The following is a 258,729-nucleotide window of genomic DNA, read 5'->3' on the forward strand; positions in this document are numbered from 1 at the left end:
TGTTTAATGAATCTTATTCATGTAACAAAGCATATAATAGACAATCAAATGTTTATTGAGAAAGGAATTAATTATTTTCATTACTACTATAAATCCAAATAATTTAGATCTCAATAATAAGCTAAAACAGGAAGAGGGTTGGATAAAGGGGATAAGAAAGGTTAGAAATTGCCAGCTCTTCTCCCTACCTGACAACGCCAGTCCACTAGTTTGCTTTCTTTTGGACCTTGCAGGTGGTGAGGATCCAGGGAAGCTGAACCATGCCACGTTAAAGAATGGCCACACCGCCCTCATAGGGAGCGCCAGACCTTCTAGTCCAGTCCAGGTAGAGGAGGAGTCGGGAAGAATAGCAAGTCTCAGGAAGCCTGTTCCAGAAGAGGAGCCGAAGAAGCGACTAGGTAATTAACTCTGAATTTTTTAGTCTAGGAGCCATGGACCAGTCATTCTCATTTATCTCAGGGGATTGCAGGAGCCAGGGGAGAAGTAAAATCCAGAGGGACTTCTGTTTCCCTCCAGCAGTTCTTCAACTAGTTGCCGCTTGAAATAGAATTTCTCCCTTCGTTCTTATGTTCACAAAATACCTAAATTTGTGATTCTCAAGGACTGAGGTGTGTTAGTTGCTCAGTCATGTCAAACTCTTTGCGACCCCATGGTCTGTAGCCCACCAGGCTCCTCTGTCCATGGGATTTCCCAGGCAAGAATACTGGAATGAGTTGCCATTTTCTTCTCCAGAGGATCTTCCTGACCCAGAGATCAAACCCAGGTCTCCGTATTGCAGGCAGATTTTTTTCTGTATGAGCCAACTGGGAAGAAGCTATTAAATATCGATGTGTGTAGGATTTTTTCAAGCTAAACATCCCTTCTCCTTCACCCAAGGGACTCTGTGTCCAGTTGCCTGGCTCTTGTGTGAAAAATCACTATCATAACAAGCCTCTCTTACTGATTGAGGAAGTGTCATATACCTAAAAGTGTGTGAGGTTGGGAAACTTTGTCTGTAAACCAGCCTGTACATTAAAAGATGGACTTGACTGTAAGTGGTAGGTCTGTTACCTTTTTCAGCCTGTCTTGTAACTCTCTTTCCTTTGAAATCCCATCTGTTATTTCACAGGCTCCACTGGAAGCCAGCCTCATTCTGAAGCAGAATTCGTCCCTGAGAGTGTACCCAAACAGCCTTTACTTCCCCCTAAAAGACACTTGTCCTCTTCTCACGAAGCAAATGAAGGGCAAGCAAAGGATGCCACTTCCTCTGGCAACTCGGCAAGACCCAGCTCGTCTGCCTCCACCACTGCCGCCACCACAGCACCTGCTGCTACCGTGGCTGCCACGAACCCGGCAAAACCTGTCCTTTCCTCTGGCCCCCCTTCCCAGGCACCCAGGACCCTGCCCGCTGCTCCTGCCAGCACTAACACCGCTGCTTCCCTGAGCCTTTCTCACACAGGCCCTGCCAAGCAGCCCCCTATCCCGCCCCCAAAACCAACTCACAGAAACAGCAACCCTGTCATTGGTACGTAAGTCTTTAGCTTTCCATTGTTTGGGGTTTGGTTTGGTTTTAGATGGTTGTTTTATTGGATAATTGGTACAATATTGATTTGATCTGTGAGAGAGTTCTCCATAGCTTGTCCCTTTGAATGCCTTCAGTATAGAAAAAAGTCTTGAAAATGAGACAGATGGCTATGAATGGAAAGAGTGGGATCAGATATCACTGAAATTAGGTTCAAGGTTTAGGAGATTAATATTTATTTTTCCTGAAGCAATGTTTCTGAATTGCTGTTTATAGTTGGGGGACTAGACATATGAACAGACCACAGTGGGTTTGACCTACATGGTGAAAGGGTTTTTTTTTTAATCTACTTTAAACTGCCAATGCATGCCTTCCTTCAGCATAAACCCAGTAGACGAAGTGATGAGTGTAGCGGTGCCCGTGTAACTTGTGGTTCAGCATCTAGCGTAGTATGTTCATGGGGAGCTGCCGAGCTACTTAGACTGTTCTGATCAAACCGTGTTTTGTCTTGGGAGAGTTAAAGATGCTACTCTTAATAAAGTGAGTGGTAGAAGAAGTAAAGCAGGGAAGATAGTAACTTTTTATTGGTTTAGTAAGTTTTTTATATGTACAGGAATTATATTTAGATTGGTTTTCCTTATATAATTTTAGAGGAATTTTCAAGAAAGGGAGGAGAAGAAAAAAGTAGTTCCTCAAGAAAAATGATATTAGGTTTAGTACTGCTTAAAGTTTTTGTTAATGATTGAATGAAGAAATAAAAAGTGTGCTCATTAAATGGCTGATTAAACAAATTAGGTGGAGCAACTAGAACCTGGAGTAGCTTGAGAGAAGCAGGATGCAGGTTATTACTATTATCAGCACCTTGGATGGATAGTGACATGTTGACTTACCTCTGAGGATCAAGGAACTTTCATATACTTATTTTCAAAACCTCCATTTGAAGTTTTATCTATTTTATCTAGTGTATAGTTAGGGCAATAAGAAAGTGAAGAGGTTGTGATTGACTCAAGGTTGCAGTTAGTGAGAGACAGAAACCAAATACAGCTCTTTCAACTCTGGAGTGCAGGCCTCTGTCTGTACATTTGTGTTTTCAAATTGTTTACATAGGGGTTCTCATTTGTGGTCACCTGGAGGGCTTGTTAAAACACAGAGTGCTGGGCTCTGCCCTTAGAGTTTCTGATTCAGTAAGTCTGGAGTAGTGCCTGAGAATTTGCATTTCTGATGAGTTCCCAGACGATGCTGATGCTCTGTATATAGAAACCACACATCAGGAGCCACTGCTGTCTGACTATATCCTGGGCTAAACTATAGAGGCCGCCCTTGGCCTCAGGTGAATAGCCCAAAGCAATAGGCCCTGTGACAAGGGATTGAGCAGTCCTCAGCTGAAAGAGAAAAATAGGATAGTCATGGAGTTTTTATTAAAGTGAGACAGATTTAAAGAACTATTCTTTAGGGAGTTCCCTGGTGGCCTAATGGTTAAGATTCCAGGCTTTCACTGCTATGGTCTGGGTTCAATTCATGGTCAAGGAACTGAGATCCCACAGACTGCAGGGCACAGCCAAAAAAAAAAGAAAATTATCCTTTATTCCGAAATTATGGACCTTCTTGATTCTTTGGTGTTAAAAGACCATTTCTTTCATGAACGGGTTATGCTATTGAGTGGTTTACTGAATATCAAGGCTTAGTTGAGGGAATTCCTTTGTGGTCTAGTGATTAGGGCTCCATGCTTCCACCGCTGGGGACCTGGGTTCAATCCCTGGTCAGGGAACTAAGATCCCAAAAGCCATGCAGCATGGCCAAAAAACCCTTAGTTGAAAATAATTAAAAGTAAAGATTAACAACCTGAGATTGGTTGAGAATGTCTTTTTGATAATGTTGGTCCATGAAACACAAACATTTAGAAACCAATATTTAGACATTGCTGTGTCTACTAACAGGCATGATGGAATTAGGACTAAGGACTAATTAATTAGGAGTATTGGGACTAAGGAAGACCTCCATGAATAACTGATGAAGGGAATTGTAAGCCCTCCAGTGAACATTCTGCATCTTCCCCATGCCAAATGCCATTATCACAGTGTGTGTGCCAGGGGTCCTTTCCTTTTCAGGTAAATGTTTCCCTTAAATCCCTAAAGCTAACTTACTTTACCAATTCAGTTGTTAAAATACTCAGATTTGATCTTGTCAGGGTTGGATTTTGTTGTAGCTGGAATAGCTAACCACTGTTTTTAGCCATTTCCAGCAAGTGAATAGCAACAATTTTTAGCCAGCCAGCAAAAATCCAATCTACCAGAATATATCTCTTTCACTGATCCTAAAATTTCCATTTTTGAATCCTTTTTTTATAAGAATATGCAGTATTTTTCTAGAAATACCTTTTAAAATTTTACTTATGAAGAGTGACATTAAAACATTATCATATTAGCTAGACTTTTATTTTGAATGCTTTTTATTTTTTGAATGCTTTTATTTTTATTTTGAAGACTTTTATTTTGAATGGGATTTAGAGCAATTAAATTTTTTTTATTTTAGGGAAACTTGAGGTGTTGCTGTCTAGGTAAGGCATATAAAACCTTTGTAAACAATTGGTGGGACCAAAGTGAGGGGTTTGAGTCAAGGGTCGGAGGTTGGTGACCAAGAGAACCACTGTTTAGAAAGTTAAAAGAGAGAGAGAGATGCATGAGACAAGTGCTCCGGCCTGGTGCACTGGAAGACCAGAAATCGGGTGGAGAGGGAGATGGAGGGGGGATCGGAATGGGGAATAATGATTAGGCTGATTCATATCATGTAGACAAATACCACTGAAATGTTTGAAGTAATACCTCCAACCAAAAAAAAAAAAAAAAAAAAAAAAAAAAAAAAAAAAAAAAAAAAAAAAAAAAAGAGAGAGAGAGAACTACTATTTAATTATTTTGCCAGGTTGACCTTTTGTGATATGATGGTCCACTTAAAAGCCATTTGGAGTTCTAAAAGGGACTTTGCTCAATCAACACCTGAGATGTGTGGGCTTGGGGGGGGAATCACATAAGGATATATACTGTCATGGTACAGGGGAGGGGCCTCTCACCTAATAAACATGTGTTGAGGACCACTGTGTGCCAGGCACTGTGCCCCACCCTCTGAAGAGCTGATGGAGACAAGGGATGCCCTTTCATCAAGGAGCCCATAGTGTACTGAAAAGTGGAGATGGCAGATTGGACGTAAAGAACAGGAAGAGGTGTGGGTACTAGTTAAAAACAAAGTCAGGGGAATCCAGAGGTTGGAACCTCATAAGAATGAGCCCTGGGAACTAGCTGAGTCCTAACCAGTTTGTAGTATGATCTTGGGCAAGCCACCTAACTTTTAGGGCCACAGTTTTTCCTTCTGTGAGATGATAAAGATGATCTGTTGTATAAGAATATGGAGTGTTGTTAGACAAAAGAACTTATTAGCCACATTTTTTTGTTGTTTCTTTTTGTATTAACTTTATCTACACCAAGATCAAGTCATAAAAAGTTGTCATGTCTGTTATTAAAGAAGTAACAAATTTCTCATTAGAGTATTAAGGTAGTGGTCTTCTTACACCTCTATATGTCTGTTGGACCTTCTACATATTTAAATATTAATTTTTTGTTTCACAATGGCGTAGAGAATGGCAAAGCCATAAAATGATACAATTAGCATGGAAGAGGAAGACTGAACTCAGCTCTAATTCTAGGTTCTGGGCTGACCCCTCAAAGCACTGCAAAACCATCTTAAATTGAGGTACTGCTTTCTCTTTTCCAGCTGAACTGTCCCAAGCAATAAACAGTGGTACGTTGTTATCAAAGCCATCCCCACCTTTACCACCGAAGAGAGGCACTCCATCAGCCTTGGTACCCACCTCAGAGTCTGCTGCTGCTGCCACCACCGCCACAAAAGCACCAAGTGATCAGAGAGAGAAGAGCACATGCTCTGTGGGCTCCGAACCCCTGCTGACCCCCTCCCCCTCCTCCCCACTGCCTACTCACATACCTCCAGAACCCCCTCAGTCCCCTCCATTGCCTGCTAAGACTTTTCAAGTTGTGCCAGAAATTGAGTTTCCACCTTCCTTAGACCTACCCCAGGAGATTCCCCAGCAGGAAAGTCAGAAAAGGGAAGTACCCAAGAGGATGTTGGACCACAGCTTCGGGGAGCCCCAGGTGCCCCCTAGGCTGCCCCCAGTCCCGCTGCACATCCGAATCCAGCAGGCCCTGACCAGCCCACTTCCCATGACTCCTCCCTTGGAGGGCTCTCATAGAGCTCATTCGCTGCTCTTCGAGAACAGTGACAGCTTTTCTGAGGACAGCAGTACCCTGGGTCGGACCAGGTCACTTCCCATCACTATTGAAATGCTAAAAGTGTGAGTGCCTTTCACGCTTGCTTCTTGTTCCCTCTTTAGCTAGCCTTTCTTGGAAAAAAGTACTTATAGAGAAAATGTGAATAAACTTAAAATAAGAAGAGTACTCAACAAATAAGACACGTTCTTAAATTTGGACTTTTACCCTCCTGATTTCTATAACATTGTTTCCATGGCAGAAGTTTCCATGATACAGAACTTACAAACTTCTCTACTTCAAAATTAAAACCACTGTGCATTTTTATGTTACATAGAGGAAGCAGTGTAACATGGTGCTTAAGAACATTGACCTTGGAGTAAGATAGCTCTGGGTTCACATCCCAGCCCTGCCTCTTATTCACTAACTTACAGTAGTGTGTGTTACTTTACCTGCCTGCTCTTCAGTTGTCCAGCCTGTAAACAGGAGTAATACTGACCTCATAAGCTTGTGAGAATGCAGTTAGACAAATCTGAAAGCTCTAGTGCCTGGCATATGATCTTGGTAGAGAAAGCAGAGAGAAACCTAAAGAAAAAGAAGGGAGCTCTGAAAGATGGCTCAATATTCCAGCCCTGTAGACTGAAACTGCTAATCTTTTCTCTAGTTCATCTGTCCCCACTCAGTCTGTTCAGAGTAGCATTGATACTTATTCCTACTTTGTCTGTCTTTTTAAAATTCAGACAAATGTGACTGAAGAATAACATTTCTTGGCAAGCTGGAAATTTGTCTTACTAAAAGAATTGTTGTAGAGTTGTTGCAGTGTCCTCCTTTTTATTTGTTCTGCCATAATTTCTTGTACTTTCTGGTCTTATTTATTTCATATCCTGGAAAGATACAGTTTAGGAATTTGAAGTAGGTTAAGTCATAGTTTTATGCCTCCAGAATGTAAAGGGAAAAAGTAAAGTTTCATCTTTACTTCTGTTTGCTTCCTTGGTTTAAGAAATGGGTTCAATATTTTTATTGAGTATCTTCCTTGAGCCAAGTACTGTGTTAGATGCTGTGTAGTCTTCTCATTTAATCGGACCAAAGCAGACTTGCATCTTTTATATAGATCATCAAGCCCCTGTGTGCCCAACACTAGTGCATTCTAGAATTTGTCTATTTCATTCTCACAACAAGCCAACAAGGTAGGTATCATCCCCATTTACAGAAAAATTAGATCACTTAAAATCTAGTAAATAAGTTGTAGCTCTGGGATTTGAACCCAGAGCCCTTCAGATTAACGGCTGCTAAAAAGTTTCTTGGCAAGATTGTAAAAAATAAGGAAAAGAACTATAAATTATTTCATTCATGAACTTTTTCAGTTATTTAATACTTTGACTTGCAACTCAGTTACTCTTTATGTCTCTGAAAGGGAAATGTAACTGTGTTGATTTGTTAGTCCAGACGATGAAGAAGAGGAGGAGCAAAGCCACATATTTGCATTCGATGAAGATGTAGCACCTACCTCAGTCGTTCCTAAACTGCCGCAGTGTCTGCAGGAGGAGGAAGAAGGGAAGGAGAGTGACTCTGATTCAGAAGGTCCCATTCAATACCGAGATGAAGAGGACGAAGATGAAAGCCATCACAGTAAGAAAGGGAGAGAAGGAGAAGGCTGTCTTACAGATACAGCTGTGTGTGGTGTTAGCAAGTGTAGATGCATGCATGCAGGCACTCTCTCTCACCGAGTCGTCTGGCTGACTGCTGTTGGAAGCCTCTGGGAAAGACGCTTGTCCCTGCTGTTCCCGTCATACAAGCCAGTGAGAGGGAGCCCAGTAGATTGAGTCAATCAGGTTTTTATGTGTTTAGTTTTGATTTTAAAATGTTTATCTTGATGGTATTAAAGAATGTGGAATAAAGGAAAGTTGGTGTTTGGGCTTTGTGGAAAAGACAAAAGTGACACTCTCTTCAGCCTGATAAACTTGACTATGTTCATGGGGCAAAGGAAAAAAAATATATATGTTTATATATACACATCTGCGAATAATAGAATCCTGATTCCTGAAAATGGAAAGCAGTTTTAGGAGTAGGAACCTTCTGAGGTGTGTTAGTTTGAATGTCTCTGTGTTGTAATTCAGAGACTGTCCCCTACTTAAATGATCCCTCCTCAAGCAACTCTTACTAAGAAGAAAATGTAGAGAGAGAACTGGTAGAAGGGAAAAGGTATATTTAACCCATCTGAGTTCATCTGCTGCAAAGATTTTTAGATATTGTCAGCCTTACCCTCACCTCTATGTTAGGTGACTCATTGGAGACCAACTAGAAAGCTGGGATTCTGATAATGTTTGTTCAGAGTCTTACCTGGCTCCAGGTAAGGTTGAGCCTGAAGCTTCTACATGTTTTTCTTTCTCTCGTGCAAAGGTGCTCTGGCCAACAAAGTGAAGAGGAAAGACACGCTGGCAATGAAGTTGAACCACAAACCTAGTGAACCAGAAATGAACATGAATTCTTGGCCTCGAAAAAGCAAAGAGGAGTGGAATGAAATCCGGCACCAGATTGGGAACACACTGATCAGGTAGGCCTTTTCTTAGAATATATAGATTTGATTTGATTATGCCAGTATATGTGGGCTTCCCTGATAGCTCAGTTGGTAAAAAATCTGCCGGCAATGCAGGAGACCCAGATTCGATTCCTGGGTGGGGAAGATCCCCTGGAGGACTAGGCTACCCTCTATGGTATTCTTGGACTTCCTTTGTGGCTCAGCTGGTAAAGAATCCGCCTGCACTGTGGGAGACCTGGGTTCGATCCCTGGGTTGAGAAGATCCCCTGGAGAAAGGAAAGGCTAACCAATCCAGTATTCTGGCCTGGAGAATGTATTAGAGACTTAGCTGGTGGTGGAGCATTCACATATCCTTTTTTTTTTTTTTTTTAATTTTAGAAATAGCATAGTTAAAAAAAATACATGTTGTACACAGATGGGTATCTTCAAAGAATTTGGGACTTAAGGAGCTAGACGGCTCTCATAGCTTTATACCATAAGATAGACATGCTGCTGTTGTGTTGTTTAGTCACTGAGTCATGTCCGACTCTTTTGTGACCTTGTGGATTGTAGCCCGCCAGACTCCTCCGTCCATGGGATTTCCCAGGCAAGAATACTGGAGTGGGTTGCCGTTTCCTTCTCCAACGGATCTTCCTGACTCAGGAATGGAATCCACATCTTCTGCATTGACAGGTGGATTCTTTACCACTCAGCCACCAGGGAAGCCCCAAGATAGACATAAGTATGTTTTGTTTTTTTTTAGTTTCTAAGAATTCAGGTGGTTCCTAGGACAGCAAGGCTTTTCTGGCATTTATCCTGTTGCTCAGCCCTGAGGTCCCAGCCCAGTTAAATATCACACCCACAATTTCCATTGTATCTATTTCACATGTTCCACATAACTGCGTCCTTTCAAAGTGTTAGTATTAATATATTTTTCAAGTCGCTGGAACCAAAAGCATAGAGAAGCTGAATGTAAGCCAGCTTCCCGCATATGTACTACAAGTAGAGCCCAGGCATACAGACAAGTGTTTGCCCACCTCAGATGTTTCTCTAGGTAGAGTGAGGAAAAGAAGGTGGAACTCTTGGCATAGTCCTTAAAAATAGTTAAGTAAGGATGCCTGTTCATTAAAATGTATTCTCCTCTCCTACCTTAGACACCAGGCTCCGCTGTTGGCCAGGATGGCAGTCTTAATGCAGACCTGTGGCTCTCTGAGTATTACCAGGAGGTCATCAGGATTAGGAATTAGTTTAAAATGGGGATTTTTTTCTTGTTAATTTTATTGAGATATATTTGGCAGCCCGGTACAAGTTTAACACATAGAGCATAATGGTTTGACTTACATACATCATAAAATGATTATCACAATACATTTAATGAACATCCATCATCTCCTATAGATACACAATAAAAGAAACAGGAAAAATAATTTTTCCTTGTGATGAGAACTCTTAGGACTTATTCTCTTAATGACTGATATAGATAACATATATATTAATTATATTAATCATGTTGTATATTACCTCTCTAGTATTTATTTTATAACTGGAAGTTTACACCTTTTGACCACCTTCATCCAGTTCCCTCTCTCCCACCCCCTGCCTCTGGTGATCACAAATCTGATCTCTTTTTCCATGAATTTGTTTGGTTTTTGGAGTATAGTTGACCTACAATACTGTTAGTTCCTGGTACACAGCATAGTGGTCTAATATTTCTGTACATTGCAAAATGCTCACCACAGTGAATCTAGTTACCATCTGTCTTGATACAAAGATATTACATTATTATTGAGTATATTCCTGACACATTGTACATTTTATCCAAAAATGGCAATCCTTGATAATAGATCCCTTTTTGCTTTATTACATAGACAGTTGCTCATCGTTGAGTGTTTTTTCCCAGGTCATAAGAGTCTTAGAAGAGCTTGTTGAACATTGGCCGTGAGTAGTCTGAAATTGAAATACAGAAATAGGAGAGATTAACATTTATAATAACAATTTACAATACCATAAAAAAATCTTTAAATATTGTGGATAAACCTGACGAAAGATTATGTAAGACCTGTGCATTGTAAAATACAAAATAATGGTAAAGAAAGTAAAGAAAACCTAAATATATGGAGAGAAATAGCATTTCCATGGATCAAAAGTCTCAGTATTATCAAGACATCAGATTTAATGCAGTTCCAATCAAAATGCCCCTTAGTGGACTTTAACTGACAAACTGATTCTACAGTTGTCAGAAATATAAAGCAACTATGCAAAAGAACAGGATTGGAGGACTAACACTGTCTTTATTTTAAGACATACTATAAAGCTAAAGTTACCTAAACACTATGAAATTGACATAAAGGAGGATGAACAAAGAAATCAATGGAACAGAAGAAAGAGAGCAGGAAGAGACTCACTCATATATGTACAACTCATTTATGACAAAGATACAAGGATAGTTTCGCTGAGAAAGGAAGATCTTTTCAACAGATGGACCTGGTACAAAAGTAACTTCAATTCATGCTATGTATCATTTAAAAATTAAGTTTTATTTTAGACTTGAATATGAGAGCTGAAACTGTAGAATTTCTAGAAGAATATGGGTCAGACAAAATTTTTTTAGATATGATCTCAAAGCATGATTCTTAAGAGAAAAACATTGATAAATTGCACTTCGTCAAAATTTTTTCTGTGAAAGATACTTTTTCCACATGCTTCAGGGCAGCTAAGCCAGTGCGATACAACTACAGAGCCCACAAACCCTGGAGCCCGTGCTCCACAACAAGAGAAGCCACAGCAATGAGAAGTCTGCACACCACAACTAGAGAGTAGTCCCCACTCACCACAACTAGAGAAAGCCCACATGCAGCAACAAAGACCCAGCTTAGCCAAAAAGAAATTTAAAAAATAATTTTTAAAAAAAAATTTAGAAACATAGAAATAAAGGTGGAAGAAGCAGAAGACTTTAAAAGACACATCATGAAAAAAGATACACAGATGACAAGTAAGCATATGGAAAGAAGCTCAACATCATTAATCATTTGTTGTTGTTTGGTCACTCAGTCCTGTCCGACTCTTTGCAACCCCATGGACTGCAGCACACCAGGCTTCCCTGTCCTCCACTATCTCCTGGACTTTGCTCAAACTCACATCCATTGAGTCAGTGATGCTCTCCAACCATCCCATCCTCTGTCACCCCCTGCTCCTCCTGCCCTCACTCTTTCCCAGCATCAGGGTCTTTTTCAGTGAGTCAGCTCTTCCTATCAGGTGGCCAAAGTATTGGAGCTTCAGCTTTAGCATTACTCCTTCCAGTGAATATTCAGGGTTGATTTCCTTTAGGATGGACTAGACTGATCTCCTTGCAGCCCAAGGGACTCTCAAGAGTCTGCTCCAGGGACCTCCCTGGTGTTCCAGTCACTAAAACTTTATGCTCCCAGAGCAGGGGGCCTGGGTTTGATCCCTGGTCAGGGAACTAGATCCCACATGCCACAATTAAGACCAAGTGCAGCCAAATAAATAAAAATACTTAAAAAAAAAAAAAATGTCTTCTACAGCACCACAATTCAAAAGCATCAATTCTTCAGTGCTCAGCCTTCTTTATGGTCCAGCTCTCACACCCATACATGATTACTGGAAAAACCATAGCTTTGACTAGAGGGATCTTAGTCAGCAATGTAATGTCTCTGCTTTTTAATACAGTCTCTAGGTTTCTCATAGATTTCCTTCCAAGGAGCAAGCATCTTTTAATTGCATGGCTGCAGTCACCATCCACAGTGATTTTGGAGCCTAAGAAAATAAAATCTGTCACTGCTTCCACTTTTTCCCCTTCTATTTGGTGTGAAGTGATGGGACTGGATGCCTTGATCTTAGTTTTTTGAATGTTGAGTTTTAAACCAGCTTTTTCACTCTCCTCTTTCACCCTTATCAAGAGACTGTTTAGTGCCTCTTCACCTTCTGCCATTAGAATTGTATCATCTGCATATCTGAAGTTGTTGGTATTTCTCCCAGCAGTATTGATTCCAGCTTATGATTCATCAAGTCTGGCATTTCACATGATGTATTCTGCATGTAAGTTATATAAGCAGGGTGATAATAATATACAGCCTTAACGTACTCCTTTCCCAATTTTGAACCAGTCAGTTGTTCCATGTCTGGTTCTGTTGCTTTTTAACTCACATACTGGTTTCTCAAGAGATAGGTAAGGTAGTCTGGTATTCCCATCTCTAAGAATTTCCCAGTTTGTTGTGATCCACACAGTCAAAGGCTTTAGCCTAGTCAATGAAGTAGAAAAGTGAGTGTCACTCAGTCGTGTTCGACTCTGTGCGACCCCGTGGACTGTAGCCCACCAGGCTCCTCTATCCATGGGATTCTCCAGGCAAGAATACTGGAATGGGTTGCCATTTTCTTTCCCAGGGGATCTTCCCAACCCAGTGATTGAACCTGGGTCTCCCAGCATTTGAGGCAAAGTCTTTACCGTCTGAGCCACCAGGGAAGCCCCTGTGAAGAAGTGGATGTTTTTCTGGAACTCCCTTGCTTTTTCTATGATCCAGCAAATGCTGGCAGTTTGATCTCTGGTTCTTCTGCCTTTTCTAAATCCAGGTTCACATACTGCTGAAGCCTAGCTTGAAGGATTTTGAGCATAATGTGAAATGGAAAGGAATGGATGGAATACTATAGAGCAGTAAATAGGAATGAACTACTAATAATGCCTCTGCTTATATGGATCTCAGTAATTATCCTGAGTGAAAAAAAAAACTAGACAAAAAGAGTGCATGCTGTATGGTTTTATATAAAATTTTAGAAAATGGAAACTATGCATAAAACAAGTCATTGTTTGCCTGGGGGCAGGAGGGTGGAGAGTAAATGGAGCAGATGAGTGTTTGCCTGGAGGCAGGGAGGTAGTGATTACAAAGGAAATGAGACTTTGTCATGAAGGTCATAGTAGATAGAGTTGTACCTCCCAAAATGAATCCTGATCTCTGGTACCTATGATACGTGCTCTTTTGTGTCCGACTCTTTGCAACCGCAGGGACTGTAGCCCACCAGGCTCCCCTGTCCATGGGATTTTCCAAGCAAGAGTACTGGAGTGGGTTGCCATTACCTCCTCTAGAGGATCTTCCCAACCCAGAGATCAAACCTGTGTCTCCCCCAACTCCTGCATTGCAGGTGAATTCTTTACCACTGTACCGCCTGGAAAGATGGTGCCTATGAATGTGACCTTATTTGGATAGGGGGTCTGTGTAGATACAATCAATTTAAGATGAAGTCATACTAGATTTTCTTGGGCTCCAAAATCACTGTGGATGGTGACTGCATCCATGAAATTAAAAGATGGTTGCTCTTTGGAAGGAAAGCTATGACAAACCTAGACAGCACATTAAAAAGCAGAGACATCACTTTGCCGACAATGGTCCATATAGTCAAAGCTATGGTTTTTCCAGTAATCATGTACCTATATAAGAGTGCAACCATAAAGAAGGCTGAGCGCTGAAAAATGGATGCTTTTGAATTGTAGTGCCGGAGAAGACTCTTGAGAGTCTCTTGGGCTGCAAGATCAAACCAGGTCAATCCTAAAGGAAATCAACCCTGAATATTCATTGGAAGGACTGATGCTGAAGCTGAAGCTTCAGTACGTTGGCCATCTGATGCAAAGAGCCAACTCACTGGAAAAGACCCTGATGCTGGGAAAGATTGAAGACCGGAAAAGGGGGTGACAGAGGATGAGATGGATAGATAGCATCACCAACTCAGTGGACATGAATTTGAGCAAACTCCGGGAGGAAAGTGAAATGCGGCAGAACCTGGCGGGCTGCGGTCCGTGGGGCTGCAAACAGCTGGGCCTGACCTAGCGAGTGACAAGGAACAACAACATGCTTGGTCAGTCAGGGGAGGCTCCAGTCCAGTGATTGGTGTCCTCATAAGGGGAGGGAAACTGGGACGCAGAGACTCAGACACACAGAGGGCGAATGTCAGGTGACTAAGGCAGAAACTAGCGTGACGCATCTAAAAGCCAAAGAACACCAAGGACTGCTGGCAACCACCAGAAGCCAGGAGAGAGGCAGGGAACAAATTTTCCCTCAGAACCTTCAGAAGGAACAAGCCTTACCAACACCTGGATTCTGGACTCTGGCCTCCAGAACTGTGAGAGAATAAATATTTGTTATAAGCCATCCAGTTTGTGGTAACTTATTACAGCAGCCCTGGAAATCATTCCAAGGATGATGGATGTGTTCCTTCCCATGATTGTAGTGATGATTTTACAGGTACATACATATGTCAGAATATCAAATCATGCAATTTATTGTATATCATTTATACCTTAGTAAACCTGTGGTGTTATGTTTTTTAATGAATGTTGAAAAAAGATGGTCTTATTCAGTGAGACAAGAAAAACTTTGAAATACATATAATTGTAAATTGTATATAAAATGGGCCTGGGAATTTTCCATGCAACTAAAGAGTTAGTTAGTTAAAGTCGCTCAGTCATGTCCGACTCTTTGTGATCCCATGGACTGTAGCCCACCAGGCTCCTCCATCCATGGGATTCTCCAGGCAAGAATACTGGAGTGGGTTGCCATTTCCTTCTCCAGGGGATCTTCCCAATCCAGGGATCGAACCCCGGTCTCCCACATTACAGGCAGACGCTTTAACCTCTGAGCAACCAGGGAAGCCCTAACTAAAGAGCTACTAGCATATAATTAGATACTGTTGAGGATATATAATCCTCATGTATAATTAAGAGTAAGAATTGGAGTAACAATTGGAGAACTTTCTGATTCTAGAAGTGACAAGTTTTCATTGGTGAATAACATCTCAGATCTGGGAATGAGATAAGAAACTTCATCAATATTTCCTAAAGGACCAAAATTGAAATCATAGGTTTTACAGAATGTAACTCCAAAAGAGACAACTTCAAATTCCAGTGGTTCCTAAACCACTGGTTTAAAATCAAAAGAAAGACTTCCCTGGAGTACACAGGTTCAGACCCCAGTCAGAGAATTGAGGTCTCACATGCCTCAGGGCAACTAAGCCCATGGGCCACATCTACTGAGCCTTTGCGTCCTAGAGCCCATACTCCACAACAAGAGAAACCACCGCAGTGAGAAGCCCCTGCCCACCGCAGCTAGAGAAAGCCTGTTCGCAGCAATGAAGACCCAGCACAGGCAAAAATAAATAAATATAAAAAGTAGTGCTTCAAAGTAAAAAAAGAGAGGGGCTTCCCTGGTGACCCAGTGGTTAAGACTCCATGCTTCCAATGCAAGGGATACAGGTTTGAGCCCTGGTTAGGGAAACTAAAATCCCATGTGCTACAAGGCATGGCCAAAAAGTAAAAGTTTAAATAAATAAATAAGTAAGAAGAGGGGAATCAGAGTCATATGGGAAGCATTACAAATATTTATATATGTATATGTACACACATACCCATATAAAATCTCAGTCCTCAAAATCAGAATCTTTATTAATATCTTTGAGGATCTGTGTTAACCCATATGCTGAAGGAGCAGATCTGTTTGGGAGTCACAAAAGCAGTCCCAAATGTTCATTTTACAGAGTTCAACTAAGCTTTTTTGTGGTGACAGAACTTGTTGGCATCAAAGCTAGTCTCCTGTTTACTGGCACAGTCCCTTTTTACATTGTAATATATGTATTAACACTTTCAGTGTGAAAAATGTTTCATAAACAATCAGTTAAGCAAATGAAATATCAAAACTTTGAAAATCTTTTTATTTCTTTCTAGTGTAGGGGCTAACATAAACTAAGACCAAAAACAGATCTGTATAAACAGGATTGGGTGATTTAACATAGACAAAACTCTTATTTATCTCCTTTGTAGACGACTGAGTCAGAGACCGACACCAGAAGAACTAGAACAACGGAACATACTACAACGTGAGTCCACACATGGAAATGAAGTTGTGTAGATTTTCTTTGTGTATTTCTGACTTTAATATACGTAACAGAAAAGAGAAGCATTTTTCAACAAGGGCCGAGCAGAGAGTATTCCAGCCAAGGAAGGAGTATTCATAATTTTTCCCCCTGAAGGAACATAGTTCCCCAAGCGTCCTTTACAGAAAATCATTATGATATTGTTCTGTGTACTGGAATGCTCCAGAAAATTGTATTTTAATAGTCTCGTAGTATCCTGCACCTACCTTGGGCATTTGGCCAACCCAATGTTTGACTACACCAGTTGACAAGAAAATTGTCTTGAGCCCCAGAGTTGGTATTTATTCTGACTTGGAGCCTGTAAAAATTATCTGTGTGTAATCACTGAAAAGTTAGATATGCCGATTGCCATTCTGAAGTAATATTCCTTGTTTCTGACTATCAAATGTAGCTAAAAATGAAGCTGATCGTCAGGCAGAAAAACGAGAGATTAAACGTCGGCTCACCAGAAAGGTATGCTCCGCAAATATTCAGTCTCAGTCTGTATCTGGTATGTGAATGACCTGTTTGACTGGAAGACTTGAATTGCCATAGATTTCTGTGAAAATAGAACACATGATGAAAATATAGAAAACAATACAGCATTATAAGAACTTTTTTTTTTCCATTTTAACTACTTAAAGAAAGCTTGGCACAGGAAGGTGTTCAGTAAATATTTGCACAAGTTTTGACCCTTTCTTTAGTAGACCTGGAATTTTGGTATCAACTAAAACCTGCGGAAGTATGGAAACAGTAACAGGAAGTGTGTGTAGTGTTTGATTTTGCAAGGCAAACCGGTCATATTCTAATGAGAGAAACAACTGAATTGATCCTTAGTTACACCTGAAAAGTGTGAAAAACCAAGTAAGATTTTCTCATTGGTCCCAAATCAGTTAGGGTAGAATCATTTCTGTCGCAGGCTTGTTTTAGCCCTTAAACTCTGGGAGTAAGCCATTGTTCTTTTGCCCCTCATTATTATTATTAGTTGGTAATTACCTCCTGTAGATTCTTAGAATTGGTCTGAGTTCTGTAGATATTTTTTAAAATGTACAGGAATTCCCAGGAAAGCGAGAAAACACGACATTCTCCTCCTGATTTTTCCTACTTCTCCTCTTCCCCAGGACAAGAGGAATTATCCTTGATAGATTGGGGGTGGCTAAAAGCCTATCACAGGACTTAAAGTCTTCAGATTGAGCAGGTTAACTGATTGTTAAACCTTAAATCTTAATTTGTTACAGAATCTGGTATCTTGTGCATTACTCATGTTGAAAGGAAATTCACCCTTAATATCACTCATTAATAGATATTGCTTTCATAATCAGTGTATTCACCTTCTAGTGTATTAGATATGAATTTGTAGCCTGGACCCTTTTGCTACCCAACATGTGATCCACGGACCAGCAGCATTGGCATCACCTGGGATTTGTAAGAGCTACAGAATCTCAGGCCCCACCCCAAATCTGCTTAGTCAGAATCTACACTTTAACCACATCCCCAAATGGTTTGTGTGCCTGTTAAAGTTTGAGAAGCACTGGTGATACTGGTTTAATAGCAATTCTTGGTTCTCAATCTTGACTGTGCATCATGGAGTTTAAAAAAACAAACAAATTCTGATACCCTAATACCCAGAATCTCTGAGGATGGACCCAGGGATTGGTAGTGTTTAAAGGTCCCAAGGTGATTCCGTTGTGCAGTAAAAGGTTGAAGCTCGGATTAGAGGCAGTTTGAATGCATGACTGATGCCTAACGCCTGGCATAGTGAACTGACAGCCTCCATTTCTTTCAGCTCAGTCAAAGGCCAACTGTGGCTGAACTACTTGCTAGGAAGATTCTGAGGTTTAATGAATACGTGGAAGTAACAGATGCTCACGATTATGACCGGCGAGCTGACAAACCTTGGACCAAACTGACCCCTGCTGACAAGGTATCTGTCATTTGTCTGTCTCTCTTTATTTGAAAGATACAAGACATCAACTAGAAGGGGGAACCATAAAATTTCTACTTCTTGTATAATGTTAACTGTCTAAGATACAAAATACCAAGAGGTACAAACTAAAACTTATACTAAGGACTTCTTCACCAAAACTTACAGAAAAGAAAATCCCTGCTGTATTGCAGGGTACAAAAAGCTGCAAGGAAATAAAGCATATTTTTTAACAGGAGTTATGTTTCATTGGAGGGAGTTTGAGGTATATTTTAGTAATTACCCATATTTCACTTTTGTAACAGGGAAAGCATTTTTACATGCGGTGGAGACTGTAAAAGCTACAGTCTCTCTTTTGAGCTCTTCAAGGGTTTTGATTTAACTGGAGATCTCAGGTTTATCATGAGACAGAGGTTGTCAGGAAGGCGACGTGCGTCAGGCTCAGAGCTGCACGCAGATCTCTGTGTTCACGGGACCTCCTCCCTCCCTCGGGGTTGCCTGGGCAGAGTTCAGCACAGTGGAGGCCAGATGACAGAGCACACTCCTGCTGTTGTAGAGGACAGAAGATCTGAGATGTTCTTGTTTCTACTCTACAGGCTGCCATAAGGAAAGAGTTAAATGAGTTTAAAAGCTCAGAGATGGAAGTTCATGAGGAGAGTAAACATTTTACACGGTAAGACCTAAATACTGGAAGCTAAGTAGAACTCCACCAAAAAGCAAATGAGGCAGAGTTGTTCAGCTTGAAAGGATTCTAAAGACATAGTTAAAAGAACACTTGGTGTTAATTGCACAAAGACTGTATGAAGAGAAAGAGATGAGAACTAAGAGGCATAGTTCGTGCCTTACAGAGTATGGCATTTTATGTATTTTATATCTTATTACTTGCAGTAAACATACCAGGTGTGTTCATATCCCCATTTTACTAATGAGGAAATAGACTCAAAAGGGTTAAGTAATATGCTTGACTTGCATGACCAGGATGTGGGAAAAGGAATGAGTGACTAAAAGCAGTTGGGTGCTCTCTTTTCTGCACCTGACTGTCCCAGGTTACAGATGCGGGATGGTTGCTAAGCTGGAAAGGAAGCTGCCCGCTCTGGTTTCAGCCCTTTCTAGCACAGTTGATCTTACCAGTTTACTGTATAAACATCATGAAAAAAGCCACGAAGCAGCCAAGAAGCATTTTGATTTGGAATTGCTGTTGTGATTAAGGCCCCAGCCCATACATAAAGACTCAGGTAGCCACAAATGGAATCAGTAGAAGTGTCTAGGTGACTCTCAAAACAATGATTAGAAGAGACTCAATGAAAGAAGGTATGATGACAATTACAGTTTGCTATAAAAAGAAGGAACAGGCAAAGTTGGAAGACAAAATATTAAACATTTTTCAATCAAAATACAGAACAAATGGTTATTTTAACTACAGAATTTTTTTGTACTGAACTATGACAGAATTAGAGAAGGCAGTTTCTTTGAACAACAGTTATGTCATTCTGGGCATGACCTCAAATAACAAGCCATACTTGTCAGTAAGGAGATTATAGTCTAAGCTGGGAAGTGATCTGTGTACCACTGTGTACAGTCAATATGATAAATGCCTCAGTCATACTGAGGGCTGAGTCTGTTGGGTTTCATGTCCCAACTCCACCATTTCCTGCCTGTGTCAGTATTAGCTATTTTTATTAGTAGTAGTAGTAAAGTACCATAGTGAGCAACAGTACAAGAAAGTCATAAAGAAGGTGACGTTTAGGCTACATGTTACATTATGTAAAAGAATTCATTTGCCTAAGAAGGAAGGAAGGGGGCTTCCCTGGCGGTCCAGTTGTTAAGGATCCACCTGCCAATGTAGGGGATACAGGTTTGATCCCCGGTCTGGGAAGATTCTTTGTGCCACCAGGGCAACCAAGCCTGGGGCCGCAGCCACTAAGCCCAAGCTCTAGAGCCTGTGTTCTGCAATAATAGAAGCCACCGCAGTGAGAAGCCCCCGGCTCGCCACAACTAGAGAAAGCCCATGCACAGCAGTGAAGTCCTAGCCCCACCATAACCACCATAAATGTTTTATTAAAAAGAAGAAAGGAAAAAAAAAAGAAGAAGAAGAAAGGAAGGAAGATTGTAAGCAAACGTGCCAACTTTTCGTGGGACTTTGAGAGGCAGGAAACTGTGCTCTTTGTAACAGAACATGGAGCTGGAGCAGAGGACGGACAGGAGCAGCATGGTAAAGTGAGACTAGCAAGATGGGTTATGGTCAGGTCCTGGAGAGCTTTCACTCTGATGTGAAGATGTTAGAATCTCTGGAGTTCGTGTATTTGGGAACAAACCCTGGTGGAAGTTTGGAAGGGGATTTGGAAGAATGAAGAGACCAGCAGCAAGGAGACCAGTTAGGAAGCAACTGAAATAGAGTGAGCATGCTACTAGTGCAAACCAGGGAAGATAAATTTGAAAGACATTTCATGCATAGAATCAACCAGATTTGGTAATCTCTTGATTCCAGGGACAAATTAAAGGAAGTAATTGAAATGACTCTTCAATTTCTAACGTGATTTTTGAGGACTGATTAGTCTATAAGGAGTTCAGTGAAGTTTAGGACATTTATTCAGTAAATATTTATTCAGCACCCACTACATGATAGATACAGTGCTAGGTGCTTGGGATATAGCAGAGAATAAGGTAAAGTCCCTGTCCTTAAGGAGCTTTTATTCTCAAAGAAGAAGACAGACAGTGAACAACTAGAAAGTCAGTTATATATGTTGAGCCTATGACACGTTGAAGGGAGTTGCCTAGAAAACAGTTGGCTATTCAGCCTAGAGTCCAGGGAGAAAAAGAAGATATAAAGATTCAAGTCTACGAGAAAAGATAGTGGTTCTTAAGGAGAAAAGTGCTTTATATTTAAATGATGGACAAAATAAAATGAATCAGGAAAGCAGATTGAGGAAAAGCAATTGAAAAAGAAGGAAATCTAGGGCAAACATAGTGTTACAGAAGTCAAAAGAAGTTTCAAGAAGAAAAGAAGATGGTCAGGAGTATCAGATGCTACAGAAATGTCAGTAGGGTTAGAGTGGAGAAGAGGCAGTTTTTTTTAATTATTATTATTAGAACATAACATTTCATTACTTTTAAGATAATACAGTTGACCTGTGAAGAATGCAAAAGTTGGGGTGCCCACAACCCTCTAAGCAGTTCAGTTGAAAATCCACATATGATTTATAACTGTCCTCCCTATATGTGGCTCCTCTGTATCCATTGTTCCATTTCCTATACATCCTATTCGATCATATAGTTCTGTGGTATTTACTACTGAAAAAAATCTACATAAAATTGGACTTGTGCAGTTGTTGGACCCTGTTGTTCAAGAGTCAACTGTCATAGCAAAGCAGTCAACAACATCTGGTAACTTGGCTCTTTCTGATCATTTGTTTTAGCTACCACCGTCCGTGATGCTGAAGTTTGAGAGAGAATCTAAACAACCCCCCCCCAACACAGGGCTGCTTCAGTGTGCAGAGAGACACGGAGGGGACTTCAGCACTTCCCAGCACAGCCAGAATTGAGTCCTCTAGGCTACAGTTCTGGGGTGAACAGCACTTCGATGAATGTAGCTTTTCACTGGAATGGGTTCTCATGTGCTGCCTTGGGCAAAACTGAACATTTTGTCAGTGCTTTTGAACCTTGTAATATTGCAGCATACCTGAGGGGTCTTCCCTCAACAGCCTCAATGTTCTGGGTCACTTGCAGGTTCCAAGTTTTATTGGTTGAACCTCACCCACGATGACTGCCTGTGCTAAAGGCACAGTTTGCACCATTGGCCTTACCAGCCCTGTCCTGTTTGAGACCCACTTGTATAGATGCTAAATTCTAGCCATCACATCCCGTTGGTGATGGGGGAAACCTGCTGGAGGCCCCCAAGCTTCCGGGAAAAGGGGCCGTCTCCAGGGAGAAGCACGTCAGCCGAAAGCACTGCACTGTACTTTTGTAACACGGCAATACAGTCCTCTTCAGGCAACCCAGCCCGGGAGAAGCTCGGGACCTGACATTTTCTTCTTTCGGCACAAGTCATTCTGATTTGTATGTTTTTAAAAAATCTTGAAGAAATGATGGGAGCTTAACATTTTTCCTATCTGTTAAACAGTCTTGAGCTGCAACTAGATTCCAAGTTGGAAAAATGAGACAGCATATATGTTTTCTATGTATAAAAACAAAACCAAAAAAGGGCCTTTACGTTAAGGCCAACTTGGCAGAAAACTGACTCATGGCTCGAGTTGTTCAGATTGTTGTATTTTTGTTGTACCAGATGATAACTCTAAATCATTCTAACCAACAGATGCATTCTCTCCCCTAAAGCAGAGTTGCAACTCTGCGGGAGCACTCGTGTGCTGTCAGCCCCCACAATTCCAGCCAGAATCACAGCAAGGTCCTGGGGGTGTGGGGACTAGACAGAAAAAGGTCCTTGGAGAAGCAGTTGGGAGGGGTGAGATCATGACCCACCGCTCCTGTCTGTTCCTCAGTCCTGTCCACCCTCGCCTGCTGCCCTCTTCCTCTTACCTCCCAACACTGACCCTCCTGCTCGCCCTGTCTGGCAGCTTCCACCTCACTCAGCCCTCCTCTTCCAAGCTGCAGCCAGTGCAGTTGGTGCCTGGGCATTGGCTCAGCCCACACACCCTTTTATATGTGTAATATATATTAATATGATTTCCTGAAACAGACGATTCAGTTGCTTTCTTTGAATTTTTGTTGAAAACCATATGCCTTACTGTGTCCCTCTAATTCCTATCCACTCTAAGTGGAAGGGGAAAAAAGTTTCTATTAAACTGATGAATGTGGCTTTTTCCCCTGAATGTTCAGAAAATTGTGGCTATTTTATAGATTTCTTCTGACTTCTTCTGCCAGTCCTTGTCCTGTATGTGCTCTTCCAGTAGATTTTTCTCTGTTCCTCCTTTTGCGTCATGTAAGGTTTGCTGAAAATCAGAATATCAGGTCAAAACAAAGCTAAAGTGACCTTAAAAGGTAGTATGTTCTCTCCATATGGGGAATAGGGAGGTGTTTGGATTTTTCAGTAACTGTTAAGTGCTTTATGGCTATGGAGATACACTGGGCTTACATCCCCTGCAAGCTCACTGACGTTCGGGATGACTGAGGAAGATAAAGAGATGATTCTACAAAGTTGTTGGAACACACATTAAGTGTTAACTTCTTCTAACCTTTCTATCTTGTTGGTTTGGAGACTACTTGGCTTTTGCCAGCATCCTCTGTGGCTTCAGATGACATTTTTCACATCCCATTCGCTCCCTTCCTTTCCCTTAATGTGCCAAGCTTGAAACAGGATTTGATTTCCTGAGCTACTTGTTCGCTTCCTATGTGCCACCAAGGAATCTAATTCATCTTTCATCTCACTCATGTTCTATGGAAACAAGATACTTTGGGAGTCAAGTCCTTTCAGGTGTTTATATAAATATATATATATATATATATATAAAAAGTGGATTTTGTGTTCTCCTTCCATGTAAGTAATAATTCACAATCATGATGTAAAGAAGAAACAGAAATCTGTTGTATTGTACTTCAAAATGCTTCCCTGATGTACAGAATCTCCTTGTAAAATAAATAATTGCATTGTATATTAGTCTTCCTATCAATATTAATTATTAATGTATTTTAGAATTAAAAAGGACAAATTATATTATTTTGGTATGAAGTATTTCCTTTTTATATTCTACCTCATTCCAGAAGTTTTAAGGTAGGTTAAAAATGATTCCTCAGAGACTTCCCTGGCAGTCTAATGGTATAGACGTCCATGCTCCCAATGCAGGGGCACAGGTTTGATCCTGCTCAAGGAACTAAGATCCTGCATGCTCCACAGCACAGCTGAAAAGGGGGGGAGGGGAAGTCCCTAAAATACTGCTAAACATCCTAAATGAGAAGTAAATGAGGGAGAAAAGTTATAGTAAGAACATTAAACGTAGCCAGAGATGAAGGTCAGTAATGTTTGTGTCTGTCTGTATAAATTGTTCAGTTCAGTTCAGTTGCTCAGTTGTGTCCGACTCTGCAACCCCATGAACCGCAGCATGCCAGGCCTCCGTGGCCATCACCAACTCCCGGAGTCCACCCAAAGCCATATCCATCGAGTTGGTGATGCCATCCAACCATCTCATCCTCTGTCGTCCCCTTCTGCCCTCAGTCTTTCCCAGCATCAGGATCTTTTCCAGTGAGTCAGCTCTTCTCATCAGGTGGCCAAAGTATTGGAGTTTCAGCTTCAACATCAGTCATTCCAATGAACACCCAGGACTGATCTCCTTTAGGATGGACTGGTTGGATCTCCTTGCAGTCCAAGGGACTCTCAAGAGTCTTCTCCAACACCGTTCAAAAGCATCAATTCTTCGGCGCTCAGCTTTCTTTATAGTCCAACTCTCACATCCATACATGACCACTGGAAAAACCATAGCCTTGACTAGATGGACCTTTGTTGGCAAAGCAATGTCTCTGCTTTTTAATATGCTATCTAGGTTGGTCATAACTTTCCTCCAAAGAGTAAGCGTCTTTTAATTTCATGGCTGCAATCACCATCTGCAGTGATTTTGGAGCCCAGAAAAACAAAAGTCAGCCACTGTTTCCCTATCTATTTGTCATGAAGTGATGGGACCAGATGCCATGATCTTAGTTTTCTGAATGTTGAGCTTTAAGCCAACTTTTTCACTCTCCTCTTTCACTTTCATCAAGAGGCTTTTTTTTTTTTTTCAAGAGGCTTTTTAGTTCTTCACTTTCTGCCATAAGGGTGGTGTCATCTGCCTACCTGAGGTTATTGATATTTCTCCCAGCAGTCTTGATTCTAGCTTGTGCTTCTTCTAGCCCAGCATTTCTCATGATGTACTCTGCATGTAAGTTAAATAAGCAGGGTGACAATATACAGCCTTGATGTACTCCTTTTCCTATTTGGAACCAGTCTTGTTCCTTGTCCAGTTCTAACTATTGCTTCCTGGCCTGCATACAGATTTCTCAAGAGGCAGGTCAGGTGGTCTGGTATTCCCATCTCTTTCAGAATTTTCCACAGTTTATTGTGATCCACACTGTCAAAGGCTTTGGCATAGTCAATAAAGCAGAAATGTAGAAAAGGAATAAGCTTCAGAGTTGAAAGCCAACTGTGAACCCCACACTGTATAGCTCTAGATTTTATTAATCCCACCTAGTTTGGGAGGTAAGTAAAAATACACTCATTTAACCAGTGAAGAACTTTAGAGGTAAAGTTACCTCCCCAAAGTCAAAGCAAATTATGTAATCATCCTTTACATATATTCAAGAAAAAGCAAGTGCATCCTGACCAATTGTCCCTAAAGAGACTTACTGTATATGGACCAGATATAATTAGGCCTTAGGCTGACATCACAAAAATAGGACATTTTGTAGCTCATGCATTCCACTCTGGCAAGCAGCCCAGTTTCAATCCAGGTGGCCCCACCTATGACTCACTTTCTACTTCTCACTTCAGAGGCTAGTCTTGATTAGCATACCACCCTTTACCTAGGGTTAAGAGAAACCATGAGTCAGAACTGCTTGAGTCATTGGGCTCCACCTGCTCCCATATCTTCCTTCTACTAGCCCTCCAAAGAGACCTCAAACTGCCATTACCTTCTTGAGGTCATGTGTTGTCTCTAGAAGTGTTTGCAGCAGTTCACAACTCAATAAAAAATGAGGTTAACAACAACAACAAAAATACGCACCTCATTTGTGGACCTTACTACCTCTACCACCTACTTTATCAATTATCAGAATTGGAGATTGTAATATGTTTGGCATCCCAAATGTGAAACTTTGATATTACTATGTTCAGCATTCCAAATCTGAAACTTTAGTATTGCTATATTTGCAAGTTCCTCTCTTCCCTTGCAGGTTCAGAATTCTCTACCCCAGAAAAGTCTTAGTTCCTTTATCTCCTTGTGCCTTATTTACCACTCAAGTTGGAAGCCAGCATAATTTAACAGGACTTTATAACCTCCAATCCATCCTCCAATATTGCCACTAGAGTTACCTTTCTAAAAGGCAAAGACACTCATAGCAATCCTTTTATTTCAAAACTTACTAGCCCCTAGGACTTCCCTGACGGTCCAGTGGTTAAGAATCAGCCTGCCAGTGCAAGGGATATGGGTTCAATCCCTGGTCCAGGAAGATTCTGCATACCTTGGAACAACTCAGCCCGTGTGCCACAACTACGGAAGCCTGAGCACCCTAGAACCTGTGCACCACAACTAGGGAGTAGCCCCTGCTCACCCAAGTAGAGAAAGCCTGAGCCCAACAGTGAAGACCCAGCACAGTCAAAAAATTTTTGTAAATTAAAAAAAAAAAAAGAAAAACCTTACTGCCCCTTAGATACATATAGGATAAAATTTAAGCTTTTGCCTGGACTACAAGATATTTTGTATTCAGCTCTTGACTACTTCTCATGCTCATGAGAAGTCCAGGCAGTCTCCCTTTGATGTTCCTAATCAAGCTGACCGCTTACCCTTCCTGGGAGACCACAGACCCGCCAGTTCCCCAGCCGGGAATGCTGTTGTCATTTGCACTTCACCCTTCTACTATTCTTCTACAACCTTCTGCTATTCTTCTACTAAGAATCTGCCTACAATGCAGGAGACCCCAGTTCGATTCTTGGGAAGGGAAGATCTGCTGGAGAAGGGATAGGCTACCCACTCCAGTATTCTTGGGCTTCCCTTGTGGCTCAGCTGGTAAGTGAAGTGAAGTGATGTGAAAATCGCTCAGTCATGTCTGACTCTTTGCAACCCCATGGACTATACCATCCATGGAATTCTCCAGGCCAGAATACTGGAGTGGGTAGCCTTTCCCTTCTTCAGAGGATCTTCCCAACCCAGGGATCGGACCCAGGTCTCTCACATTGCAGGCAGATTCTTGAGCAGCTGAACCACAAGGGAAGCCCTCAGCTGGTAAAGAATGGCTCAGATGGTAAAGAATCTGAGCCTGCAATGCAGGAGACCTGGGTTCAGTCCCTGGGTCGGGAAGATCCCCCAGAGAAGGGAATGGCAACCCATTCCAGTATTCTTGCCTGGAGAATTCCATGGACTGAGGAGCCTGGCGGGCTACAGTCCATGGGGTCTCAAAGAGTTGAACATGACTGAGCGACTTAACACTTTCTTCTACTAGTCCTTCAAGTTTTAGCTCAAATTTTAACTCCCCAGGAAAACCCTCTCAGCCTTTAGCCAATTTTTCAATTGCTCTATCCTCAGAATACCGTATTTATGCCATACATCACTTATCAAGTAGTAGGATAATTTGCTGTCATGTCTATTTCCTTCGCTGTGAGTTCTCAAGGACAGAAAAAGTAGTTCATCAATTTCCAGTGTCTAGCACAACGTTTAGCGAATTGTCATATTCACTATGGAAATACTGAACAAGTGATTGAAAGGCAACTGAATACTCATATCACCAGAAAAGTAGCAGAATTATTTGTCTTTCTTCCTCTAAACCTTTTCGTTTCATGACTCCTTCATAATTTAAGGTGAAGTCACTCAATCGTGTCTGACTCTTTGTGACCCCACGGACTGTAGCCTACCAGGCTCTTCCATCCATGGGATTTTCCAGGCAAGAGTACTGGAGTGGGTTGCCATTTCCTTCTCCAGAGGATCTTCCCCACCCAGGGATCGAACCCAGGTCTCCCGCATTGTAGGCAGACGCTTTACTGTCTGAGCCACCAGGAAAGTCCTTCATAATTTAAAACATTACTCAAAACCCCAAAGAACTGTTGTATCTGTAGGTGATATCTATTGATATTTACTGTACTAAAAACTGAGAAAATTTAAAAATATTTATGATACATTTCAAAATAATAATCCATTACATTGATAATATATTTGTATTAAAATAACTATTTTTAAAAACAGAGAAGAGTGGCATTGTTTTGCTCAAAATTTTCCAAGCTAAGCTTCAACAGTACATGAACTGAGAACTTCCAGATGTTCAAGCTGTATTTAGAAAAGGCAGATGAACCAGAAATCAAATAGCCAATATCCACTGGATTATAGAAAAAGCTAGAGAATTCCAGAAAAAACATCTAATTTTGCTTCGCTGACTATACTAAACCTTTAACTGTGTGGATCACAACAAACTGTGGAAAATTCTTCAAGAGTGGGCTTCCCTGGTAGCTCAGCTGCTAAAGAATCTGCCTGCAATGTGAGAGGCCTGGGTTTGATGCCTGGGTTGGGAAGATCCCCTGGAGAAGGGAAAGGGTACCCACTCCAGTATTCTGGCCTGGAGAATTCCATGGACTGTACAGTCCATGGGATCACAAAGAGTCGGACACAGCTGAGCAATTTTCACTCACTTACCTGCCTCCTGAGAAATCTGTATGCAGGTCAAGAAGCAACAGTTAAAACCAGACAGGGAACAATGCACTGGTTCCAAATTGAGAAAGGAGTACGTCAAGGATGCATATTGTCACCCTGCTTCTTTAACTTACATGCAGAGTACACCATGAGAAATGCCAGGCTGGATGAAGCGCAAGCTGGAACCAAGATTGCCAGGAGAAATATCAATAACCTCAGATATGCAGATGACACCACCCTTATGGCAGAAAGCAGAGGAACTAATAGCCTCTTGATGAAAGTGAAAGAGGAGTGTGGAAAAAGGTGGCTTAAAACTCGACATTCAAAAAACGAAGATCATGACATCCAGTCCCATCACTTCATGGTAAACAGATGAGTAAACAATGGAAACAGTGACAGACTTTATTTTCTTGGACTCCAAAATCACTGCGGATGGTGACTGCAGTCATGAAATTAAAAGATGCTTGCTCCTTGTAAGAAAAGCTATGACAAACATAGACAGCAAATTAAAAAGCAGAGACATTACTTTGCAGACAAAGACCCCTCCAGTCAAAGCTATGCTTTTTCCAGTAATCATGTATAGATGTGAGAGTTGGGCCATAAAGAAATGTGACCGCTGAAGAATTGATGCTTTTTGAACTGTGGTGGTGGAGAAGACTCTGGAGAGTCCCTTGGACTGCAAGGAGATCAAACCCGTCAATCCTAAAGGAAATCAACCCTGAATATCCATTGGAAGGACTGAAGCTGAAGATGAAGTTCCAATACTTTGGCCACCTGATGTGAAGAACTGACTCATTAGGAAAAAACCCTGATGCTGGAAAAGACTGAAGGCAGGAGGAGAAGGGGACGATAGAGGATGAGATGGTTAGATGGCATCATCGACGCGATGGACATAACAGTGAGTAAGCTCCGGGAGTTCGTGATGGACAGGGAAGCCTTGTGTCCTACAGTCCTACACGCATTGGCTGTAACCTGCACGGAAATGGCAAACCACTCCAGTGGAGCAGGAGCACGCTCCTTCAAGGTATACGGGAAGACTCTAGTATCGCGAGATGCCGCTGAGACTAGTTAGGGGCGTTAACCTGCAGTGGGTTCCCAGAACCCTTAGCGAAATTCTAATTCCCTAACTGCGCATGTCGCGGCGCAGGCGCAATTGATTTTTCTTGACTTCCGCTGGCTCCAGGGGCTATAAATACCGATTCCGTGCGATTCTAGGGTCTTTTCGGGAGAGACTCTCGTCCTACGCCCTTGTATCTAGGTGAGTGGTACCAACTGACCGCTTCGCGGGTGCTTCATCTGCTATGGGATCGGCCAGTATGCGTTTTCTGTAGGAACCGTACTGTTTAGAATGATTCCGAGTCTTCGGCGTTCCTGCCAACTACAGCTACTCGCAAAAAACGGGGTGGGGTGGGGTGGGGTGGTCGGGCGTGGGTCGGAGAGCCCTCGCGCGCCGCCGGTCTTGGCCGTAGCTAAGCGGTACTGGCGACGGAACTCGAGGGCCAGCAGGACTGCCGCCCTCCACGCCGAAAAGCTTAAGTGCGCAGCGCCCTCATTTCCTTATGCGCCATTATGCCGCCTCCTGGCGTGTTACTGTCTTAAGTTGAGTTGCAGACAGGGCATTTTGATTTAGAAACGGCTCAGCTGCCACTTAGTTTTTCTTTGGGGGTAATGTTTAATTTTGGATGATAGACTTTTGGGTCCTTAACTGTATAATCGCCTTAACCGCTTGCATTTGCTACTTAAAGTACTGTGACCAACGTGGATAACCCGGGAGGTCACTCTCCCCGGGCTCTGTCCAGGTGGCGTACGGGAGCATAGGGCTCTGCCCGGTGATGTACAGTCCCTTTCCACAACGTTGGAGATGAAGCCGGGCCTTGAGTCTGCGCCTGCATATTCCTACGTCTTCTCAGAGTCCTGTGGACAATGACTGGGGAGAAAAACCATGCAGGAAACAGCTCTCTGGAGCAATCTATCCGGATCTGGTTTGCTCCGAAGTGAATTTTTTTTTATTGTTTTATCCTGTTTTGCTGTGCAGTTGGGTTAAGTTTTTCCCTCTTTTGCAGCATTTCGTTTAGGATTCCAAATACAGCTGGATTTGAGGTGAGTGGATCTACGAATTGCTTTTGGCCTATCGGTGTTTGCTTTTTTTTTTGGTTCCACCAAATTGATTTTCACATCTCATGATGGAGAAAATTTTTATATTGCAAATGGGATAATTTTGACAAAATGATTTAACCAAAGTCAGCAAAGTTTCGTGCGTGAGCTGTGTAATGGGTGTATCTGCTCAGTCCGGGAGAACTAAGGATTCGGGTCTGTGATATTAGAAGTGAAATTGGGCATATGTTCCAGCATACTTAGGAAAGTAACTAATAGATAAAGCCTAAAATAGTCAACAGCTAACAAGAACTTGAAATTTGTGAGAAGCAGTTGATAATCTTGTGGAGTTTGACTTGGTTCAAGTATAGGTGGTGCATGAGATGAAGGGAAATGTAATGTCTTCAGTAGTGGTACAGTAATTCTGCTACATTCCAACCTTTCTGTGAAAAGCGTTGTAGACTTGTTACACCGCGCTACAATATAGCCGATTCCATGGAGCTTACAGTACTGTATAGCCCATTGTTTTAGCCGAGTGCCTAGGCTAACTTCAGTTTAATATTTTGATGCTGTTCAGATATTCCAACGTGGATACCCCAGGAGGTCACTCTCCCTGGGCTCTGTCCAGGTGGCGTAGGGGAGCATAGGGCTCAGCCCCGTGATGTACAGTCCCTTTCCACAACGTTGGAGATGAAGCTGGGCCTTGAGTCTGCACCTGCATATTCCTACAGCTTCTCAGAGTCCTGTGGACAATGACTGAGGAGACAAACCATGCAGGAAACATCCAGTATACAAAAGTTTTTAAAGCGAACTAAGTCTGTACAAATGAATCTAATCCTTTTTTCTTTTTATGTCATTTTCAGGAGAGAAGAGGAGCCTCACCAATTTCTCAGTTAGCAAAGCTTTGGAGTCTTTCTTTAACAGGGAGATTAGTAAAATAAAACTTAATTCTCCAGCCAAGAATACTGGAGTGGAACCCATTCCTTTCTCCATGGGGATCTTCCTGACCCAGGGATTGAACCTAGATGCTACTGCATTGCAGGTAGATTCTTTACCTTCTGAAACACCAAGTAAAGTGAGTAATACATTAATTGAAGATAAGCCTAGGAGATTTGGAAGTGTATAGGTATAATATTTAACCCCTGGAACTGTACCTTAAAACCCAGCAGAGTTAGTGTTCTGTTGCCCAGGCATTTACTGAAATTTACAAGAAATGCCAGAGACCATGTGGGCAGGTCTTAGAGAGTATAGTGACCTGGAAGGCTCAAGAGACCTTTTCAGGTTTCCTATCGGGTGAAAACTTGATGTAATGACACTAAGATATTGACCTCTATCTATCAGTCTTAAAAGTGGAAAGTAGGTGCCCATGAGAATCTGCTGTCTTAAAGAAATCCATCAATTTCTAATGTAATTGTGAACTTTAATAAAGATGACTGTATATGTATTTGTGTGGTTTTTGGGGTGGTTTTTTTTTGTGACATTCTGCTGGTAGAGTCTTAGTCCCCTAATTTAGGATCAAACTCAGATTTGCTGCAGTGAAAGCAGCCAGGGAATTCTGTGTGAGTGTTCTGTGAATCAAACTTCTGTTCCAGCTGTGAACACCTGGTAGGCTTTGCTGTAACTGAAAGTCTTGAGCTCTTGTGTTAAATTACTGGCCTTTGTGTACTACTACTATTGGGAAATGCATTCATTGTTCAGTTAGCAGGTCCTGTCCAATTCTTTGTGACCCCCATGGACTGCAGCACAGGAGGCTTCCTCTGTCTTCCACTGTTTCCCAGAGTTTGCTCAAACTTATCCATTGTGTCAGTGATGCTATCTAACCATTTGATCCTCTGTTGCCCCATTCCTCTGCCCTCAGTCTTTCAAATGAATATTCAGGGTTGATTTCCTGTAACATTGACTGGTTTGATCTTGCTGGCCATGGGACTCTCCATCTCATGTCCAGCACGTTAGTTTGAAGGTATCAACCTTTTTTATGGTTTACGTGAATACTGGAAAAACTAGCTTTGACAATGTGGACCTTGTTAAAAGCTTGAGTTGGTCTTTTTTTTTTTTTTTGCTGGGTTGAGAATTCAAAGGTGGTGGTCTAACACCAAGTTTTGGACTCTTCAACACCCTATGGACAATAAACCTGCTGGGCCCCTCTGCCCATTTCCTACTGCAGTGGATCTTAACCCAGAGATAGAAGCCACGTCTCATGTCTCCTACATTGGCAAGCACATTGTTTACCATTATGCCACCTGGGAAACCCACCTGTGTAAGGGATTATACTCTTTTAAACTTACAGGTGTTGAGAGGTCATACTCTGCTCCTCCATCAAAGGGATGTGCTTGTGTCACAATAGAACTTTGTCAAGCCTTTTTACAGGCTGCAGCATTATGGGAAAGAGACCAGAGAAGGATGGGGACTAGTGGGGAGCCATCTAGAAGGTAGAGTCTAGATCTTCATTGTGGCCATAAAGGGAATTTTACAAGATGGGCAGGTGGAATACCTTGTTTAGAAGCCACTGGGGTCCAGGTATAAGGGAATTTTTTAACTTGGGTTGTGGTACAAACAGGAATGTTAAGATTCAATGCCAAGAGGGTAAAGGATAGGTCATGTCTTGGACTGCCTCCCTAGATTCCTCCGTCCTCCACTATCTTCCATTGGCTCAAGTTCTTGTCCATTAAGTATGGCTCACTATACAAGTCATTACCTACACAAATAGCAACACTTCTACTGCTTACCTGTGCCAGATTCAGATTCAAAGTGCTTGGCATATGTTAATCACAACGGTATTAATCTGACTGCTTTTATGGGGTAACCCAGAAAGAAATAATTGCCCAAATCTACAACTAGGAAGTGAACTGGCACTTTTTGTATCCCCAGGGTTGGCCCTGTGTCCAGTTCACATTTTGGCCTCATTCCCACATAAATGCTTTTGGGTGGTAGATGCACAATAAATCTGAATAGTGTTTTTAGTATAAATTCTCAGGGTAGGGCAGGGTTCTAGGTGGGATTTCTTCCAGTATCCGAGTGTCAATACAGTCGTCCAGTCGTGTCCGACTGTGACCCCATGGACTGCAGCATGCCAGGCTACCCTGTCTGTCACCAAGCCCTGCAGCTCGCTCAAACTCCGTCAAGTCCAAGTGATGCCATCCAACCATCTCACCCTCTGTCTTCCCCTTCTTCAATCTTTGCCAACATGAGGGGCTTTTCGCTGAAGCAAACCTGTCAGGAAGTATTTAGGTCACAACCTTTCTGCTAAACTTCAGGTTGCAACACACCTACCAGTAGACTTAAACAGGTTCTTCTGGCTTTTTTCTGCATATAGGCCTTGATAGTCATATCAGTTGTTGCTAAACTGAGACTGCTTTGGAATCCTAATACCACTTGTAGTCCCTGTGATCTTGGGCAAGCTGCGTAACTTATTTCTGCCTCAGTCCATGTGCTCTTGCATAGAATATATGCATACATGCTCAGTTGTGTCTGACTGACCCCATGGGCTGTAGCCCGCCAAGCAAGCTCCTCTGTGAGATTTCCCAAGCAAGAATACTGAAGTGGCTTGCCATTTCCTTCTCCAGGGGATCTTCCCAACCCATAGATCAAACCCATGTCTCCTACATTGACAGGCAGATTCTGTACCAACTGTGCCACCTGGGAATCATGGGGACATTAAAAGTACCTACTTTTTGGATTTGTAAGGAGAGGTAGTGTTAATGTTTGTAGAAAACTTAAAAGTCTGCTAAGTACAATGAACCTGTAGGAAGATTCTCTGACTTAAAAGCAAACGAGGGACTTCATAAAGTGCTGATTGCGTGCAGCACTTTAACAGCATTATCTTTAGGGAGTTGAAATAGCTCAGCTGGAATTCCATCACCTCCTCTAGCTTTGTTCATAGTAATGCTTCCTAAGGCCCAACTTGACACTGCAGGATGTCTGGCTCTATGTGAGTGACCACACCAATTGATTGATTCAGTTTTATTGAATAAAGTCTTGGCACCAAAGGTAAATTAGATACTAAATCAAGCTCTATTTCACTCAGAACCCTACCTATCCAGGAGAGAAAGGGGGAGATGCAAGGAGTAGTACCCTCCAAGATCAGCTAACTAGGAAATAGAGCAAGGATTTGAGTATCAAACCTGTATCAAGATATACTACTAACTTTGAACAAGGTGGTGTGGTAAGGTATGTACATTCCTTCATCTAATACTCCATGCACCCCTGTAAAGTAGGTACAGTGTTTGCACATTTTGCAGTGGGGACTGAACTTGGTATTGAGGAACATGCCCAAGTTATATAGCCAGTAAGTGGCAAAGCATGTATCTGAGCAAGAAAGTTGACTGCAGAACCTGTAAACTACATCATACCATGCCTTGGGAAATGTTAGCTGTTTTCACCTTTTATATTCAGCTAATTAGTACCCATTACACCATAAAATCTGTCTCAGTTGTAACGAATTATAAATCTGCTATTGTACCTGGGTCTACTTGACTCGAAAATGTCAATACTTAGATAGATGTTACTTTGCCAACAAAGGTCCATCTAGTCAAAGCTATGGTTTTTCCAGCAGTCATGTGTGGATGTGAGAATTGGACTATAAAGAAAGCTGAGCACCAAAGAATTGATGCTTTTGAACTGTGGTGTTGGAGAAGACTTGAGAGTATCCTTGGGCGTCAAGGAGATCCAACTAGTCCATCCTAAAGGAAATCAGTCCTGAATATTCATTGGAAGAACTGATGCTGAAGCTGAAACTCCAATACTTTGGCCACCTGATGGGAAGAACTGACTCATTGGAAAAGACCCTGATGCTGGGAAAGATTGAAGCTGGGAGGAGAAGCAGATGACAGGATGAGATGGTTGGATGGCATCACCGACTCAATTGACATGAGTTTGAGTAAACTCTGGGAGTTGGCGATGGACAGGGAGGCCTGGTGTGCTGCAGTCCACGGGATTGCAAAGAGTCGGACACAACTGAGCAACTGAACTGAGATAGACGTGAGTGCAGTTTCCTAGGGAGTGAGAGCCCTTCCTGGCTGTTAACCTCTGTCTTTCAGCACTTTCTGTCTTTGTGTACATCTTTCCCTCTGATGGATGGGATCTTAGTTCCCCAAGCAGGGATCAAATCCAGGCCCCCCATGCAGTGGAAGAGTGGAGTCTTAACCAGTGTACTGCCAAGGAAGTCCCAGAACTTGTATCTTTATGAAGATATCTGACATTTGATGATTTGCCATATGCTAGGCATTCTTTAAGCCTTAAAACAGCACTATATGTGCAAGGACTTTTTTTTATATCCTTGTTATAGAAAAGACAATCAAGGTTAGATTAGTTGCCCAAAGTCACACAACATCTTTAGAGTCTGAACTCAATCACCATCCTTACCTCCCTTTCCCCTAAGGACCCAGAACGGCTTGTCTTGAAAGGAGGGTGGGCACCTGGAGCATTGCCTCATGGTAACGTTAGTATCATTCTACTGTGAGTATTTTTTACTTGATGTCCGTCTAACCTACTGGATGAGTTATCCTCAAAGAATGGGCTGCTTGGCACATAGCAAACACTGGTTGATGACTTTGTTTTTCTGTGTTCTGTTTCACAGGTTTCTGTGTTGATCTTTGTGATGTTCCTTCTTCTGTTTCCTAGTTTCCTAATGTAGAAGCTGAGGTGATTAATTTAAGACCTTTCCTTTTTTTCTAGTACAGGCACTTAGTGCTATGAGTTTCCCCTAAGTACTGCTCCGACAATATTCCACAAGTTCTGCTATGTTCTCTTTCCATTTAATTCAGTTCAAAATACTCTCAAATTCTGCTGTGATTTCTTCTTTGATCTGTGGGCTACTTAAAAGTACATGTTAATTGTTTATATTTTTGTTTGTTTAGGCCACTCCACAGGGCTTGCAGTTTCCCACCAGGGACTGAACCCAGGCCATGGCAGTGAAAATGCTGAGTCCTAACCACTAGACCACACAGTCAAAGGCTTTGGCATAGTCAATAAAGCAGAAATACACGTTTTTCTGGAACTCTTTTGCTTTTTTGATGATCCAGCGGATGTTGCCAATTTGATCTCTGGTTCCTCTGCCTTTTCTAAAACCAGCTTGAACAATCTGGAAGTTCACGGTTCACGTATTGCTAAAGCCTGGCTTGGAGAATTTTGAGCATTACTTTACTAGTGTGTGAGATGAGTGCAACTGTGCGGTAGTTTGAGCATTCTTTGGCATTGCCTTTCTTTGGGATTGGAATGAAAACTGACCTTTTCCAGTCCTGTGGCCACTGCTGAGTTTTCCAAATTTGCTGGCATATTGAGTGCATCACTTTCACAGCATCACCTTTCAGGATTTGAAGTAGCTCAACTGGAATTCCATCACCTCCACTAGCTTTGTTCATAGTGATGCTTCCTAAGGCCCACTTGACTTCACATTCCAGGATGTCTGGCTCTAGGTGAGTGACCACACCATCGTGATTATTTGGGTCGTGAAGATCTTTTTTGTACAGTTCTGTGTATTCTTGCCACCTCTTCTTAATATCTTCTGCTTCTGTTAGGTCCATACCATTTCTGTCCTTTATCGAACCCAACTTTGCATGGAATGTTCCCTTGGTATCTCTAATATTCTTGAAGAGATCTCTAGTCTTTCCCATTCTGTTGTTTTCCTCTATTGATCGCTGAGGAAAGCTTTCTTATCTCTCCTTGCTATTCTTTGGAACTCTGCATTCAAATGGGTATATCTTTCCTTTTATCCTTTGCCTTTAGTTTCTCTTCTTTTCACAGCTATTTGTAAGGCCTCCTCAGACAACCATTTTGCCTTTTCACATTTCTTTTCCTTGGGGATGGATGGTCTTGATCCCTGTCTCCTGTACAATGTCACAAACCTCCATCCATAGTTTATCAGGCACTCTGTGTCTATCAGATCTAGTCTCTTAAATCTATTTCTCACTTCCACTGTATAGTCATAAGGGATTTGATTTAGGTCATACCTGAATGGTCTAGTGGTTTTCCCTACTTTCTTCAATTTCAGTCTGAATTTGGCAATAAGGAGCTCATGATCTGAGCCACAGTCAGTTCCCGGTCTTGGGAAAACATCTATTTCTGCTTTATTGACTCTGCCAAAGCCTTTGACTGTGTGGATCACAATAAACTGTGGAAAATTCTGAAAGAAAAGGGAATACCAGACCACATGACCTGCCTCTTGAGAAACCTGCATGCAGGTCAGGAAGCAACAGTTAGAACTGGACATGGAACAACAGACTGGTTCCAAATAGGAAAAGGAGAACATCAAGGCTATATATTGTTACCCTTCTTGTTTAACTTACATGCAGAGTACATCATGAGAAATGCTGGGCTGGAAGAAGCACAAGCTGGAATCAAGATGGCCGGGAGAAATATCAATAACCTCAGATATGCAGATGACACCACCCTTATGGCAGAAAGTGAAGAAGAACTAAAAAGCCTCTTAATGAAAGTGAAAGAGGAGAGTGAAAAAGTTGGCCTAAAGCTCAACACTCAGAAAACTAAGATCATGGCATCTGGTCCCATCACTTCATGGGAAATAGATGGGGAAACAGTGGAAACAGTGTCAGACTTTATTTTTTTGTGCTCCAAAATCACTGCAGATGGTGATTGCAGCCATGAAATTAAAAGACATTTACTCCTTGGAAGGAAAGTTATGACCAACCTAGATAGCATATTAAAAAGCAGAGACATTGCTTTGCCAACAAAGGTCCATCTAGTCAAGGCTATGGTTTTTCCAGTGGTCATGTATGGATGTGAGAGTTGGACTGTGAAGAAAGCTGAGTGCCGAAAAATTGATGCTTTTGAATTGTGGCATTGGAGAAGACTCTTGAGAGTCCCTTGGACTGCAAGGAGATCCAGCCAGTCCATGGGAAAGGAAATCAGTCCTGGGTGTTCATTGGAAGGACTGATGCTGAAGCTGAAACTCCAATACTTTGGCCACCTCATACGAAGAGCTGACTCATTGGAAAAGACCCTGATGCTGGAAGGGATTGGGGGCAGGAGGAGAAGGGGACAAGAGAGGACGAGATGACTAGATGGCATCACCGACTCGATGGCCATGAGTTTGAGTAAAGTCCGGGAGTTGGTGATGGACAGGGAGGTCTGGCGTGCTGTGATTCTTGGGGTCGCAAAGAATCAGACACGACTGAGCAACTGAACTGAACTGAACCACTAGACCCCCAGGGAATTCCAAAAGTGTATTTTTGAATAATTGGGAGTTTTCCAAAGATCTTTCAGTTATTTGTTTCTACTTTCCATTGTGGCCTAACTATATTCTTTGTTTGATTGAATTGTTTTAAATTTAACAAGACTTTTTCTATAACCCAGTACAGCCTATATTGGGAATTGTTTCATGTGCACTCAGGAGGCATGAGTGTGTTACTGTCTGAAAAAATCGAGGTGGAATGTGAAGGAAGATGAAGTATTCCGTAAATGTCAATCAGTTCAAATCGATTGAAAGTGGTGTTCAAGTCTATCCTGACTGGTTTTCTTCCTACCTATCAGTAACATTGAGAGTAAGGTATTGAAATGTCCACCTATCTTTGTGGATTTGTCTATTTCCTCTAGAAGTTCTATCAGTTTTTGCTATATGTATTTGGGACCTCTGTTATTAGCTGCATATATTTAGGATTGTGCATTTTGATTTTCTCCTTTACCATAGTAAAAGTACCTTCTTTTTTTACGTTTTTGATTGGAGGATAATTGCTTTACAACATTGAGTTGGTTTGTCATACAACAACGTGAATCAGCCATAAGTATACACATGTCCCCGCTCTCTAGAACCTCCCTCTCACGCCCCACCCACCCAAACCCACCCCTCTAAGTTGTCACAGAGAACCAGGTTAAGCTTCCTTTATTATTCAGTAACTTCCCACTAGCTATCTATTTTACATATGGTAATTCCCAGGTAATGGAAATGATAAAGAATCCTCCTGCCAATGCAGGAGAAGCAAGAGATGCTTGTTGGATCCCTGGGTTGGGAAGATCCCCTGGAGGAGGAAATGGCAACCCACTCTAGTATTCTTGCCTGGGAAATCCCATGGACAGAGGAGCCTGGAGGGCTACAGTCCATGGGGTTGCAAAAGACCTGGCAACTAAACAACAATGTATAAGTTTCAACCCTCCTCTCTCAGTTCCTCCCTCTCCCTCCCCGGCTGTGTCCACAAGTCTATTCTCTGTCTGCAGCTCTGTTCCTGCCCTGCAAATAGGTTCATCCGTATCACTTTTCCAGATTCCATACATATGCATTAATATACGATATTTGTTTTCCTCTGACTTACTTCATTCTGTGTAACAGACTCTAGGTTCATCCACCTCACACCAACTGACTCAAAGACCTTCTTTATTTCTATAATACTCTGCTCTAAAATTTACTTTGTTATTAATATAGCTGCTCCGGCTTTCTTTTGACTAGTGTTACCAGAGTCTCTTTTTCTGTCTTTTTACTTTTAATCTATTTGTGTAGAGTTGACCCTTGAACAACAAAGGGGTGCGACTGTATTGGCCCTCCATATCTGTGATTCTGCAACTTCCGGTTTAACTAACCTCGGCTTGTGTGGTACTGTAGTACATAGTTCATATTTATTGAAAAAAATCTGAGTATAACTGGACCTGTGCAGTTCACAACTGTTGTTCAAGGGTCAGCTGTGTTTGTTTATGTTCAATGTTTATTTCTTGTAGGCAGTGTGTGGTTTGGTCTTGCTTTTTCTATTTATTATGACAATCTCTGTCTTTTATTTCGAGTGTTCAAACCACATTTATTTTTATTTTTTCTTTTATTATTTTTGTCTGTGGTGGCTCTTCATTGCTGCACTCAGGGCTTCTCTAGTTGCAGCAAGCGGGGGCTACTTCTTGTTGCAGCTCGAGGGCTTCTCATTGCAGTGGCTTCTCTTGTTGTGGAGCACAGGCTCTAGGGCACATAGGCTTCAGTAGTCGAGGCTCGCGGGCTCTAGAGCACAGGCCCAGTAGCTGTGGTATGCAGGCTAAGTTGCTCCACTGCGCGTGGGATCTTCCCGGACCAGGGATCAAACCGCCATCCCTTGCATTGCAAGGTGGATTCTTAACCACTGGACCACCAGGGAAGCCTCCAGACCACGTTTATTTTTTATCACACATCTGTTGGCTTATAGTTTATAGGTTTATAGTTCAAACATTTTTTAGCCATTATTTCTTCATATATTTTAAAAAACAAAAAGCATTTTATTTATTTATTTGGCTGTGCGGGGTCTTAGTTGTGGCATGAGGGATCTTAGTTCCCTGACCAGGGATTGAACCCTGGCCTCCTGCATTGGGAGCATGGAATTCCAGCCACTGGACCACCAGGGAAGTCCCCTCTTCATATATGTTTATTCCCAGTTCTCCTATTTTCAGGGTCTCCAGTTACCTGTAGAGTAGGCCACTTATTAAAGTTATTCCAGGAAAAAGAGACACAGAAATACAGAACAGACTTTTGAACTCTGTGGGAGAATGTGAGGGTGGGATATTTCAAAAGAACAGCATGTATACTATTTATGGTGAAACAGATCACCAGCCCAGGTGGGATGCATGAGACAAATGCTCGGGCCTGGTGCACTGGGAAGACCCAGAGGAATCGGGTGGAGAGGGAGGTGGGAGGGGTGATCAGGATGGGGAATACGTGTAAATCTATGGCTGATTCATATCAATGTATGACAAAAAAATAAATAAAAATTAAAAAAATAATAATAATAAAATAAAATAAAATAAAAAAATAAATAAATAAAGTTATTCCATGGTTCACTCATACTCTTTTCACTTAAAAATTTTTTCTATGTTTCATTTTGGATAGTTTCTTCTGCTATGCATGAGGTTCACTAATCACTGCTTTTCCAATATCTAATCTATTATTAATCCCATCCACTAAATTTGTCCTCTTAGATATTATCAAGAAGTTCACTTTGGATCTTTTTCTATTTTCCATGTCTCTACTTAACTTTTGGACATATGGAATATAGTTAGAATAACTTTTAATATCATTCACTTCTAATTCTATCATCTGTGTCATTCCTAGGTCAGATTCAACTGACTGTCCTCCTTATGTTTATGTTCAGTAAATAAAATGCAACAATAATAGAGTGAAAAATTAATATTTATGTTCAAAGAAGATAAGATAAATGAGGCCAAAGAAGGCTTCATGGAGATGGCAAATAAAATTTAGCCTTAAATATATACATTTGATATATATGTAAAAATCAAATATATATATATATATATATCAGGAATTCAGCTAGACAGGAAAGAAGGCACTGGTGGGAAAGGTGAGGAAGGTGAGGAAGCAGGAATGAGCATGGGCACGGTGAGAGGACAGTGCGGAGGCCCTGGGGGAGACGGGAAAACAGCAGCTTGGGGCATTTGGTGCTCCTAACAGCACTGAAGAAATATGTAAGTCTTCAGACCTAGAAAATGAGCTTATGGATGCTGGGGAGAAGGGTGGGGGGAAAGGATAGCTAGGGAGTCTGGGATGAACATGCACACACTGCTATATTTAAGATGGGTAACCAACAAGGTCCTACGGTATAGCACAGGGAATTCTGCTCAGTGTTATGTGGCAGCCTGGATGGGAGGGGAGTTTGGGGGAGAATGGACACGTGTACATATGGCTGAGTCCCCTCACTATTACCCTGAAACTGTCAAACATTGTTAATCAGCTATATCCCAATACAAAATCAAAAGTTAAAAAAAAAAAAAGAAATATGTGAATCTTTACAGATTTTTAAGCAAGTCAAAGTCTCATAGTCACGATTTAGGGAGACTAACTTGGGGATCTTGATGGAATGAAATGAAGGCCAGAGGGGCAGAAATAAAACATGGAGAGGAGAGGGAAGAACCAGGAAAGATGTTGAAGTTTAAATGAGAAACTTCTAACCTTGGCTTGAAGGATGAAGGGTGAGAGTGGGGAGTCTTCATCCATGGAAAATGAGTTTTTATTTGGTGTATTGAGTCTTCTGCATAGAGCCATAAGTCTAAAACAGCATAGAGGTCAGTACCAGACCAGATGGGCTGTCATCTCAGTTAAAAGGTGGTAGCTCAGCCCTGAACAAGATTTCTGAACTCCTTCTATCACTTGTACCATGACCCCAGACAACTTGCTTAACCTCTTTGAACCGCATTTTTTTCATTTTCCAATTGTCAAGAGTTTTGTGAAGAACAAATGTACTAATGGACGGATGTGTGTCTGAAGTTCAAATTAGAGGTTTTACAAAATAGGTAATGATACTTATTTTTATAATTACATCAAGCCATGTGAATGAATAAGATCTTGGAGGAAGACAGCAGAGACAGAGATCCCAGGGTTAAAACTTTGAGGAATTTCACAATATATCATCCAAAAAGGGAGTCCGTGATGGAGGCAGAAGTAAACTTGAGAAGGTAAGAAACCTTGAAAATGGGGAGTGCTTTGGGGTGGGCTCTGTATGGAAGAAATCCAGCTGGTAAATACTCATCAGGAGCTTCCCTGGTGGCCCAGATGGTACTAAAAAAAAAATTTTTTTTAATCATCTGCCTGCAACGTAGGAGACCTGGGTTCAATCCCTGGGATGGGAAGGTCCCCTGGAGGAGGAAATGGCAACCCACTCCAGTACTCTTGCCTGAGAAATCCCAGGGACAGAGGAGCCTGGTGGGCTACAGTTCACGGGGTCACAGAGTCAGACAGGACTGAGCGACTAACACTTTCACTTCAAACACTCATCAAAACTGTCCATCTAGAGTTCAGGAATGATAGCATGACTTTCAGAGTCAAGAGTCTACATGAAATGGAGAAAACATCCTTCTGCAGAGGTCACTCCTTTGACCTGGGAAACCCCCAGACACAGTGAAAAGGCCTGAAAGGTGACCACAGGGAACTTGAAATCCTGAAGAACTGTTTGAATCCATCCTGAAGAAGGAGCATGTTAACAAGAGAAGGGTAGGCAGCTTGGCCTGTTTTCCGTCACTAATTCGCAACCTCAGTTCACACCCTCCTCTTTCTTATCTGGCCTCCCTGCCTCACTCTTGGTTTCCCCTCTGCCCAAGCCCGTTTTCCATTTTGTTCCAAAACAAAAATCTGCTCCCGTCACTCATGTGCTCAGATCCCTTCCAGAGTTCCCCGTTTCCCCAGGATAGAGGCGGTCTCCTTAGACAAAACCGCTAAGTCCCTCCCATGGCATCTTCTGCCCCAGTCAGACGTGGGCAGTTTCCCCCACCCGCCGGAGGCTCTCATCGCTCCCTGTCCTCGCAAGGATGCTTCTCCTGGGATGCCCCGCCCTCTTGGGCTTAACCTGGACAGCCTTCCTTGAGTTCCAGCTGAGCTGGGTAGCCCTGTGCGTACCCTTGTCACAACAGCCCTTGTCACGGCCCTGAGTAGCTGTCGATAGTCTATGACTTCTCATCTTTCTCTGACGGAAAGCCCCTTGAGAGCAGGGACGATCAGTGTCTCTTTTATCCGTACCGTCCCTCCCATACCATATTTTTTCCCAGACAAACCCTGATTTCAAGCAGTCTTTCTGGTTGTCAGTCCACTGGTTCCAGTTTAGGGTCTTCAAAACACACACCCGCTCTGTAACCCCGGGCCAGGGCGGAAAGAGCCTGGTGGCGAGCGCCTCAGCCGGATCGCGCCACCGGCACCTCCCGGGGCGGCCGCCAGGGGGCGCCGGGCTCTTTGTTTTCTTTTCTGGCCCGGGGTCGGGGCCGGAGGCCCGCAGAGCGCATGCTCTGGGGCAGTTCGCGGCCGGGCCGGCGAGCGGAGGAGTTCCTTGTGGCGGACCTGCAGCGAGGTAGGTCGCGCTAGTCACGCACGGAGGGTCGGGGCGGGGGGCGGCGCGCGGGGCGGGCACAGCCCGGGGGCGCCGGCTGGCGGCGACCGGCCGGGGCCGTTGCCCGCGCGCGTCCGTGTGGCGCGGTGCCGGCCCCACGTGAAGCCAGCGCGGCTGGGAGGCGCGGGTGCGGGCGAGCCGGTCTGCGGCCCCGCGGGGCGCCCTGGAGCCAGCCCGCCCGCCCGGGCCCCGCCTCGCCCGAGCGAGGGCCGCGCGGCCCCTCCGCCGCCGCGCCTCGCACGCCCGGCCCGCGCCGCCAGCGGGGGCGGGAGATTCAAACGGCCCGAGCGCGGCCGGCCGGGGTTTTGCGCGCGGCCTCAGTGACCTCGGCGCCCGCGGTGCGTAAAGCCGCGCGCCTCCCGGGCCGGGGTGAGCGCCCCGGCGGTGCGGCGTTTCCGGAGTGGGAAAGTGATTTTTAAAAGTCCAGCACTGGTTTGAAGAATGCGGTTTGCGGAGCGGGGTGGGAATCCCGCCCGGCGAGGGTCGGCTCGAGGAGCTCGAGGGTAGGCTGCCGAGGGTCTGCATAGGGAGCGAAATCTCAGCGTCAACAGGCACCGCCACTACTGTTGACCGGTGGCAGAGGTGTGCCGGGAACTCCGCATCAACTCATCTGTCAGCAGATTTAGTCGCTGGCGGTCTCCTCCGTGTCGCGCGTGCAGAGCTGGGGAAAATGGTGAAAGGGCCCCGGGTGGCCGTGATCGAGCTCCCTGCCTCCCCTGGGGAGGCCCATGTGGGGCCACAGTTACTGTCCAGGATGATCCCCAAGGTGTGCCCATGGAGCCGGGGCGCTCGCTGCTCCTGGCCGTTATTAACCAAGGTGCTCCAAGTGTTACTTGAGTGCCTATAGCAGAAGTCGAGTGTAGGGAGTGTGGATGGGGAACTCGGACATTCACCCAAGCCTGGGCAGGAGGATGAGGGATGGCTTTCCAGCCGAGGTGACTCTTGGCCACGGTTTTGAAGGAACAGAGGAATTATTCAGGCGGACGGAGGGTGGAGGGTTTCTGGTGATCCAGGCTGGGAACACAGCACGTGCAAACACAGGAAGGCGTGGTTGAGTGTTGTCATCAGAGGTACCACGGTGTTTAAGTCTGACTGGCGCACAGGGTACCAGGAAAAGAAGAGCAAGATGATCGAGCAGGGGCTGGGTCTCCGAAGGTCTGGAGTGCTAGTGCTGGGGGCGGAGAAGGCAGCGACGGTTTTACCGAAGGACATCAGAGTGGAGTCTGGAAAGGTAAACTAGGAGTTCTCCATGCTTTTGTTGGGAAGCCATCCCAAGAGCAGGAATCCTGTTCAGCTTTGCAACTTCCTAGCTGGCTACCCCTGGGCCATCCAACTAACCCCTGGGCCATCCACCTAATCCCCCTGGGCCTTGTCCTTACCTGTAAGATGAAGGTAAGAGAGTTACTAGTGTCCTGTAAAGCTGTGGTTCTAAAACCAGGGGTAAGGTGTAGCCTCATTCTGCTGGAATAAATGAATGCACATAAGCCTAGGCTCCCCTCTGTATTTTTGGACTTCCCTGGTAGCTCCGTTGGTTGAGAATCTGCCTGTGATGGAGGAGACCCAGGTTTGATCCCTGGATGGGCAAGATCCCCTGGAGAAGGAAATAGCAGCCCACTCCAGTATTCCTGCCTGGAAAATCCCATGGACGGAGGAGTCTGGCAGGCTACAGTCCATGGGATCACCAAGAATCGGATACAGCTTAGCAACTTAAACCACCACAAGCCCCTCTGTATTGAAGGGGGATCGTGGTAAGGATCTCTTGGGTGAGGTCTGCCAGCTCTGTGCCTGACATCAGGCAGGAAGGAGTTGCTCCCCCAGTGTTTGTTGACAGACAAACAGAACCTCTCTCCTCCCTTCCCTCCCAGGGGACTTTCCTCACAAAGAGATTCTTCAGCCCTTGCGTCTGGCAAGTGTCTGCCTCCTGACATTGGGGTGACTGGGTGGGGACAGCTGCTGTGGTTGGAGAGATCACTGTCTCCCTTTGCAGAGATGAGGTCACAGGGGGTCACAGCAGGAACACAAGGGCCCTGGTAGACTGTCTAGTCTACCAAATGAAGAAACAGGCCCAGGGAGAAGTGGGGATGGGGGGATGCTCTGGTCCTGGTGGGGAGTGGTCGGCAGACCTGGGCTGTCATCCCCTGAGCCTTCACTTTCATGTCTGTAAAGCCAGGATGATCACACACCTCTGAGGGCAGAGTGTGAGTATTCCAGGATTGACTGGCACATGTTATTGTTCAGTCGCTAAGTCATGTCCGACTCGGTAACCCCATGGATTGCAGCACACCAGGCCCTTCTGTCCTCCGCCATCTCCCAGAGTTTGCTCACATTCATTTCCATTGTGTCTGTGTTGCTATCTAACCATCTCATCCTCTGCTGCCCTCTTCTCCTCCTGCCTTCAATCTTTCCCAACATCAATGTCTTTTCCAGTGAGCCGGCTCTTTGCATTGGGTGCCCAAAGTATTGGAGCTTCAGCGTCAGCATCAGTCCTTCCAATGAATATTCAGGGTTGATCTCCTTTAGGATGGACTGGTTTGATCTCCTTGTAGTCCACAGGACTCTTGAGAGTCGTCTTCAGCACCATAATTGGAAAGCATCAGTTCTTCACCTTAGGAGTCTGTTAGTGGAAGTTAACTCTGTATTTGACTTATTGAGATTGTATCACACGCTTCTTCCAGACTGTGAACTCCTTGAAGATGGAAGCTGTGTTTGTCTGTTGGGGAGTGACGGGTGGGGACAAGACTAGGACTTATACCCAGCCCAGACTCTCGATGTCTAGTTAAGAAAACACACCCAGGGACTTCCCTGGTGGTCCAGTGGTTAAGACGCCACATTTCCATTGTAGAGGGCACAGGTTCAATCCCTGGTCAAGGAACTAAGAAAAATAAAATAAATAAATAAATAAAACACACCCAGAGTGGTTAGAGAGGAAGTCTGTCCAAAGGACTGACTTGTGCGGTAGAAAACATGCATGTGGGTCATGGGTACAGGGCTCCACCTTTTAGAAGGTGCCCCCTCATCCCCCGAGTTGCCTCTGGGATTGCTCATAGACACTGCAGTGCCTGGAGTCCTCCCTTTGAGGAGTCCCAAAGGGGACTCAGGTGGGCTGGACTTGAGAGCCAGTGCGCTCTGCACCGCGGCATGGAGCTGTGCTTGTGGTCAGTCCTTCCACATGTGCTTCAGCAGATCTGTTGCCCACCTGGCCCACTCTCCCAGGCCCTCACTGCTTCCGTGTCTCCCCTTTGCTCTCATCCACCGTCTTGTCCCTTTCAGCAGGCTCCCACCCTCTGCTCCTTGCCTTTGGCCAGGTTCATAGGGAATCCTGGGGAGCCTTGTCCAGGCTGCCTCGATCACTGCCTGGATCATGACCTGCCTTTAGCCAACCGTTCTTTTTCTTTTAATTATCAGATATACCTGGATTCCATTCCTGGCTTTCTTTTCTGGCTGTGCCAGCTTAAACAAGTAAACCTACTTCTCTGCGCCTCGGTTCCCTCAGCTGTTAAATAAGAGTGACAGAGCCCTCTTCAGGTTGTTGCAAGAAGTTAAAGGTTGTTAGAGGGTAGGTGTGGCCAGTGCCCTAAAGAGACTCATCTGAAGAAGCAGATTGGTTAAATGATTATGATTCCTTTAGGATTGAGAGAGGGATCTGAGGTAGTGTACCAATGGAGGCAACTTTGAGTAGAAGTTCTTGCAGTAGGATAGGGCTGGAGTGAGATGGAGATGCACTTGGTATGGAGAGAAGAGTAAGCAGTCTAAGATTATGAGAAGGGAGGGTGTGACAGATAAGGTGAGGCCAGAAGTTGTGTCAGTACCAGACCCTGGAGGTCTTTTAAAAAAGATCATGAGTGTCTAGCAGAATAACATGTTTGTTTTTTTTTTGGTTAATGATCCATGACACCGAATACCTCCTATAACCTTTGTTTTTCTGTCTCCACTCCAGGCCTTTCCCATAGGTCAACCCAACAGCAGCACTGATGTGCTGATACCATTCTGTTTCCTGTTTTGTTTTGTTTTTTCACTTAACTTCTTGTGAGTACTTTTCCAAGCTCCTTCTCAGTCTCCCTCCCCAGCAGAGCTGACGGCTGCAGGTCATTCTGATGAGCTGACGGGGCCAATATGCCTTTGGCGGAACAGGGCCCCAGACCCAGTGAACCGCGGCCAACCTGGCCAAGGGTTAGGAGCTGTTTACTGGAAAGAGTGGGTCCCTGGTGTATCCCACACTCCTTAACCCATCCAGCTTTGCCACCTTAACATCCCTTCTCGGTCAGCTCCCGCACACTTCACACTTGACAAAAACGCCTGGCGAGGTGGGCCTCCTGGTCTCTCCTGTCAGTCTGTCCCCCAGTCTTCTCAGTAACTGAAGTCTACCATCTACCTAGTTACTTAAGCCAAAGCCTGGGAGTCCTTGTGTTGGGCCAAGTTCATAGGGGGATCAAGGGGGCCCTGCCCAGGATCCCCTGGATATTTTAGGATGAAAAAGTCATTCTGAGTTCCTCCCCCACCCTCATTCCCTACATCTAATCCACTGGCAAAGCAAGCTTGTCTCCTAAATTGTGTATTTTCCTTTGTTGCCTCAGACCAAATCATGTCACCAACTTCTCTCATTTGGATGCCTGCAATCGCCTCCTCTTCCAGTCCCTTCCAGAACAATTGTTAATGAGACAGTCTTCTTAACGCTTGTCTGTTTTCCCTACTAGGCCTTGTACAACCTGTTCCCTGCTCCCCGTGTGCCTCTGATCCATCACTGTCCAGCTGCAGCCCTGCTGGCCTCCCCAGGTTCCTGAGCACATCACATGCTTTTGTCCAGGCCTTCCCCTGCTGGCTTTCTCTGCCTAGTATTTCAAGTCTTAGCCCAGATGTCACCTATCTGACCTATATCTCCTCCCCTATCCCAGTTACTCTCTTTTTTTTTTTTATTGTGATAAACTATACATAACATAAAATTTACCATTGTAGCCATTTTTAACAGTACATGGTTCAGTGGCATTAAATACATTTACATTGTTGTGTCCCTGGAATATTCCTACTATATCACCTTGCCTATTCATCACACCACACTGCACAACTGAACTGATCCCAGTGAAGGTGCATTTCTAGTGTGGGAAGACAGGTCTCAAAGAGGCCGGTTGGAGGCGAGGAGTGCTGCCCTCGGAGAATGAAAGTTGCGTGAAACACAGAACTGCCACCTCAACAAAGTCAAAACTGGGCCAGTCTCAGCCTGCAGAAGCTCAACCTGCAGAGGCTCAGCCCACACAGCCTTGGGGCATTCCAGGCCTTTGGCTACTTCCTTGTCTTCGGCACTTTGTTGTCCTCCCCCAGGGTAGCCAGCAGAAATGTGCCTGGAGGTTCCAGGCTGTTGACCTCATGTTCATACACCATGGAATGGGGAGCTAGAGAGGCTGAGGCTCTAGGACCTACTGGAAGGAAGGAAGGATGAGGTGCTATTTAGGCCCACAGTAGAGCCTAAGAAGGGTTCTTAGAATTCTCTTGCCATTTATAGCCTTGGTTAAAGTCTCCATCCCTTTTCTATAAAATGGAGGGGAGGTGGTAAGATTAGATTAGCTGTGCCCAAGCATCACCTGAAACAGACCCTAGATGTTTAAACACCAGCATTGATTATTGAGCCCCTCCCCTCCCCTGTAATTGTATGTGTGCATGCTAAGTCGCTTCAGTCATGTCTGATTCTTTGTGACTCCATGGACTGTAGCCCACCAGGCGCCTTTGTCCATGGGATTCTCCAGGCAAGAATACTGGAGTGAGTTGCCATGCCCTCCTCCAGTTGATCTTCCCGACCCAGAGATCGAACCACCCTGTAATTACTTTTACAGTATTAGCTCATTTAGTCATAGTCATAACAAGGTGTAGGTACTATTGTTGTTCAGTTGCTCAGTCATGTCTCTTTGCAGCCTCATGGACTGCAGCACGCCCGGCTCCTCTGTCCTCCACTCTCTCTCGGAGTTTGCTGAAATTTATGTCCATTGAGTCAGTGACACCACCCTTACGGCAGAAAGCGAAGAAGAACTAAAGAGCCTCTTGATGAAAGTGAAAGAGGAGAGTGAAAAAGTTGGCTTAAAGCTCAACATTCAGAAAACTAAGATCATGGCTTCTGGTCCCATCACTTCATGGCAAATAGATGTGGAAACAGTGGCAGACTTTATTTTGGGGGCTCCAAAATCACTGCAGATGGTGACTGCAACCATGAAGTTAAAAGACGTTTACTCCTTGGAAGAAAAGTTATGACCAACCTAGACAGCATATTAAAAAGCAGAGACATTACTTTGCCAACAAAGGTCTGTCTAGTCAAGGCTATGGTTTTTCCAGTAGTCGTGTACGGACATGAGAGTTGGACTATAAAGAAAGCTGAGTGCCAAAGAATTGATGCTTTTGAACTGTGGTGTTGGAGAAGACTCTTGAGAGTCCCTTGGATTGCAAGGAGATCCAGCCAGTCCATCCTAAAAGAAATCAGTCCTGAATATTCATTGGGAGGAGTGATGTTGAAGCTGAAACTCCAATACTTTGGCCACCTGATGTGAAGAGCTGACTCATTTGAAAAGACCCTGACACTGGGAAAGATTGTAGGCGGGAGGAGAAGGGGACGACAGAGGATGAGATGGTTGGTTGGATGGCATCACTGACTCAGTGGACATGAGTTTGAGTAAGCTCCAGGAGTTGGTGATGGACAGGGAAGCCTGGTGTGCTGCAGTCCATGGTGTTGCAAAGGGATGGACATGACTGAACAACTGAACTGAACTGAGTCAGTGATGCTATCTAACCATCTCATCTTCTCCCGCCCCCTTCTCCTTTTGCCTTCAATCTTTTCCAGCATCAGGGTCTTTCATTTCATGGCAGCACTCACCATCCACAGTGATTTTGAGTAATTACTATCCCCATTTTACTGAGGAGGAAACTGAATGGTGAAGAGACTTAAGTAACTTTGTCCAAGGTCAAACAGCCAGAAAGTAGCTGAGTACATAGATAGCCTGGCTCCTCTTAACCACCACTTGCTCTACCGCTTTTGCATCTGGATAGCTGCAAATTGCCTGGGCCCTGCTATCAGTTTCAGAGGGATCACAGAGTTTGGGAGCCTTAAGGCTTAGACAGCCGTCTTTCATAACCTTAAAAACCAGGGCTCAGTAAAGATTTCTTTCAGAAACTGCTTATGTGGAGGAAAAAGGGCTTTTGACCCAATTTGGGCTGGGTTGAAATTGAGACAATAGGGCAGAGTGTCTGTTCTCAGCGGCCGTGAGAAGGCAACAGCAGTTAGTTGAAGCAAGGAGGCAGTCAGCACCGACGGCTCAGCTGCCCTGGATCCTGCGAGCTGCCACAGCCCTTCATGTCACCCAGAGGTGATTTCCTTTCCCCCTTTTGTAACACCAGGTGTTTGTATGATAGTGTGAGTGTATATGCAGTGTTTTTCTCTTGTTGGATGGGTTTAAAGGAAAGCCAGGTTCCTCCTAGGAGTGGTGGCATTTTGGATCAAAGGGCACAGATGGTTTTGTTTTTTAAATTTATTTGAATTTTGGCTATGCTGGGTTTTCATTACTGCCTACGGACTTTCTCTAGTTGCAGTGAGTCTGGGCTACTCTGTTGCTGTGCACGGGCTTCTTATTGCAGTGGTTTCTCGTTGTGAGCGTGGGCTCTTGGGCATGCAGGCAGAGTAGTTGTGGTGCATGGGCTTAGTTGCCACAGCATGTGGAGTCTTCCTGCACCAGGGATCGAACCTCTGTCCCCTGCATTGGCAGGTAGGTTCCTAATGACTGGACTGCGGTTGAGAAAGTCGTCTGGTTTGGTTTTATTTAATGAAAATATAGCTGTGAGTGTGTGTTTGTGTGGTCTGATTATAACAGTAATGTATCACCAGACTTACTAGTGGTTATGTTGGGGTTGGGTGGAGTTGTGATGTTCACTGAATGTTCTTCAGTGTTTTAATTTTTTAATAATAAAATTTAAAAATACATGTCATGCTGTTTGTATCTTAGATTAAGATATAAAGAAAAAAGTAAAAGTTGTCCATAATCCCATTTTCCAGAGGTTACCATTATTAACATTGAATGTATTTCCTTCCACATATTTTTATCTGTGTATGCTTTTTCTTTTCCACAAGTAGGATGGTAGCCTGTTTTTTAGTCTGCTTATGTTACTTGACAATGATTCAGTAAATAAATCTCTGAAAACATCACTTTTAATGGCTTCATACTGTTTTATCATCAGTATGCCACATATTTAGCCAATCCCCTACTCCTAAGTACATGGGTTGTTCCATTTTTTGTTGTTTTTGTTTTTTTAATGTTACGAAGAATACAGTAGAGGTGGGACTTAATATTTGGGTTTATTTATTATTTGGTTCTTCTCAGGTAAATTCCGAGAAGTGGAATTGCTAGGCATTTCTTTTCACTTTTTTAAGGGTTTTTGATAAATATTGCCTGAATAGAGCCATTCCTGACATGGAGTCTTTGCCTGGGTTTTTCAGGACAAGAAGATGCCACCCAAGCGTGTAGCTAAGAGAAGGTCTCCCCCAGAAGATGCCCTCCCCAAAAGCAAGAAGGTGAAGGGTAAGTTGGCCCTTAGTGTGGGTGGCCTCTTGGCATCCCCAGAATCTGGTACTGGGCTCCTTCCTCCCTGAGATTTGAAGCCGAGGGGCCAGAAAGTCCAGGAACTCCACCCACCATGAGGGTCTCCTGTAGCTCACTGATTCCCACCCTCTGGGAATGATAAAGGGGCAGAGACTTGCTTAAAAGCCCTCAGGTACCAGTGAAAAACTAGACCCTAAGGCTTTGCCCTAGGCAGTAATGCCTAGTTAAGACCACTGACCTCCAGACTGGGTTCACTCCTGGCTCTGCCACTTTCTAGCTGTATAACTGGCAAATCACTAACCTTACTGAACTTAGAATACCCCATTCAAAACGGGCAACCTCACCGGGCTGCCATGAGGAAAATGAGCTCGTGTCCTGGTTAGCATTCGAGAGACGTGCCTTTGGGCTCCTCTCTGCGGGGACCCTGGAGGGAGTCAGGGAGGAGAGCCACCCCGAGTCTGGGAGGGTGGGGAGAGTGTGGACCCACACTCAGACAGTGTCTGTCTTTTGCAGACCCTCGTAACCAGGCAGTGAGGGCCGTTGCCTCCCGCCGTGTTCCAGGCGCCCGCTCCTCCCCAGGTGCCTGCGGGCTGTGCCCTCCTGACCAGAAGGCCCGACCGGGTGGCTGCCTGCCCAGAGCGCCCTCTGCGCAGCTGCAGCCGACCTGGCAGCCGTGGCCACACCCCCAGGGGGAGGGGCTGGACGCCATTGGCTGTCCGGGGTGCTGGTGGCCCCGCCCCCCGTTGGCCGGCGGATGGCCCAGCGCCGCACGCTGATTGGCGCGTACCTCTTTGCAAAAGCCTGTATGGTCTCTTGCTCCTCCCTTTCCTCTTCTGCATGTCTGCTCTCCAATAGAAGTGGAGTAGGGGTCAGTGTGCCTATGTCCAGTGGTTAAGTCACAGCCTGAGGATGGAGACTAAGGACTGTGCTCTGACCATGTAGGCCTCCTCGGTTTGGTTTCACTGCAAACTCTACTCTTATTAGCTCTTATGACACTCTCTGAGGCTCTGTTCTCCTTTTCTATAAAATGGGAGCCTGAAATGGAAGGCCTATAGCATAATGTGTGGGGCTGCAAATCAATTTAACATTCATAGAGTAAGCACTGTTAGATGTTATTATGCCCTATTAGTTGGTTCCTGACCAAGAACAGACAATCAGAAAAGCTATCTTGTGCCCCCGCTTCCCCTCCCCACCTGGATTTTTTTCTCTGTATCAAGTATATTATTGCCATTTCCTTCCACTCACATTAATAATGTGCTTGGGTGGGCACTTTCCTGGTAGTCCAGTGGCTAAGACTCTGTGCTCCCAGTGAAGGAAGCCAGGGTTCCATTCCTCATCAGGGAAGTATATCCCACAGGCCACAGCTAAGGACCCTGCATGTTGCACTGGGACCGAGCATAGCCAAATAAATAAATACAGATTTAAAGGGAAAAAAAATGTGCTGGGGTTTTTTGGTTTTTAATTTAAAATTAAATTTTTTTTTATGTGAGTCATATTTTAAAGTCTTCATTGAATTTGTTTCAGTATTGCTTGTTTTTTGTTTTGTTTTTTTGGGTATGAGGCATGTTGGATCTTAGTTCCCCCACCAGGGATTGAACCTACGCACCCCTCTATTGGAAGGGTCTCAACCACTGGACTGCCAGGGAAGTCTCTAATGTGCTCAATTTTTAATCTTCACAAACATTCTATGAGATAGGTACTTTTCTTACCATCGTTTCACAGATGAGGACGCTTAGGCTTGGAGAAGTCTGACTAATGTTCTGTGGCAGGGCACGGATTTGAACCCAGGTCTGTGTTATCCCACAGCCTGTGCAGCAGCCTCTCCTCTCTCTTGTCATAGTGCACACTTAGGGGCTATCTTCTTTACCCCTCAGTCTCCCATAGGTCCCACGGCACAGAACCAGGTATGGTGCTGACACTGGGCCAGGGCGACGTGGGCCAGCTGGGGCTGGGCGAGAATGTGATGGAGAGGAAGAAGCCAGCCCTAGTGTCCATTCCAGAAGACATCGTGCAGGCTGAGGCTGGGGGCATGCACACTGTGTGCCTAAGCAAAAGTGGCCAGGTAGGTCAGGGTGGCACCAGATGGGACAGGACCTGGGACTGGGGGGCCTGGGGAAGGAGCTCTGAACCATATGCATTACTCTGTAGAGATGGAGCTGGCTAGATAAGCAGGGTGTGGCCTAGACATGAAGATACTGAGAGGCCAGACCTCGAACTAATGGGGGCATCCTCTGCACAGGTCTACTCCTTCGGCTGCAATGACGAGGGTGCTCTGGGAAGGGATACGTCAGTGGAGGGCTCAGAGATGGTCCCTGGGAAAGTGGACCTGCAAGAGAAGGTGGTACAGGTGTCAGCAGGAGACAGTCACACAGCAGCCCTCACCGAGGATGGCCGTGTCTTCCTCTGGGGCTCCTTCCGGGTAAGACTGGGTCTGGAGGATGGCTGTGGAGCTGGTAAGCAGAATTAAATATAGCTGGTGGGGCCCCATCTCCATGCCCTTGTTGTACTTGTGGAGAGATTGAGACCTTGGGAAGAGCTTGGACCCAGACCCAGGTTTCTGGTTCTTCATCCAGGCCTGTACACACTACTGACTGTTCCTATGAATCTGATGTTATGATGTTGTGTCACGGAAAAGGGGTGCGTCAGGGATACCTTTGGTCTTTGGCTGAGCCAAGAAGCCTGCTGACCCATCTCCTCCCTTTTAACCTCCCCCGTCCCCTTCCCAGTCTCCTTCCACACTTCTCAGAGGCATATCTCAGAATTTTCAAGACAGGAGAGTGTGGTTTAAACAGCAGATCAGCATTAAAATTGTTTTGGTACTTTGTTATTCAGTTTATTTTGAAATGTCAGAAATAAAGGAATCTGATATTTCCTCATTGGAGCTCTTTTAACACTTTTTAATGGAGAATTTCAAACATCTAAGAGTAATCAGAATGCTATTTTGAACTCTTATTTACTTGCCTGAACAATTATCAGCTTATGACCAAACTTGTTTGATTTTCACTCCCTTCCATTCCCCAACTCCTTTGTGATATTTTAATGCAAATCACAGACCACATGATTTCACTCATGAGTATTTCACTATGTGGCCTAGCTCCTGCCCCCCTCTCCATCCTCACCTGGCACCAGTGCCCTTCACCACACAGCTCTGGGGGTGCCTGCAAAGCTGGATCTGGCTGGTATGAGACAGGCAGGGCTGGCTGAAAACTGACCCGCCCTCCCTTCCAGGACAATAATGGTGTGATCGGGCTCTTGGAGCCCATGAAAAAGAGCATGGTGCCTCTGCAGGTGCAGCTGAGTATGCCCGTGGTGAAGGTGGCCTCAGGTGAGTCTGGGTTCTTGCTCTGGGCAGGAGTTGGAGAACCTTCTTCTGGGTCTGGCCCAGCCTTGGGCCTTATATCCAAGCCCGGCATCCCCTGCGTTCTTCTCACCCTTAGGAAACGACCACTTGGTGATGCTGACAGTTGATGGCGACCTCTATACTTTGGGCTCCGGGGAGCAGGGCCAACTGGGCCGCGTACCTGAATTATTTGCCAATCGTGGTGGCCGTCAGGGCCTTGGTAGGTGTTTGTTTGTTTTTAATTTATTTTTGTCTGTGCTAGGTCTTCATTGCTGCATGTGCTTTTCTCTAGTTGTGGCAAGCGGGGGCTACTCTCTAGTCGTGGTACTCAACTTCTCATTACAGTGGCTTCTCTTGTTGCAGAGCACAGGCTCAAGGGCACGCAGGCTTCAGTAGTCATAGCTCATGGGCTCAGTAGTTGTGGCTCCCAAGCTCTAGAGCACAGGCTCAGTAGTTGTGGCTCGTGAGCTTACCGCATGTGGGATCTTCTGGGATCAAGGATTGAGCCCAAGCTTCCTGCACTGGCAGGCAGATTCTTTACCACTGAGCCACCAGGGAAGCCCTTTGGTAGGTGTTTTGCTGATTTAGTTTCAGTTTAGGTTCAAAGGATTCGTTAACAAAAGAAACCACTCATCACACACAAACAAAATGCTGTTGGTTTCACCTGTGCATCATAAGATTTCGTCTGACCTCAGGGCGTTGGCCAGACCTCCAGGGGCTTAAGAAATTCCAGGACCCACTCCCTTTCTTAAGTGCCACTTGACTTACTGGTAACAATTGGTGTGTTCACAAGTAGGCATGTAGTACAAGCAGGGTCCAGGCAAGGTCAGATGTCGGTCAGAGGCCCGCTCCCTACTTCTGAAGCCTGAACAAGACTACCTCCATTTTAATTTCCCTAACAGTAGGTAGCTTAGGTTCCTCTGGTGGGGCCAGTTGGCAAGCCACCCCCTGCTGAAGGTCAAAGGCAGAAGGGATTCTCTTGTGTTCAGGCTTGCATCAGGTGGACCTGCAGTGATAGTTATGGAATCCCCAGACTACCTCAGAGTTGAATCTTGGCTCTACCCCTTACTGGCCGTGGGCCCCCAGACACAGTTTCCTCATCTCTAAACTACCTGCCTCACTGGGTTGTTGTGAAGTGAACCGAGTTCATATAGAAGGCTGTCTGACACACAGTAAGTTCCATGTAAATGTTACCTCTATGGCTGTGGGAGTCTGAGTGAGGCACCTGGCCTCTGTTGGCCTCAGTTTCCTCTTCTGTATTCTATGCAGAAGAGTCCTTGCTTGGGCTCCCTGCGAGGGCTTCAGCAGTGAAGGAGACACAATGGGGCAGAGAGGAGAGGCTGTGTGTGTGCTGCTGACCCTGACCTCTCTGCCTGCAGAACGACTCCTGGTCCCCAAGTGTGTGATGCTGAAATCCAGGGGAAGCCGGGGCCATGTCAGATTCCAGGATGCCTTCTGCGGTGCCTACTTCACCTTCGCCATCTCCTCTGAGGGCCACGTATATGGCTTCGGCCTCTCCAACTACCATCAACTTGGTGAGTCCCAAGCCCATCATCCAGCGTAGCCCAGAGTGACTTGGGTTGCAGTCCGGCCTCCACCACTCATTCATTGTGCCCCCTCCGTGTGGGGGTCACCTAACCTCTCAGAGCCTCAGTTGTTGTTGTTTTTAATATTTATTTATTTATTTATTTTTGGTTGTGCTGGGTCTTCGTTGCTGCACTGTGGCTTTTTCTAGTTGTGATGAGCGGATGTGATGAGGGAGGGGATGAAGAAGGCAATTCCTTGGACAGTGTCACCCCTGACACCCCCATCCTGGCCTTCCCTCCCCAGGAACCCAAGGCACAGAATCTTGTTTTATACCTCAGAACCTAACATCCTTCAAGAACTCCACCAAGTCCTGGGTCGGCTTCTCTGGGGGCCAGCACCATACAGTCTGCATGGATTCAGAAGGTAGGGGGGTCTCGATCCATCTCTGGGTGGGGGTGGGGTGTTCCCTGGGCACAGGCCTGGCCCCACTCTGTTAACAGCGGTGCTTGGAACCTGGGCCTGCTCCATGGATTGGGCTAATTGTGGGTCCATGAGGGTCACCCCACTCGCCAGCATCCTGGTGAGTCTTCCACCTGGGAGTTCAGTGGGGACCTATGGAGGTTCTTCCAGGCCTCCCTCCACACTGAGAGAGACGCTGCAGATCTCCTCACCACCTTGGGATTGAGGGACCCACTCCCATGACTATCGGTGCTCACCTGGCCTACCTGGAGCATGCCCTCTGCTATTCGTCCCTCTCCCTCCTCCCACAGGAAAAGCATACAGCCTGGGCCGGGCTGAGTACGGGCGGCTGGGCCTTGGGGAAGGTGCTGAGGAGAAGAGCGTACCCACCCTCATCTCCAGGCTGCCCACGGTCTCCTCAGTGGCTTGTGGCGCCTCTGTGGGGTATGCTGTGACCAAGGATGGTGAGTGGGACCGCCCACAGTCGGTCTGGTTGGGGCCTGGGGGTCATGATTCTTACCACAGTGCCTGGCAGGCTCCGTTGCCCACCATTCGATGGAACTGAGATGTGGAGAGCAGTATTTGTGATGACGTTATTCTTGTCCTGGTTGTTAGAAGCTCAGGCTTCGATGACGTAAAGTGGGTAAACACATTATTAAAATTATTTTAATGTGTTGTAGCCAAGGGGATATATTAATTACTGAGGCCCAGATAGGCAAGGCTTCCCAGGTGGCTCAGTGGTAAAGATTCTACCTGCCAACGCAGGAGATACAGGAGTCGTAGGTTTGATCCCTGGGTGGGGAAGATCCCCTGGAGGAGGAAATGGCAATGCACTCCAGTATTCTTGCCTGGAAAGTCCATGGACAGAGGAGCCTGGTGGGTCACAGTCCATGGAGTCAGGAAGAGTCAGATACAACTGAACACACAGGCAAGGACAGGCAGAAGGACTGGAACCCAGGTCTCCAGACTCCTAACACAGGCATGCCTTCACGTTTTATACCTTGGTGACCCTTTTTATATACAACCTAGTAACTGCCAGCTTCCCAGGGAGTTGTACTTACAATATCATTAGGAGAAAGAAAGCTTAGTAGTTGGGGTCCTGGCAAGCACAGCAGAGGAGGGTGTGGACAAGTGGTCACCAAAGCCTGGGGGAACAGACTTGGAGGTCTTGAGAAAGCAGGCTGGCAGAGGTGCTTGATCTGGGACTATCTGGAAAGAGTTCCTGAGGAAGTGGGGCTTTTCCTGCACCTTGAAGGTTTAGTCCTTAATGGTGAGAAAAGGAGAACGTCTAGAATAGTCTCAAAGGCAGGTGGTTCAGGGAATGGAGGTGATGTAAGGGTTTGGGGAATGACCAGTCATTGTGAGGCCTTGAACCCTCTGCCTGGGAGCAGGGAGAAGTCTCTGTCGATGCATAACAGCTGTGGTCTCTGGTTGACAAAGCTCTTTTTTGTCCATCGTCTCCTTGCCTCCTCCCAGCTTCTCTGAGGCTGGGACATTGCCAGGCTGCCTCAGACCAACCCCAGAAGGCACCCTCATGTCCCAGGCTTCTCACCCTGCAGAAAGCTGGGGCTGGGGATCCTCGAGACAGCTGCCCCTGTTTCTCTCCCCTGTAGGTCGTGTTTTTGCCTGGGGCATGGGCACCAACTACCAGCTGGGCACGGGACAGGATGAAGATGCCTGGAGCCCCGTGGAGATGACAGGCAAACAGCTGGAGAACCGTGTGGTCTTAACTGTGTCCAGCGGGGGCCAGCACACAGTCTTACTAGTCAAGGACAAGGAGCAGAGCTGGTGAAGCCTCTGAGGGCCTGGTTCCCGGCCCCCACAACCTCCCTCTTGGAACAGGGAAGCCGTGACGACTGCGTGCTCCAGCAGGCCTCTCCCAGCCCCAAGTACTCTGTCACCTCCTGCCTTTTCCTCATCAGCAGAACAGAACCCTTCTCCCCTTTGTGCCCCCCTCTTTTCTGGAATCATCCTGGGACCTACAGGATGAGGGTGGGATAGATGGAAGAGAGGAGAGGGGTTTTTATCAGAAGGAACATTGCTCACCCCACAGCCATGCGGTCAGACCTTCCCCCTCATCCCATGGTCTTAAAAGATCTTCCCATGGTCCTGGCTGACCCTGGGTTTGCTTCTCCAAAACCAAAACTTCCTCCCCTGCGTGTTGGGTGCCCATATACGCTGAGAAGTCGGGCTCCATTGAGCCCTGCTCTAGTCCTCTGCCACTCTTCCCGTCCTTCCCGACCCACAGGCGGACACAATGTACAGTCAGACCCAGCTGTCATGGACCTATGCCTGGGGGAAACTGGAGAAGGGGCAGGGCTACCCAGCCACGGGCAACCCCAAGCCAAATATTTGGCCCTGAACAGGTGCCCATGGGGCAAAAACAAAAACAGGGCTCCTCCGCTTGATCAAGAAAAAAGCCAATCAGCCTTTCTCCCAGAAGCACAAAGCATTCTGTCCTTTAGGCCTTGTCTGCAGTCTCCCCCATCCAGCTGCCTCACCTGCAGCCAAGGGCCTGAAATCTGGAAAGGTAGCTGTGCCCACAGGGCAAGACTTGCGGGGAGAGGGGAAGGAGGGCTTTATAAACAAACCTACAGCAATATTGAGAGTGAAGGGAGGGAAGGGGAAGAGGGTTGGAGGGGTGGAGGCTGGTCCCCAGAAAGGACAACAGCAGCTTGTACAGTGGCTGAAAAAACAGGAAAGGGTTTTGATTTTCTTTTTTTTTAATGTAAAGTATTTTGGAGGGGAGAGTGAAGTCTTTTAACACTTTGAATAAATTTAGAGTTTTATAAAACAGGCCACTTATTTTCTACGCACTCCCTGCTTTTTTAAAAGGGAGCACCTGCTGTGTTGGGAAGGGCAAAATGACCCCATGCCTGTAGACCTGGGGAAGACTAGGACTTCAGTGATGTCAAGAAGTCCTGGTATGTGCCAGCTGTTCATTTTTTGTTGTTTTGTTTTTGTTTTTTGTATGGAACAGTGGCTGTTCTAGACAAATCAAAAAGAGTTGATTGGTTTTTGTTAGGTATTTATGTTTCAAGAATCACTGGATTTTTAAAAAATTATATTGTACAGTATGTGAGACATGGGATGGATCTTTTAATATCCTAATTTGAAACCAAGATTTTTGAGTACAATACAGCTCTAGAGATACTTACACTAAGTTTAACGATGTATCATTTCAAAAGCTAGTGTAACTGATTAAACATGATTAACTGCACAATAACAACTTGCGCATAATGATGTAGATTTTCACAGGCATTTGAGCAACCAAATCACATAGAGCTGACCTGTCCAGTATGGTGGTCAGTAGCTACTTGTGGCTATTTAGATTTAATTTAAATTTGTAAAAATGTAAAATGAACTTCCTCAATTTTACTAGCCACATTGCAAGTCCTCAGTAGTCAAAAGCAGCTAGTGCCTATGGCTTGGGGGCTATGCAAATTCAGAAATTTATAGAACTTTTTTATAATTGCAGAAAGTTACAGTGGACAGTGCTAATATGGGGGATCTATATATGTACAGCAGGGAAGTTTTATTAGCACCAGGAGGATTCTTGATGTCAGCTACTCTTGGAAAAATGAATATGATGTAAAATAACTTAAAATGTATTCTGTGATTGTTTTTTTCCTTGAACTTTTAGTTTCAATGCAGGTCCTGTCCTGGTTAGAAATTGACTTGTTAGAAGGGAAAAAATCACAACTTTCGACTTTAATATTTTCATTGTAAAAGAGGCACTGTGTGTCTGCTCTTCCCTCCCCGCCCCCCAAAAAAAGTTCATTTGGATTAGATTTATTGAAGCTTTCCCTTTTGACATCCAGCTGATTGAAAGTACCCTCTCCTTAAAAACAACTCTTGTGAATTGGGATTTAAATGGGCCAGGCACTGTACTGAGCACTTTGCATACAATAATAGCTCATTTCATCCTCACATCAACCTTGTGAAGTTGGAATTGCTGTCCCTCAGGAAAATGTCCCTGGGAGTTCAAGTGACTAACTTGAGATCAAGCTGCCTTTCTTTTCCTTGTATTGTAGTGAAAGTCACTCAGTCGTGTCCAATTCTTTGGGACCCCATAGGCTATACAGTCTATGGAATTCGCCAGGCCAGAATACTGGAGTGGGTGGCCTTTCCCTTCTCCAGGGTATCTTCCCAACCCAGGGATCGAACCCAGGTCTCCCACATTGCAGGCGGATTCTTTACCAGCTGAGCCACGAGGGAAGCCCAAGAATACTGGAGTGGGTAGCCTGTCCCTTCTCCAGTGCATCTTCCCAACCCAGGAATCGAGCTGGGGTCTCCTGCATTGCAGGCGGATTCTTTACCAACTGAGCCATCAGGGAAGCGCTGATATGTACTATATGTAACAGTTATATCGCTCTCTGTAGGTAATTACGTATATTAGAAAGGTATCAGGTACAAAGTAGAGGCTCCGCAAGCCTTTGCTATTACAACCGTTGCACATTTCAGAATTCCCTGTGGTTCATAATTGCCTTGTTTTTCCCATGCTTACTTTTTTGGTATAAGTATTGTGCAGTAATTCAGTGTCAGAGTCTATCGGAAGTATAAATCTACTTTTTTACGTTCAAAAGTGTCAAGTACTCTTAAGTTTTACCTTTTCCCTATCCTCCTCCAACCTGGATTGGTTACCCCAAAACAAATGTAATCACCACGTATGGCTCAGCTGTAACTACTGTTTACAGTCATTATAATGTCGCTGTTCAATGGTTTAACAAATTATAATCAGAAGACGGAAAGGTGTGTATGTCTGAGGGGACATCCCTAAAATATCTGAAACTACAAATGAATAGAAATTATATTATTGAGGGCTTCCCTGGTGGCTCAGTGGTAAAGAACCTGCCTGCCAATGCAGGAGACACCAGTTTGATCCCTGATTCTGGAAGATCCCACATACTGCAGAGCAACTAAGCCCCCACCACAACTATGGAGCCTGTGCTCTGGAGTCCTGTGGCCCCAACTCCTGAAGCCCTCGTGACCTAGGGCCTGCGCTCCACAGCAAGAGGAGCTACCGCAGTGAGGAGCCTGTGCGCTACAACGAGAGCGTAGCCACCTCCACTCCCCACTAGAGAAAAGCCAGCACGGCGACAAAGACCCAGGACAGTCAAAAATTAAATAAAACTATCTTTTAAAGTATATTATTTAGAAATATGCATATTTTAGGGAAAAGGTTTGGAAGTGGTTGCCTCAAGGAGCTGGGAGTTGGGATAAGGAATAGGTGGGGTAAGGGACAGCTGTTTATTGTTTGACATAAAATCAGTTTTTTTTTCCAGTGTCTTGGTTCAGTCTCTCAGTTGTGTCTGACTCTGCAACCCCATGGACTGCAGCACACCAGGCTTCCTTGTCTATTACCAACCTCTGGAGCTTGCTCAAATTCATCTCCATCGGGTCGGTGATGCCATCCAACCATCTCGTTCTCTGTCGTCCCCTTCCGCCTTCAACTTTTCCTAGCATCAGGGTCTTTTCCAGTGAGTCAGTTCTTCACATCAGGTGCATGAGTCCTTGCAATGAATATTCAGGACTGATTTCCTTTAGGACTGCCTGGTTTGATCTTGCAGTCCAAAGGACTGAGGAGAGTCCTGTTCAACACAGTTCAAAAACATCGATTCTTTGGCACTTAGCCTTCTTTATGGCCCAACTCTCACATCCATACATGACTACTGGAAAAACCAGAGCTTTGACTATACAGACCTTTGTCAGTGAAATTAAAGACACTTGCTCCTTGGAAGAAAAGCCATGACCAATCTAGACAGCATATTAAAAAGCAAAGACATTACTTTGCTGACAAAAATGTCTAACACATCCCTGACATTGTTGTGGGAATTTGATTAGAAACAGCAAACAAGGAATCCTATCTGATAAAACTTACATTCTAAGTTAAGTATGTAAAAATCTTCCACATGTAAAATAAAATTTAAAAATAGTATGCAAAAAGCAGAGGGGTTGGCAGATAGTGGTAAATATTTATCAGTTATAATTCAAAGGCCTCCAACTGCCACTTTGGAGCACTTATTAGATGCCAAGCATTAGGCCAAATGTTTTTCCAACTTCTCATTTTGTCCTCACAACAAACATGGTTTGGGACTTTGCTGGAGGGCAAGTGGTGAAGACAATTCCAGTGCAGGGGGCATGGGTTTGATCCCTGGTCTGGAAATTGATATCCCACATGTCACACTGCTTGGCCAAACAAAACATGGCATGAGGTAAACACTGCTATTTGTTGGTTAGTTGCTAACTTGAGTTCGACTCTTCAACCCTGTGGACTGTAGCCTGCCAGGTTCCTCCTTCCCAGGCAAGATCACTGGAGAGGGTTGCCGTTTCCTTCTCCAGGGGATTATCTCCGTATGGGGATGGAACCTGTGTCTCCTGAGTTGGCAGATGGATTCTTTACCATCTGCCAACGAGCCAGTCAGGAAACCAAGTGTTACTATTACCCAAAATAGTGAGGAGGGCTCAATTTGTTCAAATCTATAGTCAAAGCACCTAAACACTACACTACTGTGGAAGTGAATAGAATAAAACTGGAAATTTGGCAGCTTGTGGTTGGATCTAAGACTGGATCCACCAGTGTGCTTGACTTTTGGGCCAAACACCCCAAGTTTGGGATGTATATACTGTCAAGGAAGGGCTGAAGTGGCCATCAGCCCAGAAGGAGCCTCAGAAATGGATCCTCAAGCACTTGGAATGACTTTCACTGTTGGAGATGACAATTCTCATAGAAGTTTCACATTTTGGGAAATGGGTAGTAAACTGAGGTGAAGGCTTGGGACTCTCCCATATTAGAAGTCAAATTGTCAGGATTCTCTAGAAACCGAGTTTACTGAGTGCCTTCTGTGGCAGGTCACTGTTTTGGGACAGGTTAGAACTGGCGCTTTGGATTAGTGTAGATGTGGGACGCCAGAAAGTGACAAGACTTGGGGACTGATTCGTTTGAGATGACACAGTTGCCCCAATTTGCAAACTGGGAAATGCAGTGTGAGGGGGTGGCTGGAGCGGGCCAGTCAGTAATTTGCCTAAGTGAGTGGAACTGAATCGTCCAGACTCCCAAAGGACATCTTAAACCTGGGGGGAAAAAAAAAAGTGCTTACATTTGCAATTTTTTTTTACAAGGAGCGTAAAATTCTGTAATTTTATCCGTATGTGTGTTTAAATAGAAACCCGAGAAAGCCAGTCACCCGCTCTACCCACAGCCCGGCGCTGGGCGGGCTCTGCCCCGCCGCCTCCCGCGGGCTCCAGTCTTGGGACCCGCTCGCCGGGAGCCGGAAAGACCCGGAGCGGCGCGCCGGCGCGGTCATGGGCGCCGACCTGCGGAGCATGCGCAGAAGGCGGCCGAGGCGCATGCTCCGTGGAGGTCCCGGCCCGGCGGCCCCCGCGTCTGCGCCAGCCCGGGGGCCCCACAGAGTCCCGGCGGGGCCGCGGGCATGGCGGCCAGCCTGTGGATGGGCGACGTGAGTGAGGGCGGCCTCCCGGGTCTGTGGTGCAGGGATCTTAGCGTCGCGAGGAAGAAAGGGGCCGAGGGGGGAGGGTCCTCGAATCCCTAAAAGGGTGGACGTGAATGGGGAGGGGAGTTCTTCTAGGCGACGCCGGCGCGAGTCCCAGTATTTAGGTGCCAGGGTAGGGGTGGTGGGGGCCGAGACTGAAGGGAAGGGTCCTCCTCGGATCCTCAAAAGGTGGAAGTGCTTGGAGAAGGGCAGTTCTCTTAGGTGACGCCCAAGTGAGTCCCAGCGTGTAGGGGAAGGGGGCTGACTCGGAGGGGGAGGGGTCTTAGGGGCCCCGCCTGGGTTCACGGAAGCGAAAAGGAGGGTTGGAGGGGGGCGGATAGAATGGGAGGAATCCTAAAGGTGGAAGAGCGCCCCAGGTTCTGGACTGGAGGGATGGATTCCATCCCAGTGCGGGGGCGGCTTCTACAAAGGAGCACGTTTAAAGGGAAAGAAAGCGAGGGACCGGGAACGCAGGGGTTCAGATCATTCTGCGCAAGGAAACCTCTTCCCCCCTACCCCCCAACCCCACTCCCGCCCGCCAGCAGCGTGCAGCCCACCCCGGGCTGAGGGGGAAGGGCTCCGGATCCGGGAAACGAGGAGTCTGGTTGCTGGCCCAACCCGCTCTGCTCTTGTGTTTACGCAGCTGGAGCCCTACATGGACGAGAACTTCATCTCCAGAGCCTTTGCTACCATGGGGGAGACAGTGATGAGCGTCAAAATTATCCGAAACCGCCTCACTGGGTTTGTCCTCTTATTTCAGTCTTCTCGGTTCTACTTTATAGATCGCTCTGCGTGTCATTCAGGAGAAGGGTAACATCGCGGAGGGTCAGGGTTTCTGACCCCTAGTAATAGTTGTCATAATGATGTTAACATTTGGGGGCGTACAGCTGACTTGAGCCAGTCTGGATTTGAAAGCTCTTGTCTGCTGTGTGTGACTTTGAGCAAGTGACTTAAATTCTCCCTCTTGACTGTAAAAATAGACGTAATGAAAGCGCCTACCTCATAGAGTCCTGGTGAGGATTAAGTGCCATTAATTCACGGTCAAGGTTTACCACAATGTCTGGCATATGGTATATGCTTGGTAAATATAAATAGATTATGATCTGCTAGGTAATAAGCACTTTAAAATCACAAAAACCTCTGAGCTAAGTACTGTTATTAGAGAAGCTTAATAGCGGTCTTAAATTTACACAGCTTTTAAATGAGAAGCCAGGACACTAATTCAGCTGTGTTCTCGAAGTTCATGTACCCTTAACTCTCACGTGAAACACTACCTATGTGCTACTGTTCTAGATTTCCTGGACACATGACTGAAATAAGCCAGAAACAGTCCCTCCTCTCGTGGAGTTTACTACATCCTAATAGGGGAATGAGACAGTTAATACCTACACAAAACAAAAATGTGAAGAATACTTTCACATAGCCAAGAAAAAAAAGACTGTTCAGTGAGTATCTACTCTGTGCCGAGTACTAAAGCAGCTTGCTAAAGCATCAGTTAGTTGAAAAATGATGGGAGATATGAAGTGCTGCCTAGACTTTGGCTGTTTGGTAAACAGGTACTTTCTTATTGTTCTTATAGACAGAAAACCCTGATAAATCAGCTACTGGCATGAAGATACATTCTGTAATACTTTCCAAAACACTGACATAGGTTCTCACATTTTAATCTTTATTAAGAATTGGAATCATCCTTTCCTGCCATTGGACTTCCCTAGTGACTGAGTGGTAAAGAATCTTCCTGCCAATGCAGGAGACTTAGGTTCAATCCCTGGGTCAGGAATATCCCCTGGAATAGGAAATGGCAACCAATTCCCGTATTATTGCCTGGGAAATCCCATGAACAGAGGAGCCTGGCCGGCTATAATCCATGGGGTTGCAAAAGAGCAGGATACGACTTATCGACTAAACAAGAAATAACAACCATTGATTACTAAATCCTCGGTGTTTTTTATGGTGGCACCATCATACATGTTACATGTGCACTCTGCCTCATATGACAAAGACTTTGAAGTGCCTTGTGAGAAGACTGTAAAATAAATAAATGTAAATTAAAAACAAGGAACAGAAAATATGGGGAAAAGATCAGACCCAAGGAAAAGTAATGCACAATAAAGCATATTGCTTAAGAATATAGTGATTGGTTGTAAAATGCTTAATACCACAGAGCTATACAGTTACAAAGTGGTTAAAATGATATCATTTTATGTAATTGTGTGTGTGCTCAGTTGTGCCTGACTCTGCAACCCCATGGGCTGTAGCCCAGACCAGGCTCCTCTGTCTATGGGATTTTCAGAGAATAGTAGAGTGAGTTGCCATATCCTTAATGACAATTTTTTAAAATTCAGCAAAGAAAAAAAAAAGAATACAGTTACATTGGAGTAACCACATCTCTTCCATCACTGGTGGGACTAGAAAATGTTACAACCCTGGGGACAAGTATCTGGCAGTATCTTTTTAAATTTTTTTCCTTTTTTAAAAAAAAACAAAACTTTAATTTTTGGCTGCACTGAGTGTTCATTGCTGAGCACGGGCTTTCTCTAGTTGCTGTGAGTTGGGGCTACTCTGTAGTGCGTAGGCTTCTCATTGCAGAGCAGGGGCTCTACTCAAGTGGTCTTCAGTAGTTGTGGCACACGGGCTTAATTGCTCTGAGGCATGTAGGATCTTCCCTGACTAGGGATGGAACCCCTGTCCCCTGCATCGGTAGGTGGATTCTTAACCACTGAACCACCAGGAAAGTCCATACATCTTCAATATATCTGCCTTAGCAAGTCTAGTCCTAGGTGTTTACTCAAGAGAAATGAAAACGTGTAACTACTATGAAAAGAACTTGAGTATGTATACCACATTTTGTGTGTGTGTGTGCATGCGCGCGTGCATGCATGTGTGTGAACTCAGTCGCTCAGTTGTGTCCGACTCTTGGTGGCTTCTCTGCCTACTGAATTTTCACAATAAGAATACAGGAGTGGGTTGCCATTTCCTACTCCAGGGGATCTTCCAGGTCCAGGATTGAACCTGTATCTCTTGCATCTCCTGCATTGGCAGGCGGATTCTTTACCACTGTGCCACCTGGGAAGCCCCATAGCACATTGGACAATGTCCCCAAACTGCAGTCCAGGTATCCATGAATAGGTAAATATATAAATACTGGTATAGTCATACAGTATATGACTGGTGTACACATACAGTTTATGTATATGTATGGTATACGTATACAGTATATGACATACAATTTCTGGAGTTTGCTTAAGTTCATGTCCTTTGAGTTGGTGATGCTATCTAGCCATCTTATCCTCTGACACCCTCTTTTCCTTTTGTCTTCAGTCTTTCCCAGCATCAGGATCTTTTTCACTGAGTCAGTTCTAAAATACACAAAATTAATCTGTGGTGGAAATAACTTAGCATCTAGAAGAATTTGTGCATTTCATTGTATGTAACTTAGAAGGACAAAACTGTACACAATAAATGAACTCTAGTTAATAATAAGCATGTTAAAATAATTGAGAAAAGTGTACCAATATCTGCAACTTACTTTGAAATGTGTCAGAAAATGAGGATGATATCTGTATTTTCCAAGTCTCCTATAAATGTGTTGTCATACTTTCATTATTTAAAAAGAAAAATCAACAAAAAAAAAGAAAATAAAGGGTGATTAATAGGTAAGGACGTGGATGGATGGATTGTCACTTGGTAAAGTAAATATTAAAAAAAAAAGTGGGTATATATATATATATATATATATGAGTGTTTGGCAGCTCTTTCAATTTTTATGTTTGGAATTTTCCTAATAAATTGCTGCGGAAAGAATATAGTCAGATTAACCTGAACTCAAGTCCAGCCTTTGGCAGGTACCAGCTGTGTGGTTTAAGGCGTATTATGTAATCCTGAGTCTCAGTCTCCACATCTAAATGGGAGCAGTAGTTTGCTTCCCTCATGGAGTTGTTCTGTGAGGCTAAGATGAGATGCTGTGTGTGAAGTGGCGCGCACAGTGCTTGGCCTATGGTGAGTGCTCAGTAACAGTCAGCTCTTACTGGTGGTGGTCTTTACCTCGGCTTAAGATTCTAGCACACACAAGATAGAAGACACAGGTTTGCCCCACCGTTCTTCTAAGCATTGACATTTATGAAGCTCATAGACTGTGTTCGGAGAAGGCAGTGGCAACCCACTCCAGTGCTCTTGCCTGGAGAATCCCGGGGACGGAGGAGCCCGGTGGGCTGCTGTCTCTGGGGTCGCACAGGGTCGGACACGACTGAAGTGACTTAGCAGCAGCAGCAGACTGTGTTCTTAGATCCCTGGGCTCCGGTACTTCCCTTGCCCATACCTTTTGGCTTGGTGTCCATAAGGTTATTTCAACTGAGTATCTTAGTTCCAGAAAAGTCTGATTTATTTCACTGGTGATAGATTTTAAGAATGCTGTTAAGGAAAACTTTTCAGTATAAATCTCTTAGGAAGAAGGAATATCAGAGGATCTAGCCACATCTACCTACTTATGTCCCTTGGTGATGCTTTAAAAATAGACCACCAGGAATCTTACAGATATCCCCCCAATTAGGCCTGGTCTGTGGATTTACTTTGTTCAACTAGATTTTAAGTCTCTTAAGGTCAGGTACCATGTTCTTCAACTCTGTATCTGCCTGGATGGTGGTAGGTGATCAAAAAAACTTTTTAAATCATAGAAAAATTTAAATTTACAAAGAGTGCAATGTACACTCATATAACCACCACCTCATTTCAAAAATTGTTAATATGTTGCTGTATTCTCCTTATCTACGTGTCTGTAGAGATTTAGGTAGGTAGATGTTTTATTTTTGCCAAACCACAAGAAAGTAAATTATAGGCATCATGACATTTCTAAATATTTGAGTATTGTTTTTTAATGAATTAGGATCCAGTCAGAGATCAGATCCTATATTGCATTTGTCTCTTTTTAATGTAGAAATGCCCACTTCTTTCTTTTCTCAGAATAATGACTTTTTGAAGAGGTAAGATTGTCTTACATTAGGTTCTACATTCTGGATTCTTGTCCTCCATTCTGGATTTATTTGTTTCCTTGTTGTAGTGTTTTACTTGTTCTGTTCCTAATAGTTCCTAGACATTAGATCTGAAGGTTTGCTTGGGTTGCATAGAAAATATTTTTTTTTTCGGCTGTGCCAGGTCTTATAGGACACACGAGATCTTCAGTCTTCAGTTGTGCAGGATCTTTAGTTGTGGCATACAAACTCTTAGTTGCAGCAAGCAGGATCTGGTTCCCTGACCAGGGATGGAACCCATGCTCTCTGGCTTCAGAGCTTGGAGTTTAGCCAGTGGACCACTAGGGAAGTCCCAGGAAACATTTTTGACAAGAGTTATTCATAGGTATTACAATATATAAATATACAAAATATAAATAAAACACCTATGAATAGATTATATATTCACTATTACAATATTGAATGATTTTACAATCATATAAATGATTTACTACATAAATCTGGTACTGGACTGGATTGGCAGTACTTATATACTCAGGTCTATAAATTCTGAACTGGAGTACAGCATGGAACAAAAATAATATGGGCTGTCATGGGAAAAACATTTTTTCCTGCCCTCTATCCCAGACTTAGTCTCTCATCTAGGTATCACATCTTGTGTGTGTGTGTGTGTGTGTGTGTCTGTCTGTCTGTGAAAGCTTGAATTACTCTTTTTTTTTAAATTGGAGGAAAATTGCTTTACAGTGTTTTGTTGGTTTCTGCTATACAACAACTTGAATCAGCCATAATTAAACATGTATCCTATCTCCCCTCCCTCTTGAACCTTCCCTCACCCCTTCTTTTTTTTAAATAATTATTTATTTGGCTGTACCTGGTTTTAGTTGCTGCATGTAAATACTTAGTTGCGGTATATGGGATCTAGTTCTCTGACCAGGGATGGAACCCAGGCCCCCTGCATTGGGAGCTTGGAGCCTTAGCCACACAATCCCTATCAAAGTCCCTGGGTGTCAGATCTTTAACCGTTCACTTTTTCTGTTTTCTCTGCATGCAGGATCCCGGCTGGCTACTGCTTTGTAGAATTCGCAGATTTGGCCACAGCTGAGAAGTGTTTGCATAAAATCAATGGGAAGCCCCTTCCAGGAGCCACACCTGTAAGGACACTTAGATAATGATAATGTTGCCATTTTTGTTACCATGGATAACTGTCGTTTATTGAATCCCTACCATATCTTTTATTTAATCCTATAACAACTGTAAACAGTAGGCATTGTTATCTTTGACAGACCAGGAAACTGAAGCTCAGGGAGATGGAATAACTTGCCCAAGGCAACACAGGTAGTAAGTGGCAGAGCCAGGATGCAGATGGAAGATTGGTTGCCTCTAAAACCCATGCCCTATCCACTCCGCACTGCTGCCTCCCTTCACAGAAGACTTGAACCTCTAGACCTCTTGCTTGATTGACAAAGTAGAACAGGCTGGCAGCTGTGAGGACACGTTTCAAGAGAGTTGCATTCTGCTCTTCCCACAGTTACTTAGCTTACAGCTGCACCACGCTGGCACACCTGGGCTCATAGAACCATGGAGCTGGCAGTGCCCTTAGCGGTCATCCGTGCATCCCCCTCCTTTTAAACAGGAGAAAAGGCTGAGGCTTAGAGAGGGGGAGATGTTTTGGCCAAGGTAATTTATTTCAGTTTTTTTCCAAAAATTGTTGATTCTTGAAACACCTTTCTCTGTTTTAGTTTGTTTGTTTTTAAATTTTCAGGCAAAGCGTTTTAAACTGAATTACGCCACTTATGGGAAACAGCCAGATAACAGGTAAGTAGCCACAAGGTAGCTTCAAGTCCTGGGAAATGTCTAGCTAGAGACAAGATGTATTCACTGCGCTAGTCACTTCCGGAGAGGAGGATGGGGAGCTGAGTTTGACCCCAGTTTGCTTATGTCAAGGCCCTTATCTTCTCTGTATTTGCTCCCTCTTCTAGTCCCTTGACTGCCCACGGTAATGACATTTTATTCAGTAAGAATTGCTGTAGCAACATAAATGTATCAAGCATTTCAGATTGCTGTTTGAAAGCTGGAGAACATTGTATCAAAAGCTTTAGATAGATTTATACCCTTTGAACCCATAGTTCTGCTTTTCAGAATTTATTCATGGATATGTGTAAAGATTATTCCTAGGTGGCACTAGTGGTAAGGAACCCGCCTGCCAATGCAGGAGACATAAGAGATGCAGGTTTGATCCCTGGGTTGGGAAGATCTGGAGGAGGGTGTGGCAACCCACTCCAGTATTCTTGCCTGGAGAATCCCATGGACAGAGAAGCCTGGTGGGCTACACAGTCCATAGAATCACAAAGAGTTGGACATGACTGAAGTGACTTAGCACACGTGTGTAAAGATTAGCCTTGAAAATGTTCGTTGATATCATGTAATATCACTTATATGTGGAATCTTAAAAAAGAACTTACTTATGAAACAGAGCCACAGATGTAAAAAACAAACTTACGATTACTGGAGGATAAGGGGACGCAGTGAAGAAATTGGGAGGTTGGGACTGACTTGTACACACTAGTGTATATAAAACAGGCAGCTAATTAGACCTACTATATAGCATAGGGAGCTCTACTCGATACCCTGTAATGGCTTATATGGGAAAAGAATATAAAAAAAGAATGGATATGTGTATATGTATAAACAGATTCACTTTGCTGTACACCTAAAGTTAGAACAGCATTGTATATCAACTACAGCAAAAGTTTTTTTTAAAAAACAGAAAATGTTCATTGAGCTACTACATATAATGGGCAAAATTGGGGGAAAATCCAAGTAATCTAATAATAGGAAATGGTGTAAGTTACAATATGTTCATTTTTTGGAATATTGTGTATCCATTAACGTGTCATGTTGTAGCAGAATACTCACATGTCAAGATGTTGGTGAGATGCTGTAAGTGAAAAAAATGCTAGAAACAAATGAGTTGTATCCAGTTTTTATAAATTCAAAGGAAGAAGCTAAAGCAAAACGACAAAAATGCATATCAAGGTGTTCATGGTGATTTCCTTTGAGTTGGGTTAGTGGTGTTTTCTTTTTCTTTGTCCTTTTATATATTCTGATCTTATACAAGGTGTACTTGAAATAAAATAATAATGAGTTTATTGTTCTATTACAGGGGTTGGCAAACTGTGGCCTAATTTTGTTATTACCTGAAAGCTAAAAATGGTTTTTACTTTTTTTTTTTTTTTTGGCGGTGCCTCACAGTTTGCAGGATCCTAGTTAACCCAACCAGGGATTAAACCTGGGCCGTCGGCAGTGAGAGCACAGAGTCATAACCACTGGACCACCAGGAAATTCCCTCTATATTTTAAATTATTTATTTATTTTTTTGGCCGTGCTGCTCTGCTTGTGGGGTCTTAGCTCCCTGACCAGGAATCAATTCTACGCCCCCTGCAATGAAAGTGGACCACCTTAACTACTTAAGTAACTTAACTACTGTGCCACCAGGGAAGGCCCCCTGGCCCCCCTTTCATTTTTAAAGGATTGTGTGTGTCAACACACAGAAGACAACAGAAATCAGAGGTGCCCCCAGAGAGCCTACAGTAGTTACTGTATGGCCTTCACAGAAAATTTTGCTGACCCTGTCCTGAAAGCTGAGGGATTTCATGTTAGCCCATCTCTAGGAGAGAAGGTTCAGTTCTCATGCTCCCTGTACTTTCACCATTTGGATTAAAAGTATGCAATGAATGCAGAATCTCTGGCTTTATCTTTTGAGCATCTCTGACTTGTCCCCTGGTCTGCACTCATGTAATGCTTGAAGCCAGACAGGCTTTGTTCAGTGGGTGAGGGACTTGGGGCAGGACACTCCTTCCGTAACTCTTCTGCCAGGACTGCCAAATGAAACAAATTAGGACTAGGTTAAGAACCCATCAGATGTGTTGTTCTCTGACATGGCACAGAAGAGGTTTATCTAGAATGGGCCAAGAGAGCTCACAAGAGCAGAAGTTTTCTTCTTTGTGTCTGAATCTCGTTCTCTCTTCTCAGCCCTGAATACTCCCTCTTTGTGGGGGATCTGACCCCAGATGTGGATGATGGCATGCTGTATGAGTTCTTCGTCAAAGTCTACCCCTCCTGTCGGGGAGGCAAGGTGGTTTTGGACCAGACAGGCGTGTCTAAGTAAGGCCTTACTTTTATTGATGCCTACCCTGTTGGTTGCAGCATGTATCTCATAGCTGAAGGTGTGATAAGGAGGCCATGGTGAATGGTGGTGAAGAGCTCAGGCGCTGGAGCCAAACCGCCTGGTGCAAATCCCAGCCTCAGTAGTGCCCAGGGATTATGCAACAAAGTTACTGAACCTCTGGCCCTGTTTCCTCATCTGTGAAATGGGACTGATTAATAGTATATGCATCTCATGGGGGTTAGTGTAAGGATGAAATGATGTAATGTAAATAAATCAATAGAAAATGCTTTATAGGTATTTCCTTTTTTATTATTGTTACTTTAAAAGTAGAAACATCAAAAAAATAAATAAATTTTTTAAAAAAAGAAAAAAGTAGAAACATCTCAAGAAGGGTTTATATATATATATGTATTTTTTCTCCATTCTGGTTTATTACAGAATTTTTTTTTATTACAGAATATTGAATATATATAGTTCCCCTGTGCTATACAGTAGGACCTTGTTTATCTGTAGTAGTTTATATCGGCTAGTCTCAAACTCCTCCTAGTTTATCCCTTTTCTACCCTCTTGCACCTTTGATAACCATAAATTTGTTTTCTGTGTCTGTGAGTCTCTTTCTGTTTTGTAAGTAAGTTCATTTATATCATATTTTAGATTCCACGCATAAGTGAGATCATATGATATATGTCGGGAAAGATTCCTTTTTGATCTAAGTAGTAGTTAAGAGCTTGGACTTTGAATTCTGTTTCTGGCATGACTTTGGGCAAGTCATTAAACATCTTTGAAGTTTGGTTTTTTGCCTTCAATAAGATGTAGATACTCCCTTCATCAAGTTGTTGGACAGTTATTGAGATAACTCTGGGAAAATACTCAGCATAGTGCCTGGGAAATAAAAAGTGGTCATTAAATGTTAACTGTCATTCATTTAGCCTCAAGTGGGATATGAGTTCAGGAGATCAGGAACCTTGTCTGCTTGTGACTGCTGAGTCCCAGTGCCTTGGGTCGCACCTGGCATGCAGGGCAGGCTCTATAAATACTTGGCCTTCTGTGACTGTTATTACTACTGCTTCTACTGCAGTAATAATAATAATACTTCACAGTAGATTGGGAGGGAAGCTCCTGTCTGGGGAGAAGCCCCATCAGGATGGCATGTAGGAGATGGGTGAACTGGAAGTGGGATCCTCCAGTGCTGGGGTCTCACGCTGCTCTGTGACACCCCTGTTTCATGGGGCGCTCAGGCCTGCCCACGTGGTTTGATGGACGCGCTCTCCCGTCTCGGCTTCTTTTCCGTTCTTTGCTTTTACCTGCATCACGTTTGTGATCTAAATCGTGCGTGTGTATGTGTGTGTCTTTTTCCCGCAGGGGTTATGGTTTTGTGAAATTCACAGATGAGCTGGAACAGAAGCGAGCCCTGACAGAGTGCCAGGGAGCCATAGGACTGGGGTCTAAACCAGTGCGGCTGAGCGTGGCCATCCCCAAAGCGTGAGTCCTGCGCTGGCGTGGGAACCGAGACATGCCTTGTCGGTTGCTGATAATCAGGGCATCCGCTTGCTGATTGGGAGGCTGCCAGGAGACTCAGTGCAGGCCACAAATAATGAGTGCCTGGTATTTGCCAGGCTGGGTGCTGGAGATGAGCCAGCATCACTGTGCCCCTGCAGAAGCTTACGGCTGAGGAGAGAGCTCTGACTGGGGGAGGCAGGCACATTCAGAATCGCCACAGCAATGCTGGAAAAGCAGTTGGGCTCTGCAAACTTAGTTTGTGTGCTCTTTGCCCAGTAGAGCTGCTGTTGAAACATACAAACCTCTTATGAGTCCCCCTTGCTATGGGAGTGGCTAAGAATTAATGATATAGGGAATATGATATAGGAAATTGCCACAAGCCACGCCTTGTGGCCTAAAGAAAAATAATGATACAAGCAGGATAGAATATTATATACATCACTATTGTACCTGTCACTCTGGGCAGAAAACCCTTCTTCCCATGCATATCCAAGCATGTTTTATACTCAGATATATCTAAGACAGTATTTCTCTGCATAGAATCTTCCATCCTTTGGCCCAAACAGTGGTTCTCAACTTGAGGACATTGGCAACACCTGAAGATAAATTTGATTGTCACATCCCATACTGGGAGAGGTCAGCCTCTGGAATCTAATGAGTACAGGCCAGGTATGCTACTAAACATCCTATAGTGCACAGGTCAGCTCCCGGAGCAAAGAATGGTCTCCTCTGCCCCCCAAAAGTCAATTTTACTAAGGCTGAGAAACTTCATGTTAAAGTATACAGGTGGTTATACTCTTCGGGCAGAACTTTCAGGTGGCCATGTTTTTTAAGACAGCAAAAGATTTGGAGGCTCTCTGCAGTTTAGCCGCAGCAGTTCTCCCCTCCAAATGTTATTTGTTGTAAACTCTACTGTATATGTAAAAACGTTAAAGAAAACATTGAAAAGAAAGAAAGTTCCTCATTACTCTAAATGACTGCTTATAATTTCTGGGTTCCTTTTCAGGCTTTTCCATAAGCTTCTGTTCTGTATAAATGTAGATATTGATGTAGATACACACACACTGCATGCATATGGGTCAGTTTACATGTGGTAGATTCATTGCTTTATTCATTTTTAATACAATAACAATGCTCACTCTTTTGCTTCCCCAGTTTACTCAGTATACACACTCACTTTGCCATAGAGTTGCATAGTTGTCATCATTACAACATTTTTAATAGCTGTGGAATATTCTTTTGATCACATATTCTGTCTAGCAGTTCCTCTGATGTTTACTATTTTGGTGTTTTCTGCTGTGTCATCATTTATTCAGTCAATGATAACTGAGTCCCTGCAACCGCAGCCCCACCCTAGACTTTGAAGTTGTAGTTATAAACAAGAAAAACAAAGTCCCTTCTGCAGAGCTGTTATATTCTGTTACATCTGTTTCTTCATTGAGCATTGTTGTCAGCACTTGATGCCTGCCTCTGGGGAGGTGCCTTCATGCACTAAGAATTGAGTGATAAGAGTTTCCTTTGAGAGTCAGACTTGTAAGAGCTGAGTGTGGAGAAACAGAAATGTGTAGACCCAGGCCCTGTACCTTCAGTGATCTGAACTTGTCATGGGGGTGGTAGACTCCTTGGACACATGGGTCAGCGGGGTAGGGCCATGGAGACAAACATTAGCAGTTTTCAGCCTGGCAGTGGGCAGGGAGAGGAGATCTCTGCCATCAGACTTCATCGAGCCGCCCCATCAGGAGGTGATGCTAAGGCAGTCACATGCAGCCTAACTGCTCTGGCTGAGAGCTCACCAAGCCACATTGAGCACACGGGGAACTTGGGAAGAGCTCATCACCTGTGGTTTTTTACGATTTCGAAAGCAGTAGATCTTTGGCAGGCTTGACATTTTCTTTGGTTAGCAGTGCCTGGGGTAGCTGTGGAATCAGAGAAGGTGGCTTTCTGTTGACTTTGGGCCTCAGCCCTGATTGGTGAATGCAGGGAAGGGGAGATGGACGGGAGACTTGAATCTGCAGGGCAGGTGCTGTATGAACCGTGTTGTGGTAGGGGTGCAAGCCTTGGAGTTAAAATTTGGCTCCAGTCCTCTGTGTAGTCTTGGGTAAATCACTTAACGGTTCAGAAGCTCTGTTCTCATATTTACAAAGGGAATAATAAATAATAGCTTTGTTGTAGAGCTGTGCCGGACTTAAAGTAGGAGACCATATGTGAAAAAGAATGGGCACAAATCCCAAGTACCTACTCCACAAATGGTATCTCTGACTACAGTTCCAGGCTCCTGAAACACTTACTTTATGATTTACAGGGAAAAGGTGATAAGATATTTTGTAATTTGAAAATGCTCCTTGGATCATTCTATATCCAGATTATCCAGGCCATGTTTACCTGACTGAGCCTTTGTGGCTGGCAGAAAAACAGCCCCCCAAGATCTTGAGAAGGGGAAAAGTCAGTACTAATAGAGTTTGTAAGGGAGACAAACCTAACCACTGAAAGCGCCTTTTTTTTTTTTTAAATTTGGCCACGCTGTCTGGCCCACAGGATCCCAGTACCCCGATCAGGGATTAAACCTGGGCCCATGGAACTTAAAGTGCAGAGTCCCAACCATTGGACCACCTGGGAAGTTCCAAAAGCTCTTATCTTTAAAGCTGGGTTCTGGGACCAGACTGCCTGGGTTTGAATCTCTTATTCACTGTGTGACTTCAGACAAATGATGTAATCTCTCTGTACCTCTGTTTTCTCATCTGTGAAATAGGATTAATTATATATTTACTGTATAGCACCATTGTGGGGATTAAACAAGTTAGTCTGTGTAAAGCGCTCAGAACAGTCCCGGTCATATCGTATTATGGAAATGTTTGCTCATTTGCTTGTTTATTTTTCTTTCTTCCTTTAAGGAGCCGTGTGAAGCCAGTGGAGTATAGTCAAATGTACAGTTACAGCTACAACCAGTATTACCAGCAGTACCAGAACTACTACGCCCAGTGGGGCTATGACCAGAACACCGGCAGCTACAGCTATAGTTACCCCCAGTATGGCTACACCCAGAGCACCATGCAGGTAACCGTGATGTGGCCGGTCTGGCCCCGCATCCTCCAGAGACCTGGGTGATTCTCCAGGATGGGGTGGTTAAGGACAGGAGCTTGCGCTTCAGAAAGACAGAGGGAAAGATGAAGCAGCTTAATTCCTCTTATTAAAAAGAAGCCATCCTAGTCATGGGCTAGGCTTTCACCGTGCTTCTCACCCACCTCTCTGGTCTCTTGGCAGACGTATGAAGAAGTCGGAGATGATGCATTGGAAGGTAAGAAAGGACTCCCTTCACTCTGTGTGAGATGTGAATGTCACCTGAGTGGGAAGTACGGATCCCAGATCTCCCTGGGGAGCAACAGAGGAGGGAGCCCAAGGTTCCTTGGACACGTGGTGTTCTACCCTAGGATGTAGGTCTGAACCAAAAACTCCGTTGCCTTATATTTGTTTCACAGTTTGTCAGATTCATGTAAAATAATTTTTTTAATTTCACGCTTTGATTTTTTTCCACACTTTTTTTTAAGCTATGCTGAGTCCTTGTTGCCTATCCCAGCAGTCTTTCTGTAGTTGCAGAGCACAGGCTCTAGAGCGTGCGGACTCTTTAGTTGTCATGTGGGCTTAGCTCCCCTGCAGCATGTGGAATCTTAGCTGCCTGACCAGGGATTGAACTGGAGACCCCTACATTGGAAGGCAGATTCTTAACCACTGGACCACCAAGGAACTCCCCCCCATATATCTTAAATTACATATTTTCCTCACTTTCAAGTAATAGTTATGATTGAAAGTTTGGAAAATACAGTAAAGTATAAGGAAGAAACTAAAAATCACCCCCCAGTTTCACTACATGGTAATAGCCATTATTGCTTATTTAAAATTAAAAGTGTTTGTTGTGATTTTTTACTGAATTTAACAGAATAAAAAGTAAAACCAAAGTAATTGCCGACCTTGAGACAAATATTTTTTCAAATGAGATATTCATACTTTTAGAGGAGTCTAAGGTTTGAGGAAATTATTTTAAAAAAAATTTTTTTTTTTTTAGATTTTTTTCAACGTATTTCCGAACAAAATGTTAGGTTTAAGGTTTAAAGAAGTAAAATAAAATCAGACATCAATTTCTAAGTGCATAAACCTTTATTTTAAGGTACAAAAGACTCCAGGTTTAAAATCTTAAGTCTGTTTTAAGAATTATTCTTCAAGAGAAGGTCATAGGGAAAATGTGATCTGTAAGCAAAATATCCTTTAAAGGAAACATCATCTGTAGGCATAAAACAAATATCATAGCATTTTAAAGCACTTCACTGAACATGTTGTCATCTGATTCTGGCAGCAGCGACCATAGGGGTGGGCTGGGCAGACCCGGAGCTCCAGTAGAGGGATGGTGAGCTGGAGTGCCACGTGGTCTTCTCAGGGTCACCCAGTGAGTTAGGAGCAAGGTTCAGCCTGGAGTCCCTATCTTTCTGTCCTTAATCTCTTGCCTTTTCTTGCAGGAAGCACTGCCTCCTTTTTAGAGAAATTATCCTGATTATAACAATATTTGTGTGTAACTCCTTAGAGTTTTTCTATTTCTTCATCATCCATTATTATAGCCAACACTACTACAGTAGTTTTGCAGGCACTGCTACCTATCAACACTTTGATGAATAGGTTCCTTTATAAATCCCATTCTACAGAAAAGAAAACTGAAGCTTAAATAGTTAATAACTGACAGGTTTTACTATGTACAGGGCACTGTTCTAAGCACTTTTACAGGTATTAACTCATTTGACATTCACAATGGTTTTGAGGTAAGTACCTTAATTATCTTGATTTTACAGAAGAGAAAGCATATTAGATTTCATGTTCAAGGTCAGCATAGTTGCAACATCGTAGCAAGAGGTAGACTGTCTTGGAACCCTGCAGTCTTGCCCCAGACTTCAGGCTCTTTACCACAGTTATAATGCCTCTCTCTTTTTTTTTTTTTTTGGGTGGCCGGATCTTAGTTCCCCAATCGGGGATTGAGCCCACACCTTTGGCAGTGAAAGCATGGAGCCCTAACCACTGGACTACCAGGGAAGTCCCTAACACCTCCCATTTTAACCTAATAGCCACACAGAAACAGGGCCCAGGAGGGTGTGTCGTCCTTCTTCTGTGCCTTGGGTTCAGCAGGCCATCTTCCAGGCCCTGTCACCCAAGTGAGGAAGGGTGCTATACTGTCCGTGTGTCCGTAGACGTCTGCACACCCAAACATGTGTCCTTGGGAATTTGCTGGCGGTCCAGTGCCGGGTGCTTTCACCACCATGGCCTGGGTTCACTCCCTGGTCAAGGAACTGAGACCCCTAGAGCTGCGTGGCTCGGCCAGAAACACCCAAGAGGAGACACAGCAGCAGCAAAGATGCTTGCCCTTGCTGGAGGCTTTTGCTAATCTGTTGCCATATGCCATTACCAGCACTGAGTGGAGTGGCCAGACTGGTCATGCTCTGCTTTCCTGGAGTTCGCGTATGGAGCTGCTCGCTGTACATGCTCAAAATTTCAACTCATAATTTAGATTAGAATTACAAAAGGGATTCCTCTGGTTGCAGGAATGGGCACCTGCAATGGGTGAAAAGATTCACCACTGATTGGTTGCTTCAGCACTGACTGATTCTTACAAGTGCCTGAGAAAGTTGGAAACAGCTTACAAAAGAAGCGCAAATGGCCTATAAACCACAAGAGAAAAGAATTTAAGCATATACCATTTGTGTTAGTCAAGATTCTCCAGAGAAATAGAGCCGAAAGGATATATGTATTTATAATCTGTGCTGTGCTTCAGCAAGCTGGAGGCTCAGGCAGGATTTCTATATTAGCACCTAGAGGTAGAATTCCTACCTTGGGAATCCTCAGTTTAAGGCCTTTAATTGGTTGGCTAAGGCCCACCCACATTATTGAGAATAATCACCTTTACTTAAAGTCAGCTGATTGTAGATGTGAATCACATCTACAGAATATCTTTATCTAGACTGGTGTTTCACCAAACAACTGGTCACCACTACCCTGACCAAGTTGACACAAAATGTAACCATCACACTGCTAATACTAGTACTTAAATACAAATTAAAATATACTATCTTTCTACAAAGAATTCTTAAAATGTTCATATGCATGAAATTAATTTTACCTGAAAGATTTTATCCCACAATGATATCAATACAGATAAATATCTAATAATAGGAGATTTATTAAATACTGGTAAAATTTTATTAAATTATGTCTTTTTCTTAAAGAAAAATAATAAATTATGTCTTTTTCTAAGAATATTGATGTAGAGAAATGTTCTCAATGAAACAAGTCCTGAAATATAATAGGATATACAGTAAGAACTCAGGTTCTTTGGTTTTTATTTGGAGGGTGTAACTCACATAACATAAAATTCACCCTTTTAAAGTGTGCAGTAGTTTATAAAAATAGCCACAAAGTTGTGCAGCCATTACCACTGTTTAATTCCAGTGAAGAATCCTGTGAAACCACTAGCAGTCACTCCAATATCCTGTCCCTGGCAACCACTCACCTACTTTGGATTTACTGTCCTAAACATTCTAAATAAATGGAGTCATGTATGATATGTGGTCCTTTGTGAATGGCCTCTCTGATTTAGCTTCTGATTTCTCTGTGTTATAGCATGTGTCATTCCTTTCTTTTTATGGTTGAATAATATTCCATTCTGTGGATATCCATTTAGTTGATGGACATTTGGATTGTGTCCATTTTCATTGTTGTAAATAATATTGTTATGAACATACGTGTATAAGTTTTTGTGTGGACATAGAGAGGTTTTCAGGGAAAAGTTTTCAGTACTTTTCAGTGTATACCTGGGAGTGTATTGCTGGATCATACAGTAAACTCTGTTTAACCATTTGAGAAATGGCCAGACCTGTCCAAAAAGGCTTGGAGCATTTCCGTTTCTCCACATTCTCACCAACAGTTACTATTTTTCATTTTGGCTATCATAGTAGCTTTGATGTCAGATTGCCACTTCATGGCAAATAGAAGGGGAAAATGTGGAATCAGTGACAGATTTCCTCTTCTTGAGCTCTAAAATCACTGTGGATGGTGACTGCAGCCATGGAATTAGAAGATTGCTTCTTGGAAGGAAAGCGATGACAAACCTAGGCAGTGTGTTAAAAAAGCAAAGATGTCACTTTGCTGACAAAGGTCTATATGGTCAAAGCCATGGTTTTTCCTGTAGTCATGTACGAATGTGAGACTTGGACCATAAAGAAGGCAGAATGCCAAAGAATTGATACTTTCAAACTGTGGTGCTGGACAAGACTCTTGAGAGTCCCTGAGACAGCCAAGAAATCAAACCACTCAGTCCTAAAGGAAATCAACCATGAATACTCATTGGAAGGACTGATGCTGAAGCTCCAATACTTTAACCACCTGGTAAGAGCCAACACATTGGAAAAGACCCTGATGCTGGGAAATATTGAGAGCAGAAGTGGGCAGCAGAGGATGAGATGGTTGGTTGGCATCACTGACTCAATGGACGTGAGTTTGAGCAAACTCAGGGAAATGGTGAAGGCCAGGAAAGCCTAGGGTGCTGCAGTTCATGGGGTCTTATTTATGTGGCTGCACCAGGTCTTGGCGGCAGTTGCAGCATGCACGATGTTTAGCTGTGGCATATGGAATCTAGTTCCCTGACCAGGGATTGAACCAGGGTCCCCTGCATTGGGAGTTCAGTCGCTCAGTTGTGCCCAACTCTGCGACCCCATGGACTGCAGCACACCAGTCTTCCCTATCCATCACCTACTCCCAGAGCTTGCTCAGACTCATTTCCATTGAGTTGGTGATGCCATCCAACTGTCTCATCCTCTCATCCCCTTCTCCTCCTGCCTTCAATCTTTCCCAGCATCAGGGTCTTTTCCAATGAGTCAGTTCTTTGCATCGGGTGGCTAAAGCATTGGAGCTCCAGCATCAGTCCTTCCAAAGAGTATTCAGGACTGATTTCCTTTAGGACTGACTGGTTGGACCTCCTTGAAGTCCAAGGGACTCTCAAGAGTCTTCTCCAGCACCACAGTTTAAAAGCATCAAATCTTTGGTGCTCAGCTTTCTTCACAGTCCAACTCTCACATCCATTCGTAACTATTGGAAAAACCATGCATTTGACTAGACAGGCCTTTGTTGGCAAAGTAATGTCTTTGCTTTTTAATAGGCTGTGTAGGTTGGTCATAGCTTTTCTTCCAAGGAGCAAGCGTCTTTTGATTTCATGGCTGCAGTCACCATCTGCAGTGATTTTGGAGCCCAAGCCAAGAAAGTTTGTCACTGTTTCCATTGTTTCCCCATCTATTTGCCATGGAGTGATGGGACCAGATGCCATGATCTTAGTTTTCTGAATGTTGAGCTTTAAGCCAACTTTTTCACTCTCCTCTTTCACTTTCATCAAGAGGCAGTTCCTCTTCACCTTCTGCCATAAGGGTGGTGTCATCTGCGTATCTGAGGTTATTGATATTTCTCCCAGCAATCTTGATTCCAGCTTGTGCTTCATCCAGCCCGGCATTTCGCATGATGTACTCTGCATATAAGTTAAATAAGCAGGGTGACAGTATACAGCCTTGACATACTTCTTTACCAATTTGGAACCAATCTGTTGTTTCATGTCCGGTTCTAACTGTTGCTTCTTGACCTGCATACTGGTCTGGTGTTCCCATCTCTTGAAGAATTTCCCACAGTTTGTTGTGATCCACACAGTCAAAGGCTTGGGAATGCAGAGTCTCAGCCACTGGACCACCAGGGAAGTCCCTACTGTACTGAGTTTTGTAGTGACAGAACTTCCTTCTCTTTATAGTTGTATCACACAGATATACACCCCTAAATAACAGGGTTTAGTTTTGCCTGTTTTTGAATTTAAATGCTGTGCTGTATATACTGTCTTGCTTCTTTCATTCAGTATTTTATTTGTGAGATTCGTCCAAGTTGGATGCAATGGAGGTTCATTTTTAGTGCTCAGTAATATTCCCTTCTAAGAATAGTTTTCTTGTTAGAGGTTTAAAAGGAAGCTGTTTGGTATTTTGTCATGGTTTCTGGTGAACAAATACCACTATTGAAATCAAGAAAAAAAATATATAAAAATACAGAATTTGGTGTTTCAGCTTGTGTATTTGACTCTAGCACTTTCATTAGACATTCATTGTTCTTGATTTAGTAATGTTGATCAGGTTTTCCAAACCCAAATTTCAAAAAAGGACCACACCAGAAAATCTGAGACATGTGACAGCTACAGGTGTGTGTAGTGTTTAATAAACATGGAATGACAGCCAAAACTACTTGAGTACTAATTACGTGTCACATTCTGTAAAATTAGAGTTAGACCCTTGATTAACTTTACCGTCGGAGCTACCAAGTAAGCCCATAGTAAAGAGTCTGCCTGCAATGCGGGAGACCCTGGTTCAATCCCTGGGTCAGGAAGATCCCCTGGAGAAGGAAATGGCAACCCACTCCAGTGTCCTTGCCTGGGGAATCCCACGGAGGAGCCTGGCAGGCTATAGTCCATGGGGTCACAGAGTCAGACACGACTGAGCAACTTCACTTTCTACTTTCTTTTCTTGATTAACTAGGGCTTAGGGGGGCTCCTGCCAGCCTCAATCATAAATCCACATGTAACCTGTAGTCAGCCTCCTCCATTCCTCCACATTCTTGGATTCAGCCAGCCGTGGGTTGAATCGTGTAGTACTGTAGCATTTACTCTTGAAAACCTCCACATGCAAGTGGATCCTGTCCTGTTTGAGGGTGAACTGTCCACCACCCTGTTCTCTTCCTCACAAACCCTACAGAGGCAGCAGAGCTGGCAGCCCGGGTGAGGTAGGAGGGAGCAGGGAACTGAGTCTTCTGTGGCTGCTGAGTGCTGCTCCCCTCTGCACCCCCTGAACCCACCCTTGCTTCTCTTCCAGACCCCATGCCGCAGCTGGATGTGACCGAGGCCAACAAGGAGTTCATGGAGCAGAGCGAGGAGCTGTATGATGCGCTGATGGACTGTCACTGGCAGCCTCTAGACACAGTGTCTTCAGAGATCCCTGCCATGATATAGCCAGGACAAAGGACAAGCCAGAATGGACTTGTGAGGGAGAGAAGAGACTTCTTTTTTAAAGTTACTGCAAGACTTTTTTTTTAAATGTTTCATAAAGATTTTAGTAATCAACTGTTCCTGCAATTATATTTTTCCTCTTAACACTGCTGCCTTCATTTGAGTTTGAAAACCCAGGGACCAGTTGGAAGAGGGTTGAATGAGGTTTATCTTTGAACAGTAATCTCATTTATCCAGATGATGTCACCTACACTCCTGGACATAATGATTAACCAAGGTGGGTCATAAGTTACTAAGCCAACTTCTTAGGAAAGTTCACATTTAAGGTTGTGATTACCTGCTGGGATAGTGTCAAATGGTGGGCAGTTACTTGTTTTCAGGTTTCCTTTCCCCCTACAAATTTGCTTCAAATCTGGTGGCTAGGAATTCATTATTTGAACTTGGGAGTGAAATTGCAGGGCCCATTGAATGGTTGAATGGTGACTCAGACGGTAAAGCATCTGTCTGCAACGCCAGAGACCCTGGTTCGATTCCTGGGTCAGGAAGATCCCCTGGAGAAGGAAATGGCAGCCCAAGCCTGGGAGGTCCCATGGACAGAGGGGCCTGGAAGGCTACAGTCCAAGAGCTACTTAAATTTCAATTTGAATGGTCAAGTGTTCAGGCTTCTCTGTCCATGAAATTTTTCAGGCAGTACTGGAGCAGATTGCCATTTCCTCTTTCAGGGTATTTCCCCCTCCCAGACATCAAATCACCTCCAGTATTGGCAGGCAGATTGTCTTACCACTGTGCCACCTGGGAAGGTAGAAGTGTTGGAACCAGCTTATTTTAGACCAAAAATGCCTAGACTGTTTGAGGTACAAGATGGTGCCATGTATGTACCAATCCCACCTCTTAAGAAAATGTTAAAACTAAAGTACATACATTATATTAAACTAAATGCATGAGTCTTATTAACATAGGAAATGGTAATTCAGATCAGTCATCACCAAACCACATCTTGATGACTGTCACATCTCTGCTGTTTTCCAAATAGGAAATCCCATTGACCAGGGCCCTCCTGAAATTATGCCAAAGATTGCTTCCCTAGTTTTGTGTAGACCTGAGGAGTGGCAGAGTATGTACCCTTCAAAGATCATTAAGCACCAGTCTTGGGCTCAGCCTGAATTCTCACTCAGCAAGAGTAATGTAATTGCAATTATAGAAGCGATCCATTTTATCACTTTCTGAGAAAAATCTTCAGAGATTGAGACTCTTAATTCATCCTGGCTCTTATGGAGAATAAGCAAGCAATAAATTGAAAACATCAAGAAACTGACAAACATACAACCTTTTATTGGTCATTTATATGCCGGGTAGCAACATCACCAAAACCAAAACAGCTGTTTCCACCTGAAAGCGCCCCGTCTCTTCATTTGCCTTTTTGTTTCTCTCCTGAAAAGGAAGTAGAAGCCAGTGTGTCAGTAACGCCCCAATTTATCTGTGCCCCTCCAGGTTTTCCCAAGAGCTGGTCTCAGTCCCATATCCGCATTTATCATCCACAGATGTCCACTCAGATTAGGTTTCATCCTAGACCAGTCACAGCGTGAAAAATACCAAGCTAGACAGAACTACCTGTTTCTACCCAGTCGTCTCCCACTCTCAAAGGAGGGGTGGGCGGCTCCATGGCTACCCAAAGCCACTGAGCGCGAGCAGCAGTCGGCCCTCAGTCCTCAAGGTGAAGACGGAACAGCTGCTACATTCCACTCTCTGCGTGTGCTCTTGGCCTCAGTGCAGGCAAAACCTAGCAGACCACGTCACAAAGTAAACGTGTTTTTGTCATCTGGTTATGAACAGCCAATAAATGCAGCTTCCAAGGAAAGCCAGATGTAAGTGATACACTGTAAATACAGGACTTTTACACACTGGGTATCTTTATCTATTGGCTACACTACTGAGTCTTAACAAGCTAAGTACAAATGGAAGTTGTGATAAAGCTTCAGCTAGACCTTCAACTCACCCAACTCTGTAGATCCACACAGATGAAGGCAGCTTTACTGGCAACAGGTCTTAGGGGGAGAAAAATATCAATCAGGAGGCAAGAAAACTATTGGTATATCCCTCCCAAATACAAAAATCTCAGCCAGCAATTACTGTACCAACTGCCAGTTTCATATATAGTTTCCCTTTAAGCCTAAGATTATCCCATTGTAAGGGGCAGAGAAAACAAGTTCCAAGAGAATTCAGCCTTGTCTGAAACTAGCCCGCATGCTCTACAGCACACACGACGAGCACAGTGTCAGTACTGCTATTCCTCCTCTTACGACCACCGAGACCAGGGTTTAGATCCGATGGGAAAGGGAACTGGAGGGTCAGGCTGTCTCCAGTACCCGACGTTACCTTATTCTGAAAGCATGGCTCCAGCGACAAGCTGGTGTTTGCAGTTACTTCAGTATCAGGCGCTGCCAGTTAAACAACAGGGCAACCTGCAAAAAAGAGTGTGGAAGCGCTAACAAAAAACCTAATCTACACAGAATGTGATTTTGATGGAAACGGATTCAAGTGGAAGACTTCCAGCCCAAATCCTGAGAGATTATAGGAAAGGCGAGTGGCAGCTGCAGGTATTATGCTGACCTGTGCTGTCAAAGTCTCTCCACGTTGCTCTCGCATGCAGTTGGAGATCCCATGGCCACAACAGGCCACAGCCCTTGGAAACATGCCACACTGAGCCACGAGGTGGCTCCCAAGTTACATCTTCAGAGAACCTACCAGGCCCTGAGGCTTGTGTCCATCACTGTCATGTCCTCTTCACTCACCAGAAAGGTCAACTCCAGTCATCCTGGAATCTTCTGGCACAACTAAAATGAGAACAGCATTGTCCTGAATGACCTACTCGTTCCATTCATCTGGTTTTCAGAATCAAGGTTTTTGACTCGCCTTTAGACTGACGCCTTAAGCTCTTCAGGGCAAAGACCCACAGCATGGCCACAATCTGCACCACTTGCCCCTGATTTCCCCAGCCCAGGTATCTAACCCACCCATATGTGCATCTCCATACTGGTTCTTGGCCTCTGCAAGCCACTTCTCAAAAGCCTTATTCTTGCATGTAAGACCCCACCAATGGAACATTTCTGGTGGCCTCTGAAAACATTGTCAGTTCTAATAAAGGTCTCTGGTTGTACCTGAGAAATGGCAAGTACAATGGGAACTGTCTTTTCCTGAAATGTTGCAGATCAGTTACAGCAAACAGAACGGTGACCGTCGAGGAAAACTGTCACTTTGGGCTCCTTTTTGACCACAGCAGCTATATGGAAGCAGCTGCAGCTTCGATAAGGGCCACGGGGGGACGGGGATCTAGGTCACAGTGCAGACCCAACACTGCAGCCCTCAGACTCACCTAAATCCTGTGAGATGTCAGGACTCATCTGCTGGGACATTTTGGAAACTAAAAGAAAACAGACATCCTATAAATTCTGATCACCACCTTCTTTTACTATGTGCCAGTGGTGTGTCTCATTTTATCGCCACAGGATCGTTTTATCAACCCCGTCTTACACCAGATTTAGACTTGTTACTTGCCAAAGTCCCCTATCAATGGAGAAAGTGACAACCTTGGGATTCAAAATAGGATCTGAATGACTATAGCCCGTCCTCCAGAAAACCTTGTCCTTATACCCACCAGGGTGACTTCCTTATCATGTGTCGTGCAGCCAGATAATTTTGGAGAAGGTAGGCAAGTTAACATGCCCAAGGTCACGGAGCAACTGTCACAGGCGTATTCAAGGTCTGGCTGACCCCACCACGTGGTCTCCCCTAACTTAAGCCACTTCAGTCCCAAAAACGCCGCACACCCGACCGCCTGCCCATGTTACTCACCCGTCACACCGGAGCACAGGGCCGCGAGGGCCGCGGCGGGAGCAGGGCGTGGCCCACACAGCGTCCGGCTTCTTCCACTGCGCCTGAGAACCACGTGGCCTTCCGGATCTCGGTCCGACTAGGCCAGTAGGCCTGGATCCTCCGTGCCGCGCTCAACATCCCGCCGCCTCTAGAGGCAGCCCTGGCAGGTGCGGCGCCCGTGGCAACCAGGATAAGACCGGGAATGGCGGAGGATGGGCGTGGACCACTGCAGACAGAGAATCCAAGACACACAAGACAACCTACGCGCGGCTGCCGGGAAAAAGGACGTTTGTCAGCCGGGAAGGGGTTTATATAGGCCCCGCCCCTCGCAGCTGTGCCTGACGATTGGAGCAGCGTACTGCGCGGAATGATGGGAGTTGTAGTTCGTTCGCCTCTGGCGAACAACCGACTGTCTGACTCGCAGTTCCAATCGCGTGTCGTGTGAGACCCTTTTCACTCGGTTGGAGGAAACTTGTGTAAGTGATTTCTTCAGGATCCGAAGAGATTACTCCGCCATCATTTAGCACTCAGTGAACGTCCAGTAACCCAGGACGGAGCTCATAAATATCACCGACTTTCAAAATCGGGAAGTTAACCTTTAACCCAGTGAGCTTAGCCAGGGATTTTGGTTCAAACCGCCTGAGAGCACGTCGAGGAGCAAAGACTGGGCAGGATTTCGGCGGAGGGATCTGGGGGCGGGCTTCCTTTCCAAAAGGAAGAGGTGACTGATTACAGAACTCATTAGAAGAATGCATTCTTTGTTCGGGCTTATCTCTTCAGCTAATAGATTAAAAAAACTACTGAGTGCTTACTAAGTACATTATGCTCGATTATCTCAGCTAGTTTTCAAAATAACCCTGTGTATGCGAATTACAATTATGCCTCTTTTGCAGATAAGGAAACAGAAATGGCTTACACAGATAGCAAGCGAGTTAAGACCTGAAATGCGGAAGTTCACCTCATACGCCACACTCATATAATCACTGTGCCATGTACAAGCTTTATCCATAGAATGAATAAGCATCTATATATATATATATATATATATATATATATTTTTTTTTTTTTTTTTTTAAGTAGTGAGACTCTGAGGTCTCAATGCAGGGGCCCCAGGTTCCATCCCTGGTCAGGGAACTAGATCCCACCTGCTGCAACTAAAGATCCCATCAGTGGCAACTAATACCCAGGCGTCCACGCTCAGCCAGCTCTGACCCAGGCTCCTCTGTCCATGGGCTTTTCCAGGCAAGAATACTAGAGTGTGTTGTTATTTCCTCCTCCAGGGTTGAACCCCTGTCTCCTGCATCTCCTGCATTGGCAAATGGGTTCTTTACAAAACACTGAGGCACCTGAGAAGCCCAAGATTCAGGCAGCCAAATAAATAATTTTTTTATTTCCATTATATATTTTAATGAGACAAATTGGGAGAGAATAGTTGAAAACATGCACTGAATAGGGGCCTTGCATCTAGAACATAAAGAACTCTTTTTTTGTTTGTTTTTGTTTTTGTTTTAGAACATAACTCTTAAGGAACTACCCTGGTGGTGCAGTGGTTAGGAATCTGCCTGCCAGTGCGGGGAACAGGGATTCCATCCCTGGTCCACGAGGACCCCCCCATGATGCTGAACAGCTTGGCCTGTGGGCCACAACTACAGAGCCTGCGCTCTGAAACCTGCGTGAGCCGCACTGTGGAACCCATGTGCTGCAGCTACTGAAGCCTGAGCTGGAACCTGTGCTCTGCAACAAGAGAAGCCACCGCAACGAGAAACCTATAAGTAAATAAATGGCTCTTAAAACTCAATAGTAAAAAGTAAAATCACTCCATTTTTAAAAAGGGGGAAAAGAAGGGGGGTGACAAAATTTGAAAGACACCTCACCAAAGAAGATAAACAGATGGCAAATAAACAGATGAATGACGCTCAATATCATAACACTACAAACACAGTGGAAGGGCTAAAAGTTAAAAAGACTGACAATATTGAACAACGAAGGAAAAGTAGAGCACGTGGAAATTTCATACAATATTCAGGACTGTAAAATGGTGCAACCACTTTGGAAAATGATTTTGCAGTTTTTAAATAAGTAAAAATGCACGTACTATCCAACCCAGCTGTTGCAGTACTAGGTATTTTCCAAGAGAAATGAAAAGCATACATCCACACAAAGACTTGAATATGAATGTTCATAGCAGTTGTATTTGTAATAGCCAAAGACTGAATATGACACAAATGTCCTTCAACAGGGATTGGATAAACAAATTGTGGTATATTAACACAGTGAAATACTATCATGTTGCGTGAAAGAAGCCAGACTATATACTATATGATAAATATTCTAGAAAATGCAAACTAATCTTTAGTGGCAGAAAGCAGATTGGTGGTTGTCTGGGAGAGGAGGTCAGGAATGAAGAATTAAAGAAGGACATGGAAAAAAGAAGGACATGGAGAAACTTTTGAGACTAATAGAGATGTTCATTATCTCAACTGTGGTGGCTTTGTGGGTGTACACTTATGTCAAAATGCATACTGTACATTTTTAATATGTGCAGTTTACTATGTATCAATTACATTTTAATAAAAATGCTAAAAACAAAAAAGTAAGCAAGGGAAAATTCAGATCATGTAATTCACCTGCCCCACAATCACTGACTTCTCAAGACATTTGAAATAAAGCTCAGTACCCTCGATGGCCTCTGAAGCCACAGATGATTTGGCAGCTCCTCCTCTTTGCTTTCATTACCTGATCCCTGGTCTAGGAGGATCCCACATGCGGCAGAGCAGCTAGGCCCCCGTGGCACAACCGCTGAAGTCTACACGCCTCAGAACCCATGTGGTGCAACAAGAGAAGCCACTGCAATGAGAAGCCCACACACTGCAATGAAGAGTAGCCACTGCTCGCCGAAGCTAGAGAAAGCCCAAGCAGCAACAAAGACCCAGAGCAGCCAATAAATAAATAAATTTTAACAATTAAATTTAAGAAGTAAAATAGAACTAAGATCTGGTAGCCGGTGGGAAGCTGCTGGGTCGCACAGGGAGCTCAGCTGGTGGCTTTGTGATGACCTAGAGGGTGACATGGGGGCGGGAGGGGAGAGATGTGTACATAGAGCTGATACACTTTGCTGTCCAGCAGAAACACAACATTGTCAAGCAATTATATTCCAATAATAAAATTCATTCATTACAAAATAAAGGAAAAAAACAAAAAACTAGGATCTGTCTAATGCCAACGTGCACCTTCTATGACACACAGTTACCCCAGAACTGCCCCGTGTGGTGGCTGCCATGATCTGTCTCACTTCGCAGAAGGGGAGCAGGGCTGGGGAGGAGAAGTGACTCGCCCCTTGGGGAGTCACATAGGCAGTCTATGACAAAGTCAGCTGACAACTGGATTCCAGTGCCAGGTGCAGTCAGGGGCAGACACATGACTCCAGCCCACAGCAGGAACATCTAGGAGAGGAAGTTCAAGGAATCTGATGCTGACAGTGCACTCTGCCCACATGCTGACCACAAGGGCTTCTGGGATGTCTGGGTTCAAACTCCTTTCAAGCTGTTCATGCCTCTCTGCCTTCACCCACTGCCCCTGCCCGAGTGCCCTTCCTCGCTCACCTCCCCAGCTCCCACTGTCCTTGGAGACCCAGCTTCAGCTTCAGCTTCTCCAAGAGGTCTTTTCTAACCCCGTGGCTCCCTGAGTGCAACTCTGTTGTGGTATTTGAATGAATAATGAGTGAATGAATAAATGAATAGCACATCCACTGTTATTCATTCATTCAACCAGAAATATTTACTGAGCCAAGCACTGAGGATACAGCCACTGGTCCTTGGCCTCAAGGGGCCTGAGCCTAGAAGGGAGACAGACATCACAAAGGACAAAAGGGCCTGTGACCTCACTAGCCAGTCAGTGAGGGGCTTCTTGAAGACATAGATCTAACCTGAGGCCTAAAATTGGGGTTAGTTACCCTTTGAAGAGCAGAAGGGGAGTGTTCTTGGCATTGGGCTGATAAGAGGAAAGATGCTCAGCACGGCTGGAGCACCAGTGGTGGGTAAAGACGGGAGAGGGTGGAATGAGGGGAAACGGTTCTGCACAGGCCTGATGCAAAAACTGTTTTTCCAGCTGAACAGAGCAAGGTGATGAGACCATCCTGATGGAAGCCTCAGAGGGGCAGGTGGGAATGAGGCAGACTCTCCTGGTTTGGACAGAACTGGCAGGGAGGATCCTCAACACATACACCCTACCTGATATTCCTTTCTCTCCTGGAGTGGGGGTGAGCCGAGACTTGGGCCCCTTCAGGCTAGTGCAGTGACCGAAGGGCAGAATTACTAGAAGGCTTAACAAAATGGCTTCTCACTGATTTATTTAGGAAATCTGGGCCTTCCCAGGTCCTCAAACTGTCCAGCCAGAAACAGATTTGGCCACCACTCTGTCTTCTGTGCTGAGTGATCTTGGGCTGGTTACTTAATTTCTGTGAACCTCAGTTTTCTCATCTGTAAAGAGCCGGGCAGACTAACAGCTACTCACAAGGTTGTGTACGGAGGAAATGTGATGATATGATGGTTTTTTCTTAGTGAGAACTGCTTCCCACTGCCAACCTATTAAACTGCAGCATCTACCCACTGTGGGTTAGTGAGATTAAACCAGCAGACAAGCTGTCTGGGACCAACCTCGAGCCTTGATGTTCTGGGTGTTCAGAAGACCAGCCTGGAAAGAGTGGAGATCTTGAATGCCGGTGCATCTGCCTTACCGTGCCCTTGACCCACTTTGTCCTTGTCCTTTGGGAACTTGCTTTCCAGTCCCCTTCTGCGGTATCAAGGGTGAGCCACACATGTCAGATGTGTGAGAAGCCACACATCTGAGCCTCAGTCTCCTGAGCTCTAAAATGGGCACACGACAGCCTTCTCAGAGGGTTGCTGTCCCAAAGCATAAGAAACTGACCATCTCACCTCATAAACCTTAGCTGTCCAGTCCACAAGCCAACTGTACTCTCTGGAATTGCAGTTGTCTACCCTGCCCCCTCTACCTGACTGTGTCCAAGTCTCTCTCTCCACCCTGGGGCCCAGCGCAGGCAGGCAGGGTGGAAGCAGTGGGGCCTGCTGAACTGTTGAAACTGAACACTGACCAGGGCCAGTAGGCCTCCAGGAGGGGCATCTGGGTGAGAAAAGTGCATCTATAAACCATCAACTTTCTCCAGGTCCAGCAGCAGGGGCAGAACAAGAGGACTAACAGAGAGTTGGGGCTGCAGAGGGAAACCGCCCCAAAGAATGAATGCAGTGGTCGCTCTGGCGCTGTTAGTCTCAGGCCAGGGCACGTTGGGTGTGGTGATCGGTCCTCTGTAGTCCTCCTCCCCACATTATCTAGTTTAATCTCTTCTTCTTTGAAGTAGAGATTATCTCCACTTTACAGAGGAGAAAACTGAGGCCCGGAGCGAGGAAGTGACCTGTCCAGGTGTTTCCACCGGGCTGGGTGGCTTCCTCGGCGAACGGTTCGGCGTTGCTGAAGACGCCCCAGGTTCTCCAGGCCCGGGTGTGGGTGTCTCTGGAGCCTCCCGGAGACTGGGGGCGGGGCCCAGAGACGGGGCGTGGGCGTGGCTGCGGGGCGGGGGCGGGGGCGCACAGTTGGCAGTCTGGCCTCCGGAGGCGAGACGCTGGCCATGGAGGCAGGGGGCTGTCGCTACCAGTTTCGGATCGCGCTGCTGGGGGACGCGGCCGTGGGCAAGACGTCGCTGCTGCGGTGCTACATGAGGGGTGCGCCCGGGATCTCCGAGCCCGAGCTACAGCTAGAGTCGGCGCCCACGGTGGGCGTCGAGTTCTATACCCGCACTGTGCAGCTTCAGGCCGGGCCGCGCGTCAAGCTGCAGCTCTGGGACACGGCGGGCCAGGAGCGCTTCAGGTGCGCGGTAGGTGGGAGGTGGGCCGGGGAGGGACGAGAAGGGTTTGGGGTGAGGGGTTTCTGGTTGGGGCGGGGTGACCATGGGGATCCCTCAGAGTCGCCGCCCTCAGTGGCCTAAGTAGAGATCTGGGTGGGTCCTTGCCCTGGGCCCGGGTTCATCACGCTTGAGTCATTCATCCTACAAATAACAGCTGGTGGGCTGAGCCCCTGAGCTTGATGCTTGAGACCTGGCCCGGCCGGCCCCAGTGGAATATTCGACATTGAAACCTAGAGGGATGAATGACCTGGGTGCTGAGAGGGCCCACAGAAGCGCAGAGAGGGAGGTGTCAGGGAGAGGTGGAAAGAAGAGATATTTGTGTTGGCTGTGAAGGATGCGTAGGAGTTTGCCAGGGAGAGAACTGGGAAACCTGCGATCAGGAAAACATCAGGTTTTCTCCAGAAATGGTCAGGAGAGTATGGGAATCAAACTGCTCCCTGACTGAGGAACACACAGTAACTTGGGAGAGACACAGACCGGGGGAAAAGGGAAGCAGAGGGTGGTGTGAAATGAGCTGAAATGGGGGTGTGAGGCAGTCACTGGATGGAGGGGGACGCAGGCCCCGGCGTGTTGAAGGCGTAACCCTCTCTCACCATACTCCCTTCACCATCAGGTGCATCACCAGGTCCTTTTACCGGAATGTGGTGGGTGTCCTGCTGGTCTTTGATGTGACAAACAGGAAGTCCTTTGAGCACATTCGAGACTGGCATCAGGAGGTCATGGCCACTCAGGGCCCCGACAAGGCGATCTTCCTGCTGATTGGCCACAAGAGTGACCTGCAGAGTGCCCGTTGTGTCTCAACCCAGGAGGCGGAGGAGCTCGCTGCCTCCTTGGGCACGGGCTTTATGGAGACCTCCACCAAAAGTAACTGCAATGTGGACCTGGCCTTCGACACCCTTGCCAACACCATCCAGCAGGCCTTGTGGCAGGGGGACATCAAATTGGAGGAGGACTGGGGGGGTGTGCGTCTCATCCAGAACACCCAGATCTCCAGACTGCCCAGCAGGATACAGCACCCAGGCCCATGCAGGTGTTGACTCTAGGAGGGAAAGGGTTAAAGCAGTGTTGGTGGGATGGGGAGTGTTAGTATCTCTCTGGAGGCCAAATGGCAGAATCTATTCAGACAGTTATTACAAACCATATCCTGGCACAGTCACGCCTCCTGGATTTTGGGGTCTTGGAGCTCAGCCCCTTTTCCACCAGAAAGGTCTAAGAGGCCAGGTGTGCAGCCTGGAGCCTGTCTCCTCTGTGGTCAGAGGAGCTCGTAACAGACCCCACTCACGGGGGGTTGTGGGCATGACTGAGATCATGGATGCTCTATGCTCAGCCAGAGCCAGAGCCTCCCACACAGTGAGAATCGAATAGCAAGAACTGTCATCGCTGCTGCTCTTTCCTCTCTTGGCCAGGATGTGGCCATTTCAGGCAGCGTCCCTGGGCTCGGACGCTGAGCCGCTCAGCGTGTGGACGCTGCTACAGGCGAGGAGGGGGGCAGGGGCTTTCAGGCTGAGCCAGGTCTTCAGGCTTGGATGAGAAAGTGTGCCTTCAAACCCGGATTGCTGCCCAGTGCTCCTACTCCAAGGCCACGGGCCGGAGAGGCAGGGATGAATATGAACAGCTCTCTGGCTGGGTGCATGGTGGACACTGTTGGTTAGCCACCAAAATCTGCCCCCAGGGCTGAAAAACCCATGGCCCCCTCCCCACCAGAGCGCCTAGCTGCTGGGAGTGCTATGTGGTGGTGGAGCCCAGGTTGCTCTCTGGGAACTGCCTGCTCATCTGGGGCAGCCCAGTCCAGCATCAATATATCAGATCTGTTGGGCGCGGGGGTAGTGTTTAAAGGCCTGGCCTTCTTGCCTCAACTCTAGACAACTCTGACGGAAACACCCATCTTCATCACTCTCCATGGGGTCCATTGAGGCCACTATTAGGACAGCATCACAGCTACATTCTCCTGCTCAATCCTGCTTTCGTCCCTTCCTCCCCCACCCAGCAGGTATTGATGTCAAGAATCTCCTAATAGGGACTTCCCTGGTGGTTCAGTGGCTAAGAGCCTGAGCTTCTGATGCAGGGGGCCTGGTTTCGATCCCTGCTCAGGAAACTAGATCCCATATGCTGCCAAAAAGATCGAAGATCCTAAGTGCCACAATTAAGACTTGGTGCAGTCAAGTAAATATTTTTTTTAAGAAAGAATTTCGTAATAAAAGTCTGCACAAAAATACAAGCGGGAAAACACGTCTGCACCCTTGGAATTCCCTGGCGGTCCCGTGGTTAGCATTCTGTGATCTCAAAGCCAAGAGCCCAGGTTCAGTCCCTGGTTGGGGAACTGGAGATCCCACAGTCTGCATGGCGTGGAAAAAAAAAATTATATATAAAAGTCTAGGGGACTTCCTTCGTGGTCCAGGGGCTAAGACTCTGAGTGCCCAATGCAGGGGGCCCCGGGTTCGATCCCTGCTCAGGGAACAGTTACCCACATGTTGGAACTAAAGATCTCACATGCCACAATGAAGACTGAAGATCCTGCCTGCTGCAACTAAGACCCGGTGCAGTCAAACAAGTAAATACTAAAAAAATAAGTCTGCACACTGATTTTATTCTCAAAATCTGGCTGCTGGGGAACTTAACCTGCAACAGAAACTGCTAGGCACAAAATATCCAGTGGCAATGCAGGAAGGCTTTATGGAGAGAGGGATCTTTACACTTCACTGAAGGCAGAAGAGGGTGACAGAGGGTGAGATGGCTGGATGGTATCACTGACTCAATGGACACGAATGTGGGCAAGCTCCGGGAGACTGACGGACCGGGAAGCCTGGCGTGCTGCGGTCCATGGGGTCGCAGTGAGTTGGACCTGATGACTGAACAGCAACACAGCAGGTGTCAAGGGGATATCTGGGCGGTCTCATCGTGCCAGTGGGCACGGGCAGGGCAGGGCAGTTGCCACAGCAAAAATAGCACAGCCCCTTTACTCACTTTGTGACCTGGGGCCAGTTACTCAACCTGGTTGAGTCTCGGATTCCTCCTCAGTAAGCTGTCACTGAAAACCTCTCCTTCCTAGGGGTCTTGGGAAGTTTCACTCAGGTGATTTTTAGCTTCCTCACCTTGGCACCTGGGCCGGGAGCAACCTCTGTGTGCTTGACTTCCTCCCTGCCTTCTCTTTTCAAAACATCACTCATTCTTCTGACCATCCTGCAAGGTTGGCACGACTGTCTTCATTTCGTTGATGAGAAAGTGTAGACAAGAGAGGGAAATAATTTGCTTTAGAGTTATTATCATTCCTTCATCAAAAATGTCTTAAAATGAGCATCTGTTCTGATCTGGGCTCCAGGAATACAGCAGTGAACAGGACAGAAAAGCAGTCCTAGGGCTGACATTCCAGTGGAAGAGAAAAAAACTAGTAAGTGGGACTAAATGAGTCTTAGCTGTAAGTGCTATAAAGGCCACAGATCTGGGAGATGGGCCTGAGGGTGATGGGGGCTCGTTTAGAGCAGATGGTCAAGGAGGGCCTCTCTCAGGAGATGGCCTTTGATTTGAGAACCTAGATGAGGAGGAAGAACCAAGCTAAGAGCAGAGATCTGGGCAGAAGGAACGGTGTCCAGCTCTGATTGGGCACTTCTTAGGTACCATTTGCCAACCAGTTTGCCATTGCTGTCTCAGTGCAGCACCCCCGCCCCCCACTCCTGGCCTCCAATCTTTAGTGTAGATTGTATCACCCATCTTGAGGGTCTCAGGCCTGCTGGGTGTGATTTAGCACCCACATTGCCCCAGGGGATCTTTTTTTTTTTTTTCCAGGGGATCTTTTTAAAATACAGATTTGACCTGGCTGCTCCACTCCTAGAATCCCTCCCTGGCTCCCCATTGCCTGCAGGGTAAAATCCAAACCCTTTCCCCCCAAGTCCAGTCTGATCTGGTCCTATGGCATCTCCGCCTGCTTCGCCCAGGTTCCCAACCACCTAGCCCTGGGCTTTGCACACGCTGTTCCCTTTGCCTGGAAGACCCTAGCACATTACTCCCTCCCTGTTACCTGATCAGCCTGCAACACCCAGAATAATATGGCCTCCTCTTAACCACTGCATTATCCCAGCTGCCAAAAATAGGATCAAACCTGGGTTTGAATCTCAACTCTGCTATATACAATTGTGGGACCCTGGGGAACTCATTTCATCTAAGCCTCAGTGGACTCATCTGTAAGATGGGGATAATGCTTCCTAACTCACAAGTTTTAGAAAGGATCAAATGACAAATCAAAGGCAGTACTCCTCACTAGGCTCTAGGAGTTCAGAAGGTGGATGTCTACTTCTTCCCCTGAGGGTTTTGCTCTTATGACTGTTAGGGAACAGAGGCTACTAAAGTATATACTTTAGGGAAATAAGAATTCCAAATGCTAACAAAGTTCTTAAAGGTCCTAACCCCTTGCAGAGATATGGGTTGGGCTCCCCACAGACTACTTGGCCTCCAAGCCTTTCCTCATGGTAAAATGAGAATGATTCCTACCTCACAGTTTTGTTAGAGGATTAATTATGATGTGGATTAAGTGTTAGGTTACTTAACACTTAATAAATGTTAGGTTACTTCTGCCAACAAGCCTCCTCTGGGCCTTTTGTGTGTGACTCCCTTGCCTGGAATGTCCCTCCTCCATCTCTGTCAAAACTCTGTTCACCCATCAAAGCTTAGTCCAACCTAACCTATTTCTTTCCCTGAGCCTTCAGGGCGTTTATTGGAACGCCTCTCCTCTTTGCAGATTTCAGGTTCTGCTGTGTCTTTTTGCCCCACTAGAGGGCAGCTCTTTAAGATTGGGCTGATTCCCTTGAGGAGGCTCTCCGGCAGGGGAACACTGGGCTTTCTAAGACCATTAGGGAAAATCTGAAACATAACCAAGAATAAAGAAACGAGTATAAAGGATTGTGAAGAACCTCTTGTACTCATAACTCAGCTTCAACAAATAGCAGCAGGCCCATTGTGTTTTCCTCTCCCTTTTCTTTATGAAAGTTATTCTTAGATCCTGGCCCTAGTGGGTGACAGATGTGGGAGCATCTCTCTAGGACCCCTGGCTGGGACATGTCCCGCAGGAGTCCCAGTGTTGGGAGAGGTAAGCTTCACACTGCATAGCCCGCGCTCTGGGACTCAGGGCAGCAGAGGGAAGAAAGGGGTCAGCACACGGGGCCTGCAGGGAGGGCATCTTTGCCGAGGGCGTCACCCGGGCAGTAGAGGTGGCCTTCGGGAGTTTTGTGGAGGTAGAGCCTAGGGGTCTAGCTGGCCAGGAGAGGTCCTGGGCTCAGCCCCTGCCCAGCCTTCTAAACCACCCACCCTTGAGGGAGAGTCCACCCATCAGAAAGGGAAGGAGTGGGACTCCCCTGGTGGTCCAGTGATTAAGAATCTGCCTTCCAATGCAGGATTTGATCCCTGGCTGGGGAACTAAGATCCCACAGGCCACGGGCAACTAAGCCCACGTGGCGCATCTAGAGAAGCCCATGTGCCTCAACAAAGACCCAGCACAGCCAAATTTTTTTAAACAAAGAGGAAGGGAAGGGGCCTTTACCTGGAAAATAAAGGACTACACTGTGGGACTGTGGAAAACCTTCCCAACTACAGGGAACTATGAGACCTCAGTCCAGCGCGACCCTCCTCCTCCCTGCTTTACCCCATGCAGGAGGGACCCCCTCCAGGATGGCTTCTTGATCCCAGATGGCGCCTTCTAGGTCCTCAAAATTCACCCCTGTTTTTGTGACCACCCCCTACAGCTGCCTTTTGGTTGATTCAAACTTTTTGTTTACATGCCTGCTGTTAGCATCAGAGGGCTTCCCTGATGGCTCAGCTGGTGAAGAATCTGCCTGTAATGTGGGAGACCTGGGTTCAATCCCTGGGTCGGGAAGATCCCCTGGAGAAGGGAACGGTATTCTCCAGTATTCTGGCCTGGAGAATTCCATGGACACAGTCCATGGGGTCGCAAAGAATCGGACACGACTGAGCGACTTTCACTAGCATCAGAATCTTGTCAGATGGGATCTTTCCCACAGCCCTAAAATGCTCCAGAGCTGAGAAGGGTAATGCTCAGGCTGAAGAGGGGTGGGAAGCCCAGGGTCAGCCAGCTGGGCTCCCCACACCCTCCCAACCCCCTGCAAGACGCACACATGGCAGACTCCAAACACGGGCAATAGACCCCACCACTAGGCCTGAGGGCTGTCCACCCCCAGGCTTACCTTGCTCACCTCTGCCCATTCTCTCCTGACGTAGCACCTTATGCTTCAGCCACATTGGTGAGGTGACTTCCTCACACCTCCAGGCCTTTGCATGCACTGCCGCTCCCCTCTCTGTCCCCCCAGGACTTGGGGAGAGAGTTTAGGGCACAGCCAGGGGAGCAGGTTCTGGAGTCAGAGGGACCTGGTTGAAACCTTAGCACCATCACTACCACCTGTGTGATCTGAGTAGATTACTTAAACTCTCTAAAGTTCAGTTGCCTCACTGAAAAATGGGGTTAAATGAGATTACTGCAAAGTGCTTGACACTTTTGCTTCAGGCTTGTTGGGGAAACAAGCTTATTCACAGAAGGTGCTCGGCACAGCACGTGGCACCTATTAAGTTCTCTCCGGAGCACACGAACTCATCAGCCCTGCTCCCCACTCCCTGGGCTGCTCAGCATGTGTTAGGTCGTCTGCGTGCTCAGTGTGCGGGGCTCTGGGAATCAGATGGGCCCGGTTACTTAACTGGTGAGGCAGAAGGCCTTACACCCAGGCTAAGCTACCCCAGACACCAAGTTAGGAGATCCCTTATAGATACTCGGTGACACCTCTCCCCCCACATCCAGTCACCAAGGCCCACGCGTGCACCACTTAAACAGCTGTCAAATCTCCCTTCTCTCCACTTCGTTACGGCCACCTCAGTCCAGGCAACAACCTTCTTATGAACCTCTGCTTCTCCAAATGTTTTCTTATCCCCTCCACTGTCTGGCCAGAGTGATCTTTTCAAAACACCAATCTAACCATGTCACATTTCTGCCTAAAATCCTTCAATGGTTCCTGCTTTCTGGGTAAAGCCCACTCTTCTGAGGCCTACAAGACACTGCATGACCTGGCCCGTCTCACTTCACCACACTGCACTGCAGTTGGCAAACATGCAGCTCTCTCTTCTTTAAAGTGACCCTGCCTTCCCTTGGATCCCTTAAATTACAGCTCAACTGCTCAGACGCTCTCCCCTGACCCTGGGAGTCTCTGCTTTGAAGTTCTTGTCACGGAGGCAGGTTCCCTTTCCCTCGGTGGAAGGAACGCTCCCTGTGTTCATTCATCATCGCTGGCCATGCCTGGCATGGGCAGGGGCACAGCTTATAAACACTCGCTGGATGAACAAGCCTCTCAGGGAGCACACAGGACAAGATGTCTCAGCTGGAGGAATGCACTCACCTGTCACGCAGCTGATCAAGAACTGAGGTCTTTTGACTCAACCCAGCTCTTGCCATTAAACTGCCCAGATTCCCTGCCCCCTTCTGTCCTCAATGGAAGATTCAAAACTAACTCTGGATTCCTTCTTGGCTGCCGAAGCCAATGACTAGCTCCTACTGCAGGAACTCGGTGGGAGGCTTTTTGCAGCTTGGTAATCACCAACAGAACATCCTTTGAGAGTCCCCCAGCAGCATCAGGAGGTTCTGGAGAAAGCACAACCCTTCAACATCCTCTGCCTGGTGGGAGGCCACAAGAGTGATGACTGAGCGACAGGTGATGCCGGAGAGAAGGCGAGAAGCGGGCTGCCTCTTTGGGTGCTTATTATGTTGAGACCTCAGCCAAAAGCAATGGTGACATCCAGCACAGACTTTAAGCTGCTCACTCAGGAGATCTATGAGCTGTGAAGAGAGGGGTCATGGGGCCAAACTCAGGGTGGGAGGGAGTGAACAGCAGGGTCCCACCACAGACCAAGTCTCAGGAGGCAGAGACCCAACGCGGGGCAAGGGGGATGTGTCCATGCTGGTGGCCCCTGGGTGGGCAGCCACGCTCCCTGAAGCTCCTGGAACCTTTAGGATCCACAAAGGTCTCTGCCAGGCACAGGACAGGATGATGCTAGGTGCCACTGAAGGTCATGACCCTGAGGTTTCAAAGCAGCTGGTTTCCTCTGTACGATGGTGAAAATACTAGGATCTCCACAACGACAGACAGACGGAAGCCTGCATGGAAAGGCCTTCCCCCAAGTCTGTTGCCATCTTTTCTCGGCATCAAGGATGAACTCCAGCAGTTCCAGAAAAGCAGATCAAAAACAATTTTCCCAAATCAGGATGCCTCTTCAGTTTGGGGCTGATAAGAAAAGGTCACCCTGCTCGATTGTTATGGCAGAGAGACTGGACTGACAGTCCTGCTGATGGTATGGTCTTCCTTGGAGTAAAATAATGGAAAAATCCCTGGGTTTTTTCCTCCATCATAGAAATGAATATAGTGCTGCCATCTGCTGACTAGAGGCCTACATTCAGCCTTGCTTATCCTCCTCTGGCATTTTTAAAGGCTGTAAGCCATGTACCCTGTTTCTTTCGATTAATAACTTCTTTATTCTGGAAAAGCAAATGAAAGTCATATTCATATAAACACTGACATTACAAAGTACAGGGAGAAGGGGCAGGGAGAAGGGAACAGAAACCTCTACAAATCCTGCTAATATTAATACTCTCTCACCAAACAAGACCATAATGCTTTGTCCCCTGTTCAATCACTTATATAATAAACCACAAATAAAATCTTCTCTGGAAGATACACTGCTCTTCTTTGAGATGGCAGGGAACAGGGACTGGAAGTTGGGGTAGGAGGCTTTATTCTTTTGGCAGATCCTCTCAGTCATTATAGATATTGCTGCACTGTTAATAAAAAATATATGCTTCTCTGTAAAGCATTAAAAAAAAAAAAAAAAATCCAAGGATGAGATGGCTGAGGTCTCAGCTCAAGTATCTCCGAATACATTGCTGTCCATCCCCTGACCTTTCCCTGCATTATTTCTTGGTTGTTTTCCGGATCAACGCCATTCTCTGAAAGGAGAGAAAAATAAGCGGTTATACAGGTTAGAGTGAGGAACTTTCCAGGAAATCCATGTGTGGTTACCAGGCAGCATGGTCTACGCCACTCCTGAGGCTGGAGTCCTCAGTAACTTACAGGCACAGGGCAGCTCAGCAGACTCCTTCTAACTACAGTCTGTGGGGCCCTAAGAGATGTTTACATGGGCCAGTAGACCCATTTCATTGACTGAAAGACTCAAAGAGCCCTATGCTAGCAGGATGGCAAAAAAAAAAGGTTAAAGCAGAAGCTGACATCTCTTGCCTTTCAGGGATTTAAGGGACTGGCCATCAAAATATGTGTTTTCTAGCCTTACTCCCCCTCACCAATCTCTTCCTGATGATGGAGAAAATAGAGACGAGGCCTCTGTTTTGAGCCTGTTGCCAACACACAAAGGGAGCTGACATTTGATGTCACTTGATGACCTGCAATGGAGGAAACTGACTCTAATAATTTCCACCATAACCCATCAGGGCAACATTCAGATCATGGGTTTCAAATCTTCCTATTACCAGCCACTGGCCAAATTAACGACTTGCTTTGCTCACTCTTTTTGACTAAGAGATTGCTTTAACATTATATTTGCTGGCTGATAAATAAATAGGGCTAAAAGTGGACAATTTGATAGCAGAACCAAATTGACTGTCCATTGCCTTGAGGGACTCCCTTCCGAACAACACTGCACTTAGGCTACTGGCAGTCTTCTTATAGAGCTTCCTTTGTGAGCTTTGTAAACACACCCATCCAGCGATCCTAAGTTATGGAAAAGCAAGGTACAGTCAGTCAGAACTGTCCAACTGTGGCCAGCTAAAGCTTGCAAAAAGCACACTTTCAAATCAGAGTAGCCAGTTAAATTAAGACTTGTCAAACGGAGGCCAACATTGCTATGAGACTAATGGCAGGGACAGCTTGTTCTCCAGCAGAAGTGGAGACAGATTCTCTTACTGGCCCCTCAGTTCTGCAGTAAGAGGGACAGAGAACAAAGGTTAAGCTGGGGCAGAGGCCAGAATGCCTGGCAGAACAGCCTGGGTGCTACCTCCTGGCACAAGTATAGCATACTTCTTTCCTTAAACTGCCATTTAGTCAGAGGGTCCTAGATGATGTTCAAATCAGCAACAATGAAAGATTTCATTAAAGAGATGTGGTAGGAGTGAGTTCCATCCATGTTAAAAGAACCTAGAATCAACAACTTTAAGCAACACCCACAGACACTCAGTTTTTTCTCTCATCAGGGTTGACAGAAAAAACAGACCCCACGTGAGAACAGCAAAGTACCAAGGAAAAACCTGGCTGATGTGCCATGGAGCCTTGCTGCCTCCTGCCCTCTCTGACATTTGGGGGAAATGGCACTGCAGTCATTTCCCAGCTACAGATGGTAGCTGTGTGCCTTCTCTCTGAGATACAACTCAAGGAATCAGCTGTGGCAGTCTTGGGGCTCTGAAGGCTTCTCACCTGTTTGTGAGCTTCTGTGGTGCAAGCTTTTTTGTAGGGTCGGATTTCTTCAGAGCCAAACCCTGGGATCCACATGTTCCACTGGCGTTCTGTAAAGAAGAAGCCCAAACAGAGATAAGGGGACGAGGAAAAGAGTGTCCGGGTGCAGTGTGACTCTCAGACAAGGGTCAGGGAGGACTAACCTGGGCAATCCACTGTACTAATAAACAGCAACTCTGAAGAGTGGCTCTATGGGACCCAAAAAGGTAACTGCATATGGTGCCTTCAAGGTTTTAGAGGAAAGTTTGACCTTCTTGCAAGGAAGAAGGAGGTAAATGAGTCAAATTTTTGAGTGTGAAGCCCTAAGGTTTTCTATGTAGCTTTTCAGGAAAGTTATTTGTTTCTTCAACCATCTTACCCTTATGCTCAAGGCAACCGCTCTCAAACCTAAAGGAGTAGGAATACAAAAGGCACTCTTAGCAATCTGGAGTGAAGAGCAAGGTCCTAGCTCTGTTGCTTCACTGTGGAGCAATATAATGTTGGGTCTTGGTTTCTTGACCTTTTATAAGGTTGTAACAACAGAAATACTCATTGGAAGGACTGATGCTGAAGCTGAAGCTCCAATACTTTGGCCACCTGAGGCGAAGAGCCTACTCATCGGAAAAGACCCTGATGCTGGGAAAGACTGAAGGCAGAAAGAGAAGAGGGCGACAGAAGATGAGATGGTTGGTTGACATTACTGATTCAATGGACATGAAATTAGGCAGACTCCAGGAGATGGTGGAGGACAGGGAAGCCTCGTGTGCTGCAATCCATAGGGAAGCAAAGAGTTGGACACGACTTGGCGACTGAACAACAACAACAGAAATAACACCTGATAGGGTGGTTGAGAGCCCTCAGTGGCATAATGCAATCCCAGAGCCTGAGATAAACACACAGAAATACAGATACTGACACAGCTATGTCCACGCCACAGCTCCATTTCCTTGTGCCACCGGATGATCCTACATGTAAGACTGCCACTCCAAGTTACCAGAGGGCAGACATTTGGTTATTCTGCTTTGTCAGAAACTGGCATGGACCCTTCAATCCACAAATAAAAGTGTACTGCACTTTAAGTACATCAAATGTAAAAAAATCACACATATAAGATTATTTAGGAAATAAATCTCTACTCAAAAGGAGTACATATTTAACATATATTCAAGTACAACTTGTTAGAAGATACCTAAGTTAAGGAGTTTAGTAACCTGGAATATTCACATTCATTTAAATCTAAAGATAATGAATTAGTATGAATGTATACTCTACAAATAAATCTATTTAATGCAAAAAAAAAGAAATGAAGACCATGTCAATCAGAAGGTGAGGTTATTTAACTATTCAAGTATAGGAAACAGCTGAGTGAGAAGCAAACACTGGCAGTATCCATCTCAGCCTGTCCAAAAGAAAGCCATCAAGGTTTACAGCTCCACTGGCAAACTTATCCTTGCTAGGGCTAGGAGGAGGGAGGGTGTGTGCAGCTGACCTAGATGGTTAACACCAGGTTCCCTAACTTCCCATGCTCTGATCCCATGCCTCCCAGCAATCTTCCTTATAATTCAGGTTCCATTAGGCCCCCTGACAAGAAGCTATTCTGGTCATACAGAATTTCAAGTATTCACATCTGTGATAATTATTTCTTACCCTTAATGAAGAAACTGACATTCCAATTTTATTTTCAACAATCAAAATATAAAATACTTTTACAAACAGGAATGTCAAACTCTGAAAGTAACAGAAACTGTGTGGGATTGTTTTGGGGACGGTATGATAAAATATACATAAAATTAACCATTTTTAAGTGTACGGCTCAGTGGCAGTAAGCTCATTCACACAACCATTACCACTCTCCACCTCTAAAACTTTTTCATCCATCCAAACCAAAACTCTGTACACATTAAACAGTAACTTCCATTGCTCTAGCCTCCTAGCCTCTGGTAACCACCTAGCCTTTGGTCTCTATGCATTTGTGTTGTGGTGGTTTTAAAGTATGTCTTCTATCAAGAACTGGAGTTTGTGATCCCTCCCCTTGAACCTGGACAGGTCTTTGTGATCGCCTCATAGAAGAGAATTCAGCTTCCCAGGTGGCACTAGTGGTAAAGAACCTGCCTGCTAATGCAGGAGATGTACGAGATGCTGGTTTGATCCCTGGGTCGGGAAGATCACCTGGAAAAGGAAATGGCAACCCACTCCAGTATTCATGTCTGGAGAATCCCATGGACAGAGGAGCCTGGCAGGTTATAGTCCATGGGGTCACAAAGAATTGGACACAACTGAAGCGACTTAGCACATGCACATGCAATGCAGTGTGTCTTCAGAGACTAGTTAACAAAAGCCATGCTGTTTCGGCCACATTTGTTATACTATAATAGGTAACTGAAATATCTGTCTTCTGCTATTCAGTTCAGTTAGTCGTGTCTGACTCTTCGTGACCCCATGCACTGCAGCATGCCAGTCTTCCCTGTCCATCACCAACTCCTGGAGCTTGCTCAAACTCATGTCCATCAAGTTGGTGATGTCATCCAACCACCTCATCCTCTGTCATCCCCTACTCTTCCCGCCTTCAATCTTTCCCAGCATCAGGGTCTTTTCCAATGAGTCAGTTCTTTGCATCAGGTGGCCAAAGTATGATGCGAAAGTATGATGCAAAGTCTTCTGCTAATAATACCAGCAATGTTAACCAGAAGTGTGTCATTTATTCCACCCCCAGTACCAGTACCTTCTGAGCAGTAGCTCCCTAATACCGAGAAGGAAGCCTCTCAGTCATGGGCTGATCTGCACTGAATCCCTTAATAACTGTGCCTCATTCTTGTGGCCTGACTTTGTGTCACAGACTGTTCCCTTCCTTTTGATCATACTGCAACCAACGCAGTAGGGGATGGGGGTGGGGGTGGCTTATTCATTTCCAAGTGATTATGATTATCAATGCTAGATGAGTATCTCCCAGAAAAATCCAAGCTCAAATTTAGTGTCTATTAAGTAGAAAAGCAGAATACAAAATTATATGTGCATTAGGGATATAATGTTCTTGGGAAAAATACATCAATAAACTAAAAACTGGAAGGAAAATACCATTATATGAATGGTGGACATATAATAGCTACATTTACTAAGATCATTATTTTGTGCCAGTCACTTTACAAACATTATCTATAATCCTCACAATGACCCTGTAAGGAGGATATTATGATCCCCACTTTACAAATGAGGAAATCAACTTTAAGAGAAAGTAAGTGGAAAGGATAAGGTGGTACAGTTAGAAAGTGGCAAACCCAAAGAAGGGCTCATGCCCCCTACCATGGATGGATTTCTCTTTCCTGTTTAATGTTACTATTGAATGAATATATAAATTCCAGAGCCCTAAAGTCTGATTCTGGCAGGAAGGTTCCTGAAGGAGCAATAGTGTGGTTACCTCAGGAGAAAAGAGAGCACATACCTAGATGTAGCTGGACATCTTTCACCTCCAGGGTGCTGGACTTGCGATGCCGAGCAAGCTGGCAGGCAGCCGTCACCACACTCTCAATAAAATCATCAGCAATCTGCAGCAGCATCTGGGGCAAAAACAGTGAGGGAGAATAACCATGACATGGCAGGGTAGGCTCCTGTTGCTGAGACACCTGTATTTGCTTGAATCACCTATCTAGTCAGGCTTTCTATTACAAGGCCTGGAATCAGCATTTGAGTGAAGGTAAGGAGGAGGAGTGAGGACAAGAGAAACATACCAACTTGTTAACCAGGTTGAGAGAAACTCACACCTTTCTGAGGATGCATTTTCTGTACTTTTTACCTAGCACCGGTCAACCAGCCCAAACCATACCCTCTCTATATATTCTTCTGAATTAGGTAGGAACATAAAAGTGAATCATTAAATCCTCATTTTCTCATTAAATCCTTTATCTTCTCTTAAACATTTTTATTTCCATTATCTCACCGAGTCCTTATAATAATCCAGTGGGCGGGGGGGGGGAAATAGGGCATAGATTTTATCCTAATTCTATAGAGGAGGATGCTAAGATTCATGGAGACTAACTTGTTCATAGCCATATATCTACTAAGCAGTGGAAGCAGGATTCGAGCTCCAGGTTCTGAGTCCAAATCCTGGATTCTTTCCACTTCATTATCCATTATTCGTAGACTATGTAAAGAGCAAAATTAGAATTCTGAAGCGAAAAATCTACAATTAAGAAAAACTGAAATTTTGATTAGTGAATACCTTCCTCATGTCTTCCTCTGGAAAAAAATTAAATAAAATTACAACCATAGTAATAAACATTCCTTTTTCTGCTAGACCATTAATACATTGCTATCTTTCCCATGGAACCAAACTATCTAAAAGAAAGATTTCAAATGATTAAATATGGCAAGTCAACTTCAAAAATGACCTCTCCTTCCCTAACCCAATAAAACAACAAGAAAAAAGGTGAGGAGAGGGGGGAAGACATATAAATCTACAAAGACAACAAGAAAAGGAGAGAAAACCTTCACAGGCAAGAGATTCCAATAAACTTTTACAGCAAATTTTTGGAAAAGAGGTAACAAAGAAAGAGTGGGAACTGACCTAGCAGACAGAAGGTATAACACAAATGCCTGTAGAGGGGACACCAATGAGAACAGAATTGATTTGCCAGATCCAGGATTTGGAGCTATCATTAACCACAGAACACTTGACTGAGATATGGAACTAAAAACTGAAGAATTGTTACATGTCTATATACAACATGTATACAGAAGATGAAGATGAGGTTCCAATCCTCATCTTCAAAAGCAGCCAAGCGACTTTTCCCCACACATACCAGGATTACTAGACATCTGAAGAAAATCTCCAACACTAAAAAGAAAATAAACAAACCAAAGGGGGATAAGGGGACCCAGAGGAAACAGACAATACAAGGAAAAGAAGAAAATGTCAAACAACATAATTAATATCTTCAGAGAGAAAAATAGAAGACCCTAACAATCATAAAATAAGAACAGAATGGCTTAAAGGGAAAAAAAACAGTCAACAAGAAAAAGTTCATGGAAATTAAAATTTTTATTTAAAAAAAAGTTAAAATTTAGAAGATAAACTGAGGAAAATCTCTCCAGCAAGCAAAACTTAGAATTGCAAAGAAATGAACAATAGAAAAGATTAAAAAACCAAAAAACTAAGAGGATCAATGCAGAAGATCCAACCTCCAACTGTTACTGTTATAATAATCCTGTGGGAAAGAAAAATGGGGCATGGATTTTATCCTAATTTTATAGAGGAAGATGCTAAGATTCATGGAGACTAACTTGTTCATAGCCATGGAACTACTAAGTTACATGGACAACTGTCATTCCAGAAAGAAAGAACAATAATAGAAAAGAAATTATCAAAAAACTAAGATTAAAAAATGGAACCCTCATAACAGCTGGTGGAAATGTCAAAGGATGGAACACTTTATAAAAACAGGAAATTCCTCAAAGGAAAAACACAGTTACCATATGACTCATCAATTCCAATCTTAGGTATATATCCAAAAGAAATGAAAACCTATGCCCACAGAAATAATTGTACATGATTTCAAAAAAAGAAAGAAAGGAAAGAAAAAAACAAAAAACCTGTACATGAATGTTCATGGCAATATTAGTGATAATAGCCAGAAAGTGGAAATAATCCAAATGTCCATCAACTGATAAATGAAAAAACAAAATGTGGCATACCCATACAATGGACTATTATTATTATTCAGTCATAAAAAGAAATGAAGTATTGACACCTGCTACAACAGGATGAATTTAAAAAACATTATGTTAAGTGAAAGATACTAATCATATAAGACCAATTATTATATGAATCCAATTATTTGAAATGTCCAAAATAAACAAATCTACAGAGACAGAAAGTAGGTTAGTGGTTGCCAAGGGTTGTGGAGGTTGGGGGAAAATGAAGTGACTGCTAAGGGGTATGCGATCCTTTTAGGGGTGATGGAAATGTTCTAAGATTATGTTGATAGCTGTACAATTCTGTGAATATACTAAAAACTAATGAACTGTGTATATTTCAAAGGCATGAATTGTGTGTTACATGAATTTTATTTCAATAAAGCTGCTATCTAAAAAACCAAACTCACATAGTGAGGACAAATATTTTCCCTTCAGATTAAAAAAAAAACATAACAGTGGAATTATACTGTTTTTGCAACCTGCATTTCTTTCTCTATTATTACATATTCCTCAGAAAAGGAAAAAAAAAAAATATCATCTTTGAACCAAGGCGCACAAGTGTCTAACAGAAGCCTCTGAAAGCTTAGCACAATAAAAGAAAAAAGATACATATAAGGCTCATATGAAAATTCAGAACAGGAAAAAATTTAGACCCCAGAAGAGCTGGGACCAGAATAGCCTAAGGTTTCTTAGATTTCAGAAGACAATGAAGCAATGCCTTCATCACTAACAGGAAAAAAAATGATTTCCAAATAGAATTCTAAACTCAGCCAAACTAAAAATTAAGTGTGAGGTTAGACTGCAGATATTTTCAAACATTTTACCTACTATCTAGCCTTTCGTAGGAAGTAACAAAAAAAAATCTAGTCTAACAAAATGAGGGAGTGAAGTAAGGGGATGTGGGATTTAGGAGACAAGACATCCAAACAGAAAAAGAGCAAAAGGAAAGGGAGGGGTCTGTCTAAGTGGATTAAAATAAATCAAACCAGAAGAGGATGGAGGTTTCTGAGAGTCTAATCTCCAGGAGGGGGAATACCCAAATCAAGTATTTTTCCATTTGGAAAATAATGTTGATGGGGTATAAGATAGCTAAGAGTGGAAGCTGAATAAAAAACGTACAAAGAAAACTAAGTAACTAAAAAGGGTCAATTATCTACTTCAAGAAGATAAGTTATACCAAAAAGGAAAGGTAATCATAGGCATGACTTGGCTCACTGGTGAAGAGTAAATAATTAAATAGCCAGAATAATGTAAATATTGATTTCTGAGCTATGCAAAAATTGTGACAAAATGATACTGAAAAAATGAGAGAAAGAAAAGCATGTATGGCATGTATGTGAATGGTTTAACAAATTCTCATCTACCATAACAGTAAGTTTACAACTATTATAAAATTAATGAATCAAAGAATATCTGTTTAAGTATATTACTCAGAAATTCGGTGGAATGGGGACTTCCCTGATGGTCCAGTGGTTAAGGCTCGGCACTTCCAGTGCAGGGGGCATGGATTCAATCCCTGGTCGGGGAACTAAAATCCCACAGGCACCAACAGTGTGGCCAAAAAAAAAAATTAATTAGAAAAGAAACACAGAGGAAACAATTTAAATGGTTGAAAGTGGCTGCCTATGAGCAGTAGACTACACCCTTTTTGACAGGCAAAAATAGCAGTGTTGTTAGGAATAAGTACTAAGCATTCTCTGAGGTGATTTGTGTAAGTTATTCTACCGGAACCTCACAAAAACCCTGAATAACCCTGTAGATAAATAATGTCATACCTCACTAACACAGAAGGAAGCTGAGTTTCAGAAAGCTTCACTAACACACCCACAGCACCAAGTCTCAAATTCAGACATGTCTGCATCTAAAGTCTGTGCTGTTGATGGCTATTCTATACTTTTCAGGGACACAGTCTCTGGAGTACCCAGTCCCACCTTACCTCCTCCACATCTTCATCCAATTGCTCATTAGGATCCACTTCTCTTACTAAGTCCTGTAATTTCTTCTTGGTCAATACCTAAAGTTAATTGGGAGAACAGTTTTCAGCCAATTTACTGGGTTTGATTTCTACTTTCCAAAGAAGTATCAGTCTGGCCTACCTGGAGCTATTACTGGAAGACTATATTCTAGAGAGAAGAATAACCTAGGAAAAGGCAGAAAGAGCAGCATGGAGGAGAGGCCAACGTCTGTCAAACAGTTTTAGGAAACTCTGTATTAATTTGCAATTTTCTGACCACAAGTCGTGTAACTCCTCTGCTGCCTGTGGACAAGCTCTTCTACGCTTCTTCCCACCTGCTCAGCTCACAGAGCCTCCTTTCTGTGCTTTCCTAGGCTACCCAGGTAAAAGCAACCACCTCCTCCTTTGGCCTCTGTTGTGCCCTGTGTACCCTTCCATCATTGGGTTTCTTTCCTTGTTTTCTGACTTAATAGCCTAAAAGCTCCTCGATAGCTGGGAACATGTGTTCCTCTCTGTTTAACTGAATATTTGTATAAGTATGTACAACTATGATCTCCTCTTTCATAAAGGGAAAATTATATCACATGTATACGCCACTAAAGAAGAATCAAAAGACACACACTAAAATGTTAACCACAGTTACTTTGGGGTGGTAGTAGAATTACGGACTATTTACTCTCTCTCTTTTTCTAAAATTTCATGAAAAGCCTGTCTAACATTGGAAATAGAAAAAAAGAATATAATTTTAAAAATAAATATTTGTTAATAATGTTTCAGATCTATCCATTCTACCATTATTGCTTAATTCAAGTCTTTACCACATATCGTGACTTACTGCAAGAGTCTCAGACTTGGTCTTCCTCTCAGTCTGCCCCCTTTCTTAGCTTTCTTGTCCCCTTACTATCAAGTTAATCCTCCTAAGATACTTTATTATGTTATTTTAATGCCTCATTGAATATTTGCAAAGATTGTTTATTGACTAAAAGTTCCAATGTAAACTAACATAGGCTCAGTATGTTCTGCCATAATCCCACCTATACAACTTTAATTCCTGCTCTCCTCCAACTCCACACTCAGCATGGTAATCAATCTCCTGAGTATCTGCCTAACCCTTCCCATTCACCATTGCTAGTCCCTCCCCTATTCTCTCTTTTTTTTTTTTTCCCCCCCATTCTCTTGAACTATTGTCTCCTCATCCTGTTCTACTCAGCCTACAAGGCCCAAATCAGATATTATACTTATTTTTTATGGCTCTGGAGGACAGAATCAGGATCATGGGTAAAAAGAGAAGGTCAGATTATAGAATCATTGCAGAAAATGAATAATGGTAGCAGCTAGATGAACTAGAAGGAAAAAAGACTGGACGCAAGAGTACTTTTATTATAGGAATAATGAATAATGAATCCATTAATTATTTACCTATTTTATTTTGCTTAACAATTATATAGCATATATTTATATATAAATATATAAAAACCTGTCATAGGCAAGGTATTGTATTAATGCATGTATGTGTATATATATACACATATACACATATATATGTATACACACATATATTCTACAAAGTAAAAATTGATAAATGTACATGATATACCGATAAAGAACTTGAGAAGAGAGGAAGAGGCAGCATCTGATATGGACATCTCTCAAAGTATCAGTGATTTTAAAAAAAGATAAGAAGTGCTCACAGAGAACAAAAAGAGGATGATACCTGATTGTTTTCAGGGCTGAGACGCCCTCCTGTCCCAGGAGTGCCTGGGATCTTTACCACTGCAGTGCTATTGGCCATGGAGCCTTGTGGAGGGGTGCTAGCTGGTTCCGGTTTTATTGATGAGAAATTGGACAGGTTGATTAGGGCTGAGGGACCAAACTGGTTCATAATCTGTCTTGCTTTGGACTTCAGCTCATAGAGCTTATCGAGATCTTGTTTCTTTTTGGAGCTATGAGGACCAAGGCCAATCAACTGTAGAAGAAAAACAAAAGAATTAATTCAGGAAAGACATGTAATAAAGGATGAGTTTTAAAAGTAAAATTCTATGAGGTCTGTCGGACTTTGAAGGGTCTTCATTTGACACTTGCACATTCAAAATGGAATGAAGAATGTTCACTGCTCTCACCTGATATTTAGAAACCATCTCTTTCCAAAAAGCTAAATAGTCCACACAAGTGAAATAAGAAATTAAAAGAAATGAGGAATCTTATGTACATAAATAAACTAGAATGAGCAAGACATTTTTGAAGATTTTGTAAAAACAGAATACTTGGTTAAGTAGTACATGCATTATTTTTGAACATCAAATAACGCTAAATTCAAACAAATCATGGCACAATCACATACTTGAAACCTAGTCACAAAACTTCAAAAAACAGATTAGTTCATTTCAGCATTTCAAACATGCTTAAATCTATGCCAGGGCCTGATAAACACAATAAATTTAGCAACTGTTAAAAGTAAGCTCTTCTCTGTCATCAAGGGCAAATTTTCTCTGAGTGTTAGCAATCTTTAAATACATGCAGAGTCCCTAGCCTGGAATAGCCAAGACTTCTAAGTTTTAGAGCCATGAAATTGACTCGGTGGACCTCAGCTTTGGTGTCATCAAGATCAGAAGCACATTCAAGAAGTTCTGTCCACAGTGACCTCAAGGAGCTTACTTACAGCTATCTGAGTGTCTAGATCTTTAATTACATCAGCAACAGCTGTGAGCCCGGTGAAATGAGAGGCAGCCATTTTCAAAAGCTACCTGTAAATGAATAACTGGCGTCAAGCACCACCCTTGTCACAGAACCATTTCAGCTGCATGGCCTGCATGTCTTCAAAGACCAGGATGCAGGCAAACTGCATGCAGAGAAACATTTCCTTATTCCTACTGTGCACCAAGAAAAACATCTCCATCTCTTTCATATATAACTTTTAAAACTAATTAATGACAACAATAGTAACACTAAGACTCTCTTCCAAAAAAATGAATCCTCTACTGTTAGGGATAAACTAGCAGCATATGAAACACTTTATTGGCCAAAAGTACAGAATTTGAACCTGCAAGAATCATGGCAAAGTTTTCAGAACTTGATAAAGCTTAGCAACCTAAATGAGTATCTTCATCTATTCTACTCTTGCTCCTATTGCTGAGTTCCTCTCCAACAAATTGTCTAACTCTCTAATGGGAGAAATCATCTTCTGCTGGTTTACTCTTAATAAAAGCAACTAGTTAAATGGTCAAGAGAAACTTTGTTGGCCAAGAGTTGGCTGAGGGGGGTAGCATAACATTCAGATTACTTTTTTTAAAAAAACACATAGTCCATGCTTCCTTCTCCCTTACTCACAAATGTTACCAAAGAATCAGAAAAAGAAAAGGTCGTTAAACGGTAATAACTGTTCTAATGTTATAAAAAACAATTTTCCCAGAGCAAGTTCTATGATAAAGCTTTACTGAAGATTATCAGTATGAACATACTCTGTCCTCAAATAATATTCCCACAACATTCGACAGATTTACTTCTCAAATAGCACTGAGTATTGCTCAAAGTAAGTGGAAGAACTTTTTTGTATTTCTGAATAATGGGAATTTCCCTATTAAGAACTTGGAGATAGGGACTTCCCTGGTGGTCCAGTGGCTAAGATTCCATGCTCCAATGCAAGGGGCACGGGTTTGAACCCTGGCTGGGAAATGAGATTGTACATGCCACAATTAAGAACTGGTGCAGCCAAATAAATATTAAAAAAAAAAAGAACCTGTAGATTAAAAAAAAATAGCTATCTACATAGTACCTAATATGAATAATCATACAGGAATTAATCTTAAGGAATAGCTCTGATGGCTACTAATAAAATAAACTGCCTTAATGAAATAAGTGGAACCTGTATAACATAAGAAAAATCAAAGTTTCTAAAACAGGACTGAAATTTACCGTTCCCACTGATTCTGTTGAGAAACAAAAGATACTTCTAACTTTTCAAAAATTCTGGGTCAGTGAGCTACTTCTTCCATTAAAACAAAACAAACAAAGCAGATGATAACCAGACACCCATTTCCAGACTGGCACTGCTCTAAGTTTCCGAGACCGTTCCTTTATTTGGTTGAATTTAAAGCACCAGAACATACTTGGGTGGCTGATGATTATATGGGCTTATACACCTGTCAAGCTCATCACACTGAATATTTAAGATTTGTGCATTTTAAATTATGCCACAATTAGGGACAATAAACCAACCTCCCCCCGCCCCCCCCGCCCAAACAGGTAAAAGATTACACTCCTAGGCATTTATCTCAGAAAACTGAAAACTTATGTTCTCACACAAACTATATACTAATGTTCATAGCATGTATCAATAGAGAAAAGACAGATTATTGAATAAATGTGGTGTATGACTGAATATATCTGGAAAACATCTAGTTTCATATTTAAAATTTAAATAGTTGATCAATTTGCACTGGGGGGTGTTATACATTTTCCCTTTCATACATTCTTCCATTCCAGATGGATGACATATTTAAATTTTAAATATCAAATCACAGATAAAATACAGAATATCTTTAAAGAATATTCTGAAACCTAAACTTTACACTTTATACAGAAATTAACTCAAAGTGGATCACATATATGTAAGATGCATACCTACAAAATTAAAAAAAAAAAAAGAAAATTGCAGGGTTCTAGCTAGGCAAAGCATTCTCAGACATGACACCAAAAGCATGATCAATAAAAGGGAAAACTGGTAAATTGGCCCTCATCAAATACTAAAAGTTTCCTCGGTGAAAGCCCATGTAGAAAAGACGGAAAGACAAACTACAGACTAGGAGAAAATATTTACAAACTATAGAACCAACAAAAGACTAGTATCTAGAATGCATTAAATAAACTCTCAAAACTCAATAGTTTAAAAAAAAAGTAATTCAATTTGAAAATGGACAAAAGTCACACCAGACATTTCACCAAGGAGGATAAGCAGAGAGCAAATAAGCAAATTGAAAGTCATCCAATCAACATTAGTCATTAAAGAAAGGCAAATTAAAACTATAATGAGACATAACTACACAATTATCAGAATAACTAAAATAAAAAATAGTGACACCAAGTGCTAATGAGGATGCAGAGAAACTGGATCACTCACATATAGCTAGTGGGAATATAAATGGTATAGCCATTCTGTAAAACAATTTCTTAAAAATCTAAATATATACTATCACAGAGGAGCCTAAAAAAAATGAAGATTAAATGTAAAAACTAAGAACTGAATAAACCATGGACTTCAGCTAATAATGATGTATCAAAATTGGTTGATTAGTTGTAATGAATATACTATACTAATGTAAGATGTTAATAATGAAGTGCATTATTATAGTAACTGGGTGCAGGGTATATGGGAGGTCTGTATTATCTCCTCCATTTTTCTATAAATCTAAAATTGCTATCCGGGTAGGACCTCCTAGATAAATAAATAAAACTGCTCTAAGAGTTTATTAAAAAATGGAAAAAGAAAAAAATCACTAATACAGAAAACAACAGGAATGAATCAAAATATTTTGGTGGAAAAAAAAGCCAGTCTCAAAATAATACATACTATGATCCCATTTATGTGAAATTTTAATATCTAATTATGTAAACACAAGTCTCTAATGATAGATGAGGCAGAGACTGCAGCAGGGCAGGGTGGAAATTTTCGAGGTGATGCAAACGTTCTATATCTGAAGTGGGGGGAATGATTACACAGCTGCTACATTTATCAAAACTCACAGAACTATATGCTTACAAGGTATACATTTTATTGAATAAAAATTATACCTCAATAAAGTGAATCTGAAGAAACAAAAACAAAAAACCACACAACTACTATATGACCCAGCAACTGCAATCCTAGGCATTTATCCTAGAGAAATGAAAACTTATGTTTACACCAAAACCTGTACATGAATGCTCATAGTAGACTTACATGCAATAATCAAAAACTGCAGCCAATTCAGATGTCCTTTAATAGGGGAATCATTAAACAAACTGTAGTATATTCACACCAAAGAATACTACTCAGCGAGAAAAAGGAATTAACTACAGATATGCACAACTTGGATGAACTTCCAGAGAATTATGCTGAGCAAAAGCCAATTCAAAGAGTACACATTGTATAATTTCATTTATATAACATCTTTGAAATAACAAAATTTTACAAACAGAGGACAGATTAGTGAGGTTGTCAGGGACTGGGTGGGAGGGAGGGAAATGTGGTTATAAAGGGGCAATGAAGAGCCCTTGTGATGGAACTGTTCAATATCTTGATAGTGATGATGGATAAATTAACCTATAAAAAGTGATGAAATTGTGTAGCACCTAGTACATATATACATATAAGCAAACAAGTGCAGGTAAAACTGGGGAAATCTGAATAAGATTGCTTGGTTGTATCCATGTTGACATCCTGATTGTCATATTACTCAACAGTTTTGCAAAACGTTATCGGTAGAGAAAACTAGTGGTGCAAAGGGTGCTCTGTATTATCTTTTATAATGTTATACAAATCTAAGTTATCTCAATTTTTAAAAATTGGAAAAACAATATTTTCAAGAGTAAATAATATCCTTTTAAAGAAATGAAAGCTCAGGAGCTATAGCTCAGGAGCCATAAAAGAGACTAATATGTTCAATTACACAAAAATAAATATGTCTGCATGGCAACAAATGTAACAAATGAAGTTAAAGGACAAAAGACAAACTAGCAAAAATATATGCAAGATGCATCAAAGAACTAATTTCTTTTATATATAAAAAATAACTGCAAATCAGTAAGAACTAACTACCCAAGATAAATACTATGAAGAAACATGACAGTACAAGAGAAATTCAAATGGTTTCTAAAACAATGAAATGAGCCTTATTCTCATTTATAATAAAAATACAAATTAAAACTACAAGGTACTATTTATTTGCCATTTGGCAATGATGATAAAATTTTAGTATATATACTGTGTTTGAAAATTTTAATGGAGAAATAATCATTTCATAAGTTGCTGGAGAGGCGGGAATGAAAATTAGTTAGAGGTCTCTATAAAGAGCTACTTGGCCATATCTATCAAAATAAGAGAAGTATATATTGTTTTGATCCCATGTTTCTATTTTTAGCAATTTATATTACAGCTGAACTTGTATGTGACTAAAATACTATACATACAAGCAATTACAACCTAAATGTCTATCAAAATGATAGTTAAACATACTAGAATATAACTATATAATGGAATACACTGAAAAAAAATGAGACATGAAAATATTATCTAAGTGAAAGAAACCAGTCACAAAAGATTATATATTGTATGATTCCATTTATATGAAATGTCCAGAATAGATCAATCTATACTGTAGTGGTTGCTATAGCTGAGGAGTGGGGAGACGGACAGGGACTGACTTCTAATGTTTATGCAGTTTCTTTTAGGAGTGACAAAAATAATCTAGAGCAGATTGTGGTGATGGTTGCACAGCCCTCTATGTACCATAGAACACTGGACTAGGGACTTCCCTGGTGCTCCAGTGGCTGAGACTCCAGGGCTCAGGTTCAATCCCTGCTCAGGAAACTAGATTCCACATGCCACAACTTTAAAAAAAAAAAAAATCCCCCCTACCTCAACTAAAGATCTTGAATGCCACAATGAAGATCAAAGATCCAGGTGCTACAACTAAGACCCAGTACAACCAAATAAACAAAGAAACCAAAACACTGAATTGTATACTTTTTCTTTTTTTGGCTGTGCCTCATGGTATGTGGAATCTTAGTTTCCCAACCAGGTGTTGAACTCCCGCCCCCTGAACTGGGAACATGGAGTCTTAGCCACTGGACCACCAGGGAAGTCCCTGAATTGTATACTTTAAATTGGTGAATTGTATAATATGTGACTGTCTCAATAAACTTGTTTCTAAAAAGCAAGGAAGTTCATGAAATGACCTGCAAGATACACTGTACATTGAAAATGCAAGGTACAGAACAGTGAGGATAATTTGTTATCACTTGTTTTAAAAGACACCTAATTATAAATGTATAAATTATTCCTGGAAAGATACATAAGAAACTGATAGTGATGGCTGTCTTCAGGAGGATAGGGGAATAGTAATATCTGGATAGCCATGGAACCAAGATGTGAGACTTATCTCTCATTATATATCCTAAATTCTGTAATATGTGCATACATAACCTATAAAAAAATAAACTACCGTTTGGTTTGTTTCCTCAGAAGAAATAGGTAATATTGACCCCTGTTTTTAAAACCTAACAAAAAATACAGCAGTAGCAACAAAAATAAATCTTGACCTCTATCTCATACCTTATACAAAATACATTTAAAAGTGGTCATAGAGTTAAAAGTAAAAATGTAAAACTATAAAACTTCTAGAAAACATAGGAGAAAATCTCCCTAACTTTGGGTCAAGCAGAGTTCTTAGATAAAACACCAAAAGCACAATCCACAAAGGAAAAAATTGATAAAGTGGGCTTAATCACAATGTAAAATCTCTGCTCTGCAAATGAAAATAAAGACAAGTTTCAGACTAACAGAAAATATTTACAAATCATGTATCTGCAAATAATTTGTATCCAGGATATACAAAGGACTCTCAAGATTCAATAAGAAAACAACTCAATTAAAAAATGGGCAAAAGATCTGAACAGATCCTTCACCAAAGACAAGCAGATGGCAAATAAACACATGAAAAAATACTCAGTATCATTACTCATTAGGGAAATGCAAAATAAAGCCACTATGTGCTCAGTTATGTCCAACTCATTGTGACCCCATGGACTATACAGGCCACCAGGCTCCTCTGTCCGTGGAACTTTCCAGGTAAGAATACTGGAGTGGGTAGCGTTTTCTTACTCTAGGGGATCTTCTCAACCCAGGGATCGAACCTGTGTTTTTTGTGTCTCCTGTATTGGCAGGCGGATTCTTTGCACCTGCGCCACCTGGGAAGCTCCAAAGCCACTATGAGATGCCAGAAAACACCTATTTGGAGAAGGAAATGGCAACCCACTCCAGTATTCTTGTCTGGAGAATCCCAGGGACAGAGGAGGCTGGTGGGCTGTCATCTATGGGGTCGCACAGAGTCAGACATAACTAAAGTGACTTAGCAGCAGCAGCAGTAGCAAGCACCTACTAAAATAATTAAAATTAAAAATAGACAAGTGCTAGAGAGGATTTGGAGCAACTGAAACCCTCATACATTTATGGCGTGACTGTAAAATGGTAGTGTCTCTTTAGTAAATGGTTTGGCAGTTTATTATAAAATTAGATACTTACTATATGACCCAGCAATCCACTGCTAGCTATCTACCCTAGACAAATGAAAACTTAGTCACACAAAAATCAGTATGTGAATGTTTACAGCAACATTATCCATAATTGCCAAAAACTGAAAACAATCTTTCAACTGGAGAATGGATAAATGAACTATGTATATCCATACAATGGAATACAATTTAGCAACAGAAAGGAAGAACTAATACAAGGAACATGGATAATCTCCAGGGCACTAAGCTAAATGAAAGAAGCAAGATTCCAAGCAATATTCCAGGCTACTTCCTGTAAGGGTCTGGAAAAGGCAAAGCTACACATGGATGGAGAACAGATCAGTGATTGCCAGGGGTTTGACACTGGGGAAAGTCTGACTACAGAAGAGCAACATGAAGGAAATCTGGAGGGGGCTGGACCTGTTATGTAACTTGAGTGTTATAGTGCTTACATGACAGTACACACTTGTTTCAACTCACAGAACTATAACCTGAAAAGTGAGTTTTACTATGTGTAAATTTTAAAATTTCAAAAAATCACGATGTGATAAAAATGGTCCAAATTATCTGTTTACTAACAACTTTCATTAGCTCAATTGTAGATGACGCTGGTCAAGCACAATGGAATGAAGTGACCGTAAATAACCTGAATTCCATTATGTAAGGTACTATGGTTGCTTTTGGGTTACTCAAATCTCCAACTCATTTTCTTAGCATGCCAAGAGGTAGGAATGTACTATGGATTAAAAACAGAGGTATTAACTGTAGGATAGTTTGAGAGAACAATTATAATAGCAAACTCTTTACTAGCCCCTACTATGTGGAAATCCTGTGCCTGGATTGGCTTTAAAACCCTTTCACCTCTGAAATGTTTAGGAATTTATTATTTAAACAAATACTAAGTAGGAAATTCCTTGGCAGTCCAGTGATTAGAACTCCATGCTTCCTTTGCAGGGAACACAGGTTTAATCCCTGGTCAGAGAACGAAGATCCAAACAAACGAAAAACCCCAAACTGAAAGGGGACTACCAGCCTGATGGCATAAAAGCCTTATCACTGTGGTACATGACTTAATGCTTTGGGTTTTCTACCTGGCTGTTTCTCTTGTCACTGGTTTCTAAATGCATCTAAACAAGCTCATGGTTTCCAGCCTAAATAAACCACAAAGAATCCATTTTACTGCAGCCTGTGAGATCTGAGAGCAACAGAAATGTGGGGTTTTTTTCAACTCGTTTTTTGCCCGGTTTGATCCTGTTCAGGCATTTTTTTTTTAGGCAATTTTGAATTAGCAGAAAAGCAGTACAGTACAGCAGTCAAGGGATGGGCTCTGGTGGCAGTTGCTGGGTTCAAGCACCTATTCTGCCACTTATTAGCTTTATGTCCTTGAGCAAGTTACCTAATCTCTTTATGTCTCAATTTCCTCATCTAGAAAATGGAGTTAATCATAAGGTATATACCCCATGGGATTGATGTGACCATTCACTTAGTTTATGTACTCTAAAGCACTTAGAAGAATGTGTGGCACTGGTAAGTACAATTAAAAATGTTTGCTAGTGTTTTATATATGCTCTCCTCTTTTCAATTTTAATTATAAAAGTCAGTATATTAAGCCTAAAATGTTTCACTCATCCTGTTATGTATTAGCAGCATCCTATAATTATTCTTATTACTACAGACATTTAAAAAAGAAAAGTGGATTTAAAAAAAAAAGTTGCGGCAAATGGTCAGCAGGAGGCTGATGAAAGGTACTGTGACACAGGGAAGATGCAAATCAGTTGGGCTAGGTGCCACCATAGTTCTGCCACTGAGTTATGTGAGCTGTCTTTGCCCAGAGCTTCTACTCCTATAATTAGAAAAGGACCAGGCAAAATCTAAAGTCCCCTCCAGTTCTAACAATTAGTATAAGATTTAAAATTAAGTCCATATGTATAGATTTAAAAGTTTGTCTTCAACACACTTGTTTCACAGAGCAGGCTGTAAACACTGCCAATATGTTGCCTCTCAAGTACTTTGGGTCAAAAGTAATATGTTCTATGTTCATATCTGCTCTAACACAATGATTTTCTGATCAGAGACTTACTTAGAAATCCTATTCTAATAACTCAGTCAATGCTAGAGCCACAAATGAGTGAAATAAGTAATACAATTTGCGAACTGATGAGAATGATAACTCAGGAGTAAACTACCATGAATTAAATCATCAGGTATTTTGAAATGGCAGTATGGTCATGCTTTACCTAATAATTTGGTGTAAGTTTTGATCACTTGCATTCAGTATACGCATTTGAAAACAGTATAGGCAATCCCACTGGGAACTAAGTTATTCCGGTTTCCCTAATCATCTAATTCGTATTACAATAACTGTAAAGTTACTCCAATTTAAGTCCTTGTTCTTCACATTGGTCTTTCTTAGCCTCCTAAATTTAAAATTAATATGTCTTACTCCACTGTGAGGAAAGTTCTATTCAAGTCCCATTTTTCTATCTTGAATATCTGTGCTTCTTTAAAACACATGAATTTAGTTCCCCTCAAAAGCACACTGCTTAAATACCCTAATAAGTTACAGTACTTAATATTAAGAGGAGTCTGGAGGAGGAGAAGGGAGAGCTTTTATTCAATGCTAGGCTTTGTATAACTATTCCCTCTATTTTGCTGAAGAGCAAACTGAGACATGGTGAAGAATCCACTCAGAAAAACAGAAAAAAATTTTAGTCAAACACATAACTGGATTTGACTGGGGCTGGGTCACTTAGTAGCAAGTGATTTCAGGCGAGGAACTTCACTTCCCTGCACTGATTTCATACATCTGTACAATGGAATTAACAATATTTAACTTGTGGGACTGTAAACTTACTCTAAGTTTCAGCAAAAGGTATTACTGAAGAATGAAAGTAACTGGTTCTAGTATCCCCACCATCCTTATCTAAAAGTAGCCATCTTCACTAAATATTTATGTTAAAAATAAAGGACACAATTTACTTATCCCTGACTTTCTAAATGACTTACTATATTTTTGAGGGGGGAGGGGCTTCATGTAAAGGTTTCCTAACTTGTGACACTCATTTTATCAATGTCAATACAGTAAGAAGACTCAAAATAAAATACGAGAATCTGTAAAAACTTCTCTCTTGAGTTTGAAGTTAGAGCAAAGATTCTAGGAATATATTTTCAAGGACTATTAACCAAGCATCTCCTACCTGCTATGCAGAGCAGGGTACTGTATCAAAATCATGATCTAATCAGTCATGGCCTCACTGTAATCTTAATCTTCTTTGGATTTTAGCTTCCTTACATGTAAAATATGAGTTTAAAAAAGATTATCTTTCCTGGTCCTTTCATCTCCACCATCCTCATTTTTTGAGATGCAGAGATCTACGCTCGGTTGAGTAGAATGGGATTTGAAGCACTTACTAAGTATATAACTGCTTCAACTTTACACCAGGTGCTTTACCAGAACGAAGCTGAAAAAGAAGATGCTTGCAAGTGGGCTTCCTAGATTGCATCCGACACAAGATAAGCCTGCCAAAAGGTCAAGCAGGCAGCGCGAAGGAGTCGTTGTCTTCCCCTGAATACATCATTTACCACCCTCGGTTCAGAGACTACGAGGAGAAAAAGTGGATCCCTGTATCTTTTCCGAACTCTCTCCCTTTTACTAAGAGGCTCATTTCCTCACACCCATGGCCCCTAATCCTCTTTGCTTTTAGGAGTTCGGGTCCTTACAGCCCTGTTCCCTCAGATACTTCGGAGTCTCCAAGCCCCGATCCCGTCCCCACAGAAGTCCGTCTTCATTGCCCGCTCCTGTTCTTCCCAAACCCGTGTCCTCTTACTACTCCTGCCTCTCAGGAACCGAAGTCTTCGCTGCTCCCTTTCTGAATCCTTCCTTAGAAGCATGGGTCTTCACTGTCCTGCTTCTATCGTTTAGCAGCCCAAGTCCTTACAGCTCGGCTTTTACCTCTTAGGAGACCGTGTCTTCACGCCCCGTTCTCTTCCAACCCTCTCCTCTTAGGAGCGTGGGTCCTCACAATCCTGTCTGGCCCTCTCAGCCCGCTTTCCCTAGGATGCCGGATAACTCACATCCGTCCCCTTTCCTTATGTCCCGTCTGGAGCCCAGGTCCCCACAGCCGTATCTTCGAGCCCCGAGCCCCTCAGTCCCGTCCCAAGAGCCTGATTCCTCACACAGCCCCGTCTCCTCCACAACCTGGCTCTTCAAATACTGACCACTGTGGGTCTGGGTCCTGACTCCTTCCTCCCGCTCTTCTTCCTCAACTGCCAGGGCCCAAGACTCACAGGCAGCAGCGTCTATCTCCCCATGATATGCGGAGACTGCCCCAGTGAAGCGTTCGTCTCAGCAGCCTGTCCGACTGCTCGGCCCTCCCCGAGTACTTCCGGCACCGCTCCCCGCCTCCAACCCGGAAACGCGCGGCTCTTCCGGCCGGCGGGCGCGCGCGTGGTTGCGCAGGCGCGGACTGCCTTCAGACACGTGGTGGTGATCTTGCCGGTTAGCTCGGCTGTGGCGGTTGGGGTTTTTCCTGCTTGTGACTGACTGGTAGTGTGAGCGAGCTCTGCGCCTTCTATCCCGGCGTTACTAACCCTGACCTGGTTGTTTCTCCCCCAAATAGCTTGTTGTATATACTACTAGCAAGACCGGTAATTGACGCCGTTGGATGGCTTAGAAGTCGGCATTTTTGGTTGGTGTCTTTGTCGTGCTGTGAGGACAGTAAATGAAGGCGGGAGGAGAAGGGGACGACAGAGGATGAGATGGTTGCATCACCGACTCAATGGACTGGAGTTTGAGTAAACTCCGGGAGTTGGTGATGGACAGGGAGGCCTGGCGTGCTGCAGTCCATGGAGTCGCAAAGAGTCGGACACGACTGAGCGACTGAACTGAAACTGAACTGAGGACAGTAATATCTCCTGGGACCAACACTCCATAGATACCTAATTATTGGACGTCAACCTGAGAAACTTGGGGACAAGAAAGAACGGTTTATGGCTGTGGTTTGGCAGTTAATAACAACTGAGCGCTTACTATCCACCAGGAACTTTTTATAAACACCTTACTGTCGCTAAGTCATTTAACGATTTAAAGAAACCTGTGAGAGGGACTTACCTTGTGGTCCAGTGGGTAAGACTCCGCGCTCCCACTGCAGGGGGCGCGGGTACTATCCCTGGTAGGGGAAGTAAGATCTCGCGTGCAGCGGAATGCATCCAGAAGAAAGTAAAGGAAACCTGTGAGAGATTAACCAAATTCTAACTAATATGTGCAGAGGCACAACTGGAACTCAGAATTCTCACTTTTAAGCCTCAACTGTCTAACCATTAGAACTGATGCTTTCGGTTACTTCATCAAATGTCAAATGCTTGGTGAGAACTGCTGAATTCCTGCTAGATGCTAGAGTTGTAAAGAAGACCTTATTCCAGCCTGAGTGCCTTCCAGCCCGAGTCCCTCCTAGAGCCCAGGTCCCCAAACTAAGATGGACGAGAATCCACAGACAAAAAGTAGCGTACAAAGCGCTGTGATAGCTTAGTGAGCAGCAGTACTGTCAGCAGGAAAAGCTGCCTCCCACCAGGAATGGTACAGCAACTTGCTCTCCCTGTCTTTGTATGTTGCCATCCTCATCCCACCAAATTCCCAATGCACCGGTAACCCTGCCACAGATCTAGATTCACAGATTTCAGGCTGCTTCAGCATTAGGCTCCAAGCTATGGTACTAGTCTAATTTCTCTGCCACTGCTCTCTTCATTCTCCTAAGGCTCTGGCATTCCATTTTGTTTTTGCACTGTGTCCTTTTAAGACCCAGTTTCCTTTTTTTGTGGGTCTTAATTATTCTTTTTAATTTTATTTTTTAAACAGTTTTAAAGGTTACACTCCATTTAGTTATTATAAAATATTGGCTATATATCCCCCATGTTGTGCAATACATTCTCGTAGCCTCTTACACCTAGTAGTTTGTACTTCCCACTTCCTCACCCCTATACCGACCCTCCCCTCTCCCCATTGGTAACCACTAGTTTGTTCTCTAAATCTATGAACCTGCTTTTTTGTTATATTCATTAGTTTGTTGTATCTTTTAGATTCCCCATATAAGTGAAATCATACAATATTTGTCTTTCTCTGACTTATTTCACTTAGCATAATGCCCTCCAAGTTCATCCAAGTTGCTGCAAATGGCAAAATTTCATTCTTTTTTTAATGAATGGGTAGTATATATATATATATTACATATATATACTACATATATATATTATATATATATATTATCCATTAATCTGTTAATGGACACTTAAGTTGCTTCCATATCTTGGCTATTGCAAATAATGCTGCTATGAACATCTTGGTGCATGTATCTTTTCAAATTATTCTTGTTTTTTTCGGATACATACCCAGGAATGGAATTGCTGGGTTTTATGATAGTTCTATTTTTAGTTTTTTGAGAAACCTCTATACTGTTTTCCACAGTGACTGCACCACTCCGGGTAGGAGGCAAGATAAACACAAAACTGTTAATAGTAGTTTGGGAAAACCATTCTCACATTTCCGTACAGTATCAATTCTCACTTGTTGGTACTATGTCAATTTCTTTCCAATTTCTTTTTTTATATTAAAAATGAAATATACATGAATGATTCCAATTTTATGCCTTTCTGGAAAACACTAAACTACAGGGCCAGAAAAGAGGTTGCCAGGATTGGGGATGGGAGGAGGGGCTGACTAGAAAAAGGGACAAAGGAACTTTTTGGGGTGATAGAAATACTGATTGTGATTACAGATTCATGTCTATATGAGTTTGTTAAAACGCATAGAACTGTATGATTAAAAAAAGGTGAAATTACTGTATATAAATTATACCTCAATGAACCCAATCCTAGGGCTCCCCCTCTGTGGCTCAGGGGTAAAGAATATGCCTGCAGTGCAGGAGACACAGGAGACACAGAAGACCCGGGTTCGATCCCTGGGTGGGGAAGATACCCTGGAGGACTGCACGGCAACCCACTTCAGTATCCTTGCCTGGAGAATCCCACGGACAGAGGAGCCTGCCGGGCTGCAGTTTATGGGGTCGCAGAGTCAGAAAGACTGAAGCAACTTAGCACGCAAACTTGACTTTAAGAAATGTCAGAGAAATTACAGAAAGCAAGGACTATATTTTTAAAATAGTCTTAATTGCACAAGTAACAAAATACATAATAAAATAGTCGTTATGGTTTTTAACAAAATAAGTCTAAAGTTTCGTGTGTCTGTGCCCAGACTCCTTCCCTCCTTTCCAGCGTTAATCATTTATATATATTAATACAAATATGTAGCCATAAAAAATAAAGCACTGGGTTTTGTATGCACACGTGTGCTTTTTATTACGTCAATGATATGCGGTACCCTATTCAACACATTTTTCACTTAATTTTTAAATATTTGTTGATAAAGCACAGTATTTTTTGTTTGCTTACGTTAATGGTATCACGCTGTACCTTATTCTACTGCTTTTATCAATCTCTGTATTTTGATGTCCAATTCACTCCTTGGAACTGCAGCAGATGGCATTCCACTTTATGAACCCACCACATTCTGCTCTTCCGTTGCTGTGCAGGTGAAGGTTAAATTGCTCCCAGTGTTTTGATCTTACAGTGATCCGACGCCTCCAGTGCTCGTGTGGCCGCTTCGGGGTGGACGCCTAGGAGTAGCACAAGTTGTGCGTTTTCAATTTTAATAGGGTGAGATTTGAGTCTTCCCCCGATAGGTACCTAAATCTACCGGAAAGTCGATCTCGCAGCGCAGCTCGCACGCAGTAGAGAATCACGCTCCTTCCTACAGTCCCCTCCCCTACGCCTCCCTAAGCACCGGCAGGCACCTTCCCAGCAAGCACCGCGCATATTTGCATACAACTCAAGTCTCCGCTTTTATTTTAAATAAAAATCCAAAGACAGATGATAAGAGTCTCCTTATGAAGACTTCTCTCCTTTTCAGAAGGGTCTGCCGTTACATCGTCAACTTTGGGAACTCTGCGTGGAAAATTGCATAGACGTTAATTTTCACCTTTATCAAAACAGGGATTTGCCGACACTGCCACCCTGCTTTGGTAACCGGCGAAGCAAAAAGGGCTTCTGTCGTGAGTGGCACACGTAGGGCAGCTCGTTTGCTCTACGTGCGGAATCGACATCAAGAGATTTCGGAAGCATAATTTTTGCTAATGGGGCAGCTGGTGATCGTTGGTCCTGGCGCCCCCACTAATGATGTTCTTAGAGCAGAATTTGAAGTAGTCGTTGTGTTATATTGCCGTAGCGCGGCTTTGCTTTTATTTTTGCTTGTGTTAATGTTTTTCGTAGAGTGAAGTAGTTTGTTCTTAGGACCCAAGTTATGATTTTTTTTTTTTAACCCTTTGGTGAGTTAGGAGAAGTAGCGTATTTTGTCCCTCGGCCACGCAGCCAGAAGACATGTCCATGCTTTAATCTGGTGGTTTGCTTTATGTAAACAATCCTTTTCTTACACGTATACATTAGTGATAGATACTGAAGTCGATCAGTCGTGTCCGACTCTTTGCGACACCATAGTCTGGGGTCTACCACGCTCCTCCGTCCATAGGATTCTCCAGGCAAGAATACTGGAGTGGGTTGACATTTCCTTCTCCAGGGGATTTTCCCAACCCAGGGATCAAACCAGGTCTCCCGCATTGGAAACTGAAGCCCCTGAGCTACCAGGGAACCAAGCATGTATACATTATCAGTTTCTAAATTTGTGTTGCTATTCTTCCTGTAACTTCTGTCTTGTAAAAACAGTCACTACTTTAAAACACCAGGTAAGTAGCACTCTTACTGTTGTTAACAACGTTTTCGGAGAGCAGCTCATTAAGAGAAACAAAAGTCTAAAACCTTCAAAAAAATTTTATCTCATATGTAAAATTATGTTTAAGAGGAAATTTAGAGAATTCCCTGGCGTCTTTTATTAGCAGAGCTGCCGCTGCAGGGGGCGCAGGTGGTCCAGGAACTAGGATCCTGTATGCTGCCTTGTGCGACAAAAAAAAAAAAAGAGATTTTGCTACAAGGATTCATCCCCTTCATTCTAACAACAAATGTGTAAGTGTTTTGCAGTATAGGATGGTCCCTCCAAACCCCTGGAGGCCCAGACGGTAAAGAATCTGCCTACAATGCCGGAGACCTGGGTTCGACCCCCGAGTTGGGAAGATCTCCTGGAGGAGGGCATGGCAACCCACTCCAGTATTCTTGCCTGGAGAATCCCCATGGACACAGGAGCCTGGTGGGCTTCAGTTCATGGGGTCTCAAAGAGTCGGATACGAGCCGCTAAGCACACTGTAGCGCACTCCAAATCAGCACACAGGTCGGGGAGTGGGATAGTTGGATCCAGGATCCCCCCTTGGATACAAAAAATCCACAGATGTTCAAGTACCTTATATAAAATGGCATAGTGTGTGTGCCTGCGTGCTCAGTCGTCTCCAACTCTTTGCAACCTCACGCACTGTAGTCCCCCAGGCTCGCCTATCCATGGAATTCTCCAGGCAAGAAGACTGGAGTGGATTGCTATTTTCTCCTCCAGGGGATCTTCCCCAGCCAGGGATGGAATCTGTCTCTCCTGCCTTGGCAGGCTGATTCTTTACCCTACTTGCATATAACCTCTGCACATCCTCCAGGTATATTTAAAATCACTTCTAGATTACTTATTTTTTTTTCATTTATATATATATTTTTTTCTTTATTAGTTGGAGGCTAATTACTTCACAACATTTCAGTGGGTTTTGTCATACATTGAAATGAATCAGCCTAGATTACTTATAATATCTAGAACAAGGTAAATGCTTGTAAAATAGCTGCAGGCAGGCAGCAAAATCAAATTTTGCCTTTCGGAACTTTTTGGGTTTCTTCTGTTTTTTTTAATCGGTGGTTGGTTGAATATGTGGATGCAAAACCCAGGGATACAGAGAGCTGGTTGTATTATTTTGCTCACTTAATGAGAAAACAGAAGCTCTGAAAGGCCCCCAACACAGACCTAGAAAGTAGCAAGTCAGGAGATGAGTCCAGATTTTCTGAAAGGAAACTTGCTGTGACTGCACAGAGTAATATCCAAGAAAAATGTCAACCAGAATGGAATCTATTACGGAAGGAAGATTTACTGGGACAGTGAAGCTTTTTTTCTTTTATTTCTCTATATTTTCCAGTTAGTTCTAAGAAAATATGGGGTAGATGAAAAGATTAGAGAAATGATGAGGATGCACAGTCACTGGAATACAAATGATGAAAAATAAAATCAGACTCACAAAGAAGCCAGTCAGTAAAGACCATATATTATATGATTCCTTTTACACAAGATGTCCAGAAGAAGCAAAGCTATAGAGACAGAAAGTAGGTTAGTGATTGCCTGGGACTGGAGTTGAGAGCGGGGGTTGTCTACAAATGGGCATGAGGTATCTTTCTGCGGTGAAGGAAATGTTCTACAAGTAAATTAAGTTGCATAACTCTATGAGTTTCCTAAAATCATTAAATTGTACACTTAAATGGATAAGTTTTATGATATGTAAATTGTATTTTAATAAAACTGTAAATTTTCTCTTTTTCAGCAGCCTGTCTTCCTCTCGCATTTTCCCAAAGTGACTAATTCCTCCTCATTCTTTGTGTCAGTCCAAATGTCACTTCCTCAGGGAGGCCCTCCTTGACCCACCCCCAATAGACTTACTTCTAATCATATCATAGACTCACAACAGTTTACTGCAGGTGGGTGATGGGAGGGGAGGTGGTTCAGGGAGATGGATTTTGAGAGGCTATGAAGCTTTGGTATTTTGAAGGATGGAGGGGAAGAGGGTGTCAGTTTGTCAGAGAAGTGAAAGTGAAAGTTGCACAGTCATGTCTGACTCTTTGTGCGACCCCATACAGTCCATGGAATTCTCCAGGCCAGAATACTGGAGTGGGTAGCCTTTCCCTGTTCCAGGGGATCTTCCCACACCAGGGATAGAACCCAAGTCTCCAACATTGCAGGCAGATTCTTTACCATCTGAGTCACCAGGGAAGTAGTTTGTCAGAAGAGAGGAGGAAGTTTCCATTCTTCAGGTAGGCGAATGCCAGCATGGCTTCTCTCTTGAAACCAACCAAATCTGATTCCCGAGCTCCTCTATTGGTCTATATCTCCAATGTTGCAATCAGTGACCACTGATAAGAAATGAAGGTCACACAAAAATTGTATTCTATACACTAACTGAAAAGAAAATTAAGAAATAATTCCATTTATAAGAATATTAAAAAGAAAAAAATACTTAGGAATGTTTATATGCTACTTAGGAAATTTAACCAAGGAGGAGAAACTTAACCAAGGAGGAGTGTAACTTGTACATGAAAACTACAAAACATTGTTGAAAGAAATTCAAGAAGGCAGAAACAAATGGAAAGGTCGTCATGTTCACTATCTTATTAAGATGCCAATACTATCCAAAGTAATCTGTGGATTCAATGCAAAAAATCCTGTAAAAATCCTAATGACATTTTTTGCAGAAATAGAAAAACCCTTCCTAAAATTCGTTTGGAATCTCAAAGGACTCTACCAAAAACATTCTTGAAAAGGAACAAAGTTGGGTGCCATGGAGGAGTATGCTCGGGAACCTTGCCCATGGCGAATTGTGGATGATTGCGGTGGAGCCTTCACTATGGGTGTTATCTGCGGTGGAGTCTTCCAGGCCATTAAGGGCTTCTGCAATGCCCCTGTCGGAATTCGGCACCGATTGAGAGGCAGTGTCAACGCTGTAAGGATCAGAGCCCCCCAGATTGGAGGTAGCTTCGCTGCGTGGGGGGGCCTGTTTTCCACCATCGACTGTGGTCTGGTGCGGCTTTGGGGCAAGGAAGATCCCTGGAACTCCATCACCAGTGGCGCACTGACCGGGGCTGTGCTGGCTGCCCGCAGTGGCCCATTGGCCATGGTGGGCTCGGCAATGATGGGGGGCATCCTGTTGGCCCTCATCGAGGGTGTTGGCATCCTTCTCACTCGCTATACTGCCCAGCAGTTCCGCAATGCACCCCCGTTCCTGGAGGACCCTGGCCAGCTGCCCCCTAAGGAGGGGACCCCGGGCCCAGGCCACCCCAGCTATCAGCAGCACCACTGAGGAAGTGACCGCCTGTCACCGCCACTGTGGGAGCTCCTCCTCGGTCCCCTCCCCGATGATCTACCTCGAAGGGAGGGCTGGCTCCCAGTTGGCCTATGGGACCCTTAAGAGGGTCTCTATCTGTTCTCTTATCCCAGGTTGGCGGTGGGGCACCCCAGCTGCCCTGATGGATGGGTCCCTTTTCTCTCAGGGCACCCCAACCCCCACTCAATATGTAACATGCTCTCACCCCAATCCCTTTGCATGGCACTCTGATGAGTATTTAAAGCCAGTTTTGAAAATGCTTGTGTATGTACTCCTTGAGCCACCCCTAGGAGTCACTCCCTAGGACAAGGGGCAGAGCCCTCTTCAGGGATGTGGGAACCATCACATTTGGATTCACACAGAGAGTCATCTCTAATAAAGTTTTGTGGATGAGTGAAAAAAAAAAAGAAAAAGAACAAAGTTGGAGGACTACACTTCCTGATTTCAAAACTTACTACAAAGCAAAGTAAGTTAAAAATATTGTGGTACTGGTGTAAAAGCACACATGTAGGCCAATGGAATAGAATAGAGAGTGCAGAAATAAATCATGGCCTCAAATGATTTTTGATAAGAATGCCAAGACCATTCAATAGTGAAATGACGATCTTTTCAGCAAGTAGCGTTGGGAAAACTGGATAGCCACATGCAAAAGAATGAAACTGAACTCTTACCTTAAACCACATACAAAAAATAGATCAAAGATCCAAATTTAAGAGCTAAAACTAAAAAGTGCTTAAAAGAAAATAGTAAAGTTTTATGATATTGGGTTTGGTAACCGATTTCTTAAATATGACATCAAAAGTACAGGCGACACAAGAAAGCATAAGTAAATTGGACTTCATTAGAATTTACAACCTTTGTGCATCAATAATCGCTATCGATGGGCTTTCCTGGTGGTTCACCCGGTAAAAAATCTGCCTGAACTGCAGGAGAGTGGGCTTAGATCCCTGGATCAAGACGATCCCCTGGAGAAAGGAATGGCTACCCACTCCTGTATTCTTGCCTGAAGAATTCCATGGAACAGAGGAGCCTGGTGGGCTACAGTCCATGGGGTTGTAGAGTTGGATACAACTGAGTGACTAACACACACACAACCACTATCAATAACCACTACAGAATGGGAGAAAATATATACTGTGTCCCAGACCAACTTTTTCCTCTTCTATGGTGCCACCTCCTGCCCATACCAGAAATTAAAACTCTAGGACTGCCAGGACCAGACTTTGAGTGGAATCTGCAGCAGGCCTGCAGTGGTGGGATTAGTTGAAGAGTTTATGTTCAATCTGGAGGAGCAGTGGGCTCCCCTACCAGCCTGCTATGGCCTTCCTAGTACATGGGGTAGGGCCCAGTGTGACCAGAGCAACCAATTTGGAAAAGGAGGCAGAAAACCTTTTATTTGATATCTCTGGATTTGTAAATGTTGATAAACAATTTAAAAGAAAAACTTCAGATATCCTCTGGACCCTATGTTATCCATCTGTGAAGAGGTATGACCTAGGTAGGTCCCTAGAAGGATAGCCTCTGGTCCCTCCCCTCTGGTGTCTATTTCCAGCCCAGAACACTGTCTCCAGCTGCATGGACAGCTACTAACTCTGCAATTATTTCATAATTTCTATCCCCACTTCCCCTTAGATTCCCATCCCCCCATCAAGCCTGCTTCTTCTCTTGTCTCTTCCACCTCTGCGAATGGCACCTCCATCACTGAGTCACTTCCCAGAGACCCCTCTAAGACCACCTCCTCTCTGAATCCCCACTTGGTCTGAACCACCATCATCACCTGTTCTATTACAACCAGAACCTCCTAAGTGGTCTTTTGACTTCCTGTCATACTAACTTCTAGTCTTCATTCTTAACTCCTCCAATGGGCTTCCTGTCCCTTAGAATTAACCTTTAACTCCTTATTGGGGTCTACAAGACCCTACATGCGTTGGCACTGGGATCTTCTCTTGATTTCTGTTACTCTGCTGCAGCTTGACTGGCCTTCTCCAAGTTCCTCCAACATGGGAGGATTTCATGGCCTTTGCCTCTGCTGTTTCCCCACAGAATCCTGAAACACTCTACTTCCGGATCTTTAGCTGGGATCTTCTCATCCTCCAGGCCTTAGCTCCTGAGCCAGCCTTCCCTGTTCACTTAACTATGTCTACTTAGGTCCCCTCCTCAGTCATATTCTCGCTCAATCTCTCTCTGGCACATCTCCTTCATAGCCCTACCATACCTGGCATATCCTGCCCTTTGTCTATATCCACTTCCCTCCCTTCTCCCCCATGGCCCCTATCTTTCTACCCACCTACCCCCAACATATGCACTACACAATAGAATCTCTATGAGAACAAAGACAAAATCTATTTTATTCACTGCAGGACTCCTAGCCCCTGGACCATTGCCTGCTACATAGAGAGCACTCAAAAAATCTTTGTTTACTAAAGACTGCCTGTACTTTTGCTTCTAACTCCCCACCCCTTGCAGCTCACTCCACCCTCTGCATCACATTCTTAGAAGCTGATACGGGGACTGAATCAGAAAAAGAGGAAGTTCTTCCCGTGGGTGCAAAAGAAAAAAAAACAACTCTGTGATGAATCCAGATACAGTCAAGTGAATCACCTCCTCCCCCACACCAGCCCCACCCACCCCTAATGTCCACCATGGCCACACAAGCAAAAGGCTAACTTGATGGTTTTGGAGTCAGAGAAGACAATATTCAAGTCCTGCTGGCTCTGTGACCTTGAATCAATCTCTGTCTCAGCCTCGGTCTCCTCATCTGTAAAAGGAACACAATAATGGTACCCTCCTCACAGCGGGGGTTGTGAAGAGTACATGAGGTAATCCACACTCACAGAGGGACTGGGAATCATGTCTGGAATGTAATAAGCACTCAAGAAGTGCCAGCTGGTATTATTTTTAATACTCCAACTGGCACCACCCACCTGCCTTTCAGAACACAGCCCAGTCGTTGTTGTCCAGCAGTTGTTCAGTAGTATCTGACTCTTTGTGATCCCATGGACTGCAGCACACCAGGCTTCCCTGCCCTTCACCATCTCCTGGAGCTTGCTCAAACTCCTGTCCATCGAGTTGGTGATGCCATCCAACCATCTCATCCTCTGTCATCCCCTTCTCCTCCTGCCTTCAATCTTTCCCAGCATCAGGGTCTTTTCCAATGAGTTGGCTCTTTGAATCAGGTGGCCAAAGCATTGGAGCTTCAGCTTCAGCATCAGTCCTTCCAATGAATAGCTGTAGTTAAGACCCTCTCTGCACCTAAGTCTCCCCATCTGTAGCTACACTTATTATTATTATTTTGGGCTATGCTGTGTGGCATGCAGGATCTTAGTTCCCCAACCAGGGATTGAACCTGTGCCTCCTGCAATAGAAGCTTGGAGTCTTAACCACTGGGCCACCAGGTAAGTCCCAGGAGCTACACTTATGAGCATGTGCTCTCTACCAGGCACTTGGCATATGCACTGTTATGCCTAGTAGAGTCTAAATTCCCTCAGCTGGCAACCAGCTTCCTGCCTAGGGCCAGGGACATCATAGGCATGCCCCAAACCTTGCTCTTCACTGTCTTTTATTTAATTATTTAATTTTATTTATTCATTTTCATTTTTAAAATTATTATAAAAATATACTTAACATAAAATTTGCCATGTTTAAGTGTACAGTTCAGAGGCATTAAGTACATTCATATCATTGTTTATCATCAGCAACAACCATTCCTAGAACTTTTGCACCATCCTCAACTGAAATTCTGTACCCATTATATACACTAGCTTCTCAAATACTCCCTTTACCCCAGTCCCTGGCAACCACTATTCTATTTTCTGTCTCTATGAATTTGATGATTTTGGTTACTCCAAATAAGTGAATAGAGTTTGGACTTTGGACAGACCCACTGGGAGTGGCAGCTCTGCAAGTTCTTGGACTTGTAACCTGAGGTTGTGCCCCTTAATTTCACTGATCCTGTTTTGCCTCTTCTGACAAAAGGGGATATCACTCCCTACCTGGAAAGGAAATTCTCTGCCTGGAATTTTATCTATGGAAAAACTTCTAGTATACTGCAGACACAGAGGAAGGGTTCAATAAATGTTAATTTCTTTTCCCTTCAATCCTGTCAGCAGCTAGTCTCAGGAAATCATCTTGGTTAGGCCATAGCATAGACTGAAGTCAAGAGCCCAGATTCTGGTTCTACTGCATACCAACTATGTGACCTTGGTTTTCCTATCTATAAAACGGGGACACTACTAGTACCTTCCAAGTACATTAATACCAAGTGTTTAAAATGGGCTGGTACTTAGTAAACTTTAGCTGTTGTTATTCATGCTGCTGCTGTTGTTACTGGGCTTGGAATAGACATAGTCAAGAGCCAGCAGAGCTGTGGTTTTTCCCCCTGGCTGTCCCCTAGAGTCATTGAAGGCCATTTTAGAAAATATTCATGGCTAGACTCCACCCTCACAGATTCCAGTCGAATTCATCTGGGATGGGGCTCTGGTATGGGTATTTTATAAGACCACCCTGAGTGATTTTATGTGCGACCAGGGATAGAAGTTCCACAAAGGTGGATAAATAGGAGCATGGGCCCTGGAGTCAACCACCTAAGTTCAAATACAAGCCAGCCAATAAATAGATGTATGAATGTGAGAAAGTTTTTTTTTTCCCTCCTTTTTTTTGCTGTGTAGCTTGCATAGAATCTTAGTTTGAACTAGGGATTGAACCTGGGCCCTCGGCAGTGAAAACTTAAGAGTCCTAATGATTGGACCATCAGAGAATTCCCTGAATGTGGGAAAGTTCTTAACCTCTCACATTACACTGGGTTAATAACAGGACCTTGGAGGCGATATAGATCTAACATAGTTAGAGAGAGCTCTCAGCAGGTCTGCTACCACTACCCCTCAGGTTCCCTTTTGTTTTCAAACCATGCAGCCATGGTGGGCCTATGTCTAGCTCACACCCACAATCTAACCAGGGGGGCCTAAGTGCCTTGAACATCCCAGATGGGGTCCTCTCCTCACCTTGCCAGCTTCCCCCAAAGTTATGTTTGGCCCTTCCAATGTTTGGCTTTTTTATTCAATCAAAATGAACAGAATTACCTCCCAAACAAAATTGTCTGCTTAGAAATCAGAGAGACCCGAGAATGCTATAGGGAAGGATAGAGCCAAACGGGTCATTCAAGTATGTCTCATATTTTAAAGAAGAAAGGAAGGAAAGGAGATGGAGTGGAGGGGGAGGGGTGGAGGAGAAGAAAAATTATTCTCTTCAATGTTTAGGAAACAGTGTTTAAGGGAAAAAGAAGTATAACATGGATTGCATGTTCAAGACAGTTCTTCAAGATAAGGAAAAAATGCATAGAAAAAAGATGGGAAGGAAATATATTCCATGTTAAATAAGCGGTTTTTTTCCCTTGCTTCTCCATCCTTTTATTTTTATTTCTTTATTTATTTTGATCATACTGGGTCTTTTTTTGCTGAGCTCAGCCTTTCTCTAGTTGCAGCAAGTGGGGGCTACTCTTTAGTTTCAGAGCTTGGGCTTCTCATTGCAGTGGCTTCTCTTCTTGCAGAGCACTGGCTCCAGAGTACACAGGCTTCAGTAGTCTAGGTGTGTGGGCTCAGTAGTTGTGGTGCTTGGGCTTAGTTGCCCCAAGGCATATGGGAATCTTTCCAGATCAGGGATCAAACCTAGTAGGCGAATTCTTAACCACTGAACCACCAGGGAAGTCCCTCTCTATCCTTTTATGTATTTCACAATTTTCTGCAGTGAAAAGGGATTCCAGGAAAAATAAGTGAAAAAATAAAGAAGGAAGACCTTCGCATGACTTTTTCTCCTGTTAATTTGTCATTATTATTAATTTTATATCTTGGCCCTGCAGAGACTTGCAGGATCTTAGTTCCTTGACCAGAGGTGGAACCTGGGCCCCCTGCAGTGGAAGTGCAGAATCCTAACCACTGGACCACCAGGGAAGTCCTTCTCCTAAAATAATCATCTTGGTGCTCTATATTTTAGCTTCTCCTTTTTGTTAAAAAATTTTGTTGTTGTTGTTGTACAGCAGAAACAAACACTACATTATAAACCAATCATACTCCAATAAAAAATAATAAAGAAAAAAGTATACATATAGAACAGATGAAAAAAAGATGAATAAATGCTAGAGATATGCCATACAATATTGTGCCTACAGATAACAATATTGTACTGCACACCTAAAAACCTGTTAGGAGAGTAGATCTTAAGTTAAGTGTTCTTACTACAGTAAAAAAAAACAACATGAGTCAAAAAAATATTTTTTGGTCAAAAAATATTGTCTCTACTCACTGTTTCTGTTAATTCTCCTCCCATTTCCCATTTGAGCCACTAGAATCTGGCCTCCTTCCTAACCTCAGAGGTGACCCCATCCTTGAAGGATCAGCAATGACCTCTTAGTTGCCACATCCAGTGATCTTTTTTTTCCTTGCCTGAGCTCTCTGCAATATCTGGCATGGCTGGTGCCATCCCCTTCTTCTGGAAGCTCCCTGCCTGCTCTCTGGGCTTCGCTCTCCTCTGTCCAGGGAGCTAATCACTCTGACCACTTTCAGTTGGTTCCTTTAGTTTCCTCAGGGCTTACTGTTCCCCAGGTTTGGGCTTCTAGGTTCCTCCCTCCTTCCCTGCACGCTCTCCCTGGATGACCCATTCACTCTTGGCCTCTATGGTCCATCTAACTGACAAGTCCTCAAATCTAGCCCTGGATTCTGCCCGAAGACAAGTCAATCCAACTTCCTCCTGGAGGCTTTCATTTAGATGCCCCTCAAATATCACAGACTGAAGAAGCTCAAGTGGACTCATCATTTCCACTTTCTCTCAATCCCAACTCTTCCTGCTTCATTCTTTTACTTGGGGAATATCCTCGTCCCTTTCTCTCATTCATCACATTCACTTGGTCACTAAGACTTGTTGTTTCGATTGGAACTGTGTCCAGAGCCATGAACTCTGCCCTGCATGAAGCCTATCTTTCTCTCTTGAGGGGAGGATCCTAGTAAGATGATCCTAGTCTCCCTCACATAAGTTTCCTTGTCCTGGTCTTTCTCCTCTCCAGTCCATATCTTAGCATTTTTTTCTGATTATTCAGTCATTCAATCAAAAAACATTTGCCACGCACCATACTTCATAGACTGACACAAAATAGGTCAAGAAATAATCTGGAGGATTTCACATTGTGGAGACTGCTATGAAAATTAGCTGGAGGTTGGGAGACAATAACTAGGACATGGATATAGGAGTTCTCTCAAATGTGGTGCCGTGAAGAGTCCTCCAAATGAAACTGACCAGCGCCCTGATGGAAAGGGGAGCAACAGTGATAGAGCAGAATGTGGCTGGGGACCCCGCTTTAAGGTTGGGAGCCAGGGAAGGCCTGTGAGGAATGAAAGATGAGTGAACCCTGAAAACCTGAGGGAAGAGCTGCCCAGGAAGACGGAAGAGCCACGACAAGGGCCTGAGCGGGGATTCCAGGCACACATAGGTTGTCTGGAGCATAGGGAGTGAGGTCAGAGGAGAGCAGGAAGATCACACGTGGTGGTCCTAGCAAGGGGTCTAGGTTTTAGTCTAAGTGCAATGCGAAGCTACTGAAGGGTTTTTAAACAGAGAAATCACCTACTTTGTTTCTTTAAAAGATTACTCCCTCTAGGTCCCTAGGGTAGATGTCATTTAGAAGGTGGGTGGACAGGGTTGCTGAGTACTAGGAATTACTTCAGTGGTCCAGGTAAGTCCTGCGGGCTGGGACTGGGTGTTAGCAGTACAGCCAGAGAGGACTTAAACCTCCAGTGGGTCCCCACTCCTTGTAGAATACCTCTTCACTCTTTATGAGGACCATCTGGTTCCGAGCCTCCCTCTTCACACCCACTTGTTCTTTTTGGAATGCTCTGCCCCAGTTTTCCCTTAAAGGATGAACTTGTCATCCTTTAAGACCAGGTGCAATTGCCCCCTCATCTGTGAAACCTTTCAGGAATCCTGCAGGGAGAGTCCTTTGCACCTTTTCAGTGCTTTGTTTCTATCTCTACCATAACACCTATCACACCGTACGCCTTGCATGTTTACAATTCTGTCCCTGAAGAAGGTAGACCGAGAGCTTCTGGAAGACAGGGACAGGGTTTTGGTAAATGTTCCATGAGTGCACGATGCATAATCAAAAGATATAGATGAAAAAAATATATAGATGGTATCACTATGAAATAGTTTACAAAGGTCAAGAGTCCAGTCATGACCAGTCCCTATTATACTCAGAATCATCTGCTAATGTGTAAATTCTTGATCATAAGAATGGATATGAAGGTGGATACTAAACCTCCTCATTTGATCCTGAAAACAGCCCTGAGAGATGGACACAGTGAGAAAACTATCTCAGTTTTACAGATGAGGAAATCAAGGCATAAAGGAGATGTGACTTGGCCAAGATCCCTGAGCTTTGATCAGTTCAGTTCAGTCGCTCACGCGTGTCCGACTCTTTTGTGACTCCATGGACTGCAGCACGCCAGGCCTTCCTGTCCATCACCAACTCCCGGAGTTTACTCAAACTCCTGTCCCTTGAGTCAGTGATGCCGTCCTGTCATCTCATCCTCTGTCATCCCCGTCTCCTCCTGCCGTCAATCTTTCCCAGCATCAGGGTCTTCTCAAATGAGTCAGTTCTTCACATCAGGTGGCCAAAGTATTGGAGTTTCAGCTTCAGCATCAGTCCTTCCAGTGAATATTCAGGACTGATTTCCTTTAGGATGGACTGGTTGAATCTCCTTGCTGTCCAAGGGACTCTCAAGAGTCTTCTCCACCACAGTTCAAAAGCATCAATTCTTTGGCGCCCAGCTTTCTTTATAAGTCCAACTCTCACATCCATACATGACTACTGGAAAAACCATAGTCTTGACTGGATGGACTGTTTTTGGCAAGGTAATGTCTCTGCTTTTTAATATGCTGTCTAGATTGGTCATAACTTCTCTTCCAAGGAGTAAGCGTCTTTTAATTTCATGGCTGCAGTCACCAATGCAGTGATGAGCTTTGATAACCAAGCATAGAATCCAGGTTGTCTGGCCCCCAAATCCTTTTCTATTGTTTGACTCCTGGGCTGCCTCACCTGTTCTTGAATCAAGAGGCTGTAAAACTTCCTGTTACTTCCTCATGACAGAGGGGACAGAGGACAGAGATGTGAGTCATAAGAGCAGGCAAGATGGGGAAGCAACTCTCTCTCCCCCACTCAAAAAAGTGCCTGCATACCACCACCTCATTCATTCTTAATAAAGGTAGCAACCATCTAAGTGCTTATAACTATACTCTCTGCAGAAAGAAGGGCCTGAGTTTGCATCCTGGTTATACTACTTACAAGTTTGGTGACCTTGAGGGGTTCATTAATTTCTCTTAGCCTCCTGTATTTTATTTGTAAAACGGGAGTGAAAAGAAGCTACTTAGTAGAGTTGCCAAGAGATAAAGGAATCTTCTTCAAGGCCCAGCCAAACAAAAGGTCTTCTTTTTTTTTTTTAAGCTATTTTTATTTATTAGCGGAACAGATCTTCTTTCCCTGACCAGGATCAAACCTGTTCCCCCGCATTGGAAGCAAAGAGTTTTAACTAGTGGACCTCCAGGGAAATTCCTACAAAGGTCTTAATATTTGCTAATTATTACGACTGGCCCCAGGAACTTTCCTAAGCATTTTCAAGTATCACTTCTTTAAACGCTAACGACAACCTTTGTCCTAAACGAAATAGGGGCTTAGAGCTGTCAAGTAACCCCCAAAGAATTTATGGGTTCTGACTGGAACCCAGAACCAACTCGCGGCCAGAAAAGTCTTGGCAAACAAGCATGCGTCAGAGGGCAAAGGAGTTTGCTTACAGACTCTATACTCAACCAAATCTTTTGATTCCAAATTGGTAGTTGGATCATCACTTTTGAAAGTCTGGTAAATGTAAGCTTCATAACCGGATCTGAGGAGTGAAGAGGGGCAGCAGAGTCCTCCAAGGGGAGTCCTGCTTTGAGAGACCTGCCTTTGTTCCCGATTGCGGATGAGGTGTCTTTAATTTAGATCACGTTTTCCTCATCCATGAAGTGGGGTTAGAAGAGTTATTAGGGTCCCTGGCGTCCCTCCCAACACTGATTTTCCAGAGCAGAAGCTGCTTGCTCTGAAAAAGGCCCCAAACTCTCCGGCTGAAGTTCATCCTCCGCGGGCTGGCAATAGGGACGCGTCCCCTTTAAGGCTCCAACTCGCCGGCGGCGGCGGCCGGAAGTGTTGAAGCCCGGCCTGGCGGCGGCGGTGGCGGTAGCGGCCGTGGCGGCCTCTGCGCATGCTCCGTCGCCCGCCCGCCCTGGCCGCTCGCCGCCCGCCCGCCCGACGGAGACGGTGAGGAGGGGGAGGGGTGGGCGCGCGGGCGCGGGCGCGGGGTGGGGTGGGGGCGGGGGGGCGGGCGCGGGGGCCGCGCGGCGGCCGGCGAGGGCGGGCGGGCGCGCAGGGGGCGGGGGGCTGCTGCCTCCGCGGGCGCCTCCCCACGCCCTGTGCGTGCCGCCGCCGCCGCCGGGGAGCGAGCGGACGTCGCGGCGCCGCGGGGGGGTGGGGGGACGCTGCCGCTGGGTCCGCCTGAGCAGCCGGGCCGCCCCCAGCGCGGCCGGCCGCGCCGCTCGGGTCCGGCCCCCGGCCGAGAGCGGCGGGGGGCCGGCGAGCCTAGCACTGGGGGGCCCTGGCGCCCCCGGACTAAGGGGCCCGGAAGTCCTCTGCCGAGGGACCAGGAAGGGCCGGAGCGACTCCGGACTGAGAGGCCCGGACGTCTAGGACCCCGGGGAGGGGTCTGGGGATCGAGGGGGTATCCCTAAAGGCGGGATCTGGGGAGCACCAGGCCCTTCGATGAGGAGCTGGGGATGAGGCCTGGGTCGCTTTCGGGCTAGGGGGTAGTGGTGAAAGGACGGGGGGGCGAAGAGTGAAGGAAGCCCGCTGCCTGCCCGGGAGGACCTCTCGGCGCCTTGGGGTGGGGAGCGAGGGCAGAGAGTGGGTTCTGCTGAGGAAAAGAGTGTCCAAGCTTCACCCGGGGGCGCCTAGAGGCCTCGGCCATTCAGTCCAGGCGAAAAGAGGCAGGTGCTTCCCCGAAGGCACAGTGACAGGTCCGGTAAGCAGGGGACAAGGAAGAACAGCTCCACGGGAAAGTGAGCAGGCCTGTACCTTCCCCTAGATGAGGGGGCGGTAGGAAGACACCTCAGAGCCTCCAGACGAAGGAATGAGAAGGGTCCAGATCTGTGAGGGAAGAAAAGAGAGCTTGGAGTACCTCACATAGGTAGAGAGCAGGGTGATCTGGCCTGTCGCGGATGGGGAAACCTGAGTTTTTGAGGCCCGGAGAGAAGATAATTGTTGGGAAGAAGGCTAGCATATCCCTGCTTTCTAAAATGACGGGGGAATTGGCCTGGTGTTTCCTAATTGAGGGGCAGGAGAGGTGAGAGCAGACTCTTGAGGGTCCTGGAGTGTGATCCGTCCAGACTAAGACACGTCAAGTCTTGATCATGGGAAGCCTTGACTGTGTAAGGAGCAGAAGGAGGCATTCTCTCAAGATGAGAGAAATTCACAAACACTTCCTAACAGACACAAACAGGGGCCTTAACTCGTGTATATTTAGGAGAATCAAGAAGTGTCATTTTCCTTCTTAACCTGGAGGATTAAGGAAAGAGAGGATCAGCTAATTTTAGTCTCACAGGATTCTTTTCTCTCTCTTTGCTTATGGAACGTTTGGGGGACTTTTTCATTAAATTGTTGGACTGACCTAATTTGTCAGCCTTTTATCAATTATGTGTTTTTATTGTCTACTGACTTAACTTTTTTCTTTAGTTACCTGTTAGTTGCTTACTCCTATTTACAGCAAACATATTGAATAGCCAACTTGTACTCAGCTTCATGGGGTTAGTTTGGGCTGTGTTTTGTTCTCCTCCTAAGAATAAATCTCCTCAACTGTAGTAGGTTGACCCTTCAAAAAATCCTTTTTGCAATTGCTTCTCCAAACACCTACAGAGTGGTCACTATTAAGTGATTCATCCGAAACTTCATTTGCTATGACTTTTTACCTCAGTGGTCCTATGTGTGATCTCTTGGCTTCATTACATCTGGTAGTGCCCTGGATCACCTAGTAAATACATGAAACAGAATAAAGAAGGAAAAAACTCAAGGAGTTTTGACCTCTTGTAATAATAAAGTTTTTAAGTTGGAAATTTCTTAGAATAGGCTACATAGTCTACAAAAATTAAAGTATGAAACAAATACATTTTGGAGTTAGAAAATTTCAGGATATATGGTATTTCTATGACTCCCTCTCAGCTACCAACTGTCATGTTCCTATGATCATGTGACACTTGTGCTTACATCTTGCCATGTTTTTTAAACTTCAGAACACAAAAATGAATTTAATCCAGAGTAGGTCAGGTATCATTGATTTAATTTTTTGATAGTTTACGTGAGTAGTCATGTAGTTACATTCAAGGTGTCTTGTCTTTGAAAATAACTACAAATAATCCTTCCTTTTCACAGAAGTTCGACATATTTCCCTTATGTGTGTTCTCCTAGAATTACAGAGTGTTGTGCGATTCCACAATGAATACTCCAAGGTCCCCTCCATGAAATACCCAAAGGAGCAACTTACTCATCTTCCCTTAGTTTTTGTTGCTATAAACAAGAACCACTTTTCAATTTACACTCAACTCAAAGAAATGACCTTCCAATTATCCAGTGTAGTCTGTAGAGCTGGTTAGGGTTTCTTGCTCGGAATATGGTATTTAGGGTAGTAAGAGATATTCAACCCAAACTTGCTTCTCTGAGGAATGTGAGAATTGCCATGTGGGGTCAGACCTGTGTCTCTGACTGACAATGAGAGACTTATTGTGGATGATTATAATTATCTTTTCTGGTAAACTCTCAGAAGGTTAGAGAAGCAGCCATAATATTGCTTTTGAGTTCCAAGGTGTGGGAGGGGTAAGGAGTAAAATATGAGTTCTTATTGAGGAAAGTATTAATCAAGAAGTTTGTCAACCACTTATTCAGAGTATTGTAGAGAGAGAGGACTCAACCTTAGGGTAGAAGGTTGAACTAGAAGCATCCTTCTAATTTTGCTTTTCTAACCCATTACTTTACCTGTGCTGTTAATTTAACATTTAAACCACTTTTTTGAGATAATAAATTACCTACAATTGTTATATGCTAAAGTATTATATCTTTTAAATTCAATGAATGTGTAGCAGGATAGTGCTTGACAACAAATAAGTGTCTGATAAATGTTAGCTGTGATTATTTCAATTCATCCTACATTTTTATGGTTCAAACTTTAAAGATATCAATCGGTTCAATTATTCTAGGATTTGATGGCATTTTATACTTCATCATATTCCTTTTGGCATTTTCTAGACTCAAAGGTCCTAATCATTTGGGTTCTGTTTCTGGCAGCCAGCCAAACTGGTCCACTGATTTCCTATCCCCGCCCCCCCACCTCCAGTTTTAAACTTTTAATTTACAGAAGTTCAGATTGTATATTCTAGTATCTTGCAATTACTTTTTTCCTCTACTATATGACAGTGTCACTTATCTCTTTCCCTTCTGTAGTTCCTTAAGAACAGATAGCATCCCTTTTCATATCTAAGGAGCCTAACTATGTCTGTGGTTTCTCCCTGTCATTACGGGAAGTTCAAGCTTTCTAAGCAAATTTATATCCCCTAAATTAAAGAAGTAGAAAGTTCTAGAAGTCTTTTAGGGTGAAGTGAGTCACTGATTGCCTGAATATTTATTACATACCTGCTGTGTACCAGATTTCCTTAGAAAGTTTTAGGTAGTCAGTTTTGTAAATAGAAATGTGATATTTGAAAATTATTGCACTTGTGGCCCTGGGCATTGAGCTAGCATAGGGAAGCCTGTTAAAAAAGTAAAGCTAGCTTTTCTCTCCCAGGATGCAGTCTGGTGAGGAGAGACTGACAGAGTGGGCTGATGGTTGTGACAGGGATGCTTCAGGCGCTGAGGAGGCGAGAAGACCCCCTCAAATCTAGTCAAAGAAGTCACAGAGGGCCTCTCTGAGGAAGTGATGTTTTAAATGTCACAAAAGTATAGCAGTGACTTGCCAAAAAGGACAGAAAAAAGAATTCCAGGTAGAGCAAATAAGTGTGAAGGCTCAGGAGAGGAAATATGGCATGTTTGAGAATTTGGAAAAAATGCAATGGCAGGAGCGCGCAGTGTGAGAGGAAGAACTGTGGGAAATGAGGCCAGCAGGGTGGGCCGGGGACAGATTTGGTGGGTTTTGTAAGTCAGGGTGTTTGCACCATAACAGCAGCAAAGGGAATGCCCTGAAAGATTTTTTAAGTGGGGGAAATGGCCTTTAGTCAGATCATTTTGTCTCTTATCTAATAATGAGTTGGAGATCCAGATCAGAGGTTGGGATACTGATGAGAAGCAGCTGGAAAAATCCAGGTAACAGTGTGGTGGTTCAGCATATGATGATGGCAGCACAGATGGAGAGTGGAGGATGGTTAAAAGAGATATATAGGTGATAGAATGGCTAGGATTTATTTGGTGGTTGGTTGAATTTAGAAAGAGAAGAAAGAGGAGTCAAAAATAGCTCCTTCATTTCTGACTTGAGAAAATGGGTGGAGGGTAGCGCCATTTATTGAGGCAGGAAACATAGGAGCAGGTTTGAGAGGGAACATGCTTTCAGTTTAAGATGCCTAAGATATTTTAAGAGGTTTTTGGATATAGGAGGTGTTGAATCCAGGAAAAAGTTTGAATGTGAGAATCATAAAGGGCAGGTCTAAGTCATATGTGAGGAATTTTAACTTGGTCAAACACAAACAAAAGTTGATTGAACTGCTGTATGTCAGTGCCTGCAATGAACAAGGCTGTAGGAGACAAGATTTTTAGATAAGCAACACCTGTCTTCACAGTGTGGTCATGGAGGCAGATGGATTTTCAGTTACCCGCTGTACAAGGCCCAGTGTGATTAAACACTAGAGGAGAGCGGCAAGCAAGTATTGGGGGCCTACAGGAGAGAAAAATGGGGAGGTAGTGGCTTTGTGGAGGAGTGAGCTTTGAACTGGGCCTTGAAGGGAGAAGATGAGGGAGAAAGGAGTTTTGGGCTTACAGAATAACAAAGGTACGGAAACCTATACATGTTACATGTCCAGAATTCAGTGAGAGATTGATGTGGCTGGATTTTAAAATTCTTGGGGTATTATAGTTGCAGATAAAACTGGGAAATTTGGGGGGGGCCAAATGAGGGAGACTTTGAGTGCTGTGTTAAATGTGTGTATTATAGGCAAAAATTATAGGCAAACAATTGCTGTGGCAGAGCTGAAATGTGGAGTTGGTCGTCTTGAGTACCAAGTATATATCCATTGTGTGTCTAGGCACGGTTCATTGCAGTCCTAATCATCTTCAAGCACTCACATATCTCAGTCAACAGAGTACTCTTATCTATATTTTCTTATATGACCCTCTCCTTTCTTTTCAGCTGTGAAGACTAACAGCTTAATAACTTAGGACCTTCTGAGTTTTCATTAAGATTGAGATAATGCTTTGAGTTAATCTAGAGTCAAAGATCTTTCGGTACTGGACGGTAGTTTCCCCAACAGCTCTGCAAGTGAAGTGTCAGGCAAGAGCCTATCTCCATTCAGTTTGAGGCAAAGAGGTATTAAGATGTTCCTGGAAGTCATACAGTTGGACACAGCATTTATTAAACAGCCATACAATGCAAATCATCTTTCTTTTTCCATGCAACTTAGTTTCAGAATGCTTGATGAAGTGTAATGGCTGGTTGCAAAGAAAATAGATGATTCTTACTTTCTAAGCACTTACTGTTTGGGATGGATCTAGTGATGTGTTGTATACCAGCTCTCTAGAATAAAAAATACCCTGATTTGTAATGCTTGCCAATTTCTTTGGTGCATGTACTCCCAGAATCACTGATTTCAAGCTACCAACTTGATGTTGCTAAACTGGGAGTTGGAAAGAGATGTACACAGTTGGCTTCCCCTATGACTCAGTGGTAAAGAATCCACCTGCAGTGCGGAAGATGCAAGAAATGCGGGTTCAATCTCTGGGTTAGGAAAATCCTCTGGAGTAGGAAATGACAACCCACTCCAGTATTCTTGCCTGGAAAATTCCGTGGACAGAGGAGCCTGGCAGGCTACAGTCCATGGGGTTGCAAAGAGCTGGACAGGACTGAACGACTGAGCACACATGCACGTGCACAGTTGGTTCTCAGGAGCTGGTAGAGCTGCCTGCAGCATACCACTGGGTGAATCACACGCACTGAGAAAATCTCCAGTAACTAGTGAGTCCGAAGGCATTTCTGGGGAAAGATCAGAGCCTATGTCAGCCCCTTCTCACAATTCCCATCTTTTTCAGGAGACCATGATCTCCAGGACGCCCTTGGAATTAAGAGTTATTATATTGCTGTTCCTTTCCTATGGTTGTCATCTTTTCAAATCAGACAAAATTACTGGTGCTTCTTATTTCTGACAGCATTCCCAGCTATCTGACTTCATGTGAAAGATGGCTAATGCAGAAGTGAGTGTCCCAGTGGGGGATGTGGTTGTGGTACCCACTGAAGGAAATGAAGGGGAGAACCCTGAAGACACTAAAACCCAAGTGATCTTGCAGTTACAGCCTGTGCAACAAGGGTAAGTGACTAAAGATTGGAATATTCTGAAAATTTGGGGGAGTTTAAAGAGTGGAGATATTATAACCTTAAGGTGACTTAGCACAATGGAACGTTCAACATCAATTCTCAGAGCTAAGTTTTCTTCTCTATAATGTACTATGTGCTATATTTGTCATTCAGTACTTATTACAACAACTGACTGTTTCCTCATCTCTTGCCCCCTACTCTGAGTTCCTTGAGGATAAGCTACATGGTTCCCTCATCATATTTATCCACACTGTTTAGCACAGTGCCTTGGTACATGTGGTACTTTTGCCCAAAGGTGAGATAGTTACAGTCAGAGGAGAATAGGCAAGGCAGCTATAAAAGTATTCCTACCAGAAGTTCTCTGGGCCCTCATGGATAGGCAAATTATCAAGCTTAGTCTATCAAAAATATGTATATCAGTCGCCTACCATTATACAACATATCACAAAGGTGTTGAAAGAAATATAGCACATGGTTCCCACCATCATGAATCTTGCAATCTAGTTGTGCAAAGCAAAAATACACGTTTATAGAGTGATCCCTTACTTGGCAAAATCTAAGAAGTGCCAAGTGGCATGGTTAGGATGTGCTTTTGCATTCAGAGAAGTGATTTAGAAAATCACTATGAATTTGAGAGAAGAGATAAGATTCTTAAGTGGTCTTAAAAGTTAAACAGGAATTAGATCTCCAGAGAGAAGAGGCGGCTAGTTATTTTATCTTGGGGAATATATAAAAGATTTAAGGATCAGAAGTGTTCTGTGGGCTTCCCTAGTGGCTCAGATGGTAAAGAATTCACCTGCAATGTGGGAGACCTGGGTTCTATCCCTGGGTTGGAAAGATCCCCAAGAGAAAGGAACGGCTACCCACTCCAGTGTTTTTGCCTGGAGATTTCCATGGACGAGGAGCTTGGTAAGCTACAGTCCATGGGGTGGCAAAGAGTCGGATATGACTGAGCAAGTTTCACTAGACAAACACACAATTGACCCTCTGTATCTGTAGGTTCCACATCCTCAGATTCAACCAACCTTGGATAGAAAAAAAATTCCAGAAAGTTCCAAGAAGCAAAATTGAATTTGCCACACACAGGAAACTATTTACAAGCATTTATATTAGATATTACAAGTAATCTTCAGTTCAGTTCAGTCACTCAGTCGTGTCTGAATCTTTGCAACCCCATGGACTGTAGCATGCCAGGTTTCCCTGTCCATCACCAACTCCCAGAGCTTGCTCAAACTCATGTCTCTTGAGTCGGTGATGCCACCCAACCATCTCACCCTCTGTTGTCCCCTTCTCCTCCTGCCTTCAATCTTTCCCAGCATCAGGGTCTTTTCCAGTGAGTCAGTTCTTCGTATCAGGTGGGCATAGTTTCAGGTGTTGAAATTTCAGCTTCAACATCAGTTCTAGTGAATATTCAGAACTGACTTCCTTTAGGATGGACTGGTTGGATCTCCTTGCATCCAAGGGACTCCCAAGAGTTTTCTCCGACACCACAGTTCAAAAGCATCAATTCTTTGACATTCAGCTTTCTTTATAGTCCAACTCTCACATGCATATATAACTACTGTAAAAACCATAGCTTTGACTAGATGGGCCTTTGTTGGCAAAGTAATGTCTCTGCTTTTTAATATGCTGTCTAGGTTGGTCATAGCTTTTCTTCCAAGGAGTAAGCGTCTTTTAATTTCATGGCTGCAGTCAGCATCTGCAGTGATTTTGGAGCCCAGGAAAATAGTCTGTCACTGTCTCCATTGTTTTCTCATTTATTTGAAATGAAGTGATAGGACCGGATGCCATGATCTTAGTTTTCTGAATGTTGAATTTTAAGCCAACTTTTTCACTCTCCTCTTTCACTTTCAAAAAAGAGTCTCTTTAACTCTTCTTTGCTTTCTTTCATAAGGGTAGTGTCATCTGTGTATCTGAAGTTATTGATATTTCTCCCTGCAATCTTGATTCCAGCTTGTGCTTTATCCAGCCTGGCATTTCACATGACGTACTCTGCATATAAGTTAAATAAGCCTTGACGTACTCCTTTCACAGTTTGGAAGACACTGCAATGAGAAGCCCAGGCACCACAACTAGAGAGTAGCCTCTGTTCACTAGAGAAAGTCCATGCACAGCAAAAAAGACCCAGCACAGTCCATAAATAAAAATTATTAGAAAAGAAAGAAATGTCAGAAAACTGAGGTTATAGTTTTAAAACTAATAAGAAAGAGTCCTTATCTTTTACAGATACATACAAATGTCTGGGATTTGCTTCAAAAAACTTTCAGGAGTGGGCAGATGTAGAGATGAAATCAGACTGGCCATGTGTTGATAATTGTTGAAGCTGGGTGATGGATGCTTACATGGGAGTTCATCATCATATTTTCTTTATTTGGAGGTATATTTGAAATTTCCTATAATAAAAAGCCTTTTAAATTACCAAGAGAGGCTAATAGGCTAACAGTTTTTTAAATCATTAATTAATTTTAATCATTCATTAATTTTTAATCATCTGATTTATGCAGTAGCTGATTTAAGTATATGGGAGGATGTTTGTAGATTATATGCAAATACTATGCCATTTTATAAGAGACTTACATATCTGTGGATTTTGGTATTTGCAGGGGTTTTCTGGAACCAGTCTCCCCACAATACTGAGGAAGGACAGCAATCTAATCCCAGTCTACTAAGTCATGTACCTTGCCTTAAAAACTTCTAGGGAAAAACTGTTAAACTATTAACCTGTCTTGGTAATTTAAAAAGCTTTTTATTATAGGAAATCTCAAATATACCTCCAAATAAAGAAAATATGATAATGAACTCCCATGTAAGCATCCATCACCCAGCTTCAGCAATTGTCAACACATGGCCAGTCTGATTTCATCTCTACATCCGCCTACTCCTGAATTTTTTTTGAAGCAAATCCCAGAGATTTGTATGTATCTGTAAAAGATAAGGACACTTTCTTATTAGTTTTAAAAACATAACCATAGTCTTCTGACATTTCTTTTTTTTTTAATAATTTTTATTTATGGACTGTGCTGGGTCTTTTTTGCTGTGCATGGACTTTCTCTAGTTGTGGTGATCAGAGGCTCCTCTCTAGTTGTGGTGTATGGGCTTCTCACTGCAGTGTCTTCTCTGGCTGGGCTCTAGGTTCTTGGGCTTCAGTAGTTGCAGCACATGGGCTCAGTTGCCCCATGGCATGTGGAATCCTCCTGGACTATGGATCAAACCCACGTCCCCTGCATTGGCAGGTAGATTCTTAACCACTAGGCCATGAGGGAAATCTGACATTTCTAAATATTGTTAAGCATAAAGGAGATATTCTAAGGTCTATTAAGGAAAGTTGATATAAATAATGTCTAACATATAGTCTATAGAGTGGCTTAAATTTTTATTGGCACCAACAGATTATGCATGCTTATTCAAACTCATTTGAGGATTTTATTTTGACACACACACACACACATACTTGTAGTCATTACATTTTGAGGTGTGGTAACATCAGGAAGGATTAGTGGGCAGGCTCTTCTGTCTTTCCTAAAGCACTCCAGTTGTCATTTGTCCTATCCACAGTGGAGACAGAAAAAACTTCTCTGCTACTTCGAGACTTAATTCTTTCGAAGATTTGGTTCCACTTAATTTTCTGTTTGTCTCTTTTATTTTCCAAATGATACTGTCTTATGTGGATACCTGGCATTGCTTGATTAGGTAGAGGCACCTTTGTCCAACATATATTGACTTCCCAATTCACTGTCTACTGTGAATTTTAATGCATGAGCTAGTGAATAAACATTTTGAGGTATTGCCTTTTTTTTTTTTTTTTGAGCTATTGCATTTTGAGGTGTTTGTCAGTTGTATTATTAAATTATTTTAACATTTTATTGCATTTTAGCCTCATTTTGTAAAAATGAGCAGGGTACAAAAGCAGTGATTCTAGTGATGAGTTATATAGGTCTCATAATTTTAATACACTTGAGACAAAGATGAAAATTATCAGGTGTCAGTGTTCAGCCTCATCACACTTCACCTGATGGGCTATAGTTCAAGTGTGAAGGAAATAAACAATCAAAGGGTATGCATAAATTGTTAGGAATAAATTGGTAAAGATTATATTCAAAAAATGTGAGAGTTGGACTATAAAGAAAGCTGAGCACCGAAGAATTGATGCTTTTGAACTGTAGTGTTGGAGAAGACTCTTGAAGAGTCCCTTGGACTGCAAGGAGATTCAACCAGTCCATCCTAAAGGAAATGAATCCAGAATATTCATTGGAAGGACTGATGCTGAAGCTAAAAGTCCAATTTGGCCACCTGATGCAAAGAACTGACTCATTTGGAAAGACTCTGATGCTGGGAAAGATTGAAGGCAGGAGGAGAAGGGGGCAACAGAGGATGAGATAGTTGAATGGCGTCACCAACTTGATGGATGTGAGTTTGGATAAGCTCTGGGAGTTGGTGATGGACAGGGAAGCCTGGCATGCTGCAGTCCATGGAGTCGCAAAGAGTTGGATGCGACTGAGTGACTGAACTAACTGGCTGGCTGGTATTCAAGAGGCAAGAAATAGAGATTTTATATAAGTATTGTTAGATTTCAATATGTAATTCCTTTTGCCCATCATTTTAATTTTTTTTACATATATGACATTTTATACTTTCCCAAATATTCACCATATATACATTTTCAGGGATGCATATGAAGCAAAAGTAGAGTATTGGGTAACGGTCTATTTATATGAATACATAAAACCTGACACATTGTATAAGATGATACTTTCATAATGATACTAAGTTAAAATATATCCACATTCAACTTTTTAAGAAAATAGAGATACTCAGGTACTAAGATATTAAGAAGATTTTTTATTCTGGGAGTTTTTCCAACAAAGATGACTTGTTCAGTGTATGCTTTCTTTTTAAAAACAAAAAAGATGGTTATTAACTTTTTCAAATAAAACCTTTAAACATACTTTGGAAATTCTCAGGAGGAATGAAAGTACTAAGATTCCATTACATTCTTGACTTTCCAATTCATTTTGGATTCATAAGAGTTTTTAATAATGAGATCATGGGCTGGTGATTTTAATACTACATAAATTTACTCAGTGTGCTGAGTGGAATAGTTCAATTTGAGGAATAGTGACCTTACTTTCCTTATGCTCATATCTCTCCCTAGTAGGAGGTTTAAAGTGTTAGGAATATGTATAAACTCAGATCAGTAGGGTACCCCTTAGTTTATGAAAAGGATTCCACATTCAATTAATCAGAATAGCTTTCCTTAACATTCAAGATAAAAAAAAAAACCCATATCAGTTTTCAGTGAATTAGAATACAATAATGTGGACTTAACTTTAAAACTCTTGTACATGTACACAAGAGTACTGTGTATACATATGTACTATATATTATACTATTTATATATATTTATATGCACACATTATACTATTAGTGAAGTTAACATCACAGTCATTGTAAATGCTAATAGTAACTGACTTGTACTTCACTGATCCATAATTACCACTTATTATTTGTAGCGTAATAATCTGTGTGCATGTTTTATACTTTAATTTAGACTGTAAGCTTCTGTGTTCTTGGGAAAAAAGGATTTAGTATATCATGTGTTCTCAAAGAATGTTTGTGAATTAATAAAGGAATAGCAACAATCATAATAAAATTTTGGGTTGATTATTAAAAAAAGCTCTAGTAAACCTAATTTTGCCTTACTTTGATGATTCAGAAGGCATATTGATAGCTTATAAATCCTTAACATTTTAAACATATTTTCTGATTTTTGACTATAGTTTTAGTAAGTATAGAGAATTAAGCTAAATCCATCACTGTTAGGAGTTGCTTTAGAAACATTTTCCCTGATAAAATCTTATTTGCCCATAAAAATATAGACTATGCCCCGACTTCCCAAGTGCAATTTACTGGTTGTTGAAATTATGTATAGACAAGAATCTATTATTTTAAAGGATTTTGTAAATATTGGTCAAGTTAGAATGAGCTTACTAAATTTACTTGAAGTAGAGGGTGTGGTTGTTTTTTTTTTTTTTTTTGTCTGTGCTGCACGGTGGGATCTTAGCTCTCCAGCTATGGATTGAACCTGGGCCACAGCAGTGAAACTCAGAATCCTAACCACTAGGCCTCTCAGGGACCTCTTAGATTATGCCCAAGGAGAGAAAGAAAGGTAAATAAGTAAATAGTATTAAGTATTATAGTTGTTGTGGCAAAAGCTTAAAGTACAGTTGGGTCACAGAGGAGGAATTGGGTGATTATACCGGAGGACTGAGATGGAAGGAAAAGCACCATACAGGCTGCTAATTAAAAAATAAAAGATGGGGAAAGATGTTCTGGGAAGAGGAAGAAGAGCAAGAACAGAAGGGATAAAAGAAGATGGCAGTTTGGTACAGTTGGGGCTTGGGTTGTCTGTTGGGGTTTGGTGAGAACTGAAACCAGAGGACCAGATCATGGAGGGACTTAAATATCATATTAAGTATTTGGGGCTTTATTTCAGCAGCAAGAAGGAGGTTCTTGCAGGGTTTTGTGGAGGGTGTTACCTGATCATTCTGGAAGGAATATAGAAGATCAGGTTGATGTGAGGAGACCGGTTCAGACTAAACATGATGCAGCCTCAGGTAAGGCAGTGGCAGTGGAAATAGACAGGGAGGGTGGCTGGTGTTAAGGAGGTGTATCTGGCAGGACTTGGTGACTGGCTGTGTGGGAGTTGAGGAGGATGAAAAGGGAGAGATTTAGTGTAATTTCCAAGCTTCTGTTTTAGGCTGCTGTGTGCTGAGTAGTGCATTAACAAGGATGGGAAATATAGGAAGAAGAGTAGTTTGGGAGGTGGGAGAGGAAAGAGAACTTGGTTATTTTAGACATAATTCATTCAATCAAGTCCTATGGGATATTCAAATGTATTTATTTATTTAGCAGTTAATTGTGTCCTGCTGTGGAATTCAGAAGGGAGGTCTGTGCTAAAGGTGTCATCATCAGGGAGGGAAATCACTGATGCAAAGGAGACTGTTAGGCAGTACTTTAGGATAGCTGGTGCAGTAAATAGCATGGTAGGCTTATTGTGGAAATTAAACAAAGGATGTCAGTGTTCATGTCAGGTTATCTGAGCCCATTTCTTAGGAGGCAGAAACATTTTGGAGAGAGAGTTTTCCTTAAGTGGTACCTCTCATTACTGCTAGTTACTTTGGGCATAATTGCTCTCTCTCTTTTTTAAAAAAACTAGGCTCTGCTCATGTCTGTAGTTTGATTATTATGCCTTAAAAAATGCTAAAGTGTAAAAATGGCTAAAGTGCCTAGATTCCAACAAAGGACATCAGCTTCTGTAGTCAGTAAGTTCTTCCTGGTTTGAATTGTCTAAAGGTATTACTTTTTAGTCATGTTTGGATAATTCTATAATATGTTTCAAGTGAAGCAATACTTTATATCATGAACTTTTAAAGTTAGGGAGGGATAAGTCTGGTGTAAAATACAGGTATTTTATAAGTAGCAGTGTAAGTAGAGTAGCAAGAGAAACTTTTCCTCTGGGATGAGGAAAGTTGTTGATTCATTTCCATGATAGTAGCTGCTAAGCAGTCTTGGGCAGCCTGGAATTTAGATACATTGGGGCTTAAGTCAGAACACTAACATCAAGTTGTAAAGTATATTATTTTATTCCTTTTGAGATAGATTAAAACAAATTTCTTAATCCTGTGCTGTGAATATTAATTTTGTCATGATTTATGTAGTTTATTGTGGACACTTTTACAACAGGATTTATGAAGCTGGACCTGAGAACAATACGGCAGTTGTGGCAGTAGAAACTCACACAATACACAAAATTGAAGAAGGGATTGGTAAGTCATTTTGTTGTTCTAGTACCTTTTTTTTTTTTAACCGCACTTTGAGGCATTCGAAGCCCTCTGCAGTGGAAGCGCAGAGTCGTAACCACTGGACCCCCAGGGAAGCCTTGTTCTAGTACTTTTAACCTTAGCCTCCTTGGTTGAGATTTCTTGCTTTTTGTACCTGATTTCCCCTCCCGTCCCCCCACACCTCACTACCCAATGTGCTCTACCAGTGCTGTAGCCATCAATTTGATGATAGTTCATTGAGAGACACTGCTAAGATGCTAGGGCTATCAGTTGATGTTTAACATTAGTTTGCTAGGGTTACTGAAAAGATTTCTCATCAGTAGAAATTGGTCAAAGTTATTGGAGTCTCAAGGTTGATCTCTGGCATTAGGGAAGTTGCTGATGAGGTGCTGATTGGAAGGCAGTCAGTGGAAAGAAACTGAAGAGGAACTCTGAAATTAGTCAAACTTGGAATTTGAATCCCACATTCTCACTGAGCTGTATGACCTTGGGAAAATCCCTTCACCTTTCTGAGTCCCATACAGGTACATAGGAAACCATGACTGCCTCACAGGATTGTTTTAAGAATTAAAAAAGATTGAACCTGTAAAAACACATGGCACAGTGTCTGGCACATAGTGGGAGCTTGGTAAGAGAGCTGTTATGCCAAATTTCTTCCAGAAGATTCCTAAACAATACAAATCAGTGTGAACTCTTAGCCCCTCAGAGAAACCAAGAGACTAGAGATGTTGAGTTAAACTTTAAAGAAGAGTGTTTGATAAATAACTGATATTTTTTCCATTTGCAAGATGCAAGCACTATAGAAGCAAATGAGGATATGGAAATTGCTTACCCCATAACTTGTGGGGAGAGCAAAGCCATTCTCCTTTGGAAGAAGTTTGTATGTCCAGGAATAAATGTAAAGTGTGTCAAGGTAATTGTCTTTTCTCCTTGCCGGGGTCTGTTTTGGGGCTCCTTATTTTCAAAGGGTATGGTTTTAGAACCTCTTCTTCCCCACCATTTCAGTGTTCTTAATTTTGTGGCGTCCCTTTGTGTCACAGTTTAAAAGAAAAAAAAGGACTTTGGAGTGATACTGACCTGGGTTCAAGTCCCACCAGAATACAAGTCTTTTGAGAGCTGAGAATTTGTCTTATTCACCGTTGTATCCCTAGCACCTAGACTAGTGCTCTGAATATTTATCAGTAAATATTTTGTTGAATGAATGAAGTCTATCACTAGTTAGGTGACCTTGGTCAAGTAATATTTCAGAGCTTCATATGTTAAAATACAAATAATTATACATACATACACACACAGTAAGATTGTTGGAAGGTGAAATAGTGTATGTAAAATGCCTTAGACTAGTGTGTAGTTTGGTAGAGTTTCTTCAAAATTATTACTGATAAAAATAATCTTCATGAGAGCACAATGTGGAAATAACTGCTTATTCTGTCTCCGCTGGTAACTGCAGCTGTACCCATAGATAGTAGTCACCATCAGTAGCATCATCCTGGAATCATATAAGGATTACAGAATTTTGAGGCTCTGCAGTGCTGTTGGTTTCTACCATGCTTTTTCTTTCTACCAGATCCTGAATCTTGTCATCAGGGCTGGATAGATAACTTCAGTTTATTTTAATAGCCTTTGCAACATCAAAACCATCTGCTTGATTCAGGACACAAATGAATTTTATATCCTAATCAGTATATTAATATCAGGACAGGGCCAGAGAAGGATCATCTCCTCTAGCACAATAGGGTGGGAAGATAGAGAATACAGGCCCTGATTAGAGACGTCATCTGGGTATTTTTTTGTTTGTAATGAATAGAGTTATGTCTGTCTTTCCCTCATGGCTTGCCTAAATTAATATTGGATTATTTTGGACTTTTCCTTTTACATTAGTTCAATGATCAGTTGATCAGCCCCAAGCATTTTGTTCATCTGGCTGGCAAATCCACCCTGAAGGACTGGAAGAGAGCTATTCGTCTGGGTGGAATCATGCTCAGGTGAGCTCTAATAGCAAATTCACACCTTTCAAGTGGCTGTGGGGTACTTAATCATGGTAGAATCCAGAGAATCCAGTCTTTTCTCTCCAACTTGAATTTTTATCCAGTATGAAGGATTGGCTTGAATGATCCATGTATTATTTGACCTTCATCAACTTGTTCTTAAAATCCCTGTGAGAGAAGGAAAATTGAATTAAATTGACTTCTTCCAGCATCTAGGGCAGTTTCTTGTGATGTCACAATGCTGGGTAAGATCTTCTCTGGGCAGAGAATCTCAGGAGTAGATGACAGTCTTGCTTGAGATCATTCAACATAGGTGGAGCTAAACCTGATGCTAAGAAAGAGTGGCTACCATGGAGATGTAGGCTGACAGACAAATTCTGGGATAATCTGGTAAAGTAGAAGGGTGCTGTTCATAAGAAACAGTTATGCACAATGAACGCAGTCCTTGCCATCATTGTGCCATAGAAATAAACTTTATTTTTTTTTAATGCAGATGGTTTTTTAAAAAATTATTTATTTATTTGTGGCTGTGTGCTGGGTTTTTGTTGCTGCCATAGGATTTTGCTAGTTGCAGTGAGTGGGGCCTACTCTCTAGTTTCGGTGCACAGGCTTCTCATTGCAGAGCATGGGCTCCATGGTGTGCAGTTTTTGGTAGTTGCAAGATGTGGGCTCACTAGCTGTGGTTCGTGGGCTCTAGAATGTAGACTCAGTAATTGTGTTGCATGCACTTATTTGCCCTGAAGCATGTGGGGTCTTCTGGGACCAGGGATTGAACCTGTGTCCCCTGCATTGCAAGGTGAATTCTTAACCACTGGACCTCCAGGGAAGTCCAGAAATTAACTTTAGAATGTATAATATCCTCACCACGTCTGTTTTTGCAGCAAGTTTATCATTATAATTTCATCCCCTACCCATAAAATTAACATTATTTTCTATCAGTAGCAGTCACCTATTGATGGAAAATTTTTAAATGTGGTCAAGAATTAAAAGTTCCCCATAGAACATGTATCAAGAGCCTTAAAAGCCTCTTACTCTTTGTCTTCAATTTTTTAAGGAATCTGTCTAAAGAAAAATCTATAGTACTTGTAGAGATTCAAGTATAATGGGGTTTATTGCAACATAATTCAGGATAGTGAAAATTACAGTCTGATTTAATACACAGTCAAGGTATATCTGAAGTAAATTATGGCTCATCTAAATATATATGGGTTTATACATTAAAATATTCCTAAAGACTTTTTACGTGGAAAATTGCTTATAATGTAATGTGAAAAAGAAAACAAAATGGACTATCAATTAATTTAGTTGTTTTACAAAACATATATGTAAGTAAATTTAGTGGAAGAACATATGCTGAAATGTTGACATTATCTTTGTGTTGGGGGATTTTTTTTTTAAGGAGCAATTGTTTTCTTTATAGTTTTCTATGTTTTCCAGAGGAAATGTTATTTTTTTTCTTCATGTATTATCTTTATAGTCAGAGGCATAATTTTGAAAAATTCATTCCAGATCATTTGTATGTGTTAATTAGTAGTTGAATGAAATTGGAGGTGAATACCTTTAACTATTGTTGTTGTTGTTCTTGGGTTGTTTTATTTGGTGAGAAAAACAAGCATATGCTAACTCTTCCCAAATATAAAAGACCCAGAGTGTCTAAAAAATCTTTAGCGAAAGCCAAGTAACATTATAACATAAGAGTTTACTATAATTAAAATATCCTATGGTTTTGCTCATAGCCTATAATAACAATGTCTTGTGAATCTAGTTATAAGGACATTCTATAGTGGGGGTTTAGTGTAATCAGCTTTGCTCTGTATTTATAGGAGAGTTATCTCTTTTTTTTTTTTTCAAAGGAAAGAAATGTGCTGAAGTTTTATGTCTCCAGAAGTGGCAACAGATCTTGCTGGTCTACAAGTACTAATACTTCAGAATCTAACCACAAAATTTGAATCCGCCTGTGCCTTTTCTCAGTTGTACTGGGATATGAGTTAGCCTTTTCCCCTTTGGGGTTTGGTTTCAATGAGATTTTATGGGGAAATTTAGCTAGTGTCACAATTATATGTCTAAAACTTAGTGATAATGGGAAATAAAAGAGAGTACTCATAATGAGTAGACTAGGGAGGGAAGAGGAGTACTTGTACACGTGGGCAGGACCATGAACATTTTATTGCCCCAATTAGAATTTTTGCGACCTAATGACTTTTAATACTATTAGGTTTCACTGCGGGACTCTGCAACTTTGTCTCTGTCCCCTGTAGATGAAGTACAGGCTGAACTGGTACTTCTTGTCTCTCTTTGCACAGGAAAATGATGGACTCCGGACAGATTGATTTTTACCAACATGACAAGGTTTGCTCCAATACCTGCAGAAGCACCAAATTTGATCTGCTAATCAGCAGTGCAAGAGCGCCAGTGCCAGGACAGCAGACAAGTGTGGTGCAGACACCCACTTCGGCCGATGGTAGGGGGTAGGAAACCACCTGAAAACCCATGGTGTTTTTCAGTAGTACTTCTCCCCTCATTCCCTTTTGTGTTTCTTAATTTTAATTCTCATGAGTGTTGATGTAAGATACGGTAATCTTGGGTAGGAGTCCACGCTTTAGAAAGAACTCTGTTTTCTCCTGAATGATTCCTAATTGCGCAGTCCTCCTTTCTTATTTCTGTATTGCAATGCATGGTAAACGTTAGAAAGGTGATTCATATAATGCTTATTTAACAGTATTACTTTGGTGCCAGTGCCACTTGGTATATCTTTGAAATTAGATTGTTTTGAAAATCCTTGGCAATTCTGATGGTCAGGGCAGGCAGGTGGATTTAGAATGGTGTATGGTTTTCAGCTTTTGAACTGAGATGTCTCAAAGACAGTGTGTCATTGACGGGGCTGGACTCTGGAGACTCTGCCGTAAGGGTCAAAGAGCTCTGTCTGGGAGGAATCCAGATACACAAGCTGAGACATCTTCACAAATGAGATAGGGTATGCACACACTTAACTTCAGTATTACTGAGTTTGGAATGAGGGCTCTCTAGGAAATTTATAGCCATGTGAGGTGATTATTAAGGACTTAGTTGAGCTGGAAACTTGGCGCAGCTAAAGTTCTTAGAATGTGTCTAAACTGCTTCCAGGAGGCTTAAAAATATGCCTGACAGAGACACAGAATGCAATGTAAGGAAGGTACTATGCTTTAAAAATGACTTCTCAAGGCTTCTTTTGCTCAACCCTAATATTCTGTTCCCAGCCTAACTGCTGGGTGAGTAGAAGCCAGATCTCACTGAGTTTCTTTCGGGAAAGTATAAAATATCTAGCAATGTGAATATTTGGTGGTGTGACACTTTGACTTGAGAAGTGAAAAATGCTGTGAAATTATCTACTTTCTTTTTATTTTGCTGAACCTTCTTTACTTGATCATCCGTATTGATATTTTGCTTGTTTACTGATATCCTTCAGAGTGGAGAGTCCACATTTTATATTTCTGTCTGGATCAGTTGATTTTTCTCAATTCTCTTTGTTTAAAACCTTAATATTAAATTGATAGCAATAGGTTTTTCCTCTATGAATCTGCTACTAGTGGATCTCTTATCTGATTTTTTTTTTTTTTTTGTCTCATTTATCTTGCTTTCTCTTACATCAGCTGATAAGTAAATTATAGCAACTTCACATGTTCTAGATGGTTAGTATCAAATACACTTGGAATAGGGCTCTTGACCAAGCGCCATATTTGTTTTTCAATTATTTCAAGTCCTCCTCATCCTCACTAAGTCTGGGTACAGCCTGGCAATCATGCCCACCTTCTGTCTCTTTCAAAAATATAACTGCTCAGATTGCTGTTTTGTGATTTTGTAAGTTATCTTTCACTTTCTATTCAGAGTAAGAAGAAAGCATTTTCTGCAAGGCAGGTTTGCTTTAGGAAAGCCAGTATTCATTCTGGCTTACCTAGGATTCTAGTTTTTAATATAGGGATCTTCAGGCAAAAGTCCATAAGTTAAATAACAGGATCTCTTTGACTGTCTGAGAAAGAGGATAGCTGTGACTTTTTCATAAAATTCACTGGCCTTCCCTTTAATGCACTGCTTTTAGGTAGCATCACACAGATTGCCATCTCAGAAGAGAGCATGGAAGAGGCAGGGCTGGAATGGAACTCAGCTCTCACTGCTGCTGTCACCATGGCCACAGAGGAGGGCGTGAAGAAAGACTCAGAGGAAATTTCAGGTACTATCTATGGCGCCCAGATTTCTTGCAAGGTTTTGTAGTTCTAATCACCATTATGATTATGGACACAGAAGGGCTCTTCATTACTTGTGCTGGTTTTTCTTATGCATATTAATACTAATTATAGCTGCAAACATCTTATTTGAATCCATGTAACAACCTTGCAACGTTAGATTCTATGAAGAATTTGAGATTCAGAAATGTTTAGTACGTTGCCCAAGACCAGTCACATAGCTGCTTTCAGAGCTAGACTCAGCTGTTTAACTCTGGGGTCCATCTTCTCATGCTGCCACAATGATTCCACCTTTGGCACATTCGTCAGGTAAACCAAACTGCCAGATTTTAGAAGAAAAAATTAGCTAGCAGGTGGTGTAGATGATGATTAATGGTGATTCACTCAAAGGGGACAGGAGAAGCTTTATATCGTCGTTCATTAATTCATTTAACAAATGTTTATTGCTGCCTGTTTTTAGCTGGCACTGTTGCTCGATCTAGATAGAAAGATGAAAAGACATAGCCTCTGCCCTCAGGGAGCTTATACCCCCACCTATTCAACTATTTTATTTTGGTGTTTTAAGTACAGGATTAGAGGGCGTATATCTTTAATTTATATATTTATTTAACTTTTAAAATATTATATATTGAAAGTGAAAAGTGCAAGTGTTAGTCACTCAATCTCATCTGACTCTCTGCAACCCCATGGACTGTAGCCCGCCAGGCTCCTCTCTCGTAAAATTCTCCAGGCAAGAATACTGGAGTGGGTTGCTATTTCCTACTCCAGGGAATCTTCCCAACCTAGGAGATGGGAATGGCTACCCACTCCAGTATTATTATCTTTTAAATTATTTAAATAAATGTTTTAGTATTTAATTAATATTTAATTAAATACTTTTATTGAAGGAAGATACCCATTCCCCGTAGCCAGAGGCATGACCCAGTGAGGTAATTATCACAGTTACCTGGAGTCCAAATAATTATGTACCAACTCAAGGAGGCAGCTGGTGTTCCAAAAGCTTCTTTTCTTCTTCCAGAAATGCTCGAATAAGAAATCATTGGAATCCTCTGGTGGCCTAGTGGTTAGTATTCTGGACTTTCACTGCGAGGGCCTGGGTTCAATTCCTGGTCAGGGAACTGATTCCACAAAGGCACATAGCATGGAAAAAAATTTTTTTTGAACTTAACATTGTAGAGCTGTACCTAAGCACATGTAGCATCCCTTATTTCTGTGCTCAGTTGTGTCCAACTCTTTGTGACCCCATGAACTATAACCCACCAGACTCCTCTGTCCATGGAGTTTTCCAGGCAAGAATACTGGAGTGGGTTGCCACTTCCTCCTCCAGGGGATCTTCCAGACCCAGGGATCAAACCCACGTCTCCTGCATTGCAGGCAGATTCTTTACCACTGAGCCACCTGGGAAGCCTAAGTATATGTAGCATCCCTTATTTACCTTCTGTCTTATCCTTTTTTGCCAGAGGACACTTTGATGTTCTGGAAAGGAATAGCTGATGTAGGACTGATGGAAGAGGTTGTCTGCAACATACAGAAGGAAATAGAGGAGCTACTTAGGGGAGTTCAGCAGCGGCTCATCCAGGCTCCCTTCCAGGTCACAGGTAAACACACTAATCCTAACAATAGTGGTTATTTATTAAACAGTAACAATTGTAGGCAGACCTTGTTAGCCTTATGAAACACTGAGGTATGAGTATTATTATCCTCATTTTACAGTTTAGGAAATTAAGGGTTATAAAACATTAAGTTACTAAACAAAGTTCATAACTGGTTTTTTTTTTAGCTGTAAAAAATTGTTTTTTTTAATTGAGATGTAGTTGATTTATAATATTGTGTTAGTTTTAGGTGTACAGCAAAATGATTCAGTTTTGTGTGTGTGTGTGTATTTATATATATTTAGATTATTTTCCATTATAAGTTATTGGAAGATACTGAATATAGTTCCCTGTGCTATACAGTAGATCATTATCGATTATGTATTTTATATGTAGTAGTGTGTATCTGTTAATCCCATACTCTTACTTTATCCCTCCCCCATTTTCCATGGGGGAAATGGTAACCGTAAACATGTTTTCTATGTCTATGAGTTTGTTTCTGTCTTGTAAATAAACTCATTTGTATTATTTTGTTAGGCTCTACATATAAGTAATATTATATAATATTTGTCTTTGACGAACTTCACTTAGTATGATATTCTCTAGGTTCATCCATTTTGCTGCAAATGGCAATATTTACTTCTTTTCTTATGACTAAGTTATAGTTCATTGGATATATATACCACATCTTCTCTATCCATTCATCTGCCAATGGACACTTAGTTTGCTTCCATGTCTTGATTACTATAAATCGTAAATTGCTGCCATAAACATTGGAGTGCATATATCTTTTCAAACTGGAGTTTTCATCTTTTCCGGATATATGCCCAGGAGTGGGATTGCTGGATCATATGTGGTAGTTCTGTTTTTAGCATGCCTTGGTTTTAAACTCAGGTTTGTCATTGCTGTTTCCACAGGTAATTTTTACCTTTGTAAATGGTGTCAGAAAGCAGTTTCTCTCTCTCTCTCTCAATATAGATATAAATAGATATATAGAGTCTGAAAATTGAAGAAATCTGCCTGTTTTAGACAGTTCTCATATTCTGTTAGTTTAAGGCTCCCAGATCTATTGTGTGCACTTTTAAGTGTTTCTGCATACTTACAGGGTACTTGCTGTCATGCACAATGTAAAAGAATGTTTTAATCATCTGATACAAAAGGGCTCATTATGAGGTCTCATGAGCTTGTACATTTAGTAAGTCCTTACTTAGGTTTGTTAGGTGTGTATTGTTACCTTCTTATGACTCATACATTATGTGTAAGGAAGTAAGGAAGTGTTAGTTGCTCAGTTGTGTCCAACTCTTTATGACCCCGTGGACTGTAGCCCTCCAGGCTTCTCTATCCATGGAATTCTCCAGGCAAGAATACTGGAATGGGTTGCTATTCCCTTCTCCAGGGGAATCTTCCTAACCCAGGGATCAAACCAGGGTTTCCTGCATTGCAGTCAGATTCTTTATCATTTAAGCTGCCAGGGAAGCCCCTGGTATTTACATTATGTAAGTACACTTAAACTTTACAGCAGAATCTTTTTTTTTATGATTGGAGGTTTTTTGTTTGTTTGTTTGTTTTTTAAGGCAGCTAATATAAAAAATGGGTGATTCTTTTAGACAGGGTGGTCAAAGAAGCCCCCTCTAAGCAGGTGGCATTTGAGTAGAAATCTGAATTGAAGGAGCTAGCCATGTGACAGGTTGGGAGAAGGAATACTCCAGGCAGAGGGGACAAAGATCTTGAAGTGACAATGAACCTAGTGGGTTCAAAGAATTAGAGGAGTGCTGACATGGCTCCAGTGGACTAAGTTAATGGAAAGAGTGATAGGTGATGAAGTTGGACAGAAGCAGAGGACAGAGCTTATTTTAGATAAGCTTTGGTCAGATAAAACCCAAAGATAAAACTTTGGGTTTTTTTTTTTTTTTTTCCATTTATTTTTATTAGTTGGAGGCTAAAAACTTTGGGTTTTATTTTAAGGTGATGTTAAGCCATCATAGTGATTTTGAGCAGGAAAGTAAAATGAGCAGGTTTATTTTATTTGTAAAAGATCACTGTGGTTGCTGTGGGGAGAATAGATTATATGGGGCAAGAGTAGAAACAAGAAGACCAGTTGGAGGACTTCCCAGGTGGTCCAGTGACTAAGACTGTGATCTCCTAATGCAGGGGGCCCAGGTTTGATCCTTGGTCAGGAAACTAGATCCCATATGCTGCAACTAAGAGTTTGAATGCTGCAACTGAAGATCCTGCATACTGCAACTGAGACCCAGCGCAGCCAAATAAATAGTTCAAAAAAGAAGACTAGTTGGAAGACTCTTGAAGGAGTTAGTTCAGGCAAGAGATGGTGGTAGTGTATTAAGTGCACAGTGGTAGACTTGGGAAGAAATGGTCATACTGGGGATGTGTTTTGAACGTGGAACTGACAGGTCTTGCTGATGGATTAGATGTCGGGCGAAAAAGAAATCCGGGATGACTCATATATTTTTGATCTGAACTGTGAGTGGTGGCAAAATTTCTTGAGATGAAGACTGCTGTGGTAAGAAATCAAAATTGACTTTTGACTTTTAAATTGAGATGCTTATGAGGCCTTCGAACGGAGATGTCACTTGACTAAACAGAAGTATGAATCTGTAATGTAGGAAAGAGGTCTGGGCTGGAGATCTACATGTGGGAGTTCTTAGCATGTCTGTGATACTTAAAACTATGAAACCGGACACAATATGCCAGCAAATTTGGAAAACTCAGCAGTGGCCACAGGACTGGAAAAGGTCAGTTTTCATTCTAATCCCAAAGAAAGGCAATGCCAAAGAATGTTCAAACTACCTCACAGTTGCACTCATCTCACACGCTAGCAAAGTAATGCTCATAATTCTCCAAGCTAGGCTTCAACAGTATGTGAACTGAGAACTTCCAGAAACTCAAGCTGTATTTAGAACCAGAGATCAAACTGCCAACACCCGTTGGATCATAGAAGAAGCAAGAGAATTCCAGAAAAATATATACTTCTGCTTCATTGACTATGCTAAAGCCTTTGACTGTGTGGATCACAACAAACTGTTGAAAATTCTTCAAGAGATGGAAATACCAGATCACCTTACCTGCCTCCTGAAAAACCTGTATACAGGTCAAAAAACAACAGTTAGAATTGGACATGGAACAACAGACAGGTTCCAAATCAGGAAAGGAGTACATCAAGACTGTATGTTGTCACCCTGCTTATTCAGCTTACATGCAGAATACATCATGCAAAATGCCGGCCTGATGAAGCATAAGCTGGAATCAAGATTGCCGGGAGAAATATCAACAACCGCAGATATGCAGATGACACCACCCTTATGGCAGAAAGTGAAGAGGAACTAAAGAGCCTCTTAATGAAAATGAAAGAGGTGAGTGAAAAAGCTGGCTTAAAACTCAATATTCAAAATACTAAGCTCATAGCATCCCTTTCCATCACTTCATGGCAAATAGATGGGGAAACAATGGAAGCAGTGACAGATTTTCTTTTCTTGGGCTCCAAAATCACTGCAGATGCTGACTGCAGCCATGAAATTAAAAGACACTTGCTCCTTGGAAGAAAAGCTATGACCAACCTAAACAGCATATTAAAAAGCAGAGACATTACTTTGCCAGCAGAGGTCTATCTAGTCAAAGCTGTGGTTTTTCCAGTAGTCATGTATGGATGTAAGAGTTGGACCATAAAGAAAGCTGAGTGTCAAAAAATTGATGCTTTTGCTCTATGGTGCTGGAGAAGACTCTTAAGAGTGCCTTGGACTGCAAGGAGATCAAACCAGTCCATCCTAAAGGAAATGAGTCCTGAATATTCATTGGAAGGACTGATGCTGAAGCTCCAATACTTTGGCCACCTGATGTGAAGAACTGACTCACTGGAAAAGACCCTGATGTTGGGAAAGATTGAAGACAGGAGGAGAAGGGGACGACAGAGGATGAGCTGGTTGGATGGCATCACAGACTCAATGGATATGAGTCCGAGCAAGCTCTGGGAGTTCGTGATGGACAGGGAAGCCTGGTGTGCTGCGGTCCATGAGGTTGCAAAGAGTCAGACACAACTGAACGACTGAATTGAACTAAACTGATGAAACTGGATGAGATGACTGTGGAAGAGAGCTGTAGGTAGAGAAGTGGTCTGAGTTAATAACAGCTCAGTTAGTAACAGCTCTTTCAAGAAGCATTGTTTAAAGGGGAATAGAGATAATACTATTAATAATAATAAATGCCCATGTTTGGCATTTAGCATATATTTCTAATCTTCATATCTATCTTGCAGAGTAAGTATTATTAGTCCCATTTGTTACAGATGAAAAAAACTGAGGAGTGAAATGACTTACCCAAGGTCACACAGATAGGAAACATCAAAACCAAGATTCAAATTTAGCTCTGTCTAGTAGATCACCACGTTTTCTTTTTCTTTCTTTTTTTTGCCATATCACACAGCATGTGGGATCTTAGTTCCCCGGCCAGGGATCAAACCTGTGCCCTCTGCATTGGAAGGCAGAGTCTTAACCACTGGACTGCCAGGAAAGTCCAGAATGACCACATTTTCCTAAATCAAGTCAGAACCTATAACCAGATGCAAGATTTTTTTTCCTTATTTTTGTATTTATTTATATGGAGAGATGTATAAAGATATAACAAGTACATAAAAATTAGTTACACATGTGATAAATCTTTTTTACTTAATATTTGTTTATTTTTATTGATTTCTTTGGCTGCACCAGGGCTTAGTTGAGGCATGTGGGGCAAGGATCAAACCCAGGCCCCCCTGCAATGGGAGTGCAGAGTTCCCAGCCACAGGACCACCAGGGATGCCCCGTGATAAATCTTTGTTAAATTTTTTTGAAAATGCAATTAGTATTCTAATTTCTGAATTGTTTGATATTTATAAGCAGCATAGTAGGGAGTTTGTGGAACATTTCTGTTTTAACTGGACAGACATATTTTGTTTTAAATAGATGCTGCTGTTCTTAATAATGTAGCACATACATTTGGCCTAATGGACACAGTCAAGAAGGTTTTGGACAATAGGAAGAACCAAGTAGAACAGGGAGAAGAGCAGTTTCTCTATACTCTCACAGGTATGTATAGCTTCTCTCTTTTCTTTGGTGATAGACTAACATCCTTGAGTCTTGCCATTTCTTTGTTATCTTCTGTTGGGACTGGACTGGCTTCTTCCTTCCTCCCTTCCTTCCATTCTTCTTTTCCTCCCTTCCTCCTTTCCTCCTGCTCTTTCTGTTTTCTTCCTTCTCTGTCTCTCTTTGTTTCAATTCACATTGTATCAGATTTGGCTTTTCCTCTGTACACAGTCCCCCGTGAGGTGGAGTCACGTCAAGCAGAGGAAGCACAAAAAGAAAGAAAGGAAAACTAGCAATATGATCCTCTTTTTATATCTTTGAAGGATTAAGATGTCTGCTCGATTGCTCATTAGCCCAGTAATATAAGTGGCAGAAGAATAAAGCTGACCTTTGTCTTTTTTACATTATTAATACTGAGTTGGTTGATAGATACACATTTTGCACTTCCCTTATTTCTGGTAATCAGAAATTATGAGCATATGTATAACTTAACCCTTTTTAATAAGTGTTGGGTTGGTCAAAAAGTTCATTTGGGTTTTTCTGTATGAGCTTATGGAAAAACCTGAACAAATTTTTTGGCCAACCCAATGCTTTGTGCTGGTCTCCAAGCTAGATTTTAGAAATATAATGTTGAATAAGGTAATCTCAGTCTCTTGAGGGCTTTCAAGGAACTCAGTGGAAAGCAGACTTAGAAATACGTCCAAACAGTAGTTCTCTAACAGAAGCATATGAAAGGTATGGTGGTAGAACAAGGGGAATTATCATTTATATCCAGAGAAAAATCTTGAGAAGCTTTCAGAGGAAGTAAGGTACAAAGCAAGTTAGAGGTATAGATTATCAACCTTAGATGATGTAGAATATAGTCAGTTGGGAAGACAAAAGGCAAGAAAGATCATTTGGTAAGAGAAGAACAATTTAGGTTGTTTTAAACTTATTTTTATGCCCAGTTTATATTTTAAATTCAGTTTGCCAAGTATTCTCAGAGATCCCCTTTTTCATGTCATCTTCCTAGGAATATTATAGGCTGTTATCCTCATTTTACAGATAGCCCAGTAAAGGCACAGAGAGAATAAATGATTTGCTGGGATCACATCACTTCTTGACAGTGAAGCCCAGGGTAGACCTGTCTTCTTTCAGACTGGTAGAACAGTCTGAAAAATGGTTTTTGTTAGAAATGTAGGCTTCTTGTTTCTTGCCCATATATTTTAGTTATAACCACAGTATACATAAAGTTGTGTCTTCTGCTTTTTTCACTATGATATACTAATATTTTTTCAAGTTGCTACATAGTATTTTACCTAGACATTTTTCTAGGGATGAATTTAAATTTTCAAAAGTTTCTTCGAAGGCTTATTTATTGCAGTGAACTTGTATGAATATAACATTTCTTCTTATGTCCTTTTAAACTACTTCATGGAAGTTCCCTGGTGGCCTAGTGGTTAGGACTCTAGGCTTTCAATGCTGTGACCCAGGTTCAATCCCTGGTTGGGGAACTGAGATCCTGTAAGCCGTGAGGCCCCCCAAAAATAAAGAAATAAACTACTTCACAGGACTAAGCTTGAGGCTAAATGGTACTGATATTTGTTTATGGAGTTTTGTGACCTATTGTCAAATTTCCGAGTAGATTATACCAATTTAGGTCACAAGTTTGAGCTGCCAACTTTGGGTGTTGTTTTTAATAATACACTCTGATTTAACTTTTTTAAAACTATAGGTTTAATTGATATCTTGTTTAGGTTCATGTTTCTTTGATTACCACCAAAGATGGGAAAAAAATGTAATATCTTATAACCTCAAAAAGGCAGCATTGTAAAATTTTTGACTATGTTCTTTATCCCTACAACTTAGGGACTTAGCATGCATGCACATACACAGTCTTATTCCAAGCAAGGAATTGACTTACTTTTCGTGTTGCACAGGAACAATAGTGCTCTTCAGGTGTAACTGGTTATTTATTGGATGTTTATGAGGTGCTAAGCAGCAGAGAAGTTCTGGTGTAGAACCAGACTCACCAGTAGTCATCAAGATTGGATTAGACCCTTGGGAGAGGGATAGTGATAGGTGTATTGGGGTGGGAAAGCCACCAAATTGACTATCAGAAGACTTTGTTTTGGCCCAAGCTCTGTGATCTTAAATAAATAGCTTTACTTCTCTGGATCTCTATCAAAATGAATGTGTTAGAACTCTAAGACCTCCTTCAGTTTTATAATTCTTAGGGACTTCCTCTGTAACTTTCTGTAGATTTCTCTGGGGCTAATGGTAGATTAAAGCCATCTGGGTCACCAGCAAGTGATCCTGCCTTGAAGGACAGTTTGGAAATCACTGTTTTTCAGAGTGGCCATTGTAGCTCCTTTGTAGGTCCATCGCAACTGCAAAGGGATTGTACAGATATTATTTTCATCTGTAGGCAGGGCATATATAAGCTGCTAGACCAAATGGAGACTTCTTTGGTTTACATTTTAGTGACAGGTGACAAAATGCCACAGGAGCTTCTAGAGTTGAGCTATAGCAGGATCACAATATGGCAAGATTCTGAATTATCACCTTGCCTATAATCACACAATGAAATACAATAACTGGTAGAGTTGTAAAGATCATCCAGTCTAGTTCCTTCTTGAAAACGATGACATGACTTTCCTGAGGCTAAATACGCTAGCAAAACCAGGACAAGACCCCAGGTCTCCTCACTCCTAGTTTACTGTTCCCAGGATTATGCTTCTCTCTACCCAAAGTCTGTCTTTTTTCCATAGACTTGGAACGCCAGTTGGAAGAACAGAAGAAGCAAGCCCAGGATCACAGGCTGAAATCCCAGACAGTTCAAAATGTGGTACTGATGCCTGTGAGCACTCCTAAGCCTCCCAAAAGGCCCCGGCTCCAGCGGCCAGCCTCCACCACCGTCCTGAGCCCTTCTCCTCCTGTCCATCAGCCTCAGTTCACAGTCATCTCACCCATCACCATCACGCCAGTGGGTCAGTCATTTTCCATGGGCAATATTCCAGTGGCCACCCTCAGCCAGGGCTCCAGTCCTGTGACTGTCCACACACTGCCTTCTGGCCCTCAGCTCTTCCGTTATGCCACAGTGGTCTCCTCAGCCAAGAGCAGCTCACCAGACACAGTGACCATCCACCCTTCGTCTAGCTTGGCGCTGCTAAGCTCCACCGCCATGCAGGATGGCAGTACCCTGGGCAACATGACCACCATGGTGAGCCCTGTGGAGCTGGTGGCCATGGAGTCTGGCCTAACCTCGGCCATCCAGGCGGTTGAAAGCACCTCAGAGGATGGGCAGACCATCATTGAGATTGACCCAGCCCCAGACCCAGAGGCTGAGGATGCTGAGGGCAAAGCAGTCATTTTGGAGACCGAACTGAGGACTGAGGAGAAAGTCGTGGCTGAGATGGAGGAACACCAGCATCAAGTCCACAATGTGGAGATTGTGGTCTTAGAGGATTAACTGGGGGTCTCGGGGCCAGGAGATACGTTTTGGTTTGGAATTTTAATTATTTGTTTATTTTTATCATTGTCCCACTCATTTCCACATAGGATCCTTTTTTTAAAAAACAAGATCTGATTGTTGTAACTGAACATGTCGGGTCCCTTCCAGCCCCTCACTGAAAAATGGACAAAACAAGCTGCCCTTCTGGAAGTTGAGAGTAGGTCATTCAATGTCCTAACCATCTTACACCAAGAGAGTTATTTCTTTGAGGGGAGGCATCAAGATAACCCGAAACCCTATCCAGAAGTCACTTTCCAGGCTAGTCTCTCTGTGTACACACGTGGTTTTAGTCTCATAAAGGTGCATTGACCAAACCAGGGAACACAGATCTAACCCTGGAAGGCAACCCACTCACACATGGATGCAAAAGTATACTTAATTTTGTATCCTGGAACAAGCCCTCAGAGGCCAGTGCAAAACCCTCAAACAAAAGTGAGTTGAACTCTGCTTCAAGGGAAAGGTAACAGACTAGCAGAAGCTTAAAAAGGGAAGTGCTTTGGCCAGGATGGGGCAAGGAAATTATCTTACTTCCAGAAGTGCAACTGATGCCTCTTGTTATCTCTTGAGGGTTACCACCATGGGTGCCATTTTGAGGCAATGCCAGTGTTAAGCGGAAGGGTACATTTTCACCAAGTAGGTGGCGTCAGGGACCTGCAGCTTGGCAGAGATAAGAATCCAGAGATGTCACAGCTGTCCTTTGGGGCTCAGGCTTACCTTGCAGCCTGCTCTGTCAAAGCACTTAGCCTCCTAGTCCATTCATTTGCAAACTGTGTGATGTGGTATAAAATCGCTCTGGTCCTTAGACTGTGGCTGTTCGGGGGGTGGGGCTCCAAGGCCATCATTTTTATTGCATGACTCCAGGAGCAGGAGAGTTCCTCTTCCAGACCAGCTGCCCTTTTTTGTGGGGCCCTTTCTTGACTTTGGAACCAAAAGCAGCCACTTCTTTGGTGCTTCCTCTTGTTTTCCCCTCTATCCCTCAATGGTTAATGGCATCTGTCTCCTGGATCCCACGCTCTTCAGCTTTTTGGCTGATTCAGAGAACAGTGACAGGTGGCTGCCTGCCTTCATCCCCTTTTAGATTCATTTATACCATTTATACCACAGATGTTTCTGTGAGATATTGAGCTCATAAAAGACCCTTAGGTTTGGCAGGGAGGACTCAACACCCCAGTCTGTCAAATAGATGTCTCCTCCTGAGCGAGCTGGACTCCCTGGGAAAGAAGCATTGTCTGCAGCATTATATTATAGGAAGTGTACCAGGAATGTAATCATAATGTCTTTGGGTGGGGAGGGGGTATTTTGTTTTGTTCTTTTTTAAATGTTTTTGTATATTTGGAGCTGGGCCCATTTTCTGTGCTGTGATTCTTTCTCTTTGACCATCTTCAGTGTTTGGGGCAAGAGTGGACCCTGGTTTTTATTTCTAAAGATTGCATTGTTTACTGCACTAGGAAAAATGTAGGGAAACTGCAGACCATTTAAAGGAAAAGTAGGTCAAAAAAGAAAGCACACAACTTAGGAGTGGGAGGTCTTTTTTTTTTTTAATTAAAAACAAAACTTTGACCTGTAGTTTCCTTCTTTTTTTTTTGAAGGCACCCACCTGAAGCCATGTTTCCTCCAATGGATGTTGGAAACCCTATTGTTAAGCAAGTGAAAACTGCGTTCTGCCATCCCTCCGATAGCTGTGCATAGCTAGGGAAGCCTTCTAACTTGGAAGGGTTAATCTTAAAAGGCTTAAGGGTGAAATTTCTGAGTCCCATGCAGTTGTGGTTTTCAGCTTTAAGATTGTCCAGGGTTTTGTTTTTCTTTTCAGAATAGTCATTAGACATAGCAATCAATTTAGGACAAAGCTTTGGCCCTTAATATATCTTTAGTGAGGGAAATGACTTTTATTTCTTGCTTCTTTAGATTTTCTGTTGGTACATAAAAACAAAATTTCTGCCTAAGTCTAAAACTACTACTTGAACCTAGAACGGCACATGTCATCCTTATTGTGGCTTTTAAGGATACTTTTCTCTTTCCCAGAGACAACAGGCTTAACTCTGGACAGAGGAGGAGCCTTAGAGAACACCTACGCGCTAGCTCAGGTTCCTTTCTTTCTTGTTTCAGAGATGTTGGTACTGTTTTAAAGTAGTGTGAGCATCATGCTTCCTAAGTCAAGAGATCGCCTCCTAAAGACAGAGCCTGTTTACTTTCACTCTGAATATTCCACATGGTGGAAATACATGAGCTTTGTTGTTTTCCTGGTCTTCCAATAGCCTGTCATTATTGCTGTGTACCCGTTGTTGAGTGTGGGTTTCCTCATAGCCCTGGTCTAAATGATCTCAGATGGGGTGAGACACATGCAAGCCACTGGCATGTGCACAAGCAGTTGCAATGACTCATTCCTCAGGCTGAGCTTTCAGCAGCCATCTATCTTTCTGTTCGTTCACTAAGTGAATGTTTGTAAGTGTCACCTATGTGCCAGGCTTTGTGCTAGGCACTCCCAGTACAGAGATGAAGGTCGCTCAGTCCATGCACTCAAGGAACTCATTCTCCAGAGACTGTCTGGAGTTAAGAACTATATTTCAATATAATTGGTTTCCTTTGTAACTCTATGTATTTTATTTCATGCACTGATAAATATTGTTCCGAGAGCTGGTCCATAGATTTCAGAAGGCTACCAAAGGTACAAAATGGTTAAGCCTTTCTCTAGGGAGATACTGAAGCTAATCATCCGATGGGATAAGTGCAGTGACAGAGCTCTTGGCTAGGAGAAGCGAGAACAAAGGGTCAAGCATCTAACCCAGCTTGGAGGCAGGGATCAGTAAATAACGGGAGTACTTTCTGGAGAAGATGTATACCTCACCTGATTTAGGACAGATCATTTTTGGCTACTTTTTTGCATTCCATTTTCAAGTTGTTGGACTTAAGTATACAAGAAAGGGGGAAAAATCCGCTGTCTTGTTGCTTCTGCCTCCAGAGCTAGGCAGAGTCAGCAGCTCAGACAGTCTCTCCTGAGGGCACTCCACTGGAGAAAGCCCAGTCATGCATCAGCTTCTCTGAGTTTCCAGCAGATGAATCCAGTACAGGACTGGACTTTTAGCTGGTAGAAGGTAAATGCCCCAAACGTTCTTACCATGTGGTTTTCACAAAGGCCTCAGAAGCAACTGTTCAGCTGTCTTGCCTTGGCCATGCCCCTGTCTGGCGCATGCCTGTTCTCTTCCCCTTTTCAATTTCCAGGCTCCGTCCCTGGCCCCTTCCCCAATTAAAACAAAGCTCCCTGCCATTCCGAAGTTAAAAAGGAACAATAGACTTGAATATTTAAGATTTCAAGCTGCTTCATGTGGAGTTTCTTTTATGCTTCTGTCCATGTTTGGGAAGGAAGACCAGAATTAATCCAGATACCCTCAAATTTAACATTCTGTTCAGGTGGATTGACTGTTTAGTGGTGGCATTTTAATCCATTTCATGAAAGGCATTAAAGGTAAGTCTGCATGGTGGGAAGTACTGGTAACATTTGATGATAAAGATAGTGAAATCAAGCATGAAACATGGAACTCCTAGTTCATTGAGTTATAACTGGCCCACAACTCTCAAGGAGGCAGAAAGGACAAAAGGTTGAATTCTCAAAATAGGCATGAGCTGTGATTCACTTGGGTAATACTCCTGAGAAAATAGTCCTTTCTGAGACAAATCAGATTCTAGGTTAGCTAGCCCCTCCCTTTTCAGTCAACTTACGTAGTAAGTTGATCACAGACCCCTCACACCTTGGATACCTCCTCCCTGGGAAATTCTTGTGTAGTCTGTAACATACTACAGTAATAAGCAAGGCTGATGTGCTAGACAAAGGATCAGTTCTGCTAGACTGGCATTGTCTGCCCCTGGTATTCTCTTCTTAGATAGCCTTAATTGAGTCATTTCTAGGTTTCCTTGCCAACCTGAAACACCTTTCTTAGTCCCAAGCTAGGCAATCTCGCTTCTCTAGAAGGTTCTACTTTCCTTGAACATCCTCATCACGTTCCACCATCCTCCTTGCTTTGGAGAAACCAGTGTGACTTAGTTCCCAAATCCTGCCCTGTTAGTAACTCTACCTTTCTTAGCAACAACTTTCTTATCAACAACTCAACTCAAGACAATCATTTCCTTCTAAGGAGACCCCAAGACCCAAACCTCACTGTACATCCAGAGATTTCAGTCTTCACTCTAGAACAGCCTTCTTAACTCTAGTCATTGCTTGAACTGAGGCATCTTTGGGATATGCTTGTACTTGAAGTGCCTCAGAACACAGATTCTAAAATCTATCACACACCTGATCAATTCTCTACCTATGGTCCATGGCCCAGGCTAAGACATGCCTGTTTGCTGGATAAATTATTGCAGCCCAGTATGATTCCTACTACATCTTCATAACTACCTGAAATTTCTGTTGTGTCTATGAGCCTCCCAACCTGAAGACTCCTGAAGCCCTCTCATCCTAAAGTAGGCCATACCATACTTTGAAATTGCCTCTGGATTCTCCTCCTGCTTCTTTGTGCCTTTACTAGTAACTGTGGTTTATGATATGGTATACGTGGGTTGATTTTTCTAGTTTGAGAACAAGTGGACATTAGCACTGGATCACATATAAAGGTAAATCTGAGGCTGGGTAGTGATCCAGAAGGAAAGATGGGTTCCTCGTTGGACTTTAATGTAGGAGCTTCTGTAAAAGGGGGTGTTACCTGCATTTCAAAGTATGTTTTTAAAAAAAAACCCAAACTTCTCAGTTGTTTTCTCTAAAGAAATATATGTGTTGTAGAGCAAACTGGAAGCCCACAGCTCTGAATCAGCCTTGAGATTTACTTTGGCCCATATTTTTGTTTTAACTTTTTTTGAAAAAAAGTTCATTTATTTGGCTGCATTGGGTCTTAGTTGCAGTTGTTTTAACTTTTTATTGACATATAAATGCATACAGGAAAGTGCAGTTTGATAAACTTAAATTGAACATACCCACGAAATCAGCTTTCAGATCAAGGGGGGAAAAAGTAAAAAACAACCCACCAGCACTTCTCCCAGACAGTGTAACCGCTGTCTACGTCTCTAACATCATATCTTAGTTTTACCTATTTCTGAACTCTTTTGGGACTGGCATTTTTTCTCTCAACATTATGTTGTAAGATTCACCCATAATGTGTGAAGTGTAGTTGATTACTTCTCTTTGCTGTGTAGAGACTATTTTTACTATGTCACAACTGATTGGCACGTGGGTAGCTTCCATTATGGGGCTGTTATAAATAATGCCTGTGAAAATTCTTTTTTGGGGGCGGGGGAGGGGCACTGTGCCATGTGGCTTTCCATATCTTAGTTCCCTGACCAATGATTAAACGCAGTCCTGACAGTGAAAGCGCCAATCCTAACCACTGAACCACCAGGGAATTCCCACCTTCGGATATTCTTGTACCTGTCTTTTGATGAACAAATCTGTGCATTTATGTCTACATGCGTGCATGCTTAGTTGCTCAGTCTCGTGTCTGATTCTTTGTGACCCCATGGACTGTAGTCGGCCAAGCTTCTCTGTCCTTGGGATCCTCCAGGCAAGCATACTGGAGCGGGTTGCCACTTCCTCCTCCAGGAGATCTTCCTGACCCAGGGATCAAACCCGGTCTTCTGCATCGCAGGCAGATTCTTTACCATCTGAGCCACCAGGGAAGCCCCGTTTATGCCTACACAGAGTTTTAAACATAGGAACAGTTCACATGAAAAATTTAGGATAAACCTTTTCTTTAAACAATAGCAACAACAAAAACCAAAGCCCAGAAGATCTGACAACACTGGGTCCACATTTCCTCACAGCAGCACCAGACTGGAACTGAGGCCTGTGTTAGGTGGACCATGGCTTCTTAACAGACACTGTTACTCCCTATTACAAACCCAAATCTATTAATATTTATTTTTTGTAGCTTATTTTTTGATTCAATAGTCTCAAGCACACTCTTCCCCTCAGATAGCTGCAGAGCTTATTATTAATACCTCATTTCCTTTCAAGTCTCTGTTCACATGTTCCCTTATCAGAGAGGACTTCCTTGATTACCCACCCTATGAAAAGTGGCAATTTCCTTCTGCACTGTGCTTCCCACTTTCCTTTACCCTGCTTTATCTTTCTTTCTTTTGCTATCACCTGATATACATGTATTTTTTTCTCCCCCAACTAGAGTGGAAGCTCCAGGAGAGCAGGGACCTTTCTCACCTCTTGGTCACTGCTGTTTCTGCAGTCCCTGGAACAGTGCCTGGCATGTAGTAGAGGCTGGATAGATATTTGATGCATGAATAATAATATTAATAACAATAATAGCCAATACTTATGGGAGGATAACTATGTACCAAGCATTGTTCTGAGCACTTTACATTGTTAATCCACTTGATCCTCACTACAGTCCTGCGTGGTCAATAGCATTGTTTACATCATTTTACAATGAGGAAACATTTATATTCTACTCAAAACAACAGATACATTTGAAGCATTGTATATGGGTCAAACTTATTAAACAGAGTCTTTAAATGTGCTAGAGAATCTTAATACCTAAAAGGAAACTTTTAACTATTTTATCATGATGATGTTCTACTGATAATGTATTTTCTTTAGCTGCTCCTTAAGGTTGTTTTGCTTACAGTCCTGTTCACCATCTCTCAAAAGTACTGGAGAGGGAGTTGTGGAGAAAGGGAACTTACCTGGGAAATGATTTTAGAACCCAAATCATCTATCCTGTCCATCAGTCACAGGAAGTACTGATTTATCCCTTTGTTAATGGTCCTGTTTGAGATGATGCTGATGTCATGGTCCCTGGTTAGAACTCCTTCAATTGTTTCCTACTGTATAGAGCCCAACCCCTTAAGATTATACAGTGGAAGTGAGAAATAGATTCAAGGGATTAGATCTGATAGAGTGCCTGAAGAATTATGGACGGAGGTTCGTGACATTGTACAGGAGGCAGTGATCAAAACCATCTCCAAGAAAAAGAAATGCAAAAAGGCAAAATGGTTGTCTGAGGAGGCCTTTACAGTTATCTGAGAAAAGAAGAGAAGCAAAAGCAAAGGAAAAAAGAAAAGATATATTCATCTGAGTGCAGAGTTCCAAGGATTAGCAAGCCTAATAGATAAGAAAGCCTTCCTAACAGATCAATGCAAAAAAATAGAGGAAAACAACAGACCGGGAAAGGCTAGAGATCTCTTCAAGAAAATCAGAGGTACCAAGGGAACATTTCATGCAAAGATGGGCACAATAAAGAATAGAAACAGTATAGCCCTACAGAAGCAGAAGATATTAAGAAGAGGTGGCAAGAATACACAGAAGAACTATACAAAAAAGATCTTCATGACCCAGATAACCATGATGGTGTGATCACTCACCTAGAGTCAGACATCCTGAAATGCGAAGTCAAGTGGGCCTTAGGGAGCATCACTATGAACAAAGCTAGTGGAGGTGATGGAATTCCAGTTGAGCTATTTCAAACCCTAAAAGATAATGCTGTTAAAGTGCTGTACTCAATATGCCAGCAAATCTGGAAAACTCAGCAGTGGCCACAGGACTGGAAAAGGTCAGTTTTCATTCCAATCCCAAAGAAGGGCAATGCCAAAGAATGTTCAAACTACTGAACAGTTGCACTCATCTCACATGCTAGCAAAGTAATGCTCAAAATTCTCCAAGCCAGGCTTCAACAATACGTGAACCGTGAACTTCCAGATGTTCAAGCTGGTTTTAGAAAAGGCAGAGGAACCAGAGATCAAATTGCCAACATCTGTTGGATCATAGAAAAAGCAAGAGAGTTCCAGAAAAAACATCTGCTTCATTGATTACACCAAAGCCTTTGACTGTGTAGATCACAACAAACTGAGGAAAATTCTGAAAGAGATGGGAATACCAGACCATCTTACCTGCCTCCTGAAATCTGTATGCAGATCAAGGAGCAACAGTTAGAACTGGACACGGAACGACAGACTGGTTCCAAATCAGGAAAGTGATATGTCAAGTCTGTATACTGTCACCCTGCTTATTTAACTTATATGCAGAGTGCATGCTGTTGCTCAGTCGTGTCTGACTCTTTGAAACCCCGTGGATTATAGCCCACCAGGCTTCTCTGTCCATAGGATATCCTGGCAAGAATACTGGAGTAGTTTGCCATTTCCTACTTCAGGGAATCTTCTCGACCAAGGGATCGAACCCTGGGTCTATAGGCAGAGTACATCATGCAGAATGCCAGGCTGGATGAAGCACAAGCTGGAATCAAGATTGTTGGGAGAAATATCAATAACCCCAGATACGTAGATGACACCATCCTTATGGCAGAAAGTGAAGAGGAACTAAAGAGCCTCTTAATGAAAGTGAAAGAGGAAAGTGAAAAAGCTGGCTTAAAAGTCAACATTCAAAAAACTAAGATCATGGCATCTGGTCCCATCACTTCATGGAAAATAGACAGGGAAACAGTGGAAACAGTGACAGACTTTCTTTTCTTGGGCTTCAAAAATCACTGTAGATGGTGACTGGGACCACGCAATTAAAAGACACTTGCTTCTTGGAAGAAAAGCTATGATCAACCTAGACAGCCTATTAAAAAGCAGAGACAGTACTTTGCTGACAAATGTCCGTTTGGTCAAAGCTATGGTTTTTCCATTAGTCATATACGGATGTGAGAGTTGAACCATAAAGAAAGCTGAGTACCAAAAAAGTGATGCTTTTGAACTGTGGTGTTGGAGAAGACTCTTGAGAGTTCCTTGGACTGCAAGGAGATCAAACCAGTCCATCCTAAAGGAAATCAGTCCTGAATATTCATTGGAAGGACTGATGCTGAAGCTGAAGCTCTAATCATTTAGCCACCTGATGCAAAGAACTGACTCATTGGAAAAGACCCTGATGCTGGGAAAAATTGAAGGCAGGAAAAGAAGGGGACGACAGAGGATGAGATGGTTGGATGACATCACTGACTCGATGGACATGAGTTTGAGCAAGTTCCAGGAGTTGGTGTTGGACAGGGAAACCTGGTGTGATGCAGTCCATGGGGTTGCAAAGAGTTGGACATGACTGAACTGAACTGAACTGAGAGCCCAGACCCATGTGCCTTGTTCATGAAGAACCAATTTCTTTGGTTCACAGAACATTTATAATATTGCAAAGTCTTTACCAACTCAGAAAAACATATTTCCCTGTTCCAGGAACAAAGATAGAACCACTATGCTTCAGAAATGCTAAGTTAACATTTTCATTGACCAAGACATTCTGATTAGCCTTTCTGAGCAAAGTGAACAGGGCTTCTCATATTTTTGCCTCACACTCTGTAGCTGCCACCCAAGGATCAAAAGGGAAGCATTTCACTATAAAACACTGTCAAATAGTTTAGAGGCACATTCATTAGTTTAACTATTTTTTCTTGGCACAGACTTAAAATTGAACCAGTCCTTTCCAGGTCTCCCTAACTTCATTTTTCTCTTGGCACTATCTCCAGAAATCTTGTTTATACTCCATTTTTCCCCCTAGGCTATTGTCTAAGATTAAGACTATAAGCTGTTTCTTAGCACAGTGCTGCTCAAACTCTGAGATCCGTGGATCAATAAAAGAGATTTGGAAGAAAAAAAAAAGTCTTAGGAAACAGTATGAGGAAAAAAAAGAAAAGGAACCAGTATGGAGTTCTATACACTATATTTTACCAAATAAGGTTATTAATTTATTGACTTATTTTCTTTTGCTCACTGTTATATCTTCAACATCTAGTGTATATTTTTTATTTTTCCAAACTTTAAACTTTTTATTTTGCATCGGGGTATAACTGATTAACAGTGTTGTGCTAGTTTCCGGTGAACAGTGAAGGGACTCAGCCATACATATAAAAATATGGAACACTTCATGAATTTGCATGTCATCCTTGTATAGGGGCCATGCTAATCTTCTCTGTACTGTTCCGATTTTAGTATACGTGCTGCCAAAGTGAGCAAGGGCTATTTTTTAAATGGCTAATTTTTACTGGTATCATTTGAGAAGAAAGGGCATTTTCACATCAAGAAAGTAGGGGGAAAACCATCTCAGAATAAATAAGTCTTCTACACTGAATAAGTTTAGCTTTATGAAAAACTCATTACATTATCATTAGCTTTCTCATTTCTTGGGGGACTGGTGAAACTTTCGGCTTTCACCTCTAGACTCTTGAGTTGAAAACTTCAAGGATCTTTTCCTGCTGGCTCTTTCTGGGTTCTGGTTCTCTTCTGCCCTTGATGACATCCCCAACAGGGGCCCTTGTATATACAAGCTGTGGATTCCTAGTGTCCTTAGGCCACCTGGCCCAGCTGTAGGTCTTTTCTTCCTTTAGCTTTGTTCTCATGTTGCTCTTTTCAGAACTTCATTCAGCAAGTCATGAAACACACCTGCACGTCAAAAGCCAACCATCCATTTATCTTGGGATTTCCACAGTGCCTTTCCTTTAACATTCAATTATGCTAGCTAAATCTTCACAGTTAACTTCTGAACACAAAGGTTGGCCCCACAAGGTTTTCATTAATAAAATGGAGATTGACATTACTAGGGAGAATTTTGAAAATGAATGAGAGAAATTAATTCAACAAACATTTATTTAGCAAGCACTGGATTATAAAGATTAATAATAAAATGTTCTTTGTCCTATAAGCAGTCATAGATTTATTGGAGAGGCAGTATATAAGTTGAGAGTTGGTTCTCTTAACCTGCAGTTGATAAAATGGATGTACTTGGGCAAAGTGTGAAAGCAAAAGTGTTAGTTGCTCAGTAGTGTCTGACTCTTTGCAGTCCCATGGACTGTAGCCCACCAGTCTCTTCTGTCCCTGGAATTCTCCAGGGAAGAACACTGAAGTGGGTAGCCGTTCCCTTCTCCAAGGGATCTACCTGACCAGGGATCAAACCTGGGTCTCCTGCATTGCAGGCAGATACCATCTGAGCCACCAGGGAACCCCCATACTTGGGAAAGAGAGTGCATAATGAGATTGGAGGTAAAGATTTGGTTGTATGTGCATTTTTCTGAGAAGTTTTATTACTCTCATTAGATTTTCAACTGAGTCCAAGATTTCCAAAAGAAAAATGCTGATATAAACAGATAACTTTAATACACTAAAATAGATTGCCATAAGGAACTGTGACCAATATTATGGGTGGACAAAGACAGCACTTTTGTTCTGCTCAAGGGAAAAAATATGGCTTCATTGATCAGGGTTTCAAAGGACAAATAGGAGTTGGGGAGGGGAGATGGCAAGGACATTGGAGGCAGAAAAAACAGCATGTGCAAAGTCATGGGTTCCAGGAAAAAGATGTATGTTTCAGAAAAATGCAATGTGGCTGGAGTTTGGAGTGCATGGTGAGACATATACATGGCTAGGGAGTCATAAGCTTTATAAACTGTGTGGATTACAGAGAACCAGCAGAAATCTTTAAAAATAGGGTTTGACACTGTCAGTTGTGTGAAGTATATAAACATTTATCAAAGGAAAAATGTTCCATTCCTGCCTCAGTCAGGGGGTGACTTGGGCAATGAAGTCTGCTGTTCCTGAAGTCTGGAAGCATTTGAGAAAAAGAGCAAGAGTGCTAGGGCGTAGCCCAGCCCATAGTAAAATGGGCATAGTAAAGTGTAATCTGGACATTACACGTAAAATCTGTCCTCACCAGGGATCAAACCTGTCCTAACCAGGGATTAAACCTTATCCCCTGAGGTGGAAGGCTGAGTCTTAGCCACTGGACAGCCAGGGAAGTCGCCTCCTTGCTTGCTTCTTATCTTTCTCTGATCCCCACTGCCCCCTTCATACATCCGGAAGAATTTCTTTGGTTTTTACCTTCCAGGTTTTTACCTTCTAAAAGGTTTACCTTCTAAAATGGTTGAACTAGAAGGAATCTCAAAAGTTATTCTGAGATTAATAGCCCCACGTCCCTATTTTACAGTTTTGGAAATAGACTTTGAGTAAGGAGATGATTTCCTCTCCTTGTCTCTCCCCTTCCATCTCTAGTTTGGTGCTGGGCCTGTGGCTCTCCTCTTGCTCTTTTGAGGAAATTTCAGGGGCTCTTTTGGCTTTAACTAACATCCCCATACCAGAGATTCCAAGATTTGTATTCCTAGTTTGATTATACTCTCTAAGCCCCAAACCTTTTAATTGTTTACAGAACATTCCTATCTGATATTTTAGATTCTCCTGAAGCACAGCCTGTTCAAAGGTGAATTAATGATCTTTTCCCATCTCTAGTATGACCTGCTTCAGAAAATGGCACCTGCTTTCAATGCAGGGGGCCCAGGTCAGGGAACTAGATCCCACATGCTGCAACTAAGGGTTGGAATGCTGCAATGAAGATTGAAGATCCTGTGTCCTGCAACTATGACTCAGCGCAGCCACATAAATAAATATAGATATTAAAAATAAATAAACATAGTTAAAGAAAATGGCATCAGATCCACCGAATCACTCAAATTAAACTAGATATTGTGTTTATATCTCCTCCTTTAATGTCCTCCCCAAATCCAATCAATCACTGAGAACTCTCATTTTACCACTTAAAATGTCTATTTGTCCTTTTCTGTGTATATATATATATATATATTTTCCCCCCAAGCCGCACAGCTTGTGGGATCTTAGTTCCCCCACCAGAGAGTGAACCTGGACCCTTGACAGTGAGAGCAAGGAGTCCTAACCATTGGACCGCCAAGGTATTCCCCATCATCACTATATTAGACCACTATCTTTTGCTTGGACTTGCTGCAATATTCTTCTAACTCCTCATGTACTCATCTCTCCCTGAATCTCCTTTCCACACTGCAATCACAGTGAACTTCTTAAAACATAAACCTGAGAATACTATGCTTCTATTAACCCTTTACTAGATGATCACTGCTTGTAGTTAACAACTAAAGTCTCTATTTTTCTTCTTTCTGCCCAATTCTTGAGTCTCATTTAGTTTCATCCTGTCTCTGGCCACACTGGCCTTTTTTTCAGTTCCTCACCAGTGCCAAGGCTTCTTCCCTGCCTGAGGTCTTTGCACACATTATCTCTCACATTTCTTCCCTCCTAGACTGGTTAATTTCCGGCCACCTATCAGGTTCTAGCTGAAGCTCAGGACTTCAGAGAAAACTTCCTGGTCTTCTGACTACGTGAGGTCCATCTATGCTTTCTCATGCACTCTGCACAACTGTGACTGAATAATTATTTTAATAGCTGTTTGCTGTCAGTTTCCCTGACTATAGACTTAAAGGGGAAGTGAACTCTTAAGACTTTCTCTCCAGCACATTGCCTCAGTTCAGTTCAGTTCAATCACTCAGTCGTGTCCGACTCTTTGCGACCCCATGGACCGCAGTGCGCCAGCCTCCCTATCCATCACCAACTCCCGGAGTTTACCCAAACTCATGTCCAATGAGTTGGTGATGCCATCCAACCACCTCATCCTTCGTCATCCCCTTCTCCTCCTGTCTTCAATCTTTCCCAGCATCAAGGTCTTTTCAAATGAGTCAGCTCTTCGCATCAGGTGGCCAAAGTATTGGAGTTTCAACTTCAACATCAGTCCTTCCAGTGAACACCCAGGACTGATCTCCTTTAGGATGGACTGGTTCGATCTCCTTGCAGTCCAAGGGATTCTCAAGTCTTCTCCAACACCACAGTTCAAAAGCATAAATTCTTCAGTGCTCAGCTTTCTTTACAGTCCAATTCTCACATTCATACATGTCTACTGGAAAAACCATAGCCTTGACTAGACGGACCTTTGTTGGCAAGGTCTGTCTGCTTTTTAATATGCTATCTAGCTTGGTCATAACTTTCCTTCCAAGGAGCAAACGTCTTTTAATTTCATGGCTGCAATCACCATCTGCAGGGATTTTGGAGCCCCCAAAAATAAAGTCAGCCACTGTTTCTCCATCTATTTGCCATGAAGTGATGAGACCAGATGCCATGATCTTAGTTTTCTGAATGTTGAGCTTTAAGCCAACTTTTTCACTCTCCTCTTTCACTTTCATCAAGAGGGTCTTTAGTTCTTCTTCACTTTCTGCCATAAGGGTGGTGTCATCTGCCTATCTGAGGTTATTGATATTCCTCCCAGCAATCTTGATTCCAGATTGTGCTTCATCCAGCCCAGCGTTTCTCATGATGTACTCTGCATATAAGTTAAATAAGCAGGGTGACAACATATACAGCCTTAACGTACTCCTCACCCTCAATAAATACTTGTTATGTTAGTAGAGGGACTGAATGGTCTATGCACCTAGTGGTAGAGGAGAAACTAGAATCCAAAGTCATTTCTGATACAGTATTCTTTTCTCTGCCACCTTAAGATGATACCCCACACTCCAGACTTCCTCTCCCTCTTCCCAATGATTAATTATATGCCTTTTTTTTCTTTTTGGCTGTGCTGGGGTTTTTCTTGCTGCAAGCGGGCTTCCTCTATTTGTGGCGGGTGGATGCACAGGCTTTTCATTGTGGTGGCTTCTCTTATTGCAGAGCATGGGCTCTAGGGCACTCAGGCTTCAGTAGTTGCAGCCTGTGGGCTCTAGTGCACAGGTTTAGTTGTGGCAAACAAGTTTAGTTTTCCCACATGTGGAATCTTCCTGCATCTGGGATCAAACCCGTGTTGCCTGCATTGGCAGGTGGATTCTTAACCACTGCACCACCAGGGAAGTCCTATATGTCTTAATTTTTTTTTTTTTTGACTGTGCTGTGTCTTAGTTGCAGCATGTGGGATCTAGATCCCTGACTAGGGATTGAACCTGTGCCTCCTGCTGTGGTATCCAGGAGTCTTGGCCACTGAACCACTAGGAAAGTCCCTAAATATATATCAATATTGTGTGTTCTGTTCAGGGGCCTGTTAAAGCCAATCTTGTGAACTAATTCAGGTTTAGAGACTATCCTTCCCCCCAGGATATCTGCCTTTTAACTGGGAATACCTGTAGGACAGAAAGTAATCCCAAAGGGACTAATCAAAATTTCAGGCACTAAGAAAATATTATTGAAAGGAGGGAATTTTCACTATCATCCCTTAATGGGATTATAGGAAAGAAACTTAAAATGTACCAGATATGCTTTAATGTTTTTGTTTTTTGATTTATGGAACTTTATCTTTGCAACAAACCTGTTAGGTAGATATTATTATCCCTTTCACCAAATGAGGGACTCTCTGAAAGTTTTAGTAATTTACCTAGAGTCATAAATCTGTTGAGGAGGCCTGTATTTAGTCACTCCCCCTCCCAGATTATGACTCCTAGTCTAATCCTATTTTTACCATACACGCCTAAAAGGGTAGGCTAGGCAACTTCTTACAGCTTACACATAAATCTGGGTCATGAAGTTAACTAAGTAATCTTTCTTTTCTTTTTTTTAAAAGGCTTACCAGTTTACTTTTTTTCCTTTGGTGGGATCTATGCTCTGAACCTGGATTCTGCCAGAAATCTATCATATTTGGTACCTCACCTTATCCATTCCAACCATAAATGTGATTATGGGCAGGAAAAAAGTATTTTGAGCACTTTTGGCAAAATTATGATGCAACATCCAAGATATGTTATCACTTATTTTACTACTGAGTCCACTAAAGCTTCCTATATCCAGGGAGTGGATGGTATCAAGTTGACCCTGAAGAGTGCATTCTTCATCTGTTTACTACTATTTGCAAAAACAAAAGCTATTAGGAGATGGACTGTCCCATATCAAATACGCTTGCAGGGGTCAGGTTTGCCTCTGATGAAAAATGCTTCTGCCCACCCTTTGTGTATATGTGTGTGTGCTCAGTGGCTAAGTCCTGTCTGACTCTTTACGACGCCATGGACTGTAAACCCACCAGGCTCCTCTGTCCATGGGATTCTCTAGGAAAGAATACTGGAGTGGGTTGCCATTTCCTCCCCTAGGGAATCTTCTCAACCCAGGGATAGAACCTGCATCTCCTGTGTCTCCGTAGGCAGGTTCTTTACGAGTGCCACCCCCATCCTTTAGACTTCCTCAATACAAATTTCTCTTGGGGTTGGAGGGACACTTTTATGTTCCTCTCAATGTCAGACAAACTTCTTTAATAGCTTTGTGACCTTGGGCACATGCCTTAACCTCTGTTTCCTCAGTTGTAAAATGGATTGACTGACAGCTACTTTGATGCTGAAAGTCTTAAATACGTTTGAAAGCAGCTGAAAACAAAAGGTAGTCTACAGCAGGTATTTAAAGAGCATTAATTTCCTTCTTTCTCCAGGTAAGGGCTCATTGAAAGAACAGTAAAATTTTGTGTAGATGTGTGAAGTGTGTTTTTCTTGGAAAGAAAATCCACAGTTTAACAGATTATCACGGGGGCCAGCGATGTCCCTGAAAAAGAATTGTAGATTCTCCTGCCTGCAACCGCCAAAGGGTAAATCTCTTTCTCAGGGGATCAGATTTTTTGTGGATATTTTTGTTCTCTGGGTACTCTTTCTTGTAGACTGATAACAGAAGAGGATGACCAGGTGAGGGGCTTTCTCTGTCAGGGCGGGGTCCCTTTGAACTTTCCCTGAGGGCTCTGTGACTCCTGTTTGTGTTCCCTCCCATATGAGAGGTAGTGTGCCATCTGCAACTGGGAAGCAGGTTTAAGGTCGCTCAGTCTTCGAGGGTCGCTTCCTTACCGAAAAACCAACTTTTGTGGGTTTCCTCAAGCTAAAGGGACTCTCTTCAGCTCCAGCTGTTAGTCAAAACCTCGTGGTGCAACCCTGGCCGCCAATCCCACCCTCCTAGGCCCCAATCCCGAGGCGGTGGGGGCGGGGAGGCCGCGCGCACCGCTTCCGCTCCTCCACACCACCAGAGGGCGCTGCGGGCCCGCCTCTGCCTTCCCGGGGTGCTTCGCGCCGGGCCCCTTCCGCGTGGGCGAGTGAATGTGAGAGTCAGCGTCGCGCCGCGCGCGCCGACCGCCTCCGCCGCCCGGCGCTCTTATTTCGGCTGCGAGGGGCGAGCGCGCGCGTAAAGGCATAGAGACGGGCGTTGAGCTCTTGGGCTAGAGCGTCGCCGAGTCGGAGCCGGAGCCCGAGCCGCGCGCTGTGTCTCCGCTGCGTCCGCCGAGGCCCCCGAGTGTCAGGGACAAAAGCCGCCACCGCGCCTCCTGCTCTCGTCGCCGGGGCTCATCCGCTGCCGCCGCCGCCCTGAGGAGAGTCTGCCGCCGTCTTCACCCGTGAGGATCCGAGAGCCATGTCGGCTAGCAGCCTCTTGGAGCAGGTACAGGCCCGGCCCGCATGCCTCGGCCATTGTGTGAGGCGAGAGGGAGCCTGACTAGGCCCGGACCCGCCGCCCCCAGTCGGGTCAAGGCGAGGCGGCGCCTCTCGCGGGCCAGGTTTCGAGCCTCTCAGGCCGGCCGCGCCCAGCGCCTCGCCCTCGGCCCGTTCTCCCCGCTCTTCCCCGGGCCTCGGAGCCCGCCGGCCGCGCCGCGTCCCTTCCTCTCAGCGGGCCTCGTTTTTCTCTTGTTTCCTTCCCCTTCCTTGAAGCCTTGGCCCCCTCGCGTTGTTTGTGGCGCGGCCCCGGCTCCTCTCCGCGGCCCCCTCCGGCCTCGCACTTCCCCCGCCTCCCATCTTCAGCCTCCCCCTCCACCCCCGTTCCTGACGCCGCTCCTCAGGCCTGCGCCTTTATTCCCTTCTCGGGCCCGGCTTTAATTTGTCTTTCCTTTTCCGTTTCTTCCTCGGACGACTTGCCGCTCGGCGACGTTTCCTTCGCCTGCAGAGACCAAAAGGTCAAGGAAACAAAGGTGAGCCCGGCTCCGCCGGTGGCCCGGGGCGGGCGGGGGGACCCTGAGTGGGGGGGCGGGGTCTCCGGGAAGCGCCCGGGGGAGAGGACCTTTCGGAAGCCGCTTAGTTTGCAGGTGCCTCACACACTTAAGTGTTTGACCCTTTCGGTGTGTTCCTGCAGCTGACGAACAGCTTTTTAGTGAACAAGGAGTAATTCATTGGAAGTGGGGGGTGGAATCGGTTTTGAAATGTTCCAGGTCCTTAGTTTCCTGTAGGTCTTAGAAGGCCTTTGTTTTTCATCCTCGTGGATCACACTCTGGAAGTACTCACATGTGGTGGGGGAGGGGAAGCGGGAGGGAATTGAAATCTAGAGGAGCCAATAAAATGACCTTTTTAGATCAACTCTCCCTGTGTGGAGGGAGACATTTTCACTGACGAATTGTTGCTCGGCATTCACTCTCATCTTTACCGTTTTGAAATACAAACTTAACTTGCTCTGTTTAGTAAGGTTTTTCTCTTGTTAGGAGGTATTTGGTTAATTTGGGAGGTAGATTGTACGATTGAGACGCTCCTAATTGGAATTTTTTTCCTCTAGTACAAAATGGATCTGTACATCAAAAGGACGGATTAAACGATGATGATTTTGAACCTTACTTGAGTCCACAGGCAAGGCCCGTGAGTAATTAACCATTTACATGCTTGATCATAGGATGTAGTATACGTTTATTTTTTGCTCTGCTCTAGCAATAAATCTGATTTTCACTGGATGACTTTCTTAATACCAGTCAGCATGTTATAAAAAAAAAGTTGCTACAGATGTTGTAGGCTGTTAAGATTCTCATCTCTATTGTCAGCAAACAATTCTCTGAGGCTAGTACTGATAACATTTTATAGTGTACTAACAGCAACCCTTGTTTGAGTAGTTCTTCCTCCTTACCAAGAATATAACTGCAAAACTTAAGAGTACTTTTCTGTGTTAAATATTTTCACTTCCAAAACATTTTTCACATTGGCTTCTTTGGGGAGCTATAGAATTTACAAAATGGATTTAAAGTAATGTAAGATACTGTTTAGCACAAAGATCAAGAGTAATGGAATTCAGTTTTTGTAATGTAATCTATCTTTTAATGTGAAGACGAGAGTTGCATGTAGGTTCATGTATGAACATGACCTGTACACACAAAAAGTTTTGACTTGGTAGTTCTTTGTATTAGTATTTTGAATCCCAAAGACACAGCCACAAAGTTGTAGCTAAATAAATGTAACTCCCCAGATTAATTATCCAAAAGGAAAATTGACAGTAACTCATTCAGAATATCGTAGAAGATAGAGAAACTTATGGAACATTTATATAAATTCTGAACAGATGCTCTGTGATATATATAATAGTCTTGAATAACTTGACATATTAGTGAGAGTGCATGTTTGGGCCTAATTCTTACGTAAAACTCTTTGATTCCTTATGTAAAAGTTTCTGCATTGAAAGTGTAGAAACCACTTAAGCAAGTAATTGGGAAAAAGTTTTTGCAGAAGACAACCAGTTAATCAGGAAAAGTAGGGAAGGAAGTAGAGGAATGAACTATCACTGGGTTCCTGCTATTGAAGTAGTTTGCTTACATAATCATAACAGGGAGAGTGGTAGCATTTGGAAACATAATTCTAGGTAGTTCTTGTGAAACATTGTGTAATTCAGAGTTTTGAGCTCAGGGGCATGTGGGAACCTGCCAGATCAGGTGTAGGCATTCAGCTGTTATAATAGCATAATGTGTGATAATGAGTGCATTTGTTTTATTAAAAAGACAGCTAAAACTTAAATATCTTGAAAAACTTGGGGGGGGGATATAAATTTTGGTTGAGAAGACATAATTCGAGAATCTTTGTAGTTTGTCAAGAGTGTTTCATCTATTTTTTAACCAATTTTTATTACATTATTTGGAATAATTATTCAGGCTTAATCTATTAAGGGTAGACTAAATTTCTAATTTATAATGAATTTGGGGCTGTTAAAATTATAACTATCTTTGAGATGTAGATTTTTCGTAAACTTGAGGGTATATGTCACTTAGTTTTGTAAAAGAAAGTTTTAAATTGGTAGAGAAAAGCACCACTATTTAATCAAACTGCATTAGTTGAAAAATTTAATCTTCAGGAGATGTGTTTTAGTGGCCAGGGAGAAGTACTCTTGGCTTTGATAATACAAACCAATACAGACCTAGCATATTTATAGTTTTGATCATCCAAGTCTCTTAAGAACAACATTCCCTGTTGACTAGTTAGTGGATTCTTACATACCAGAGCTCTTTTGAAGTTAGGTTAAAGCACTCTATTTTTGAGTTGAGCTGACTCTGCATGTATAGAAACCAATTGTATGTATCTGTTACTTTGATTTAAGGGACTACTTTGTGAGCTATAGGGTTTATTTTAAAATACTGTCAGCACAGATGAGAGAATGTCTTTACAATGTAATCTGTTTTCTAATGTGAAGACTAGTTGGGTAGAACTTTTTCTGGTTGTTATTCTCAAGGATGATGATTCTTTTAAAGATATAGACTGTACCATGCCTTTAGAAATTAATTCCTGTTTTTAATGGAAAAGTTAAGTGTACATTTTAGCTACAGCCTTTACTTTTATAGATGAAACAGAACAAGTAGCAATACTTGTTTAGTTCTGAATCCTTTGGAAGCCACTGTGCACTTTCTCTCCAGGTTATAATTTTTTTTTCATTTTTTAAAATTTCAGGTTATAATTAAATAGTGGCATCTACTGATGTTTTCAGATGATCTGCCAGAAAGCTGTATTATAAACTAGATGTGTTGAACTTTTCTTTTTGGTTTATGGTTGGATAATGGCTGCACAGATTTTGGGGATAGAAATTGAAATTTCCAGTTCATTTTGTTGTTTTATTTATTATACAATGCAGTTTTAATAGGAAACTCTTTTGAATATTATCTGTTCTGCCAGTATTCCCATTCCTTCAGTCCAGAGATAGTGGTTTTAATAAAGGCATCCTCAGAGAGCGGGCTTCCCGGATAACTCAGATGGTAAAGAATTAGCCTGCAATGCAGGAGACCCTGGTTCCATTCCTGGGTCAGGAAGATACGCTGGCAAAGGGATAGGCTACCCACTCCAGTATTCTTGGGCTTCCCTTGTGGCTCAGCTGGTAAAGAATCCACCTGCAATGAGGGAGATCTGGGTTCTCCCTGGATTGGGAAGATACCCTGGAGGAGGATATGGCAACCCACTCCAGTATTCTTGCTTGGAGAATTAACCATGGACAGACAAGCCTGGTGGGCTACAGTCCATGCATGGGGTCTCAAAGAGTCAGACACGACTGAGTGGCTAAGCACACATTCTCTCTCACAGAACAGGACTTACACTTGGTGAGATGCTGGGTTTTCCCTTATCTGAATTGAAGCACTAAAAGCTAAGGCCTGTGTTCACTGTATGTCAGTTTAGTTTTAAATGTTTAAACACTTCAATGATTAAACCAAAATATCTTAGTCCATAAAAATACCAGCAAGTTTATGGGAAGAGACCATCTGGAAAAAAAAAACTCATTTTTTTATGGTAATGGCTGAAATGTTTGTACTGTATGAAGAATTGGGAGAGGAAATGTCCTGGTGGTTTTATTTATTTTTGTGTTTAGTTTTAATTTGCCTTTTTTTTTTTTTCCTTCCACAGAATAATGCATATACTGCCATGTCAGATTCCTACTTACCCAGTTACTACAGTCCCTCCATTGGCTTCTCCTATTCTTTGGGTGAAGCTGCTTGGTCTACTGGGGGTGACACAGCCATGCCCTATCTAACTTCTTATGGACAGCTGAGCAACGGAGAGCCTCACTTTCTACCAGATGCAATGTTTGGACAACCAGGAGCCCTGGGTAGCACTCCATTTCTTGGTCAGCATGGTTTTAATTTCTTTCCCAGTGGGATTGACTTCTCAGCTTGGGGAAATAACAGTTCTCAGGGACAGTCTACTCAGAGCTCTGGATATAGTAGCAATTATGCTTATGCACCTAGCTCCTTAGGTGGAGCCATGATTGATGGACAGTCAGCTTTTGCCAGTGAGACCCTCAATAAGGCTCCTGGTATGAATACTATAGACCAAGGGATGGCAGCACTGAAGTTGGGTAGCACAGAAGTTGCAAGCAATGTTCCAAAAGTTGTAGGCTCTGCTGTTGGTAGTGGGTCCATTACTAGTAACATCGTGGCTTCCAATAGTTTGCCTCCAGCTACCATTGCTCCTCCAAAACCAGCATCTTGGGCTGATATTGCTAGCAAGCCTGCGAAACAGCAACCCAAGTTGAAGACCAAGAATGGCATTGCAGGGTCAAGTCTTCCGCCACCCCCAATAAAGCATAACATGGATATTGGAACTTGGGATAACAAGGGTCCTGTGGCAAAAGCCCCCTCACAGGCTTTGGTTCAGAATATAGGTCAGCAGCCAACCCAAGGGTCTCCGCAGCCTGTAGGTCAGCAGGCTAACAATAGCCCACCAGTGGCTCAGGCATCAGTAGGGCAACAGACGCAGCCATTGCCTCCACCTCCGCCACAGCCTGCTCAGCTCTCAGTGCAGCAGCAGGCAGCTCAGCCAACCCGCTGGGTAGCACCTCGGAACCGTGGCAGTGGGTTCGGTCATAATGGGGTGGATGGTAATGGAGTAGGACAGACTCAGGCTGGATCTGGATCTACTCCTTCAGAACCTCATCCGGTCTTGGAGAAGCTGCGGTCCATAAATAACTATAACCCCAAGGATTTTGACTGGAATCTGAAACATGGCCGGGTTTTCATCATTAAGAGCTACTCCGAGGACGATATCCACCGCTCCATTAAGTATAATATCTGGTGCAGCACAGAGCACGGTAACAAGAGACTGGATGCTGCTTACCGCTCCATGAACGGGAAAGGCCCCGTTTACTTACTGTTCAGTGTCAACGGCAGTGGACACTTCTGTGGCGTCGCAGAAATGAAATCTGCTGTGGACTACAACACATGTGCAGGTGTGTGGTCCCAGGACAAATGGAAGGGTCGTTTTGATGTCAGGTGGATTTTTGTGAAGGACGTTCCCAATAGCCAACTGCGACACATTCGCCTAGAGAACAACGAGAATAAACCAGTGACCAACTCCAGGGACACTCAGGAAGTGCCTCTGGAAAAAGCTAAGCAGGTGTTGAAAATCATAGCCAGCTACAAGCACACCACTTCCATTTTTGATGACTTCTCACACTATGAGAAACGCCAAGAGGAAGAAGAAAGTGTTAAAAAGGTAACCAGCTTACTCTTCTTAAAAGTTTCAAGGGAAGGAGAAGGAACCCTTTTTAAGACTTAAAGGGAAGGAGAAGGAACTAGAGAGAACAGGAGAGGTATAATACTGAACCATTAACAAAAGCTTTGTAAATAACACAAGTATCATTTAACAGTTCAAGTCTTTATGGGAGGATAATTGGTCTTATTATTTGAACCTTAGGGTGAAAGAGTGTGGGAACTTTAATAGGGGACAGAAATGTGGGCTTAAGTTAAAGGAAAGCAGAAACCGTAGAGAAACTGACTTTATGAGATGCAGGAACAGGTAAAGAATGAATCTGAAAAGTACACAAAGGGAGTAATTGAAGTGAAAGAAACAAAACTGAAAGTAGGAAAATATTGAGGCTGTAATGTGGCAGAGAAAAAGATTAAAGTTCTGTTGCAGGTTTTGGCCTAGCTGAGTACTTGGTTATTTTCAAGAGTCACCAAGCCCTGACATTTCTGCCTGCCTGCTGACAACTGGCAGTGTTAAGGAGGATGTTTTTCAGAACTTTCTTCCTTGCTCCTGTCTTTTGTAGTGTTCTGCTTAATCTTTTTTTTTCCCAAGATCTTTTTCCCATTAGAAAAGTTTGTTTATTATATAAAACTTGAAAAACAGATGGTCAGAAAAAGCTGGCCTCTTGCTCTTAACATTTTGCTGTATTCCTAAAGATCCACTTTCTTGTTTTCCTCTGTAACAGGTGGTTATCTTGGACAGAGTGATGGGGAATAGTTCTGTACCAAAAGGTTGAATTTATTTGAAAGAGTTGGTCTGGTGCATTGAATGTGTAAGGACCATAAGCGAATGATAAAATACTGGTCAGGGCAGATCACGTATTATCCCGAACTTAAGCGTATTTAAATGTAGAAAGTAGGTGAAAAGATAATGGCAAGGAGGAAATATTTTTTAAAAATATTTTTTAATGATAGAATCCTGAGTGGTTAATTTCAAATGTAAAATAAACAAAACCTAACAGACTTATGCAAATATATTCTCCTTGAATTGGTCATTAATTCATAGGGATCTTCTGTAATTGATCTAGGACCTGAGGCACTTGTTTTGCCTCTGTAAAGGAGGACTGCTCAAAGAAATAACTTTGCTCAGGTAGATTCTCTACCTCCATAACACAGAATCAGAGGTCCGTAGTTGCCTAAAACAGGATGGTTGACTTTTATCTTCCGGTATGTACAGACAAATAAGAAATAGAGATATACTTGTCAGTGATGCTGAAAGTATTGGGGAGATACAGCCAGATTACTGGAAAGTTGGTTGTCAGAAAAAACTTGCTCCTTTCCTAGAGTTTTAACCATTTAACTTAAAGTTTTCCATAATGTTGTAGAAAAAAGATAGTTGATTATTTTTGCCAAACTTGTGAAAGGCTGTATGTCTGCACAGGCTTCTCTTTCTGGAGGAAGAAGAGAGGAGACTGGCTTTTTGGGCATCATGTAATGGCAGAGTGGATTATTAATGTGTGTGAGGGGCATCCAGGTGCTTGGTTTAATCACTTGCAACATGCATAGTATCTATTATATATTAAGAACCTGCTTGCTTTCATCTGCAAAGTTCTGTTCTACATCTTGTGGTTTTAAAAGAAGGCAAAGACAGGACTATTTTTTGGAATGTACAGCTTAACTGTTAAGATAATTTGGTATTTGTTAGAACTAGTGGAGAAGCTGTTTAAAAATGAAGTAGCAAGTTTGAGGATTGTTAACTTATGTTCATTCTTTATCGAGTATTGTATTCACTTGAGTGGTTCAGTGAATAATAAAACTTCATAAGAAGTTGTAAGATACATTGACCAGCCTTGTATTTTCAGTGAGTGTAGCAATCAAGCTAGGGTCTTTGTTAAGGTAACTGATGGACCTTTCATAAAGACTTTTGATGAATGAGTATCCTAGTTGTTCTCAGGTGAACTAATCACCAAAAATAAAAATAAAAGCTATTATACTTGTGTCAGATTACTTTTTAGTTTACTTTCTGTAAGAAGAACTTGCTGAGGTTTCAGGAAGGTCCCTATGATTGCTTCCAAACCTAGTTACCCTTTCAGTCAGTATTGCCTTACTCCTGTGTTGCCCACTGTTATTCTTTAACATGCTTACATAACTGACTGTAAACGGTTCTTTTTAGTCTTTATTAGGCTTCTAAGACAAAACAAGTTTCATGAGAATGGGACTCATAGCTCACTGAAGCAGTAAACTCCCTGAAGTGGGGTGTTTGTGTGTCTGCCTTGGTATTATTTACAAGATTGCAAAAGATCTTTTGACCAAATGGTAACTCAGTCAGTAGGGAAATACTTAATACTTCATCCTGGAAATGATGTCACAGCTGTTCTAAAGTTCCGTGATTGGGCATGTTTCTTGGCAGAACACAGTGAAGCAGACTACAGCCATTTTTGCCTTGTTCTATCACATGATTTAATTCAATATCATAAAACCTTTTCAAGATGTATCTGGCTTGAATATCTTAGCTGTCTGGCTTGATGCTTCCAGCAAATTTGAGTGACTTCCATGCGTGGTTTACTTTGTTGTGTACTTTAGATACTGTTTTGTAAACTCTTTCTGCATTTGTTTAGAACCTGCCCCTAATTGTTAAATATTCTGTGACATCACTTTTGAAGGCTTCATAGTGTTCTATCAAAGATTTATTGTATTTCACCAGTCCCTGCTGAGTAAGTCGGCTTCTTTATACTTTTTTCCTGGCTAAAATAACACTGTTGTAAACATTCCAAGGGGCTTCCCTGATAGCTCAGTTGGTAAAGAATCCGCCTGCAATGCAGGAGACCCTGGTTTGATTCCTGGGTCTGGAAGATCCGCTGGAGAAGGGATAGGCTACCCACTCCAGTATTCTTGGGCTTCCCTTGTGGCTCAGCTGGTAAAGAATCCGCCTGCAGTGCGGGAGACCTGGGTTCGAACCCTGGGTTGGGAAGATACCCCTGGAGAAGGGAAAGGCTACCACTCCAGTATTCTGACCTGAGAATTCCATGGACTGTATAGTCCATATACTCGTCACAAAGAGTCAGACATGACTGAGTGATTTTCACTAACTCTAACATTCTAAGATATAAATTTTGATTCACACCTATCCTTAAGTGTTGGGTCAAAGGATATACTTTTTGAAGGTCTTGGCTGTGTTATACATTGTCATGAGCCTTTTTCTTAAAATTTTTTTTGTTGAGAGAACTCTGTCAGAAATTCAAAAGGCAGCGACAGTCAGTTTTTCCCTCTATCTCAACTTTGGAGTAGTCTGGGATAGAGGGAGAGTTGCTCCTTGCATTAGTGATAATTTTGTTGATAAACCTCATCAAATAGTTGGCTTGGTTTTATCTTTCTATCCTTTTAACTCTAGGCAAAAATAAGATAGGCTTTCTTGGTGGCTCAGTGGCAAAGAATCTGCCTGTCAATGCAGGAGACGTGGGTTTGATCCCTGGGTCGGGAAGATTCCCCTGTAGAAGGGAATGGCAACTCACTCCAGCGTTCTTGCCTAGGAAATCCCATGGACAGAAGAGCCTGGTGGGTTACAATCCGTGGGGTCACAAAGAGTTGGACATGACTTAGCAACTAAACAACAACAACAAATATGATAGTCTAGTAGAGGAGACTAAGGGCTGTGTAATTCTCTTAAAGTCTAGCCCAACATTAGACTCAGTCAGATATCTAGGTAAGCGTTTATCCAGTTTAACTGGAAAGCTCAGGGGAGTTTAGGAGAGACAGATCTAGAGAAAATGTGATTATAATGACAATACCTTAAGGTATATATTTTTAAAAATTCCATTGCTAGTAAGTGAGAATAGTAGGATTTCTTTACATCTAGGATTCTAATTTTCAAGCAGAGGACTAAAAATGGACTTAATTGTGTTTGAATATAATGAAAATTTATTATGGTGTATAAGAATAGAGATGAAGCTATTTTTTCTTTGAGCAATTTTACTATGTGCTAGACTCTACAGAAAAATCAGAGGAGTCTTGTCAGGGAGCCTTACATTAGTGACATGTAACAGTACAAAATGGAAAGTGTTTTCTCAAGGTATGCAGTTTGAAAGCTTGAAGATTGCCTAATCCAGTTCAGGGTGTGGGTTGATTGATCATAGAAGAATCCTCGAAGAAGTGATCTCTGAGCTGTGCCTCGGAAAATACGTAGATGATAGCCAGAGATGTTTTGAAAAGAGTGAACATAGGTTCAGAACAGCTCAATCTGTATAGACAATAACATTGTATAGATAATTCGGAATAGGAATTCTTGTATAGTTCAAGAAGTGTAATTGGAGATTGTCAGATGTGTAAGGAAGTTTGGAGATCAGATGAGGAAGAGGGAGTTGATTTGCAGTTAGTTGGATGTAGAAGGAATCTACTGAGATAGATACAAAGTTGGCTTAAAAAAACAAGTATGAAGGGTAGGGTCTAAATTGAATCAGGTTGGAGGAGGTCCCTGATGTAACCTTCACATGAAAGTCAGTGGGAAACTTGTAGAAGTAACGGTGGACCTGTACTATGACCGTATGTATACAGCTCACTTCTTCCCACAGTGTGTTTTAGACACGTTATCTTTTTTCTCATTATAGTGTTTAGCTTAGTAGAGATGATTTAGAAGGGGAATATAACTTTTTATTATAATTATTGTTTTTTTGGAATATAGCTTTTTAAAAACTCTAGTAGGTTTATTCTTCATATCAGTGACAGCACTAGAATCAATGGATATTGAGGTTATAGGGAGGAAAATTTTTATAAATAAAAGAGGGAACTTTTCTAAAAATGGAGTCTTAGTCACAGGAAAGTTTGAAGAAGAGACCCAAAGGACTTTTATTAGATAAATTGTAAAGAAGATTCAGACATGGGGTAGTTTAGATCAGAGAAATTGAGGGTTAAGAGAGGGTTCTCTCTCTCTCTCTCTCTCTCTCTCTCTCTCGTGGTTTAATCGTGTCCGACTCTTGCAATCCCATGGACTGTAGCCTGCCAGGCTCCTCCTCTCCAGGCAAGAATACTGGAGTGGGTTGCCATTTCCTTCTCCAGGAAGAGAGGGTTAGGTGGCTGGATAACATTTGAGGTTCATGGAGAGGAATTGATGATACAAAAGAGGTCTTTTTTGGAAGACCTTATTTTTATTTGTGTTCTATAATTTCTGACTTAAATACTTACTACATATGAAGTATAAAAAAGGGCTTGAGGCTAGAAGGAGATAGATAACAAAGGATTTGTGGATTCTCAGTGGATCTTAGTATAGATTAGGTGTCTGGGTAGTTATTAATATATTGTGTGTTAATGAAAAACTTATCTAAAATGTAATAAAGACTTAGCAAAGGAACACAGCAAAGAAACACATAATTGTTTCCATTTTAAAGAAAAAAAAATCTAGGTTTACTGTAGTGTTGGCACAAGTAATATTGCTCTTTATAAGGAAGTTGGTTTTGTTTTTTTTTTTTTCTTTCAGCTCTATTTTTGCCCCCTCACCCTTTAACTTGGACATTCAGTTCCTTGTTTACAAATGTTGGCTCCATTTTCAACTTCAGAAAAAATTTAAAATATCGAAGTTTTGGTGATGCAGAAATCAGAAAGGAAAAAGCCATCACTTCAGCTACGTGTATTTTATTAAATCTTTAAGAAATTAAAAAAAAAAAGAAATGACCATGGAGTATTGTTCTTTCCGTTTAATATTATCCCACTCTTGTTCTTTTAAATTGCTTCTTCAAAAAAATAAATAAATAAAATAAATAAATTGCTTCTTCAGAACTAGTGAGTGGGCATCCTGTTTTAATCAGGATGGCAAACTTGAATGTTTTATAAAATTCTAAGGCATTCTATGTTTTCTGTCTTGCAGATAAATTTACTTGTTTTTTGCCAATAGGATTGAGGGAATTCTATTTGTATTACTCACCTTCCTTGCTTTGTGGATAGATGAAATGCCTCTCTGTAGCCTTCTTAAAGGAGGACCAAAAGAGGATAGGTAACACTGAATTTGAAACTTTTTGAAGCATGCCTTTTGTGTGTATCCATCTTTCAACAAATGTGTTAATTGCTGGGCTAGAACAGATAAACAGGGCACCATCTTTGTCTTAGGACCAGACAGTGCTGTTAATCAGACAACAAAATGGATAACATGAGATAAGAGCTGTAATAGAGGGATGAAGAACTGTTTTGGCTTTCTGGAGTGATAAGTTTGGGGAAGTTAAGAAAGGCTTCATGGAGGAAACGGCATTTGATCTGTATCAAATAGAAGGAGTAAGGGGGTAGTAAGCACTCAGTGATAGCACAGTGCTTGGCACTTGTTGCACATAGAAGTGTAGCTTTCTCATCTGGTGTATCATTATTGTATTTTAGATGAGGAAGCAGGCTCAAAGAGGTTCTGTATAAAGGTCTCATAGGTACAAGTGGTGGAGTTGGTATTTCAGTGTCCCAGTCCAATAATGTGCTTGAGCTTGCTCATTGTGAGCCAGCTGTTTAGGTTTCAAGAATCTTAGCAAGCTAGTTAAACACAATCATTAAATTATATGACTTTAAAAATTAAATACATTGTATTAATAGGTGTTTTAGATTTCTATTTACATTTAATTACATTATAAACTACAGTTTGTACTGTAAATTAAAGTTAAACTGCATAAATTTAGAAAACTGTTGTTATTACCATTAAACCATAATATTTAAATTCATCAATCTTAAAGTTATTATGTCTATCAATATAATACACTGCAATTGCATGTCTTCTTAGCCCTACAGATAGTCCATTTTTAGTTTGGGGTCAGCTATGTTATTGGCAAATGCTGTATACAAATCAGGACTTTATTTTTGTTGATTGTCTAGACTTAAAAGTGATAGAGAAAATATTAATGCAGATTTGCTGTGAGGCATTAGGGATCGAACCCGTGTTCCTTGCAGTGAAAGTGCAGAGTCCTAACCACTGGACCACCAGGGAACTCCCTTAATGCAGATTAAACACACTTATGTCTGTATCCTAACATATTTTGAATATCACAAAATTTGAGGAATTAGTCTTACACAATTTGAAAATCATTATCCAGTTTAGCAAGGAAGTTGTTCAAATTGATGAGCCAGTGAAGTCTTGACATACATCTTCATGTTGTGTTAAGTCAGTAATGAGCACTAACTTTGTTAGGCACTTTCATAGTTTTGCTTTAATCCCTGCACCAACTCTCAGAGACAAAATTTATAGGTAGGAAAATGGAAACTCAGGTTAGCAATGTAACTAAAATCTGTTAAATGAAGAGAGAGGTATAGGTGACTCAGAGCCCAAGTGAGAGTTTTTTACAGTAGTTGGGAGAAACACTGAGAGCCTGAATTAAGATAGTGGGAATGGGGAAATGTGATAGAAACATTTGCTAATAGTTACTAAAAAAAAAAAAAAAAAATCTGATGAGCAGCAGGTTAGGGTTTGGAGATATGTTGGCTTTTGGAAATAATTAGGGGTACCTGTGGTACAATCAGTTGATGGTAGGATCTTGGGCTCACGAGAGAGGAGTCTGTTGATAGAAATTTGGAAGTTTTCAGCCCTCAGTGTAGGTAAAGGCATGGGTGAGTTTAAGATTCTTTAAGAATATTGGTAATAAAAATAATGGCCGTAATTGTATGTTCTGTAGTGTCTATAATATGCAGCTGTCCTGAATACATATTTTTATGTATGTTTTCATTTAGTTTTATCATTGTGGTGTAAGTACAACTTACCTCAGTTTTACAGATGAAGACTCTAGAGAACTCTAAAGAGTAAATACCTCTGCACAGTTACCCAAACTAAGAAAGCAGAGCTCATGTTCTACTTATTGTGGTTCCAGAGCCAACATGCAGTGAGAGAAGAGGGCCAAAGAAAGAACCCCCAGCAGTAACACAGTTTAAAGGATGAATTAAAGAGGGAGCAAGTGAGAGAGATTGAGAGGGAGTAGTTTGAGTTTTAAAGAGAACCAGGAAAGGGCTATATCTTGAGTAGAATTTCAAATAGTGGGGTATAATCAACTTATTCAGAGACTTCAGAGAGGTAGCAGATGACTGCAAATGCCAACAACTATCTGAATAAAAGTAACATGAGAGTGCTTTGTTAAGGGTTTGAAGGTTTTGTCCTCCACACATTATTCAACAGACTCTGCATTTGTTATTTCTGTAGTTTTCCAACCCTTCCCAACCTGCAAAGTTTTCCAAGCTGTCTATTCCAACCAAGTCTTAAAGAGATTTAATGAAGTAAGATCAGCTTCTGTTTAGTTAGTATTAGCTGTTTTGGTGAATTAGACTATATAAAAATTTCTGAAATACAGTTGAGTATTGAAAATGTCAGTATTCTGGTTCTTTTTTCTTTTTAAAATTTATTTATGCACTGGGTCTTGGTTGCTTTGTGTGGTAGGCTTTTTCTAGTTGCGTTGAGTGGGGACTACTCTCTAGTTGCGGTGCGATGGCTTCTTATTGCGGTGGCTTCTCGTTGCAGAGCACAGGCTCTAGGCGCTTGGGCTTCAGTAATTGCTGCCCTAGGCCCTGTAGTTGTGGCACACAAGGCTTAGTTGGTCTGAGGCATGTGGAATCTTCCCGGACCAGGGATGGAACCTGTGTCCCCTGCATTGGCAGGTGGATTTTTCTCCACTGTACCACTAGGGAAGTCCAGTATTCTGTTTTTGGTAGCGGTCAAGTTTGATCTAGAGCGGGCCATTTTTCCAGACCTAAACATTTTGGGACAAGGAGTGGTTAACAATTTTAGAATCATTTACTGTTAGTATTTACTGTTAGTATAAACCAAGAATTACTGAGATGTGAACCATTTTGCTTATCTACCAGAAGTAAAGGTTAGTCCTATAAGTTTTCAGACTTTTTAACATGGCATTTTTTTCCCGCTCCAAACACTGTTCCTCAGAACCCCATGAAGGCTGATTTCACATGTGTGCTCTGCTAAGTTGCCCCAGTTGTGTCTGACTCTTTGCAACCCTGTGGACTGTCGCCCACCAGGCTTGTCTGTCCATGGGGATTCTCCAGGCAAGAACACTGTAGTGGGTTCTCATGCCCTCCTCCAGGGGTCTTCCTAACCCAGGGATTGAACCCAGGTCGCCCGCTTTACAGGCGGATTCCTACATGCTCAGTGTTTTTTACCCCCTCTGGGTGATCTTCAAAGTCCCTCCTCTGTGAAGCAGAATTGGGAACCCACTGTGTGACAAGAATTTTTTTTTAATGAACAAATGGTGCAAGGAGGTGTAATTGGGAGTGGGGGTGATCTGTTTTGAAATTGAAGAATCATAAGGAATCTGCTGCTTCAACATCTCATCTAGGTATATTGGTTATTTAGCCTTGGAGGAAGGGAGGGATTAAGAAAACATCTCACAGAAGCTGGGGATGCCTGCAGCATTGGCTTTGACTGCCTTAAAGAACTGTATGATAAGGACTGACACCTGCACTAGTTAGGAGTTTCATGTAGAGGAAAAAGCTCTGTTACCTGAATTAGGGAAAGCAAATGTGATCTCTTCACCATTGAATTCTGCAAGCCTGCAGGAGCTGACAGCTCGGTAAATAGTGCCCTAATACTTTTCATCCCTCGCTGAATAAACAATCCCTAGTTGAACTAATTTAACTCCAGTTAGCCCTAGGGAGGAGATATAGATAAAATTGTATGAGATCGTGTGTATTGGAGGAAATGTCTTAGATGAAACAGTATAGGATAATGTATATTAAAGTGCTAATTTTATAGTATGAAACTAAGTACAGAAGAAAAGAATAGCAAGACCAGGGTCGTCATTTTTATGGAAGACTGGAGTTGAGTTGGGTCTGGAAGGACATGTATATAGAAAAAGAGTGTGGAAAGAAAGATGAAGGGAGAAAATGGTTAAAGTCTTCAAGTTTCAGCTGTTTAAATGTAGGGGGGAGGGAAGGGAAGAAGCAGGCAGTTGCTCTTTCCAACTCTTGCGTTTACTGCTGTTGTAATACCTGTTGGTTCTTATGAAACAAGATATTTAATACTCTGCGACATGTGTCAAAGCTGAAAATTTTGGACAGATAACTCGTGTAATACATGAAGTCATTTAGAAAGGGTAGACATATATAAGCTTTTGTCTTCATGTGGACCTTTTTGGCAGTTGGTGTGAATAGCATACTGAGTTTTTAACTTGTGTTAAATTTGCTGTGTGCCAATTTTATATTAACATTTGCACATTTCCCGTTGCATTTGTTTTTCATTGGAAAATATAACCTAATTATAAAAAAATGCAGCAAAGGAAAGAAAACTGACCCATAGTTCCTCTGCTGTAACAAAAACCACTCATCATTTTGGCTTATTTTCCTACATAGTTTAGTGGTTTATGTAGTTATCATATTCTATATAGTATTTAATCCTGCTTTTTCCCCCTTAGCACTTCAGGTATTTACCCATATTTAGCCATTTTTTTGCACGTTTATATAAGGCACTTTCCATATGTTATTGCAGATGCCTTGTAACAACCCTGTAGAATAGTTAAGATTATGTTTGTTTGTTTTTAGCCCTACTGTGAAGCTCAGGGAGGGGAGGGAATCCTGACTGAGGATCCGACCACCAGGGATGGAACCTGGGCGCTGTGCCGTGGAAGCAGAGTCCTCCTAACCGTTGGATGCTGGGGAATCCCCAAGATAATTTTCATTTTACAATTAGGGAATTGAGATTCAAAAAGGAATAACTTTCTTAAGAGACTGGCTAGGTCGTAAAAGAGGTGGAATTTGTTTTGCCCCAAAGCTTTTTGTTCTTTGGTCTTGCTGAATCTTCACATTTATCATTTAAAGTAGCTAACAGCAATGATCTATTATCTATTGATGCCTATAGCCATTCACCTCTTTGTTGCCTGTATGAGGAGAGCATAATTAATTGAAACTTAAACCTTTATTTAAGCACTTAGGTTTAAAACTTCCCTCATCACAAGCATCAAAATGGAGCAGATTGTATCTACCTAACCTTGTGAGAGTTGCTGCTAAAGATGGACAGCAGGAGTAAGGGAGAACATAAATGGTTCTTTGGGTTTTTTTTTTTTTTCAGTTTTTAGAAATTTTATTTACTGTTTATCTTTGGCTGTGCTGGGTCTTTGTTGCTGTGTGTAGCCTTTCTCTAGTTGTACACAGGCTTCCTGAGAGCGTAGGCTCTAGAGCGCCGGTTCAGTAGTTGTGGCACACAGGCTTAGTTGCTTTGGGGATCAAACCCACCTCCAGGGCATTGGCAGGCAGATTGTTAACCACTGGACCACTGACCAGGGAAGTCCTACAACTTACCATTTGAGAGTACCTACATGACAGATTCTTGTCCTTCCTCTCCTACCAGGTGAGCACCTTTGAAGCTGAGGCTTTGGAATCTGTATTTTCTCAGCTTGATAGTTGATTCCCTTGTATTTAAATTATGAATGTCATTAGGTAGTTTTTTGTGTGTCCCCCGCCTCAAATTCCTCATGCTTATTTTTCCTGTAAGTTTCTTCCTTTGGACTAAAGTTTTCCCAGTCTCTGCCTGCTAGTCTCAAGACTTGATCTTTGGAAATAATGTTAGAAGTTGTATGTGTCTGGTAAGCCTGGCTCTATACCTTTTTATACTGTGGCCTACCTTGAGGCTGAAAGGGTCTTTTGAGTAGTAGTTTTCACCAGCTATCAATATTATGAGCCTCCAGTGAATTGCCTGTAATTAGTTCATTAAAAGGTGGCAGTGTAACGGAATATCCTGCGTGTAATTTCATGCTGTAATCTACTCCTCAGAGACATTATGGCTACTTCTAAGAGGCTTTAATGTTTTAAGTTTTACCTTATTTTATTGTATCTTCCTTTTTATGAGCACCTTAATTGTTTGGAGTTGTTAGATAATTTAAAGGAATAAGATTTAGTGACCATTATCCATCCTGAAGTTGTCCAAAGATGTTAACTGACTTTTAAAGATAATTAGTTTTGGGGAATGTGGGAAGGGATTCTGTGAAGTATATGTATGACGGGCCTTTTAAAAAACTTAGAAAGATGGTAACGACAACCCTATATGCAAAACAGAAAAAGAGACACAGAAGTACAGAACAGACTTTTGAACTCTGTGGGAGAAGGTGAGGGTGGGATGTTTCGAAAGAACAGCATGTATATTATCTATGGTGAAACAGATCACCAGCCCAGGTGGGATGCATGAGACAAGTGCTCGGTCCTGGTGCACTGGGAAGACCCAGAGGAATCGGGTGGAGAGGGAGGTGGGAGGGGGGATCGGGATGGGGAATACGTGTAAATCTATGGCTGATTCATATCAATGTATGACAAAACCCACTGAAAAAATAAATAAATAAAGGAAAAAGAAAATAAAAAACTTAGGTATATATTGTTTGTTAGGTTGGTATTATTGATTGAGCATGAATCATACTCATGGTTTTGTTAACATAGGAGTGAAAAGGCTAGGAGCCTTCTCTGCCTCTTAGTGTCAAATGAGCAAGTAAATCTTCTGAGCCTTAGTATTTTATGAAAATAGGGGAAAAAGTTTACTGGGTTGTTAGGATTAAATATATATATGTGACTGAAGTAATTGCATACAGGTCTTTTATGAATATTATCCATAATCTCAGGCATATAAATAATATATATATACACACACATAAATATACTTACATTTGTGTTTATTTTGGGTCAGACATCAAATTCTTCAGTAACTTTTGATACGGTACTTAATAATGCTGCTGGGTCCCCATTTTTGGAACAGACTGAGGAGGGCACAATACCGAAAGAGATCAGTTAAAAGGAGTCAAAGTCCTATTGAGAGATTACAGTAGCTTGGACTAGAGAGGTATTCATGGAGGTGTCGAGGATGGTTCCACTTGAAATTTTTGAAGGTCGAACTGGAGGTTATATCAAATAGCTGGGAAGCATATTCAGTGATTGCTTCATTTTCTGAACTTACTGTCAAATGCTGGGAGTTGAGGGGTTTGACTGACGAGCTATTAAAAAACCTTATTTGTTAAATTGTATTCCGAAGTGTTTTCAGAAGTTGGTTTTATTATAAAATTAGTTTTTGTTCAAATGTATTCCTTACTGGAGAGCCCGTTATTTTCAAAGAATAACTGAAAAAAAGTAATCTATCTTACCCTTTGTTCTGTTACTAGTTAGACTTACTATTCAGGGCTTGAAAATAGTAGATTATCCAGGCTTTTACTTCTAACCCTTTTGGTGAAATGTATATAGGAGTTCAGCTACTAACTCTTTGTAAATGTGATGTCTGGAAAGTTAATAGTTAAATGTATTTACTTCATTCTGGTGCTCCTGTGTCATTTCCTAGAAGTATATTTCAACTAAATGTCCATTTCTGCATCTAGAAATCTCAAAAGGGAGAAGACAGAAGATACTTTAAATAAATAGCTCTGCTTTAAATTAGAGAATTGATGGAAGATATATTTTTGTTCCTTCATTATGGGAAAGACAGAATATTAATTATATATAGCTTGTGATCTTTCTGCCCTTAGACTCACGTAATGCATATATTAACAGCATCAGAGATTATTAAGATTTTTTTCAGGGAGTTCCCTGGCAGTCTGGTGATTAGGACTCCACACTTTCACTGCTGAGGGCAGGAGTTCGATCTCTGGTCATCAGGGAAATAAGATCCCTCAAACCTCAAAGCGGGACCAAAAAAAAAAAAAAAAAATTCCATAAACCATATAAAACATTGAAAGTTATGTTAGTATAATACTGTTTTTTCATGTTAAGCTGTCTACCATTTTCTTATTTTCAGCCAGAGGTTGTGAAGTGTGTGTTCTTGTCTACCAAGGACCAGGGGGACATAAGATTCAGTTGAGGGCTGTTAAGTAAATTTATTTCAGAGGATAGACATCAGATTTTAAAGTTAATACAATTATATCTGGTAAATAGATGTGTGTGTGCCTGTTGTGTTTGTGGCCCACTTAAAAGTGGGGAGAGGAATGGTGGTAGAGATGAGAAAGGATATTAAGCTAAACAGAGGAAACATTTCAGAAGGAGATTTAAAATGTACAGACTTTAAGTAACATTGCCACTTTGTGGCTTTCAGGATATTTCCTCTAGAGATGGAGTTTTGCATTTTATAGTCATAGATGTAAGGTGAGAAGAGACTAAAATGTGATGGATAGATGGTGTGTTAACCTCTAGTTGTTTAAGTGACAGACCAGATATTGAGGCCTAGAAACTTCTTCTGCTGGTTTATATATTCTTAGTTAATGTCTTTAAATTTATCTTATTTAATTTCATAAGATTTTTTCCTTTAGTCTCTTCACTGAAGAATGAACAATGAGATTGTGAACTGATTTAAAGATTAGGTGAATGTTCTAGTGGGAATTTTGTGATGCAGTGTGAATTCAGTAAAATCTTGCTGTGCTGTTTTCTTTTATTCCTTATTACCATCACAGTATTGTAAAGCTCTGGGAATGCATCTTTCTTACTTTTAGCATTTGGTCTGTTTTCTGTTTAACTAGGACTTCATGATTAATTTCGTGTTTGTGCTTGAGGATCTTATATAGGGGTTTAACCTAGACTGGCCACTCCAGCCGGTTCCTACCACTGATGACACTATAGCTGCCTCTCACATGACACTAGCTTTAAAAAATGTGGTATATAGGCTGCAACATGACACCACTGTGGGGAAAGCCAGTATGCCTTACCACTTCCCCTGCTTCAGTGGATCAGTAGCATCTCCATGTATAAAAGCTGGAGTGTCCAGCAAGACACAAGTACGTTTTGTGCTTATGGCAATTCCGGCTGGGACCTGGACCCATTGGAGGTCTCAGCTTGCTTTTATGTGTTCTGCTCTTTCCTTTTATTGTGTATCTATCATCATTCTTCTGTCTCACCCCCAGATTTTTCTTTATTAAGTATTACCACGGCAGCACTGGTTGATTAGAAATGTTATAAATGCATCTGACAAATGAAGTCTTGACCATAGATTGTCAAAGCAATCAGTTTACTGGAATTCCGGCAGTAATAAGAAATAGTCAAACAAGTGAAAGAAAAGACCTGCTGTAAGAGAAGTATTTTATAGAACTCTAAAAGGTTTTAATGTCTCAAAATGGTTAAAATAATGGTCCTTGTGTTAGACTCTGTTCTGTCATTTTTTTCTCATTTTAAAAGACTTGTAAAAAGCTGATAGGCAGAGTTGTTTCTTTTTCTTTTGCTAAAATACTCTCATGTTTGATGATTTTAGTATAGATATGAGGAAATAAACACATTTCAAAGTTTTACAAGTTGTTAAACATAAACTTCTTTTTTCTTGGCTACACCTGCAGGTGGGGTCTTACTTCCCTGGCCAGAGATGGAACTAACACCCCCTGCATTGGAAGTGCAGAGTCTTAACCACTGGACCGCCAGGGAAGTCCCCAAACATAACTTTTTAATGCAGCCAATTTTTGAAGAATTAAATGAATTGTCCCAAGCTTTTTATCTTGAAATAATTCCAGATTTGGAGAAATTTAAAGAACAGTGCAAAGAACTCCCAAATATTCTTCACCCAGATTTACCAGTGTAATATTCTGCTACACTTGCTTCATCATTCTCTTTGGAGATGTGTGTGAAATTTTTTGTGGATCATTTTAAAGTGAATTCCAAGGCATCGAACCCCTTTCTCGAAACTTTGCTGAGTAGTTCCTAAAAAGAAGAGCATGCATTTATGACCACAGTGCAGTTTTTCAGAAACAAGAAATTTAACATTGATGCAGTACTGTTACCTAATCTACCGATGGTATTCATATTTTTACCAGTTGTCTTAATGTCCTTGGTAGCAATTTTTTTGTGGTCCAGGGTCCAGTACAGGACCTTTCAGTTTTATGTTTTTTTAGTCTCTCAATCTGCAGTTATACACACATAATCACACACCAGCATCTCACCCATTCGACCTTTTTGTTTATTACATGATATTTCTGAAGAGTATATGAATTCTGTTTTTGTAGATGTCGCCCTCAGTTTGTCTAAAGTTTCCTTTCCTCATAGTGTACAATCAGATTATGCTTTTCTGACAGGAATACTATGTGACTCTGTCCTTGGTGCATCACATTAGGAGGCATAAGATGTCTGTTTATGCCATTATTGGTAGTGTTTACTTTGACCGCTTAAGGTATTCACGTGGTTCTTCATTGTAAAGGTACTGTTTTCCTTTCAATAAGTGGGAAAATAGTTTGAGACTATAAATATCTTGCTCCTCATCAAATTTTCACCCTCTAGATTTAGCATCCATTGCTAATTCTTGCCCAGTTGCAAAGAGTTGACTCATTGGAAAAGACCCTGATGCTGGGAGGGGTTGGGGGCAGGAGGAGAAGGGGACGACAGAGGATGAGATGGCTGGATGGCATCACTGACTTGATGGGCATGAGTTTGAGTAGTCTCCGGGGGTTTTTGATGGACAGGGAGGTCTGGCGTGCTGCGATTCATGGGGTTGCAAAGAGTCGGACATGACTGAGCGACTGAACTGAACTGAACTGAAGATAGTTGTTCACTTATCAGTAAGGCTGTGTAATGCTCACATTGTCATAGATTTGGGCAGTCACGGGCCCTTCAAGCAGGGTCATCTGATTCATTCCTGTTTCTAGCCAAGTTGTGGATTTTTGTTGTTGTGTTTTGTTTTGATTTTCTTTTTTGGCCCTGCTGTATAGTTTTTGGGATCTTAGTTCCCTGACCAGGGATCAGACTTGATCAGGGATCGAACTCGTGTCCCCTGCAGTGGAAGTGTGAAGTCCTAACCACTGGACTGCTGGAGAATTCCCCCTAGGTTTTTTTTTTTTTAATGTTTAAAATATCTAGCAATATTAAAAATCTGGTGACTCATTTACAGTTTTATTATGTTTATCATTTAAAGTTTTATTATTTACATTTACAGTTTTATTATTGGTGCCAAATTCATTTTACTTTTCAAGATGTGAATGCTTAAGTATCTCTACAATTTCTGAGAAGGTGTATATTTATTTGTAAATATGTAAGCTTATTTGTGTACACATCAAAATTGTATTTGGAAGTGGAAGAGCAATTTAATCAGCTTGCTGAATTGGATCAATGTGATATTTTCTTAATGTTGATTAGGAGATTAAGGCAGCTAATGCCATTTGTTGTTTGCATGAAATTTGCATAATTTAAAGCAGTGGTCCCCAACCTTTTTGGCACCGGAGATCAGTTTTGTGGAAAACAATTTTTCCATAGTAAGGGGGTGGGGGTGGGGAGTGGTTTTGGTTTTGCCCCCACCCTGGCCCCTGCCCTACCACAGCTGCTCACCTCCTGCTGTATAGTATGGTTCCTAACAGACCATGGGGTGGGGTGGTGTTTTAGGACCCTTGATGTAAAGTAAACCTGTCACACAGGTTTACATTAGGACACAGGTGGTATTTACCATTTTGGTATAATTGTGTGGTTAAATTCAGAAATAGTTTTGTTGGAGGCAGAGTTGAACACAGGTGTTTGTGGATTTAGTATTACATTATATAAAGAGAAACAAACTTTGTTTATAATAAGAGCAATTGCACAGTGCTGTTTTGAATTTCTTTTCACAAAATATTTTAAATGATGTCATTTGCCGAGCCACTGGGCATGTGGATGTTTTAGTTCCTCAACCGGGGATTGAACCCTTGCCCCTTGCAGTGGAAGCATGGAGCCCTAACCTTTGGACCACCAGGAAATTTCCTATAAATGTATTTCTTAGGGGAAAACAGATTTGGCAGTCGAGGTTTTCTAGTTTAGCAGTACAATTGGAGCATGTAAGTTAATTTATATTCTTGGGGCCACATTACATTAAAATAAGAGATAGGCAGAACTCCCCCCCCCCCCTTTTTTTTGTCTTTCTACCAGTCCATTTTATTTTTTGATGCATTACAAAGAAATTATCATTATCAGTACAGTTCACCCCTAAACATTTCAGCATACATGTCATTATTAGAGCTCAGTATTTGTTTTACGTACTTTTTGAGTTTAACTTACATGAAATGCACAAGTGTCTATTTGCGGAATGCTGACAAATGTACCTGTCTGTGTAACTCAGACTCCTATGAAGATATAGAGTGAGGACTTCCTGGCGATCCAGAGGTTGACTTTGCCTCCCAATGTAAGAGGTGCAGGTTCGATCCTTGGTGGGGAGCTAAGATCCCACCCACCTCTCACTAAAAATCCAAAATGAACACAGAAGCAGCATTGTAGCAAATTCAATAAGGACTTTAAAAATGATCTACATCAAAAATAATAATAAAAAAAAAAAGATACACAAAACATTATCATCCTAGAAGTTTCCCTCATGCCCCTTAGTCAGTCCCACCCCTGCTTCACCAAAGATAACTACTTTTCTAATTTTGTCCCCATCATAGATTTGTTTTTCCTGTTACAAAACTTCACATAATTGGAGTCATGCATTATGTGTTCATTCTGTTTGTTTAAGGCTTCTTTCATTCAGCATGTCTTTGAGAACTACTTTTCTTTTAGATCTTCAGTACTTATATTCAGAGCTAGGAGGGTGCTCCCAGATCCATAAAAAAGCAGATCTGTATGTGCTGAAACTGAACAGTCTGCAGGACATATTAAGTTGGGGGGCGGGGGGAGCAAAGTGAAGGAAGTGTCATATGCAACTTGTGAAAAGCAAAAGACAATACCAGCTTTTATATGCTTAAAATAGCTCAGGAAGGACAGGAGAAACTGGTAATAGAAATTGCCTCTAGGGATTTTCCCCAGTTTTTTGAGGTATTATTGACATACAGCATTGTTAAATGTGTACTACAGCATAGTTATTTGATAAATGTGTATACTGAGAAATGCTTACCACAATAAGTTTAATTAACATCCATTACCATTTTTTTTCTTGTGATAAGAACCAGAATTTTACTTAAAAGTCAGTTGTAGCCTGTTATCCACTGACAAACTTCTAAGTAAGTTTGTGAGTGAGCTTAACTGAAGACCTGTTCTTTGCTTTCTAGGAGCTTTTGGTTGAGTTGGGACTAATTTTCTATGAAACAAAACAATTTAATTTTCAATTGTGGTTGCAGATTTAGAAGGACTTTGAAAACTGCAGGGGCTAAGGAAGTCTCAGAGAAGGAAGGAGTTTTGAACTGTACCCTAAAGGTCAGAAGGCTAGGTATTCCACGCATTCTTGGCTTAAAACTATAAGAATGAGGTTTAATCAAGAAACATGAAAAAAGTCCATATTTCCTGAAAGGAAAGATAGATTTTGATTGGAAATAGAAGAGGTTAGATAAATAGTATTCATCCAAATTAAGGAAGACTGAACTAGGTAGATAAGTTTAAGATTGATAGGAGAAAAATTCTGTAAAGCAATTATCCTTCAATAAAAAAATAAGAAAAAAAAAAGTAACCTACAACAGCAAGATACAACCTACTGCTGTAGCATAGGATACATTCAGTATTTTGTAATAACCCGTGAGGGAAAAGAATATATGTAACTGAATCACTTTACTATATGCTTGAAACTAGCACAGCATTGTAAATCAGCTATGTTTCAGTTAAAAGGACTGATATGAGAATCGATGTGCTGTTGAAAGTTTTGTTTTGGTCAGTGCCAGAGGTTTTTTAGTTGGGGTTTTCCTATTATAAATAATATATCTATCATCAAAACTTTGGGACAGTTATATAGAGAATCGGCGGGGGGGGGCTCAGTATTGCAGCTGAGGAACATCAGAATTTTTGAGGTCCCTTATTTATGTTGGATTTAATTTCTTATTCTTTTTTTCTTTTTCCTTTTTCAAATTGTTGAATTGAGTTTGAATTCCAGAAATAGCATGTGGGTGAATTTTTTTGTTAACTTTATTAAGTTTGAAATTTCCAAATGACTTATTTTGAAAATAATATCCCATATCTTTGTATGTTGGTGAGTTTATTTCTGAATTCCAGATATGTCCAGTAGGACATCACAAAAAGATAACTGTTCCTTCTGAATAGTTACTGTTTTTTATATCCATGGAGTAATTTAGTGCTAGGGTAGTCAGTTCATCACAAAGCCTCACTTCACTTTGTTGACTTTTGCAAAATGTTCCTACATGTTGTAGACAAAGAACCATATAGCCATGGGTTTGGAATCTTGGTTCTTGGGAAACCTTGATCAAGTAAACTATTTTGAGCTTTAGTTTTTTATCACTAAAGCGGGAATAGTACAGTCCTTGCAGGTTGGTTATGAAGATCATTATGTACAGTGCCTGGAATCTGGTAGCCCATAAGTGGTAGTTGGCTTTTTTTTTGTTTGTTTGTTTTTAAAATAGGAATCATATTTAACTTCAGAACCATAGTTACCATAAGGTGAATAGGAACAAATGACTACTTACATAGCTTGATGAATCAAGTCTTAAGTTCAGGTATGTGAGCTTGCTCCTAACCACTTAATGCTTTTGCTTTTTTTTGTTTTTTGCTTTTAAAAGGCATGTGGATTGAGTTGTATGTTTTAAAATTCCTTTGTGAGGTAGTGTGTGAAATGGAATGATGTTTAGGGTAAATTTATGAAAAGCTCATAAAGAATGATTCTTAGTAAGACAGGAGTATTTAGATTTATTTCAGGGAAAAGATAAGTATTGCATTCAGTTTTCAGAATCCATTTGAGTGGATTTTAAACTCTCCCTTGGGGAAAAAGATGATTTTCTTGCCTGCTATGGAGTAAGAGCTTTCTGTATGTCAGCTCATTAATTCTCCCACAGCCTAGATACATATCCTCACTTAACCAAAAACAAGAAGGAAATTGAGGCCCGTGAATATGTTTAATGCCTTGGGACTAATATAGGATGACTCCAGTATTGTTCAGGGCTTACTCAAGGAAAATGATTTCATATTAATTAGGGTTCGTGAGTGTTAGTACTTTCGTTTAAAATATTAGAAGTAGAGCTTCCCTGGTGGCTCAGTGGTAAAGAACTCGCCTGTCAATGCAGGAGACACAGGTTTGATCCCTAATCTGGGAAGATCCCATATGCTGTGAAGCAGCGAAGCCCGTGGGCCACGGTTGTTGAGCCCTGTGCCCTAGAGCCCAGGGGCTGCACCTGCTGAAGCCCACAGCCCTAGAGCCCATGCTCTGCAACGAGAGAAGCTGCCCAAGTGAGAAGCCTGCACACCGCAACTAGATAGTAGCCCTTGCAGCAGCAAAGACCCAGCACAACCAAAAATAAATAAATTAAAAAAATAAAATATTAGAAGTAAAAAGTCTTTACCTGTGGGGAATATTCTGTTTAGCTCAAATAATTAATTTTCTATAGTGTTATTCTATGAAGCTTTAATTCTTGTTCAGATAAGTTTTAACTAACCATTTCATTTTTTTTTTTTTTAACTTCTATAGGAACGTCAAGGTCGTGGGAAATAAGAGGCAGTTCTGCACAGCCTGCAGCAACGGTTGCATCTGCATATCCTAAGAGGAAAAAAAATGACCTTCAAGAGAATTAGGACTTTTTTCTTAATTTCATTGACTTCAGAGACGATTGCAGACTTGCAGTTTAAGTATTGGAATTTCACAAAAGACATAGGACTTAACTGGAAAATGAAAAAAAAAAGAAAAAGGAAAAACTAAACAAAAAATCCCTCTAGGTAGTTTAGGTGAAAAATGTCCCTTTTATTTTGGCTTTGGTTGTGATTTCAGAGCATAATGCTTTGTTTTTTGTCTTTTTACTATGTTTTTCGGATTTTAAAGTCCGTAAGTACATACAGTTTTCTCTAATTTTTAAACCCTTTCCTCCCCCCGTTTTGACATTTGCACTTGGAGAACACTTGAGTTTTGAAGGTTTTGGGCATCCACCCCAGAAAGTGGGAATTTGGTTTTTTTCCTTCCGAACTGGAAGAACATTTTTATGAAGAATTTCTGTCTTGGAGAATTTAACAGTGTTACCCAAGGTTGTGTCTTTAAGGGTGGTTCATTTTCTCTGACCCTTTGTTACTCAAAGTAAAGTACTAGGAGTCCTAAGAAATGTTCTGTTCTTGTACATTATACTGATTAAGTCAGGATTAATTTGATTTCAAAGCTAAGAACAGTGGTAAAAACTTGTTTACAGAAATGCATTTTGGAAGAGAAAAATATTGTAAAAACGTGTAGTGAATGTTTCTTCAGTTTCTTGTTCAGCCAATGAGGAAAGGGCATTGCCTTTCTTTTTACCATTAATCACTTCTCAATAAACGTGAGATCCTGTTGAGCATCACTTCTAGTACCATTTATTAGTATTATTTGATTTGCTATGTTTTGTGAAAGCTTTGGAGTACAAGGAGTTTCACAAGGTGAGACAGCAGCCATTTTTAGAAAGTTCACTGAGATGGAATAGTTCAGGAATTGCTTCGTACCCAGGGTTGGATAACCATGACCACTGCAAAGCAAGGTGGGCCAATATTCATAATGCTTTATTTCTGGATACTTCCTGAGAAGGTAGTGCCACTGCTATGCTAAATTGTTCAACAAATATTTGATTGTGAGTCTTTATTAGTTGCCAGGCAGGCACTGTGGTAATAACCCTGTAGTAACCTGGCCACATATCTTCTGTGCATAATAGGTAGAGCCCAGTATCAAGGATATACATGTTGAATCTGAAATATGACTGACTTAGGCAGGATTCTGTGTGTCCCAAGAATAAGAAATTCCAATGGGCTTGGATCTTTGTGAACCATGTAACTGTAAGGGTAATTGATTCATCATCATTTATTTTCTAAGGTTTGGCACTTCTCTTTTTCTTACAGATTTTTAGCCCTTAAGGTGTCTCAATTAAATGTAAAAGCTTCCGTAATAAGAAAGGATTCAGAAAATAGATTATAATACTGTTGGGTTGTGTTTTGCCCTCAAATGATTTATTCATCCCATTCTACACAACCCAGGCTACTAACTCAAGAGTGTGATAAAATTAATAAGTTGCTGATAATAATAATTAGCATTATTGTTAACACTTAGAGTTGAGAACTTTCTTCTGCCTGAGACATGGTCCAGTATATTTAGATATTCCTATTTGCTAAACTTTTTAAAATACATTCCCCCCAAATCAGGGCGTCCTTTGTGCTTTTATAAGTTTGAGGATGCCCAGTTTTGAATTGGAAATGTAACATTTATTGCATTCAACTTAAGCTGAGATTTCTTGCGACTTCTAGAGGACTCCCATGGGCTTAATGGAGGTTTAGTATTTCACTTTTGAAAGGGAAGAAATATCCTGAGAAAAGCAAATTCAAAATCAGTTTCAGCTGGATTTTCCTACATTGTATTCAAGTTGGATATGAGATCATTTAAGATGCTTTTCTGCTATTCAAAATGTTAGTGCCTCTGTATTTAAGCCAGTCTTTATTTTAACATTACATAGAAAATACTGGTATTGGCTTTGAGGACAAGCTGAAAGGAATTTGGAGCCTTTAACAAGGCTGCTCACTTCAGTGAGTATTGAGGGAGTCAGGATGTTGGATTTGTGTATTTTTTTAAAAAAACATACTGGACTTTTAATATATAAGTAGTATAAAAAATTAGATTATATTCGCTCAAAGAGTTGGTCCAAAAGTTGGTTTGGTGAAGATCCCAAAATGCAGCTAAACTAGTTCTCTTATTTGCTAATGACAACTTTGCCAGTGGAAATTGTTGACTTTTGATTATTTGCCCTTGTTGACTTTTGACTGTTTGCCCTTAATGCTTTGTCTGTCATTTGTGAATGTAAGACTCCAACAGCCATGCTAGTTTACTTTTCTCCTTTGTTGAATATGAAGGGAAACTGAACAGTCTCACAGCGTGCCATCAGTGTTAACTCAGAGCACTTTAAATCTTTAATGTGAACAAACTGTGTAAGTCTCACATTCACTTGATTTAATACTTAATTGACTACCTTTCTCCAACCATGTTGCATTTTTAAAAAACTTAACTTTGCAAAAATGGTGTGAAGAGTTCTCATATACCCTTCACTCAGCTTCCCCTAAAAGCTAACATTTTATATAAGCCACTGAACCATTTTCAAAAGCAGTAAATATCGATACAGTACTATGAACTAATCTGTAGACCTTATTTGACTTGTGCCATTTGTTCAAGGAATGTCTTCTTTTTCCCAGCTCAGCATTCAGTCCAGGATCCCATGGTGTGTCTAGTTGTCTTTAGTCTGTAGACTGCAGTTCTTCAGCCTTTATTTTTTATGATTTTAACACTTGGGTAGAGTACTTGCCAGTTGTTTATGTAGTGCCCCTCGAACTGACTTTGTCTAACTACTAGATTGAAGTTATATTTTGGTAAGAATACTGCAAAAATCATATGCCCTTCTTGGTACATTATATCTAGATACATGATGTCCATATGTATTATTGGTGGTGTTAACTTTGATCACATTAAGGTAGTATTTGCTGTGTTTCTCCACTGTAAAGTTATTGTTTTCTTTTGTAGTGAGTAACTTGTGGAGGGATATAATTTTAAACAATTTTTGTTCACTAATTTTGACACCTTGGATTGTTATTCACTGGCTATCAAGTATGTGACATTTACCAAGTGTTAATTCATTATGTCTATTATTTCTTCTACATTTGTACTATTAGAATTCTACTTACTGTAAGGAGAAACTGTCCCTTCTCCCCATTTTATTTATTTAGTGACATCAGTATGGACTCAGAAGTATTTTATTCTATGGGTCAGTGCTATCATTTGTTGCTCAAATTGTCCCAGCTTTGGCCATTGGGCACACCTTCAAGTTGGCTCCTGTGTCCTTTTGACATGCCCCCAGTGTTCTTTGGAGCCTTTTCTTAACATTCTGGTATGTACTATAAGATGTTCTTGGTTAGTCTTGTATTTTTAGTCTGTCAGCCCCATTTTTCCAAGGAACAAAGGTTCTTTTTATTGGAGACTATTTAGAAACCAACCCTTGATTTTTTTTTTAAAAGCAACACTTTGAATTGCAACAGATTATTAAAGTGGGGGCTTTATTTCTTGTATAAGTGAAGAATTATTTAGCCTAATCAAAACACCTAACCACTCATCTCTTCCACTTTGTAGAGCTGTGTACCAGTCTTCTGGAGTTGGGGAGAGGGCTTTTCACTTGGCTTATTAATACTTCATCTGTAGTGGAGGCCAGTGAGTACGGGTTGGTTTGCACCCTTCCATAATTTCTCTTTCTAGTGTTGTAAATTAGAGACCCAAAAGGTTGAAAATCCTGACTTCCACCCCACCTAAACTATTTTAGAGGTTCAGAGCTTTTTCTGCCTGTGGAAAAGTAAGTGGTCATATGCTGACGTTTTTCATTAGGGAGCAGGTAGCACTTGAATATTCCCACTCTTATTTGAAAAATGATTTTTTCCCCCTGGAAATGTAGTCTTGTGTCATGAATGTAGGAGCCTTCCCTCTGAAAATGAAGTGAGTTAAAAGTGTCCTGAGGATTCAGGTTTCATAAAGTCAGTTTACAATCTTACTGTTTTTTTGCCTGCGATAGTATCGCCGCTTTCTCAAGACTGGATCACTCACTCACTGCTAACCCTGTTTCTGGCAGTGGGTGAAACTCCTTATCCCTGAGACAAGCCTTTCTTTGAAACTAATACTTGTTACAGCTTCTGGGTTTGCACGTGGAAAGCTGACATGACTGTAGGGTATATCAGCCACAGGGAGATTAAGTGGGTTGGAAGAAGTCCCACAAACCTGCCGGGCTCTGCTTGCAGGTTCCCTGGACTGGGTCTAGCCTCATCTGCAGGGGAGGGAGCGTAGGGCACCCGCCCGCCCTCCTTCAGGTTGCTGGGCTCTGTGACTGGACAGCACGCAGGTTGGCGCCGCGCCTGGTGGCCACGGCATCGTGACCCGCAGGGAGGCAGGTCCTGCCTTGCTAACCTGATTCTCCGTACTCTCACGACCCCACTAACTAGCCCCCTGCAGCCTGGAGGGGCCGCTCTGCATACCCAATCATTTGGTCTGATTTTCCCCTGACTTTGACTGCGAGAAATGTGGGTTCAAGATGGTGTAGATAGTGCTTTTGCACTCGTGCGAAAGCCTCTCTTAGTGCCAACCTTCTTACCTTCACAGGTGAGCTAGGTCTCTGCTGCATGAAGGACAGGGAACTGGGGTTTCACACTACCCTGCTAGCGGAGCAAAGATGACATTAGTGCCATGCATGACTTGTTGCTTGCTTCTGCTGAAGGTTGTAAAACTGTTACTGTGGCCCCACCTGCTGGCGATGGGCAGTGTTCACATGCTCTAAAAATAAAGTTACCCTGGAGTTTCCCTTTAAGGGGAAGCTCCCTAAAAAACTCCCAGTCTTGCTGCTTTGTCCAGTTTTTCGTGAGAGTGTGTTCATCTGCTTTTCCTATCTATGCAGTCATTCAGTCTGTATTTTGTGAGCCCCTGTTGGTGCTATTGGGCACTGGGGGAGAGGGAAATGATAAGATTTTTGTCCTCAGTTTAGTTCAAGGGTTGCAATGTAGTGCAGGTTTGCAGCTGTGGGAGGTACACAGAGGAGGAAGAGAAGAAATACCTGGCAGATTTCCCTTTCAGTATTGGATCTTCCTAGGTTTTTCTTACTCAGTGGGAACCACATGAGCTCCTTGCCTCTTCATCTTCCTGTTGGCAGTTTGAGCTCACTCCTAGGTACTCTGCTCCATCAATGAGATGTCTGATTGGAAAAGTCAGGGAATTACTCTTTGCACGTATTTCCTCACTGGAAAGAGGAATTGACCTCTGAAGCCACTTGATGTATGGTTTTTGTGGGAATTTAGATTCTTTTTAACTACTAGTGCTTTTCTAATCAAAACAACCTGTCCAGACAGTTAACATATATAGACTAAAAAAGTATATCTTGGTATAACACTTTGCTATCTATCCTTCTAAACCATTAAACAAATTGCTTTATATGTAAATTCAGTATATAGAATATAGCATGTGTGTATTCCTGAATATAATGTGTATAATTTTAAGTTATTTTACAAAGATGGGATAATACTAAACCATCTACAGTGTGTGTCTCTCTGCCCCTCCCCCATCACAATTTCAGGAGTTTTTCTATTTTGGTCTGCCTGAGAAGGACCCAGGTCTTCTAGAACAATATGGTTGACCTTCTAGGATCCTGGAGTGAGTAGTGCCCCAGGACCTAGGTTTCTGTCATCGAAAGCTACCTGGCAGAACCTTGAACTCGTCATCTTGTTGTTCTTAAGCACTGGGACCCAAACTTTTCCAGACTTAACATTTCCCCAAAGCCTTTCAACTTGAAGAGTTAGGCACTGTTTTAGATGAGTGTCATTCCAAATCAAGGTACTTTGATGCAGAAGTCTAGGACATGTCCTGGATGTGGTTGAAGAGTAAGCTGGCCAGGATTGGGATAAGGATAATGTTGGGGAGGACTGCTAAATGCCAGGCAGAATTCTAGGCACTGGGGCCACAGCAGAAAACTGAAAGCCCTTTCTTCAATGGGACTTCAATTCTGAGATGAGTGCTATAGAGAAAATAACACAAGATAAATGTTTGAGGCTGGAAGAGTCATGCTAACAAATTCAGAGAGGTGAGTGATGAAGACAAGCTGGGTAAGGCTTTGAGAAGAACGCACTCACTTTTGAGAAAAGTATATCATCTTACCTCACCGCACCTCACCTCTTGTTTCCTAAACTTTATGGTTCTCGTAATCTCCCTCCCACCTCGTATTCACTGTCAACACTCATGCCCCTTTCTCTTCATCTGTTTAGTTGACAAACCACAATCTTGGTTACATAAAATTCTTCACCTACCCACACGTGGACGGTTTAGAGTGGTTGTATAAAAACATTCAGCCAGCGTCTTGTCTTAAATTCATGATCATCAACCTCAGGAGGTAGATCATTTCAACATTTCACCCTCTCTGTTCACTTTCCTACTCACAAGACAACCATTTCCTACTTTCTTTCCTCAAACCTCCAACACCCAGTATCCCATCTTCACTCTCATTGACTTTACATGACAGAAAAGTGAAGCAATCAGAATGAAAATCACTGACTCCTGCCACTCCATCTACTTACCCCATAACTGTAGGTTGATGTATCTTAGTCTTCTTTCCGGGCCAGCAGTATAAGCACCACTGGGGAATGTGTCAGAAATGCAAATTATTGGATGCCACTTCAGACCTACTGAATCAAATTCTGAGGGTGGGGCCCAGCAATCTATGCTTTAGTAAGTGCTCCAGGTGATTCTGATGAGGCTTAAGAGTTTGTGAATCAATGCATTTGGGACTATGTATGTTTCTATAAAGAGTCCCCTTGCACATCAGACCTTAGTCTTTCAGCATCTCAGGAACATCACTCCATCAAATCTTTCACATCCCAATTTTACCTCTGTTGGATCATTCCCATCAGCATAAAAATGTGCTGCCTTTCCCTCCCATTTCTTCTGTCAGTTACAACTCATTTCTCTATTCCTCTGCAGCAAGACCCCAAAGAGGAAGCTGTTACTCCCTGGCGCCATTTTCCCCTCATTTTCTCTAACCCACTCCAATCAGGCTTTTCAGTGGTACTGAACCTGTGACCGTACATTGTTAATTCTCAGCCCCTATTTGACCTATAAATGGCATGTGATCTCCTTGATACACTTTTTTCACTTGGATTCCAGCATGGCACACACACTTCCTGGTTTTCCTCCTATTTTACTGGTTGTTCCTACTTAGTCTCCTTGGTTGGTTCTTCCTCTGGTTTTTGCCCTCTTGATGCCAGAGTGATCCAGGGGCTTAGTCCTTGACCTACACTCACTAGATTTCATCCAGTCCAAGGGCTTTAAACACCATCCATGTGCCAACTACTCCCAAATGTAGAGTCAGTTCAGGTCTGTCCCTGGCACTCTGGTATATTCAGTTGCCAGTGCAGTCTCTCCACTGAAGTCTCACCAACATCTCAAACCTAACACTTTACATAAAACTATACACCCCTCCCCTCCTCATCTGCCCCATCTCATGCAATAACTTCATCTCTCTCATTTCTCAGGCCAAATCCTGAGAGTAATGTTTGACTCTCTTCCTTATATCCTATGTCATAATTGTCCGTTAAGTCTTACTGGTTGTCCACTTCTCAGCATATCTATGGTCAAGTTACCATCCTCTCTCACCTAGATGATTGCACCAGTCTTTCAGCTGGTTTCCCTGATAGGTCAGTTGGTAAAGAATCCTCCTGCAATGCAGGAGACCTGGGTTCGATCCCTGGGTTGGGAAGATCCCCTGAAGAAGGGAAAGGCTACCCACTCCAGTATTCTGGCTTGGAGAATTCCATGGGGTCACAAAGAGTCGGACACAACTGAGCAACTTTCACTTTCTGTCCTCCACACAGCAACAAAGGGATCCTGTGGAAAAGTACATCAGATCATGCCACTTCGGAGCTCAGACTTTGTCTTGGCTCCCATCTCTATAGAGCAGAGGCCAAAGCCTTCAACAGCTCACAAATTCTTATGCCATCTTGAGCATCACAATTCCATTTTCATCTCATTGTTCTTATCTTTTTCACTTACCTTGTCCTCCCCGCTTCTCTTCGTATACGCCAGGCTCCTATCACAGGGCCTGCGCCCTGGCTGGGTCTTCCACCTGGGATACCTTCCCTCATTTATCTGCAAGTCCCACTCACCCCTTTTTCAGCAGGGATTCCCTCACCAGCGAGATCTCTCCAGACTATCCTATTTACATTCGCTCTTCCGTCTCCCATACCGCTTGCTTCCCTTGCTCTGGGCTTATAGTAGGCAGCAGTAAACCTGAGATTCCACTCACCACAGGTCTGTCTCTCTACTCTAAGGTGGAGAGTCAGGAAAGCTAATAAAAAGCTGACACAATTTTAAATAATTGAGCATCAATTACTGGTTAACAGAATTTTAAGAATATAGTTTCTATTCTCCAATTCCAGATTTCTTGGGGAGATAGAACACTGACCTGGAAATCAGAAGCCTTGAATTCTAGGTCTGGATCTATCATAAAGGCTTTCTGTGACCTGTGGCAAGCAAGTCCTGGTCAGCCCAGGAAGTGAGGGAACTAGGCTAAATGATCTATGAGGTTGACCTTCCAATCATGTCAACCCTGCTACCAAAATAAATCCCCACACTGCCGGTGTTTCTCATCTGCATTGCCACCACCTCTCCTTGCTGTTTTTATTTCCTGCCTGGGGTACTGCATCTGCTTCCTTCCTCATTTATCACTCTTGTCCTTTAGTCCACTTTCCACACGGCTGCCTAAGTGAATGTACACGTATAAATCGGAGCATGCCCATTTCTCTGTTGAGCCCTTCGCTGCCCGCTGCACTTAGCATCACCCCTGTGCCCCTCCTGGCCTACAGGGCCCATCACCATCTGGCTCTGGTTCCAGCCACAGTGGTCTCCAGCTCCTCCAGGATGCCAAGCTCATTTCCGCCTTGGCAGTCCTTTGTCTCGCTTGCACGTTCTTCCTCCTGTGTTCTGGTGATTTCCTCTCTTTTTCCTTGAACTCAGCTTCAACATCATTTCCTGAGCGTAAGCATTCTTTCCTGACCACTGTAGGTAAAACCAGTTCTCCTTTGTTTTTTAAAATTCACCTCCCTACTTATTTTCTGTTTGCATCCTCACATTATTTTAAACCATGCAACATTCACACAATGGAATACCATACAACTATACAAAAGATAGCTATGTATTGATATAGAATGATTTCTTAAGACCTATTGTTAAGTGAAAATCCCAAGGTGCAGTGCAGAGTGCGTAGAATACCACCGTTTGTATAAAAGGTGAGGGGGGGAGAATATATTTGCTTGTATATTCATATGTTTTCTCTGGATGGGTACAGAAGTAACTGATAACATTGCTGGCCTCTATGGAGGGAGCTAGGTGGCTAGGGGCAGGAATGGGAGGCTTCACTGTGTACCTTTTTGTATTTTGAATCATACAGTGTACCACCTATTACAAATAAATACATAAATATTAAAAGTTGTGTACTTGCTTTGTTTCCCGTCTCCCCAAAGAGAACACAAACGTCATGAGAGTGTATCAGTTCAGTTCAGTTCAGCCACTCAGTCGTGTCTCTTTGCGACCCCATGAACCACAGCACGCCAGGCCTCGCTGTCCATCACCAACTCCCACAGTTCACCCAAACCCACGTCCATCGAGTCGATGATGCCATCCAACTACCTCATCCTCTGTCGTCCCCTTCTCCCTCCTTCAGTCTTTCCCAGCATCAGGGTCTTTTCCAGTGAGTCAGCTCTTCACATCAGGTGGCCAAAGTATTGGAGCCTCAGCTTCAACATCAGTCCTTCCAATGAACACCCAGGACTGATCTCCTTTAGGATGGACTGGTTGGATCTCCTTGCAGTCTAAGGGACGCTCAAGAGTCTTCTCCAACACCGCAGTTCAAAAGCATCAGTTCTTCAGTGCTCAGCTTTCTTTATAGTCCAACTCTCACATCCATACATGACCACTGGAAAAACCATAGCCTTGACCAGACGGACCTTTATACCATGTCCTTATTCCCTACTATGTCCTCAGCACTTAACGCAATGCCTGGCACCTAACTGTGCTCAATAAGTAATTACAGGATGAATGAATGAAAGGATGAAGGTCTCTTCCTGCTCTAAAACTGATTTCAAGACTAGAAGACATGGACTCAAGGACCAGCCATTTAGAGGCACCAAATGAGAACTATTTTGTAGTGTTTACTGTTTTTCTTGTTATCAATAAACTGAAAAACAAAAGTGGTGGGGGGTGTATGGTGGGTGAAACGTGGAGGACCTCCTTCCCAACTGAGAGCCCCAGCGCCACAAAAGGACAATGTCCTGCTTAGACCATGTCCCAGTCATGGCCTCGGCACATGGCAGCCTGAGGGACAGGCAGGACAGGAAAGCCTTTCCTGAGGTCTTAAAACTTTCCGGATCACAGCACACTCCAGTTCTGAAGTTGTCTTCTTCCCTAGACGCTAAACTTTTTTGAGATCAGGAACTGCATTTGTCTTGGTCACCAGTATACTTAGAGTATAGATGGCATAGACGTGATGAAAGAATGAATGAAAGAACAAAAATTTGCGTTGAAAGCCCAGAATCAGGAGCTGTCATATCCCATGTAGCCAGGAGGCGGCATCAGAGGAGCATTTTCTGAGTCGTCGGTTCCCTCCAAGCCTACAGTCTGGGGTGCAGAGCTGTATTTTGACCAGGGACGTGTTGGAAGGGGCAGGTACCTGATTTTTTGACAAATTTACTGAGGAGCTCTACTAGTCATTGGGAGTTGTAAGAAGATATAGCTGGGAGACAGAAGCCTCACATAGAAATCGACACTATGTAGGAAGAAAAGAGCTATTTCTGGCCCTTAGGAACTCTGAGAAGGGAGGATTAAGTTTGACGCATTTGGGGAAATTTCACAGAGGAAGTGACATCTGAACTGGGCCTTGAAAAGGAGGAGGATTTAGGCAGTTGGAGGACATTCTAGGTAGAAGGAATGGATTCATGGGAAATTGTGGGACGGGTGAATTGCCAAGAATAGCTGGGTTATCCCAATTTGGTGGGAGATAAGGGGGTAAAGGAAACATTCTGCTCTGAGAATTTACCCTTTTGTTGAAAGGACAAAAGACTCGTGGAATTAATGCGCTGCATACACTAGTAGATCAAAAAATAGTCTATGGCTTGAGATCTTTGTGTCAGGTAAGAAGTAGAGACTCAATACATGTGTTGTTGAATGAATGAATCACGGGGCTCTGATTTTTTCCGTGCTACGTCACATGTCCTTGCTGATGCTTTACGAGTGTGTTTTCCAAGGCTCTTTCCTCCTGTGTCTGAAGCTCCTCACGGACAGCTTTTCTTTCTCTCAAAGACAGAAAGCCTGACCCCAAAGGGGAAAGGATTACAATTAAACTATGAGGTTCCCAGTGTCCAGAGCCTCCCTTATTAGAGGGCTCCCAAGTCCTGTTTCTGGAACATAGTCTCCTTCCATGTGTGTGTGTGTGTGTGTGTGTGTGTGTGTTAGTCACTCAGTCGTGTCCAACTCTTTGGACTGTGGCCATATAGACCCCATGGACTGTAGCCCACTAGGCTTCTCTGTCCGTGGAATTCTCTAGGCTAGAATATTGGAGTGGGTTGCCATTTCCTTCTCTAGGTCTCCTTCCTTAGGACTGAGATAAAAGTAATCATCACTTATATTTTTATAGAAACTGATGTCTTCCATAGCTTTCCTATTGATAAACCCCTCATTCTTAATTCAGAAGACTGCTTCTTTCTTAAAACATTCTCCTTCCGACTGTGTGGCCCTGTGATCTCTAGTTTACTACCTGCCTCACTCCCCTTTTCGTTTCATCTGCTGACTTCTCTTCCTCTCTGTAGCCACTGAAGGCTGAGTTCTAGGTCCTAGCCTCCTCTTGCTTTATTCTCTGCCTGGGTGATATTCTTCCCTGTGGTTTCAGCTATCATCTAGATGTCAGCCATCCTCTGAGCGCCAGCCCACACATCCCACAGCCTACTTGACTTTTTGTTTGGATGTTTCTTGGGCATCTTAATTTCAATATGTATAAAAACTCCTCATCTTCTCTACCTATTCCCCTACCAGGGTCCGCATCACCCAGCGTGTTGAGCCAGCCAGAAACGCGTGTGTGTGTGAGTCATCCTTGTCTCAAGACCCGATCATTCCGCCCCCTCACTCTCTCCTGAATCTTTCCACTTTCTTCCCTTCCCGTCACTACTGTCACCTCCAGCTACCTGCTCTGCCAGGCCATTCTCTCCTCAGTAGCCAATGTGACTTTTTAAAAATGCCAATAAGATCATGCCACAACTCAGCATTGGTTGTATCCCCTCCCATTTCTTTGAGGTCATTATTGTTGTTCTTCCATTTCCCTTCTATAAAGTCCTAGCCCTTTAACCATGACCTTCAAGACCCTGCATGATCTGACTGATGCCCACCTCTCAGACTCCTTCTCAGGCTGGACTTTCCTCCACTCTACTTCAGCTAGGAGGAATTTCATATAAGCATTCATCCAATCATTCATTCAGGCAACCAGGTATTTATAGAGTGCCTCATTGGTGCCAGGTGTGGTACTAGCTGTTTGGATGTGAACAAGGTGAATATCTCTGCCCTTGTGACCCCTCTTGAGGTTCCTCCTCCTGCTTCAGGCTGTTTTCATACATGGCTCCCGCGGCCTCAACTCCTTCCTCCGACATACACACTCTACTCCCCTCAACTACTAACCCCGGCTCATCACTCAGGTCAAAATTGAACATCACTTCCTCTCTGAAGCTCTCCTGGGGCTGCCAGGCTCCGTTAGAACTCCTGTTATAGATCCCAGGGGTCCTGACCTTGCCTTCATTGCACATTCTGTTTTCCCCTGCTGGACCAGAGGCTCCATAAGAATGAAAACCAGACCTCTGGAGTTCACCAGTGCCTGGCACGATGCCTGGCTCACGTCATGATTTCAATACAGATGAATGAAAGGACACAGGCATTTCCTTTGGATCTGCTCTTTTAGGATATTTGAGGATGACACCTTAAATGCTCATAGACAGGGCCACCCTCGTCGCAGCCTTGCACAGTCCAGTCTACCAGGTGCCAATGCTGTGCTTTAAAGGAGGCCTCTGACTGCGACATCACCTTGGTTCAAGGAAGCAAACAGCCAGGCTGCACAGAGGTTTGCTGCTAAAGCCTTTCATGCAGTCAGCCTGTCCTGCAGAAAGGCAGTCAGTGGTGTCAGACAAAGGACGGGGGCTTTCCAGGGGGAGGGATTCTAACTAACGCACTTGTTAGTTGTGTGAACACGTTATTCGACGTTTCTGCCCCACAGCCTTCCCACCTATGGGAAAGACGGGTATAATCAAATGTGTGTTGCTGGGCTGATGGGAGGAGTTCACGAGCTGTCACAGAGGACTGGGGGGCCGTTAGTGTCAATCTCCTTCGTAATTTCAAGGCAGTGCAGGTCTTTTGTTAGCAGTCTTGGTTCTGGGTCAGACAGACCAGAGCCTGAGACCTGGCTTTGTCACTTTTTAGTGATCTGACCTTGGGGAAGTCTTGTCACACCTCTGAATTTTAGTCTGCATGAGTGGAAAATGTAGACAAAATTGTACCTACATCCAATGAGTGCTTATGTGAAGAGCATGTATATAAAGAGCTCAGCCCAGAGCCTGGTACATGCTAGGTGCTCCATAGATGCATACAGCATCAAGATGGTGACGGTCAAGGAGACAGAAAGTGCGCCCGAAGTTCTGATCCTCACTGGTGAGTTCATTTTAGAACTGTTCATCGAGCATCTAACTTGTGGAGCATCTTATGGAAGGGTATCATTCAATATGGACCCCCTCTCTCCCAAGGCCAGGATGGGAGAGAGGACATAAATAAGAAAGTGTGTGCCAAGTGATAAACATTATTTTATCAAAGGTTATTAAGGGAGTTCCCTGGTGGTCCAGTGGTTAGGACTCTGATTGGATTCCCGGTCAGGGAACTGAGTGAGATGCCACAAGCTGTATGGTGTGGCCAAAAAAAAAAAAAAAAAACAACCAAACCAAACCAAGAGACTCAAAAACTTTTGAATGAAAGAAGCTAGAAGCAAAGGAGTCTGTACCACATGATTCCACTTTTATGAAGTTCTAGATCTGGTGATGGAGAGAAGTGTGATTCCCACTGGGGCATTGGCTAGGAGAAGCATGAGGGAGCTTTCTGGAGATGTTCTGTCTTGATCTGGATAGTGGACCCCTGGTCGTATGCAAAATATGCAAAAATTCCACAATTCAGATTTGTAGAAATCTTATATACAGTAAACTGTATGTAAATTATATTTAAAAAATTGCAGCAGAGGAGTTTAGAGAAGGGAGCGACTTCTTCCACCCATATGGACAAGGAAGCTGTATGGACCGGAGAAGGAATAGCAGAGAGGAAATGACCCTCTTGGTCTCTCTTGGTGGCTCAATAACAAAGCATCTAAACAAAGCACTTAAATGGAGTCAGAAATCATCAGTAAGTGGTTTTGAAGATTATTTGCTCTCTGTTTACATTGAAAAAAAAAAGTTTGAGATTATGTAATTGCCAAAGTCAGGGAGGTAATTATCAAGTGTAACATGAGTGCTCTATTTTTGGGCTCACGGCTAGCTCTTCTGGCCCTTCATTCCCTTCAGCTAATGTGATTGCAAGTTGTTTTGCCGGTTCTCTTCTGTCGGAGGCGGCTGGATGATGGGAGGCAGTGGATGGGGAAACACAGAGTGGAATGATAAATCACATCTCTGCCGGGCTTCACTGTTCACAAAGCACCTGTGTGCACAGTGTCTTACTTGATGATAGCAATCTAGGAGAGGGGCGGGGGTATCAGTCAGGGTTATTGATTGCAAGCAACAGAAACCAATTCTGGGTAGCTTAAGCAGAGAATGAGTGTATTGGGAGGTCATCAAATAGCTCACAGAAACACAGGAAAACTGGAGAACTAGGGTCAGAAAATAGGTAGGAATCAAAGGAAGCTTACTTAAGTCTGGGTATTTGAGGCTGTCTTTGCTTCAGCAGCTTAACTATCATGGTTACATTTGGAAATCATCGAGACAGATTTTCATGTAAGTAGTAGTGTGGACATCGCTGATGGAAAGTAATTTGACCAGCAAAGAAGGGAGTTTCCAGAATGGACTCATTGGATGAGCAGAGGCAGGGAGGTAGGAAGAATGTTGAAGCCTGGCTTGGGGAACTGAGTTTGTTGCAAGGTAGCATAGAGCTAAAGCTGAGAAGGGAAGTGGAGGCTGTACCGTGAAGAGTCTTGCGTGTCTGGATGATGAGTTGGTACTTGAGCCAGTGGGCAGTAAGGATCTTTGGAGGTTTTTATTTACTTATTTATTGGGCTGCATCAGGATTTATTTGGGGCTTCCCCAGTGGCTCAGCTGGTAAAGAACCCGCCTGCCAATGTAGGAGATGTGGGTTTGATCTCTGGGAGGATCCCCTGGAGGAGGAAATGGCACCCCACTCCAGCATCCTTGCCTGGAAAATTCCACGGACAGAGGAGTCTGGTGGGCTACAGTCCATGGGGTCACAAAGAGTCAGACACGACTGAGCACACATGCATGTACACATGAGTCTTATCTGCAGTGTACAGGCTTGGTTGCCCCGTGGCATGTGGGATCTTAGTTCCCCAACCAGGGATAGAACCCACATGCCCTGCATCTGAAGGTAGATTCTTAACCACTGGACCACCAGGGAAGTACCCCCTTGGAGGTTTTTGAACAAGGGAATAAGATTTTCTATGCCACTTTAGAAGTAACCTGGTACCCACAAGAGGACTGTGTGAAGCAGGAAGAGTCTGGACCCTGTGCCCGCTGACATAGGAACTGACACTGTCACCTCCTCCTGAGATGCTGAGGCTGAGGACCAGAGAGGGCTTCGGTAGCTGGGTCATTGGAACCAGGAGAAAGCAGTTTCAGGAGTGTGCTGAGGCCAATGCGCAATGTTAGAGGCTGAGTGGGGGTGAGGATGCAGGGTTTCAGGCAGATGAGAACACAGGCCCTCAGTTCAAGCTTTCCACCAACTACCCCCCCCCCCCGCCCCCCACAGCACACCACTGTCCTCAGCTCCTTCTGGGCTCCCTGTATCTCCCCACCCCCACCCCACACTCTTTCCCTGCCTCAGGGTTGAGGCCCTCTGGATTTTGCTCCTTCATCCTGTTCCCCCAGCTTGACAGAGAATCTTAGTGTCTGGGCCATCTAAACACCTTAGATGGACCAGTGGAGGCTTGGGGCAGGGACGGGACTAGCCAAGGACACAGGCAGGGAGAGGCAGAGCCAAGAGCGAAGCTTCGTCTCTTCTGCCCTATTCAGCGCCCTGACTAGACACGTCTCTTCTGAGACACTGTCCCCGACTAAGCCCCGTCACTGGGTTATATCATAGCATCGTGGAGGCATGTATTTGGTTTGATTGCATATTCCGTGGGCAACTTAAAATTCCTGATTTGATGTGTCTTTCAGTGAGACGCGGCAGAGGCCTGTTTCCTCGTCCTTGGTGTTCCCTCCAGAACTAGAGTCCACGGCTCTTCACGGGGAGCTCTTGAGCCCCGGGGTTGAGGCCGGCTCACCATCTCAACCTGGGGAGATTTCTGAGCACAGACCCCTGCAGCCTTCAGACTGATTCCCAAAGGCAGTGCCCCGTGAGAGAACCCTAAGCTAGGAGGTGCCCTGGTAGAAGGCTTGAGCCAGCCTTCTGCTCCTTGGAAGTCCCTCTAGAGACCTCTTCACCTTCTAGGGAATAGCCTAGCACCACGCCCAGGCTGTACAGGCCTGGTATGCTATGTCTTTCTGGAATATCCTTAGGGGCCCAGGACACATTTTATGTTCATCCTTCATCCAGCTTGTGCTTCCAAGATCATGTGAGGAGTGGAAAGTCAAGCTACAAACCTGACCCTGAGGAGTTTCCTGGTGGTCCAGTGGTTAGGACTTGTCACTTTCACGGCCAAGGGCCTGGGTTCAATCCCTAGCCGGGGATCGAAGATCCCACAAACCAAAAGTTGTGTCCAAAAAACAAACATACAAACAAAAGACCAAAAGTCAAACCTGAGCTTGGATTAGCAATTCCCAGGGAAATACCCACTCTCCATTCTCACTCAGGCCAAGACATACACATTTCCTTGTTTTTCCCTGTGCCAGACGAGAGATTTTTTCTTTTTCCTAATCTCCTCTTCTGCCAAGGATGTAGTCCTGGGAGGGTCCTGCTTTATATGATGGTCTCAATTCTAACTCCTCCTCCCATATCATTAGACCCTGGACTCAGCTACCCCTTGTCATCTCTTCATTCAATTCCCTACCCTGGGAATCTTATCCTGCTGTTCCTCAACTTCACCCTGGAGGAATCTCAACATGGCTCTGATCATGCTCAAGAACCCTCAGTGGCTCGCCACGGATTAGAAACGTAGCATATTATTAACTAAGTAGCACTTCAGACCTCTCATCACCAGTGCCTCCCAGCAGAGAGGCCACCAGGCAGGCAGAGCAGTAACTCAGGGCGTATCAGGGAGAAGTGCCTGCCACCTGCTGGGCACGTGGTGCCCCTTGCCTGGCAAAACAATGCCCCCTTTTCTGTCACTCACATTCTCCTCTGACTTCTTCAGCCTATTTTACTCATAACATAGCAGGGATGAGAAAAAATGCTATTTTTAAAAAGCTGCCCCAAATGGTAAATTTTACGTTATGTATATTCAACAAGGGGAATAATGGGGGAAATAGAAAGGGGAAAATGGAAGCAGTGACAGATTTTCTTTTCTTGGGCTCCAAAATCATTGTGGATGGCAACTGTAGCCATGAAATTAGAAGATGCTTGCTTCTCTGAAGCAAGGCTTATGACAAACCTAGACAACAAATTAAAAAGCAAAGACAGCACTTTGCCAACAAAGGTCCGTCTAGACAAAGCTATGGTCTTTCTAGTAGTCATGTATGGATGTCAGAGTTGGACCATAAAGAAGGCCAACTGAAGAATTCAGACCACTGAAGAATTGATGCTTTTGAACTGTGGTGCTGAGAAGACTCTTGAGAGTCCCTTGGACAGCAAGGAGATCAAACCAGTCAATCCTAAAGGAAATCAACCCTGAATATTCATTGGAAGGACTGGTGCTGAAGGAGAAGCTCCAATTCTTTGGCCACCTGATGCAAAGAGCCAGTTCACTGGAAAAGACCCTGATGCTGGGAAAGATTGTGGGCAGGAGGAGAAGGGGTCGACAGAGGATGAGACGGTTGGATGGTATCACTGACTCAATGGACATGAGCTTTGGCAAACTCCGGGAGATAGTGAAGGACAGGGAGGCCTGGCCTACTGCAGTCCATGGAGTTGCAAAGAGTTGGAAACAGCTTAGCAACTGAACAACAATAACAATATTCAACAAGAAAAAAAATCTGCCAGGTTTCATTTCATCTTGGTGTAAGACTACCTTAAAAAAATTTTTTTTAATGTTCTATTCACATTTGCTTTTTCACTTTTAGTGTGCTCACAGAAAACTGGGACTCCTTAAGCAGTTTAACAGCAATTTTGTTAAGCAAACTTACATTCTATCTTTGTGTCAAATTAGTCAAAGCTTCTCCAGTATTTACAAAACATGATAGACAAGATGCTACACAAAACCACTGCATTTGAAGGTCTTTTCCTTTGTTCTGGAAAGATCACTGGAAAAGAAAGCATTGTCTGCAGAAGACTGCGTTTTTGGGGACAATATTCCTACTCCGCCTCCCGTGATGCCAAGCAAGTCTCAGGATGAAAGTGCAGGAAGAAGCTGGGACCAAAAGAGCAAAACATGTCCCACCAGGAGATAAAGGGAGTTTCTGGCTGATTGTTTCGTCGTCACTGTTGTTTGTTTTGTTTGATTATAGATGCTGTTCTGGTTCTTTCTCTGGAGGACCCAAGAAATGGGTGTGTGGCACAGTTTGGACCCAGTAAAGTAGGGGCTGGGACCGAAGACAGTCTTGATTCGAGCAGGGAAGTCCCCCTCTACTGTGGCAGAGGCTTGGGGGGCGGTGGGCTGAAGGACCAGAGGGGCGTGGCCAAGGGGCCTGGTGATGGCCATACTGAGTTTTCTAGTAAGGCATCGCTTTCCAGCTTTCGTTAACTGAACTGCAGTTCCCTCATGACGTACCCAAGCTGTCAGCAAGGCTTATGAGTGCCACAACTAGCCTGGGGCTGGCGCTGTCTTCGGGAATGAAGGGAAGAACGGAGGCTCTCTCTGGGTGGAAGGGATTGGGAGGGCGCAGCAGCCTGAAAATGTGATTACAAGGCAGCTTGAAGTGATCAGGAAGCAGCCAGAGCAGCGTGCAGGTTACATGGCAACAAGACATAACTATAACCTGTGAGTGTTTCTTGGCCATACTGCATGTCTTGTGGGATCTTAGATCCCCAATGAGGGATCAAACCTGGGGTCCCCCTCTCACAGTGAGAGCACCCAGTCCTAACCACTGGGCAGCCAGGGAATTCCCAACCTATGACCTTTGGATTCAGGCAGCTGGTTTTGATTCATAGTTGTACCTTACAAGCTGTGTGACCTTGAGCAAGTTAACTAACCTCCCCGAGCCTCCATTGTACTCTCTGTTAAATGAGAATAACAATCTCAACCTCACAGGGCTGTCATGAGGCTGAAATGAGATATAGCAGTCACCACCTCATCTGTGGTTTTGCTTTCTGAAGTTTCAGTTGCCCACAGTCAATCACAGCCTGAAAATATTAAATGGAAAGTTCCAGAAATAAACAGTTCAGAAGTTGTAAGTTGTGCCATGTTTTGAGTTTGAGATGAGATCTTATGTGGCCTAGCTCAGTCTATCCAGTCTTGAATCATCCCTTTGTTCAGCGTATCCTGCCTGTTACTCACTCAGTAACTGCCTCTGTTATCAGACTGACTGTCGAGGCATCTCAGTGTTTGTGTTAAGTAACCTTTATTTTACTTAATAATGGCCCTAAAGCTCAAGAGTAGTGATGGTGGCAATTCAGATATGCCAAAGAGAAGCCATAACGTGCTTCTTTAAGTGAAAGTTCTAAACTTAATAAGGAAAAAAATCATATGCTGAGGTGGCTAAGACCTACAGTAGGAACAAATATTCTGTCTATGAAGTTGTGAAGAAGGAAGAAGAAATTTGTGCTACATTTGCTCTCACACCTCAAATAGCAAATGTTGTGGCCACAATGTGTGATAAGTACCTCAGTAAGATGAAAAAAGTATTAAATTTGTACTGTAAGATATTTTGAGAGAGAGAGACTGCATTCACGTAACTTTTATTATAGTATATCATTATAATTGTTCTATTTTATTGTTGTTAATTTCTTACTATGCCTTATTCATTTATATTTATTATGCATAATTTATAAATTAAAATTCATCATAGGTAAGTATATATAAGGGAAAAAAAATCATAGTGTATATCTGGTTTGGTATTATGCTCAGTTTCAGACATCCACTGAATGTCTTGTAACATATTCCTCCGAGGACAAGGTGGGGACTGCTGTGCTATATGTATAATTCATGTCACGTAGACCTCAATTCAACCATATGAAATCCCTTTTTTGTGTTCAAATAGGGTTAAGAGGCAAATTCATATTGTTGGGCCTAACAAGGACCTGAGGGGCATCCCAGGTGGTTCAAAGAATCTGCCTGCAATACAGCAGACGAAGTTTCACTCCCTGGTTTGGGAAGATCCCCTGGAGAAGGAAATGGTAACCCACTCCAGTATTCTTGCCTGGAGAATCCTATGGACAGAGGAGCCTGGTGGGTCCATGGGGTCACAAAGAGTCAGACATGACGGAGCAACTACACAATAAGGATCCAACAAGCACAGGACATTATTTTTACTGTTGTTGATGTTATTAAGTATCTCCTCTCTGGGAACCCTCAGAAATATTGGCAAGAAGACTGGACTCCCTGCAGTTGTTCAGAGGGGAACTGGAGCGGTTTGGTTCTGATAGTAAAGGGAAGGGGGTGCCGGGGAGCTCAGAACACAGGGTACACTCAGGTGACAACTGTTACCCTCTTGAAAATAACTTCTCTTACTTCGACCATATACTAAATGTACCTTGATCTTTAATTCTAGGTATTTCCCTTTCATGGCCCCTCTAACTCCCTCACCCAGTCCCACCCTCATGCAGATTTAACCTGGCCCGTAGTTGTTTTTTTTTGTAAGTCATTTATTATTTCTTTTATTTTTGATCGCGCTAGGTCTTCGTTGCTGCACTTGGGCTTTCTCTAGTCGCGACCAGTGGAGGCTACTCTTCGTTGAGGTGCATGGGCTTCTCACTGCTGTGGCCTCTCTTGTTGTGGCCTGTGGGCTCTAGACTTTGGGGTCAGTAGTTGTGGCTTGTGGGCTTAGTTGCTTCAAGGCATGTGGGATCTTCCTGGACCAGGGATTGAACCCATGTCCCCTGGATTGGCAGCTGTATATCTATCCACTGTACCACCAGGGAGGCCCCTGGACCATAATTGGAGGGGGAGGTTGGTCCTATGGAAGCAGGTGAGGTGGAGCCTGGGCCTCAGAGAGGAAGCAGGTGGGGGGGGGGGCGGGAAGGGTTGGTGAGGGGACGTCTCCAGGAGAAGGGAGGTGGGGGAGGCTTGGCTCCCTCTGGGCAGCACGCTCTGACAGCAGGGTCTGCTGGCGGGGAGGGCTGGCGCCTTTAGGAAGGCGCTGGAAGCTGGAGAGAAAGGTCTTCTCCAGAATGCAGACCTGGGCATGAAGCTGGGAGGGGAAGAGACGGAAATGAACACCCACCCCAGCCCGTGTTAACTTTCCTGGCCTTGAGGGCGGGTGGGAGGCAGCTCTGGGGCTGGTGGGCAAAGGGCCAGGAGCTGGCTCTCTGGGGAGAGCCGGACACTTGGGTTCCCCTCACTCTCACTGTAGAAGGAGACAGGCAGAGATGGGCAACTTGCGAGTCCCTGGGATCTCTGTGCTCATATCACAGACGCTTGAAGAGCAGTCTGAGTCATGTTGCCAAGTGCAGTGAAGGAAGGACTCCCAGCCTTTGTCCCCCAGGCCCCTCTCCATGTCCCCTCCACTGCTGTCTCGGCCACTTCAGCCAGACTGGCAGCAGCAGGAGATTTACTGAATTCTAAGAAGAGGAAAATAGCTTTGTTGGATTTTTTTTTCTGCTTATTATAAAAGACTTAGACAGTGACATAAAGATATCTTTCTTTCCTGCCTTCCCTCCTTCCTTCCTTTCTTTCTACCTACCTATTTATCCATCTATCTATAAGTAGACAAAATCACGTGGTCCCTCCAGCCTCCAGACGTAGCTCCCATTAGCATTTTGGTGGCAAGCTTTCCACACTTTGTTTTCTTATGCACTCATATGCAGGTCACCCAGAAGTCTGTTGGGGTGTGAAGATGAAGAAAAGGTGGGCTTGAACCCTGCATCTCATGCCCACTGGAAATCTAATCCCCTCCTTGAAACGGAGTTTCCCCAGGGAGAAACATGAGCTCAGTCACCTCTGGCTCTACCTTCCCAGCTCCACCAAATGGCTTCCCTGGTGGTTTAGTGGTAAAGAATCTGCCTATAATACAGAAGACTCACGAGACCCAGGTTCGATCCCTGGGTCAGGAAGATCCTCTGGAGGAAGGCATAATAACCCACTCCAGTGTTCTTGCCTGGAGAATTCCATGGATAGGGGAGCCTGGCGGGCCACAGTCTATGAGATTGCAAAGAATCAGACACAATGAAGAGGCTAAGCACACACAGCATATGTGTGACACATCCAGGTGGTAGCCGGGACTTGGAATTTAGCTCCTTTATTCCATTTCCAGAAACGTTCCCTTCACGAGAAGCCATGTGTGTATACATGTTGCAAACATTTCTAAGGTAGGAGGGATAACGGTGAGGAGTAGAAGCCATTGAAGATGGAAGGTTGGCGTGCTGTTAAGCTCTTGGATCCTCTGCCAGGGTGCCCATTCCGCCCTCCTTTTTCTTCTTGTTCCTTCCTCCCCGGTTCATGTTGTTCTTAATGCATCTCTCTCATAGGCTGGTCTGCGAGTGAATGCCCTTGGGTACACACTTCCTCCTCAAGTGGTTTATCAAAGTGTTATCTTAAAGAGCGACAATTCTCTCCCCAAGGAGCCTACTGCCATCTGTTAAGATGACAATCCTTTCCATCCTGCTAGACACATCTTTTTTTTTTTTTTTCCTCAAATGAGCTCATTCTGTGCATCCTCTATGACAACAGAACTGATATTTCCCCCCTCCGTTTACGAAAAGAGGAAATTGAAATGAATCTTGGCTCTTGCCTAAAGGCTGTTCTGCCCAGCTCTTCACGTGGCCAGGACTCCGGGTCAGGTAGCTCTATCCCTGGGGTTGCACACACTTCTAAAAAACATCTCTCATTAGTGTGTTTAATGTTGTGTTTCTTGTTTCCTCTTTCCTCTAGAAGGTAAACTCACTGTGGCCACAGACTGTCCATTTTGTTCACTGTTCTGTCTTCAGAATTAATCACGTAGTAGGTTGTTTCTTCAGAGAAACGGAGTCATAAACGGATGTATAAATGTAGAGAGAATCAATTAGTTTAAGGAATTAGCTCAGGTAATTATGAAAGCTGGCAAGTTGAAACCTCTAGGGTGGGCTGGCAGACTGGAGGCCCAGGGAAGAGCAGTTCAAGTCTGAAGGCTGTCAAGCCGGAGAATTTCATCTTGCTTGAGGGAGTTTAGACTTTTGTTCAATTCAATCCTTCAACTGATTGGATGAGACACCCCCAACTCCCCTGCCCCAGCATTATAGTGCTTTCAGGTGGCACATTGGTAAAAAATCTCCCTGCCTATGCAGAAGATGCAAGAGACGCAGTTTCAATCCCTGGGTCAGGAGGATCCCTTGGAGTAGTTAATGGCAACTCACTCCAGTATTCTTGCTTGGAAAATCCCATGGACAGAGGAGCCTGGTGGGCTACAGTCCAAGGGGTGGCAAAGAGTCTGACACGACTGAGCGACTAAGCATGTATGCACACTCACATTATGGAGGACAATCAGCTTTACGCGAAGTCTACCAACTTAGATGTTAATCTCATCCAAAAACACCCTCAGAGAAACATTTGTAATATTTGACCAAATATCTTTGCACTGTGCCCAGCCAAGCTGACACAAGCTGACACACATTTTATGTGTCACAATAGGTACATGATAACTATTTGTTGAGTGAGTGACAGAATGAATGAATGAATGAATGAATGAACTTAAGGAGGGTGAGAGTCCTCCCAGGTTCACACAGCTGGTAAAAAAGAAGGCCCAGGTCTTCAGAACTCAGTGCAGGCAGCTGTTCTTTCCACCCTACCACAGGGCGTCTAGGAATGCTGACCAGAGCCAGCCTTTTGTGGTTCCCAGGACTGCTTGTCAGAGCATACAAGACATTCTCCTTTCACATTCCACAAAGATCTTCACTCCTGTCTGGTGTTATTACAAAATGACTCTTCTGATGGAAATTTTCACTACCTGTGTGACCTGAAGGGCTTCCCAAGTGGCGCTAGTGGTAAAGAACCCACCTAGCAATCCAGGAGATGCCTTAGAAAAGGGTTCGATTCCCTGGACCAGGAAGATCCCCTGGAGGAGGGCATGGCAACCCACTCCACTATCCTTGCCTGGAGAATTCCATGGACAGAGGAGCCTGGTGGGCTATAGTCCACAGAGTTGCAAAGAGTCTGACACAACTGAAGCGACTTAGCATGCATGGAGGCGTGTGACCTGAAGCAATCAAGAACTTATTCTTTTACAAGTAGGAGAGCCTCACTAAAACCTTCTCCTGCAGGTATGAATAAGCTAAGAGCTGGACGCTCTGGTGTGGAGATCTCACCCTAACCCACTAACCTACTCACTGGATCCTTGCCTACTTCCCTTCCTGCTCTCTACTCTCGGGTCAAAATAACCTACTTCCAAAAAAAAAAAAAAGCTATTTCCTGTGTGAGGTACAGACCCTGATGTTAATTCTCTCTGCTGTTGTGTTTCACCTGGTGCTGTTATCGCACCTGGAATGTATCTTCCCCTCCTCTATATTTTACCCATTTATTTATTCATTCAACAAAAATTTCTTTAGCATCTACAACAGGGCAGGTAGTAGGACTTAGCACTGGGGACACAGAGATGAACAGAGAGATAAGATGCCTGCCCTTCTGGAGCACTTACATGCTAGTACTGGGAAAACAGACACAACTCAATCGAGGAAGCGAACAAGATCATTTCAAGTGGTGATCAGTACTGGGAAGAAAACCGGGAAGTAATAACAGGTGACAAACAGGCTGATGTGAAAGATGGTGCTAGGAATGTAATTTAGATGGAGCTTAGGGCTGGTGTTTGAGGTGAGACCCCAGCCACGTGTGGAGTGGGGGAAGAACGTTCTAGGTGGAAGGCACAGTAAGTGCCAAGGTATAAGGTAGAATGAATTTGATGTATTAGGAGAGCAGAGAGAAAAAACTCAGACCTATTACACAGTTTCTGTTAGACATGTGCTAGGCTCTGAAGTACAAAGGTAAATAGGGCATGGTCACGGGGGACGGGGGGCACTTCCTGGTGGTCTGGTGGTTAAGACTCTGAGCTCTCAATGCAGGAAACACAGGTTCAATCCCTGGTTGGGGAACTGAGCTCCCCTATGGCAGTCCCCCCCCCCCCCCAAAAAAAAAAATAGGACATGGTCCTTTCCCCTAAAGAGTTCATTACTGGGGGAAAGACAAACATGACAGCTGCCACCCTTTGGGAGATCTACCCACACCATGAACCAATGACCCCATCCCTGGCAGCCGTATTTGTACTCTGTGGCCATGGCTGATTGGTTGGGAAGGGTGGTCACCTGACTTAAGCAGGACCAATCAGATTTCTCTCCTTCAGGATCACTGAATAGGGGGTCAGACACTACCCTTGCTTGCAGGGTAGTGCTAGCTGGCACTAGTTATGTCTTAGGCAGGTATTGTCAGGGTGACTCAGCCTCCTGACTTTCACAGGACTGAGAGGTTGCTGTGGAAAAACTAAGGGTCCTAAGATGGTCCGTCATCCTGTCTTCAGTGTGCTGGGCTGACTGTTAAACCTGAGAATTTAGGAGCTGTGGGGGGTCAGACCCGTCACTGTGGCTGGAGCAGCAGAGGATGCTCGTCTGCAGAGAGAGGAGAATGGACAAGCGATGAGAAGCAGAGATCGAGTTCCTGGGATTCTGTTCTTGGTACCAGGGTCTTTCCAGGGGCCACGTACATCCCTGACTATAGATTCTCAGACACTCTTGTTCCCCTGCAGAAAATCTCCTCTGTCTGCTTGACATCTCCTATGTCTTGCAGTGGGTTTCTGTTCCTTGCAACCGCAGACTTCTAAATAATAGAGGCAATGACTGTAAACAACTGTAACCCGGGTGGTGCATGCTTGATAGAGGTGTCCGCAGCCTAGGGTGCACTGAGGATGTGGCCTGCCTACTTGGCTACATCCCCAGGAAAGCCTTCCCCAACTCAATCTATGGTCTCTGTCTCTCACCTCCCAACAGCCTCATCTGACCCTCACTCATAACACTCACTCCTCCCTTATATCTTCGGTCACCTTCTAGTCGTAAAGACTCATGTGTGAAAAATCTTCGTACTTTCTTCCAAACATAGTGTCTAATGTAGCTAATATCTTGTACTTTGCAATGCTGCATATATAAAGCTTTTTTTTTTTTTTTTTTTTTTGGCCGCGAAGTGCGGCTTGTGGGATCTTTGTTCCCCGACCAGCGATTGAATCTGGGCTCTCAGCAGTGAGGGCAGAGAGTCTTAGCTGCTGGACTGCAAGGGGATTCCCTACAAAGCATTTTCAAGTTCATTATCTGATGCGCATCCAACTCTTCAAAATTTGAATGTTAGCTGCTGCTGTTTATTTTGTGCATACTCTATGTGCTAGGTGGGGGGCAAAAACACTTGAGACTTAGCATAAATCATTTGCCCAAGATCTGTAAATTTATGTGTCACAAATCTGGCCATAGAACGTTATTTTCAGGCTATAAACCCATGCTCTCTCTCTGCCCTGCCAGGATCTTGGGGGCAGAGTGCATGATGCTGATCCCTTCCCTGGACCCTCTGATTCAAATCCTTTGGGCTGGCCCCGGCTCTGCCTTGACCCTTTCCAGTAGGGCAGGTCTCAGGTCACTCAGTTTGCCAGTCTGGCCAAGTCAGGCGAATTTGGCTCCCTGGAGCTGCTGTGGTTGCCATGGCACCTTCCCTGGGCTCCTCTCAGTATAAACCTGGGGGTGAGCTGTTTTGCAGCAAATGGGGGTGAAAACAGAGAAATTCTCCAATGAATGTGGGCAACTAGCAAACAGCTTGCCTCTCCTGGGATTTCCTTTTGATGCCTTGCAGGTGGGTTTTTAGGGCCATGAAATCTAATTCCTCCATTTCACAGGTGAGGAAACTGAGGCCCAGGGGCTTAGTGTTTCACAAAGAGATTTTGTGCCGTGGCCAGGAGGTCTCTGGAGCCTGAGAGACCTGGGTTCCAATCTAGCCTCTGCCTGCTCTGAGCCCTGCACTCCTCATCTGTAAACTGGGGCTCATGACACTCCTTCCCTGAAAGAGTTAAGGGAAGGGTTAAATCATATTTTTTTAAATAGATATACATAAAAGTGCTTCCCAAGTGCCTGGTATGTGAATAGATGCAATTGCCCAAGGTCACCCTGCCGGGAGTGGGGGAAAGAACGTTGTTACATGATTCAGGAAATATAGATTCTGGTCTTGACTTTGCTGCTAACTTGCTGTGTGTAAGTCCCTTCACCACCTTGAACCTCAGCAACTTTTTCTGTAAGCGAAAGATAGGTTGGATGAGATGATGCTTCAGTTTTTCATTTCCCCAGCACTACAGTTCTGTGCATCTGGTGACAGAATGCTAGTTCTCAGGGCTCCTAAAGCTGCGCTTGTTCACCACACAACCCTGCCTCACCACCAAAGTGGCCCTGGGTTCCAGTCAAGAGCCCCAGAGTCTTTGGTGGGAGAGGAAGGGATACTCCTGAAGGTAGGAACTTTCCATGAATGCTGGGGCTGCAGTCATTCTGACTGCCCAGCGTCCTTCTCCAGTTCAGAGTCCTGCCCAGGCTTTATGGGGAGGACAGGGCTGAGTGGAAGGGAGAAGGAGGTTGGGGACTTGCTGATGGGGGAAACGCATCTGATGAGGTCAGCTGAAAGCAGTTTTAAATACTGTCAGCAGTAGTGGGTGGAGATGAGAAGTGGGCAGTGTCGAAGCTCAACTGAGGAAAGAGGAGGAGGAGAGATGGGAAGGGGTGGCATTAGGGATCCAGTGGAGGAAACAGGAATCCAAATTCGAGGGAGGAGGAGGTGAGCAATGGGATGGGAAGCTGGAGGGAATGGATGGAGAAATAGAGACAGGAAACGGAACTACTTTTTGTCGAAGGAAAAGGATAACTTGATAGAAAAAACTGGAGGTAGAGCACGTTCACTGCCACCACCCCATTTGCTCACTGCCCCCAGGAGGCAGGCAGGGAGGCACTGCACACTGTCTTCGGAGGGGAAGTCCGAGATGGCCCTTCTCCTCCACTGGGCTGCCTTTGATGGGCTGGCCTGCTGGGGTCCTGGGCCTCTGAGGGTCCTCACCTTCTGCATGTAGCACCAGGCTTCTAATCACGGATGAGTTGGGGAACTCTGAGCCTGTCTTGCACTCTCTTCCCAGCCACCATCCCTCCCCTGCTGCTGCCCAGGGGAAGTCCCTCAGCGGGACTCAGAAGCCCCTTCTAATCCCTTCCTTTCCTCCACTCTAAACAAACACATCCTACAGTTTGACACTTGGGAATGAACTCAGCATGTGTATCCAACACTGGCTACTTGTGGGGGTGGGCCCATCTAGATCTGGGATCACTTTGCCTCACAAGATTGAGAAAGGAAGCTTGATATAAACATGGTCTTCTTGTTATTAGTATTGAGCATGATTATTGTAATAATAGTACTAGCTAAGATAAGAACTTATTGAATGTTTTCTGTGTCAGGCACACAAGTTCTGTATTTGCATTACCTCATTTATCTCCTTCATAATCCTATCAAATATGTATTACTATCCTTTCCTCTTCATAGATGAGGATCCTGAGACTTGGTAAAGTTGAGAAACTTATCAAAAATCATATAATTAGCATGTGACCAACCCAGTGTTCAGACCCATAGTCCATACTCTTCGAGAATTCTACCTCCCCCAGTCTCCAAACAAAGTTGTGGTCATGCTAGTAAGCCATGTCTGCTTATTCTTGTGTCACTCTTCTTGGATGTTACCCTTGGATGTTATCCTAAAGAATGTTACATCCTTTAGGAATGCTTTAAGCTACAAGTAAACAAAAAAACATTAAGAATGTCTTAAATAAAAGATCTTGAAGTCCAGAGCCAGTATACTTAGAGTTCAACAACATCATCAAATATCCAGGCTTATCCTTTCTTTCTACTGACAACCTCATCATTTTGGCTTTTCATCCTCATGCTTATTGCTTTGTAATTGCAAAATGGCTGCTATAGCTCCAGGCATCACATCAGCATCCCAAGGGGTCTGGGCAAACAGATTTCTTCTGATGTAGCTTTGTTTTTTATCCTGAAAAAAAAAAAGGATGTCAGTATTTCTCTACACATCTCATTGGTTTTTTATCCATCCTTAGACCAATCACTGATGTAGGAAGCCTATACATCATGATGGCTCCTGCTTAACAGATCATCCCAAAACTTAGGGGCTTGAACAAGCATTCACTAGTGCTATGAATCTCTGGATCGCTGAATGGTTCTGCTGATTTGAGCCAGACCAGACTCATCTTGGTTGGGCTTCCTTCTGTGTCTGTGAAAGCTGATGGGTCAGCTGGGAATTGCCTGGTCTAGGACAGCCTTACTTACTCACATGTCTGGTGCTGGCTGTTTGCCAGCTGGGGTGATGGCGTGACTAGTTTTTTCATCCAGCAGGTTGGCCCAAGCTTGTTTCCATGGCAGCGGTAGAGTTCCAAGAGATTGGGTGGAAGAAGGCATGGCCTTCTGTGGCCTGGACTCTGAACTGGCACACTCATTTCCATCACATTCTTTTGGGCAGAGCAAGTCACAAGCCAGGTCAGGTGCGGGCGTGGGGAAATGGATTCCACTGTTTGATGGGCGAGCTGCAAGGTAAAGGGCTCAGCTGCAGAGAGTGATGAAGAATCGTGACTGTTCTGCCGTCTACCACAGTTTGTTGTTTTGTTTAGTCACTCAGTCGAGTCCAACTCTTTTGCGTCCCCAGGGACTGTAGCCCACAGGCTCCTCTGTCCATAGGATTTCCCAGGCAAGAATGCTGGAGTGGGCTGTCATTTCTTTCTCCAGGGGATCTTCCCAATCCAGGGATCAAACTGGTGTCTCCTGCATTGACAGGTGGATTCTTTACTGTTGAGCCAAAAGGTTCATTTAGGCCAATTCATCCCCTAAGGCCGGGAAGGGGCTCCTTTTCCCCAAACCAAGGGAATACTCCTACCCCCTGATCAGGGTACAGGTGCAGGGGATAAAGAGAGGACATGGCTTGTGGGTAGACTGCGTCTGGACAGGGGGCTAATCCCAGGCACAAGGTGGGGAAGGGAGATTTTGCAGCTTCAGTTTCTCCAGGTCACCCTCCTTCTTCTGAAGAGGGTAATTTTCATCTGTCTTTTGTTGATGCTTGGTCTGGGCCTCACGATGGTCCTACTAACAGGCATATGCATTTCCTCCAGACACTCATATGCAAAAAACAATTTACAAAAATAAACAAAATGAACTCTGCCGCCATCCACTAGGGTTGTGGGAAAATCCAGTGTCAGTCACTGAGGACAGGCCAGGGGGTTGTCTAGTCCTTCTCCCTGAGGTTTGCATGATTTAGGAAACATGAGGCAAAGCCTTTGGTATTTGGTCCATTAAAGTTCCTTGTGAAGAGCTTTCGTTCAAGCCCCACCCAAGCATCCATTCAAAAACAAGAGACTCTATCTCTGCTCCCTTGATCCTCTCTTGTTGCAGAAAATTTTCAGGTTCGTGAAAGTTCACTGGTGGTCCAGTGGTTATGACCCCACACTTCCATTGCCAGGAGCCTACGTTTGACCCTTTGTTGGGGAACAAAGATTCCTCCAAACCTCACAGAGTGACTAAACAAGAAATAAATGCAATTAAACAAAAAAAGACAAATGTCCAGGCTCTTACTATCCATCAAAATCTTCACAAAAGGAACCTACAAACCTCCTCTGCCCTCCTTTTCTCAAAGAATACGTCTCTCTCCTGCCTCCCTATTCAACTCCACTCCCTCTTTTTCCTAACAGACCCAGGCCTCCCCGACGATGTCTGGGTGGGATGGTTTTCTAGGAACCCAGGACCTGACTGTGCTTTCTGGAAGAAAAAGCACCCCAAGAGAGCAGATAATACATAATAGAAACAAGTCTGAGGGATCAGGGAAGGAAGACGCATCTCAGCTGAGATGGGCATGAGTATAGGTGTGGGTTAGGTCACCAAGGGGCTGGGAAGCCTGCAGTAGAGTGTTCCAGGCAGAGGTGCCATCCTTACTGCAAGAGCCAACATACTGAGCGCTGCCTACCTGCCAGGTTCTGTGAAGCAGATGCTTCTGTTGTCCCCACTGCAGGAAACTTACAGAAGAAGTTAAGGAACTGGCCCAAGAACAGACAACTAGTAAGGTGCTGAGCTGGGATTTTCGATCCAACCAGTCTGATGCCGAAGCCCCACTCTTAACTACTGAGATGAACCCAGACATGAGAGGAGAAGGCTGTTTGGAGAACCAAAGGGAGTTTATTTTGGCTGGAACATAGCATGTGAAGGGGAAGGTGGTACAAGAGGTTATGGAGGTAGAGAGAGATGCCAGTGTGGAGACTCCTGCTGCCACGTTACCACTTGGAGGCAGCCAGCCTAGAAGCATTTCAGAGGCTATTTCAATAACTTTAGCAGGAAATGATGATGGGTCAGTCTAAGCAGATGGTAATAAAAATAAAGAGTTTAAAAAAAAAAAGTAAAGGACTTCCCTGGTGGTCCAGTGGTTCACTGCGTGCTCCCAATACAGGGGGCATGGCTTCGATCCCTGGTCGGGGAACTAAGATCCCACATGCTGCCAGGAGTGGCCAAAAAGTTAAAAAGAAATGGCAGGATTCGTGGGTTATTAGGAAGAATGGACAGCCCTTGGTGATTAAGTATTGGAAGGGGGTTTGGGGTGGGGGAAGAGACAGGAGTCAGGAGTGACCCTCAGATTTCTGGGTTGGGAAACCAAATGGATGTCCTGATCCTATTCACTGGCTTGCTTTGAAAGCATCTCTCCCAGGCTCTCTAGCTGTCTGTCTTCCTAGCTCTAAAATGAAGATAATGAAACCTGACCTCCCCATTATCCAGATGGTGTCAAGATAACATGAAGTCATCAATTTGGAAGTGCTTCGGAAAGTCAGAAGTACTTTGCAAATGCAAGTGGTTATTATTTTATGGTTATCGCTAAGGTCCTGCCCCTCCTGGGGCTTGCAGATGGAGCCAGACTCAAGGCAACCCAGGGGAACTGCCCGCTCGCTGTCTCACTCACTCTGTCTCTCACTTGGAGGCAGTCTCAGCATTCCTAGCAGGCAGCGCCTCTTTGGCAGGTGGGAGCCACAGTCCTACGTACTAAATTGTTAATAGCTTCCCTGGGGAGTTCCTTTCTGCTCTGACTCCTTCAATAATTTCTGTTTCTCTACTGCTGACGCCTTCTGATGCCCTGGATTGGCCCAGGATTCCCCATCCATTTTGGTTTGTGTCTTTGTTCTGACCTGAAGTCAAGGAAGGGGTCAAACAAAATTGAATTGTTTGGCTGTCCAGGCATGGAGGGCTGTGTATTCTGTGCTCCACTAAGAGCAGGGATGGACTTAAGAATCCCCAATGTTCAATGACTCATCGCCCTTCACAGCCGGGGAAAGTCTGCTGAACAGAGACAGCAGCCACCGCTTCTTGTGTTTTGGGGGGACTGACTTCCTAGGCTTTGCTCTGAGTGGCAGGAGTGAGGTGCAGTAGGAGCAAGGTCCATCAGGAGTGGCTTTTGGGGTCACACAGACCTGGCTTGACGTCCCTGCTTTGGCGTCAGCATATCACCTAAGCTCTGCCAGATGGAACCACAGTAGAAAGCTCTCACATTTCTAGGGCTGCCGAGAATTAAATGAGATAATCCACGGAGTCCTTGGGCCCGGCACCTGGCACATAGCAAGCTCTCTCTAAATGGGAGCCAACGGGATCATTTATGAGTTGTGACCACAGAAATGAGACTGTCTTGTAAACATAAGTAGACTAGAATGCTCACATCCAAGTAAGAGGTGATCTCTTCAAAGTGTTCACTTTGGGAGTTCATTGGGGAAACTCCTTTTATTTATTTATTTATTTATTTTGGAAACTCCTTTTAGATACCATTCAAGTTTCCATGTGTCCTTCCAGCGTCCTTGGGGCGGGCTTGGCGGGGGGCGGCGCCGTTCACATGCACGGGCCTGAGCCTTAGTCGTCTGAGGCTGCTATAACAAAGTGCCATAACGGAGTGGCTTATCAACAACAGACATTCATGTCTCATAGCTCTGGAGGTTGAAAGTCTCAGTGCAAACAGGATTGGGTTCTGATGAGAAACCTCTTATAGCTTGCAGACTGCTGCCGTCTCATCGTATCCTCCCATGAGAGAGCAGAGATAGCGAGCAAACTCTGCGAAGGCACAGTCTGAGTGCTGTCTTAGCAGTCATGTCCCTCATGAACTTGGTCATTTACTTGCATTACATCTGTCACAGCTTCTTGACTGCGAGCTCCTTTAACAGGGCAACGGTCTGGCTCATGCTCTTGGTTTTGTAACTTGTACTCATGTAGCCCTTTCTCAGTTGGCACAGCATCTGTTGTTTCGCCAGATCCTCACACCAATCCTGCCTCTCTCTACTTTCTGGATCAGAAAACTAAGGCTCTGAGAACTGAAGGGAAACTTTCTGTCTTTTGCCTCTACCATAGCTGTGGCTTTCCACCATAGCATTTCCTTACCCAGGAGGGACTCAAAAAACATGGTGGAATGCACTGTTTAAAAACTCCCTCCAGCCCAGTACAGAGACGGGGTGGAGTCAGAAGAGGGCAGTGGTAAACCCTGGGTAGGACCAGACTGGTTCCTCTGCTTATTCGTTCACTCATGTCCGATTCTTTTGCAGCCCTTTTGGATTGAAGCCCACCAGGCTTCTCTGTCCATGGGATTTCCCAGGCAAGAATGGTGGAGTGAGTTGCCATTTCCTCCTCCAAGGGATCTTCCCGACCCAGGGATCAAACCCCCATCTCCCGTGTCTCCTGCATTGCAGGCAGATTCTTTACCCCCTGAGCCATCTGACTGGGAAGGGCCTCAGATGCAGTGCCTAGGGGTGAGGGTAGACTTGCTTGGTGACAGTCAAAAGCCAAGGAGGCGATGGAGTCGGGAACTAGTACAGATGTTCTCTGATTTACAATGGTTTGATTTACGATTTTTTGACTTCACAGAAGTGCAAAACTGCTACACATTCAGTGAAAACTGTGGTTTGGATTTTGAATTTTGATCCTGTCCGGGCTTGTGCTATGCGGTGTGGACAGCATCACTGGACCACAGCTCCCACTCAGCCAGGAGATCTCGACAAACAGCCAGTATACTTACAACATCCTGTGCCCACACAACCATTTGCTTTCAGTAGAGTATCCAATAAATTAGTGAGATAGTCAACACTTTATTATCCAATAGACTTTATGTTAGTTGGCTTTGCCTGGCTGTAAGCTAATGTAAGTGTTTTGAGCATGTTTACGGTAGGTTAGGCTAAGCTATAAAGTTCGGTAGGTTGGTTGTATTAAAAACATTTTTATTTATTTATTTTTTTGGCTGTGCTGGATCTTGGTTGCCATGTGGGCTTTTCTCTAGTTGCAGCGAGCGAGGACTACTCTTGGCTGTGGTGCACAGGCTTCTCATTGCAGTGGCTTCTCTGACTGCAGCGCACAGGCTCTAGGATTCGGGGGCTTCAGGAGTTGTGGTGCGTGGACTCAGTAGTTGCGGCTCACGGGCTCTAGAGCACTGGCTCAGTAGTCATGGGATCCTCTTGGACCAGGGATTGAACCTGTGTCTCTTGCATTGGCCGGCAGATTCTTTACCATTGAGCCACCAGGGAAGCTCTTAAATACACTTTTTAGTTACCATGATATTTTCAGCTGACAACAGACTTATTGGGACATAATCCCATTGTGAGCCTTAGTTCAGGGCTGAGATTAAAGCCCTGGAGGTGCTGGGATGTGCTGGGAGTTCAGGGCCAATACTTTGAGCACCTGATGCAAAGAGGTGGCTGGAAAAGACCCTGATGCTGGGAAAGATCGAGGGCAAGAGAAGGGGGCGACAGAGGGTGAGATGGTTGGATGGCATTATCGACTCACTGGATGTGAGTTTGATCAAACTCTGGGAAATAGTGAAGGACAGGGAAGACTGACATGCTGCAGTCCATAGACTCGCAAAGAGTTGGACATGACTGAGCGACTGAACAACAATCCCATTGTAATTGAGGGAGATCTGTACTTCAGTTCCAAATAAGATGTGACTGCAGAGTTTATGCAAAGGGCTTTGAGTTGCTTAAGAGAATTTGTAGGTCCTGAATTAAGCTGTAAATGCTCTGTCTCCCTCATCAAAGTGGGAGCTCACCAAAGGTGGAATTGAGCTTTCTAGTCAATCACACATCAAGCACTAAGGAGGAGGTGCAGAAGTGCACAAGATCTATTGTAGAGGTGATGCACACAAATCCAGTGATTATCCAGATAAATTTCTGTAAGGAAGAGATGCTGTGAGAACAAATGAGAAGGACAGCTTGATCTAATTGTATGGGGCAGTGGAGGAAGGCAGTCAGTGAAGGTTTCACGGAGGAAGTAATATTTAAGCTGAAACTTGAAGGATGAATAGCACTTAGCCTAAGGAGGTGGCTGAGCCCTTCCAAGTGGAAGAAATAGAATATGCAAATGTCCTGAAGTGGGAAAAAATTTGGCTTGTTGTAGGAGTTGAGAGGGGGCCAGAACCCTAGTAAAACAGCCCTCCTGCGTCCTGTCTCAATTTCTTTCCTCTGGCACCAGAAAAGTCTCTGAGTATACCAGGCCCTTTGGGACAAGGGAGAGAGTTTTGGTGGCACATGTGACTACAGAGTAAAAATCAGCTGTCTGATGAGTCCTTAGATGGTTGGGTGGAAAAGCCTTGGGGGATGGGGAGTCTGCTGTAGCTAGTAGGGGGCCTTGGACAGCAGCTGAGAGGGACAAAGAAAATGGAGAGGAGAACTTCCCTGGTTCCCCTTCCCATGGTTAAGAATCTGCCTGCCAATGCAGGGGACACAAGTTTGATCCCTGGTCCAGGAGGATCCCACATGCCATAGAGCAGCTGAGCCTGAGAGTCGCAACTACTGAAGCCCATGTGCCTAGAGCCCATGCTCTGCAGCCAGAGAAGCCACCACAATGAGAAGCCTGTGCATTGCAACAAAGAGTAGCCCCCACTCACCAGAATTGGGAAAGCCTCTAAGTAGCAACAAAGACCCAGCATAGCTGTAAACAAACAAATAAAGTGGTTCTTAAAAAAGAAAAGAATGGAGAGGAGGATGATCTTGGGAATTCTGGCTTTGTTCTTTCTGGGAAAAGGTAAGAGTCTTGTGCATAGATGGATGACTCAAGCCAGAGAGTGAGGGGTCCTCACCCAGCCAATCACAGGGCCAAGAATGTCACCGCAGAGCCCAGAGCCCGGGAACTCCAGTATTGTCCCATTCCAATCCCCTCCTCCCCAACCCAGAACCTTTATTCATCCAACAAGTATTTCCTGAGCACCCACTGTGACCCCAGCCCTCCACTGGGTCCAGGGATCAACCAGGCCTGGTCTTCCCAAGGAGGAAACAAGCTTGGCTAGAAATAATTACCATAATGGGGGTCCAGTGATTTAAGACTTCTTGCTTCCACTGCAGGGGGTATGGGTTTGATCCCTGGTTGGGGAACTAACTGAGGCCAAATAAAAATTACCATATGGGAATATTAGTCTTCTTGTCTGTAAACTGGGGAATCTATGTCAAAGTGTTGCCTTGGATAAAGGGCTCAGCACAGTGCTGGAACAATAGGGAGAATGTTCTGGGAAGGACAGGAGCCCCAAAAAGGCGGATGGCTTTGGGTTGGGGCTGGTCAGGTCAGAGAGAAGGTGTCAGAAATGGCCCCTTTCCACATGCACCTACAGCAACCACAGTGATCCTTAAGGTGCTCTTTGAGGTCTTGCCCACCTCCTCATTCCCTTCTCCCCACATTCCCTTTCTGTCCTCTCCTCTTCCTGGCCTTTTATCCCTCTGACCATAGGGTCTTTGCACATGTGATTAAAAAATATATATTTTAAACACTTTATTTTAATTTTTGACTGTGGTGCATCTTTGTTGCTGCATGGCTACTCTCTACTTGCAGTGCATGGACTTCTCATTGCGGTGGCTTTACCTGTTGCTGAGTGCTGACTCTAGAGTGCTGGCTCAGTAATTGTGGCACTCAGGTTTAGTTGCTCTGTGGCAGGTTGGATCTTCCCGGATCAGGGATGGTTTAAACCTGTGTCTCCTGCATTGGTAGCCGAATTCTTTACCACTGAGCCACCAGAAAGCCCCCATGTGTGACCTCTTTGACTGAAATGCTCCTCCCCAGTTTCTTTCCTACGTCAGTTCTTCCTCACACTTCTCATCTTACCGTAAGTGTCATTTCCTCAGGGAAGCTGTCCTGACCCCTGGCTTTTGTAGGTGCTGCCAAAGGAATGCCCTGCTTTCCTCCACTCTCCTCCATGTGTGACCAGATCTTCCTCAGTGTGATCTTGGGATTGATGTCTCTCTCCTCCACTGGGCTGTAAGGAGGCAGGGGCCACATCTAGCTTTATGCACTGGCGGCCCCTCAGTTGGGCTTCCCTGGTGGCTTAAATGGTAAAAAATCTGCCTGCAGTGCAGGAGACCCAGGTTCGATCCCTGGTCTGGAAGATCCCTTGGAGGGAATAGCAATTCACTCCAGTAGTCTTGCCTGGAGAATTCACCGCAATAGTACCCAGCTCTTATATTCCGCACCCAAAAAAGATCTGTTGAGGAAAT

The 258,729-nt window shown here is 43.1% G+C and overlaps 8 protein-coding genes, 2 long non-coding RNA genes and 9 other non-coding genes across 43 annotated transcripts in view; 12 read left to right on the forward strand and 7 right to left on the reverse strand.

Moving 5' to 3' along the window:
- The window catches only part of PHACTR4 (phosphatase and actin regulator 4), a 99,729-nt gene extending 75,927 nt beyond the window's left edge, over window positions 1-23,802 (forward strand). For all 6 annotated transcript variants that reach the window (XM_043445216.1, XM_043445217.1, XM_043445219.1 and 3 more), the window contains 10 exons: window positions 234-398; window positions 1,109-1,504; window positions 5,267-5,861; window positions 7,217-7,404; window positions 8,176-8,329; window positions 16,116-16,171; window positions 16,620-16,681; window positions 17,994-18,131; window positions 18,728-18,804; window positions 21,548-23,802. In XM_043445216.1, coding sequence (XP_043301151.1) covers window positions 234-398; window positions 1,109-1,504; window positions 5,267-5,861; window positions 7,217-7,404; window positions 8,176-8,329; window positions 16,116-16,171; window positions 16,620-16,681; window positions 17,994-18,131; window positions 18,728-18,804; window positions 21,548-21,563 — 1,847 coding nt within the window. In that variant the 3' untranslated portion in view covers window positions 21,564-23,802. The remainder of the gene's footprint in view (window positions 1-233; window positions 399-1,108; window positions 1,505-5,266; window positions 5,862-7,216; window positions 7,405-8,175; window positions 8,330-16,115; window positions 16,172-16,619; window positions 16,682-17,993; window positions 18,132-18,727; window positions 18,805-21,547) is intronic.
- A 6,398-nt stretch (window positions 23,803-30,200) lies between these two features.
- LOC122426905 lies at window positions 30,201-30,404 on the forward strand. Its single transcript, XR_006265265.1, has one exon. It is a non-coding gene; the product is annotated as a small nucleolar RNA SNORA73 family (small nucleolar RNA).
- A 719-nt stretch (window positions 30,405-31,123) lies between these two features.
- On the forward strand, window positions 31,124-31,327 carry LOC122426904. The gene has a single exon (XR_006265264.1). It is a non-coding gene; the product is annotated as a small nucleolar RNA SNORA73 family (small nucleolar RNA).
- A 12,840-nt stretch (window positions 31,328-44,167) lies between these two features.
- Window positions 44,168-63,503, forward strand: RCC1 (regulator of chromosome condensation 1). 6 transcript variants are annotated; one of them, XM_043445223.1, is made up of 11 exons: window positions 44,168-44,292; window positions 52,799-52,880; window positions 53,415-53,480; window positions 54,776-54,963; window positions 55,141-55,320; window positions 56,130-56,226; window positions 56,339-56,461; window positions 57,621-57,776; window positions 58,072-58,191; window positions 58,539-58,691; window positions 59,841-63,503. In XM_043445223.1, the coding sequence occupies exons 2-11, from the start codon at window positions 52,808-52,810 to the stop codon at window positions 60,017-60,019; spliced, it is 1,335 nt and encodes a 444-aa protein (XP_043301158.1). In that variant the 5' UTR covers window positions 44,168-44,292; window positions 52,799-52,807; the 3' UTR covers window positions 60,020-63,503. The 6 variants fall into 6 exon arrangements, with proteins under 6 accessions (XP_043301158.1, XP_043301160.1, XP_043301156.1 ...); XM_043445221.1 differs by lacking the exon at window positions 44,168-44,292 and adding an exon at window positions 45,447-45,562; XM_043445224.1 differs by lacking the exon at window positions 44,168-44,292 and adding an exon at window positions 51,656-51,674.
- Window positions 47,131-47,203, forward strand: TRNAG-UCC. The gene has a single exon. It is a non-coding gene; the product is annotated as a tRNA-Gly (tRNA).
- A 2,037-nt stretch (window positions 63,504-65,540) lies between the features above and the next one.
- On the forward strand, window positions 65,541-86,556 carry LOC122426368 (tRNA selenocysteine 1 associated protein 1). 3 transcript variants are annotated; one of them, XM_043445227.1, is made up of 9 exons: window positions 65,541-65,687; window positions 66,364-66,461; window positions 71,739-71,838; window positions 72,450-72,502; window positions 74,720-74,851; window positions 76,218-76,337; window positions 79,247-79,409; window positions 79,617-79,650; window positions 86,279-86,556. In XM_043445227.1, the coding sequence occupies exons 1-9, from the start codon at window positions 65,661-65,663 to the stop codon at window positions 86,413-86,415; spliced, it is 864 nt and encodes a 287-aa protein (XP_043301162.1). In that variant the 5' UTR covers window positions 65,541-65,660; the 3' UTR covers window positions 86,416-86,556. The 3 variants fall into 3 exon arrangements, with proteins under 3 accessions (XP_043301162.1, XP_043301163.1, XP_043301164.1); XM_043445228.1 differs by lacking the exon at window positions 76,218-76,337; XM_043445229.1 differs by lacking the exon at window positions 74,720-74,851.
- Window positions 86,557-87,724: 1,168 nt separating this feature from the next.
- Window positions 87,725-90,572, reverse strand: LOC122426371. 5 transcript variants are annotated; one of them, XR_006265149.1, is made up of 6 exons: window positions 90,265-90,570; window positions 89,786-89,833; window positions 89,158-89,246; window positions 88,789-88,874; window positions 88,409-88,457; window positions 87,725-88,192 (listed from the first exon to the last, which is right to left on the reverse strand). It is a non-coding gene; the product is annotated as an uncharacterized LOC122426371 (long non-coding RNA). The 5 variants fall into 5 exon arrangements; XR_006265146.1 differs by having other exon boundaries at window positions 87,725-87,843; window positions 90,265-90,508; XR_006265150.1 differs by having other exon boundaries at window positions 87,725-87,843; window positions 88,024-88,874; window positions 90,265-90,572.
- On the reverse strand, window positions 87,915-87,988 carry LOC122426944. The gene has a single exon (XR_006265292.1). It is a non-coding gene; the product is annotated as a small nucleolar RNA SNORD99 (small nucleolar RNA).
- Window positions 88,636-88,761, reverse strand: LOC122426930. The gene has a single exon (XR_006265282.1). It is a non-coding gene; the product is annotated as a small nucleolar RNA SNORA61 (small nucleolar RNA).
- LOC122426926 lies at window positions 88,980-89,110 on the reverse strand. Its single transcript, XR_006265279.1, has one exon. It is a non-coding gene; the product is annotated as a small nucleolar RNA SNORA44 (small nucleolar RNA).
- On the reverse strand, window positions 89,595-89,729 carry LOC122426921. Its single transcript, XR_006265275.1, has one exon. It is a non-coding gene; the product is annotated as a small nucleolar RNA SNORA16B/SNORA16A family (small nucleolar RNA).
- Window positions 90,573-90,604: 32 nt separating the features above from the next.
- On the forward strand, window positions 90,605-92,083 carry LOC122426372. The gene is made up of 2 exons (XR_006265151.1): window positions 90,605-90,761; window positions 91,798-92,083. It is a non-coding gene; the product is annotated as an uncharacterized LOC122426372 (long non-coding RNA).
- A 3,809-nt stretch (window positions 92,084-95,892) lies between these two features.
- On the forward strand, window positions 95,893-103,054 carry RAB42 (RAB42, member RAS oncogene family). The gene is made up of 2 exons (XM_043445081.1): window positions 95,893-96,165; window positions 96,816-103,054. Exons 1-2 carry the CDS (start codon window positions 95,927-95,929, stop codon window positions 97,237-97,239), a joined length of 663 nt encoding a protein of 220 aa, XP_043301016.1. The 5' UTR covers window positions 95,893-95,926; the 3' UTR covers window positions 97,240-103,054.
- Window positions 103,055-104,692: 1,638 nt separating this feature from the next.
- On the reverse strand, window positions 104,693-131,355 carry TAF12 (TATA-box binding protein associated factor 12). 5 transcript variants are annotated; one of them, XM_043445082.1, is made up of 7 exons: window positions 127,817-127,992; window positions 116,991-117,075; window positions 116,046-116,297; window positions 114,314-114,391; window positions 110,126-110,240; window positions 106,669-106,757; window positions 104,693-105,191 (listed from the first exon to the last, which is right to left on the reverse strand). In XM_043445082.1, the coding sequence occupies exons 2-7, from the start codon at window positions 117,060-117,062 to the stop codon at window positions 105,156-105,158; spliced, it is 642 nt and encodes a 213-aa protein (XP_043301017.1). In that variant the 5' UTR covers window positions 117,063-117,075; window positions 127,817-127,992; the 3' UTR covers window positions 104,693-105,155. The 5 variants fall into 5 exon arrangements, with proteins under 5 accessions (XP_043301017.1, XP_043301018.1, XP_043301021.1 ...); XM_043445083.1 differs by having other exon boundaries at window positions 127,886-127,989; XM_043445086.1 differs by lacking the exons at window positions 116,991-117,075; window positions 127,817-127,992 and adding an exon at window positions 131,063-131,355.
- Window positions 131,356-131,684: 329 nt separating this feature from the next.
- LOC122426932 lies at window positions 131,685-131,817 on the forward strand. Its single transcript, XR_006265284.1, has one exon. It is a non-coding gene; the product is annotated as a U11 spliceosomal RNA (small nuclear RNA).
- Window positions 131,818-135,169: 3,352 nt separating this feature from the next.
- LOC122426314 (mitochondrial import inner membrane translocase subunit Tim17-B-like) lies at window positions 135,170-135,971 on the forward strand. Its single transcript, XM_043445145.1, has one exon. It carries the CDS (start codon window positions 135,172-135,174, stop codon window positions 135,688-135,690), a length of 519 nt encoding a protein of 172 aa, XP_043301080.1. The 5' UTR covers window positions 135,170-135,171; the 3' UTR covers window positions 135,691-135,971.
- A 9,943-nt stretch (window positions 135,972-145,914) lies between these two features.
- Window positions 145,915-183,072, forward strand: GMEB1 (glucocorticoid modulatory element binding protein 1). 5 transcript variants are annotated; one of them, XM_043445140.1, is made up of 10 exons: window positions 145,915-146,050; window positions 152,180-152,337; window positions 160,089-160,171; window positions 160,975-161,099; window positions 162,068-162,171; window positions 164,478-164,635; window positions 166,250-166,381; window positions 167,855-167,992; window positions 172,942-173,064; window positions 175,812-183,072. In XM_043445140.1, the coding sequence occupies exons 2-10, from the start codon at window positions 152,210-152,212 to the stop codon at window positions 176,510-176,512; spliced, it is 1,692 nt and encodes a 563-aa protein (XP_043301075.1). In that variant the 5' UTR covers window positions 145,915-146,050; window positions 152,180-152,209; the 3' UTR covers window positions 176,513-183,072. The 5 variants fall into 5 exon arrangements, with proteins under 5 accessions (XP_043301075.1, XP_043301076.1, XP_043301079.1 ...); XM_043445141.1 differs by lacking the exon at window positions 145,915-146,050 and adding an exon at window positions 146,261-146,807; XM_043445144.1 differs by lacking the exon at window positions 145,915-146,050 and adding an exon at window positions 146,261-146,802.
- Window positions 183,073-186,386: 3,314 nt separating this feature from the next.
- LOC122426987 lies at window positions 186,387-186,493 on the reverse strand. The gene has a single exon (XR_006265330.1). It is a non-coding gene; the product is annotated as a U6 spliceosomal RNA (small nuclear RNA).
- A 6,819-nt stretch (window positions 186,494-193,312) lies between these two features.
- On the forward strand, window positions 193,313-221,548 carry YTHDF2 (YTH N6-methyladenosine RNA binding protein 2). The gene is made up of 5 exons (XM_043444996.1): window positions 193,313-193,708; window positions 194,207-194,231; window positions 194,807-194,886; window positions 197,893-199,479; window positions 220,699-221,548. The coding sequence occupies exons 1-5, from the start codon at window positions 193,682-193,684 to the stop codon at window positions 220,720-220,722; spliced, it is 1,743 nt and encodes a 580-aa protein (XP_043300931.1). The 5' UTR covers window positions 193,313-193,681; the 3' UTR covers window positions 220,723-221,548.
- The last annotated feature ends 37,181 nt before the right edge of the window (window positions 221,549-258,729 follow it).

This window comes from Cervus canadensis, chromosome 24 (genome assembly GCF_019320065.1).
Source record: "Cervus canadensis isolate Bull #8, Minnesota chromosome 24, ASM1932006v1, whole genome shotgun sequence".
NCBI classification, from domain to species: Eukaryota; Metazoa; Chordata; class Mammalia; order Artiodactyla; family Cervidae; genus Cervus; species Cervus canadensis.

Excerpts from the sequence above, each read along its gene's own strand:
- TAF12 (XM_043445082.1), bottom strand. The coding sequence starts at position 117,062 with ATGGCTGCCTCTCATTTCACCGGGCTCACAGCTGTTGCTGATGTAATT. Across the intron at positions 114,392-116,045 it reads TCAGCCCTGAAAACAATCAG|GTATTGACCAAGAAGAAATT; the intron begins GTATCATCCTCT and ends AATTAACTTTAG. Across the intron at positions 106,758-110,125 it reads AGATGTCCAGCTACATCTAG|AACGCCAGTGGAACATGTGG; the intron begins GTATGTGCTCTC and ends TCTTCTTTACAG.
- RAB42 (XM_043445081.1), top strand. The coding sequence starts at position 95,927 with ATGGAGGCAGGGGGCTGTCGCTACCAGTTTCGGATCGCGCTGCTGGGG. Across the intron at positions 96,166-96,815 it reads GCGGGCCAGGAGCGCTTCAG|GTGCATCACCAGGTCCTTTT; the intron begins GTGCGCGGTAGG and ends CTTCACCATCAG.
- YTHDF2 (XM_043444996.1), top strand. The coding sequence starts at position 193,682 with ATGTCGGCTAGCAGCCTCTTGGAGCAG. Across the intron at positions 193,709-194,206 it reads CTAGCAGCCTCTTGGAGCAG|AGACCAAAAGGTCAAGGAAA; the intron begins GTACAGGCCCGG and ends CTTCGCCTGCAG. Across the intron at positions 194,887-197,892 it reads TGAGTCCACAGGCAAGGCCC|AATAATGCATATACTGCCAT; the intron begins GTGAGTAATTAA and ends TTCCTTCCACAG.
- GMEB1 (XM_043445140.1), top strand. The coding sequence starts at position 152,210 with ATGGCTAATGCAGAAGTGAGTGTCCCAGTGGGGGATGTGGTTGTGGTA. Across the intron at positions 161,100-162,067 it reads TAAATGTAAAGTGTGTCAAG|TTCAATGATCAGTTGATCAG; the intron begins GTAATTGTCTTT and ends CTTTTACATTAG. Across the intron at positions 164,636-166,249 it reads GACACCCACTTCGGCCGATG|GTAGCATCACACAGATTGCC; the intron begins GTAGGGGGTAGG and ends CACTGCTTTTAG.
- RCC1 (XM_043445221.1), top strand. The coding sequence starts at position 45,458 with ATGATCGAGCAGGGGCTGGGTCTCCGAAGGTCTGGAGTGCTAGTGCTG. Across the intron at positions 56,227-56,338 it reads CGTGGTGAAGGTGGCCTCAG|GAAACGACCACTTGGTGATG; the intron begins GTGAGTCTGGGT and ends TCTCACCCTTAG. Across the intron at positions 58,192-58,538 it reads AGTCTGCATGGATTCAGAAG|GAAAAGCATACAGCCTGGGC; the intron begins GTAGGGGGGTCT and ends CTCCTCCCACAG.
- LOC122426314 (XM_043445145.1), top strand. The coding sequence starts at position 135,172 with ATGGAGGAGTATGCTCGGGAACCTTGCCCATGGCGAATTGTGGATGAT.
- LOC122426368 (XM_043445227.1), top strand. The coding sequence starts at position 65,661 with ATGGCGGCCAGCCTGTGGATGGGCGAC. Across the intron at positions 71,839-72,449 it reads CCCTTCCAGGAGCCACACCT|GCAAAGCGTTTTAAACTGAA; the intron begins GTAAGGACACTT and ends TTAAATTTTCAG. Across the intron at positions 76,338-79,246 it reads AGCGTGGCCATCCCCAAAGC|GAGCCGTGTGAAGCCAGTGG; the intron begins GTGAGTCCTGCG and ends TCTTCCTTTAAG.